Source organism: Onychostoma macrolepis, chromosome 18, assembly GCF_012432095.1.
Source record: "Onychostoma macrolepis isolate SWU-2019 chromosome 18, ASM1243209v1, whole genome shotgun sequence".
Classification (NCBI taxonomy): domain Eukaryota; kingdom Metazoa; phylum Chordata; class Actinopteri; order Cypriniformes; family Cyprinidae; genus Onychostoma; species Onychostoma macrolepis.
Genome location: NC_081172.1, coordinates 15529964 through 15754298, shown reverse-complemented (window position 1 = coordinate 15754298; position 224335 = coordinate 15529964). Strand labels below are relative to the sequence as shown.

General features: G+C 35.9%; 11 protein-coding genes across 24 annotated transcripts in view; 4 read left to right on the top strand and 7 right to left on the bottom strand.

Annotated features, from left to right (window-relative positions):
• Window positions 1-11304: 11304 nt before the first annotated feature.
• Window positions 11305-19239, bottom strand: si:dkey-29p10.4 (E3 ubiquitin/ISG15 ligase TRIM25). Its single transcript, XM_058750498.1, has 7 exons — window positions 18952-19239; window positions 16045-16898; window positions 15587-15682; window positions 14797-15045; window positions 14647-14669; window positions 14422-14570; window positions 11305-13061 (listed from the first exon to the last, which is right to left on the bottom strand). The coding sequence occupies exons 1-7, from the start codon at window positions 19175-19177 to the stop codon at window positions 12505-12507; spliced, it is 2154 nt and encodes a 717-aa protein (XP_058606481.1). The 5' UTR covers window positions 19178-19239; the 3' UTR covers window positions 11305-12504.
• Window positions 19240-20183: 944 nt separating this feature from the next.
• On the bottom strand, window positions 20184-35152 carry cd81b (CD81 molecule b). Its single transcript, XM_058752425.1, has 8 exons — window positions 34492-35152; window positions 32902-33016; window positions 23867-23964; window positions 22962-23036; window positions 22754-22867; window positions 22560-22661; window positions 20959-21042; window positions 20184-20865 (listed from the first exon to the last, which is right to left on the bottom strand). Exons 1-8 carry the CDS (start codon window positions 34762-34764, stop codon window positions 20803-20805), a joined length of 924 nt encoding a protein of 307 aa, XP_058608408.1. The 5' UTR covers window positions 34765-35152; the 3' UTR covers window positions 20184-20802.
• A 120-nt stretch (window positions 35153-35272) lies between these two features.
• c18h11orf58 (chromosome 18 C11orf58 homolog) lies at window positions 35273-39138 on the top strand. Its single transcript, XM_058752426.1, has 5 exons — window positions 35273-35458; window positions 37621-37704; window positions 37808-37868; window positions 38321-38430; window positions 38559-39138. The coding sequence occupies exons 1-5, from the start codon at window positions 35402-35404 to the stop codon at window positions 38760-38762; spliced, it is 516 nt and encodes a 171-aa protein (XP_058608409.1). The 5' UTR covers window positions 35273-35401; the 3' UTR covers window positions 38763-39138.
• On the bottom strand, window positions 39112-137047 carry plekha7a (pleckstrin homology domain containing, family A member 7a). 13 transcript variants are annotated; one of them, XM_058752411.1, is made up of 29 exons: window positions 136900-137047; window positions 136717-136793; window positions 136538-136595; window positions 95102-95185; window positions 85452-85569; window positions 82987-83091; window positions 81724-81796; window positions 79589-79689; window positions 71314-71489; window positions 62445-62912; window positions 60358-60889; window positions 58867-58950; window positions 58486-58593; window positions 55062-55115; window positions 54710-54793; window positions 52858-52926; window positions 52650-52730; window positions 52423-52572; window positions 52114-52215; window positions 48612-48720; window positions 48336-48499; window positions 48018-48203; window positions 47369-47459; window positions 47141-47226; window positions 46140-46358; window positions 42263-42442; window positions 39806-39939; window positions 39595-39725; window positions 39112-39504 (listed from the first exon to the last, which is right to left on the bottom strand). In XM_058752411.1, the coding sequence occupies exons 1-29, from the start codon at window positions 136980-136982 to the stop codon at window positions 39482-39484; spliced, it is 3930 nt and encodes a 1309-aa protein (XP_058608394.1). In that variant the 5' UTR covers window positions 136983-137047; the 3' UTR covers window positions 39112-39481. The 13 variants fall into 13 exon arrangements, with proteins under 13 accessions (XP_058608394.1, XP_058608395.1, XP_058608396.1 ...); XM_058752412.1 differs by having other exon boundaries at window positions 71314-71429; XM_058752413.1 differs by lacking the exon at window positions 54710-54793.
• A 6708-nt stretch (window positions 137048-143755) lies between these two features.
• Window positions 143756-149708, bottom strand: ppp1r15b (protein phosphatase 1, regulatory subunit 15B). Its single transcript, XM_058752333.1, has 3 exons — window positions 149276-149708; window positions 147472-148571; window positions 143756-146889 (listed from the first exon to the last, which is right to left on the bottom strand). Exons 1-3 carry the CDS (start codon window positions 149421-149423, stop codon window positions 146680-146682), a joined length of 1458 nt encoding a protein of 485 aa, XP_058608316.1. The 5' UTR covers window positions 149424-149708; the 3' UTR covers window positions 143756-146679.
• Window positions 149709-152220: 2512 nt separating this feature from the next.
• Window positions 152221-190478, bottom strand: pik3c2a (phosphatidylinositol-4-phosphate 3-kinase, catalytic subunit type 2 alpha). The gene is made up of 33 exons (XM_058751100.1): window positions 190366-190478; window positions 185569-186720; window positions 180420-180520; window positions 179788-179948; window positions 176323-176443; window positions 175135-175246; window positions 174935-175014; window positions 174746-174809; window positions 174488-174634; window positions 173432-173471; window positions 173038-173257; window positions 170862-170984; window positions 170571-170738; window positions 169984-170092; window positions 169085-169227; window positions 166341-166529; window positions 166011-166104; window positions 165647-165741; window positions 165170-165350; window positions 160196-160300; window positions 159709-159801; window positions 159207-159336; window positions 158081-158217; window positions 157818-157987; window positions 157577-157733; window positions 157243-157352; window positions 156944-157151; window positions 154599-154723; window positions 154401-154518; window positions 153856-153937; window positions 153644-153753; window positions 153429-153554; window positions 152221-153349 (listed from the first exon to the last, which is right to left on the bottom strand). Exons 2-33 carry the CDS (start codon window positions 186649-186651, stop codon window positions 153167-153169), a joined length of 5085 nt encoding a protein of 1694 aa, XP_058607083.1. The 5' UTR covers window positions 186652-186720; window positions 190366-190478; the 3' UTR covers window positions 152221-153166.
• Window positions 190479-192444: 1966 nt separating this feature from the next.
• On the top strand, window positions 192445-194852 carry rcn2 (reticulocalbin 2). The gene is given in 7 exon segments (XM_058752158.1): window positions 192445-192559; window positions 192955-193094; window positions 193170-193272; window positions 193478-193881; window positions 193956-194049; window positions 194454-194596; window positions 194708-194852. Coding segments are annotated over 7 exon segments (1074 nt in total). The 5' UTR covers window positions 192445-192513; the 3' UTR covers window position 194852.
• Window positions 194853-196099: 1247 nt separating this feature from the next.
• pstpip1a (proline-serine-threonine phosphatase interacting protein 1a) lies at window positions 196100-205915 on the top strand. Its single transcript, XM_058752157.1, has 15 exons — window positions 196100-196232; window positions 197188-197288; window positions 197404-197478; window positions 197612-197646; window positions 197797-197903; window positions 198367-198429; window positions 199890-199994; window positions 201116-201161; window positions 201372-201451; window positions 201898-201996; window positions 203428-203524; window positions 203697-203784; window positions 204077-204159; window positions 204858-204970; window positions 205252-205915. Exons 1-15 carry the CDS (start codon window positions 196110-196112, stop codon window positions 205381-205383), a joined length of 1347 nt encoding a protein of 448 aa, XP_058608140.1. The 5' UTR covers window positions 196100-196109; the 3' UTR covers window positions 205384-205915.
• Window positions 205916-211881: 5966 nt separating this feature from the next.
• Window positions 211882-219005, bottom strand: tspan3a (tetraspanin 3a). The gene is made up of 7 exons (XM_058752336.1): window positions 218822-219005; window positions 216786-216977; window positions 216436-216510; window positions 215452-215553; window positions 215209-215361; window positions 215036-215119; window positions 211882-212920 (listed from the first exon to the last, which is right to left on the bottom strand). Exons 1-7 carry the CDS (start codon window positions 218885-218887, stop codon window positions 212828-212830), a joined length of 765 nt encoding a protein of 254 aa, XP_058608319.1. The 5' UTR covers window positions 218888-219005; the 3' UTR covers window positions 211882-212827.
• Window positions 219006-220483: 1478 nt separating this feature from the next.
• ch25hl1.2 (cholesterol 25-hydroxylase like 1, tandem duplicate 2) lies at window positions 220484-222454 on the bottom strand. Of its 2 annotated transcripts, XM_058752056.1 has the most exons (2): window positions 221221-222454; window positions 220484-221097 (listed from the first exon to the last, which is right to left on the bottom strand). In XM_058752056.1, exons 1-2 carry the CDS (start codon window positions 221408-221410, stop codon window positions 220580-220582), a joined length of 708 nt encoding a protein of 235 aa, XP_058608039.1. In that variant the 5' UTR covers window positions 221411-222454; the 3' UTR covers window positions 220484-220579. The 2 variants fall into 2 exon arrangements, with proteins under 2 accessions (XP_058608039.1, XP_058608038.1); XM_058752055.1 differs by having other exon boundaries at window positions 220484-222454.
• A 196-nt stretch (window positions 222455-222650) lies between these two features.
• The window catches only part of si:dkey-24l11.2 (uncharacterized protein LOC100034462 homolog), an 11457-nt gene continuing 9772 nt past the window's right edge, over window positions 222651-224335 (top strand). The window contains exon 1 of the mRNA XM_058752053.1: window positions 222651-222826. Within this exon, the coding sequence (XP_058608036.1) occupies window positions 222797-222826 (30 nt within the window). The 5' untranslated portion in view covers window positions 222651-222796. The remainder of the gene's footprint in view (window positions 222827-224335) is intronic.

Sequence of the window (224335 nt, the reverse complement as noted above, 5' to 3'; positions counted from 1 at the left end):
ACAATAAAAAAATGCAGACTTTAAAAACATTTGTGCATTTTTTATTGATCATGGCAGCAGTAATTAATCAAATAATGAGCACATGATGGAGAAGAATGTTAAAACTGGGCAAATGTCCCATATTTGGGCATATTTTGGCAATTTTGAAACTAAAAGCAGTAAAAACTTAAAAGAATGTTTGTGTGATTTAGCAATGATTTTTAAAAGGTTTGAAGACATGTGACACTCTCTCCATGCTGTCAGTCTTGGGTGCAGATACGAAGTCTCACATTAGCCTGAGCATTAAAATGCCCTGGTGCTCCCACTCTGTCGAGACCGTCCTTACATCTTAATACCCAGGTCACGAATCCATTCAGTCCAAGAAATGTCAGGTTTTTACTGGAAGCCTTTAACACCTGACATTTTTATTGCAGGTAAAAAAAGATTCCTTTTAGGCCAGCATTAAAAATATCTCTGAAAGCAAACTCAAAAAAGGGTCAGCGTAGAGTGGGGGATACTGAATGTCATTGTCTGCCAGAAACATCTTGTCCATCAAGTTCTCACACATCTGATGGAACTCAAGCATCATATATTCATTGCTGGAGGAATCACTGTCACTTATTACATAGTCGTGATGGTGTTTGACTTTTACAACTTACTTTTGCTCAAAGTTCAATTTATCCATGGTTCTGCATTTAGATTGGTGACCGGCCTGTGAGTGTGTGTACACGTTTATGCTTGAAACTTCTCAGCGTTTTCCTATAAAGTACAGTAGGATGAAACCAATGAAATTTTAAGAGCTTTTTACACTGCACTTAAAGGGATAGTTCACCCAAAAATGAAAATTTTGTCATCATTTACTCACCCTCATGTTATTCCAAACCCGTATGAGTTTCTTTCTTATGCTAAACATAAAAGAAGATATTTTGAAGAATGCTGGTAATCAAACAGTTGATGGTCCCCATTGACTTCCATAGTACATCTTTCCTTACTATGGAAGTTAGTGAGGACCTACAAAAATCTTCAAAATAAGAAAGAAATTTATACAGGTTTGGAACTACATGAGGGTGAGTAAATAATGACAGAATTTTCATTTTTGGGTGAATTATTCCTTTAACCCTAGTTTATCATCATTCTGAACCATTCTGAAAAATTAAAAAGGTAATTGCGACTTTTTATCTTGCAATTTGAATTTTCCTTTAAATTCTAAATTTATATCTCACAATTCAGAATTTTTTTCCGAACTGTGAGATATAAAGTCAAAAATTTCAACGCTGTCTCACAAACAATTTATACGTATTTTACGAGGTGGCTAATTCGTACAAATTTATTCGAACTCACTCGTATGATTTTGTACTATTTGTGTGAGGGGTAGGTTTAGGGGTTGTCCTTCATACAAATTCCTACAAATCTGCCAGTTCGTAAAATACATACAGTTTTTCACAAATCGTACGAATTCATACAAATAAGCCATCTCATCAGAAATTGCCGTGAGATTGGGTTAAAACTTTTGAGTTATAAACAATTGCAAGGAAAAAATGAAGAGTCAGAAATGTGATTAAAAGTTGCAAAAAAGTGGCAAAAACAAAAAATCAATGAGTTGTGAGCTCAATGTTCTCTGAAAATAAGTCAGATGTGTGAAATATAAAGTCAAAACTGAGATATACTGTATATAAACCCAGAATGCAGGAAAGAAAGTCTGAGTTTGTGATTAAGATCCTTTTACTAAAGTGAAATATAAAGATTCAACCCCCGAAAAAGGGGTTGTCGGTCTTCATGACTGTACCCTCCTCTGGGTTAATTGTTCTCATAAATTACGACTGGGATAAAAGCTCCAATTAGAGGGCAATTAAATCAGTAGGTAGTGTGATCTGTGGTGACAAATTGCATTTAGCCCTTGTGCTTCATTCTAGCAGGTGGCTTCAGCGAGCAGAGTTGTCAGCTCTAATGAGAAATGCTGGATAGATTGGAGGTTTTAGAAATCATCGACCGTGGCGATGCTGCACACAACAGCAGGGGCGTAGGGCTTGCTTGCTGTAGCCGCAGGCTCCCTTTCAATACATAAAGCACTGAGACGTGTGGGAGGAAGAAGGAACAGGAGTGGGAGTATTAACTTTAGACAACAGGGAAAATGAGGACAGCTCTGAAGAGAAGAAGGACAGGAGGAGGGAAAGAGCGAGTGCGAAATTGAAGCTTTCAGGCTGAAACGTAGAGTTAATGTTTTGTTCTGCTAAATGAGGCTGAAATTAAAGCAGCTTCTGATGCCAGTTAGAGTGAATGAAAGTATGAATGAAAGAGATCTGTGCAGAGAAAAACAGTCTGGCATGCAACACAGCAGCTTAAGATGTACAAATGGAGATGTGGTGGCCAACATGTAATAGATGGAGAGGTAAACACCACTGACAGGTTGGTGGTTTTAGACACAGCACAGCTTTTAACTCCTGAACAACAGAGATATAACTCACCATTAGACAAACAGCCATCATGTGTCCATAACTGAAATAATGTCTTAATTTTTATGCCTCAATTCATTAACAAAACAAATAGCTCACCAAAATAAATTAACATTTTGTCATCATTTACCCCAAAGCTGTATAACTTTCTATAATCTGTCGATCCAGTGGGAGACATTGCATGGAACAGAATAAATAAATAAATAATGCAACAATATTTGGGGTTGGTAAGATTATTTAATGTTTTTGAAAGAAGTCTGCTCACCAAGGCTACAGAAAAATATTATTACAAAAAAATAATAATTTTAATATATTTTCAATTTCAATTTATTCCTGTGATGAATTCATGATGAATTTTCAGCATCATTACTCCAGTCTTCAGTGTCACATAATCCTTCAGAAATCATTCTAATATACTGATTTGGTTATTAATATTTTTGTGGAAACCATGATTTATTTGATTTTATTTTTCACAGAGTTCTGTGATGTATTTGCAGAATGTTCAAAAGAACTGCATTTATTTAAAACAGTAATCTTTTATAAAACAAAATGTAAATGTTTTTACTGTCACTTTTAATCAATTTAATGCATACTATCTGAACAAAAGTATTCAATTCTTTATAAAAATCAAACATTTGAATAATTAGAAAGGTAGACCAGTTCAGTCATACAGTATCGCAAAATGCTGACTGACTACTGAGGCATATTCAAGTTTGAAAGCTATTAATAAATTAACAGAGAGAGAGAAAAAAAGAAGAGATTTCTGATAACTTCAGAGCAGGAAATCAACTAACAAGCCAGCTGAATTAAAATGTGTGATACGATTAAAACTGCTTACATTACTCTCTTAAAAGCACAGCCTCAACAGACTGAAGGAAATCAAATCCATGCCTAGAATAAATCAGGTGCAAAGGCAGGTAAAATGAAGCGATGTTGCGTGACACAGGCAGTCAGAGCTACATTTGTGTGGGCATTGTGTCAGTTGGTTCTGTATGAGACAGGCGAGCTGTAGGCGAGATATATATATATATATATATATATATATATATATATAAATACATGTATAGGAGGTACAAAGAATTCAGTGACATCAATTACAAGATGTTTCATGGAATGGAATGGATTGACACATAAAGGAAGGTAACAACAGTTACAAAATCCCTTCGAGCAGCAGCAAGACATGAAAATGAATGTGCTGTTGTTGAGGCTGAATCTCAAACGAAAGTGCCTGTATTTGTTATTCAATCATAATTCTTCTATTGAATCACGTTTTTAGCCTTTTTTACATTACAGTCTAGTGAAACTGTGAAGAAAAGGAAATTCATGTTTAAGAAAGCATTTGTAAGCGCCTCAGAAAATCAAATAATCAATATTCTCAGTCTGTTTTATCATCTTTTATGATGACATGTTGATGGCTTACTGCTAAAAGACATGGATTAAAAGCCACAAGCGTCAAACTTCATGAGGCCTGTAAAAAGAAAACGCATTAGGACAGAAGATTTTTCTAAAACTAAAAACATTCATTGCTCTTGAAGGGATAGTTCACCTAAAAATGAATATTCTGTCATTATTTACTCACCTCATGTCATTTTAAACCTGTATGATTTTCATTCTTCTGCGAAACGCAAAGGAAAATAAAGTTCCCTTTAATAAGATCACTTCTGTGTCTTTTTTGCGTATATTGTTTACAACACAGTTAGAAAATATTCACCCACACATCATTATAGTGACCTATGTTTAATCATGAGGTGTTTAAACAATTCCACGCTCAAGGAAAAACCTCTAGAGCGTGCTTAAGATGTTATGAAGTCATAACCCAGACTCTCAACAACAATTGCTTTGAGACTCCTAGATGTGAAGCCTCTAATGTGACAGCAATAACGTGATGACGTCACCCAGTGCAAGATTAATGAAAGCAGCCAGAGAAAGCTAGCCAGCAGCAGGGAAAAAGTGCAATGCCACAAGTCTTTGAAACAGAGTCATATTCACTTATTGAGAGTTAAATGTCACTGATGAGCGACACATTTTCTCAATGCTCCTTTGTCTCTGGGGTAGATGATGACCTTGCACTGTCGAGCATTTCCCAACAGCCTCCAAAGAAATGACATGAATGAGATCAAACTGGATTCTCATGGCAAGTGACTTTTTGGGAGTCGCAGAGGATTTATGGGATGAATGTACGGATATAGATCTTTTTTTTTAGCTGCTTAGGCCTCAGGCACCTAATAATGACTATAAATGCGATAATGATTACTACATGGCTATTCACCCCAAAAAGAATTATGTGGTCATGAAATCTTAATCTTAATTGTCTTAACCCCCTGGTATACTTCATTTCCAATAGCGGTCATTTTTTGACCACGAACAGTACAAGTGTGACTATTTAGCCTTTTTAAATCATGTTCACAATTTTTTATTTTGTGTTCAAACAGGAAATGTAACAAAAGTCACCTAGTTTCATAACATTCCAATGATGTGAAACAATTTAAAAAAAAATGTTTTTTTAACAGTATCAGACTGTCAATGCTTCTGCTAAGAAAAAAAAAAAAGAACACTGCAACAATATTATATTAATAACAGTACTGAAGTTCTCTGAAGTAATTTTCACTAAAATCTATAACTGAAATGTTAGATAGCATCATTTGCGTTTGTATAAAACAAAAGCAGGCAAGTCTTGTAATATGAGAGATATTATGTAAGCGTTACAGTATCTCACAGAAGTAAGTACACCCCTCACATTTTTGTCAATATTTTATTATATCTTTTCATGTGACAACACTGAAGAAATGACACTTTGCTACAATGTAAAGTAGTGAGTGTACAGCTTGTATAACAGTGTAAATTTGCTGTCCCCTCAAAATAACTCAACACACAGCCATTAATGTCTAAACCACTGGCCACAAAAGTGAGTACACCCCTAAGTGAAAATGTCCGAATTGGGCCCAAAGTATCAATATTTTGTGTAGCCACTATTATTTTCCAGCATTGCCTTAACCCTCTTGGGCATGGAGTTCACCAGAGCTTCACAGGTTGCCACTGGAGTCCTCTTCCACTCCTCCATGACAACATCACAGAGCTGGTGGATGTTAGAGACCTTGAGCTCTACATGTTAACATTCATGGTTCCCTCAATGAACTATAGCTCCCCAGTGCTGGCAGCACTCATGCAGCACCAGACCATGACACTCCCACCACCATGCTTGACTATAGGCAAGACACACTTGTCTTTGTACTCCTCACCTGGTTGCCGCCACACAAGCTTGACACCATCTGAACCAAATAAGTTAATCTTGGTCTCATCAGATCACAGGACATGGTTCCAGTAATCCATGTCCTTAGTCTGCTTGTCTTCAGCAAACTGTTTGCAGGCTTTCTTGTGCATCATCTTTAGAAGAGGCTTCCTTCTGGGACGACAGCCATGCAGACCAATTTGATGCAGTGTGTGGCGTATGGTCTGAGCACTGACAGGCTGACCCCCCACCCCTTCAACCTCTGCAGCAATGCTGGCTGCACTCATACGTCTATTTCCCAAACACAACCTCTGGATATGACGCTGAGCACGTGCACTCAACTTCTTTGGTCGACCATGGCGAGGCCTGTTCTGAGTGGAACCTGTCCTGTTAAACCGCTGTATGGTCTTGGCCACCATGCTGCAGCTCAGTTTCAGGGTCTTGGCAATCTTCTTATAGCCTATGCCATCTTTATGTAGAGCAACAATTATTTTTTTCAGATCCTCAGAGAGTTCTTTGCCATGAGGTGCCATGTTGAACTTCCAGTGACCAGTATGAGAGAGTGAGAGCGATAACACCAAATTTAACACACCTGCTCCCCATTCACACCTGAGACCTTGTACCACTAACGAGTCACATGACACCGGGGAGAGAAAATGGCTAATTGGGCCCAATTTGGACATTTTCACTTAGGGGTGTACTCACTTTTGTGGCCAGCGGTTTAGACATTAATGGCTGTGTGTTGTTATTTTGAGGGGACAGCAAATTTACACTGTTATACAGGCTGTACACTCACTACTTTACATTGTAGCAAAGTGTCATTTCTTCAGTGTCACATGAAAAGATATAATAAAATATTTACAAAAATGTGAGGGGTGTACTCACTTCTGTGAGATACTGTAAATATCCAAATATTTCAGTTGGACAATGATGGAAAATAATATTCAGTTTTGTTTGTCAAGTGGGAGAAATTACATTATATCCAATATAGTACATGATGTATATAGTATATATAGCATATATAGTTTATATACACTCTCAGAAATAAAGGTACAAAAGCTGTCACTGGGACGGTACCTTTTCAAAAGGCACATGTTTGTACCTAAAGGGTCTTTTAGTACCTTAAAGGTACATATTAGCACTTAAAGTGTACATATTTGAACCTAATAGGTACAAAAGTGTACCTTTTGATAAGGTACCGCACCAGTGACCGCTTTTGTACCTTTATTTCTGAGAGTGTACAGTATATAGTATATATAGGTGTATATAGCAATTATATACATATTTTAAATTAATATTGTTTGTGTGTACTTAGCGTAACTCTTAACTAATAGTTGCAGACCTGATTTTCTCACAAGTAAGGCAAATTCTAATTGTAAGTGAACATCACTATGAACACAAATGGACTTGTGTTTGAATAGACTGCTAATGTAAGTTTACAAAGCTGTGTGAAAAGCTCAGAAATCATTTCCATCTTACTGCCATCTCAGTAAAAGTCCTGCAAGCATTAAACATGCTTAAGAGCTTGTGCTGTATGTAAATTTGTTTTGAGTAGCTGGTTATGTCTATTTCGATTACAATACCCAGAATGTCAGTCTCAACTGAGAGATCTGTTCCATCCATCATAATTGTGGTCTCACTGAGTGACAGCTTAATTAAAGGACTGACATACTCTGTCAAACCCATTTAATGAAAATTATGAGGATGAGAGAGGAAACAACATTGTTGTTAGTATGCTTTATATGTCGACTGTGAGTGAATTCCCTCAAGTGAATATTTCCGCTTAAATGAATTTGCTGCCAAAGGGAGCTGGTTATGTCACTTTTCATTTTAAGATGGAATTCTTCACGAATCTCAAGTTAAATATACAAGTGTCAGTCATATGAGGTTGATGTCAAAAGTCCTTTGAGTGGTCATACTGAATGTTTTATATTGTATGTAATGTTACTGAATTTACCACAAAAGCTCCTTCACAGATTTTTCATTTCATTTTTTTTTTTTTTCTTCAGAATTGCCATTTTAACCTTAGAAGTTAAAGAGCTAACACTGACGCAACAGGGTGTGGTTTTTAATTTATTTTATTTTTTTAGCCAATATTTCCATTTTTGACTGTCAATCTCATATTTTGTGTTTTAAAAAAATAAATAAATAAAAATTATAAATGGGCCAATAAATTTACTACAGCATTCTGTGAGTCAGAGAGGTCAAAAACGTTTTGCTGGCCCTGTCTGCAAGGGTCATTGCTAAATAATCCGCAAAAATTACCAGAATAAAATATTTCAGTTAAATATTTAAAATAATAAATATTTTAATTACACAGAAATAATTTAAAATAATAATTAAATAATTTTATTACACAGAAAATAAAGCTAAAAACAAGATGTCTTTTCTTTGAAGAAACCATTGAATCCAGTACACGTCATTTTTGAAACCTTGAATCCAGTTCACCCTTTCTTTTTTCTAAAGGCATGTTAGTGATCTTATTGTGAATGATTCATCCATGTTTTTATTTAAATAATTTTTAATTAAAATATCAAAATTCAATATTCCAGTGAATCAAAAAAACCTCCAATTATTTAGTCGACTTTAGTCGATTTAGTCGACTCTGGCTGTTTCCTTCAAGGTTGCATTCAGATTTGACGCCATATAATTAATAACCAATGGATAAACCAAGTCTCCAACCTACTTTTTTTTTTTTCCTTCAAAAATCAGTTTAATTTGGATGTTTTTTAGGTGATGCATTCTAGGGTCAAGTAGGTGGAAAGGCGTTTTATATACAGTATACACTGTGTTCCGAGTCTCAAGTCACATTGAGGACAGTGTCAAAAGCCTTGTCCTCTGAGAGAGTTCTTGGAATATGTACATTAGCCAGCTGGTCATGTCCTCTGTCCCTGGCCATCTGTGCTAAAGGCTGAAATGAACATCCTCACGGGAACAACGATAATAAGTGAAGAAAATGATGAGGCAATGTGCTCAGAGAATTCAAAGTCAAATCACCAGAAAATAAGATCTGCCTTAATGGCACAGAAAGTCCCAGACAAAAGCTCCTTGCACTCCGGATTGCCGTTAGGTATAATAGTATATTCCGAGATGTGGAACAGTCAAAGGCATTGTTGCCAGGGGAACCATCTATAGATAGTATACAAGGAGATGTTGTATACACACATGATCAACAAAGGGCTTCCTTATGGTTCAAAGGAACAGGTCACCAAATATGAATACATGCTGAAAATGATTCACCCTCAGGCCAACTGAGATTTAGTTGAGTTATGGGAGTTAACTAATTATCTACAACTAGTTCCACAGAAATTTTACAGAAGTTTCCAACCTCAACTAATGTTTATTATTTGGGCATCATAAGAAATTGCTGTGGAACTAGTTATTACATTTTATATATTTTTATATTTTAACAAAACTGTTAAAAATTATTAACTGGTGTCTTTCGATCATTGAAAACACAGATTACAAAACATAATATCCTTCAGATAACAATCTGCATTTATAACATTTTTCATACAGACTAAGCATTACGTCACTTTATTCACAAATGGTTCCTCTGCAGTGAATGGGTGCCGTCAGAATGAGAGTGCAAACAGCTGATAAAAACATCACAATAACCCACAAGTAATCTATGTGACCCCAGTCCATCAAAAAAAAAAAAAAAAGCTGCGTGTTTGTAAGAAACAAATCCATAATTAAGGTGTTTTAACACCGATTCTGGTCAAAATACGAGTTCATAAACCATAATAATGCTTCCTTCAGTGAAAAAGTCCATTTACTTCACAAGACGTTAACTGATGGTTTGGAGTCAAGTGGATTGCTTGTGTGTTTTTATCAGATGTTTGAACTCTCATTCCGACGGCACCCATTCACTTCAGAGGATCCATTGGTGAGCAAGTGTAATGTCAAATTTCTCCAGATCTGTTCCGATGAAGAAGCAAACTCATCGCTTGGATGGCCTGTGGGAGTAAATTTTCAGCCAATTTTTGTGATGGGGAAAACTATTGCTTTAATTAAAGTGCTCTTAAAGACATTACAAGTGAGTGAACTTGTAATGATGAGTTATCTACATTGCGCTTATTGCATATCCTTACTGAAACTGATATTTCAAAGGAAAAAAACATACATACTACAGACGCTTTAAACTAACGGGAAAAACATATGTTGCCAGGACTTATTGATCATATCATTTTTTACAGTGAACCAATTCAGAACATTAAAGTGATTTCCCCAGAGACAAAGATAAAAGTGCAAATAAGGTCATCAATACAGCTTTGCTTGCTTCTTACCACCACTTCATAACGATGTAAGAGACAAGGTCTATATATAAACAATTTTGATTAATTCTGAATATTGGAATATCAAAAATAACACACATCCAGCATCAAGTCTACTCAGCCCTTAGGAAAAAGCAATGACAAATGAATTTCTCCAGTAAATTAGTTTTATCTCAGTAGGACTGGGTGTCCTCTTCATGTCTCAGCTGTTTTAAATTCACACTGGGATAGAAACAACATGCAAGCAGTCAGAGTACGGTGAGCAGCTGTAAGGCAGCTCACATATTTCTGCCAGTTACAGCAGAGTGACGGAGCGGCTCTGCACCTGTTTTTCAGGCAGCTGGGAGCCAAATGACCCCTGACTAAATGTCTGTACCGCTGAGATAGAGCCTGGCTTAGGGCACAGGTTTGTTGCCATGGCAGTGCACCTAGTTTGCCTGTAGAGATGTTCTACCAAAAAAATGTGGAGGTGGAACTTCAGAGGAAATGTTTCAAAAGTGAAATGGCAACTCTTACAAAGCTGAAAGACTAGGTTATATTTCCCATCATGAGTATTGTGAGATTGTAAGATTTTAAATTTGAAAACTTTTTAAAAATACAATAGAATATTGGATGACTGAGTATTTAACATTTCAGATAAACGAATGAATTGGATTTACTTGTAAACTAAAGGTGCATTAAAAAATGTATACTATAAACAAATGAATGATTTATCAGCATGGCAGAAGTCATTTGAATCTGTCTATACAGGCATGTATTGACTTGCCAAAGGGGTCTTATCACATCTTCACTATATGTTTTCTTCACTTTTTATTTGTATTTATTAACCGGGTAATTTGTATTGATTTGAAATGAATTGAATTGTGTGAGGGTGCGGTACAGAGAGATGTTCTTGGAACAGATGACTCACTTTGTCTTGCACCTGATGGACTCCTCCCACAAGTGGCTCGAAGGAAAATAAAAGGGCACAATGTTATTTACAAAACACAAAAAAAGAGAAAAGCTTTTCTGACAATACAATGCAGTACAGTACAGGAAAAAAACAAAACAATCAGACCATTTTTAAGAATCATCTGCATTTAATTCATTAAGCACTGCAGCACAGTTCAAACTATCTGTTTGATTTCCTCAGTTTGAATTAAATGCCAACATTTCCTCTGTTTAGATATTGAACAATACTGCCACCTAGAGTTGAACTGGAATATTCATATTATAAACAGGCTGAAATATTAAGTAGTTCAACATTGGCAAAACCTATAAAACAGATGACATAGATATGGTAGTAAACATTTCAAAACCATCAGAAAATTGATTGAGATACTAGTAGAAAAATATATACATAAAAATAAACCTGGATAATGAATGGAAACATGTTCCATGTTGGAAAGTGTTTATTATTACATTTATGAAATAAGACTAAATCTCTGAGTTTCATTTGGAATGTTGAATAGTTGTTGTCTTCAGATATTTTTTTACATTTGATTTTGCCTTCATTTGATTTCTATGTGTGCATGTAAATATAGTGCAATTTTATATTTTACTCGATATAAAAATACAAATTATTTATCTCAAGTGATAAAATTACTCGTAGCAAAAACATAAAAAGAAGTTCAAGAAATGGCTGAAAAAAGTAAAAATGCTGTGCAAGATTGTTTTGATAAAACACCATTTCCAATTGACATATAAATGGATATATAAAACATATTTGGAATGGAAATAGAGTTTTAAAAGGTCAGATATGTAAATCCTACCCATTAAAAACCAGCAAATACCACCACCATCATCATCATCATCATCAATCATTCAGAAAAAAAATAGGCCATTGTTTTCAAAACCTCTTACACTCGGGTTCAGCAGTTGCGACTTGGAAATTATGTTTTGTGGACTGTAAAAATGATTTGTATTGCTTAAAGGAATAGTTCAATAGTAAATAAAAAATGCTGTTTATTTACTCACCCTCAGGCCATCCAAGATATAGGTGACTTTTTTCTTCAGTAGAACATTAAAGATGATTTCTAGCTAAACCCATGGTCTTTGGTGATTCATACAAGTCACTTTGAGAGGAAAGAAATCACTACAAAAACACAAAATGAATCCCAGTGGCTCCTGATGATATTTTGAGGTCTTATGAAGTGAAACGATTAGTCTGTGCAAGAAACTAAACATTATTACCTGTGATTCATAGCCTCAGATAAATGGTCCCGCATTCTCACTCTTTCTCTCATTTGATGTTTGCATGCTTGTATTGTTCGAAATGGTATTTTCTTTTGATCCTGTTGTAAACCACAATGGCGTAATTTCACATTCGCACATTTGTCTGAGGCTAAGGAAAAAATGTAAATAATGTTCAGTTTCTTGCACAGACCCTCAATATATCATCAGGAGCCGCATGGGTTAATTTTGTGTTTTTCATTTTATAAATCACAAAGGATGATGGGCACAGCTAAAAATCTGCTACTGTTATATTGGAGAAAGAAAGTCACATCCATCTTGGATAGCCTAAGTAAAAAAAAAAAGTATTCCTTTAACATGATAATAAAGCCTTTCATAAAAGCACAAACATAGTCTAGTCTGTAGCGGTCTTGGTAAATATATCACAGATGCTGAGCTGCGTTTTAGAAACCGCCAGTGCCGGATACAGTGGCTCAGTGAACGTATGCTCAAAACTGTAGAGCAAAGAAAGAGATCCCTCCCTGGCCACGCTATAAAAAGACAAACGACCCTCGTTAAAATTCAGCAGCACCCCGACCTTCCGGAGTTCTGCAGAACACACAGGTGAAGCTACCTTATCGTGTAGGGCTTCCACCTTTCCCTTCTCATAAATTAAACACCAAGAATTAGGGTAGAAACCAATACGGCAGATGTCCTTTTGTCCCTTTCTGCCTATCTGTCCATCACAGACGCCCACCTTCCAGCGGCCCTCATCCAGAGAGACCTCAACTTCCCAGTAGCAGCAGCCTCCGTCTATGGCATGAGAGCCCAACACCTGAGGAAAAATGTTGAAGCGTGACTCCTGCTCGGGGTAGTCCTGCTGGGTCTCACTGTACTGCACCGTCCTGTTCTCATCTGACAGCACCAGCTTCGGATGGACAGTATCAGGATCTAGAGTTGGGCTTATCCCATCTGCAGACAGAAACATCAGCTGTCAAACATTATATTCGTGCCTGCCAATCAACTCTTCCAGTGGCCCCAATTAATATTTTTTACTTCACCAGGCAGCACGTGTGAGCAACAATGACAACAAATGACAAAATACTATCATAATAGTGTAATGAAGATATACTGTATATACATACAGTAGGGTGACTGAGGGCAATTATAATATTTTATCAATTTTCTTTCATAACTGTATGGAATCTGTAGCATTATAATACTGAAATACTGTATGATTACAATTTAAAATATTTGTGACCCTGGCTGTGAAAACCCAGCTAAAGTCATTTTTTTTGTGATTTGCTGTTTTTTTTACATAAAATCATCCTTCATAATGTAAATAACATTCTGTGAAAATGTAACCTTGATATCTTTAATATTGACTGAGTAAGACCATGTCAAAGATTGAAATCATAGTGAAATTAATGGCTGAAATCAAACTTTGATCCTTGTTATCTCATTAGATTTTGAGACTTTAGCCTGGATTTCACAGAGAGGGTCATGTAATTTATTCCTGTCATTTTCAGGAGTCATTACTCGGAGCCACATGATCTTTCAGAAATCATTCTAATGTGCTGATTTTGTGCTCAAGAAACATCACTGTCGAAAAGGATTTGATGAATAGACAGTTCAAAAGAACAGCATTTATTTGAAATAGAAATATTTTGTAACATTATGTCTTTTGATAAATTAAATTCATCCTTGTTTAATAAGGGAGAGTTCACTCAAAAATAAAAATTCTGTCATCATTTACCCTCAGGTTGTTCCAAACCTGTACGAGTTTCTCTCTTCCGTTGAGCATAAAAGGAGATATTTTGAAGAATTCTGCTGGTCCCCATTGACAATACTATATGCAAGTCAATGAAGACCAGAAACTGTTTTATTACCCATATTCTTCAAAAATCTCTTCTTTTGTGTTCAGATAAGAAACTCGTACAGGCTTGGAACAACTTGTGGGTGAGTAAATGATGACAGAATTTTCATTTTTGGGTGAATTATCCCTTTAATATAATACTAATTCTTTTAAAAATGCAATTGAAGAAAAACTGTAAGTGGTACAAACATTACAAATATTTACAAAAAATTATTATAATGTACAGCACATATTTGTACAATTACTGACATACATTGATCAGTGGACTGATAAAAAATATTTAAATTTGTTTAAAATGTCAATAATATAAAAAAATGTCTTAAAGCATCTCAGAGAAAGAACTTTAATGAGCTTATTCTGAATTCATATCATCGCTATAGGTCATCTTATAATTTTTATATGTTATTCCAGTATTGTAGTATGATTTATACTGTGTGAAGTGTGTAAAAGACTCACACAGCAGTCTGAAAGGGTCTCGATGAGGCAGTGATAGGAGCACAGTCTCCAGTCTCCTCTCAGTCCAATCATTAAGACAGTCCAGCCGGTTATGGTTTATCTCTTCGGGTGTCTCAAGATTTTGTACAGGATCAGACAATTCAGCCAGTCTGGCGGAGGACATCAGTTTTACTTAATGCACATAATTATATAATAATCAACAAATATTTGAACCATTTTACTTACTGTCCTGCCATCTTGCTGTATTCCTGAAATAAACAGTAAAAATTGCATTACATATATGCATTTGTAATTTCATTAATAAAATAAAAGTTTAAAAATTATATTTTCTTTTGAATATTTAGATCAGTTTAAGATCACTGCTGCTTGTCATACCATGATGAAGGCCTGATCCTGGTACTTAGACGCCCCTTCAGCATTGGTCATTCCCTGCAGGGTGTTTAATATACTCTGGCTAGATATCAAGGCACCCTGTAATGTTTGCAGCTGCTTTTCAGTGCTTCCCAGCACTCTGTCCTCTTCCTGGGTCACACAGAGTAAAGCCTGCTCCTCCTCTTGCTCCAGAGCTACCCGCATGGCCTGATACTGCTGCAATACGGCCGCCCGCACGTCCTCCAGCCCTTCCTGCAAGAATCACAAAACGTGAGGGAAGCAAAAGCTCCAGTGCACAGAGCTATTGTATGTTAATTTATTACTTTTATTTATAAAGCTTTTAGTAATTTTAATTATTTTAACTTAAACTTGTTTTTTTCAATTAGTTGACAGGACAACATTTCTAATTTTCTTTGAAGCATTTTAAGTTTATGTTTTTATCTAATTCTGATATTTTATTTTATTTCAGCTTTATTTCAGTTAACAAAAATGACTTGAAATAGTTTTAGTTAATAACAACATTGGACAAAGAGAGCATAAACCCATGAACAACTTAAAGTGATAGTTCTTTAAGATGTTCAAAAGCTCTCGGATTTCATCAAAAATATCTTAATTTGTGTTATGAAGATGAACGAAGGTCTTACGGCTTTGGAATGGCATGAGGGTGAGTAATTAATGACAGAATTTTCATTTTTGGGTGAAAATAAATCAAATAAATAAAAAATAAATAACTGTAACAATAAAAACCTCGCTAAACCGCAACAATTAAATCAACAAACATTATCACACTTACCTGGACACCACGTTTTTTATCACTGAGCTCAGAGAGTTTTTCCTGAATGGACTTTTCAGTTTTTTTTATTTTTTTCATCTCATCCTTCAGTGAACCCTGAGAGATTAATGCAGATAAACCAATGAGCAACCCATTTCTTTGAAAGAAAGAAATTAATACTCCTATTCAGCAAGTACACATTACTCAAAAAAGTAAAAGTAAAGACATTTATATTGCTACAAAAGATTTCTATTTCTAGTTCTTCATGTGAATTGCATTTTAAAATATTTTAAAATAGAAAGAATTTATGATCAAAATTACTTCAAAAACATTAACTAAATGTTACCAACATTTGAACAATAGTATACTACTAAAAACTACAGGTTTAACCAGAATCTTGAGCCAAATATTAAATCACCAATTAAAAACTATTTAGAAAGGGAAATGGTGTTTTGTAAAATTGACCAATAGTCTCTCACCCTGAGCTCCTGCTCTGCCTCGCGAATGCTGATGCACTCGTGTCCCTTGTGTGAACCAACCAAGGAGCACACAGTACAAACACACACTGCACATGAGCGACAGTAGATCCGGTTCATCTCCTGGTGCTCCTGGCATCTCCAGAGAGACACATCCTCCACAGCGTTCACCAGCGGGTGGTTCTGGAAAACCGGCTTTTCCAGGTGTGCCCGCAGGTGCTCGGAGCACATGGAGGCCCCACAAACCAGGCAGGTCTTTACCGCCACCTTCTGTTCTGAACTGGGACAGTAATGGCAAGGCACAGAACTGCTCCTGAAAAGTCTGCCTGACGATGATGCTGCTGAGATAACGAGGGGCTCTCCACTGTTAAAATCTGTTTCCTGCCTTCCAGGTGTATGAGAGGTGGCACTGACTGCTGGTGAGGGGGTTTTCTCTCCCTGAGGTGTGTTGCTCGTCCTGGGTGAGCCGGTGTCACTGCAGGAAGCCACAGGATGCTGGTCTTGCTGAGGGGAACTTGTGTTCCTCTCAGGAGATGATTCTACATGAGCAGATGGCATCTCATCTGTGTCTGGAGGCGTGTGTTGTGAGGATGTCTCATTCGTAGAGGTGGTCCCCCAAACCATTGATGGAGACTGGCTTCCAGAAGAGCATTCGTCTGCTGTGGCCTTTCTTTTCCGTGGTATTGATGTGTCTTCATCAGAGTCAATGATTCTGATTACGTCATAGTCACTGACGGTGTTATTAGATGGAGCTGAGCCCAGTCTGTGTCCACTGCTGTGGAAAGCTGAACTGAACTTCCTCTTCCCGTGCCATTTCTTTGAGTGCCGGCTGTACAGCTTCTTTCCGAATGGCCAATCTACTTGAAAACATAGTATTCCATTAATGTATATAAGTGTTTCTTGGTTATTTATTTTATGGTGTCTTTGTTACAGTGTAATAGACCTTGGTCAGGTTAGATTTCATATTTAAAGTAAGATGAATTAAAACGAGGCTGTGAGAGAAAGGCATGCACTTTATAAAAGTTCTAGTCCAAGTGCTATAATCTTCACAATTTAACAACTTTCAAAACTGTTTCATGTAATTACTGAGTAATATAAATTAACAACACTTATTACTTACATACTATAGGGTTAAGGCTCGTTCGCACCAAGCACGATAACCATAAAGATAACGATAAAGATATAGTTCTAAAAATCGTTCTCAATATTAAAGAATAGCAGAGTCCACACCACAACTATAAAGATAAAGGCACAGAGAAACGATATAAGTTAGTTGGAATCACTTCCAGAACGATTTTTTTCCAGCTGATGAACGATACAAACATTGACAGCCAATCAGAATCACGAGCTCGTGAATTTAAAGCGGCAGACGCGCGTGCACTTAACAGACGATATCGTTCGCTGGTGTGGACGCTAATATTGTTATCTTTATAGTTATTGTTCTTGGTGTGAACGGGGCTTAATCCAATCTCTAAAGCCCCGTTTACACCAAGAACCATAACTATAAAGATAACGATATTAGCGTCCACACCAGCGAACTATATCTCTGTTTATTCTAAGCATAAGCTCATCTGCCGCTTTCAATTCTAGAGCTCGTTATAGCAGGACGGATTCTGATTGGCTGTCAATGTTTGTATCGTTCATCAGCTGGAAAAAAATCGTTCTGGAAGTGATTCCAACTAACTTATATCGTTTTTTTGTGTGCCTTTATCGTTGTAGTTGTGGTGTGGACTCCGCTATTCTTTAATATTGAGAACGATTTTTAGAACTATATCTTTATCGTTATCGTCCTTGGTGTGAACTAGGGTTAGTTACATGTAATAATGCATATTGTACTGTTATTACTAAAATAAGTACATGTAACATACAACAGGGTCACTGTAAAATAATGTTTTACAAGGTTTTCATCACCTTTGGGAAATTGTAGGGTTTTTTTAGGGGTTGACAGATTTCAACTTTTTATTTTTGATATATGAATAACAGATTAAAACAGTCTTGGAAACATTTTTACCTTGCTTTTATGATTTAATTTTAGGATGTACAATTGCAATAATTTCATAAGGTCATTTTTAAAATGGATTTTACTTACTTTATATATTTATTTATTTATTTATATTTAGGGTTGTTTTACCCCGTCCTAGACTCTTTCTTCTTAACACTATGAAAATTAAATGTACAATTTTTAAAAACTTTTTGACAATGATTGTGCTTAGTACATTTTTCAAAAATGCAATCTTTCAGTTGTGGCATCATTTCCATCACAACAAACTATTTTACCCCAAATAATTTTTTATTCAGAACTTGTTTATCAAAGTAGAGCTTGAGTTGAATTATCTACTGTATGGTCAAGGTAAATATCACTAAATATTATAGTGCAGCATTTCAAATAATTTTGCAATTGTACAATTTTGCACAAAGTGTAATATATATATATATAATTAGTAATGTGTTTTAAAATACATTCAATAATGTATTTTAAAAATCTAGTTATGAAATTAGGAGGAAGATATTGTATTGGTACTGTGGTGTAAATAGTCATTCCTGAAATAATAAGAAAGACACAAATACCATAATTCTCCCAACATACAGTATGTTGGATATTGTTAGCAGACAAATTAAATAAACTAGTAATGTGACTGAGAAACGTTTATTTGTTTATTTTTCTATGACTTTTAAGACCCATACATGCATCATCCCATTGACAATTTAAAGCTTAATGCTTGGAACCTGATAGGAGACAGACAACTTATCCACAACAACAGATCAATACACAGAGTAGTTGTGGCCTACTACGTCACGAGCATAGACTGTGGTCACGACACGAGTAACTTACACATGTGCAATATAATAATAACCTACACATGTTCAAGGTCAACAAAGTCAACATTTATTTTGTGTTAATGAACGTACGTGTGTCTGGTGTGGCTGCAGATGTTGACGCTCCGTCGGTATAGTCCGGCAGATGCTGGTACTCGTACCTACACTCAGGGCAGTAATACGGTCCGGTCTGAGATCCGCTCCACAACTCTCTGATACAAACCCGACAGAAGCTGTGAGTGCAGGTCAGCGTCACCTGCTCCCGACACTCCTCATAACACAGAGGACATTTCAGAGGTTTGTCATTAGATGCGCCCATATTTAAAGCGTTTTTTACAGCAGACGCCTCACGATCGAAGAAACGAAACTGACCTAACACAGAGTGGGCGGAGCCTCACCTTTTGAATCATGCAAACACAGTATTTACTCTGCTGCTCTTAAAGCGACAGTGCACAATATTTTCTGTGCATGATGGCATAATTTTATCTAGCTATCTACTCTTAAAGTGACAGTGCACAATATTATATCTTTGTAACACAATATTTACTCCGCTGCTCTTAAAGTGACAGTGGGCAATGTTTTCTGTGCATGACTGCATCATTCTATCTATCTATCTATCGATCTATCTGGCTATCCATTCTTAAAGCGACAGTGCACAATATTATATCTTTGTAACACAATATTTACTCCGCTGCTCTTAAAGTGACAGTGCGCAATATTTTCTGTGCATGACTGCATCATTCTATCTATCTATCTATCGATCTATCTGGCTATCCATTCTTAAAGCGACAGTGCACAATATTATATCTTTGTAACACAATATTTACTCCGCTGCTCTTAAAGTGACAGTGCACAATATTTTCTGTGCATGACTGCATCATTCTATCTATCTATCGATCTATCTAGCTATCTATTCTTAAAGTGACAGTGCACAATATTATATCTTTGTAACACAATATTTACTTCGCTGCTCTTAAAGTGACAGTGCACAATATTTTCTGTGCATGACTGCATCATTCTATCTATCTATCTATCTATCCATTCTTAAAGCGACAGTGCACAATATTATATCTTAGTAATACAATATTTACTCTGCTCTTAAAGCGACAATGCACAATATTTTCTATGCACGATGGCATCATTTTATCTCTCTCTATCTATCTACTCTTAAAGCTACAGTGCACAATATTATATCTTAGTAATATTCTCTTTCTACAGAATAAAAGTACAATAATTTGTGTACTAAACTTTATGCAAATATGCTTTAAATAAGGTAAGATTCAATACATTATTAACACAATATTCATAACACAATAATTTGGCAGCATTTTTTAATTAGAGGGTTTATTAGAAATAAACTGTATGTCCACAAAATAAAAATACCACAGGCTCATTGGGTAAAGTTTGATTTGTTTCATGTGGGTTATCATTCGATTATCATGACATCATCATTATGGGCTGGTAAATGTATGATATGCGTTCTCAGAAGACACAAATTGACTTGTTGCATAATGGATTCATAGGTTAATGTTTATCTCTCTATAAACATAACAATGATTTACTTCACAAATAAGCACGCACACACACTTGTAGAGTGTGTTGAAGCACTTTTACTACTAAAAGTTGAACAATAGACCATAAGAGCAAATTTAATAAAATGATTAAATAAAAGTAAAACAATACAACATAAAAGCAAAGTTATCCATATTACTGTCAATCACATTTTCCTCCTCCCTGATATCAGTTACTGGTTTATTTATAATAGCCCTTGGTGTTGTATTTTGATGTATTCACATAGGAAGTCCTCTCTACAAACACAGGGATCAATGTTCAGTGTGTGGACACTTGAACTTGAAAAGAGAGAAAAGGCAGAAGTGAAATGGCCTCCTGCCCATCACTACCAAAATCAAACATTGTTGATCAGGCTGGTCATCATCCAGCAACTCAATATGCAGGAGCATTGCGGATTGCACAGCAGAGGACCATGGTGAAGATCATCTCAAAAACCTAGACACACAGCAGAGAGAAATTACACACACATCTGTCTTTAGTTATTCCTAGCACAAGTCTGTAATTGTGCATGTGTGTGTTCATTCTCACCATAATGACAGCAATCACTAGGGCGGCCAATCCAATGACATGGAGTTTCTCAGTGAATAGGTCCCTTAGCTTTGTGTGGCAACTCTGAAGCGCACAACATCAATACATTAGTCTATTTACAATCTGTCAGCTATCAAAATATCCCTTTTTATAAGATTGTTTGTTTTGGTTATAATTTAGTGTAATTCCAACTAAACGCAAACAATATTTAGGCCTAATTTTACATTTATGTATATGAACTGCATTTAAAATTTCTATGCATTTGGATTACATAGTTTTAAAATAAACAAACTATAAACGTGATGCATACATAAATGAAACAGGTAAGATTTTTGCAAAATATCATGGCATAGCTTATTATTAACTATTTGCATCTATTTGATTTCATTTATAGTGCATATTTACAAAATGCATTAAAGGGTTAATTCACCCAAAAATGAAAATTCTGTCATTAATTCTAACATGCCGTTCCAAACCCGTAAGACCTTCGTTCATCTTCAGAACACAAATTAAGATGTTTTTGATGAAGTCCAACAGATTTCTGACCCTGCATAGACAGCAACAGAACTACCATGTTCAAGGCCTGTAACGGTAGTAAGGATATCGTTAAAATAGTCCATGTGACATCAGTGGTTCAGCCTTAACTTTATGAAGCTACCTTTTGTGTGCAACGAATGCATTGTGGGACTCTCATGAATTTGTGTCAAAGACTGAAATGGAAGAGAAGAAATTGTTGAATAAAACTGTTATTTTTTACTTTGTGCACAAAAAGTATTCTCGTAGATTTTTAAAGATATCTTTACTACCTTTCTGGGCCTTGAACATGGTAGTTCTGTTGCTGTCTATGCAGGGACAGAAAGCTCTTGGATTTCATCAAAAATATCTTAATTTGTGTTCTGAAGATGAACGAAGGTCTTACGGGTTTGGAGCAACATGAGGGTGAGTAATTAATGACAGAATTCTCATTTTTGGGTGAACTATCCCTTTAAGGTTTGAATTGCTTAGAATCACAGTAAATCGCCTCTGGCTTGCTCAGTTGGGGACACTTAATTTCTAGCGATTATCGCCGATTTGATTGCACAGATACTATTTAAACTAAACTGAGCTAGACAATGACATCTCTGAATTCAATAATGAAATGCCTTTAACTGAAAATTGAGTGTTTAATCTTATCATTATACATTACTGACACTCTATCCTCCAATTTGATACTGTTAAGTGCTTTGACACAATCTGTATTGTAAAAGCGCTATATAAATAAAGGTGACTTGACTTGACTTAAATCTGTTGATTGTGAAAACTATTAAGCAAGTGAAAAAAATAAATAAAAATTTGACAAAACAACAAAATAAAAATAACATTTACAAAAGATCATCTTAAGACTAAATTTGGCCTGACGTCATTAAGAATCTTTTCATAAGAATCAACCGAAAAGTGAAGAACACTAGAGGAGTAAAAACCATAACAGTCCATCAAAATATGCTTTCGAGAAACTGGACTCTTTCATAGAAATATATTGGTTATGTGTTTACATTCTTGCCTCCAGATCAGGCTGAATTGAAATGAGCTCTCTATCATGGTCTTAAACATACAGAAGATACCTGGGAGATGAGCGGGTCAAGTGGGAATGTCTTTTTGGGACACAGAGAAGCCTGCACAACTGTGAAAAGTTGATTTTCATCCCCTTTACCACAGCAATCCAGCTAGATATTGAGAAAGAGAAAAATCAGTGACAGGGATTATTAACTGTCCAAAATGAAGGATTTTGATGAAGGAATAGATTTTGGCTACTCACTGAGTCATGGAAGACCTCCAGAACTTTGGAAGCTGCCTGTCTGGATGTTGTATCCACAGGATCCACAGCTTTAATGTATGCAGCATCATAGAAGTTAATGAGCTCAGTGGAGATCTGGACAGACAGAAAGTGAGAGAGTGAAAGTCTTAAAATGAAGTCTTAAACTACAGATTTACTGAGTGTACGTGTACAGTATGTTTAGCCTTACCGTGTCCCTGTTAATAAAGCCCCATATTCCTGCTGCCACCTCACAGGCGAAGAGGATCACTAAACATGTGAAGAACTGAGGAAGAAAAAGAGATAGACTGTATGATGAAGAAAGAAACACTGGAATAGGAAGAACGTTTAAGCCAGGTAAGACTGTGTGTAGAAGAAAACATGAAACATCTCTTCAAATAATCTTTTCATGTTAAACACAGACCTCAGTTTTTCTCTTTTTTTTAAATGGATATTAACTTTAGCGAATTAGCCTTCTGGATTGGACAACAAATTGACATCATGACTACCCTTGTGAAAAATTGTGCTTATTTGTGTTGAATGTGCAGTTTTAGTGTACTTTAAATCTTTAAAGTAAGTTTTTTTTTTTTTAAGTACTTGCAGATAATATAATATTAATGAAATAAAAATCCATTTAGGTGTGCTTAAGGAGAGTGCACTTTGAAAGTTAATATACTTTATATGTATAAGTTCAGAAATGTAGAACTTTATCATTGCATGTGTAATTACAAAACAATATGTAATTACAAACACAATTTAATATTTGACATACAACTTTCAATAGAAATTGTAATAAAGTATATTAATGCTTTTTCACAAGGGTATTGTCATCTGCTAAAATAATCTAATGAAATTATTGAACAATTAATGCATAAAGCAATGGTTATTAATTTTTATGGATGAATTTGAACTTTTGAGGAAATAATACATGCCATTATAGTCAAAAACTGCATCATCATCATCATTATCAAATGCTACTGGCTAAAGTTAAACTACTCCTATATTTTTTAATCACAAGTAAAGTGTAGTTTAGTTATTGTAAAGCTCTTATGAAGTTGAATTGTAAATCTCTTAAAGGCATGCAGCATGAATAGTGTGAATTGAGTAAAAACCCACCGTTCCTAAGAGACACTGAGATTCTTGAATAGCTCCATAACAACCAAGGAACCCCACAAACATCATTACAGCCCCAATCGCTATGAGAACATACACACCTGAAAAAGCAACAGAAACAATGCATGTATGAGCTTAACATCATTATCAGAGATTCATATTAATTTCCCATGTTCATGCAGTTTCTATAGCACTCATTCCTCATTTTTATGAACAACTGTTGAGATTTGTAGAAATAACTTAAGTAACTGCAGTTAATGCAGTATGTTGCCACTAGATGGCATGTGTGCAGCAGTGTTAACCATTATCACACATTTTGAACCCTCTCAGTATAAATTTGAGTGTATCTGAAACTGCAGACATCAAACAGTCATATTGAAAGATAGATTAATACATTATTGATAAATAAAATATAGCTCTAAATAAATTAGAAGTAACTGCTATATATATTTTTTTTTTGTCTTACATTTTCTTGCTACTCAAAGCTGAGCTTGTTAAGTCTAATCTTCTCTTTGCTCATTTGTGACCCTGGACCACAAAACCAGTCATAAGGGTCAATTTTTCGATGTATGGTTTGTTAGGATAGGACAATATTTAGCCGAGATACAACAATTTGAAAATCTGGAATCTGAGGGTGCAAAAAAATCAAAATATTTAGAAAATTGCCTTTAAAGTTGTCCAAATTAAGTCCTTAGCAATGCATATTACTAATCAAAAATTAAGTTTTAATATATTTACGGTAGGAAATTTACCAAATATCTTCATGGAACATGATCTTTTTGGCATAAAAGAAAAATAGATAATTTTGACCCATACAATGTATTTTTGGCTATTGCTACAAATATACCCCAGCGACTTAAGACTGGTTTTGTGGTCCAGGGTCACATTTTGTTGTTGGCAGTGAAATTCTGACAAACAATACAAATGGGAAAAAGCTAATGTGGATTTTCCTGTTTGATTTACCATAGCAGTAACTTTAAATGCTGCAAGAGAGAGAGAGAGAGAGAGAGAGAGAGAGAGAGAGAGAGAGAGAGAGAGAGAGAGAGAGAGAGAGAGAGAGAGAGAGAGAGAGACCAGGGGTTAAAGCAAAAAAAAAATCTTTTGACTGAACATTTTTCCTCGGCCAAACCCCATTCCACAGCCATACCGGTCACACACCCAGTTTAAGAGCCGTGTTTTTCTTCTTGTAATTTGGAGCGCTTGTCCTCCTAATTTAAAAAAAAATTAGGAGCACCTTCTAATCAATAATAAAAAAATTTGCATCAAAAATTAGCCTTCGTAATACAAGGTGACATTTGACTCAAAGTGATTTACAGGGGCATTTTCTTTTTGCCTTTGTAAATGCATTTTTCTAATTTTATTAAATGTATGCAGTGTTTCCTCTAGGATGTTTTCCAGCTGTGGTGGCAGGACTATTTCCCATGGACCACGCCCCCTCCCCACCCAAGAATCACCTGCACTCAGAATCAAATTTATTTTAACTAAATAATACAAGTAAATAGTAAATAATAAAATAAGAACAAATAAATTAATGACAATCAATAGTACAAACAAAAACAATAACAAGATACAAATTAAATTATCAGTACTTAATATTTTTCAGTTAGGTCTAACTATAATCTATTCAACTGTAAAATAACACTGGATAGTCTTCACTGTATAATGAAAGACAGCAGCAGGTTTATTTAGGCTGCTGTCTCTTTAAGACCTCATGCACAGATCTAATATGTTACACATGGCTCTGTGCTTACTTTTTAGGAGTGCTTGTCCTCCTAATTTAAAAAATTTAGGAGCACCTTCTGATCGATAATCAAAAATTAGCCTTCCTAATACGAGGTGACATTTGACTCCTTAAAGTGACTTACAGGGGTATTTTCTTTTTACCTTTGCAATGGCATTATTTTCATCTGTCAAATTCAAAAATTTATGTTTATAAGCTTTTTAATATTTCTATTTAAAACAATATAAGTAGTAGAATTATACAAATAAGTTACCAATCATATGAAATTAGTATTAATAAAAAATTAATTTGACTACAGAGGTGGCACAGAAGAACACAAAAGTGGTTTGTACATTTTCAGACGTTTAATGAGGCTCAGAGGTGGCATGAGTACAATTAAATTAATAGATTAATGTGGAGATTAATGTTTTAAATATAAAATTTTGAATACAGAAATATTAAATGATTTAAATAACTGAAATTATACGCTAAAAGTGAAACTGAAACCTCCAGCAGGTGGCGGCAAGTCAATGATTTCTTCACTGAATCATTCATTCAATTGATTCGTTCGAACGGATGATTCATTCACTCCCTGCGTCCCAATATGCATACTACCCACCCTATTTGCCCTAAATAGTATTGAAAATTACTACTACCACACAGAATTTAGGATGGATAGTATGCACATTGGGACGCAGGCACTGTCTTTATGAATGGTTAATCATGAATCAAAAACGCACTTTCATTCATGAAAGAAACACCGCCGTGTTTTCTTTTATAGATGCGCAGCGGCTCAGCTGTTACTTCATTTAGAACTATTTTCGTTGATGATATAGAGCAAAATCATGCAGTATTTGTTTATTGATCTGTTGTATTAAATCAATATCACATTTGCAAACTCCCTTAATAATTACTAAAAGCTGTCACTCTCCTTATCGCGATCTGTGCACAGAAAATGAGAGCGCGCGAGTGAGTTATCAAGACTCAAAAGCAGGTGCAAATGTGATACATTCCGTCGGAACCTGCGGGAATCTGTAGAATGATTATTACCGGTAATAGCCGCAATCCCGCGCTGTTCTCTGATAATAACCCGACTGTGAATGATGCGAGCGGCGTTACTGTGTTGTCTGTGAGAAGCTGCAGCCATGGCGGGGATGATTTTTGGTGTGCCGGCAGAACAACAACAACAATGCGCTACGTTTCTTTTCCCCTCATTTTCCCCGTTATCCCTAATAACTAATGGAGTGAACGCGCAGCAGTTTTTCCGTGAGCGGGAACAGAAAACCCGGAGTGGATCCACAGCGGAGTGAATACAGAACGCTTCGAGCGGAGAGAGGAACGAGCTTTCACTCCACTCCAGGCTTTGATCACATCCCCCTCAGCAGGCTGAATACACCTCGTCTTTCCCTGATTTAAAACCTATTCAAGCTAACATTAAGACATTTAGTACACTTTGAGAAATTTAAGCCTATTTACGGCATTAAAATTATGAAAAGTGAATTTAAGAAATTAAAGACAGGCGGGAATCCTGCAATTGACGGAAATCCGTAGTAGACTCTTTGCAATGAACGGAAATCCGTCGTAGAGACGGAGAACTTTAATCCCTGGAGAGAGAGAGAGAGAGAGATACATTTTGCTTCTGTAAATCTATCTAATCCCTTATCTTATTTTTCTTTTTTCTTTTCTAGTTTATATACTTACATAGGCTACATTAGTAATTCATTTTGCACTACATGCTTAATACTTTTTATATATTATTATTACTATTATTCTTTTTCTTTCTTTGTTAATACATATATGCACTATTTATAAGCAGCCCAGCTGCAATTGCTTTGGTAATACAAATGTATAGTTTTTGTCATGCCAATAAAGCACACTTGAATTGAATTGAATTGAATTGAATTGAATTGAATTGAATTGAGAGAGAGAGAGAGAGAGAGAATCTCAGGCTTTAGGTAAAAGAGCACTTCACCATACAAACTATAAACAGGCAAAGGAAGATCTAGTCTAAACAGGAACCCTGTACATAACAGAGCCAGATTTGCTCTCTGTTCTCCATCAGACTCTCACAACTGCATCTGAAAACAAACCCATCTCTAAACACCATCTGCTTTTCAGATTCCCTGTAAATTTACTGAAAAAGTATTATTACTGTTCATACTAAAGGGTTTTTGTTGGTGGTGTTGTTTGATTTTCCTAAACCCATAAAGAATATTCGGTTTGAGCTGCATAAAATATGCACAAAAAAATACCATACACCTATATTAAGAGATTTGGCTGTTCACCCACAACACCCTAACAATTCAGCAACCACTCTGATCACCCTAACAACCATATAGCAATGCACTAAAATAACAATTTCTAAAAGAATATTCTAGTAGCTGCATAGCAACACGCATTGGTAACATCCATAACATCCACATATTTTATACTTATACAGAAATTATAAACTTTAAAAAAATATGCTGAAGTGGATACTGAATGTAATATTTTCAGACACTTAACTGCAATTTAATGGATATTTATTATAGTTTAAATGCATATTAGGTAGGACTTAAAAGGATAGTTCACCCAAAAATGAAAATTCTGTCATCACTTGTTCCAAACCTATTTTCTTCTGTTGAACACAAAAGATATTTTTTGAAGAATGTTGGCTGACGGTAGCCATTGACTTCTACGGTATTTTTTCCATACTATGGAAGTCAATGGTCACTGTCAACTGTTAACTTACTGATCCAACTATGGGGTTACATAAGACAAAAAAGTTAAGTATATGATATATATACGTGTATCATATATCCTCAAGTATATGATGTGTATCCTCTTTCATATACATGTCTCCTTGCGCAAAATACACAGCTACAAGCTCCACTCTCTGTTCAAAACTTATATTTAGGAATCTGTAAGTATTCTTCAGCCAGATTCCTCTATAAGCTATAATGATCTGCTGCAGCGGCCGCGCTTGAACATATTTTTAGGGCTGTCTAACCAGCACTTGAGTGAGTCCAAGCACTGCTCATTCTAATTTGTGGTGTAACGGGCACATGAGCAGGGCTTTTTCAATTACACGGATGTTCAGTAGCAGTGGGAGGGGAACGCTTCATCTCTCTCTTCTTTCTCTGGGTGGGCCAGACCAACAACCCTAACTTCTTTAATCAGAAAAGGTTGTTGCTGCTATAAAAAGAAACAGGCGGAGCTCTGGTTCCTCCATGTACTTATACTGAGTGGAGAGAGACAACCCAATGCTTTCAACAAAAATGAATGGGCGCAAACTCTACACTAGTGCCCACAACATGCTGACCTTCTGCCACTGAACTCTGCGTACATCTGCTGTGGTTAAGTGCGTAAACGTGAGTGTGTGTGCACACACACATGGGTGGAGTATGAACACGCCCTGTGGTAACTTTTAGTCTTTCTCTGGTTCTTTTAAAACACCCTGTGGGAGTGTCTGGAGAATCACTGACTTCATGTGAAAGCTGCAGAATGCAGTGTTATTAAAGAAAATACAAGAACGACAACATGACTCCATCTGACTACATGACAAACAGGATCAAAGCTCTTATGCAATGATATTGTGCTGCTGCCATCATAGTTGTTTAAATATACTTGTACACACACACACACACACACACACACACACACACACGTTAGGTTTCCATATCTTATGGAGACATTCCATAGACGTAATGGTTTTTATACTGTACAAACTGTATTTTCTATCCCCTTACCTAAACCTACCCCTCACACAAAACTCTCTGCATTCTTAGATTTAAAAAAAAAAAAAAATTCTGTATGATTTATAAGCTGTTTTCCTCATGGGGACCAAAAAATGTCCCCACAATGTAGGAATTCCAGGTACACACACACACACACACACACACACACAGGTTTACTGGTACTTAGCTATCTAAATGGGGACTCTCCATAGGTGTAATGGTTTTTATACTGTACAAACTGTATATTCTATCGCCCTACACCAACCCTACACCTAAACCCATACAGAAAATGTTCTGCATTTTTACAATTTAAAAAAAAACTTTTGTTTATTCCAGTTTTACAAATGAGGACATACCCAAAGGGAGGTTTTTGGAGATTTTGTCAGGTTTAGCTCACTTTTGGGTAGAAATTTGTCCCCAAAATATGGTTAAGTAGGTACACACACACACACACACACACACACAGTGATTTAGTGGCCCTCTCAGAGCCCAGCTTAAACCCAGTTTCCTATTTCCATTTTTTGATGAGACATGCTCTTCTATTTTAAGAGTAATTGTTTCTCAAAGCTCACAGTTGCAAAGGCTTCTTGAGCATGCATATTAACAAACTATAATAACAGCAACAGCATCTAGTACGATATTTTGCCCAGTCGTTTAGTTTGTTGTTATTTGTTTAAATTATTAGAAAGAATGAAAAAAGGAAGAAAGAAAGAAAGAAAGAAGAAAAAGAAAATTCTAAATAAAAATCACCACCACTACTACTACTAATTATTAATAATAATAAAAATAAGAAGAATATATAACTAAATGTCTGAATTAATTCCATTAAATGTAAGTATTATATAATATAATGTACAATAATAATAATAAGTCATTGTTATTATTATTTATGCATAAATGTCACTATTTATATATTACATTCAGCATAAAGGTATTTTGTAAATCACTGCATTCCTTGTTCAAGTTCTATTATGTTTACTTAATTTATGAATTATGTACACATGCTGTATGTCATTCAATTATTCTGTATGCCTCTTTTATCATTTTTTTGTAAGCAGAAGTAGAAATACATAATAATTTATAATAATAATAATTTTAAAAATGTGACCCTGGACCACAAAACCAGTCTTAGCATGGGTATATTTGTAGCAATAGCCAAAAATACATTATATGGGTCAAAATTGTACATTTATCTTTTATGCCAAAAATCATTAGGATATTAAGTAAAGATCATGTTCCATGAAGATATTTTGTAAATTTCCTACCGTAAATATATCAAAACTTAATTTTTGATTAGTAATATGCATTGCTAAGAACTTCATTTGGACAACTTTAAAGGCTATTTTCTAAATATTTAGAATTTTTTTCCATCCTCAGATTCCAGATATTCAAATAGTTGTATCTATTGTATCCAACTATTGTCCTATCACAAACCATACATCAATGGAAAGCTTATTTATTCAGCTTTCAGGTTTTTAAAAAAATAATAAAAAAAATTAATCCCTTATGACTGGTCTTGTGATCCATTACTTGAAACAACATCGTACAGAATTACATATAATAAAAAATACATGAGCAAAGTGTTAAATAAGCCCCAACATGATGATGAACAAGTTCCTAAATCTGAAATATTACAATGCACAGTCCAAATAAATGTTCAGTATCTAAATTATACTGTAAGAGAGTATATAATTAACAACATTGGGCATAAGTGAGCATTTAGGTCGGAAATGAATGGGCTCGATAATTTTCAGAGGGTTATGATAGTAGGGTTTGGGTGGCTAGTTTAAATAACAAGGTTGGATAATTGGAACTAAAGTAGTTAACATTTTAAATCTGAACCTATTTGAGGGATGAAGCAGCTGTTGGTTCCATTCTTAAAACTGATGATTGTTTTATTATTGAACTTAATATTAATCTTTATACTTAATACAGTCATGGCCAAAAATTTTGGCACCCTTGTTAAATATGATCAAAGAAGGCTGTGAAAATTAATCTGAATTGTTAATCACTTTGATCTTTTATTTAAAACATTCACAAAAATCTAACCTTTCATTGGATAATAAGAATTTAAATGGGGGGAAATATCATTATGAAATAAATGTTTTTCTTAAATACATGTTGAACACAATTATTGGCACCCCTAGAAATTCTTGAGTAAAATATCTCTGAAGTATATTCCATTCATATTCACAATTTTGAGCACTCCAGGGTGATTATGAACATGAAATTATCCAGCCACGGCTTCCTGTTTCACAGAAATATAAATAGGACGGAAAACAAAGCCCAAATTCCCTTAATCATCCATGACAATGAGAAAAACCAAAGAATATATTTCTGATGTGCAGCAAAAGATAATTGAGCTTCACAAATTAGTGAAGTGGCTTTAAGAAAAGAGCTAGAGCAGTGAAAATTCCCATTTCCACCATCAGGGCAATAATTAAGAATTCCCAATCAACATAAAATGTTACGAAACTGCCTGGAAGAGGACGTGCGTCTATATCATCCTAACGCATGGTGAGAAGGAGAGTTTGAGCGGCTAAAGACTCTCCAAGGACCACAACTGGAGAATAGCAGAAAATAGTTGAGTCTCTGGGTCAGAAAACCTTTAAAAAAAATTGTCAAACAGCACCTACATCACCACATGTTGTTCGGGAGGGTTTCAAGAAAAATTCTCCTCACTCATCCAAAAACAAACTCCAGCATATTCAGTTATCAGACAAGACTGGAACTTCAAATAGGACTGGCTTCTATGGTCAGATGAAACTAAAAAATGAGCTTTTTAGCAGCAAACACTCAAGATGGGTTTGGTGAACACAGGGATAAAAAGTACCCCATGTGTACAATGAAATATACTGCTGTATTTTTGATGTTGTGGGCCTATATTTCTGCTGGAGGTCCTGGACATCTTGTTTAGACACATGGCATCATGGATTCTATCAAATACCAACAGATAAAAAATCAATAAGTGACTGACTCTGTTAGAAATCTTATAATGGGCCATGTTTGGATCTTCCAACCGTACAATAATCCAAACACAAACCTCAAAAACAACACAAAAATGGGTCACTGAGCACAAAACCAAGCTTCTGCTGGCCATTCCAGTCCTCTGACCTGAACCCTATAGAAAATGAGTGGGTGAACTGAAGAGAAGAAGCACCAACATGGAGCTGGGAATCTAAAGGGTCTGGAGTGATTCTGGATGAAGGAATGGTCTCTGATCTCTTGTCAGGTGTTCTCTAACCTCATCAGGAATTATAGGAGAAACTTTAGAGCTGTTAAACTGGCAAATGGAGGTTTCAAAAAGTATTGAATAAAAGGGTGCTGTTAATTGTGGCCAATGTGTATTAGAGAAAAACATTTATTTCATAATGATATTTCCCCCCATTTTAAATTCTTATTATCCAATGAAAGGTTAGATTTTTGTGATTTAAAAAAAAAGGATCAAAAGGATTAACAATGCAGATTAATTTTCACAGCCTTCTTTGATCATATTTACCAAAGGTGCCGATATTTTTGGCCATAACTGTATATAGAAATCGACTTTGTGATCAATGGTTTAGTGTTTAGCCCCCTTTAGATTGTGAGTGGCAATCACTTACTGATATGAAAGGTTCCTGGTGCTTGATTCCCCTCAAACTGCAGCATTAGGAGGTTGCTGGTTTGATTGTCATGGCGAAGCCATAGAGCTACACCCAAAATCACACCACCAGCCAGCTAAAAATAAGAGAAGATGAAAAGAAAAAAACCCCAGAATGTTTACTAGCACTTTTCAGCATAGATACACCATTTAAATACTTTTACTGATTAAAGACTGGAATTTAAAATCCCTCAACAGATGTCATCACCCAGAAATGTTTGTTTCAATTCTTTTTCCTGAGGTCATTCCAGAGGTCATTTCTTCCTGCATTTGGGGAAGAAACTTTTGACAGGTTTAGTGTTATTCACGCACAAGAAAAGGGTGGGGGGTCCACTTCAGCTCTGAGAGTCAGTCCTCTGTGATACCTTTTTGTTTGTTTATTTTTTTGTAATTCGCAGAGCAGGAAGCGGCAGCTTAAGTCACAGAATTGTGGAAGCCAGGCCAATATATTTTTGTGTTGGCAGCATGTAAAGTACAATGACGGGAAACAATACGTATCTCGAGAGGGGTTGGAATTGGCGCTGTGGATATGATATCACACAACATCATTCTCATGCAAGTTAAAGGTCTTGATTGAAAACACAAATTTAAATGTGTAGGCTTTTATTAAAATGAGTCTGAAAAATGACATGACTTTTATTTTTAGCACTCTGAATTGGTGTAAACATTATTTATTTTCAGTAATGAATGTTATTCCATAATGTTTGTCTTGCTGCTAAATGCTAATTAGACATTCCTCAAAACTCATGATTAGTTTTACTCTGTGATGTCATTGTTTGAACATCATGTGATGTTTTAGTCAAAATAAGCTCTGCAGAGAGTAAAACATTTTATAAAGTGATTGCAGCAGAATTGCAGCTCGAGTTATAAAAAAGTCTTTAATATGAATAAGTGTCTCATTTTACTAAATTTACTCTATTTTTTAAACAACTTGTCCACATGTGATTTTCTCTCTCTGTTCTTTTATGGTGTATTTATGTTATGGTGTCCCTACAGCACATGGACATAATTATAGAGAGTGTAAAAATACAGCAAAGCCACAGCTAACCCTCACTCTACAGGAGGCTCTCTGGAGCCTGAGACACATTTTCTTCATGTCTAGGAATACATTCACAAGAAAAACACTGACTACCATTTAGCTGACTGTGAGACCCAAAAGAGACTTATTGTATGCTTCACAAAATATTTTGCACAGAAACCTATAATTATCTCTGACATTACAGTTCATGTATAGACTGTGTTCTAAATGTCCTTAAACTCTAGTTTAACAACATAAACAGTGTAAAAAAAAAAAAAAAAAACCCAAAGCACATCTAATCACTTCAAATGGGACGATTGTTTACAGAGTCAGTAGACTCACAAGAAGAACTTTCAGAATGACACTTAATGTTTTCTGCTCTGAGGACTTCTTTGAATTAAGTCAGGACATTGAGATTAATTTAACTAAAGCAATAAAGCATTGCCTCAGAAATGTTCAGTGGTAGTATAAGAAACAAGTAGTACAAGAAACAGTAATTAAATTAAAATAATACTGGTAAACAAACAAACTCACCCAGAAAATGAAGTTTAAGAAGAAGAGCATATATTTGATGCACTGAGAGCAGCCGGTAACAGCCATGGCTTGATATCGTCGAAGGTGTTTAACTGATGCTGTTCTGGAAGAAGATGAGTGAGTCTCCTTTTCCCAGACGGATATGAGTCGATTTGCAGGCAGTCCAGATCTCTGAGAGACTACCCACGACCTCATGTGTTTATATAAACGCACTGAGCCAGAAAAGGAGAGGGAGAGAGATGTCTGTGTTCCGTGCCAAGCTCTGCCCCACATTTACATTTGTAAAACTTTGTTTTAATTGATTAAACGGCAATACATGACGAATCTAAATTCACATCAGTCAATAAAAGACTGGCTCTTTTGTATATAATTTGTTATATTATCATTTAATTTGTTTTTATATAATTCTACTGTTTTCAGTTTATAATATCTAGGCTATTCTTCCTAAAAGGCTTAGATGTTGTTTTGAACGTTTACCACCTATTTCTAAAAACAGTAGAGTAAGTTAATTGACTCGTTGACTCAAAATACGTTGTAGCGCACATTTTGAATAGGCTACCAAAATCCAGATTTCAACCATTCAGATTTCAATTGTTTTTCTTAAAAAGTGATAGTTCCAAAGACTGCTGTAGTACATAAAAAAGTGGTTTCTGCCTTTATGTAGGCTATGTACAATTGCATATATGTATGCAATAGTTTGTTAGCAAAATAAGAAGATTAAATAAAAATATTTTCTGTTGTTAAAAAAAAGGTTAAAAGTAGAGGAAACTCGATTTCGCGTCGTTGTAACTACAACTCCCATGATGCACCGCATGGGTCAAGCTAGCTGCTAGCTGTTAAGCAGACGTTGGGAGCAGGCAGGCGCAAGCGATGTTTATTTGATCACTGTAGTTCAGAATCTGTGAAAATCATGAGTTCTTCAGACGAAACATGTAAAGGCACGAAACGACCCGCATCTCCAGATAAAGTATGTGGTTTCCATCATGCTTTTTTTAAATTTACTACAGCTGATCTGACATTTTGGTGAAGCAGCAGTGTTAGCAGATTGTTAGCAATATGTTGTAACTATTTTTTAAATGTTATTAGTGTGACGAAGATTTGATACATGCATGTTATTAGTGTATAACTGTCTGTTTGCTACTATATTGCGTTTTCTGCAATAATAATTTTGCATAATAACTAACGTTACTGTAACGTTAGGAGATAATTTAGTTCCAGGTTATGTCGGTTAAGCTTTTTCCTGCATTCTTATATATATATATATATATATATATATATATATATATATATATATATATATATATATATATATATATATATATATACACACACACACACGCACAGTATCTCACAAAAGTGAGTAACGTTACACCCCTCACATTTCAGCAACAATTGTAGTATATATCTTCTCAAGGGATAATACTACTCAAATTAAACTTGGATATATTTTAGAGTAGTCAATGTGCAGCTTGTATAGAAGTACAAATTTACTGTCCTCTAAATATAACTCAACATATAGCCATTTCTGTCCAAATAACTGGCAACAAAAATGAGTACACCCTAAGTGAACATGTCAAAACTGTGTCAAAAGTATCAATATTATGTAGGGGCACCATTGTTATCTAGCACTGCCTTAATCCTCCTGGGCTTGGAGTTCACCAGAGCTGTACAGGTTGTTGCTGGCATCTTCTTCCACTCCTCCATACTGACATCACTGAGCTGTTGGATGTTAGACACATGGTGCTTCTCCACTTTCTGCTTGAGGATGCCCCACAGATGCTCAGTAGGGTTTAGGTCTGGAGACGTACTTGGCCACTCCATCACTTTCACCTTCAGCTTCATCAGCAAGGCAGTTGTCATCTTGGCGGTGTGTTTGGGGTCATTATTATGTTGGAAAACTATTAAGTATTATGTTCTGCCCAGATTCTGAAGGGAGGGCATCATCTTCTGCTTCAGAATGTCACAGTACATGTTGGAATCCATGTTTCCCTCAATGAACCGCAGCTCCTCGGTACCAGCAGCACTCATGCAGGACCAGACCATAATGCTACCACCACCATGCTTGACACCATACAAGACACTATTTTCTTGGTACTCCTCACCAGGGCATCACCACACATGCTGGACACCATCTGAGCCAAACCAGTTTATCTTAGGCTCATCAGACCACAGGACATGGTTCCAGTAATCCATGCTCTTGGACAGGTTGTCTTCAGCAAACTGTTTGCAGGCTTTTTTGTGAGCCAGCTTCAGAAGAAGCTTCCTGCTGGGACGACGGCCATGCAAACCGACTTGTTGCAGTGTGCGGCGTATGGTCTGAGCACCGACAAGCTGACCTTCCATTTCTGCAACCTCTAAAGCAATGCTGGCAGCAGTCATACGTATGTTTTTTGAAGCCAGATTCTGCACCTGACGCACAGCACGAGGACTCAACTTCTTTGATTGACCCTTGCCAGGCCTGTTCCGAGTGAAAGTCGTCTTGGAAAACCTCTGTATGCCACTGGCCACTTTACTGTACTCTTACTGTACACTTTACTCAGTTTCAGGGTGTTCCCGAACTTCTTATAGCCTCGGCCATCTTTGTGGAGAGCAACAATTCTAATTCTCAAATCCTCAGAGAGTTCTTTGTCATGAGGTGCCATGTTGAACGTCCAGTGGTCAGCATGAGAGAATTGTACTCAAAGCACCAAATTTTAACTGCTCTAAAACAAGATACACAAATTTGTATGGTCCTGTCAAGCAGACAAAAACATGAACATGCTGAATAGGACATGTGGCTTTGCACGGTTAAACGATGTATTGCTGTTTTCACGTATGGTGTACTCACTTTTGTTGCCAGCTTTTTTGACAATAATGGCTGTATGTTGAGTTATTTTCAGAGGACAGCAGTAAATCTTTACTGCTAAACAAGTAGCACTTTGACTACTCTAAAATATGTCCAAGTTTAATTTCTATAGTATTGTCCCTTGAGAAGATATACTAAAATGGTTGCCAAAATGTGAGGGGTGTACTCACTTTTGTGAGATACTGTGTATATATATATATATATATATATAAGAAAACATTTAAGTGTATATGCTTTTCTGTAACACTCTGACTCAGCTGAATCTGTTTTGACCTGTTATGCAGACAGGAGCCACACAATGGGGGACAGCAGATTTGGGGACAGACGAAAGGAAGCAGAAGTTTTTGAGGCTGATGGGAGCAGGAAAGGTACATTTCTTTCTGTTAAGCCATTTCTGTTTCAGACAATTATGTAATTTGAACATAACAACTATCATCCGTTCTTGCTTCAATTGTTTTCATGCACTGACAGAAAGAGCACACTGGACGCCTTGTTATTGGGGATCACAAGTCAACGTCCCATTTCCGCAGCGGTGAGTCTCTAGGGCGGAAGTGAAGGGTTGCTGGATTTGAATGCTTGACAGTTCAAAAAGTGATTGCAACCTCCTATTGTGTTGGATGAGACACTTCCAAATCCCCGGTTGCGTGGAGACTGCGACCATCAGATGACATCCTGTACGCCACATATCCTTTTCCCTACAGTGATCACTGGTCAAAGAGTACTTGCTCTGACCTTACAACACTGGTAATGTCCTGTCGTTTATTGTGCACATAGGACCAGGTTAGGATGCATTCTACACTTGTAAAATATAAAACAACTACCTTAATCTAGTTTCATACTGATATACAACCATCAGGGAGACATTTTATTGTTAGGGGATATTTTGAATGCCTATCAACGCTATATCAGCAACATTGGGAATATGGGAAAATGCTGATGGCCTTTAACTGTCTGTAATGAAGAGGGTATATTGTGTGTCTGTAGGGTCAGAGGATCGGAAGATTAATGCTGCGCTTGAGCACCAGTATCAACAGGGTATGGATGGGAAGTTATCTGGAAGGAACAGGAGACACTGTGGCCTGGGCTTTAGTGAGGTCAGAGCTCTCTCTTATAAGCTATGGGTTGGCATAACATACTGTGAATTACTCCTGGTAAGCTTTGACTGAGATGCGATCAATTATCTTGTTGATTTGTGGTGAACTGCTGTGCTTCCTCTTCACAGCCCGACCCACCTGCTGAGAGTGTGAGCGCCGCTGTGCCCGAGAAGTCAGACAGTTCAGAAAAGGCCCCTGAACCACCATCAGAACCACACAAGGACGAGAAAACACATTCATCCGACACAGAGCTCAAGGAAGAGGATCCGCACACAGACTCAAAGGATGACAAGAAAAAGACTTTTAAAATGTCATTTGTAAAATCCACATAAATGGCATTGTTTTTGTTGTAATGTCTTGATCTCCTATAATGTTCCAGTGAGGTATTGAGAGTGAGAGCACGTTTTTATTTCCATTAAAATTGAAAAGTTGTGGGTTTCAATTTTAAATGTAATTATGTCTGTTGTCGGGTTATTCGGACTTGCCTGGTCTTGTTGAGAATGGTTTATTCTCTATAAATTAAAGGCATGGAGATCCGGTCTCAGTCTGCTCAACACTTATGGTTTCATGTAAACATGAGGATGAGTAGATGACAATTTTTATAGAATTATCAAGAGAGTGAGGTACAGAAATTTGCAGACATGTCAACTGTGTGTATTAAAAGGAGTGGGAAAATATCAATAAAGAGTAAAAATTGTGAATTTTTAATGATCAATCTAATAATATGAAGATGACAGTTTTCAATAAAATTTAATATTTTTATACATAATACACAACACTGCAAAAGAATAAGTACCTTAAGTCACGATTACATGGTGATAAAAATAATGTCATGCAAAATTCAAAAACTCTATGTCAGAATTGTAAAACTGAAAGTTTAACTTTCAAAGTGCTCACCAGTAAAATTAATAAAAACAATCTCACATATAAAAAGTTCTAAGCAAAAGAGAACCTGAATGATTGAATGAGAATTATAAATACATATTAGGTACAAAAAACACACACAAAACAACTTGATCTTTGGGTTCCCAAGAAAGCTTCTCAACACGTTTTAGCACTCAGACATGGCTTTTGCTGCAAAACAAAACATTAAAATTCATATATTCAAATATATGATAAAATACTATATTATAATGTTCCCAGAGATGCTGGATAATGTCTCACCTGTGACCTGCTTCCTCTTGATGGAGGCCTCTGTGGCAAGAGCTCGATGAATGCTCATGATTCTCTCCTGCTGCTGCACCTCTTCATCCAGCTCACTGAAATCTATCTGCTCTGCATCCATAGACTTCATACTGAAATACCACAACAGAAGACTCAACATCTAACTACATCTTTCATTTACATCTGCTCAAGTCTTATTTTCCCACCATACCTCGACTTCGACAGTAGGTTTTTTATCTTTGCTACGGTGCGAGAACGAGTCTCCTTCTCTTCTGGACTCAGGTCTTCGTCTGACTCCACATCCACAAGTCGCTCTGGGATGGACACCTTCTGTGGCGTACACAGCTGACAACAGAGGAATCCCACAATACACTGAGTTTATCTCAAATAACAGAGATCTGTAACTTATAGTTGTAATTGACTATACCTTAACCCTAAAAGCCAGCTGTGTCATTCGTGATTTTATTATTGAAATTTATAAGAACCGTCAGAAATTATCAACATAGGCCTAATCAGGACTTCCTTGAAAAATCTGTTGTACATAATCTACTACATACTTTTTGTCATCTGATTGATAGTTTATATTTCTTAGCAACTGATTCAGGTCATGGTACACGTTTTTGTGGTGAACTCTACTGATTTTTATGAAGTAAATGTAAGAAGTTTTATATTTATAGAATTTCAAGTTGAACACGTACTGGACTGAAACAGCTTGGCTTTATTTAATTATCCATAAATTGCATGACTGGTATTTACATGCATTTTTAGTCTGCTATGCTGTTATAGATTTACATTATAAGCTATCAGAATTTCAAAATTTGACATTTGTCCTTAGTTTGGGCCTCCGGAGTAAATTCTTTCCCCTCCTCGAGTATGAGCTCCATATTCTTCTATATAATATGATATGGGCTATGAAAGTCGTATCAAATATGATACTTGCATACTTTTTTTCATATTTTGTCTAAAGATTTTTTTACTTTTAACAGTTAATTTTTATATATATATAGGTGCTGGTCATATAATTAGAATATCATCAAAAAGTTGATTTATTTCACTAATTCCATTCAAAAAGTGAAACTTGTATATTATATTCATTCATTACACACAGACTGATATATTTCAAATGTTTATTTCTTTTAATTTTGATGATTAGAGCTTACAGCTCATGAAAGTCAAAAATCAGTATCTCAAAATATTAGAATATTTACATTTGAGTTTGAATAAATGACCATCCCTACAGTATAAATTCTGGGTATCTCTTGTTCTTTGAAACCACAATAATGGGGAAGACTGCTGACTTGGCAATGATCCAGAAGACGAAAATTGACACCCTCCACAAAGAGGCTAAGTCACAGAAGGTCATTACTGAAAGCTGTGGCTGTTTACAGAGTGCTGTATCAAAGCATATTAAATGCAAAGTTGACTGGAAGGAAGAATTTGGGTAGGAAAAGGTGCACAAGCAACAGGGATGACCACAAGCTTGAGAATACAGTCAAGCAAAGCCAATTCAAACACTTGGGAGAGCTTCACAAGGAGAGAACTGAAGCTGGAGTTAGTGCATCAAGAGTCACCACGCTCAGACGTCTTCAGGAAAAGGGCTACCAAGCCACTTCTGAACCAGAGACAACGTCAGAAGCATCTTAACTGGGCTGTGGAGAAAAAGAACTGGACTGTTGCTCAGTGGTCCAAAGTCCTCTTTTCAGATGAAAGTAAATGTTACATTTCATTTGGAAATCAAGGTCCCAGAGTCTGAAGGAAGAGTGGAGAGGCACAGAATCCATGTTGCTTGAAGTCCAGTGTGAAGTTTCCACAGTCAGTGATGATTTGGGCTGCCATGTCATCTGCTGGTGTTGGTCCACTGTGTTTTCTGAAGTCCACAGTCAACGCGGCCATCTACCAGAAGATTTTAGAGCACTTCATGCTTCCTTCTGTTGACAAGCTTTATGGAGATGCTGATTTCATTTTCCAGCAGGACTTGGCACCTGCCCACACTGCCAAAGGTACCAAAAGCTGGTTCAATGACCATAGTGTTACCGTGCTTGATTGGCCAGCAAACTCGCCTGACCTGAACCCCATAGAGAATCTATGAGGTATTGTCAAGAGGAAGATGAGAGACACCAGACCCAACAATGCAGATGAGCTGAAGGCCACTATCAGAGCAACCTGGGCTCTCATAACACCTGAGCAGTGCCACAGACTGATCGACTCCATGCCACGCCGCATTGCTGCAGTAATTCAGGCAAAAGTAGCCCCAACTAAGTATTGAGTGCTGTACATGCTCATACTTTTCATTTTCATACTTTTCAGTTGGCCAAGATTTCTAAAAATCCTTTCTTTGTATTGGTCTTAAGTAATATTCTAATATTTTGAGATACTGATTTTTGACTTTCATGAGCTGTAAGCTCTAATCATCAAAATTAAAAGAAATAAACATTTGAAATATATCAGTCTGTGTGTAATGAATGAATATAATATACAAGTTTCACTTTGTGAATGGAATTAGTGAAATAAATCAACTTTTTGATGATATTCTAATTATATGACCAGCACCTGTATATATATATATATATATTATATTATTTCATACTTCAGGGTTACAACCTAACTGGTTAGGATTGAATCAGGTGATTTTGGTTTGTAAGCAAATGTCGCTAAAATTTGATTATACCTCTCTGGTAAGATTAAACTCAAAGTTCACAGGCTCCAGCACAGGCTCCAGCTCCAGCTCCAGCTCCTGTGCTTTCATTGGCCGGGCCTCGACAGTCAGCCATTCATCTGATCCCAGCCGCTGCGATTCGTCATACAAGGCCTGATTTGGTCGCTGCAAATCAATGACTTTTTCCCATCCCTACTAGGGCGAAGACAACAATATACAGCATTTATGCAACACACACTCCAATTCCTCTGGAAATGAGCCTTGATCCTGGATTTAAAACCTCATGGGTCAGACACACAATATCTCTGTCATATCACAAAGATGACTAATCTTTAGTCAAGTAACTAAGTCAGCTGTTTTTATGCTTTTGTAGTTTCTCCTGCACTTAACTAAATAGTTCACCCAAAAAAAAGGAAAACAAAGAAAATTATCTCCAAATTTACTCACCCTCAGGCCATCCAAGACATAGTTCATTTGGAGAAATACATCATTACATCACTTGCTCACCAATGGATACTCTGCACTGAATGGGTGCTGTCAAAATGAGAGTCCAACCAGCTGATAAAAACATCACATGATCCACACGACTATAATCCATTATCTTCTACAATAAACAAATGATGCATTTGTTTATTACAAACATGCAGCTTTTCACTTCACAAGACATTAACTGATGAAGTCGTGTAAATCGTGTGGCTTACTTGTGGATTATGGTGATGTTTTTATCAGCTATTTGGACTCTCATTCTGACGGCACCCATTCACCTATTCAGGTTCAATTTATGAGTAAGTGATGCAATAGAGATAACAGAAACATACTCATCTACACCTTGGATGGCCTGAGGGTGAGGAAGTTGAGAGCAAATTTTCATTTTTGGGTGAACTACTCCATTAAATTTAAGCCTGGTTTTGTTGACAAATTGGTGAAGAGACAGAAAAAAGGAAATAAAAATACAGGCATTAGGCAATTGTGTCACTATTACAAATCACACCCATCACCAAATTACAACATGCTATAGAACTTTGGAGTTAAACACATCTAACCATGCAAAACCGCTTACAATCAGCTTTAACAATTAAAGAACCATGCAAACCCATCCATTCATTCACCCACTCATAGGCATGTATTACTCAGTTGTCAGAGATACATCTACAAGTACAGTCACACTGCAATGAAAAAAAAAAAATGATTTAGAGAATTCTATTTATTTGTGACTTTAGTGCAAACCTCAACATTAGAAAATGAAGAAAATACAAGGTGACTCGAGATCAGAGGTTGGTGTATTGATGTACACGACGATATTATATTTGTCTTACAGCTAGTCTGCTATCACAGTTTTGTTGTTAATTAATTATGGTTCTTTTTGTCACTGTATACAGTTCATATAACAATATACAATATCACTGCCTATACTGACAAACAGGTTAACAGTGATAAAGGTGCTGGTGTGGTTAAAGACCCCATGAAATGCCTTGACGAGTGCAGTTTTTTTTTTTTTGTCCTGCGTTGATCTACAGTGCTACTCTTCCAAAATTTCAGGTCAGGAATTTTTTAAAGAAATTTATACTTTTATTCAGCAAGGACACATTCAGTTAATCAAAAGTGACAGTAAAGACATTTATAATGTTACAAAAGAGTAATGGCTACTGAATTTTTCCATCACAGGAACAAATTACATTTTAAATTTTAACAGTTGTTTTAAATTGTACTAATATTTCATAATATTACAGTATTTTTGATCAAATAAATGGAGCCTTGGTGAGCATTAGAGACTTCCTTTAAAAAAAAAAAGAGAAAATCTTGCCTTAACTATTCCCTTTTATTTAATGTGAATTGATTTTCCTCTTGCTATTGCTAGTCAGGTGGTACAGTATTAGGTCTGAGGAACATTCTCCCTCTAAAGAGAATTTTTTGGATAAAAATCCGGTCATTAATATTTTTCCTCTGTTTTTCCAGAAGTGAAAGTTTATAAATTGTACATTTGGCCTGAAAGACAATTTTAAAAGCACACCAGCATACAGATGGCCTCAAAGCTAACAAACAATTGTAATTCATGGGGTCTTATGGACCGAAATAGCGGTTAAGAGGAACGTTTGTATCAACTGATAATGATGCCAAGTTTGTCAGTTTGAAAATATTACACCCCTCTGATTGGCAGCTGTTAGTGAAACAACAGTAAAACTTCACCATGATTTTTAGAGAAGTATAAGTGAACTTTTTCAATTTTCACCGAGTAAGCCAAACTGGAATTGGTGTTAGTAGATTGAATAGATATTTTCCTTGAGATAACTCAAACTAAATTACTGTCAGTAATGTAGGTTTTAACTGCTATAATGAGCCATTTATTTAGACAGCTGATAGCAGTTATAACTATCTGATAAAAAAATTGACATCTGAGTGGTGTTAATTATCCAATGGGCAGCGTGACTCAGAAAAACATGTGAACTTAGTATTGCATGGGTTTCCAATTGATTTAAGTGCTTGATTGGAATTGTATTTTCTCAACATTGATTTAACGAGTCATTAACTAAGAAGGCAGTGAAAGACGTTAGAGCAAGTGAGCAACAGAAATACCTTTGAGTGCAGCATAATTTAAAAAAAATACAAAGGTGATTTTAAGCAAAGAAAACCCAAATATCAGGCAGCTCCTGCTGATTACTCTGATTGCAATAAATTGAAAAGTGGTTAAGGGTTTGATTGGGCCAAACGTTCTTTTTGACCCACCGACTAAGCAATAATGCTTGCTAATCAAGACACAATGGTCCTGCTCAATTGGTTATTTCCTACCATTAGCAATTAGCTAACAAAGCGATTGTCTAAATGAGTGCAAGCTCTCATGGCCACATTTAATGGGCAATAGAGTGCAACAGCTGGGTTCCAAAGTAACAATCCCATTCATTTTCTCCATAAAACAATTGATTTTTAACTATAATTTACAACGACAGACCTACTGTGATCCAGGGGGTTGTTAATCAATGGAATATGCTTTTGTTGAAACCATTTATTTCAACATATTTTTAAATAATTCTCCTTAACAGCAGAATTCCTGGTGAAAAACGAAATTTTCAGGTTTCTGCAAAATAATCACCACCAACAAGAAATGAGAAGCAAATTTTGTCAAAAGAATATATATATATATATATATATATATTTGTATATACATACAATCAATATTGGAAAAATGAATGGTAAAACTACTTCCGGAACCAAAGTTGGTGCACTCCATAGTTTAATTTGAAATCATTCTCAGAATGTTTGAGCTGAAGCAGGATTTTCTGACGCTGATGTTCAGGTTAGAATGAAGAGGCACTTCACTGATTTATTCTTCTTCAGGAGATGATGATTAAGAATGATTGCACACAGAAACACCTTCATACCCAGTTAATTACCAACAATAATTAATTTGTTGTTAATACAAGGCAGCAGGGTCAATAATTCCCACCATATTATGTTCATACAAAATATAGCTTTACAAATTATTTCAGAAAATATATATATATAGATTATAATAAATAATTTAGTGAATTAACATTAACATTTGAGAAAACAGGCATAAAAATTTTTTTTCAAATCCATTGTGAGAGATCAGAAAGGCAGTCAGAGAAAGTGTTATCCGTTTCTCTTCACATTTGAATATATTCACAAGTCTGTGCAGGAGAAGCCAGGAGTCCAGTTCAGGACTGTAACTCTCCATGTGTCTGTCCACATTCTGGCCAATCCTTAAAAACACCCACAGCACGGCCCCGTCCCACCCATGGCCTGTTAATGTAAAACTGTGCTTTGTTCATGGGGTAAAAATTGTGTTAGCATGTTAGCTTTGTGTTTTGTGGACTTATGGTGGAGGGCCATAGCGAGGGTCCCTGTGTTTATTTGGAAGGGAGTAACGTACTGATCCTGGGTCAGAGTTGACGGGTCGAGTGGAGGTGCGGGAGCCCACGGGCTGTCGCTCACCCTGACCCAAGTTACGTTTGCGCTCGCGCACAAGAGCTCTCTGGTGCCTTTTCATTCTCTCCAGCTGCTCCTCCACACTCATCCTCCCTCTCTGCGGCAGGTGATCAGGCTGAGACTCTCCTGAGCACAGCCGCTCCAAGGCACTCTTTGGTCTTTCCTACATGGGACAGAAAAAAGATTCTACATTTTACATGTAGCTATTGATGGCTGAAGAATTTCAGCTTTTTAAAAAATATTTAAAAAAAATTTCCACAGTGCACAAGGATAACTGTTACACTGTTTACAGGATGACAAAAAAATTAATAAATAAAAATAAAACTACAAATATATAAACAGATACATAGTATAGCATCTATTTATACTTTATGATATAATTTTGAAAATAACAATATGATAATATAACATTATAAATGTATAACATTTTAAAATAAAATACATAAAATCATATATATATATATATATATATATATATATATAATATAAAATACATGCTTAAAAGCATGATAATATAAAATAATATAAATTAATCGCGATTAATCGCATCCAAAATAAATGTTTTTGTTTACATAATATATGTGTGTACTCTGTATATTTATTATGTATATATAAATACACACACATGCATGTGTATATATTTAAGAAAAATTTTAAGTTTATACATTTAAAATATTTTATATATAATATCAATTATATGAATATAAATATATACATGGAAATACTTTCAAAATATACTGTATGTGTGTACATAATTTGTGTGTGTGTGTATATATATATATATATATATATATATATATATATATATATATATATATATATATACTGTACATATATTCTATACTAATAAATTCAATTTTGTATTAAATAGTATAAATTATAAATATATTATAAATGAATAAATAGTTAAATTAAGTGTCAGTTCTACAGTAATCAGGTGCTCACTGTTGTCGATAACGCTGAATCTCCTCTCCTTAGTGAACAGGAAGTCACTCCGTACTGGTTTATTCTGGATGAGGAGCCTGACAGACCTACGTGATCATAAAAATGTTTTTTATTTTTTTATTTTTTAGGTATACTGGTATTACAACTTGTTAAATGGCATTTTACCACTAAAAGCATCATGTGTCTTAAAGATAACCTGTATGATCAAAAGCTGTAATAATATTTCACCTCTTCTTTGAAGAGTCAGGTAGCCTGGGTCTACTTGATCTGTTCCGGCTCCAGGAAGCTCTGGTTCACTCAGGTAGGACCGCAGTTCCACCTAAAGCCCAAACATTTTATTTCATCCCAACTGCAGAGTAATCAATCACAATGCAAAGACTAAAATATTATGGTTACACGGATGGTGTTAAAACATAAGGTCATTAAATTAAATTATTTTTTTTTTTACAGTTAAATTATTCAGTAACTGCATTTTATTTCATATATGTGAAGCTCAGTAAAACAAATGACATGAATTGTTTTATTTTAGTATTATTTATACATTATTAATATTCATTAATTCATATTTTGAATTACTTTTATAGTTTCAGTTTTCATTTTAATTTTAGTTTATGTTTTAATAATTCTGCTGTGATTTTGTAATGATTATATTTTATATAAATATGTACTGTATAATAATATAAATATTTTATATAAATAAATATAACTATTTATTATATTTATGAAATATATTTGTTTTATTTCAGCATTATTTAAAGTACTGAAAACAAATTTGAATGGTTTTAGTTCCATTTAACAATAACAACACTGATGTTAACAGTGAAGTTCATTGTTAACATTACAATAACAATGACCTTCACGAGAGAGTTAAAATTACCCTGCAATCTCCATTCACGTAGCTGCTTTCTCTGTCACGTTTCCTCTCATCAGATTGTCGTTTGAGGCCACGGACAGAAGTGTGTCTGATGACCGATGTTTCTTTAGGTAGGGGCGGGACAACAGGGGGTGTGTCCTCATCATAGAGGAGGGGCAAAGGTGGTCTGGGTGGAGCATCATCCTCTTCCTAAAACCCAATATTATGCACTTAAGTGAACCATTAAGTATTGTTAATCAGTTGTCTTTAGCGCGGGTCTTTTGTGCAAAGTACCTTACAGTACAATAATTTTAGGAACAGCACCAGTCAAGCAACACATACCCATTTTGGCACAGAGTGAGGATACTGAAGATCTTCATTGTACATGGGCAGTGATAACGGACTGGAGGTAAGACTGCGTTGGGGTGACCGTACCTCGACCGCGGATGGGGTCATGCACCGAGAAGGCACTGTCGACTCGATCACTGAAGGCACAAGTTTTCTCTCTGGACACAAACATTCAGAAGCACAAAAGCAAGAGTTATATAGCAATGTTATATTAAAAAGAACAAGCTCTGTAGTAGGGTCTATCTAGGACCCTAACTAGTCCATTCTTACCTGGGTTCTTCACTGAGTTTATGGTGATTCTGAAGGTTTCTTTGGATGAGCTGAGTCCAGTCATCACGTCCTCTATCCTCCAGAGCTCCCTCCTCAACTGAATTTTCTCCTGAGAAAAAAAAAAAACACACCTATTCAAAAGTCTACATATCGTATTTTTATTCTAGCCAGGATTATTATAACTAAAACCATATAAAACATTTTCATTACTTGAAATAAAATAAAGACCTGTTCACACTTAGGATGGTAACTACAACGATAAAGACATAGTTTAAAAATTCGATTTAAATTTAAAAGAATAGTGGAGTTCACAGCCCATTAGAATCCACTGACTTTTAATAGCTTGAGAATTTAAAGCAGCATTTGACGTAAATGCTGCGCATGCTTATGATAAAACAATGTTAGCGTACGTTGGTGTGGACACTGATATACAGTGGGGAAAATAATTATTTGATCCCCTGCTGATTTTGTAAGTTTGCCCACTTAAAAAAAACAAGGGTTTATCATTTTTATGGTAGGTTTATTTTAACTGATAGAGACAGAATCAAACAAAAAAATACAGAAAAAAGCAGCATACAAATGTTAAAAAAAGATTTACATTTTAGTAAGTCAAATAAGTATTTGATTCCCTACCAACCAGCAGGAATTTTGGCTCCCACAGATTGGTTATGTGCACATGTGGAACACAGATTAGTCCTGTCACTTTAAGAAGATACTCCTAATTTCAGCTCGTTGTGTGTATAAAATCTTCCATTCCAACCTCTCCACAACCATGGGCAAGACCAAAGAGCTGTCAAAGGACATCAGGGACAAGATTGTAGATCCGCACAAGGCTGGAATGGGCTACAAGACCATCAGCAAGAAGCTTGGTGAGAAGGAGACAACTGTTGGTGCGATTATTCGGAAATGGAAGAAATACAAAACAACCATCAATCGGCCTTGGTCTGGAGCTCCGTGCAAGATCTCGCCTCATGTGTTAAGGATGATCATGAGAAAGGTGAGGGATCAGCCCAGAACTACACGGAAGGAGTAGGATCTCAAGGCAGTTGGGAAGACAGTCACCAAGTAAAACATTGGTGTAACACTACGCCACAATGGACTGAAATCCAGCAGCGCCCGCAAGGTCCCTCTGCTCAAGAAGTCACATGTACAGGCCCTGAAGTCTGAAGTTTGCCAATGAACATCTAAATGATTCAGAGAAGTCTTGGGAGAATGTGCTGTGGTCAGATGAGACCAAAATTGAGCTCTTTGGCATCAACTCGACTCGTCGTGTTTGGAGGAAGAGAAATGCTGACTATCACCTCAAGAACACCATCCCTACAGTCAAGCACGGAGGTGGAAACATGCTTTGGGGCTGTTTCTCTGCTAAGGGTACAGGACGACTTCACCGCATTGAGGGGCCAATGGACGGGGGCCATGTGCCGTAAAATATTAGAGGAGAACCTCCTTCCCTCAGCCAGAACACTGAAGATGGGTCGTGGACGGGTCTTCCAGCATGACAATGACCCAAAACACAGCCAAGGCAAGAAAGGAGTGGCTCAAGAAGAAGCACATTAATGTCCTGGAGTGGCCGAGCCAGTCTCCAGACCTTAATCAGTGGAGGGAGCTGAAACTTTGAGTTTCCAAGAGACAGCCAAGAAACCTTAATGATTAGAGAGGATCTGTAAAGAGGAGTGGACCAAAATCCCTCCTGAGTTGTGTGCAAACCTGGTGACCAACTACAAGAAACGTCTTACCTCTGTGCTTGCCAACAAGGGTTTCTGCACCAAGTACTAAGTCATGTTTTGCTTGGGGATCAAATACTTGTTTCACTTACTAAAATGTAAAAATGTAAACATTAAATGAAACTTATTTTATTTTAGCTAGTTGCCTAGTCCAGAATTGGTTAGATTACTTACAAATTGTAGTCTGTAACTGATTCCAAATTACATGACAAAAATTGTAGTTAGTAAAGTAATACATTACACATATAATTAGACTACTTTTTAGTTATTTTTAGATTACTTTTGATCTAACTGAAATATAAATAGGATAATCTTGTTCTATAATGATGTACATTTACATTTACATTTAGTCATTTTGCAGACGCTTTTATCCAAAGCAATTTACAATTGGGGAATGTAAAAATACAAAGAATAAGAAAATATATTCCATTTGCTGTAATTAACAATGAAGTGCATTAAACATTATGCTATGTCAAGGTTGCCCAAACTGGGGTTTGTAAATGAACTGCAGGGGCTTCATGAGATTAATGAAAAGCTAATAATTAATTAGATCATAAAAAAATCTAATTAAAAGTCAAATTAAAATAAAACACTTACTAAAAATATATATATATATTTTATTTGTTTACATGCATGTCATGTGGCCATTAACCAATGTCAGAGAACCGTGAACATGCAAATGTAATAATTAATAAATATTTATTAAAAAATCTCAGGGGTACTTCAAGTAAATATATAGTATTAGGTTCAGATGACAAAAAAGTTTGGGAATGTCCGCATTACATGTAAATAAGAAATAACATGAATTTGTGCCTTTTAATGTGTTTGAAAGACAAAAGCCTTCCAAAGACATAGTAATACATGGTTAACCTACTGAGTGATTATTCAAATAAAAAATGTGTTCATCAGTAGCTTATGCAATGTTTAAACACTTCTTAAACCAGAAATGATTTTTGTAAATCCAGTGGTCAAATACTGCATAGCCACCTGACCAGTGACTTGTCTTTGTGTGAATGTCTAAAAACTGAAAGACTCTACATGACGGTATATAAGGGGTAGGCTTTTTTAGAAAGGAACATTTAAAAGATGAAAAATAGGAGTTAGGGAGAATCAATAAATTGAATCAATAATGTATTGCTGTTGTGTGAATATGTAATCATGTAATCAATAAAAAAGTTATTTAAAATGTAATTGAATCTAATTACAAATACTTAATTTTTGGAATCTGATTAGGTAATCCAGATTACATGTAATCAGTTATTTACTACCCAGCTCTGGCCAAGTCAACATGTCTTATTTTCATTTAGTTTAAGCTTAAGTACTAAAATAAATTGAGCAAAATAAACTAAAACTAATTACCAAAACTAATAAAAACTACAGAAGAAAATATAAAATTAAAAGCTAATTCAAAGCAGATTTATACAGGTGGAGCTGGGGAAGGTGGAGGGTTTCTGAAGTGCTACCACAAGCATTAGCCAAATATTTGAATGTTGAGCAGCGAGCTCATTGGAGAGAATCAATCAGCTGTGACATGTGATAATGATGTCATTATGTCACATTGAGTTAGATCTATCGGACTGTGGCATCTAGAGTTTCATGCCAGAACTTTGTATTTCAATGACACTAAAATAACTGATTCTAGGTAAAGGTGACTGCACATTTTTATGTAAAAATGTATGAAAATGAATAAGGCAGCTAATCAAATAGATGAGAGAAAATCATGACAGCAAAAAAGACAGGACTATAAAAAAGGATTAAGAAATGGAGAGAAAAAAGACCTGAGGTGATGTGCAGAGATTCATCTGAGTCTGCAGGACGTCCCTCAGCTGTTCCACTGACTGCTCCAGCCTGCTGTAGTCCTCCCACGCTCTCTCCATCTCCTGAACAATACAAATATACAGTATGAACAATTAAAGCTTTTTCTACACCAACAAACCAGTTTATTTATTACACATTACATTAAATATTATATTACCTGCGACCCTACATATGACAAGCGATTTAGAGAATGGATGTATATTATATTATATTATATGGATGAATAGAAATAGGAAACACTGTAGGTCTACATCACATAACATACTCACCGTCGACACTCGAGAAATGTCAGCTCGAATATGCACCAGATCCTCTTGAAGAAGTCGCTGCTGGTAGGCGATCTTCTCAGCGTGAGCCGGCTGATCCTTGTACTGCTCCATCTGCTGGTGGGACACATCCAGAACAGACTCAAGCTTGTCCTAGAAAGAAAGAGCAAAGATATTAACACTGACATACCCATACAACAAGATCAAAATAAAAGTAAAATTTCCCTCACTTTATCATCCTTAAGTCCACTGAGCCTGAACTCAAGCTCTTGCAGTATTTTGTCTTGTTCACACAATCGACTCAGTGTCACCTGCAGTAGGAAACAGAGCATTTCAGTTCAGACCAGGAAGCTGAGCTAAATAATGTGAAATAATGTTGTTTTGTGCATAGCAATACGTAATTAAACAGTAAGACACTGATTTGTCCTCTATACTCACATCTACATCACTTTCCGCCACCTTCACTGGCTTTAACGGCCGTCCTTTCAGAGTCTCTGTGCCACTCACCTATTAGACAGTTCACAGAAAAAGCCTCCTTGTCTTAGTGTTCCAGAGATCGAAACACATCTATTCAACACAAGCGAAGCAAGACCAACACTATACAATGGCCACTTTACTGAAAGTCACATTGAGAAGCTTTGAGACAGTATTCTTCATTTCTATAATGCACACATGTAGGAGCTGAAGCTTTCTGGAAGCACAGTGGCAGGATGGTGTCTCACTTGATCTTCATGCCAACAGAATACAGCTGTGGGACATAAATGCAATGTCTAAAATAAAGCCTCCACAGAAAACGCTGCATGGTAAACTCATAAAAGAAACCCAAGCTCTGGACAACGATGAATTGGACAGTGTGGGGAGGAACTAACTAAAAATAGCAAAGCTACAACTTAGCTTAGCTGGTTTCAAAACGGTGTGCTTTTTAATTTTTTACATTATTTCACACACAGCCTTGCAACCAAGCGAGAAGAGTCAAACTTAAATGTTTCTTTCTATCAAATAGTAATTGGTAGGCCAATTTAAATCATCTGGATGATTCATTTAAATGAAATGACAAAAACGTCATATTAATATTACAGATGCATATTTAAATAACTTAAATCAGCATTTTATGTCTTCTTTTTGTAGTGATATGCAGTTATTAGTATAATATTTTTTAGCAACAAAAGGCAAAGAAAATTTTTTTGCACTGTTTTTGATTTAATTACGCTGCTTTTCAAAAGTTTGGAGTCAGTACGATTTTTTTTATTTTTTATTTTTTATTTCTATGCTCACCAAGGCTGCATTTATTTGATTAAAATGTAGCCTAGTAAAACAGTAATACTGCGAAATATTATTACAATTGATAATTTCATTTAAAAAATTCTATTTACAATTTAAAACAGAATTTTTTATTTAAAGCTGAATTTTCAGCAGCCATTACTCCAGTATCGCACGATCCTTCAGAAATCATTCTAATATGCTGAATATGATATTATTAACAATGCTGCAAACAGTTCTGCTACTTAATATCTTTGATAGATTTTATTTTTAAAATTCTCGGGATTATTTGATGAATAGAAAATTAAAAAGAACAGCACTAATTTGAAATAGAAATAATTTGCAACATTGTAGATGTTTTTACTTTTTAAATCTTACTGACCCAAAACGTTGAATGATAGTGTATAGAAATTACAGCGTTGTTTTAAATTAAGTTGGATGCTGTTAGCCTAATTTATATTATTTATTATACTATTACACTACTTATTGATTTTGTGCCAGATTATTCGTGCTGTTTTTAATTTTTAATTTTAATCATATTATCCGATAATTACATAATTGAAAACTGCCCCCATCAGTGTAGGTAGCTACTTTTTGTTAGCAGTTTGTAGTGAAGCTAGTAAGTTTTCTGAATTGTTTCAAGAGGAATTAAGAATTTAAGAAGTATTTTCCCCAACACTGATACTGGAGGCTGTAATATTCTACTGCAGATCATCTAGAAAGCAACACATAATTACTAGATATCATATTGATGAGATAAATAGTTTGATAAAGAAAGAAACAGAATGCATTGGAGAATCAGCTGGCTAAATGTGGATCATTCCCTGCACATGCACTGAGCTTGCCCGTCCCATCCAGACCTGCCATCTCATTGACCCAATCACACATACCCACAGCACAACATATCACTCACAAAAGGCAGGGAGGATAGGCGTGCAGGTGCCAGCTGCCAGGCTTGTGCCAACACAAAGCTATGTGCACCATGTAAAGCAATGGGAATGCAGACACTCTGGATGCCGACAGTGCTTACGTTCCAGAGTGGTCTCAAACCCCCCACAGTGCAGGTTTGTAACACACTGTGAACCATGAGGATCAATGGCTCTAAACTTTTCATCTGTGGCAAACGGAGATAGACAGTTACAGTCAAAGGAGGCCCAGCCTTATATACGCTTCGACTGGATCATTACTATTACCATTACCATTCTATAATTCCTGATTATGCCACAAAGTTAGCATACTAAATTTGATCAATTTCTGAAATAAAGCAAATTCTTGATTCCTCGCCCCAAGTGAGCTTTCTGTGCTGTGTTAGTGTGTTAATACAGAAGGTTTAAGAAGGAGGTAAGACAGGAATAAGAAAGACAGAAACGGAGAGGTCCCACCTTCAGATCTAAATAATCCAGGTCCTTCTTCAGGTCCATGTATGTGTCATCAGCCTGTAATGGGAAACATTAGCAGGAAACATTTCAATCGACACTCCTCTACTCTTTGAGTTAATGAGTTGTTTTATCTATCCAAAACACACTTCAGTGTAACACTGCACTAGCTTTGAAGCAATAGCTGGGTATGCACCTGGTGTGCCAGCTTTGGCACAAACTACACATCACATTTCTGGCTTGATACCACAGACTCCTTTGTTGAACATTGTTCGCATTTACATGCAAGTGACAGCTATACACACTACCGCTCAAATGATTGGGGTTGGTAAGATTTTTTCAATGTCAAAATACAGCAAAAACAGTAATAATGTGAAATATCTTTTTCAAATTAAAATAAGTGAATTTCAAATTAAAAGCAGAATTTTCAACAGTCACTACTCCAAACTTCAGTGTCTCATGATCCTTCAGAAATCATTTTTAATAGGCTGATTCTGTGATGAATTAATTAGTTAATTAATTAATTATTTTTTAGAAAGGTCAAAACAAAAGTCTTTATCTCTTTTGTAACATTATAAATGTCTTTACTCTCACTTTTGATCAATGTAATTAATTTCTTCATCAGCCCCATACTTTTGAACAGTAGTGTAAATTTACTTGAGAAGCAATGCTTTGTAAGATAGTAAGAGAATACACTGTATATTTCATAGAACATACTTTTAAATAAGCTTTCTCCCTTTTGCAGCAAATAGTGTTTGTTTTAAGCATAAACCTAAATCTAGGTTTTAACCTTTAACCTAAGCATGAAGCAAAAATAAGTCTTAATGTATTATGTAATTTCATTTCTCAAGTAAATTTATGTTTGTTTTAAGGATGTTTATAATTTTTTACATGATTTATAGATTAAAGGGGTGGTTGACTTTTTTCTTGGCTTGATTGTGTTTATGGGGTGCAGTCTAACATGTGTTAATGCTTCGTTTGTTAAAAAAAACACATTATTTTTCACAAATTTTACCTTTATTCCACACCGTTCTGTCACTTTTCCCCTAAACACGCTGATCATTTCCTGCTTTTATGAAGCCCCTCCCTGAGAAATACACGATGGGCTCTGATTGGTTAGCTGGCCCAGTGTGTTGTGATTGGCTAAAGCGCCTCTAGAGCACGTTTTTGGTTTGTTGTTGTCTCATACTTTTAGATACGATGTTATTTGTAAATGCTACTGCTTCTGTTAGCTTGTAACATACGGTTTTATTCTGATTAAAGCTTTAATACAGTACGGCAACGACACGTGTGTCCATGTATAACGCTTCTCATAGCTACAGTATGTGAAAATAAGTGTATTCACTGAGCTGATGAATGAGAGAGAGAGAGAGAGAGAGAGAGAGAAAGAGATGCAGAGCAGGGCTACGCGAGCAACAGTATTAAGAACCGATGCAAGAACATTGGTTTTGAAACTTGTGAATCCATTAGAATCATTAGAAGACAGAATCGCAATTTATATATGAATAGATTTTTACGTGCACCCGTAGTTTTCTCTTCCTCTTCTCTAAAGCAGCGCAGCATGGCCTCGCCCCCTTTGCTGCGTGTTCCTGGGGGCGGGGTTTATGTAAAATTCTGGGTTCTTGACGTAACGGACCTGGGAAGTAGCTCGTTGTAGTCCCTTACCAGTCGTTTTTGTAGGCATTAAACTGCCAGAATTTTAAAAGACGATATCTCTGTTTGATTTGAACTTTCAGCTTCGTAACTTTGCAGATATTGATTATGCTCAAACAGCAACATTACACACTAACTAACGTTAAAAAAGTGAAATCGCAATCAACCACCCCTTTAAGAAAAGTATTTTTCTGAGTGTGTTACATTGACATTAGGTTGGAAACAAAAGAATATTTGGTAATATTTTACAACAAGGTTTCATTTGTTAACATTAGTTAACCACATTAGATAACATGAACTAACAATTAAAGGGATAGTTCACCCAAAAATGTCATTAATTTGTCATTAATTACTCACCCTCATGTCGTTCCAAATCTGTAAGACCTTTGTTCATCTTCGGAACACAAATTAAGATATTTTTGATGATATCCGAGAGCTTTCTGACCCTGCATAGACAGCAATGCAACTGAAATGTTTAAGGCCCAAAAAGGCAGTAAGGACATTGTAAAAATAATCAATTGCTGGAGGTGGGTTTTATTAACATTAACTCAGTAATATTATGAAGCTACGAGAACACTTTTTGTGCGCAAAGAAAACAAAAATAATTACTTTATTTAACAATTTCTTCTTAAATAAAGTCTTTAAAAAAATTCTTCTTCTTCAATAAATGATTAAATAAAGTTGTTATTTTTGTTTTCTTTGCGCACAAAAAGTATTCTTGTAGCATCATAATATTACTGGCCCAACCAGCAGTTGATTATTTTAACGATGTCCTTACTACCTTTTTGGGCCTTAAACATTTCAGTTGCGTTGCTGTCTATGCAGGGTCAGAAAGCTCATGGATTTCTTAAGAAAAATCTTATTTTGTCTTCCGAAGATAAACAAAGGTCTTACAAGAGACAAAAGTCCAGGGTGCTCAGAGAGTTCAATAAAAAATGTCTGAAGGTGCTCTTTGGGGTCGGGAATTCAAATAAATATAAGAAAGGAAAATCCAAGGCACTTATCCAAAATCCAAAGGTCTTACAAGTTTGGAACAACATGAGGGTGAGTATAAATGTTCTATAGCATTTATTCATATTTATTGATGTTAATCCCAACATTTACTAATGATCAAATGTTATATCTGTTAACATCAGTTTATGCGCTGTGAACCAACATGAACATTAATATTTTTATGAACTAACATTTCCAATGCTGTAAAAAAATATATTGCTCATTGTTAGTTCATGTTACTTAATGCAGTAACAAATATGACCTTATTGTAAAGTGTTACTGAATATTCATTTAACTTTACCTCAGTCCTTGATGGCAAAGCATTCAGTACAAACCAAAGTAATTACACTTAGACTTCTGCACACATATTATTACTACCAATAACAAAGCAGGTTTATTATGACGTTACTGTTGAAATAAGCTACTCATATCCTACAACCAGATCAAACCAGAACTTCAGATAAGGTTTCATAGGGACCACAGATTCCAGCGTACACCTACTTCATGCATGCAAACATTTTTGATCTTTGCATTTTCAAACTTTGGAGCAACAGCAAAGCATACTCATGTATGCATAAAGCCTCAGACCAGTTGCATATACAATTCATGCCGATGGTGGGACAGCCAGATACAGCCCCTAAGCATGACATGCCATGCTACGCTACAATACAAAGAAGCATCATGTAACAAAGCTAAGGGAGCTAAAGAGAGCCAGGCGGGTAAATAACAGCAGCAGAGGCACGCTAGTAATGAGAGGTGCTAGCTAGGCAGGCCGAGCCCTGACCTTCACCCGAGACAACTGCTGGAGGTGGGCCAGCGCATTGTTGCGCACACCTGCCATCATGGCCTGGTGTCTCCGTAACTGGATGAGGAGAAGAGTGAGCTCCTCCGGCTGGACCACAGGTTGAGGGTACGATCAAGGCAGAGAGAGAGTTGTGTGATCAGATTATTTACACAAATGCCCATTAGAGCCAGGAAAAGAAGAGGACTGGCTCCACCAGCAGAGGTTTTTTGGGTGTCATTCATTTTATGCCACTTTGATTGCCGATATATTACAGACTCATTAATAGCAGCACAAAAACTGAACTAAACTGAAAAATGTAATGTAAAAGTATCTGTAATTGCTTAATATTTTTCCAAAAATGTCTGGAAAAAAATGTCTTACTGTTTTTCCATGCAGGCTGGGCGCACTGACTGTATGTGTGATGTAGTTGGATGGAGGCATTGAGCGTCTTTCTATTGTGGCCGACTGCAGAATGATAAAAAGAAAAAGAAAAGACAACACATTTAAATATATTTCATCAAAAACACGTGCTCGTCAACATATAACACTATAATAATACTATCTACACTACAAAAGTTTGGGGTTGTCTGCATTTATTTATTCAGTAAAAACAGTAATATATTATTAGAATTTAAAATAACTGTTTTCTATTTTAATATATTATAAAATGTAATTTTGTCCTATGATGGCAAAGCTGAATTTTCAGTAGCCATTACTTCAGTCTTCAGTGTCACGTGATCTTTCAGAAATCGTTCCCCTATGCTGATTAGGTGCTCAAAAAACATTTGTATTATTATCATTGTTCTGTGGAAACCATGATAAATTTTTTCATGATTCTTTGATGAATAGAAAGTTCAAGATAACAGCAGTTTTTTTTTTAAATAGATGTCTTTTGTAACATTATACATTTCTTTACTGTCACGTTTGATCAACTTGATCCATCATTGCTGAATGAAAGCATTAATTTGTTTAAATAAAAAACTCTCCCTGAACCCTGACTTGTAAACGTTAGTGCACATAAAAGTAAAAATAACAGTACACACCAAATTATACTTTTAATAATGTAAAACCTTTGAAATACAACACATTTGGATTTAACAATTGTCAAGTTTTAAGTCATCATTTGGATTAGACATGTCTGCTTGCTGGGTGAAAACTAACTTGAGATGGTTAAAAGGTTTTTAAAGGACACACACAGGAACTTTAAGTGAAGAAAATGAAGTATATAAAAATCATCCCACTCAAGCACTTTCCGAGTCTAGCATTCGTTCCATTACAGACACCACTGTAAAGTCTTTCTGAATTACAACTCTGTTGTAGACAGATGGACTAATACTGCCAGTTTGAAAACACTGAAGGCTGGTGTTATTTAATCAAGCAGTATTAACATCTCATGACATCTCTAAATGTATAGAATGCATTACATTTATCTTTTATCCATGCAAAATTAATCAGCACAAATATTTTAAACATTGATAAAAATAAGAGATGTTTCTCGAGCACCAAATCAGCATATTAGAATGATTTCTGAAGGATCATGTGACTCTGAAGACAAGAGTAATGGCTGCTGAAAATTCAGCTTTGCATCACAGAAATAAATTATATTTTAGTATGTATTCAAATAAAACAATATATATTTAAATTGTAATAATTTTTAGCAATATATTGCTCTTACTGTATGTTTGAAAATCAAATGCAATCTTTGTAAGACACTTTTTTTTTTTTAAATACTAAAAATCTTACTGACCCCAAACTTTTCAATAGTACAGTGACCTCAAAGTCCTCCATAATCCCTGACTTTCTTGTAACTTCTACTACTGTGGATTGTGATGTTATGGATAAACAGGGTGGTTGTTCTTGTCACCTACTGACCTTATAGGAGCGTAGACGGTGAGGAGAGTTTGATGGTGGCACCTCCACGGTGAGCCTGTCCTCCAGAGGTTTGACTGTAACCCGTTCTGCAGGAGTGTGGGGTCTGCGTGGAGACAGCAGTCTGGGTCCAGGAGGCCCGGGTGGAGGGATGTCTGCCAGGGTCGGAGGTACGGAAATGGAGCGAGCAACGTCTGAGTTGACTCTGGTGGAGGATACGGCGGTGGAGTAGTCTGGAGCGGGAGTGTAAACGGGGGCGGTGGGGCTGCCGTGGCGATATTGCTGTCTCTGTTGCCATTCGTAGAGCTGCCACACGGTGTTGTCGTGCGTCGCAGGTCGCTGGCTGTGGCCGTGGGTCATCTGGAAGTGATTAAGCCGGTCATGGGAATATTTGTACTCACTGGACAACTGACGGTGAGCGGTTGGTGGGCTTTGCCGCATGGTCTTTGGTAACGACTGGTATTTGTCTATTGTGCCGTACTTCGGATGAATGAGAGGGGTTCGACGTGGGATTGTGCCATCCGTAGATACAAACCTGTGATAACCAAATTATTTATTATTTTTTAACATTTTTTTATGCATTATTTGGACAAATAAATAGACATGCAGGGTCACTAAAGTCAATTGCAAAATTAAAATTAAATTAATACATTTAATTAAAACATAAATTAAATTTATGCTATGTTTATTTTATATATATATATATATATATATATATATATATACTATCATTCAAAAATAAGATTTTTACATTTTTATTCAATGAAGTCTCGTATGCTCACCAAGGCTACAGTTAGTGATTAAAAATACAGTAAAAACAGTAAAACTGGAATATTAATACAATTTAAAATAAGTGTCATTTAATTTTAACATATTAAAATAGAAATGTAAATAAAATGTCATTTATTCCTGCGGTGGCAAAGCTACATTTTTAAACGGTCATTACTCCAGCCTTCAGTGTCACATGATCCTTTAGAAATCATTTTAATATGCTAATTTGGTGCGCCAGAAACATTTCTTATTATTATAAATGTTAAAAACAGTTACTTAATATTACTGCTTAATATTTTTCAGCATTCCTTGATAAAGAGAAAGTTGAAAACTTTCACAATTTATTTGAAATAGAAATCTTTTAACATTATAAATGTCTTTACTGTCAATTTTAATCAATTTAATGCATTCTATATGATATTAATATCAATTATAATATTAATTATAATATACTAATATTATTAATAATATTCAGCATATTATGAAAAACAATTTTTTTAAAAAGCTCATTTTATTGTGAAAAAGAGATCTTTAAACAGCAGTAGGATATTGTGAAATATTTAAACAATAAAGGTTGCGTTTTCATGTAATTTTACTAAATAAATGGATACATTTAATTATTGATTGATTTATTTGAATGAATATTTAATATTTGTATAATTATTTCAGAACTAAATGATACATTTAATTGTTGTTTTATTGAATTCATTATTATTTGGTAATTTAATTTAGAGCCCTTCATATGAAAAAAACAATTCTTTTTTTTCTTTATAAATAAATCTATCTATATTACTGACCCATAACTTTTAAATTGCAATGTATTTATTTTAATAAACAACCCTAGTCTTACTGAGGGATTGGTTTATTTTATTCTAAACATAAAATGTCAATTTTTTTTTTTCTTTTAACTTTCCCAATTTCCACAACTCAAACACATCCTGATGCCTAAAATAAAAAAAAGTGCAAGACTTGTCTTGTTAAAATTCATTCATAAGTATTTCACATTACAAAAGTAAAATGAATTGTGAATGGCATTTCATGTCTACTTGACAACCTGAATATTTGGGTGCTGTTTTCTGTGATGATGATTTATTAAGATTTCAACCACTTGGGGGCGATGCATCCCATGACTCTTCACAGTAACATCCGACTCTTCTAACTGCTCTCTGTACAGTGTGTCTGTGACTGAATTCGGAGAAGCATACCACCATACTACTCTAACTACTTCTGCTATATCATTACATGGCACAAACAGTAAGAAAAGTATAATAATTTGAATTTCGCCTGTGTAAAAATACGCGACAGATGTATATACTCACCCCTGGCGTTCTTCCTTCTGTACTTTGACCCAGTTCTCCACCTTCTCCAGTGCACTCTTCCTCTGTACCTGAATAGGAGTTTGAGAAGACGGAGTAGGCCCCCTTTGATACCCAGGCATGCCGTTCTGCTCTATGGGCGTACCATTCCTCAGCACTGGCGGGGTCGAGACTGCCCTGGAAGGAGCTCGAGAGGGAACTTGGGATGCTGGTGTTGACCCTGGAGCTAAAACCTCCACCTCAACTATCCTGCTCGCTGGCGATTTACCCCTCGCCGGCTCCATCTCTCTTGGAGCAACCTGAATCTCCACTTCTCCAACAAATCCTTCCTGCTTCTCCTCCAGCAGCCTGTTACTTTGGATGACCTCGGGTTCTGGAATGACGTAGCTGTTGATGTGGTTGGTTTGAGGAACAGCCTGCTGCTTGAGTTTCTCAAAAATGTTCACTTGGTCTGGATGATCCGACTCGTCTCTGTGCGGCAAAAACATGACATGTGCAAAGGTCAGTGAGGTTTTATGAGTCGATTATATGATGCTGTTATCATGCTGCCGGATCACATGTCAGGTCTGTTAGACTAACAGCATTCCACAGCATGGAGTCTGGATCATAGAGTAACCCAGCCTTACATATGAGGGAGTCTGCTCATAAAACTAAATATATCATATATTCTGTAGCAGAAAAAGGCACAGCTTGACCAACCCCACAGTAGAGTTAATTTCGTTAACTAAAACTATGACAAAAATGTTCGTTGACGAGTCTTTGTCCCATGACTAAAATGAGATGATGACAATAAGGTCAATAAACGATAACTGTGACTACATCAACATGCAATATTGTTGACGATAAAAGACAAGACTAAAATGTATTTTTAATAATAAAAACTATGCAAAAAATCTCGATTTTCATCTAAAAAAAAAAAAAAAAAAGGAGACAAAATATTATTGCGGACTGCTGTATGTGCTTACTATGTGAGCTTTCGTGTGTGCAGTTGCCAGATATCAAGATACAGTGCCCTGCACTAATATTGGCACCCTTGGTAAATATGAGCAAAGGCGGCTGTGAAGAGGACAGGGACAGCCATGGTAAAATATTCATTTTGTGCTCAGTGACCCATTTTTGTGTTTATTTTGATGTTTGTTTTGGATTATTGTCCTAGTGGAAGATCCAGACACGGTCCATTATAAGATTTCTAACAGAGTCAGTCAGCTGTTGATTTTTTATCTGTTGGTATTTGATTGAATCCATGATGCCTCTGGCAGAAAAACAGGCCCACAACATCAAAGATCCAGCAGTATATTTAACCGTGGACATGGGGTACTTTTTTATCCCTGTTTGTACTAAACTCATCTGGTGGGTTTGCTGCCAAAAAGCTCTTTTTTTAGTTTCATCTGTCCATAGAAGCCAGTGCCATTTGAAGTTCCAGTCGTGTCTGATAACTGAATTTGCTGGAGTTTTTTTTTGGATGAGTGAGGAGAATTTTCCTTGAAACCCTCCCGAACAACATGTGGTGATGTAGGGGATGTTTGATATATATATATATTTTTTAGGTTTCTGACCCCAAGACTCAACTAATCTCTGCAATTCTCCAGCTGTGGTCCTTGGAGAGTCTTTGGCCACTCAAACTCTCCTTCTCACCGTGCATTAGGATGATATAGACGCACGTCCTCTTACAGGCAGATTTTTAACATCTTTAGTTGATTGGAAATTCTTAATTATTACCCTGATGGTGGAAATGGGGATTTTCAATGCTTTAACTCTTTTCTTACAGTTACTTTCTATTTTGTGATGCTCAACAATCTTGTTCTGCACATCAGAACTATATTCTTAGGTTTTACTCTTTGTGATGGATGATTAAGGGAATTTGGCCTTTGTGTTCCTCATATTTATAATCCTGTGGAACAGGAAGTCATGGCTGGACAATTTCATGCTCCTAGTCACCCTGGTGTGCTAAAAAAAAAAATGTAAATATGAATGGGAATATACTTCAGAGATATTTTACTCATAAAAATTTCTAGGGGTGCCAATAATTGTGGCCAACATTTATTGGAGAAAAAACATTTATTTCATCATGAGATATTCTCCCCACTTTCAATTATTTTACTTCAATGATAGGTTAGAATTTTGTGATTTTTTTGAGTGAAAGATCAAAAGGATAAACAATTCAGATTTATTTTCACAGCCGCCTTTGCTCATATTTATCAAGGGTACCAATATTAGTGGAGGGCACTTTACATTTTCTGCCCGGTGTTTTGCAATCTGGCAACCATGCACACTCACTCACTCTTCATTGCAGAAGTGCTGACTATGATCTGAAAACACCAAAAAAAAAAAAAAATAATAATAATAACTTACTCAACTGTTGTTTTAACAGAGAAACATTGTTGCAATTAGGAATTACTATTAGGAATATAATATTTTTTGTTTCTTTTTACCAATTTTCATAATGTAGACAGAGAGCGTGTATATCTAAGCCTTTGATATTAATTTCTATATTAATTAGCCTATAATATCTAAGACTCTAATAGCCTATAATAAATTAGTACACTAGATGAGGTAAAATAAACCTTACTGGTGAAAGTGCAATCCCTGAAATGTAAAAATAAATTTTTCAAATGACAACAATCATTGCAATCATTTTGAGAAAAAATAATTTTGTATCAGTTTAACCGTTGTACAGCATGATGAACATGTGACTAAACAAAAACAGGACAAGGTTGACTAAATATGATAATAGCTAAAAAGTAACACCCTGGCAAGAGCCTACAAGAATCTAGCATTGCGTTTGGTTTGCACAAGCACCACTTACATTTAATGGTTAAATATCAGTTATAAGCAAAGTCTTACCACCACAATAAGCACTAATACTCATTGCTTGGTTTCTTATAACAAGAACTGTGGAATGAAAAATGATTCAGTATCACCATGTAAAATTAATTCCCGCTTCAGATTGTCCATATATAGCAGTCTAAACGTGACATGATTAAATCAGGCCCTCAGTGAATCTACATTTGGAGAAGACATGGCCGCTGGGAGCTTAGCTATCTCTACTGGAGTTCACTCTACAGCCAGACTAATAATATCCAAGCTGCACATACTAAAAGGAAATAGCCTCTAGTGGCTCTTTGCATTCAGACACACTCAAAATCTACAACAGACAAATCTCCATCTGCATTTTAACGTGAACAGCTGTTCCTTTAGGCCTGATAATATCTACGGTACTTAAGAGATGTAATTGTTTGTGTACTGATTGAGAAGAGATGCATTTATTCTAATATTTAGTTAACATTCAGTCCCTTGAGAGAAAGAAGTATACTTTCCGTATAGTGAAAAATAAATATACTAAAATGTATTTGAAATACACTTATTTCATGCTAAATATATACAAATACATTTACATACATTATGTACTTAATAAAAATACCCTGCAATTGTACTTTTACTATACTAAACTGGCATACTTGAAGTCTGCTAAAATGGAACATTTGTGGGAAAGTAGTGCTGAAGTCCAACTAAAGATACTGAAAATGTGGAACTATTGCAAGTATACTTCAGTTACAATTTAAATATTTTTGCATTTAAAGACTGATATTATTCAAAGATCATACAATCCTGATCAATAATGACATTAAAACACATTTCAGGCTAAATATTAAGAGATGTGCATTGTGCACAAGTAGTACTAAAATACATTATAATTTTTATATCAGCAAGTCTCGAGCAATATTTCAGTAAATATTTTAAAAGATTTGAACTATACAACCCGAATTCCGGAAATGTTGGGACATTTTTCTAAATTTGAATAAAATGAAAACTAAAAGACTTTCAAAATCACATGAGTCAATATTTTATTCAGAATAGAACATAGAGAACATAACAAATGTTTAAACGGAGAAATTTTACACTTTTATCCACTAAATGAGCTCATTTCAAATTTGATGCCTGCTACAGGTCTCAAAAAAGTTGGCACAGGGGCAACAAAGGGCTGAAAAAGCAAGACATTTTGAAAAGATTCAGCTGGGAGAACATATAGAAACTAATTAAGTTAATTGACAAAAAGAATTGGCTCTCCAATCTGTGAAAGAGTGTGTAAAAAGATTGTGGAATACTTTAAAACAACGTTCCTCAACGTCAAATTGCAAAGGCTTTGCAAATCTCATCATCTACAGTGCATAACATCATCAAAAGATTCAGCTGGAGAAATCTCTGTGAGTAAGGGACAAGGCCTAAGACCTCTGTTGGATGCCCATGGTCTTTGGGCCCTGAGGCGACACTGCATCACTCATCGGCATGATTCTGTCATTGACATTACTAAATGGGCCCAGGAATACTTCCAGAAACCACTATCGGTAAACACAATCCGCCGTGCCATCTGCAGATGCCAACTAAAGCTCTATCATGCACAAAGGAAGCCATATGTGAACATGGTCCAGAAGCGCCGTCGTGTCCTGTGGGCCAAGGCTCATTTAAAATGGACTGGTTCAAAGTGGAAAAGTGTTCTACTGTCAGACGAGTCCAAATTTGACATTCTTGTTGGAAATCACGGACGCTGTGTCCTCCGGGCTAAAGAGGAGGGAGACCTTCCAGCTTGTTATCAGCGTTCAGTTCAAAAGCCAGCATCTCTGATGGTATGGGGGTGCATAAGTGCATACGGTATGGGCAGCTTGCATTTTTTGGAAGGTGCTATGAATGCTGAAAGGTATATAAAGGTTTAGAGCAACATATGCTCCCCTCCAGATGACGTGTATTTCAGCAGGACAATGCAAAACCACATACTGCAACTATTACAACAGCATGGGTTCGTAGTAGAAGAGTCCGGGTGCTGAATTGGCATTTTAAATATATTACTTTTTTGCGTAAAGAAAAAGTACTTAAAATACTTAATGGAAATAATAAAAGAATGTACTTAAGACACTTAATTGCAATTAAATGAAAATGTATTATAGTTTAAATTTACATTAAATGCAGTAAGCTGAACTTTAGAGTGCTTTTTAGACCACTAAAGTAGTACTTAATTACATCTTTATATATAATTGGACAATTAATTCTATTGTCTTCGAAATATGGTGAAAGTGTACTGGCAAATATGTCAACAAGCATTATATTTTATATTTTTTTATATTATATATTTTACTAAAATATAATGCAATATCTATTAACGTATGTCATGGATTTAAATATATTTGTATTTACACATTTGTAACAATGAAGTTGCAATTTAGTACATTTAAAATGTAGTAAATTAATAAAATTGAAATGTAACTAGTTAAAATTATAATAAAGTACTTTATGTGCTTGAATATGTTAGTTAACATCAAAATAAGTGTACTTTCATAATGCATAACAAAGAATGATTAAAACAATAATTTAAAATGTACTTAAAAGGAAAACGTTTTGACATTTGACAAAGTACAATACTTTTATAGGTTACACTTTATTTTAAGGTGTCCTTGTTACAGTGTAATTATACATTTAGGTACTGAGTAATATTAATTAACTACATGTACTTAATATATGGTTAGGGTTTGGATTAGGGTTTGGCTTAGGGTTACTTGCATGTAATTATGCATACTTTATTGTTATTATAATAGCAATGTAACATGTGTAACAAGGACACCTTAAAATAAAGTGTAACCCTTTTATAAAGTGCGTGAAAGTGTATTCTGTAAGTACAGTTAAGTGGCATTTAATTTAATATTACATTATCTAGCAGTACAGTATTTTTAAATATACTTCTAAGATTTAAAGTACTGTACAAATACCCATTTATTTCTACAATTTTAAACTGTTCAACTATGATTTACCCAAATAAAGGGTACTAAGAGGTTTGTACAGTTGAACAAACTGCATGTGCACTTCGTGGGCGTATTGCAGATAATTTACTCAGAGTATTCGCACAAATAGCCACATGTGCAAATAAGCTGGACCAAAACAAAGCCTACAGAGATTCTCAGAAAACATGAAACCCACATTCCTACAGTCGGACATGAAACAGCAAGGCAGAAGCATGACTGATTCCATTCAAAGCACTAAACAAATGGTATACACAAAACATCTCTGGCAAAATAGAAAGGGAAAACACAAAAATAAAGGCATCTATGAGAATGAAAAGCCACTCTATGAGTCTCTACATGAAGTTATGAAAAGAAATTATTCAAAATGGCGTTTTTATCCTGGACTATCACAGTCTAATTTTCTGCATCGCTGACTGCCAGCTCAAGCTGACACTAGTCTCATTAGTGTTGGGCTGCTATGACAACTCAAAGATCCTGCCGTGATCCCAATTTGGTGCCTTGGTTAACAACAATCACCAGCAGTGACAGCTAACTATTCAATCTTTTATGGCTGAAATTGGGAACACGCATTACGCATGTCAAAGGAGAGCATTGATCGTCTAAACCAGGGGTGCACAATATGTCGATTGCGATCGAAAGCAATGCTGGTAGATCACGCTTCAATTCACGAGATAACTTAAAACTAAAATATATTCACTAATGTTATGACTAATGTTAAATAATGTAAAAATATATACAAATAAATAACAGCACCACCTCTCTACGTATTCTGTGATATTCTGTGTTTCGGAGCAGCTCAAGCAGTTTCTCATTGCGTTGTGTGAAATTCAGACTGAACGGTGGCTCAAAACCGCTGTATGAGCATATGGTACGCAAACTACAGCTCTCAGCTGGATAAGAAAAGCCAGTGTCACACTAATAGCCTAAAGTTTTGATGGACGACGATTATAATCAAGGTAAAGATGATTAAAGTGACATATAGGAGTCATGCATTAGGTCCGTTATTATTGATGCGCAAACGAACCGTGTATGTGCGCTCTCGGCGCACTGACCACTATAACACTATAACTCAGTATATTCACATAGTTGAATACAGCGAGTGTTTTATAACGGATGCTGGAGAATTTTGTGAGGATCAGTGGTGTTTATGTATAAATGGGCATCAGACACTCCAAACAGCGTTCTGACAGAGGAACTGTTCACTGTGGCGTCGAGCCGCCTTCAGATCGCTGAGTTCAGAATGGTTTCATTTTTTATTTGTATTTTGGTGTGTTTAGTGATTCTGAATTGACTCATATAGTAGTTTATATGCAGTCCTTTGGCATCTCCCTGTGGTAGTGTTTGGTATGGCAGGTTGACTTATATGTTAAAATTACTGTGAAATTGAGCTATACTTTTAAGTTGTATAGAATATCTGCAGTGACATTTTTGCAAAGTATGTTTGCAAAAAAAAACATGGAATGCTTAAACCTGTCTTAAATTTATTTTGTTTTAAAAAATTACATCTAATTGAAAAGTAATAACAAATACAAAGGTTTTTGTGAATAGAAAAGTTTGGGCTTGCAGTATTGATTTGGAGAGGAGGGGGTCTTGGATTAAAAAAGGTTGATAACCACTGCTTTAGGGAAATGCTGGCACAGTTCTACGTGGGTACTAAGAATTGAACATTATTTTATTATTATTATTTTTTAGTTAATGCAATATAAAGATACCTTCCAACAAGCTTTTTTATTCATTTATTTTATATGTATTTTATTTTATTTTTATTTTTTTATTTGGTAGATCTCGGTGAGTTTCTCTTTTGAAAAGTAGATCCCCACACAAAAAAGTGTGGGCACCCCTGGTCTAAACCATTTGCATGTTTATACAGCCTGTGTTCACACTGTATTTAAAAACAGAGTGACTCCAGATTTTTCCTATTTATGTGTATAGTATCTGAACTAGGGATGAGTATTTTGTCAGTTTGACGGTTTGAGTACTCAGCCCACATCTGAGCTGAGTTTGGGCCCTGTGACGGTCTCAAGGAAGTGAGGCCGGCCCAGACAACAGAAAGACAGAAAGCTGAGTCACTGCTCAGTACCCGTCTAGTTTTCTGTACTGGCAGAGCAAGGCACACTGCAGCATCGCTGTCAATCAACAAGACTGACGCCCGACAAACACTTACAGACTCACAACGTCCCTTGACACAGACTTGTGAAAACTGCATTTGACAGTACACTTTAAACACAAACACACACTTCAGAAAACAGCTGCAAACTAACATTAAATCACACAAAATTCATATTTTTAGAGTAAAAATTAAGAAACTATTATACCTAAATTAGAACTTTTTGATTTCACTTTTTTTGACTAGAAGCTAATTTTTCTTACATTCAATATATGTATATTTAAAAAATAAAAAATAAGCCCTAAATTTAAGATTTTTTTTTTTTGTATTTGAATTGAATATAAAATTTCCTCTATTTGTATTATACAGATTGAATCTAATTTAAACTGATCCATGTTTGTCGGTCATACATAAATTAAACAAGTATGAGTTCTGCACTCAGAAACATCATGGCATAGTTTATTACTATTTGCAACTATGATTTTATTTATATAATAATTTTTTGGCTTAGAATCAGCATAAATCTGTTTATTGTGAAAACAACATTTATTCAGTTAAAAAGTATGAACATGGTTAAAATATGGAACAAGCAATCTTCAGTTAGGATTTATTGATTGTAAATATATAAACCTGATTAATGTGTAATGTAAGTTTATTAGTACTATTGCAGAAATTGTACCAATTTCAGTTATGTATGCCTAACACATATGCATCACTTCTGGTTTATTAGATTATCTCAAAACAGTGTAATCCACATGGATGGAGATTTTATATGCAATTCTCATACATAAATCTTAAATTTAGCTCTAAATGTTATGACGTTATGAGTTATGTTTAAAATATATGTTGATACAAGACAAATGTTAAAGATACATTCTGTGAAACAATCTGAAGTAAATTCTTGTTTTAATGATGTTTAGATATTTTTCTGGCCTTAAGAAAATGTTTTTGTAAAGTTTTGTGACTCACTGACCTCTTCACTGTATGGGTTTGCATCAGTGCAGCCTGGTTCATGGCCCTGACCCAGCCATTCATGTCCTCCTGTGTGTCCGCACTGAAATAGTACGTCCTCATCCCAGTGTGCTCCGCCTGCGAGCCAATCACAGAGCTCTGTTTGTAAATGTAGGAGCGCATCCCTGTGTGTGTAGCCTGCAAGAGAGAGAAAGCACTAAAATCAGTCCAGCCCTGGGAAAAGAAGAAACACTGCATCAGCAGATAAGTATTGGCCAGAGGAGCATCTGAGATTTCAGCATGATAATTAGAGGCATGGACGAATACAACACAGCAGACATACTGATGAGATACAGGAGGAAGTCAGAATGAATAGAGTAAATGTCGATCAAGCCAAGGCCACACTCTGATAAGAAACACATATACACTGATTAAACATTTAAACTTTTCAGTTATGTAATCAAAGATACAGGAACAACGATATGAATCAGCACAGACGAAAAGGCTAAAGATCAGATCTGTTACAATAAGCACCACACCACCCAATAAAAGTAAACCAAAGACAGTATACATTTAAAAATACTAAATTAAGTCATACAGTATTAGCAGAGATAAGTTTATTTATATAAAGATTCCTGCTGTTATGTTTATATTATCACAGTGTCGGTGTTGCACAAATTATGTTACTAAAATAAATGATTGTTATATAATATAATACATGGTAAAAATAAAACATAATAAAGATAATACATTTTACCCCATATTTTTTTTGTAGTAGATAAAATAATTACATAAAAAGACAACTACTATGAATAAGTTATAATTGATTTCGTTAACACATCATATCAGTGTTGCACAAATTGCATGTTATTAAAATGCATTACTAAAAACATAAATAGACAAATTTAAATTATAATAAACAAACAAATATATATTATAAAAATACACCGAGAAACAATAAATGCTTAAAACTTCAAATAATGAATAAAACACAAATAACAAATAGATTAAATTATAAATTAAAATGCTCCATCGGGACAAGACCACGGGAATCAGATAAGCCCTTTACGCAATCTGACATGGCTACGGTTGGAATTGAAGTGCGGGTTTCGTCTGGTCAGAGGAGAACTGGCCCCCCGACTGAGCCTGGTTTCTCCCAAGGGTTTTTTCTCCATTCTGTCACAGAGGGAGTTTTGGTTCCTTGCCGCTGTCGCCTCTGGCTTGCTCAGTTGGGGACACTTAATTTCTAGCGATTATCGTCGATTTGATTGCACAGATACTATTTAAACTAAACTGAGCTAGACAATGACATCTCTGAATTCAATAATGAAATGCCTTTAACTGAAAATTGAGAGTTTAATCTTATCATACATTACTGACACTCTATCCTCCAATTTGATACTGTTAAGTGCTTTGACACAATCTGTATTGTTAAAAGCGCTATATAAATAAAGATGACTACTTGACTTAAAAAAAGTCAAGAGGCTCTGGAGGCCTCAAGGGACAGGGACACGGGGAAGGCCTCTAGGGCGGATTAGGCAGTCATATGGAGCCATGGCGGAGCAGGGAGCCCGGGAGGCCATGGCAGGTCTGGAGACTCGGGAGGGCTGGACGGGACCAGCGGAGACGAAGGAGACTCAGGAGGGTTGGACGGGATCGCCTCTGAGGCTGCAGCCCCAGCCCTGGCCTCTACAGCTGGAGCCATACAACACCCCCAAAAAAAATCCTTGGGGGAAGTAGAGGCAGGTTCTGGCTGGCGCTCTGGAGGAGCAGGCACTTGAGAGTGCTCAGGAGGAGCGGATACTGGAGGGCACTCTGGGGCTGGAGCCTGCACTGGACTCTGGTCAGGGGCTGGAGCTGGAGCCTGCACTGCAGGGCTTGACTTCCCCGCGGACGGCGGGCTTGAGACAGTGGCGGCCGGCGGGCTTGGCTTCCCCGCGGATGGCGGGCTTGAGGGAGCCACGGATGGTGGAGGGCTGATTCTGGCTCGGGCCCAGGCACTCCCTGGGAGTGTCTGGGAGGTCTACGGGGTGATGGTAGTTGGCCCCGAGCTAGAACATAGAATTTAAAGTGGCATCATCCCACGGCGTTGCAGAATTCCCCGGCGTAAAAGTTTTCCATGCCGCGGGAGAAAACAGGAAAACAAAAAGACTTTGGAAAAATGAAACTAAAATCGGGGGGAAAAGGCACCGCTCACTTTCAGTTTGGGTCCGGTATTCTGTCACGTTGCGCAAGGAGCAAGGAGAATGCAGGAGACGAGGAGAATAATCAATATTCCTTTTAATGAATTTTTCACCAGGAAACATGGAGCACGGGGGTAAGACAAACAATACCGGATGTGGGAGACAGGGAGACACAGGGCTTAAGAACACTAGGAAATCAAACGAGGAAGAACTGAAACAGGTGAGGAGTAATTAAACACAGACGGAGACTAATGAACTAATAACGAAGACAGGAACAGGAGGACCAAATATGGGCATGGGGAACAAAACACAAGACAAACACAAGTCTGACAATAATATAATATAATATAATATAATATAATATAATATAATATAATATAATATAATATAATATAATATAATATAATATAATATAATATCCCTATACGCTTATATCCCTGTGACCCTACATAGGTTTGGAAAAAGGACGGATATTATGATATAATTTAGTAAAATAAAAATATAATAGTTAAAATTATATAATAGAATTAATAATAAATATAATACTTATTATATATATATTTATTATATTATATATTTTTATTTTTATATTTTTACTTATGTATAAATAAAATAAAACACTCAGGCAAACTGCTGTACAACAAAACAGCACAGACACTGTTTAACATGTAATTAACATGAACTCAGCCTGCAATTTCTTCATTAAACATAGATTCAGAGAGAGTAACTTGTGATGCATTCAACTACTGTACATAAAATGAAACAAAGAGACAATTGTGGTTCATTAAAGACATCCAATCTCATTTCTTCACTAATTTATTTCTTTTCTCTCTAAGTGTGAGCAGAAAGCACAACACAAAATACACAGCGGTGTGAAGACACGCGTGTTTACATGACTAGCTCATTAAAGGCAAGCAGTGAGGTGCTAAGCTGCTGCCTGTGTTTTAATGGTCCACTGAGGGAAAGCTCTGCAATGAGGCTTTAAAACACAGACAGATGGCTGATCGGTTTGAATCATGCAGGGGGCCTGGACCACTGCAGATAACTAGATGATAAATACCCAGCCAAAACATCCACTCAAGTAACCCCTATCTAATTTCTTCAGACAAATGAGACTCATGTTCTTAAATAAAAAATAGTCTCTTCATAGCATCTTTATTTATTCATCTTCATGGCATTTCAAACCAGTGACTGTCGTTCTTCCACAGAACACACAAAGCGATATTCTGATGCATGTGCATGCTGCTCTTTTCCTTACAATGGAAGTATACAGTGACCAGGGGCTGTAAAATACCACAAAGAACATAAATGCACAATAAAACTAGTCCATTCCAAGCCTTCTAAAGTCAAAATAAAAACAGGAAAAATCCTGTCATAGCACTCATATTTCATTTATACTTCCGTATATTCAAACTTGCTTACAAGACATGCAATTATCAATGGCATCTTATATGCCATTCACATTTCAGTGGATAATTACTTCTTTTCTTTTCCCCAATAACTTCAGAAGACTTGGAATACAGTGCACATGCCAAACTTTTATAATGACATTTAGCTTTACAGACTCTAAACATTGTGATTTCACTGTATGAAAAAGAGCTGTGTGAATAATTATTGAAAACACTTCCATTTGTCTTTCATGAAAGACAAAAAGTCATACATGTTTGGAAAGACATGAAAAATTTACATTTTGGCTGAACTATTACTTCAGCTTCAATAGGATGTGTATGAACAGAAAAGCCCATTATATAATGTTAAGTTAACAATGATAAAATAAAAATTGGCCATCATTATTTTTTAATGTACTGTACGCACATAAAAAATGTTATGTCTGCACTTCAAATGTTTAGGGTCAGAAAGATTTTCTAAATTATTATTACTATTATTCAGCAAAAACACATTAATTTGTTTAAAAATGTCAGTAAAGATTTTTTTGATGAAAAATCTTAGCTAACAAAAAGTTTAATTCTATCTGATATTAAATCATAATTAAGATCAGATTAAGTCATAACTTATTAGTATGATCCAAAAGGCAAAACTACTGTATGTGCACACAAAAACACAGCTGTGTTCATACAGGAGACCAAACAAAGGGCTAACAATAGCATGCTGCTTTCTTTCTTTTTGGCACCCTGCAGCGTGCAGGACTATTTGAAGATGCTTTTAGATTAACCAGGCCTTTCATTAATAGTGTTCTCTATTATGTCATCCACAATCCATTATAAGAATGCATTGCCCTTTTACAGAGAGCTTTTATTTAACAGCTCTGTTGGCTTACAACCACTACAGGAGAGCTGCAAATATCAGTGAAATTATTCCACTGTGCAATATAAATATCTTGATGATACAATAGCCAAAATGTAGTATTCTCTAGAAAGGCATATGATAAATAGGGGTGTGTGTGTGTGAATCGATTTGATTCAGGATTCATTTAATTTAGATATGATTCAGTAATGATTTTGGCACATTCAGAACTGTTCAATTCAATTTGGTTCGCTATGAGATTCGATATATTTCAATTAATGGTTTAATTCTGTATTTGCATTCTTAGGATTATGTAAATGCTTCTCCTAATGTGTTTTAGGTATAAAAAAGAAAAAGATAAAAGCTGCTTTTCTACTTTCTAAGGTTCTAATAACAGTAAGGAACATTTACAGTCATATTTCCATTTGAGCTTGGTTTGGCTGGCATGATTAGAAACCGTTCTCGCCCCTTAATTGAACTGTGTACTAGTTTCTCTCTGTAGCTGGCCAACCCTGTTGAAAAAAACAGCATATGCTGGTTAGGTATGTTTTGAAGCATGACAGCTGGTTTGAGTTGGTCATGAGCTGGTTATAAGCTGGTTATGAGCTGGTCCTGAGCAGGAGCTAGTTGCTTAGGACCAACATGTCCTCCAGCCAATACCCCAATAGGCTGTATAGGTCTTTTGTCACTTCCCTGAAATACGACCCATAGGAGCATTTACTAAATTTGCGCCTCTATCAACAACAGGACACTTTCATATTAATGCATTGTACCCTTTTTTCTGCAACATAATTTAGGTTTTGCATATCTCAGTTGGTAGAGCATTGTGTTATATGACGATATACAATCATGCGATCATGGGTTCAATCCCAGCAAACGCACATGCTCATAAAATCTATGTGCGCTATAAATCACGATTTCTGTGAGGGTAGTTTAAGGGGCAGAGTTAGGTGTGGTCATTCATACGAATTCTTACGAATTAGCCATCTAGTAAAATATAAACAAATTTTCAGATAAGGTTGTACAGTGTAAAAAGTCCACACATTGCATTTAAATGAACACACATTTCGATTGGTAATGACAGTCATACGTCATTTCATGACGACAGATGCAACACGACACTGTCATTATTTGTGCGCCCGCTAGAGGAGTAACTTTAACTTTAAAATGTAAATATAGGTCGTAATAAGGTGCTTGCACAAACAACCTATAGGGTATTTTTTTGGAGGAGGACAGCCTGCTTAGGACCAGGATGGGACCAGCACATGATCAGCAAAAACCAGCTCATAACCAGCTTATAACCAGCTCAAACCAGCTGCCATGCTTTAAAACATACCTAACCAGCATATGCTGGGTTTTTTCAACAGGGAAGTGCACTGTTTGTGCAAAGCAAACAAATATATCTCATCATCCTCCATAAAGTGGTCACTATTACATCTCGTTCCATATGTAAACGCTTCCGTAAGTGTTACAAGCTCTTGTTATCAGCCCCACAGTGGAAATTGAAACCATATCTGTACAAGCTTGGCCAGATAGGCACAGAATCGAATGGGTAAGCAATGAGTATGGTTTGGCCTGATGCTGGAAAAGCGTCTAAACTATTTAAGACTGTTTATTGCAAGCAACTTGAAGGTAAACAGAGTTTGCACATGCCAGAGGTTAAGTTAGAGAAACTGTAAAGTTAAAAGTGTACCTATTTACAGGTGATGCTGAATGTGTCTCAGAGCCTTTCTGGACTGTCAGTCACTCATCACAGGCAGGAAGCCCACCAATGGGAACAGAAGAAGGACATAGTTCAGCAAATAAAGGACAATGACTGGTCACCTGAACCAACACCTACAAGCTTTTCCTGTTTAGGATATATACTGGGAAACTGTCAGTATAATTTAAGGACTGTCAGCACCGTCAAGATAAGAAGGTGACAGAAACAAACAGCAGGAGCGGAAGTGCACAAAACAACACGCCAGACCACAAAACAGCTCGCAACACAAAGCACAAATGCCCACAGTTAGAAGCCATAGCCAAAGTTTGCTGAGCTCAGTAGCCTGGGTCTTTCCCACCTTCGTACCGATATCTAGAAGCTCATCGCAGAATCAGTGAAAAGCGCTCTGACACTCGGCCGTGTCTTTCTACCAGCATGCGGGGTGAGTTTGCTGGATGAACAGAATTTACCGCGGTAAGCCTTCTTTTTCATAGAGGATTAGTACAGATTACAGACACTCGGCCGCCCATCTGAGTCACTCAATACCAAAAATCTACATCCAGATCCCAAAGTAAACATTCTCTCTTGTGTGAAGCTTACGGCAAATGATCCGTAACCCTCAAAAGAGTGTGATACAACTACTAGTTTAGTAAGGCACTCCAGGAGAACGATGTGACACCGTAGGCTGTGTAAAACTATCCGTTAAGGAAGGAAAGTGAAAGAGGAGTGCTGCAAAGTGCAAACTGAGATCAACGTGTACTTTAAACCATTAAGCGTTAAGATCTTCTTCTTGAAAACTGGAATGCTGTCTCCTTCTGCTCCCACGTTGAAAATCTCTCTCCAGCTTTGAGAACAGGGGCAGGAAGGAGTTGAGCAGAGAGAGGTAGACTGGTTATGTAACCTTGCTGCCCTCAGGATGAGCACAGACCCATACATTCACTCTGTGTCATGAACCCCATGAGGACAACAATGAACCACACAAGCTGCAGGGGATGAAAGCGCATGAACTAGTCTTCGCCTACAAAAACACTCGCACATAGATAAGCACCAAAAAAGAAGCGCTGTATATGTATAAAAACAGCTTGTGTAATTGGTTATGTACAATACAAATTGATGGCCTTCATGGGGAAAATGTATTCCAAATGGTATGAAATTATGTTGATGGTGCACTAATTTCTGTATGCATTCTATACACAGGGCTGAAGCCATGCAAGATAATGAAGCATGCATATTCATAACTGCAGGGATTGACTCAAAGTGACTTTAAAATCAGCAACTGCACATGACAGAACAGAAAGACAAAGCTGGCTGGGGAAGAGGAAGCAGCTAGTGCAAGGAAAATTAGATGAATAAGCATTTCAATATTTACAGTCAACGGGTCATTAGCACAATATAAATTGTGACAGGAAGTCTAGGACCCGTGTTACCCTTAAGGGGTTTATATCTTGATAATTACATACTGTGGTTAATCGGTTGCTTGGAACAATTATAGAGTCGCCTATGAAAATGAAAATCCTGTCATCATTTACACTTATGTTGTTCTCAACTTGTACTGATTTTTTTCCCATAGAACACAGAAGAAAAAATGATTTTGGAAAGAACAGTCATTCTGTGATTACAATAAATCTAGATGGGACTTTTTCAAATTGTAAAAAATGTCATAAGTGCTTTATTCCAAATCCTCATGGGATAATCAATTTTACTCATTTTATTTATAATTAGTTGCCAAAGCAACATTTTCTAAGTTGTTTTTCATCTAACATTTATATTTTATTTATTTTAAAGATAACAGTTTTAAGTGGATAACAAAGTTGAACAGTTTGTTTTACAGTACATCCAAAGCTATCACATGACTACAGAAAAGTCTGGCTACGGTGTGTAAAGAGTCATTTGACCACTTTCATGATTCTTGTATCTTTTAAGAAGCTCTAGTCCTCATTTACTGTAGTTGTACTTAAACAAATGACCACTACAGTAGATTGCTTAAAAATTCTCCTTTTGTGTAAATGATTAAATAATGAAAGAATGTTCATTTTTGGGTGAACTGTCCCTTCAAGTTCTACCTTTTACGTAAACATTGTTGCATAGCACACAGTGTTGCAAATTTAAGGTGGTGAATATTCTTCTTTTAAAAGTGTGTTGCTATCTGTGTCAAAGTGAGATCTTACCTTGAAGGCATATTTTCTGCTAATGTGATCTTCAGGTCCCACAGGAGCGATAGTGTAGCTGGGCAGAGGAATGCTACCCAGCACCGACTCTTCACGACTGTCTGTGGGGTAAAAACAAGCCAATTGAGTAACCAGTCTGGTTTTGACTGAGTCTTTCTCTCTCTCTCTCTTCCTTCCTGGCATGTGATACTCTCTGACCTGTGTTTCTCACACCACTATGATAACATCATCACATTTCACACATTTAAGTTTAGCCTTGCTCTGCCTCATTGTTCTGCCCTGACCGTTTCTTTCTAGTGGAACGCTGGTGACACCGGTGTGTGTGGGAGTGAGAGTATGTTTATGTGTGGGTGTGTCTGAAACAGAGATTGAGTGGTGGGTTGACAAGCGATAAGGAGGGCTGGATTAGGAAGTAATGGGTTAAAAATACTTCTAGGTTGTTTGAAGGAGAGATTCCAAACCGAGGAAGGTCACTCTTTCATTTGTGTGAGCAGAGAGCTGGGGTTCTGAGGCAGAGGTAGTTTAAGGTAGTTGACGGCAGCCATGAACTTTTTTTGTACTTTTTCCATAATGTGCAAGTCACTGGCAACCATCAACTGTTTGGTTACTAACATTCTTCAGAATATCTTCTTAATTTGTGCTCATTAGAAGAAAGAAACTCATTCAGGTTTGGAACAACTTAAGAGTGTGTAAATGATGACAGAATTTTCATTTTTGGGTGAGCTATCCCTTTAACAAATCTATACTTAAGTGGCTTATATTGACAAATACAGAAAACTTGAAGTGTATTTGGTCTATACCTTTGACTGAGATAGAAAAGTATAATATATTATTCTAAGTATGGTTTTTCTCTGTTATTCCATCCTTTCGACGACACCAAAAATGTTCTTATTTTAGGAAGTTCTCCAGCATATGTTCTAGATGCTGATCTGATAAACTTACATTTTCAAGTTTAGAGTAACAAGTCAACCTTGGGGTGGAATAGTTTAAAGTAAATAGTACATGGGTGGAACTGAACTCGATCTTTTTTGTACACAGTGCTATTAACGCACACAGAAAACAGTTCATAGTGTACTAATATACTAAAAAGTGAACTAAAAGTACAGTACTCAGCGTAAATGAGTACACCCCTCTGAAACTTATTTAGAAACTTACTTAGTAGAAACTTACTTAGAAGTTTCTAGATTACTTTTATTAAGTAAGTAGTTCTTACTTAGAACTTACTTAGAAACTTAGAAGGTTTATTAGGGTTTTTAGGAAATATAATGTTCCAGAAATGTAGGTTATGAAATAAAAATGTTCTGGTGCAAGTTAAAGGCATTTTTTAAGTAAGAGGAGTAATTTCTTGACACTTAAAAGTGTTACATAAAGCTGACAACAATGGAAAAACTTTGAAGAGAGCTGTCAGGAGACTTATTCCTTTGCACAGTGGACAGTGATACAAGAAGAATACCAAATCTTGGTTTTAAAAGAAATTCAAAAACAACGCACTTGTGACAAGGTCCCTGAAATAATCAGGTATTTACTTTAAGCTTTCTTTACATGATGAGTGTTTTATCAAGCATACCAAGCAAATGCCTCAGAGCCAGAAAAAACTGTAATGACAACACAGTCAGATGCAACATGTAGAAGTGAAATGCATTGTTGTTTATCCACACCAGAACTACCTACTGTAGCCAAAGCAAAATATCTAACTCATTTAGCCTTTTTAAAGGCCTGTGGGAAACAATACTCTGGTCTCATGACACCAAGTCAATATAATAACAATTACTTAAACTGATTTAAAATCTTCATAATAACACAAACAAGGTTTAAGGTTTAAGTCTGAAATAGCAAGTTAGTGTGATCCAAGAAACTGCATAAATATGAGACAGAGCAACCCAAAAACATCTTATTAATTCCCCCGAGTAAACTACTTTTATAGTTTGGTAAATGTGTCATGTTAAACTCTAGGGACAGTACATAGCTAAAAGACTGAAAGTACAATTAGTAAAAGTAGGACTTAGTGACCAACATGCTATTACAAACCTAATATTGCAAATAATCATTAGTTATCTGGGAGAAAAGTTAACAGGTACTATAAGTGTCCATGTGATTCTATGTGATTCTGTCAGATGTTTGTTAGAGCAACCCACCTTTGTAGTAGAAGAGGCAATAATCAGCTAGAACAAACCATTTTCTCTTCCACAGCCGCATCCCTGAGCTGTCCTGAAAGTACAAAGCAACACAAACACTGATGGGAAAACACACACCCTCCGGCAGCTGAAGACATCTGATGGGGAAAGACAGCACTTCAAACAGACTTCAAACAGGCAATTCACAGCACTTTCCCTTGATAGCACCATTTCACTTCCAGTTATAGAGTTTTTTCAAAGTCTATTATCAAAAACTATCCATGTAAATACACTCCTGATGTAAATACACGCCATAAAAGACCCATGTGTGTGTGTGTGTTTGTATCTGGACAACTGACTGGCTGGCTCTCAAAAAGAAAAGCCAAATGAGCTGCCTACCTAGACAGCTTTTAAGCGTTTGAATGCTCAAAATATGCATTTCAACTGTTCAAAAGTGCCTGTGATTTCCAAAAACGCTGTGTTGCAAGGCTCTTGATGTTTAGGGAGACACACTTCCCTCAATATTCAGATCTGTGGTCAAACAAAATGGTTTCAAACTTTTCGGTCCTGCCAAATTGAATGATTTGGTCTAGAATAAGGCTAAAATTCTCAACTAGTATGTCCATAAATGTCACAGGGTATCCGAGGACAAGACATAAAACAGCTTTTTTTTCTAATTTCTAACTGATGCATTATGTAATATTCTAATATTAAAGTACACTAACGTTCAAGAGTTGTAAAAGTCTCTTTTGTGCATCAAGGCTGCATTTATTTGATCAAAAATACAGTAAAAATAGTATTGTGAAATATTATTACAATTTAAATGTATCTTGTTGTTTATAAATTGCACAAATAGTTTTTATTTCTATTTCAAGAAATGTTAATATTTAAAATGTAATTTATTGCTGTGATAGCAAAAATTACTCCAGTCTTCAGTGTCACATGACCCTTAAGCAATCTTTCTAATATGCTGATTTGGTTCTAAAGAAACATTTATTATTACCAACGTTGAAATGGTTGTGCTGCTTATTATTTTTCTGGAAACCGTGACTTATTAGTAATAGAAAAAAATGTTTACTTTTGACGAGTTTAATGCAGTCTTGCTGAATAAAGTTTATTTTTTGAAAAATCCAACTGATTCCAAACTATATCAAATCAAAGATATTATCAAGTGTTACTGAGACAATCCGGCTTTCTATACTAAAAGTCCCTGGGTCTTTAAAGGCTGAAAACCTGTCAAATGTTTGGTTAATCAATAAACAAGCACTGGTCAAATTCTCTTACCTGTTTGTAGAGCCATCCACGTACCACTACAGGAACACTGGGATTCCGCTTTATGGCATGATCCCGTTTGCCAAAGCTATGAACCCTTCCACTGGACTTGGATCCCTATGTCACACACCAACACACACACACACACATAAACTGAAGATGACCAGGGGATGAAAGCTCATTCATCAACTATTAGTCTGGACCATCTGCCAGGGGTGCACAGCTGATCTTACACACCATCCGCTGGCATTCTGTGGGCAAAGCAACATAAGCCTACATGCTGCCCACCACTCACACATGCCAGAGCGCTCATACAGCTAATACATCACCATCGCTGCCAACGACAAGAGCTATAAGCACTCATTCATCTAGAATAGCCCAAACGCAGGCTGGAGATGACACAGACAGCGTTCCTGCTGTTGCATTCCTCCGCGTCTCTTTAATCAAACTATGGCAGTTGGCCGTCACAACATTTCAGTTACTTTTGCACATGCATTCTGAAAAGTAACGTAATGATATGATTATAGTGTGTTATCAAGGCCCCTGTTATAAAACAATAAGTCAGCATCATACAGCGGCTGTTTTTGTATAGCAAAGGTCTAGTTATCAATCCATGTCAAATATCTGTAAGGGATGCAAGATTGACAAATGGTTATTTGGTAATTATTCAGTGCCTTTCAGGCTCTTTCTATTTAACTCCAGTTCACAGTGACCACGTCTGTAATGCTCCAAAAAGAAAAACAAAATCATATCCTAAAAAGTATCATAAAGATGGTCCATATTTTGATTGAGGAACAAGCTAAAATTGAAGTCATTATTCACTTTTAATTCTACATTTCAATTTTTACTTGTGTATGTGTTGCATTTGCAGACAGAATTGTACAAAAATACACTTTTTTTCAAAGCTTGACAGATGTCACTATGATCTGTATGAAAAGTTGTGTAAATATTCTTCAAAAATGTCTACTTTCCATTAAAAAATACACCTTGTGTGTTTACTTGCACTGAATGTGCACTTGTAGTGTAGTTTAAATTTTGAAAGTATATTTTTAAAAAACTGTATTTGCAGATAATATACCCTAGTAAAAAAGAAATATATTTAAAATACATTTATTTCATACCAAGTATAGTTCAAATCTATTACCATATTTACTGACAGATAACTAATATTAACTTTTCTTAATATTAAGACTAAAATGTCACTTTTGATGAGGATTGTATGATCTTTGAATAATATAGGACTTTAAATGCAAAGTGTCCCTGAAGTATACTTGCAATAGTTCCACTTTAGCACGATAAAATATATTAAGTACATCTTTAAGTGTACATCAGCACTACTTCTGCACAACTAAAGTGCATTAAGTACAAAATTAGTTGTTCCAATTTAGCAAAATTTAAGTATACCAGTTTAGTATACTAAAAGTACAATTCCAGGACATTTTATATATGAAAATGTATTTGTAGTATACTTAGCATGAAATAAATGTATTTTAAATACATTTAAGTGTATTTATTTTCCACTAGGCTAATATTAATGAAGTAAAAGGCCACTTAAATGTACCTTAAAAAAGTACACGTTCAAAGCTGTTTCCCTAACACACTTCAGTACATTTTTAAAAAGTGTACTTTATAATAATGTCAAATTGAGTTTAATTTTAAAACTTGCTTTGTCAAGTTAATATATTTTAAAAGCACTAAAATGCTTTAACTTCATCATTACAAATGTGTACTTATGATATATTTAAATACATGACATACAAGTGCCAATAAAAAATGCATTAAAGTACATTTAAGTTACAAAAAAAATGTCAGTACATACTTCAATGACAACAGAAGTAATTATGAAATTACATAAAGATGTACTGAAGTCCTATTTAAGTGGCCCAAAAAAGTTCAGCTAATTGCATTTAATAGAAATATAAACTATAATACATTTTCATTTAATTGTATATAAAATATTATATTCAGTTTGCACTTGAGTATTTTATTTTAAAGTAAATTATTTCCATAATAAGCACTCTTTTTAAAAAGTATGCTAAAGTGTACTTCTTTTCCTAAAAATTATGAAATTGTACTTATTCGGTGGATTATTCTTTTAAATATCTGGGGAAAAGCATGTTATTCAGCCCATGTACAACCCAAACAGTGTATCCACAGATATGCGCCAAATCACTCACAATACGAATCACAATCCGTTTCATTGGTCTTCTGTGTCTGCTCAGAGATGGCAGTCAAGGGCTCTGTGTTTGTCACCAGCACTTGGGAATCGACGCCTCAGCACAGAAGAATAAACACTCTAATTACCAGGACAGATGCTAACCAAGCACAGAGAATGTTTTGCATCAGGAGTCTTGTCAAGCTAACATGCTCGTCTCCTTCTATATAGTGTCTTCTACTTCTATCTCTATAAAATACCAAGTCTGTTTTCTTACCATTTGGCTAGTTTTGTTGTCCAACAGGATCGGGTTGTTACTGACCTTTGAGCCTGAAGTGGTGTCCAGAGTTGAAGAAGTGACGGCAGTCGAGGCCTCGCTAATGGTGCTGGAGGGCCGTGTGGTCGACTGTGGCTGCTGCTTCAGCATGTGTCGGCCAGTCCTGCAGAGGAGAACATGGTGATGGCTTTGTTAAACATGGCTCTACGTTCAACAAATTCCATTAAAGCTGCGCAATTTAAATCAGAATGAAACTGAAATCCTGATATTGCTTAGTGCGAGCAAAGGCTGCAATTGAATTAAATATTTTTTTGCTGCATGTTTCAGAATGAAGCGCCGCACTGGGTCCTTTTATACGCGAGCAGCTTATGATTCATTGTTTTCAGTGTCTCAGAACTGTTGCTCCACACGGACAAATATCTCCATCTGCTCTGAGTTTGGAACGCTCCAACCATCTTCACAAACTGGCAAGAAAAAGAGGTTGTTGTCAGCAATGAATAAGCTTTTTTTCATTAAAATAAAAGCTTGGTTTTAGTTTACTATGTAGAGTATAATTTTATTTATTTAAAAAAATAAATATTTCAGCATTCATTTCTTTCTAAAGCTACTTTTCATCAGTTTTTTTGTCTATTCAATCATGTTCTCATTTAGCAACATAATGATTTTGAATGATCTTTTAGGGGTAAACTAATTTCATAGCCAAAATTGAGATTAACTAATTGCCACATCTTGTAATTAATTAGGCTAAACATTTGAATCACTTGACAGACCTAACTGATATATAATCACAATTTTTAGACCAAGTTGTGCAGCAGTACAAACAGCACAGCAAACATGAAAAAAACAACACACACACACACACACGCAAAAAAAAAAACATCCCAATATTTAGGTTACACAAATAATTACAGTATGTAAGGATAAAACATGGTTGCTACTAGGGTTGGGTACCGTTCACATTTGAACCGGTACAGTGCCGGTATCGGTACCTGAAATTCGGTACCGGTACCCAACGGTACCTTTTTTCGGTACTTTACTCTCTGTGTAATAACAAAAACATTTATTTCAGTGAAAAAATAAGTCCAAAACTCTCAATTTCAACATTTTGAACAATAAGGCCCTACAATTTCTTCCAGAAATTCTTGTTTTATTTTTTCTGATAATCAAATGAAGGCATGAAACATTTATTTTTAATCAAATGAAAATTAAACCCTTTTATTTTTTGGCAAACAAACAGAGGTTTACTGTTAATATTAATACATGGTAGAAAAATTGTGTGAATATTCCTTTAAAAAAGTTAATAATAATTGTATTTTTTCTACAATTAAGTGGTTAATGTGGTTGTAATAATTATTTGGTAACACTTTATTTTAGGGACTCTTAGCTAGTTGCTTATTAGCATGCATATTACTACAATATTAGCCATTTATTAGTACTAATTAAGCACATATTAATGTCTTATTCTACATGACCTTATTCTACATCCCTAATCCTACCCAATAACTAAACTTAACAACTACCTTACTGACTATTAATAAGCAGCCAATTAGGAATTTATTGAGGGAAAAGTCATAGTTAATAGTGAATAAGTGTTCCCTATTCTAAAGTGTTACCAATTATTTTTATCATTTAATTGTTTTATTTAAATTTGTCAGTAAATGGAATGTATAAAGACGTACATTATACTGTACAAAAGTAATACAAGAGTAATATATTTCTGTTACACCGCACTTTTATTTTGACAGGTTGCCGTGAAGTTTCTGTGTATACAGTATGATATGATGCTGGTTTTCTCAAATGAAACGGTAAAATTCTCATGAAGTGACTCACAGCCTATAAGTTCATGTGTTCATGTTGTGAGATGCAGAGTCCGAAAATCACCGCGAGTTCACGTGTGCTTCAGTATTTGTGTAGTAAACAAAACCGCGTCTCCGCCGTTCATACATACCGAGGCTAACGCAACATGCAGGATTCATATTTAAACCGTTTTTTTGCGTTTTAATATTCACATACACTAGTTCATATCGCGATTCGAATTAAGTGACAGACATTCTTTTATTCATCCAAAAATTATGAATTCCGTGGCATTCCGCGCTATAGAGTAAATTCCGTTTATATGAATGGACTCCGCGTCATATGACCCTAGAAATGTAAGCACACTTCAGAACATTTCGGTTTGCCCTGTGTGTTGTGTTTTAAAGAGTTGCAGGTGTGACAAGTCACAGGGTCTCTCTCTCTCTCTCGTATGCGCCCAAATGCGTTCTCAGGTACCGAAATTTGGTACCGAATGATTTAATGAGAATCGATACTCGGTAGTACCGACGCAATTCGGTCCGTACCCTTAAAAGTACCGAGTTCGGTACCCAACACTAGTTGCTACTAACAAGGCAAAAAGACCCAGACAAAACCACTTCTCACCACAATCAAGGCCATATAACACAGTTTTGCCATGTCTGTCTTAGTATAATATCCCATACTTCCCCATAATTACTCATACCATACTATTACTGCACGATAAAAGGAATGGCTAGAATTTCAGGTTGTTTTCCAGAATCTCACTTCAGTGTAAAAGTGAAATCCTCTTTTTATGTGATCAGAAGTCTTAGTCATAGTGCTAGTATAGTTGGGTGCTAGCATATGATACGTTGAGTCTGTGGCAAAACATGACATTTAAAGACTGACTGGAACTCTGCATGCTGACATTCATGAAAAACAGTATGTTTCACTCCTCTCAGGAATTTGACATGAAAGTTACACTTCCTATACAGACCATATTTTGCACCAAACCATCACAGATACAGTTATTGTTAAAACTGGGGTAACGCAGTCACCACTGTCATTAGACAATTAAGCAATTAAGACAATAAATAAACTGATACTTTTTAAATGTTTTCATTCAATACTGAAAAATTGTGACTGAAAAAGGTTCAGTATTTTATCAGTTTTGTGTGCTCATTTGAAATCAGTTGTGATAGATCATCCAAAAATGAAATTCTGTCATTTTCTTCTTACCCTCATGTTGTTCCATCTGTATGACTTTTGAGATATTTTGAGAAATGTTTTCGTGGTCAACGGTAACCAAAATGTTTGCTTAGAAACATACTACAAAAAAATAACTGCATGCTGGTGAAGTAAGATCCCTTTAAGTCAAAGTGCTATTAGTGTGCAGCTGCCGATGCAGAACATTTCAAATTAGTCACTTATGAGGTTCCATGACTGTCAGAAATCAGCAGACTATGTAGGCAGTAGGAGTTATAATTTATGTAAAGCTAATGGCTATAGACGGTATATGAAAACAAGCTCCTACCAAAAGTGACAACCAGGCACATAGTATTCTAATACACTACTGCTCTGCATCTGCTCTGTTCATTACTAATTCACACTAGAGATACACAGTACCTGTTTTTAATACCACAGGCTCACTTCAAAAAGCTTTTAGTAAATTGCAGTTGCTGTGATGTGTCAAGTATAATTCCCAATGATTAGACAGAGAATGAACTTTCCCTTAAGCGCTCACTGACTTGGATGACAAATGAATTCCCTCAGGCAGTCAACAGGTAGGTTGTATAATTTATCAAAGCTGACAAACACCTTTTAAAACATATTCGTGATCAATGTTGCTTTAATATTCTCCTTTTTGTCCAATTAGTTCATCAAATCATCATCTTAAACCAACCTCAAAAAGAAAGGACACATTTGGCATTGCTTGGCAGAGTCCATCTTCAATACCTTTCACAGTTTTTCTGCATTTTAACAGTAAGGAATACACTACCATTAAAAGAAATGAAAAGAAGACCAGCTTACCAAGGCTGCATTTATTTAATCAAAATCCAGTAATATCTGCAATATTGTGAAATAGTATTATAATTTAAAATGACTGTTTTCTATTTGAATATATATTCAAATGTAATTTTCAGTAGTCGTTACTACATAACATTTCTTATTATAATCAATGTTGAAAACAGATGTGCTGCTTAATATTTTGTGGAAACTGTGATAACCTTTTTCAGGACTCTTTGATAAACAGAAAGTTCAAAAGATCAGCATTTCTTTAAATAAATAAATATTTGCCTTTTCTGACACTTTTTAATGTCTCCTTGCTGAATAAAAGTATACATTTCTTTCCAAAAAAACTAAGAAAGAAACTAAGTAAGAAACTAGGACAGAACCACTGGTTTTGGCTCATCTTCAGTCAGAGAGGAACCAACAGTGTCCTCTATGAGTGTCAATATTAAAATAATCAGAGCTGACTGAATTTCCTGCTGTTCGCTTATCTGAAGGCTGGAATATTCTACACAAGATTTGTTTAGAATCAGGTTTTTGCCTGATTTTCAGTCTGGACAAGTTGACACTAGTTGCTGAAAATCAGAGCCAGTTTGCAGAACTGAGCAGACAGTTTTAACAGAAATTTGCATAGTGCATGATGGTCACAGACTCAGAATATTTGATATTTTGAGCCGATTTCAGAACACATATTGTTTCATTCGTCATGCAAACCACATGTTTCTGTGTGAGTTTCTTGGGTTTGGACCGAGTCAGTTAGTGTGCGATGCCCATTTTTTTCCATTGTAACTGTTTACAAAGTCAAAAAGTGCATGCTGCCTAGTGTTTTAAAATCTGTTCAGATTTTAAAAGTGGTCTAGTGTATTCCAACTTTTAGTCAGCATGTTAAATCTGTTCTCTCTCTTTCTATCTTTTATCACAAAAGCACTGCCTGACTAAAAACTATACACACATTGCAGCTTTTTCTGAGTGTTTATTGATAAAATGTCTCATCTACTGATTCCAGCTGGCATAATTACAAAGGAAATTGTCTACAAGGACCACAACATTTAGTAATTACAATCTACTGCCTACACAACAATAAAGGTTGTGCTTTCATTACACTCCGACCTTGAGCGCTGTGTCAAATCATAAGAACAATGTGACAAAATATACTATTTCTGTCCTCTTCAAACTATTCTTATACTATACTCCGTAAACCTCGCTACCATAAAATGCCATTATATTCTAGTTATAGCCAACCGTAACTCAAACCATTAACATAAACCTGTATAGCATACGTTTGTTTTTAATTTTAATCAGATTCTCCTTATATAAGAGGTAGAGTCAGCAGGGAGATGGTTGAGGAAACCTCACAGCACGACTCTCACACTTAGATTCTTAGAACAGATGGCCAGATATACAAAGAGCCAACATACAAAAGAAACAGAAAAAACAGACTGTCCTTCTAGATATGCACATTTGACTAATCTGTGGGCTTTGGGCACTCAATCCTCTCTAGCACCTTTTACTCAGTGGCTCTTAGTAAAGGTGTGGAAAGAATCAGCGTGGTATAGTAGCATGGCGCAGCACTGACATGAAAGGATCAATATTTCTAAAAGCATTGCTTTTGAAGATTAGAAATTTTTAGACATGAAAATTGATGGTTAAAGCTAGCCTAAAGTGAGACTAATCTCATGACGAAAACGTACCTGTAGGATCGTTTTTGCAAGACGTGAAATACGTAGCGTCATGTACCTTTGTCCACTGAGTGGCGCTAAAAGAGTGTTTGGATTTTTTCCCAGAACAGACGAACGTACATATGGTACGTTTTATTTGACGTTGGTTTTGTACGTGTCACCGCAGTTCTGAATTTGAAATGTCGGTTGAGTGGCGCTATAACTAAACGTACCATCTGCACTACTTCTAAACCTACGAACAAAAGCGAATGTGGCGTAACGCAATCGCAAGCCTGCTGTTTTAGCTTGTTTTTCATGGGATTCGTACCCAAGGAGCTACCGAGCAAGCTTGTTATGTTCGGAAAGCAAAATATATGGAGCTGTAATCATAACGGTGTATGAAAACGATTAAAAGCGCTCACTGTTTGACCGCCTCTAGTGTTCATTTCTGTTGGAAACCGCAGTGATATGTACTAATTGGTACGTATTTCGCGTTTTGCAAAAAACAGGTACGTTTTTGTAATGAGATCAGGTTGCCTAAATATAACAGATACAATCTGACTGACTAAACTAAAACTATTCATTGTTTTCTGTAATTGAAATAAAGCTGATGTAAAATAAATATAAATATTAGATAAAAAAAAATTGAAATGTTCAATTGCCTGAAAATAAATAAGAATTAACACAACTGCCTCAGCAGCTAACTGAAATAAGTCAATTTAAGCACTAAAATAATCCAAACTGAAATAAAAATATATTAAAGCTAACTGGAAAAAAAAAAAAATGACAAAAGCATATAATAAAATTACTAAAACAAGGCAAAACATACAAATAAATGCTAATTCAAAATATTAACTAATACAATAACAGTACATAACACCGAAATAAAACTGGGATATTCTGATGCTTAGATATGTCAAGGGGCCTCTGGGGCCCCATACAGGGCCTGTGTCCCAAGCCAAATGAGCCCTCTCCATGTCGCTATGATATATTAGATATCGGCTGGGGTCACCAGGGTCTGAACAGTCTGTCAATATAAGAAGTTATTGCATGTTTTCTACCAGAAAACTGTATGATTTCTTAGAAAAGTAATAGCATTCTATATGTTTGTAGTTAAAATACTGCAAAATGAGTTCTGTCTCCAAAGTCTGTTCACCAAAAAGTTATACCAAAGGTTTAAAATGGATTCAGAATTATACTTCAATAAAAGTTCTTCCAGAACAATCTGTCGTCATACTCTGCATATCGTACAGTAGTTTGGTTATTATATGATCCCTACCGCACATATTAGATCTTTCCAGCATGTGCCTGGTCTGCTTACATACATTAAGAGCCAATGACACATTACTTGCGGTTCTCAGAAAGCCTCATGCACCCACACAGCTGTTAATGAGATGCATCCATTAGGACGTGGCAGTCTCCCTCTCGCAGACAGACGCTAAGAGCGGCCCAGTCTTTGTAATATACACACTAATATGAGCTGCTTTTAGAGAGATCCAGGTTAGATAAGAGCAGTGGGCAGCTTTTGAAACAATGTTCTAATGGCAGATCCTTCTCTGACTAGAGCTGTTGGATTGTGTAACGTTATTATGAGGTTCCCTAACATAACCTGAAAGCCAAAATTAAAGTTTGTCTTTGATAAGGAATACGACTGAATGAATCTCTTGATGAAGGGCATAACAACCCAAGTGCCCTGTGTGCATGTTTGAGAAAACAGACAGCTGTAACATAAGTTACAACTTGACAGCACCAAGAGGGGATTTGAGTGAGTGAGACTATTGAAAAATGCCAGTGGAGACATGTGATACTTAAGTCAGCTGTATCCTTCCTGCCAACATACAGATCATGAACATGATATATCATAACCGTATGATGGTACTGATTTTTTTAAATACCCGAAAAGTATTTTAAGCTCACCAAGCCTGCATTTATTTGATTAAAATATAGTAAAAAAATTATATTGTAAAATGTATTTATTTACTATTTAAGTGGATCAAAAAAGTTCATCAAAGTTGTCCTAAGACAAGAACGCATTTTGGTTTTAGGACAACTTTGATGAAAGGTTTTGATCCACTTCAAATCATTCTATGCTGATTTAATGTCTCAGAAATGCTGATAACAGTTATGCTGATTAATGAAAAACGTGATATGTTTTATCCAGAAATCTTTGAATATAAATTTAAAAAGAACATTTGAATGTCATTTTTTGTAACAATGTAAAAATCCTTACTGTCATGTTTGATCAGTTAAATGCATCCTTGACCCTGACCCCAAATATTTGAATGGTAGTGTATAATATAGTGCTGTCAATCGATTAAAAAATGTAATGGCATTAATCACAGTCGTGGGCTGTGATTAATAATGATTAATCGCAAATTTAAAATACTAGGATTTACCTGTAAATGTGCTGAAAAAGAAATGCATGAAACTAGTTTAAGGAAACAGAACCTTTCACACTTCCGCCAGATATGAGACATAATCCTTATTACTCTTTTATCATTATTCTTTTGTTTTTATTCAGCCATTATCAGCCTTTATACTGGCAATAAAATGTTTACCAAGCCACATCACTTCAATCCCAGTATACATTTTCCCAACTATTATCAAAAGTATTTCTAAATAAATACAACAAAACATTTCTTGCGACCTTACGTGAAGTATTATGACAAAATGCATTATGAAGAAGAATTGGACCTGTTCTGCAGCTGCATTAGAGCTAACATTAGCATCATGATACATAAGACAATTTATGAGATTAATAATACACTTTTACTCTATATATAGACTTAGAAGTAATAACTTCCTTTTACGATCATATGTGGAATTTGGTCGTTTACTGTTGTTAAAATATGCTATTTATAGCCTTTTATATCGCTGCACAAATTAGCATTTCAGATGTACACATTCACCTTATATAATCTATAGTGGCTGTTGTCATGTTTACGTCTGCTGTGTAAAAGCCATGTATGCTCTGCTGAAACTCACGTTGTTTGTGATGTTACAACTGCCTCTCCGTTCTTAAGTTGCCAGCGATACATTCCATGTATAATACACATTAGTAAAAGGATATTTTTAATTTTTATTTGTCTATATACACTTTGGGTGGCCGTGGTACATTACAAAAGTAGCCCAAAAAACCACAACCCACAGCTCTGTAATTTTTCCCGCGACTGTATTTTCAAAATAGCCCACTTGTGCCGCTACCCTGGCAACACTGTACCCTCATCACAAAATGATAGATAACCTTCCGTGCTGTGATGACAGGAAGAAGTTGGGGTCAAACCTTATCTAATGATTAATTTGCGTTAAAAAAATATTAACGCGTTAAAATTTAACGCGTTAACGTTGACACCCCTAGTATAATATCAAAATAGGAAATACTCCTAGTTAATTACCAGTGTTGGGGAAAGTAACTTTTAAAAGTAATGCATTACAATATTACATTACTCCCTAAAAAAGTAACTAATTGCATTACTTACTATAATTGCACTTATGTGTTACGTTACTTTTGCATTACTTTTTCTCATCTGTGCTGGGCTTGCTTTTTTGTTTTTAACATAAAAAGTTCTATTTTTGGCAAATGCCCTTTCCAAAAGTGAAATTAATAAAGCCTCCGTCTGTACAGTAGAGGATGCAGCGCAAACAAACCATTCAGCTGTGCTGCCAGTCAATAAATGGGAAAACAAAGTAACTGGCGTTACTTATTTATTTGGCGTAACTCCGAAATTTTCTTGTAAATTAATAAGTAATGCATGACTTTATTAGTTACTTAAAAAAGTAATCTGATTACGTAACGTGTTACTTGTAATGCATTACCCCCAACACTGTTAATTACTGATAAAAGTCCATTAACTAAATAAGCTAATTATGCAGCATATACTATTAGCTTTTAAATGAATTAATAGTTGGTAATGCTACTATTTAAACCCTCATCAGGTCAAATTTGACAAATGTACCCTGTGATTTATTATTTATACCCATTACAGGGTTACATTTAATCTTTAAACACAGTTTTGAGAGAAAATGCTGCTGGAATTATTTTGGTCCCATATGCAATTCACTAATGCTTAATAAAAGCCCTTACTGACACGGAGCATGAAACATATAGCCTAATGAAGGCATATAGCGTATGAAGTCTCATTATTTCATCTATGTTATTAGAAACCAAACTCAAGAACTAGGCTGCTAGTTGAGACAGAACATAAATATAACCAAACAAGAAATGACCTAGACATGTCAAAAAACAATACTTACTGGTCCTGAAGTCTGAAATCAGAATTCTCAGCAGAGATCTGGCCTGTCACTGGATGTATGAATGTAGTCGTCCTCTGGTTATGGCTACAGATCAGACAAAAACAAAGCACATTAGCATGGTAATTATTATGCTTCCCTGCAGCAAAAACGCATATCACCCTCTGAACATCAGCACAATCAACGCCTTAGATTTTCTCAGACATGTCCATCACAAAACAAATCACACACACACCAGTGATAATCACTGGTGTTTGCATCTTTAATCATGTTGTTTACACAGTAACCAGTGATTAATGAGAACACATATACAGTATATAACCTATTGTCAACTATAATAATACAAACAGTAAGAAAGTAACGTATAACTAGAAAAGATTTATACTCTAAGTGTAACATAGTCTGAGGTTTGACAACATGTCAGCATGACATGTATTTCCAATGTGCCTATTTTAGGAAATTGCATCAACATCAAGAGTGGTCTGTTACATTTGAGGGGGACATGACTGCACAGCAGAAATACGCCATGCACCATATAAACCGAGGCAATGTCTCTACTATGTATTAAAGTGTAATGCATTGTAATGTAAATGTATTAAACCATACATTGTGTCCACACCAGAGGCAAGTTGTGTGAAGCGACACATCAAAAACAAATAGAGCCCATAATAACCAGAGACTCTGTTTATACTGGATGACTTGTTTAGTCACCGACAGAAAAATGATGCCCTGTTTTATTTCTGACATACTTGATGCAGTTTGCGCTACTTCCGACAACAGGACAAATGGATTCAGAACATTAAGTGTAGATAGGCTCAATCTGCTGCCACGTGGCGTGGCACAACATGACAATGGTCGTACCCGGTGAAGACACTGTGGTACACACACACACACAAAAGTAGCATGCTGCGAACTCAAACTATATCGTAACTTCTCAACACACGTCTCAGAACAGTAACTGCTTCTATGGCAACTGCAATGACTTTAGAAGGTCATATGGGTGCACTAGTGCCCGTCCACTTTTTCTACAACTTTGGTTCCTTGGATATTAGCCTTTATCCTGATATTTTTCCTATTAATTTTCAAAAAAAGTCTCTCTTAAAGAGTTATAAGCAGTGAACCACACCAACCAGCTACGAGGTGAAGCAGAACACTAACTTTGCATCTTTACAAAAAATATATATATTTATAAACCAGATAAAAAGACAATGGTGCCAGACTACAGGTGTGTACTTAACGGCTTAAATGAGGTTGAGAACTACATTTCCATGAAACACTGTGAATGACAATCAAATTAAAAATGATGAAGAAATATAAAACTATTTTTGAAGATGTTGATTATATTAAATGTAACTCTTTATTGTAAGGACCAGTTCTCACTATTAACTAGCAGGCGTATTACTAACATATTGGATGTTTGTTTATTAGTACTTATAAAACACATATGTGACCCTGGACAACAAAACCAGTCTTAAGTCGCTGGGGTATAATTTGTAGCAATAGCCAAAAATACATTGTATGGGTCAAAATGATCTATTTTTCTTTTATGCCAAAAATCATTAGGATGTTAAGTAAAGATCATGTTCCGTAAAGATATTTTGTAAATTTCCTACTGTAAATATATCAAAATTTAATTTTTGATTAGTAATATGCATTGCTAAGATCTTCATTTGGACAACTTTAAAGGCAATTTTCTCAGTATTTTGTTTTTTTTTTGCACCCTCAGATTCCAGATATTCAAATAGTTGTATCTCGACCAAATATTGTCCGATCCTAACAAACCATACATCAATGGAAAGCTTATTTATTCAGCTTTCAGATTATGTATAAAACTCAAAAATTGACCCTTATGACTGGTTTTGTGGTCCAGGGTCACATATTAAAGGGATAGTTCACCCAAGAATGAAAATTTGATTTTTATCTGCTTACCTCCAGGGCATCCAAGATGTAGGTGACTTTGTTTCTTCAGAAGAACACAAACGAAGATTTTTAACTCAAACCGTTGCAGTCTGTCAGTCATATGTCAGTCAATGGTACTCATGGCTTTGAGACAAAAAAAAAACATACACAGACAAAACCAAATGAAACCATTGACACTCCTAATTGAGATTGTAGATAGAGTGTCAATGGTCCATTTGAGAGATAGTTGGCGGTAATGCACTTATAAGTCTGCGATCCGCCGTAAAGCAAGAAGAAGAAGACGCGTCATGCGCTGGCTGTTGTGTGAACGAGCTCAGTAGAGTTGGACTGTGCGGCGGATCAGAGGTAAAAAACGATATAAATTCTGTTCAGTTTCTTGCACAGAAAGATCGTTTCGTATCTTTAGATCTCAATGTATCGTCACGAGCCGCAGGGTTTAATTTGGTTTTGTCTGTGTATGTTTTTTTTCTCTCAAAGCCGTGAGTACCATTGACTGACATATGACTGACAGACTGCAACGGTTTGAGTTAAAAATCTTCGTTCGTGTTCTACTGAAGAAACAAAGTCACCTACATCTTGGATGCCCTTGGGGTAAACAGATAAACATCAAATTTTCATTTTTGGGTGAACTATCCCTTTAATATCCCTGGACCAACAAACCAGTCATAAGGGTGGTGCGTGACCATATTTTAGATCCCTTAATCCTACCCCATACCTAAATTTAATCTTACTAACTATTAATAAGTAGCAAATTAAGTGTTTATTAAGGCAAAAGTCATGGTTAATAAGAATCGAACCTTAAAATAAAATGTGACCATATTTAAATATAGAAAAATATAGTTTTTTAAAAAGACAAGAAAAAAGAACAGATGAAATATTGCATCTGGTGGCTTCAACAAAAGCATATACCATTTATTAATAACCTTGTTACACTAACCTTGTAGCTCTTTAAAGGTTTCAAAATCAATATGGAGAAAATTAATGGGATTTTTACTTCCAGAACCCAAATGTTTCTTGGTATATATACAGTCTTTGAGCGAACTAAAAATGATATACAGTAAGAGTAAGAAGGAGCACTGTTCTGTTGTAAAGAGCCAAGAAAAATTCAGTCTTGGATATTGTAATAGTATGTAACCATAGCACAGGAAGCTCACTGGTCTCTGAGAGATAAAGCATGTGGTGTCAGACATGACTCCACCACCATCAACTCCCACGCTACGTCCTGAAATTTTGGCAGACAAGCCATGCAGAAGAGCCATAGTAGGAGCTCTGAAATTATATATAATTAATAGCTCACAAAATTAATGAATAAATGAAATCAAATTTAAACCAAGACATGAAATGTAGTTTCCTGGCATTATAAAAATGGGTGTCGATTTATTCTTTCCCTCAAAATACAAGCAATTTTTTTTAAATGGATACAAACTGACCTCAAAGCCTTGAATGTAAAACACTCCCTATATGAACAGGAATGCTTTAAAGTCATGAGGCATGATTTCAACAGCAGAACACACTGGTGTGCATCTAGAGTGTAAACTTGTGAACTCGACACACTTTTACACTTCCACTGAGGCAGAGAGAGGTAAAGGTGAGGTCAGAGCACATTGTTTCCTTTCCAGTCGCTCCTATATATTTAAAGACCATAATTCACTGCATGGAGATGCCACACAGGTTGCAGCGTCTATATAAGCTTTACGGTTGTTTGTAATGGAGCTCTTTACAATTCTGGCTGACAGCCTGCGGTAAGTAAAGGATTTGTGTGCACAAGCATGGTGTGCATCCTTGACAGGTGCCCCCCGGATCGCTATAATCGCCACACCTGTTTAGACTCATGTGATCATGTGGAAATACTCACTATGTCTTGCTGCAAAGCCACATTAGAAGTTCCACCTTATCTTATACATTTAGGTAGGACTACGCCATTATGCAAAATGGTGTTTGCTGTGCATTTTCTTCCATGCTGATATTTGAATAAATAAATGTTTCCTAGGCTGGTTCATTATTGTGGTAGAATCTATTTCAGACAAAACATGCATCATAAATGGAAGCAGACAAAACTTCTTGTTTTAGCACGCGAGTCCTTGAGAATAAGCTGCAATGTGAATCAGACTTTTTGCAGCAAGTCAGTATTTCTCAGTCAGTCTGTTGATTTCCTTTGGTAACTTGTCTTGTCTTTTTTTTTTAAGACGTCACTGCCACACTTGATGTTACTTTTCAATTTGCGACAAGACTCTGTATCATGATGACTGGAAGTTGGATCAAGTGGTCATAACAGTCTTCCGCTGACGAGACCCTCAAGCAAACTTGGCACAACACAAGCTAAACTGCAAGTGAAAGATAAGAAGGTCTATAAATACAAATGCATTCATTTATCTGAGGATGCAAGGCTATATCCAGCTAAGTAGTGCACGTCAGATGACTGCGTAAATGTGAAACAAATTGTTAAAAGGCACCAATCTCTCAATTGAACAGACAACTCGCCCCAAAGTGAAGGATTTGTCTCTATATTGCTTGGCACAAGCCAGCTGGTATGTTTTACAGCTGCGAAATGAATTGCCTTGAACCATTATTTGTTAATTGGGCGTGTAAAGGTGGTGTCTATTTAAAAATGTTCAGATGGGCTGTGTTTAAACACTGGAAGCAGGTTGAAAAGCATTTTAAATGGCTCTCTCATTGGGACAAGGTCATTCCCATTCACATCACACAGAATGAGGGAGAGAGATGAAATTTACAGAAAGCTCAGATACAAATTTCATCTACTGACATTTAATGCAGGTCCCCTGATTACAATGAATCACCACATAATCAGTTAGAAATCCCACACACTGACCCAGGGTCAGCATGCAATTTATGCTATATAGTGCAGCCAAAAATGTTTCATATGACATCTATTTAATATAATGTTGTAGGCTGTGCAATGATTTATTGAGTAGTTACATTATTGCATTCGAAGAACATTATTAAGTTTCTGTCACATTAAAAGCTTTGTTAAACTTAAACTCACATTTCTCAGAAGCACATTAACAGTAAATCAGTTGAAATTAAAATTTAACTAAAGCAAGCCTGAACTTCACACCCTGCAAACCACCTTCAGAAAACATGTTAGTGCAGCTTGTTTACCAGTAAGCTAAAACCGTACTTAAGAGACCCCATTACTTCACTGAGAGCATTTTCACAACGGTGAACATGACCTGGTCTCCACTTACAATCAATAAGCGTCCCTCTGATGCTATATACAGTGTTGCAGAACAGCAGCAGGCTTTTGTTTACCTGTCTCTTCGCGGCTTAGGCTTCAGCGCTCTGTCTCTGTTGCCGGGGCTTTAGAGTGTCTAGCTGTCTCGTATGGTTGGGAGAGTAAAATGCCAGCGGTGTAGTGGTGTCTTGTGTCAGTGTCAAGGCACTGAGAGACGACCCCTGAAAAGAGCCGCTAGAGCTTGCAAAGACTGGGAGGTAATGACACTTCTGCATGTGTTATTGGTCAAACCTTCATGCTTGGAACATACACTTATAGCATTCAAAAGGTTGGGGTCTGTAAGATTTAGAAATGTTTTTGAAAAACTCACCAAGGTTGCATTTATTTGATTAAAAAAATACAGTAAAAACTGTAATACTGTGAAATATTATTGCAATTTAAAATAACACTTTTCTGTTTTAATATACATTAAAATGTAATTTATTTCTACGTAATTTATTTAATGGCAAAGCTGAATTTTCAGCAGCCAGTCTGCAGTGTCACATGATCCTTCTTATTACTATTATCAATGTAAACAGTTAATATTTTTGTGGAAACCATGATATATATATTTTTTTTTCAGAATTCTTTGATGAATAAATGTTCAAAAGAACAGCATTCATTTAAAACAGAAATTTTGGGGAAAATTATAAATGTCTTTACTCTCATTTCGGTCAATTTAATGCATCCTTGTTAAAATAAAAAGTATTAATTTAGTTAAAAAACATTAACACTTTAAAATAGGGACTAATTATCACTATTTACTAGTTGCTTATTAGCATGCATATGACTAGAATATTGACTATTTATTAGTAGTTACAAAGCACATATTAACGACTTTATACAACAATTTCTTCTCTTCCGTGTCAGTCTTCTCCGCACGTTCACGAGTGAAAGGTCTTATGGTTTGGAACGACATGAGGGTGAGTAATTAATGACAACATTTTATTTTTGGGAAAACTATCCCTTTAACAACTACCTTACTATTAATCAGCAATAATTAGGAGTTTATTGGGGCAAAAGTTGTAGTTAATAGTAAGGGCTGGGCCTTAAATTAAACTGTGACCAAAAAGACTTACTGACCTCAAACTTCTGAACAATAGTCTATGTGTTTATTAGAGTTTTCTACAGAATACAAAAATGCAAGAATTTCATACTAACTGAGCTTTAATGATAAGAATTTCTGTCAAGCAGAGAGTGCATAGTAGTTTAAAAAAATGATAAGATGAAACAGTTATAAACGTCAAATTTGTCAAATGTGTTTCTTGTTATTGTCTTTATTTCTGGGAATTTTGTTGAAATGTTGGTACTAGAAGAACACCCTTATATTTCAGTCCATTTATTCTAGACAGTCTAGTTCATCTGACAACTTAAATGCCTCTAACAACATAATGGCAAGCATTGCCACATAAAAAACACATGCATTTGCATGTTGAATGCTCAATGGCAATGTTTGCCAATGGTTTGCAGTGTTGTGATGGCTTGCTCTCAATGTTTTCCAAAAATGGGTTTCCTAAAGCACCCGACCACTGTATTCAAAACATGCCAAAACAGTGGTCAATGCAGCAGCAATTCATTCACATACACATAAATATACATATTGCAACATTTATATGCATGATTTTATGTATGAGGTCACTGGCTGTACTGCAACTATTGAATTTAATGCAGTTAGTACCAAAATGAATTCTCTCAATTTTACTTCAAAACCAGTCGAATTTCTATCAACCTGACAAAAAGTATAAAAAACACAAAGTCAACAAAAAAGTTTGCATACAGATGGACAGTAAATATTAACAAAAGCAGCTAAAAGTACCTGCAAATTGACTAGGGAGGTGTCAGATTTGTTTCATTGGTACATGAAAGACATTACTTTACATTGATTTGTAATAGAATGATGGTATGCAGCCAAACTTTGCCTCTTGAGACTTGCCTGCAGTGTAATAAGAATAGAGCATGGATTCTAATGAAAATGTAACTAAAAATATCTAGCTGCTGGAGCAGAATTAAAGTATGCCAAGTTATGCCATCTCTATCGTAATAGGAGCCGAGAGCTCCATCACTCCTATATAGTATGGGCTTTCACAGTATTTACCAGAAAAATGATTTGTACACATTTGTTTTTTATGGGAAATGTCTGTTAAGAAAAGTAACGTCAAGCTGTACCGTATCTTGTCTTTTTGTCTAAATTGTTCATCATAACCATAAACCATTCAGTGCCAGCTGTTGCATACCAACTGTTTTATCCCTCAAGAACAAATTCCCACCAATAGATTACTCATTAAACCTGTCATTGGAAAAGTAATTAAAATTTTGCTGTCAGCACTGTGTATGCAGTACCTGGCGAGTGGAAAGAGGCTCTATGAAATGGGATGCCACATTTAGTATTATAATTCTACAACTGTCTCAGACACAGACAGACTACAGACAGCAAGTCATGTATTTACTGAAATTGAGTTTCTACTCAGGGAAACGACACAGAAGAGCTACTTAAGAAGCATTGGTAAGGCAGGAGATTTGGTCTATGACCTTACGTCTGGTTGGACGATGTAGCTAAAAATGTCTTAATATTCAATATACACTATATGGACAAAAGAGTTAGCCGGCGTTCTGATCCAAAGAGAGGAATGTTGAATAAAGTCGTTATTCTTGTTTTCTTTGTGCACAAATTTGAGTGGTATTATTGGAAAGTGGAAGCGTTTAGGAACAGCAACAACACGGAAGACCAGGTAAAGTTACAGAGCGGAGTCACTGAGTGCTAAGGTGCATGGTGTGTAAAAGTCACCAACGCTCCAGCTGATTCCATAGCTTCCACTGGCATTAATACCAGCACAAAAACTGTGCTGCGGGAGCTTCATTGAATGGGTTTCCCTTGCCGAGCAGCTACAATGCCATGCGTCAGATGGAGTGGTGTAAAGCACTCCACCACTGGACTCTGGAGCAGTGGAAACACATTCTGTTAAGTGATGAATCACACTTCTCTGATTGGCAGTCTGATGGGCAAGTCTGGGCTTGGCGGATGGAATAATTTAAAAAGTAAAAATTATTGTTGCCCCCATGAAAAAGGCATGATCTAATTAGAACAGCTACTTGTTTACTACAAAATCAACTAGGGCTGTCACTAATGATTATTTTGGTAATCTAGTAATCGGCCGATTATTCTGACGATTAATCAAGTAATCTGATTTATTTTATTTTTTTTGTAGTAATAAAAATAGACCTAAGCGAACTGTCATTTCTGGACATCAAAACATGAAAACTCAGAGCGAGGGTTTAAACATTTATTGTGAAGTCGCAATGAACAATTAGCATATTTAGAAAGATAATAATGTATCCTGTGCTGGAGTAGTTTTATAAATTTACCTTATAAATCTGATATAATGGTGCACAATGTTCCTAGATCAACGTTATAAGCCCTGTTATATGTAGTTTGAGATGGTTTGTGCATGGAAATGATAACTGAATGTGTTGAGTAGCATTTACTGTGAACGGAGCCACTCTGAGCTGCACATAACCTACACACTAGTGCTGGGCGGTATACTGGTTCATACAGAATACCGGTGTTTATTTTTCTTATGATATGAATTTTTAAAATACCGCAATACCGGTGTTATTTAAATAACGTTCGGAACGCGACACACTGTTTGAGAGGGGTCTCTTTTCACTGTTGCATTGTGGCGAGGACACAGCTGTATGTGTTACTAAGCGTGTTCTGAAGCTGTAGAACTAGTAGAACGTGATGATGACACAGAAGAACTCATCCACAATATCCACCGCGCGCTGCCATCAGCTCCCGCATCTCACACACAGGAGCGTGACTTTAGCACTATATTTAGCAACTTTCAGACCCTTTTAGTGGCTTTTTTTCCATAGAATATACAAACTAACAAACCTAGCGAATTTTTTGGATAAACCTTAGCTATGGTTCAGTTGGAAGAAGTGGCCAGTGCTGCCTCGCGAGCGCGAGATCTGACACTTCCGGCGCAGTGTCGCGTCTCTCTGCGTCTGTTCTGTGCAGCGAGTGGCTGAGAAGCACCGCATTCATTTGGCCGTACCGCGACTGTTTGGAATTATAAATATGAGCATAGTTCGTCAGTTAATATTATGAACTTTTTTGTTTGTTTACTCAGAAGCAGGCAGTGCGCTGCATGAGACAAAAAAGTAATATAGCCAAAACCACCGCATAGCCGCTCTTTAGTGTAACGCTAGATGCATATGGATTTTATCAGATGATGTCGCGATTATAAATGATAGTGACTCCTGGTTAACCTGTATTAATGAGTCGTGTTTAGTCACTATTTAGTGTGGAATTTTTCTACAACATTTTCTCATCATGACAGTAAAATAGGGCATTCTAAGTCAATCTACTGCAGTTTTTCCTCTCTCAATCAGTAGAAAATGTGGTTAACACCCGGTCATGCATGAAAAAAATAAATACCGTCATATACCGTGAAACCGGTATAATTTTGAAAAATACCGTGATATACATTTTTGGTCATACCGCCCAGCACTACTACACACATATAAATGGAGTGCATATTAAACCTGCAGAGCATACATTTATTTAATTTAATGACAGTCTTTGTGAATTCACAATAGCACTATGCTTTATTATGATTTTAAATGGTTTTAATATTTTGTGCAGCCTTAGAAAACAGTCTAAAAATGCTTTTCATGGATTCTTGTCTGTGGAACGCGCCACTTCCGGCATTTTGCCGGTTAATCGACACAGGTAAAATGCAATCGAGGATTTTTTATAATAGAGTACTCAAATTTAATTGAGGAATTGTAACAGCCCTAAAATCACTCATCTAGTGACCACTTACTGTTTTTACTAAAACAACAAAAGTAACATTTAAAATCATTTAGTTAAATGTACCAATATAAACATGATTCAAAATTATACAAAAAGTGCAATCTTCCTACAAAAAGTTGAGGTTGTTTCAACAACAAAGCGTGTTCTTTAAAGAATAAAGAAACGCATATAGAAGAAATGGCAGGTCTATTGGTTTTCATTTTATCTCCAAGTCTTAATGCATAGATCCATTTTGACATGCAGTATATTTTTTTGTCCCATCCATTGATATGGTTATCACTGTCAATCATCGCATTTTTGGATTCAACCCCGCATATAATTATGTTTGCCAATCCAAAAACTTTGCAATGTAGTTAGTAGCATGAAAATTTGAACTTTTATTGAAATTGTTAATGGGCTATATAGAAAGAGAACCAAGAGCATTCCCTTTATAACCACTGAAGCTGTAAGTTCTGCGCTTTCTCAAAAACTTTACTTATAATTAAAGTTGCTGTCTACACTGCAAAATAAATCTCTTATTTACATTGTGTCAACACTTTGATTATAATGAAAGGGTTTGTGATTATGTAGAACTCAGAATCCATTCAATACTACTAGAAATGCAGGAGTTTCACTGACTGACTAACTTACACACCACTGATTGGTCATTGTGTTCAACAATCATATCTGTGATTGACTACAATGTTTAAAGGGGTCATATGACGTTGCTAAAAAGAACATTATTTTGTGTATTTGGTGTACTGCAATGTGTTTATGCGGTTTCAGGTTAAAAACACATTATTTTCCACATACTGTACATTACTGTTGCTCCTCTATGCTCCGCCTTTCTGAAACGTGCCGATTTTTACAAAGCTCATCGTTCTGAGAAGTGAAGCGTGCTCTGATTGGCCAGCTATCAAGTGCGTTGTGATTAGCCGAATACCTCAAGCGTGAGACGGAAATGTTACGCCCCTTACCGTATTGTGATGCCGTTTTGACACAAAAACAATAAAACCCATTACAAACGAGGCATTTGTTGCATCCAGTGGGGACATAATTAATGATTATAATGACTTATACTGTCTTTTTACGCGTCGCGTCGCATCGCGCCACGTAAACATTACCATGTCTGCATTTGTGATCGGAGAAACGACAAACAACAAGCACTACTCTACACAGCTCAAAACTCGTGTTTGAATAGTCAGTGGCAAATTCTGTAAATATGAAAACATACTTACAGGCTGAAAGTCAGAAGCGCCAGACTGTCCTTACAAAGTTGGAATTGCCCCACTTTATAGAAACAGTCTTTGTGCACAGCTGGCAGGCTACTCCCAGGTTCAGGAAATAGTACTCTGTAAAATGCGCTGCACACACTCTAATATTTGGGTTGCACTGTTCTGGAACAGTGTTGTAAATACAACTTAACCACTGATTTCTAGTTGTGTCCTCTTTTGGAAGCCCAAACAAAGTAGTTTCGCTTTCACAACGAAACACAGCGTCTCCAGGACTTGGCACTGGCGGCAGGAATAATACTACAGCGAGAGTAAAAGTCCCGCCCTCTTTCATTGCATAGACATTTGGGCGGCGTTTTGCAAATCTCCCCACACCGTGACGTAGGCATGCGGGGGCGTGTTTGAATGAGCCGTTTTAGGGGGGCGTGGTCGAGTCTTAACTTTTATAAAGAATATCTCTTTGGTTTTGAGACTTTAGTCTTTGCAACTTCAAGGATCTTATCTATGCACAAACAGCTTGTAACACTCCAAAGAGAAAGGAAAACTTGAAATCCCATCATATGACCCTTTTAACACTGCAAAGCACATTATCACAATATTCACGGTACTCTCTAATTTAATATCATGAGCATAATTAACATGCTAATATTCAATGTATCACCCAGCTCTAATTGCGTCCAGGCCTAGATTTACAGTCCCGCTTAAATGTGGCTACATTCAAAATTATGGCAGTCATTAGCGTGTGTTGGTGGCTATTCTAACACTTACTCAAATCACAAAATGTTTATCAGACAGTCAATTGCCCTAAAGACGACTTCAACCATCAGGCCGATGACCTCTCTGAGAGGTATGAAATGGAAAAGGTCTCCACCTGTCTTTGAAGACAGATAAAGAGCAATCTGTTCTAAAAAGATAAGATAAGATAAAAAAGATAAGTTCTGAAAAAGATAAGTCTTTGAAAACACATCATGAATATGATGACAATCTGAGTGGCTATATGGTACAAATTTATATCTTGACTGGTCAACCCAAGACACTTATCTCAGTTAATGTCTACTTTACATGCTCCCATTTGATACAGAGGCATCAACAAGCCACTGTCACGAAATGAGCTCATTCATGGATAAATATAGATGGCAATTTGACGTAGTCCATCATGCAGCTTGGAGATTTTTGGCAGCATGCAATGAGACTTTGAAGGCTGCTTATCTTCGAAATCGATTGCGACAGTCAGAGAGGCAGTACGCAGGAGAGAGAAAAATGCAAGAGGGATCAAAAAGAAGATCAATCAGGCAGGATAAACACCACTGGAATAAGAAGTCACTTTCACATGCTGTTACTTATGACCTTCTGCTTTAATACTGTGGTCTCATTTAACAACTAGGTATAAGATTAGCTTCTTATAAGCCAAAATGAAAGCCAATAAATATATATTAGTGTTACAATACTAGAATTTATATTAATACAATACCATGAAAAATACTAATATGCAATACTATACAAACAAATATTTTGTAATAGGTATATTAATTATTTTATTTCACAGTAACAATTTCGTGCAAGAGTTAATCCCTCAAGGTTTCATTTCGGCAGGGAGGGGGCCAAAATAAAACACACACACACACACACACACAACAGGTACTAGTGTATCAATTATTTTCACACAAAAAAACTTTCGATATACATAGAAAAATCTATATTCATGACGGTACTAATTGATATGTATCATCTTAAACTTGAAGCCAACATAGTTTGAATCAGGTTAGTGAAATCCTGGTCTCCTTTGATCAAAAGCAAATGAAACAAGCAGATCTTTAAAAGTCCTCCCACTTATATCCACAAAGGTAGAAAAAGGATTCTTTCAATTAGTTTTTCTTTGTAGGATTCCAGCACATGATATTGAATAGACAGTAAAATAAGGCTCCCGTGGATGAAACAAGGTTCAAAAGGTCTTTTCAATTAACTTTCTAACCCCTCTGTTAAGCAAACCGCTGTCTCTCCCTGTCTATGATGTCAGAAGTAATTCATAAGCCTCCTTCACCTCAGAACATCAGCAGAAGAGAAACATCAAGAAATTCAATAGCTCAGACGTCTGGAGAAATGAGATTAACCAACGAGTCCTCTCACGTATCAACAGTGAGCAAAGTGAGCCTCGAAAGTTATTAGAAGAAAAAGTATAAAGATAATCCTTTGTCAATATTTCCCAGAGCAGAATGTCTCGAGAACGATCAGAGACATATAGACTGTATAAATAAATGAATCACTTCAGAATCAGCCAAACAATGCAGCCAAATTCTCAGTTTTTATCATTAATATACAGTATGCCCTGACGTCACTTTACAGACATGTGGGTGGAACATTGTTAAAATCTTAACTAACAACAAATGACAAGAAAACGACACCGTTTATATTGTTACTATAGAGTACATTGCCTATAGGTGCAAAGATTATTGACTTTGGGTGTAAAAAGACAATACAGAAGCCCATGTTATATTTCTAGTGTGGGAATATCCCTTTCTTTCATGTCTTTCACTCTAATCAAATTTCAGTGAACCTGACAAGTCATGGGAACCTTAAACTATGACCGAAGAGCAGTTGAGTGTAAACAGAACTGCTCTGATGACACGGTATTCAAATGACACGTAAAGCAACTTTACTCTAACTCCCAACTTAATGTCACCCAACAGGACAAACTGGAATGGCATGTTACGCTGGTTAACAGATTAAAAAGGATGTTAGTTCTCTTCTGGAACAACGTTTCACCTGTTGTCAATATTTGTTAATACATCTAAACAAACTCTTATATTTAGTATAGTAATATGTGAATAACTCTATGGGGGAAAACTGTTATCAGAAGTAAAAACTCTAAACAAAGATCCTATACCTGTCTGCAATTTCTGGGCCAATTTCTAAATTAATTTCTAAGCCAAACTCTATGCCAGAATCTCATTCTCAGTAATCCATCATCATTTTAAAAATACTGAAATATCTGTCTTGATAGGATATTGCCAGTATCAATCATAATAATGTATGTGACATCTTCAGAATGAGAAAATAAACTAGATTTTTCTATTTTCTGAAGAAAATTAGAAAATGTGCCACTTGCAGAGACATAACTACTGGATTTTTTTGCCCATAAGACATTAGCAAAATTTAGTTTGCCAAAAAATGTCCATTATTCATTGTTAGTAGCATAGCAATGTATGAAACACAGGTCAGTCACAGCTTTGCATTTGTCAGTGCAGCTAATTCACATGATCACTTGAACCCTATGCAAAATCTGTGTTGGGAAATCTTTTGCCCTCGAGTGAAATTCACGGTTGCACAGACACCCATCGATTTTGACCATAAAAATTCACAAAACAAAGTAAATGTGACCGAAAAAAAAAAAAAAACAGGCAGACAGAGTAACAAATTTGTCAAGGACAAAAGATGATTCTTCCCATGTGTAGCCTCAGAGCAAGCATATGCAAAACAGTGTTTGAAACCTATTAGCATTTATCTCAGAAAAAAAAACACAAAAAAACACTTGGCACTTGTGGCTGCAGATTTGTTAAACCCTGATAAGGAGCCCAGAAGGTGTTAACGGAATAAAATTTAAAAAAACATACCACATCTAATTGTGCAGCTTTGAGTCTGTTCATATTCCTCAGTGCTTTACTGATGCTGTTGAGCTGCATAAAACTGATACTTGATGTCTGAAGTAAAAGCAGAGGCGGAGGTCCACTGAGGCCAGCGGAAACATGGATCTCAGTTTAAAATAGTCTCCAGCTGCCCGAGGCCCAGCGGTGTGGCCCTTCCTCTCTGTGAGAGATGTTGTTTTGTCATTGTGGAGGATGTATGAAGAATCAAGAGTGCTGCTGTCGTGGCCTACAGAAGGTAAAATGAGGCAGGAAATAGGTAATATGGCTCTTTGATCCATGCCTTTTCCATCTGACCATTTGTTCTGCTAAAATCTATTGTTCCCTCTTGATTCAATCTGCTGCCTGTATGAGTCACTGCACTCATGCCCACACACACACACACACACACACACACACAAAACACATGCACCGAAAGAGAGACATTCACACACAGAGAGGAAGGGCAGATTATGTTCAACCAATGATGTGTGGTATTATAATATCCCTGGTCATTGAATGTTTGTGTTTACATGATGAGTCATGCAGACCTGACTTGCCTAAATTTAGCTTCCCAAAATAGCTTAAAATTCAGGCTGGTTTGATAATGAAGGTCACAGGTTATTTTTAAGTATTTGTTGGGGAAATAATGAGGTCAAAGGTCAAAACTAAAGGATAAACCCAGTAAATCAAGTAAGGTTGGGTGATTTAAATATTTATATTCTTTAATAAATTTCAATCTGTAAAAAAACAACTTGATATTTTTCAGGTTTTTGATGCTGCAGTATATTATAAATAGACCACACACTGTAAAAAGTGATAAGTTGACTTAACTTAAAACAATTGAGGAAACCCGTTGCCTTAAAATGATTAAGTAAATAATAAAATTTAAGGCAACGGGTTTCCTCAATTTTTTTAAGTTAAGTCAACATCACTTTTTACAGCGCATGCTCTGAGGAAGCATCATAAGTAAAATACAGTTAAAGCCTAGCTGAATATAATTATTTTTAATAACAGAACACAACAAAAACTATATTTAATAAGTTTTGCATTTATATGCATGAAGATATTTAAACTACTGTTAAAAGGTTTAGGGTCAGTAAGATCTTTTGAAACATGCCTATATTTGATCAAAAATATAGTTAAAATGTGAAATATTGTGAAAAATTTGCCATTCAGTGTCTTTAATGTCACATGATCCTTCGGAAATCATTGTAATATGTTGATTTGGTGCTCAAGAAATATTTCTTATTATTATCAATGTTGAAAACAGGTGTGATGCTTAATATTGCTTAATAATGCTTATATAATATACGGTGATAAAAATTTTTTCATGATTGTTTAACGAACAGAAAGTTCAAGCATTTCTCAAAATTGAAACAAAATTGAACAAAATTCTAAATTTATTTACTGTCACTTTTGATCAGTTTCATGAATCCTTGCTGAACAAACGTATTTATTTCTTTCCAAAAACAAAAATTGTACCAAATCTAAACTTTTAAATGGTACCATATATATATATATATATATATATATATATATATATATATATTACATTTAATACAATAGGCCTACAGTTTCTGATTAATATCAAATTTAAATTATGAAGTCAAAATTGAAAAGAACAGCTCGAAATATTAAACATTTATATCACCAGTAATGCCCAGCCTCCTGCGGACTAAGACATAAATGCACTGATTTTAGTTATCTAATTGTTTCTGCAATAGCTAGTTCAATGATGTGAATGATGAAATTATACAAACACTTTACTGGACAGAGAATGAATTGCTAGGATTATTCTATTTTTATTAAACTACAGGCTTTGAAATATCGTATTATTCTCATTAATACAAGCAAGCAATGTTTTGGTCCACGTGGGACAGATTTTCCCAATCCAGTACCCACCTGCTCCCTCAAGTTTCATTCCTGTTCCACCTGCTGCTGACTTGCACACCTAATGGTTTTAATAATGTTAGGCCTCGTTCCAACAATCCAGAATTTGTGAATCTGTTTAAAATCTATTTTTTTAAAACTGATTTGCAGAAATGTATCAGACTTGCCAATGCTACAGGGAACCGAGAAATGTGCTTCACAGATTAATTATTTTGAAAAAATAACAAAATAACAGACAGCCTGCTCCAGCCAACAACTTAGTTATACTGCCTGCCCACAACTACAACATTTTCCTCACACCACAACAAATGTAATCAGGTGTGACCAGAGTGTGACCTCTAGTGCCATTTCCACAGCAAACCTCAATAACAAGTTCAAGAAAATTCCATGGTGGTTCACAGAAAGTCTCCAACAACATAAAGCGACATTATTCTCAAATACTTGCACTCTGGAATTTTCACCACCCACCATGACATCTGAAATTATTCAAGACATTTACGACAAGCTCTCCCCCTCCATTTCTCCTGGTCTTCATGAGAGCCCTGTGCCCTTCTCACAGCAAGAATCAATGGTTTGCTATATGAGTAAACAAAGTCTTTGTCTGTTTATATTTTCTCTTGAGCATTATATTTGTATTTAGGCAATTCAAATAGGAGTCTCATCCATGTTCTTGTATATGGCAGAAAGACAAATATATTATATCAGCCCCTGAACCCAAACACCTGGTGCTAATCCACACAAACACACACACTCTCACACCAATGTTATTTTTAGACCTCTCTCATCCTACAAAGACAGATGATGCTCATTTCATTATTCACATCAGTGTCAATCTTTGCAGGCCTTCAGATTCATTTAAATGGGAATTGAACTGCTGCTGGCCTTGACTTTTACAATGCCAGATTTACATTCTGTGATTTCACACAAAGCTAAGAGAGATTATAATGGATCTCTCAATTAAAGATAGAAACATTCCTCAGCTGCAGTGAGAGACCTGCATAAATGGCTAGCATGAATTAATAAAGGTCTTGCACACATACAGTACACACATTGACAGACGGGGCATGTTAGCAAGACCTATGCTGCTGCCCGAGTCCCTTGTTGAAAAGCGACATTTAAATGTCACTTGAGCGGTTTAGACTAAGGCGTGAGAAATTTAGAAAATGAGGAGGCATTCATTTCAGTAAAAATATTTAAACATCCCTAAAGCAAGATCAGTTTACAAAATGGCATTTACTACCCTTCAAAGGTTTGCGGCCAATAGGATTTTTCAAATGTTTTTGAAAGAAGATTCTTGTGCTCACTAAGGCTGCATTTCTAATTTAGCTTTGTAATAGGAGATGTTATAGTTCTGGTGTATAGTACTGACTACGTTTTTAATTTAAAAAATATTTTTAATTAACATTAAGCTAAAATAATAATAACATTATTAGTAATAATAATATTCAATAAAAATCAAGGACAAATGCTTGCCAATTGGTTAAGAAAAATGCATTTAAAATAGGGTTGTCAAATCGATTAATTGCGATTAATCGCATCTAACACGAAAGTTTGCATTTACGCAATATACATGTGTGCTGTACACATACATATATACAGTCATGGCCAAAAATATTGGCACCCTTGCAGTTCTGTCAGAAAATGCAACTTTGCAAATGCAACTTCTGCAAGAAAATGCAAATGTTTTGGTACTCACATGTTTATTTATTTATTGCATTGGAACAACACAAAAAAAAGTCAAATCTGATACAATCCCACACAGAACCCAAAAAAATGCACTGGACAAAATTATTGGCACCCTTAACTTAATATTTGGTAGCAGCCCCTTTGGAAAATATAACAAATCAATCGCTTCCTGTAACCAGGAATGAGTTTCTTACACCTCTCTACTGGAATTTTGGACCACTCTTCATTTGCAAACTGCTCCAGATCATTCAGATTTGAAGGATGCCTTCTCCCAACTGCTGTTTTGAGATCTCTCCACAGGTGTTCTATGGGATTCAGATCTGGACTCATTGCTGGCCATTTCAGAACTCTCCAGCGCTTTGTTTGTAACCATTTCTGAGTGCTTTTTGAAGTGTGTTTCGGGTCATTGTCCTGCTGGAAGACCCATGACCTCTGGTGGAGATGCAGCTTTCTGACACTGGCCACAACGTTGGGCCCCAAAATTATTTGGTAATCATCAGATTTCATGATACCGTTCGCACAGTCAAGGCATCCAGTGCCAGAAGCAGCAAAGCAACCCCAAAACATATTTGAACCTCCACCGTGTTTGACTGTAGGGACTGTGTTCTTTTCTTTGAAGGCCTCATTTCTTTTTCTGTAAACAGTGCCATGATGTCCTTTACCAAAAAGCTCTACTTTTGTCTCAGCTGTCCACAGTACGTTCTCCCAAAAGGATTGTGGTTTTGTCACATAAGTTTTGGCAAACTCCAGTCTTGCTTTTTTATGCCTTTGTGTCAGCAGTGGTGTCTTCCTGGGTCTCCCACCATAGCGTCCCTTTTCATTCAGATGGCGACGGATAATGCGAGCTGACACTGACGTACCCTGTGTCTGCAGATCAGATTGAATTTGTTTGGAAGTTCTGGGTTCTTTATCCACCATTCGAACCATCCTTCGTTGTAATTTTTCATTAATTTTGCTCTTTCGTCCACGTCCAGGGAGGTTAGCTACAGTGCCGTGGGCTGTAAACCTCTTGATATTGCGCAGTGGACACAGGAACATTAAGATCTCTGGAGATGGACTTGTAGCCTTGAGATTGTCCATGTTTTTCCACAATTTTTTCTCTCCAATCCACAGACAACTCATTACACTTCTTTCTTTTCTCTAGTGTGACAAACAACACAAAGGGTGAGTCAACTTTTCTCCATTTTAACTGGTTGCAAGTGTGATTACTATATTGCCTACACCTGTTACTTGCCACAGGTGTGTCTAAATACAAATTACAGGAGCATCACATGCTTGAAAAGCAATTATTTCTTACAATTTTGACAAGGTGCCAATCATTTTGTCCAGTCCATTTTTGAGTTCTGTGTAAAATTTTATCAAGTTTGACTTTTCTTCTCTGTTTTTTTGTGTTGTTGCAGTGCAAACAAAAACAATAAGCATGTGAATACCAAAACATGTGCAATTGGAACAATTTTCTGAGAGAAGTGTTGCATTTTCTGACAGAATTGCAAGGGTGCCGATATTTTTGGCCATGACAGTACATTAGTGCTGTCAATCAATTAAAAATTTTTTATCGCGTTAATCACAGTCATGGACTGATTTAAAATACAAATTTTAATTTAAAATACTAGGATTTACCTGTAAATGTGTTGAAAAAGAAATGCATGACAAACTAGTTTAAGGAAACAGAACCTTTCACACCTCCGCCAGGTATGAGACATAATACTTATTATTATTTTATCATTATTCTTTTGTTTTTATTCAGCCATTATCAGCCTTTATACTGGCAATAAAACGTTTACCGAGCCACATCGCTTCAATCCCAGTATACATTTACCCAACTATTATCAAAAGTATTTCTAAATAAATTAAGTGAAATATTATGACAAAATGCATTATGAACAAGAATTGGACCTGTTCTGCAGGTGCATTAGAGCTAACATTAGCATCAAGCTACATAAGACAATTTATGAGATTAATAGTACACTTTTACTCAAAACTTACTTTAAACCACCATCGAGTGTTTGTTGTTCCTTTTGCGATCACATGTGGAATTTGGTTGTTTACTGTTGTACTGTTGTACCTTTTTATTGTTGTACAAATTAGAATTTCAGATGTACACATTCATTATTGTTATGAAAATATCCAAATCTCAAGAAAATCACATACAAACCAAATCCTATCGTAATCGTGTGTTTATAATCTTATATAATCTATAGTGGCTGTTGTCATGTTTATTTCTGTTGTGATGTTACAACCGCCTCTCCATTCTTAAGTTGTCAGGTATACATTCCAAGTATAATACACATTAGTAAAAAGATCCATTTTCATTTTTATTTGTCTATATACACTTTGGGCGGCACATTATAAAAGTAGCCAAAAAAAACGCAACCCAAGGCTCTGTAATTTTTCCCACGACTGCATTTTAAAAATAGCCAAATTGTGGGGGAAAACTGCGACCCTGGCAACACTGGTTCGCTGATAACCTTCAGCGCTGCGATGACGGCAAGAAGTTGGGGTCAAACCTTATCAAACTATTAATTTGCATTAAAAAAATAAAATGTTTAGATTAATCGCATGCGTTAAGGTGTTAACGTTGACAGCCCTAATATATATATATATATATATATATATATATATATATATAGACAGCCCTAATTATAAAATAAACTAACTCAAGAATTATACTTAGAAATAAAGTATTAAAGTATTTTATGTAATTTTGCTTTTTGAGTAGATTTATATAATTTTAATGCTTTGATATTATTGGACAGAACACAAGACAAATATGCAGTATAGCATCCATCTTCTGGTCATGTGGTCAAAGTTCCCAATAGGCACATTTCAAACATCAAAACACTCATTTAGTCCTACCTTACATGGTGGTTCAGTCTCAAGCAGCACTGGAAACAGTTGCTTAGCATTTTTTACCCCTTAGTGGATCCAAGACAGGTAAAATCCCTTGCTGTAGCATCTACTGTCCTCACATAAAAATAAACATGTTCCAGTTCACTGGCTGGATGTCCACTCATCACAGAGAAAGAGACACGAATGAGTCTAAGGCTCTCACAAATCACATATCCACACATCTGGATCATCCCTCTGATCTTTGATCCTCTCAATCTTCTGACAGCACTGGATAAATCACGGAGCCGCGTCAGAACGTAAATTACAAGGCAGGATCCAGCTCAGATGAGCGTGGGACTTTTTTTAGCCCTCTTTTGGGGTCTCAGCGTGGCCTCTCTGGGACCCATGCTGAAATGTGATTGGTTCGTGCCGAGCCTAGAGAAGCAGATGCACTCCAAGTGCAAATTCTGCTTTTTTGTAAATGGCACAGATAATCACACAAAAGACAGTGCTGTAAGTTTTGTCTCCGATTCAAGATCTTTTTGTGAAGAGCTGCATTTATAATCAGCTCTGATATTACACTGCATATAAAAGAGGCCTCTGTGTACGGCACGATGAAAATCAAAGAGCAATCTAGTACACTTAACAGACTGACTGATTGATTATAAGTGAACGTGTTGGTGTGATGTGAGATGAGGAACTAATGAAACTGCCAATCATTTAATACATACAGGTAAGTTATATGCCATCATATAAATGAGGTCAGGCTGGAGGTTGGTAAGATGAATCAGGACTTGAATCCAGACAATCTGCTCTTTCACGCTCACCTGCTGTGTGAGCCAATCCAGTCACTGAAATACAGAATAATCACAACTGCTGCATACATCCATACATGCAAGGATACATGTGCACATTCACATTCAAAATATTACAAGAGCACCATATGATAATCAGGATTTGATTGACATCACAGACTCCCTCACGTATCCACCTTTTTCTTGCCATAAAAATGGGTGAGGGTGGGGTGGGGGGGTGGCAGACCATGGAGATTTAAAGACATGAAGTAGAAGAAATTGCTTGCCTGGGAAAATGGCCAGTTAAATACTTTAGCCACAATTACGCTAAATTAGCTATTCACAGATTTCTGCAATTAACCAATCAGAATCAAGTATTTCAGTGTAATAATTAATAGAAACAACTCATAATTATTGTTTTTCACATTACAAAGTTTTATCTGCTGAGCCCAACTAACCTTACCAAAAATCAGCTAAACTAAAAATCAAACAACCAAAAATAAATTAAACACACAGTGGCTGAATAAGTGGTCATGGTCAATTCTGGCCTTGTACAGACAGTGGAACCATATGTGGAGCAGATTAAAACACTGCTTTATGTATAATCCAGATGATTCAATAACTCCAAAAAAACATCAAGGTTGACTGAGTGTCCACCTTCCATTGTTGAAGTCAGGCTCAATTCAGAAATGGACAGTATTCAAAAATGGAATTTTAAATTGCATGTTGAAGGGAAAACCATGCAATAAAAACTTTATTCCAAGGCCATGCACATCCATTCATTCTCCAAACTGCTTTCCCAGGGATGCTGGAGCCTAAAAGCCTAGAAATACCACTTTACAGAGCAGATCATTATGATATTGATTTTATGAGATTATAAACATAATACAAACCAAACACCATAATGGATAGTGTATAATGTGCAGCATATTGTTATTCTATTGTTAACTGAGATACGTTGCCATTGAGATAAGTCTCAGTTTACAATATCTCTGCAATTTCAAGCTAGCTAAAATTCACCTACTTTTAAACAGCAAGAACGCATTACAATGTTTTACATGCAAGCCTATTGAGTACAATCACTCAACCAAACGTCACTTTCACCAAGCAGAAAATATCAAATAGACAGTAAAATTTTACAGATTATTGTATAATAACAGATGACACAATCCTTAATGAAACAAGAACATAAACTCAAACCTGATGAGGACGAACTGTTACTCAACATCAACATATTTATCAGGTGAATCAAAAGCAGGCCACTCTCATATGTTGGTTTAACAAACGCTAGAGAAGTAGGTCTGCTTACTAGGATTCAGTTTTATAACAATAAATGTAGTTATACTGAGTTTTCCAGTAAATAGAGAGGGAAAGTAAAAGGAAAACACATGGGCAGTTATAAGAGAAGCAACTCATAATAATGGGTTTGGTATAATTACCTCAATGCAGGAATAAACATAAAACAGTCTATAATAAAGCAACCCCTGCTGTGCCTTTGAAAGTACACTAAAATACAAACAAACTCCAGTAGTATTTCCACTGAATCATGAGAAATGCATCCGAGCCAAGGGCCTGCAATGAGTAAATAATGAAAGAACAATCTCTGTCCTTTCTGAGCTATTAGGAAACACTAAGTTATGAGGAAAGTAAACACACTTGTAAAAGTATTTGGCTTCAAAATGATAGGAATGCTGTAGCTGGTATTCAAGTAATACAAAACCTTCAGTCGGGAGGACAATGAAATATGACTTTGAAGCACACTATACAACTTCACACAGAGACAGAAGGAAACTAAAGCAACAGCGAGTGAAGTATTTATGACATGTTTTCATGCATCGCGTCTTCACTTCCACAGAACTCGCTCAACTTGCCAGTTCAACAGGACTTGTTGAATTCCTCAATGTCTTGACATAAATAAAGCAGTTAATTCATTCTCATCTCAACGTAATCCCTGCCACAGACGCACGTGGTTTAGATTTAATCTAGTATTATCCAACGAAAACCTGCCAAACGGTTTCAGCATCAACTGTCAGGGCAGATCCATCCTGAAATGACCCCTCGGCAGCATTCTGTGGACCTTTCCCATTACAGGATGCAAAATCTGTAAACATCGTTTCCAAAATCCTAGCTTCGCATACTTTATCGTTAACCTCTATTGTGATCTAAAATAAAACAGGAAGGCCAACCCACCTGTAGGGCACATGGTAAAAGGGGTGAGCGGGATGAGGTTGGTAATGGTTGGAATATCCTGACTGGCTCCACATGTTTGATCCAAACAGCTCCAAGTGTCAAACTTCCAACTGAATGACTGACACTTACTGAAAGTCCAGTTCTGCTTTCATTTTCATCATAGATTCAGAGAGGAAAACACTGCAGGAAAGGGAACGAATCGGTCGGAGTAAAAGGAAAGAGTCCCGAGAAGAGCCCTAATGGAATAGTTCCAGAATCTAAATCTCATCCGTTTCTCAAGAGAGAGCAGCAGAGATGTTTCAGAGCTCCATGGCCGTCAGAACGCAGAACAGGTAAAACCAGCACGTTTCACCGTTGAAGCAGGCAAAGTCGTAAGCATCGTGATTTTGCTGTCTCTGTGGAGTCTCCTATCTCCGACGCTCCTGTTTCCTCACCGGCTCACACAGTCACCAGCCTGCGCACATACACACACACACACACACACACATACACACCAGTCTTCTGCTCTGACGTACCGCTGCACACACTCACAGGGAGGAGGGAGAGAGGAAGGGAGGGGTGAAGAGAGCGAACCTACTCTTTTTGAATCTCTGCCTGCCTCTGTCATAGACAGGATGTGCAGTGTTTTTGGGAGGAGAGATAGACTGAGCACAAATAAACTATATCTTATGAATGAGACAAAAATCAAGAGAATGATCTGGAAATTTCTTTAATCAGCCAATAAATAAATTATAAAGTCTACTTTAGAGATAAGTCCCAGCATTCCAGTCTGAAATTGAAATTGCTTACTTCACAGACGTCATAAATCGATCTTTTGGTGAAGCGACAGACGGTATGCAGGACTTCTCTAATCATTTAGTCAGCTTAAACCTCAAACTTTCACACAACTGATTGTGAGCTTGCGTTCAGATCTGCCTCAATCCAATCATAAAATTGATAGATAGAACCAAGTACCCTACATTTTTTTGGATAATCTATTTGATCAAATACATTTTAAAAATCCTCCTTTACATTGACACTTAAAAGGTTTTAATTATAGGAAAAGAAAAGTATCAATTAATGAAGAGTGAGGGGCATTGTAATCACAGTTTCAATCTTTATGAGCTCCATGCTAGCACTAGAAAATGATCTCATTTAGGCCTTCACTGGAGTTAAAGGGGAATTTAAGTGAATTATGTGAAAGCTAAAACTTTGGCTCCTCAAAGCAGCGATTAAAATAGGAGAAGATAAGTCATAGTCCGTCTTCTCCAAAGATATGCTTTGTTTTTAGTTGGAGTCAGCACAAAGAAAGCATTAAAATAACTCCTCCACATATTCATTCCTGCTTAGTTAGTTGTCTTAAAGTCACCCTACACTCTCAGAAATAAAGGTACAAAAGCTGTCACTGGGGCAGTACCTTTTCAAAAGGTACACTTTTGTACCTATTAGGTTCAAATATGTACACTTTAAGTACTAATATGTACCTCTAAGGGACCAAAATGGACCCTTTAGATACAAACATGTACCTTTTGAAAAGGTACCGCCCTTTTGTACCTTTATTTCTGAGAGTGTATCCATTCTATAAATGCGTATTAAAGATCGTACTGTGAAAGATTCATCCACGTATGTTTCATATTTTACACTTCTTTGACTTTGCAATGTTGAATTAAAATGTCATAACTTTCAGTAAATTCACAAAAAATATGAAAACCCTGTCACTCAACCTTATGTTGTCTTCCTAGAATACAAATGCAGATGTTTTGCAGAATATCTAAAATGCTCTTTTTCATAACAATGCAAAATTGTTAAAAACAGCAGGTCAAGATGCATTACACTAGGTTTGACATAATCAATGATGGGACACAAAAGAAAAAAACAACGATTTGAGATATATGGATATTAGGAAAAGATCACTTTACTAGACGACTAGACGTTCTTTCCAAAAAGTCATATTAGTGATGGCAGAATTTTCATTATAAGGTAACCCGTTATGGCAACGAGGGTTATTGTTGAAAAATTTAAATTAGAAATGAAGCAAAACAAAGGTGTATTTGAAATAACCTTCTTTAAAGAGAAGAGATCACCCTCTTCTCCATGTGCAATTACATGGAAATCCCAGCTTGGGGCATTGAAGGGCTGACGGAGCTTTATTTAAATCAGTGAGTAAGAGTTAGAGTAATGAGCTACATTAAATAAGCCACAGAGGTTAAGCTGGCTAGCCAGTGACTGGCACAATCCTCGATCGACTACTGACCAGAGCTGAATATCAGCAAACACCTACACTGTGGTACAGTGAATAAGCAATGCCTCATGATTCAATATATTACGATGCATCATAATATAATTGTAAATGAACCTGCACTACTGTATGTCACGGCTTCTCCTTAAAGCTTTGCACTAAAAGTTGTGAGATTTTCACGGTCATGAGATTTGAATGTGTGGTCTGGTCAATGTTATCTGCTAAAGGGAGGTGTGTGATTAGTGACGTACATACAGCTTATCGGCAGCACACAGCAGTTTGCAGCACATACAGTCATCAAAGTCATGGGGACATCTTCCCTGATGTGTAAGGATTTGCCCTATAAATCTTACCACCATCCTCTTTCTCTGAGTCAACACAGAAACCCAAGCTCACAGAGTTATGACCTTGTGTAGACTATTCTGGTACACGGAACGAGTTCAGACTTGCCGGAGATTATTAAAGGAAAGCAATACGCTTCAATAATTCACAAAAATCCCAATTTAAGAGACTAATATAAAAAACCAATGCTAGAGAAAAAAGCATTTGACTATTTGGACCTTTGACTCAAAACCTTACTCACAATAAAAACAATACCACAGGAAGCAGCAAACAAATGTTTTGAGTTGGTAATACCTTTTTAGACCAAGACATGAGAAATTCAGAAAATAAGAAAATGAAGACATTTGTAAAAATAAATAAATAAATAAATTTTAGATAGATAGATAGATAGGTAAACATCCCTAAAATAAGATCAATTTACATAATGACATAAATGTTCAAAAGTTTGGGGTCGGTAAGATTTTTGTTAATGTTTTTGAAAGAAATTATGGTGCACAGCTCTTTTAATCTATGCTTTACTGTATGTATCTTCGCTACTGCCATCTCAAGAGCATCTATGAACCAGATATTTTATTCCAGATCTCAGCAGACTCACAGAACTTACTATTAATACATCCAACTACAACATAGCCTGCAGGTCTTAACAACACTATTCCAAAGCCAGTAATGTTCGTCAGTGATACAAGACAGATATTACTGGACAGGAATATCAATACCAATAGCAATTTGGAATAAGCTTACAGCTGAGATGAAATGCAATTAAATGAAACAGTTCTTGGTTAATGTATTACAGCAAGTAACAGACACTAAATTTCAAAATCATAGTAAGTGAATGAATAATGACTAAGTTTGTCATGTAAATTAAATGTAAATCTATAATTCTTTAAGGAATATCATGCAACAGATCAAGACTCCCGTTTCAGAATCAAATGAAAGGCAAGTATTCAATATTTAAAAAACATTCCTTTTGAAAAAAAACCTTATGATGCTCATGTTTACCCAGTATGATGCTCAAGACTTGCACCCACAGGACTGCGTATTTGTGTGTGTAACAGAATGACCCAAGACTAGCTGTTGGAATGAATATTTTCTTCTGCAGTGCATTCAGAATGCAATATCAGTCAGTGTGTGTGTGTATGTGTGTGTGTGCGCAACTGAGTCAAAGTTTTTCACAATGGCCATGAAAATGGGCCATGAACCAGTCAATCATCTTCTTTCATTAAAGCTCTATTAACTTCCATTACCTCCTTTAACAAACACTCACTGACCTAGTTAAATAAAAGACTTGACATTTCAATGTAATGGAGGGTCCAGTCAAAACATCAAAGGTTCAATTTTAAGCTAAATATGGATGCACTAAATCAAAGTTTTCACAGAGCAGACAAATCCTCATTTCACAGGCGCATGGACTTCACTGAAAAGCTGAAATTGGGATAATCTCTCCCTTTTGAAAGGTGTCTGTGGGGAAGATTTTCTTTTAGTGTGTGATGTAAACAAGCCAAATTTCTGCAGGTCACACTTTAAAAAGAAAACAGACATCTGATTCATATTTGATTCACAAGCAAAAGAGAGTAAACAACCTTTCAAACCAATTTATTGGAGGCAGGGCACAACAAAAAGGACTGCTCGATAGCCCAGGTCTAGCAATGAAAGACATTCTGGACAAATTATTGAATTTCTGTACCTGAACGCCACTGTTAGACCTACTGTACCTAAAAACTATTGCATCTTATTTGTATCTTTATTCGGATACTTAGAATTGGTTTATTTGTTCTTATTTTATGACTGTTCACTTGTCTTCAAACTTTAAATTAGTTAGTCTAGTAGTTTTTTCTGTGGCATCAAGAATTGAGGTAACGAGAATTGTCAAACTTTACTGGTATCTAAAAATTTTGGTGTCATAGTTTATTTTTAGAATACAATGTTAGATGGGTCAAAAGCGATGAAATAACTATTTTAACAATAAAAAATAACTATTTGATTGATTGATTGACTGGTTGACTGGTTGATTGATTGATTGATTGATTGATTGATTGATTGATTGATTGATTGATTGATTGATTGATTGATTGATTGATTGATTGATTGTAGGGTCAGTTGAAATTTTGCAGGGCAAGAAAAACATTTTAACCACTGGCTAATGGGTGAGTAGAAAAAAATCCCAGCATTGAGCCCTGGGAAGTGACTTTAATTTGTGGCCATGGTCTATGCGAACAAACTAAGTGGTGTTTATAGAGCTTCAATTACATAAACATTGAAAGCCCTTTAATTTACCTTTTCATGGTTTCAAAGAGCCTTGAATTTAATTTAACAGCCTTGCACGCTAGAACAATTCACAACATCTCTTACAACTGCCATAAATGGACCTTGACAGAGGCCCTTAAACAAAACCTATCATAGTCTACAAATATGTAACAATAACATTTATTAGACAGACCCGAATGTTAATTTTGAAGGAAAATTATTTAATTGTCAAGTGACCCTGATTTTGACATTGCAACTAATAGAAAATATGGATACCCCAAACTTCTGACACCACCTGCTGCTGATCATGTGAGTTTTTAAATCCAGTATTTTGCTGTAGTTTCAATACTTTGCCCTATTATCTGGATCAATACAACAGTACTACCCACCAAGGCAGGATTTAATGATTCAGAAACAATGAAACAACCTGGGCGCTATCAAAGAGACTTCAAACAGAAATCATTATGAATAATTCAAAATGCAGAAAGAACAGACCCCATTTTAGGTTGGATATTCTTCCAGTGGTTTGGTCTTCATACAAAACCTCCCTGTACATGCACAGATTATACATCCCATGGCAATATCAACGTGCAGTATTTCTACACTTTACACAACCCTGCTTTCTTAAAGCACATGTGAACATAACAACAAGAATCAGCAGGCCTCATTCTGTTCTTATTAATGACTTAAATTAGTATCTCGGATGGAAAAAGGGCTTGAAGATGATTAGTAAACAAGAAAGCTACAGCATTAATGCTGCATTGCATTTTATCTTAAAGGTGCCATAGATTGGAAAACTGTATTTACTTTGGCATAGTTGAATAATAAGAGTTCTGTGCATGGAAATGACATACTGTGAGCCTCAAACACCATTGTTTCTTCCTTCTTATGTAATTCTTGTGAATAAAAAAGACCACTGAAAAATAGGTGAATCAGAACATAACACCGACTGTGACATAACAGTCGAGATCAATACGCCCCCAATATTTGCATATACCCGCCCATGTTCTAGGTCAGCCGCGAGCCAAACCATCAGAAGTTCTGCAGGTATTGTGAAGAAAAAAGCGAGGACAACAGCGAAAATGGCAGATCATGGAAATAAATGTTATGTTCCAGGCTGTGCAGGGGATGTGAAGTGCAGGGATGGGTTGGTGTCTGTATTCAGAAAGGCACAGAAAGCGAATAACGCGTTCTAATAAAATAACGCGAGCCACTAAAGGGACATGGTTAGCTCCTTGCTAGCAGTAGCCTGTTACATTACAGTACATAAGATTTCACTTACCACATACACAGAGTAAGGAGAGATGCCTGAGGATGATGGCGAATGATTTACAGATCCTGAGCACTACTGACAAGCATCTGATCTTGTAAAATGTGTGGTAAGTACTGCCACTCCATTGTATAAACAGAGTTTGTGTGATCACGAATCTCAAAAGCGAAAGTAAAAAGCAATCGTGAATTTGAAAGCAGTTTCAGTGCCTTGCATATTAATAGCGGCTCCCTGATGCCCGCATTTTATATACAGTTTAATTACCCGATGATACAACTGTGCGAGAAAGTATTGAAATATATATTTTCCTCCCTGTGTTTCCGTCCTGCTGTGTGAGCTACTGAAATGAGTTCAGCAGAGCTCAACAATGAGCCACACTGTGAAACAGCCAATCAGAGCAGAGCTCAACATTATTTTCATGACCCTTCCAAATAAGCCAATAACAGACCATTTCATTCTAGTGAGAAATGCACATGTAAAACCGTTTCTGGAGAATTTTTGCCCTTACCTAAGCCACATACCTTCTATGTAGATATCGGAGAACAATTTAAAATATTGTATCAATGCATTCCATGGCACCTTTAAAACAGATGTCAGATAAGGCTATTTGAGATTTGCAAACATGACAACAAAATTAGCAAGATCTTTGGCCTCATATTGCTTGTTGTTGATGTTGATGCTGATGTTCTAGAAATTATGTACAGATTAATTATAAAAGATGAATTGCAAATTAGTCTTCATTCCTACAACTTTTGCATTATAATATAATTATATTAGGAATAATATCATTCCTACGCCTTTGAATTACTAAACCTCATTACTACACTGTTTTCACGATCTAAATATGTCAAAAGAACTGATACTTTGTCAGCAAGTCGATAACAAAATAAAAAAGTAACAATACCATGTCTTAGTTTCTACAAATATACACAGTACTAAGTGACTAATGGTCTTTTCACACCAAGAATGGCAACTATAAAGATAACTAAAGCGCTAACTATATTAGCATCCACATCAACAGATGTTAACATTTTAACTGTTTATTATGAGCGCACACAGCAGTTATGCTTGAAACGCTCAAGGTCTTTAAAGTCAGGTGGATTCTGATTGGTTATTATTCTATGTTGTTAACATTGTAGCTGTGGTGTGGACTTCCCTATTGTCACTAAATTAGAATGACAATTAAATCTTTTATGGTTATACCATCCTTAGTGTGAACGGACTTTAAATTTGGTACCTGTCACCAGTGTTGGGCAGGTTACTTCCAAAATGTAATACATTATATATTACTAGTTACTGTCATTTGAAAGTAATTAGTTACATTACAATATTACTGTCTCTGAATTGTAATGCATTACATTACTTTTGCATTAATTTTGAGTTACCTTCACCAAAATAAAAATATCTAGCAAAAGAAAATAGACAGATATAAAACTTACGCTATATTTAAATGGGCTAAATTATATTTAGAGACCAGTATATAGGTCTACATTAACGTTACATTGCAGATTTGCTGTTTGTAATAACACGCTAGATAGCATAGCCATGGCCTGGTAATCTATACTGTATATGATATGGCAATGTTAGTTTACCTAGTCATTGCTGGTGTTGACAGGGATTTTACTGACAAGCTTGCTAAATGCCGGCGATTCTACTGTTGACAGAGGCTGCATATCTTCCACAACGTTCTCAGCCAAGAGTCTCTTCACATCTGAGGGTTCAAGTAACATGGCAGACCAAGAGAAACTTAATTTCTGTAGCTTTGTCTTGCCTGCACTCTCGTCCGCCGCATTCTTTCTGCAGCTCTCTCTTAGTGTTAGCATGACACCGACCGGTCCAGGGGTTTCTTCAAGTTACTCATGCTATTTCTCAATGTAGAGAGTTCTCTCGGTGTCACACATAGATCGTACTTATTACTCTCCTTTTCTCTGACGAATTAAAAATACTGGAAGTATGTCCATCTTGCAAAAGTAGAATCTGTCTCTGCAGTCATCTTAACCATCGAATTCCAGCAACAGGAAATAGACATACTATTTTATCTGCAATTTTTTTCTCTGGTGCTGGAATGTCTTGCAGTGTTGGTAAATTGGTAAAAATTGGCGTTATTGAGATTGTAACAGGTAAATTATTAGCAAAAAGTTATTAGTAATGCATTATAATACTACATTACAGCAAAAAGTAATGTATTACTGTAACTGTTCTACTTTTGTATTGTGCTACTACCAACACTGCCTGTCACATATGGATATGTTTGCAGTGATGTGTCTGCGCAGGTTCAAAATGCTGTTTTGATGAGTTATCATATTGTAAGCACAGGCAGTTTGTCTTAAGTAAATACAAACACGCCGGATTATAATTTTTTTTATTTGTTTACTTGAATTCTCGTTAAAAGCTACTTAAAGGGTTACTCCACCCCAAAATGAACATTTTGTCATTAATCACTTACCCCCATGTTGTTCCAAACCCGTAAAAGCTTCGTTCGTCTTCGGAACACAGTTTAAGATATTTTAGATGAAAACTTGTGACTGTTCCATTGACTGCCAAGTAAATTACACTGTCAAGGTCCAGAAAAGTATGAAAAACATTGTCAGAATACTCCATCTGCCATCAGTGGTTCAACCGTAACGTTATGAAGCTACGAGAATACTTTTTGTACGGAAATAAAACAAAAATATCGACTTTATTCAACAATTCGGCACCATCCGCTGGATGCAAAATGCATACACTCTTCTGTGTCAGCGGCGACACAAGGATACATCTGTGTGTCGCAGCTGACAGAGAACAGCGTACGCATTTTGCGTGCAGCGATACTCTCCAAAATGGTGCTACGGTGACGTTACAGTGCCGAATTGTTGAATAAAGTCATTATTTTTGTTTTATTTCCGTACAAAACGTATTCTCGTAGCTTCATAACGTTACGGTTGAACCACTGATGACAGATGGAGTATTCTGACGATGCTTTTCATACTTTTCTGGACCTTGACAGTGTGATTTACTTGGCAGTCAATGGAACAGTCACAAGCCTCCCGGTTTTCATCTAAAATATCTTAAATTGTGTTCCGAAGACGAACGAAGCTTTTACAGGTATGGAACAACATGAGGGTAAGTGATTAATGAAAAAAATTCATTTTGGGGTGGAGTATTCCTTTAAGTTTTTGTGCGCTTAATTTGTATCGGTGTATTTTTTTTAATTATTTTTAATATTATTTATATATTTATTATATTGATTGCATTTTTTTTACTGGAATGATTATACTATACATCACATTTTTTCTTTTTTTAATTCTTAATGATTCTTTGGTTATTCAAATTTTTACATTATTTTATATTGTATATTTTACTACTATTACTACAACTACTGAAATTTGGGAACGGTAAGAAGCATTTTATAATCAAATTTCTGCATGCTGATTTTTTTCTCAAATAACATTGCATTCAACAATGGTTTTCAGTTGCAATATCCAAACAAAACAAGACATCTATCAATATTCACTTATCTGTGTGCACCTGTGACCAGTCAACTCTCTTAATAACATTTATTGGACGTTGTCCTATCCCGTTTGTTTGCCTCCCTAAAAAGTAACTGTAAACAGAATCAGCAGGCTGCAGTCCAGCAACCGGTTCACCTGACTAGCACATAGTGCCAGACACTGCAAGAACAGTGTTGGTTGTGCTTCAATTTTTTGTACACGCAGAATGCAATACTATAGCTTTAAATGATAAACACGAGTGCCAAGCTGCACCTCATCTCCTAAACAGATCAGAACAGTGTTGCAAACAAGTACCTGTCTATTTCCAAGATGACCCTGTCCGTCTTCGGACATGCAAACTTCTGTCTGACCAGCACCGTCTCATGACCAGAGTCCCCTTCACAACCACAGCAGTTCCCCATTCCCGACCCCGTCTCTGTCCGCGCTATCTCCTGTCTCTGCCTGTCTTAGTCTGCCAGGACAGGACACGCAATCTGATGCTGCACTAAGATGCCAATGCTAATGTTTGCAGTGAGGGCACCAGGGGTTCAGGAAGCCAACGCCTCCTGTTTTCACAAAGCATGCCTTTAGCTATAGCCTCATCTGCCTCTCAATTTCTCCTTTGTCCCACCACCTCCGGCTAGTGCTCTGTCCTGCAGATCCCACCACACAGCCCACAGCCTCTGAATCCATCACAAGCAGACATGACAGAGAACACTGTTCCATATGAATGCATGCATGCTGTGAGACAAAGACAAACATCAAACTCAAGTGCCTAACAAGTGATATATCACATTTACGAGATCAAAAGGAATTGTTTGATTTAGATTTTTTTCCTCACTGTCTGTCATAATGCACTGCCAAAAGAGAGCCTTTTGTGAAGGTTTTCAATTCAGAAGTCACCATCTGTGTTCTGGAAGATAGAGATTCAGGTAAAAGAGAACAGCATCCTGTGGTTCAGTTTGTGAGCCTGAAAATCCAGAGAAGGTGACCTGCTAGATGGAGGTGGAGTGCCCTCTACCAGCATCAGATATGGGACAAGGATGGAAAGATGAAAAAACTTCTAATCAGACCCGGTCTCTTTCTTTTTATGGATCATTTTAATTGACTTGTCTTGCACAGCTATGATAGCAGAAAAGAAATTACAATGCAATCAGACAGTCTGGGGGCAATTCTGACAGTATCTTCAATCACAAACAAGCTCATGATACATATTTAGCTGAGTAGAGTACTTTCTCTGACCAAGAAAAAAGATGTCTCTGCGATGCTATCTTTTTGTGGTGTGGAAGTGATTTTTTTTTTTTTTTTCAAAGTTTTTATATCTAATAATGGTAACACTTTAGCATAGGAACCAATTCTTACTATTAACTAGTTGCTTATAGCATATATATTACTAGCACATTGATTGTTTATTAGTACTTAAAGCACTTATTCTGCATGACCATATTCTACATCCCTAATCCTACCCAATAGCCTACCTAAACTTAACAACTACATTACATTCTATTAATAAGCAGCAAAAGGTTTATTGAGGCAAAAGTAATAGTTAATGGTTTGTTAATAGTAAGAATTGGACGTTAAATTAAAGTGTGACCCTAATAAATTTAAACTAATATCTACTTTTCAAATATGTAATGAATATAAATAATTATAGTTATAATTATAAACGAATGCATGAACATTATCAATATGTAATTAAGTACGTTTGAGGACTGTATTTTTTTTTTTTACTGAGATTCCCACTTTTCCATTAATGCCTAAAGTTCTGATGCCTGATGAATATAATATAATTTTTTTAAAATATGCACATCAGAGCTTATCAGATTTAAAGATTTTACATCAAAACATGGCAGACAGCAGGCAGACTTTTGGTAGTTTGTTAGTTGAAAGAAAAAGTCTCTTGCTCACAGAGGCTGCATTTATTTGATCAAAAATACTGTGAATACAGTAAAAATATTTTGTAATATATTTTAATATGTTATTTATTTCTGTGATGGCAAAGCTAAATTTTCAGCAGCTATACAGGATCCTTCAGAAGTGTTTCCAATAAGAAACATGTCTTCTAATTATCAATGTTGAGAATAGTGTGCTGCTTAATATTTTAGTGAAAACCGTGAAATGTCTAAAAAAAAAAAAAAAATGTTTTTCAAAAGAACAGATTTTATTTGAAAATGAAATCTTGGTCCCACTTTATATTAGGTGGTCTTAACTATGTACTTACATTTAAATAAATCATTTGACTACAATGCACTTATTGTGTACATACATGTTTTTACATTTTACTGCAATATAATATGACCATAATAAGTACATTGTAGATAATTTTTGATGTAAGTGCATAGTAGTTAAGGCCACCTAATGTAAAGTGGGACTGAAATCTTTAGTAAAAATGACTTTACTGTCACATTTGATAAATGTAATGTGTTCTTGCTGAATAAAAGTATTAATTTCTTTTAAAAATTTGAATGGTAGTGTATACAGTCTGGGGATCAGAAAGCCTATATTTTGCTTGCACACTGAGAAAACATATATTTACCAAAGAACATGTATTTACTATATTCATCCTCAGCATTTCTGTCTGTATGGGACCTACAAGTTGCCATAGCCTCAGTGATCTAACACAACAAAAGCTGCAATTTGACAATTATTTGCTTTCTGAAAGACTTTGTGGAAATAAACACAACTGAATTGTCTGCAATGTCTAATTGTCTTCAAAACCGCCGAATACAGTAAGTTGAATAATGAGCATGTTCCTCATACTTATTATCTCTCAATATCCATCATTTCACTGCTTGCAGTCTAACAATTCTCTTCATTAAGGTCACATAACTTGTCAAACAAGTTTTTAAAAAACACAAGGTCCACACAGACTTAAACACAAATTCAGAATAATAAAAACCAAACGTAACTCTCACACTCCCTGTAGGTTCTGGAGATGCAAGTCAAATGAAACAGTAAAGACAGGATCTGAGAATCAAGTTACAAAGACAATGTGCTCAGTGGATTTCTCCCACTCTCACAGCCTGGAGGCACATTAATATGTAATAGCTCAGGAAAGCTCGCTCATCTTTATCATAAAGAGATTCATTAATATGAACCACACTGGGCTGCTTGGCTCACGCCCCCTTTAGGCCAGAGAAACATCCTTGTTTCATATCCTAAGGGTCTAGGTTGTGCATGATTAATCATTTAGTTGCTATGGAGCTTGAATTCAACCACAAACAGTTCAGAATTTTTTAAAATAAACCATGTATTTGTGGTAAGCATGTAGGGCCATCTACACTCACAGGATACTCTTATTCATATGTACAACTGAAAATGGTCTGTAATATCCATAACATTAACATTACCGAGACCTGTTGGAAACCAAAAACGTGACTCATTGAGAATAGATTGTGTCAGATTCCCATACACCCCCCCCTGCTGACTGTTAGGGTAACTACAGTCCAAATGAGGTGTATTGCACACTAGGCTTGTGTTTACCAAAAGACTACACCAAGTGCTTCTGTGGAAGTTTGCAAGGATCATAACATTGAAGATTTTTAAGAGCTTTGTTTGAGAAACATAGAAGCAAATACTTCCTTTAGCACATCTGCACTTCTTCGTAAAACTGCGCTCCATTTCCCACCCCTAAAATGAACTGTTGTTGGTCATGAAATGTGTAGTTTTTGGACAAAATTACAGTGACCTTATCAGTAATTGATCTGTCCAAACTAAAAGTGAAAATGTTGTTTGATGCAAGACAGTTGGCTTTAATCAATCATTGCTTTATTGAATCTCACTCAACTAATAAAACAATGAGGTCCAATCCTAATCATTTTTGCATGGAGAAAGGAAAACAGTGCAGATAATGATCATCAGAAATAAAAAATCTTGTTTTACATTACATACTACCTGATAAAACAGATCAGCGTAAACCAACACCAAGTTGAAAAAAAAAATCAATATAATGCAACGCAAGCAGTTTCACTGCAAAGGTTCATGTAGTAGCAAGAAGGTGTTTTCACTGAATACAATCCCATAATTCACTGTATCAGACTCTGAAATAAATGCAGCTTTGGTGAGCATAAGAAACTTCTTTCTAAAACATTAAAAAAAAAACTTAACAACATATTTTTAAATGATTTCACTTATAGTACTGTATATTTACATACAGTACATACATATAATATATATATATATATATAAATACATATGTAATATCACATTGTAACTAGATCTTTACACATATTTAGGACTCCTTTTCCCCCAAAGGAAGCTACAACGCTGGATTTATGGCAGCGGTGACAAGGCACAATAAGCGTCAAATGTGCTTCATCAAGTGCTGCCAGCATTTTTCATCCCTCAGCCACACACTCCTGCTATAAACTAATTGGTAATACGTCAGAACCTCCATCATATCCACCTCCAACAATTATTGGTCATCATTTTTCAGCCTCTACTTCCCTAGAGGAGGGAAGGCCAGAACAGTATAATCAGTAGATAGGCGGCTCGTCAGTATTAAATACGTCAAACCCTGAGTAAAGACAACATTCCCTCTCAAATATTACAGCTCACTTTCAGGAACTTGTTGAAGTCAATTATTTACTTGATCCACAGGATAACAAGTTTATTTCCTCTTTATTGCATGATTGGGCACTCCTATTTCTGGATGCCCGAATGTCATTGGTGGCCTGCATAACTAGTCATAGATTTTGAAAATATGTTCACAACGTCTCAATTCTCTGCCATGAACCTGATTCAACCACTGGAATATTTGTTAGATTAATTTCCCGTTGGGGCCATGAGAGGTTAAAAATGTATAAATGGATGAAGAAATACTGCCACAACAGATTCTGGTCCTTGCTTGAGAAGCTCGGGCTGCTGCTCTAGCGATATTATTCTGTGTGAATTACTGCCCTGAAACTCATAATAATTTAATCATAACAAATGCTTTCACCATTTGCCTTTAATACAGCTTCCAACCTTCTCAGAATAGATTCATATAACTTCTGATTAGCCTCCATCTGAATGTTGTCTATCAGAAGTTCTCCCAGTTTCTTCAGAGATATTAGAGGAGAGAACTGGCTTTTCACTCTTCTCTATAAAACTACCCACAGTGGTTTGATAATATTCAAGTCAGGTATTGGTCAGGGAAGATATTGAAGTTCATCTTGGTGTGCAGGTTCCAACTGTGCAGGTTTTATGATCACGACACCATATTTTTCAATTGCAGCTCCTTCATGGATGCTGGATTTGTGGAGTTCTCAGCTGTTGTTTTTTTGTGCAAGCAGGGCCTTCAAGGTGAATACTGAGCTTTTCTGTAGTAATTATGTGTTGTTTGGACACAATCCTTCTTAGTTATCGAATGGGCCCTATCAGTGAATTTTCAGTTTTTACCCACTATTATGCTTCGATCATAAAGTCTGGCCACGCTTTATGTGCGCAGTCATAATCAAAGACCTTTGTTCTTAAAACATGAAACAAGGCTGTTAAAATTAGAGAAGCTCCTGCTAAACTGGTTCCCATGATTTGCCCTTTTTGGAAGTCTACTGAAAGCTGAATAAATAAGTTTTCCATTGATGCATTGTTTGTTATGATAGGACAATATTTGGCTGAGATACAACTATTTGAATATCTGGAATCTGAGGGTCCAAAAAATCTAAATATTGAGAAAATCGCCTTTAAAGTTGACCAAATGAAGTCCTTAGCAATGCATATTACTAATCAAAAATTAAGTTTTAATATATTTACGGTAGGCAATTTACAAAATATCTTGATGGAACATAATCTTTACTTAATATCCTAATCATGTTTGGCATTAAAGAAACATGGATAATTTTGACCCATACAATGTATTTTTGGCTATTGCTACAAATATACCCCAGTGACTTAAGACTGGTTTTGTGGTCCAGGGTCACATATACTGAATGACAACCTAAACAATCTAGATAGCAAAAGGATCAATAAAAAATAATCACAACATTTTTTTATTTAAGCCAAAAGAAATTATATTAACCCCTATAATAATGGATGCTTGCATTATTTTCTCCAACCCCTGTAACCCTTAGTTTCATTCAGCTTTTTGTTCCCTAATCACACTTCATGTCACACTATACAGATTCAGTCAGGTGAGCTACAGTAGGAAGTCACAACTGCATCCTGTTTGTCTTTAAACAAACAGGCTCCACCCATGCAAGATCCTCAAACAGACTGGCGTGTGAATATCATGTGATGCATTTTGGATATGTCAGCAAATAGGCCTATACAGTCATGCAGGTGATATCTGAGTGTCTTCTGCCCTTTCATACTCAAGATCACAGCTCTGACTGCAAGTGCAGTATATGATCAACCATCTGTAGATAGTCTAATGCCAATTTCATCCCCAAATCAGCACTTCATGACTTCAAAATCTAGACAGCCTGACAGTGACTCCAACTATGTTTATTCAGAGATTTCTTCTACTCATCCTTAGACCCTGAGCCAACTCTGAGGATATGAGAAATCACTGGGAGAGACTTGAGACTCAAATGTGGAGCACTACAAGCCAGATATGAGATTAAACACACACGCCCCGCACAGATCCGACTAGGAGATGATACCAACGCAAACATCTTGGAGCAGAACAACAAGGCAACCCAAAAAAAAAAAAAAAAAAAGACTATGATTTTAGGGAGATGCACTGCTATGGCCAAGTCAGTCTGGTAACACTTAAGAATAGGAAACACTTATTCACTATTAACTACGACTTTTCCCTCAATAAATTCCTAATTTGCTGCTTATTAATAGTTAATAAGATAGTTGTTAAGTTTAGGTATTGGGTATGCTTAAGGATGTAGAATAAATTCATGTAGAATAAGGCATTAATATGTGCTTAATTACTACTAATAAATGGCTAATATTCTAGTAATATTAATGCTAATAAGCAACTAGTTTTATAACTTTACTAAAATAAAGTGTTACCGTCAGTCTATAACAGAGATTCTAAAAACAAGCAGCTTTTCCAAAATTATAGCAGAAATACTGAAGAAACTATCTTACCTTCTATGAGGCGCATTTGAAAATTGTGTTGAACAATGAGGGGAATTTTCACTGACAAAATAGGAATCCACACTAGCAAGAATTCTGCATTTCTTTTTTGAGATCTTGCATCAGATTCAGTTGGTCTCGGAGTTTGGAAAGCTGCTTGGTTTGAAAGTGACTGTCTGTGAATTTTTTTTTTTTAAAGAACCACTGATCAAAATTGTGTAACTTACATATTCATAATATATGTACAGTAAGTACAGTATAACAAAAATCTTAAACTTAAGATATTTTTAGGTATACAGTGCACAGACAATGAGTATTTCAAACTTAGTGAGTGTGCATAAAGCATACTCTAAAAGCATTCAGCTTTACCTAAACAGCATTTCGGGGAATTACGGTACAGTAGCACGGTTTAGAGACCCAGCCAACATGAGACATCAACTGTAAACTGAAAGGGGCGTGTACACCGGTTCTGTTCTGTAGACTTTATACTTGAATGCCAGTCTTTAAAGACAATAACTGTGCATGTACTGTAGCTTACCTTTGATACCCCTCGTGCACAATTCTCAATATTCATTTTTTGCTGATCAGGAGCAAGACTACTAGCACAGCCATATTAAGCCCGCTTATGACCTGTAATTCACCTGACGCACTACAGGACCGCAGTAAGGTGTAATTACTATAAACACATCCACTTACTCAATAAAGAAACTCGCTCCTTCCTTCGTAAACCCTTCCTCCCAACCTGTGGGTAGATCTAGGAGGCAAGAAAAATAGCACGTTTGCGAAACTTTTAGCATTCAGTTATTCTTTATGCGTATGCAACACGAAATAACACTTAAATATTGATATGGAAATGAAAGCCTAAATGCACTTACCGGATCGGATCATGTGTCCAGAATTGACAGGTTCACCAGTGCAGGGATGAAGCCAAGAAGTGCTTCTCGTCTCATCGCTGGCAGGGAAACAAACCACCTGTTAGCGATGCAATTGGCTGGGAAACACTCGAACGGTATGAGAAAGAAATTCTTTCTAATGCAATAGTAAACATATATCCTCACTCTGTGAAAAAGACCCTGCCGTCCCTGCACACCCCATAAGAGTAGTTCTCAGGTAAGGTGTCCCGCCGGAGCGGCGCCGCCATTATTCCCGTGTAAAGTCCTATCTACCTCATATTCCCTCCTCGCTGTCCTTCCTTTGTAGCGATCAGCGCTCGGGCAAAAGGCGATTAAAGGGGAGGGCTAACTTTGCACTTGTCTTTCAGTGAGCAAGGTTGGCCGACAAAAAAGATCAATTCCTTACAATACAGACTATCTTCCTGCAACGTAGGGAAAATAATTGCTCACGTTCTTGAGATATCATATAATAATAATGTGTTTTTTGTTTGTTTGTTTTTTTCAAAACAGATGTAGTCAATTTTGTCTGGAGGTATATTGCATTGTAGTGCTTGGTGGTCCAATAAATTGAATGTTCCCTATGCATGTTTTTCAAAGCATTGATTGATTGATTGATTTGATTGTCTGTTATTTGTGTGGCTCTTGGACTGTGGGTTGCCAGGTCTGCCTGTGTAGCTACTATAAACTCATACAGCTTCATTTCATCGGTTAGGGAAGTTTTATTTACACAAATGTAGGTTTGTTAAAGTTTCTATAAGTTTTGTGGCATTTAAAAAATGATTTGATCATTTATTTTAATCAGTAAAGCACTGAAGAGTGCCTTAAAACTCTTTACATAAGGCTAAAAATACAAAATATACTGATCATCTCCCTTAAAATTAATACATTTTGTGATTATTTATTATTTGTGATGTATTTATTTATCTTATGTCTGTGGACATAGCCTGCTACTTCAGTTGTAAATTCCCTTATTGTTTCCATAGAAAATAGTACCCAGATGACCTGCTTCCACTTATCATCTGCAGCAGTTCTACAGACTTGGCAACCTGCCTGTTATATTACCCAGTTACTTATTACATATTTACAGTAAAATATATTGTGCAGTTGTTAGCTTAAGTTATTTCTTTTTGATCCACTTAAAATGACTTTCATTATTCTAGTTTAGCAGGCTGATTCTGACATATTAAACATAATGCTGATATATTGACCAGTTCATTTAAATTTTACCACAAAAAACACGCACATAAGGGCTTTAAATTCTACTGATATAAAAAGATGCAAAACTGTTGGCTAGGTTCTGCTCTTTTTTTAAATTATAAAAATTATAAGATACATTTCTTAATTTATTTATTCATTGTCATATAGATAAGAAGACAGTTGTGTGTGTCCTAAAATGGCTGAATTAAGCTGAAAAAGTCAAATCAAAATAAACAGCTTTATACACAAAATAGGCCTAATAAGCAGAAAAACATTTTGTCAGTGTAACACTGTATGTCCACCATATACTGACATGGGCATACTGTAGATCGATTGAAAAATAAGAAAATAACCATTTGAATACAGATCACGGCACCACTGCTGCTTCAAACATTTCCTTTGTGATCTTCACAGTAGACATCTTCACAGTGGCATGAAAAAATACAAATACGATTTATTAGGGCTGCCAGGACATAAAAGGTTCACTCAATATTCTGATGTGATCGTATTGTGACACCTAGTGGCAAGTCAGTAAAAAGCAAAAGTTACTTATGCTATTACATTTCTGATCGCTGGGAGTACCACCATCAGTCCCCGATGGTGAAGAAAAAGACGATGAGGAAGGAGTGTTTTGAGAAGACGAGTCTGTGTCAGCAAGTGGAGGACCAAGCTACTTTCAGGGGTCTTGAAATCCTTCCCCCTGCAACCCCTCCCGGACCAGTCAGTCCAGCTTCAGTTGATAATAACAAAGTGACATTACAGTTGAGGGTAAGTTTACTGCCATAACACTGCTGTCAGTGCTTGAAATTTCATGTTAACTACAATTATTTGTCTTTTAGAAGACATTTTGAGCCGGTATGACATCAGCCTATGCTTGGTGAGAGAAGATAATAAATGTTAATTGTTTAATACTACTACTACTAATAATATTTTTTATTTCAATATGGCAAATTATTTTAATCGCTGTCCGTTTAAAATGTGATTGAGCAGCTTATCTCACTAATAAATAATTGTTAATGGCTAAATAGTAACAATAATAATACTTAACTGTTTTAACTCACTATAGAAATTGTTTTATCTCAATCTCCTGCAGCAGAATCCAAGCTGGCAGACTGGATTGGATATAATCCTTCTCTATTCGTGGTTTAAGCCACAGAGTTTCCCTAATTGTTCTTCACTCAGCTGAAGTGAGTGGCCATCCCTCCACACCTGGTCACAATATGCCCAGTCACGGTCATCGTGGTCCCAGAAGTTTCTGTGAAAGCTGTTCCCGTCACAGCTGTCCCAGACGTTCCTGTCTTGGCCTCTCCATCCATCAGTCTGGTGAGAGTGGCCCCTCCATGCCTTAGCATCTTGCAAGGATCCCAATCCCTGGTATATCTGGCACCTTGGCTTGAGGCACTAATATCTGCGTCTGGCATGCGTTCCTTAAATAATAAATACATTAAAAATCAGTTGTGCCATGTTTTTGATTGCTCATATTGCAATGGTTCATAAAGTTTCTTCAGAGGATGAAGTAGCTATGTTGCATATTATTGCATATTGCATTTTAATAAGATTGGAGGCATATTTACATAACAAAATACAGAATGTAGACCAAGGCCTCCATCCATTTGACCTCATACTTCAAGCTTCTCCATCTTAAATATTTATTTGTGTTACAATGTGCAACTTGAATCATTGTCTCTGCTTAATTATTTTTAAAAATCAGTTGCACCAGAACAACATTAGTAATGTTAATTCATAGCACAAACCAAACACTAATGGATCATTTGTTACGTTACCGTGCGAATTTTTAACCTCACCATTTCCAAATCAGCAGCCAACATCTTAAACATCTTTGTTACAGTAACATAAAGAGTTTAGTTCGACTTTAAATCCGCCTTACATGTATGAAACCTACATCTATGACAGGACTCTATAATGTTTTAATAACTTTTCATAAGTTGAAATAATTGAAATAATTTCTTAAGGTAAAAGTGCTATTTCCTCAAAAATCTCGTCGGACTCTCTCAGTGCGCGTGCTATGTTTTTTTAAATATTTTTTTCCAAGAGCGAGAACTCGCGCTTATTCAATGCTAAATATATATATATATATATATATATATATATATATATATATATATATATATATATATATATATAAATGTATTTTTAAAAAACTTTTTAGTTTTATATTTTACTTACGATCTGGCTAGGCCATATATCTACAAATAAATATATTTATTTTACATGTGTTTGTTTATTTAAAAAAAAAATTTCATATTTTAATTCAGATTTTGAATATATATATATATATATATATATATATATATATATATATATATATTAGGGGTGTCAACGCATGCTATTAATCAAAAAATTAACGCGTTAATATTTTTAACGCAGATTAATCGTTTGCTAAGGTTTGACTCCAACTTCTTCCCGTCATCGCAGCGCGGAAGGTTATCTATCATTGTGTGATGAGGGTACAGTGTTTCCAGCAGTGTTGCCAACTTAGCAATTTTGTTGCTAAATTTAGCAACTTTTCAGACTACCCTAGCAACTTTTTCTTCCAAAAGCACCTAGCAACAAATTTAGCTATTTTTTTATATTTATTTGGCAACTTTTAGCAACTTTTGATAAGTGACTCAAACAATACAAAGGCATGCATTTTCCATCTAAATTACATAAAAAGAGGAAATTAAAGATGCTTAGCAGTACACACATCTTTTAACATTAAGTTAGCTGCTGTTTGCAATTGTTAAATTTAATAATAGTTGAATAATTGAATCATTGTTCATTTATGATACACCTTGTTAGTAGCTTGTACCTACGATTGTTGATCAGTTAGTACACTGTAAGAAAAATGGAAAAGGTATTATATAGTAATTTTCCAGGATATTATCCGTTGTAACCCTGCACTCGAAAACACAAAATACAATACGTAATTTAAAATGCAGGTAAAAAAAACCTGTGAAAAATCAATAAGGAAAATTCCTATATATTAACATAGATTGTGGCCTATTTTACAGACTTTACTTAGAGTGGAGCACACTAAATAACTACTAATACACTGTTAAAAACTATAATTGTTCAGAATGTGTAGTTTTAGTTTACTAACTAATAAGAATATAAAAATTTTGTACATTTAATCATCATAATTGAAAGTTTATTAATTAATTGAATTATTGAACAATAATTCAATTTTGTATTTAAAAATAATTATATTTTAATATTATATTAGCATTTATATTATTTTACGAACAAATCTAAATTAACATATATAAAATATATTTTTTGACTGAGATTTGATGTAGTGACAATTTTGCGCCGTGATTACGTAATGACATTACAAAGTCATTTAGCAACTTTTAGCAACATTCCCTGAAAATTAGTTGGCAACATTGGTTGCCAGGGTAGCGGCACAAGTGGGCTATTTTGAAAATACAGTCGCGGGAAAAATGACAGAGCGGGTTGCGGTCTTTTGGGCTACTTTTTTAATGTACCGCGGCCGCTCAAAGTGTATATAGACAAATAAGAATTAAAATAGATCCTTTTACTAATACCTGGCAACTTAAGAAAGGAGAGGCGGTAACATCACAAACAACATTTCAGCAGAGCATAACGTTACATGTTAAGGCTTTTACACAGCAGAAATAAACATGACAACAGCCACTATATAAGATAATAAACACACGATTACGATAGATATGGTCTGTATGTGATTTTCTTGAGATTGAATGTGTACATCTGAAATGCTAATTTGTGCAGCAATATAAAAGGCTATAAATAGCATATTTTAACAACAGTAAACGGCCAAATTCCACATATGATCGTAAAAGGAAGTTATTTCAAACACTCGATGGTGGTTTGAAGTGAGTTCTGAGTAAAAGTGTACTATTAATCTCATAAATTGTCTTATGTATCATGACGCTAATGTTAGCTCTAATGCAGCTGCAGAACAGGTCCAATTCTTCTTCATAATGCATTTTGTCATAATACTTCATGTAAGGTCGCAAGAAATGTTTTGTTTAGGGCTGCAACAACGAATCGATTAAATCGATAAAAATCGATTACCAAAAGCGTTGGCAACGAATTTCATAATCGATTCGTTGTGTCGCGCGACGCGGAGACGTTTGATTATTTAAAAAAAAAAAAAAAAAAACTTTAGTTGAGCGCGGAGCGGAGTGAACACACTCGGTCTCTCTCGCGCACGGATGCTAGCAGAGTTTGGCGCCTCATAAATAAAAAAAAAAATAAAAAAAAAAAAAAAAAAAAAACGAGCGGAGGTAGAGGAAAGATACATGGCGGAGGCAGAGAAATCCGTGCGACCCAAGTCATCCAAGGTGTGGGAGCAGGGGCGGCGTTTGCGTATGGCAGAGTATGGCAGTTGCCATACCCTAGCCCAGTCAGGTGCTGTGAAAAATTATCCAAACTTGAGTCGCTTATAATTCGTTTTATTATTTTAAATCAGAGAGTTTTAAAATAGTAAACCAATGATAAGCATTAAAATAACTTGTCAGTAAAACTTCGTAACGCCATTGGATCATCGAGCTCTCAGCGAGACCTCGTAACTTCACCCCGCCTCCGTTCAGATTGACGCGCCGCGCACAGCCTGGAGAAGATGAGATCTCTGCTTTTTCGCAATGCAAGGGTGAATAAATAATTGGTGTTTGAATAGTACAGCGTTTTCTTTACTCAAACACTATGTCAGTAAAGGATAATGTTTTTGTGTGTTTGAAGAGTGGAGAAGAATTAGTTATTTGCTGTCTATATACGTTTTAAATATCCTGTGCATTATGTGCATAAGCGCTTAATTTGAGATTTTGGCCAAGTGTATTAAACGACAAGAAAAAACTAAGCGCTCATATAGCTACAATCAAAGTTATATAACCTGTAAAAGTTGATGAAAGCTTAATGCACTTAATGCACTTATGCACTGCATAACAGTTACAGCCGTTCTAACGACAGACAAAACACTCCATCTCCGTCATTCTCTGGTCAAAAACATTATTAACTCCATTTGAGCTTGATTTTCATATAATGTTAAATGCAAGTGTCTGATACAATACCAACGCTAACGACGCAGTGTTGTTAAATTATTTAATTTTTTGCACTCCCCCCCCCAAAAAAAAAACTCTATATATTTGGCAGATGTAAAGCATACATGTGTATGTTTTTTGTGTTAGTCCATTTTTATTTTATTTTATTATTATTATAACAGCTCAGGGATGTTCAAGGAGCAACATGTTTGTGCACTTTCTAAAGATTTTAGTTCTGTTTTTGAATAAAGGGTTGGAAATGAATGCTTTTCTTTTTTTATCCGATTCATCGATTAATCGAAAAAAATAATCGACAGATTAATCGATTATTAAAATAATCGTTAGTTGCAGCCCTAGTTTTGTTGTAACATTATTTATTTAGAAATACTTTTTATAATAGTTGGGAAAATGTATACTGGGATTGAAGTGATGTGGCTCGGTAAACGTTTTATTGCCAGTATAAAGGCTGATAATGGCTGAATAAAAACAAAAGAATAATGATAAAAGAATAATAAGGGTTATGTCTCATACCTGGCGGAGGTGTGAAAGGTTCTGTTTCCTTAAACTAGTTTCATGCATTTCTTTTTCAACACATTTACAGGTAAATCCTAGTATTTTAAATTTGCGATTAATCATGATTAATCACAGCCCACGACTGTGATTAACGCGATTTTTTTTTTTTAATCGATTGACAGCACTAATATATATATATATAATTGTGTTGCGGCCTGGAAGCAGAGGTCTTAACTGAATATAATGAGGAAGGATAGGCTACAATACATGCTCAATGGACATGCAGCACATAAAGCTAGCCATTGAAGAGAGGTGAACTGTGTCAGTCTTTATGGTTAAGCTGTGAGTTCATGCTGTTGCCTGTGTGAACATAAAGAGAGCTGCTGTTGCAAAAACTAATTTCAAGAAATCAATGTATGCGGGCTACATTGAATTTGCCTATATCATTAATTCTCTGGTATAAAACAGCTTTTAGCAATCTGGTTTGATTTTAATGGCAGTCTGATTTTATTGACGAGCAGCTAAGGAATGATTCAAACCCTTTTAACCTGTTAACCTGTGGCAAATTCAATTGAATGGGTGTGATTTGGAAAGGCACACGCCTCTCAATAAAAGGCCTAACCAAGCTCTGAAGTCAAAAGAACTGCCTGTAGAGATCAGAGACAGGATTGTGTCAAGCCACAATGAAGAACCAAACAGTCGTTGGTCCCCATTGACTTCCATAGTAGGGGAAGAATTAGGATGAGGACCATCAACTGTTTGATTACCAGCATTCTTCAAAATGTCTTCTTTTATGTTCAACATAAGAAAGAAACTCATACAGGTTTGGAACGACATGAAAAAAATTCTGCTCCACTGAAGGCAGCAAAATAAATTGCCTCCAAACAATGATCAATTTGCTATCTCCAAAAAAGGATTCATGTTGCCTCTCACTCACATTCACAAAACGACTCTGTGAAGCTGCTGCATCTGATTTGAATATTCAAATATCTTTACAGGAAAGCATCACCATTTGTAATGACTCATGTTCATGTTTTTAACCACTTAATGTACACTGACCGTTCACATTATTAACATTCAGTACTATTTAAAAATGACTATGTAATAATAACCAATCCAGCGCGAATTTCTCTCTGTAACATGAGATGTGTCTGACTACCTGTGGTTTTTTTTGTCTCGCACACTGTGGCTGCTGACTACTCTATTGCATCAGGCAGTCAGTGCTTTGTAATTGTGACTCCAGAGATCCCCCTTCACAAGCTTTGGACTCTCCAGGATGAGTAATAGAGGCTGGGGCCATGCTGGCTGCCCTCCCACAACACACCAGCCCCTGCTGCAATCATATGCAATCCTCTCATTGCCAAATAGTGCTGTGCTTGGTTGCCTAGAGACCAAGGTCACCTGGGTGAAGGCACCTTAGGAGAGGAAGACACCATAGCAGCGCCACATGCAACTAGCATCATGCGTCCAGCTACCAACCCTTCCTCAAACTACTCTCCGATCTGTTGCTTTCAAACCGGCACTGTTTCAACAAGCAAAAAGTAAAGTACAACCAGTCAGCTATTGCTAATAGTGTTAAACACTTTCATAATAGCATGTGTGTCGACCTTTACGTTATCAATAAATGTCTGAAATGCAATCTAATTAACTCCAGGACAAAGCACCATTAAATTAGACCTGCAGTCTGTTGTCACAGCATGAAAGATTGCGTAAACGATTGCTTGTCTTTGCACCATGCAAGCTTGTGTTGCAGCTGATGTGTCGAGGGGAGATGCTAATTGATTTCTTCTCAAGGGAGAGAGTTTCATCACGCTTTGTTTTTAACCCTCTCTTACAGGGGCTGCACATGATGGTCTCGCAGGAGTTCTGTACCTCTACAGTCAGAGTCTGAGACACAATGAACTAGTAAGATGAACCAAAACAAATGAGTCAGGACACAGTGTGCAAGGAAACAACTGTACATTCAACACATGCAGAATGTGATAATAGAACATTTGAAGAGTAATAAAACAGAAATAAAAGCAAAAAAAAAAAAAACTTGCTGTCATTTAATTTATTCTCACGTACAAACTGTGAAGTCAAATGTAGCAAACATAACAGCATCTGTTTTTGTAGGACATATGGTTTAGGATGTAATTTACATATTCACTACTGCTCAAAAGTTTGGAGTTTGTAAGATTTTTAAACGTTTTTAAAAGAAGTTTCTTATGCTCAACAAGGCTGCATTTATTTGGTCAAAATTCAGTTAAACAGTAATATTGTGAAATATTATATACACTCAAGAAACATTTAATATTATCATTGTTGAAAATTGTGCTTCTTAATAATTACGAAGAAACTGTGATGCATTTGAATGTGTTCTTGCTGAATAAAAGTATTAAAAAAAAACTTACTGACTGAAAACTTTTTAACAGTAGTGTATTTGAACAAATATATATATATATATATATATCTATATATAGAAAAATGTAAACATCGAGGTGCATTGTAACTTGGTCTTGTTATATCTTTTTTTTTTGCATTTTCATCAACATAATGAATAATAATAAAAAGCAGCCTATTTTCACACCATTTAAAACCATTGGAATAAACAAGGTATAATGTACCCAAAAATTAAAATTGTTATCTTTTACTCTTCCTCACATCATTCCAAACCTGTGAGACTTTCTTTCTTTTGTGAAATACAAGAGGAGATATTTTGAAGAATTATAACTGAACTATTTTTTGTTTTGAAGAATCTTTACTTAACTATTTTGTCCATACAATGAAAGTCAGTGGGTTCCAAAACAACACTGGACCCTCTGACTTTCATGCCATTTTTCAAAAAGTCTTATTTTGCGTTTCACATGAAAGTTTCGGAATTGGCAGTGGCATGAGGGTAAATGTTGGCAGAATATTCATGTTTAGGTGAACTATCTCTTTAAATAAAATAACACTAGTCTAGTACTCCAACATATCAACAATTTGAGTTAAAAAATAAATGTGTGATCAGTCGCACTGAAGAGTCTGTAAGGCATAGCAAAAAACAACAACAACAACAAAAAACAAATCAGTAGCAACATTCAGTAGCAGTCAAGGTACAATGTGTGTTGGGACACAGCAATGAGGTATAAATGTCAATTTAAGTCAATATAACAGTCTAGAGGCTGGCATGGGAACTATAAGATCAATAATTACAATCAGAAACCAATTTTTGCAGATCAAGGGCTGGTTACTTCTGTACTCTGTCCTTATAGGCCCACAGCTTTTCCCTGTGCGACAAACTAAAACAGTAGCCAATGGCCTTCTCAGTTTCATTGATTCTCTTACGGAAACGGTCTCTGTCCCGTGCAAACTCCTCCCACGGTCCCTTACGAGATGCTTGAAAAGCAAAGGACCAAGCTTGCATCTTGTGGACTTGTACGATAGGAGAAAATTTCACCTGGAAAACATTAGCAACATGCTGTTAGCAAGCAATGATTGACAGTTGACATAAGTGTCATAAAGGTGCGGTCAGATTAGCAAATTTTTGGCAAAATTTTGCAGGCAAAATGGTCAATAGTGTCAATACTGGTGTGATTTATGAAGCACAGTTTCATAAAATCACTTTCAAACCAAGCAGCTTTCTGTTGGTCAGCTTGGCAAGTTTGAGTGAGCAACTTGAACCTGTTGCCAAATCGTGAAAATTCGCTAAACAACAGTGACAAGAGTTAAAGAGATGGTTCTCTAAAAAAAATTTACATTTTTGTCATCTTTTACTCACCCTCATGTCATTACAAACCTGTATGAGTTTCTTTCTTATGTTGAACATAAAAGGCGGCATTTTGAAGAAGGCTGGTAATCAAACAGTTGATGGTCCCCATTGACTTCCATAGTAATTCTTCCTCTACTATGGAAGTCAATGGGGACTAACAACTGTTTGGTTCTTCAAAATACTTCAACAAGAACGAATAACATGAGGGCAATTAAATGATGACAAAATTTTCATTTTTTGGTTAACTATTCTTTTAAGACTGATAATTACCTTCTTAAAATTGGGACATTTCCTTTGGTTGCCCTGAAGGGCAGTCAGACCAACATGTCTTCTCCATGGCACCGCTGATAATGTCTCAACTGGTAATTTGTGGCAGCAATGGCGAGCAACTTTACTTGATGGTAATGGCGGCTTTGAGCGTCTTGAAGATTTTAATAGTCTATCCGTTTTATTTTGTGTGTTGTCACTGGGCGAATCATGTTTTGAAGGTAGTGATGTAGCTGGTGAGCTTTGAAGAGGGGCTCTGAAATTCAATGGGTGATATGGGTCATCATTCTGAGAGAGGGATCTCCATAAGGCCTCTTCTTCTTCATCTTCAGAACCTGGTTTGGAAGAGTCGGAGCCTGTAGATGCAGTGGACTGTGATACAGTGGGACTTTCAGCCTTCAAAACCACCTGCGTTTTGCTTTTTTCAGGAACCGCACTGGACAAACATGCCGTGAAGTGTAGAGGGTGATATGGATCTGTCGAGCTGGTCAGAAGGTCCCAGAGCTTGTCATTCTCCTCTCGTTCTCCTTCAAAGCAAGAGCTGTCTGTGCTTCCCCAGCTGAACTCGCTGTCTGAGAATTGACCGACTGACTGCACTTTACATGGAGCTTGAACATCCTCTGTAGATGAACTACATGAATCAGGATCACCGATGGGCTTCTGATGCTTTACGAACTCTTTTGCAGAAAACCCAGACACATGTGCAGTAAACGTGCAGGTGTTCTCTCCGCATTTCCTCTCTGATCCTCCTAATATGGTCCAGTCGTATCCATGTTTCCACATAGAGTGATCTCCAATATAGAGGTCTTCAGTGTCATTGAGACACTCTGTTGCGTGGGACACAAGGTCATCCACCAAGGAGCAACAGAGTTCATCGCTGACCAGACTGGACAGGACAGCTCTGGAGCTCACGTCGAATGGGTCCCTGCCGAATTTTGAAAGTGGATTGGAACCCCCGACCACTATGTTTTTGTTGTTTTCAAACAAAGATGAGAGCAGGAAACTGTCAGAAGGGTCTCCTGACCCACTTGTCATGTGCTGAATGTGTTGCCCTGTCTCATCTGTAATTCTAAGGTGGACTTCAAACCTGAACATCTGGAAAACTGGGGACCAAACAAAGAGTTACTAAAATTACCTTAGGTCATAAATAGAGGTCTTTCTCATAATTAATAATAGAAATGTATATTAGGATGGATGGATGGATAGGTAGACTGATAGATAGATGAATGAATATGTTTTTAATCAATAATAAAATGTTAAAATACTGATAGAAAAATACAATCCATATTTAATGTTACGTTTTTGTCCCTTCTCATTATAAAATAAATAATAATATGTATGTGTGTACAATAATAATAAATAATCAAATTAAATATTAATAATAAAAAATAGTATAAATATATTAGCCAGGTAAAATTATACTCATAATGACTATAAATATTCATAATTATATTATAATAAACAAAAACCCTGCATCCCTGAGTTATTTGGTTTAAAATGCAATATTGCATCACTATTAACTTTTATGTCCCTCTCCTCTAAAGAAAATACGTTTCGTTTCGGACGAATGTAAATGAACAAATATGCAAATCTTGTATCAAAAGTGTACAAATGCAAATGAATTGACCAACAGCACTTTTTTTTTTTTTAGTTTGCACTTGTAATCTATAAGAATAATATATCTATACAGTGATCTACATCATAATGATAACGTTAGATAAGTGCATCTATGTAAATCTGCAATGCATAGGCTACGGATAGCAAAACATTTCAATGCAAATATATGAACGAGTAAAACCAGAATTACCCGAAATCAAAGTGCAGCAGATGACCTGCACCAGCAGTCGCAGGTGCTCCCACAGCACCGTCAGGATCTGTTTAGTCCAGGGCAGAAGCATCATGCCGCTGTCCCCAAACCGCCGCAGCGCGGTCCGCTCAGATGCGCTCCTTTCCATCTTCAAACAATACCCTGTCACGTATTCTGATATTCGTCCCTTGGTTTGTTTTCTCTGTCGTAATTTATCGGCTGATTTTTGAAGTTTGCGAACCACATCTTCGCAGATATGTGAGCGTTAACTCCGAGCGAAAGCTGCTGAGGTCCACATGATCACCAAGTCCCGTGTACAGCAGCTCCGAACGAACGTGTGACTGTGACAGACGGCTTCAACTTAAGAAAGCGCTCCACTATAAACAAATATCTCCAGCCCTGCAACCGTGCGACCTTTGATTTGATCGCTTATGTGTCACTCACACTGGCACCGCCCTCTTTCGCAACAAACCACGCCCACATGGTAGCGTAGTCCAGTGACGCACGGTTTGTTGTCCCATGTGAAACGGCATGAAGCAACAGGTTTACATATTGCTACTATTACATCACGCAGTTACAGTAAGCTTACTATATAATCGTGGAAATATATTTTATACCCATTATTATTCACTTATTTATATCTACTGTGATAAAATAATGATTGAATTGTGGAAAAATTACGTTTTTGCACTCGCTACGTCCAGACTGGATCAAAGTCCCTTTAAGGCATTTTGAATTGTGCATAAAACATAACACAAGATTATTTCAGATAAAGCCTCACTAAACTCGCTTATTATTGCTGAGGCAAATTTCAAACCTTGTTACTCTGTTTCTTCCGTCATGCTATTTTGAACATCGCTCTACTACTAGAAAAAAACATATGTCAGGTCATATTATATTAATTTAATCTGTAACAGACTTATCAGTAAGTAACTGGACTCAAGAAGAAAGTGCAACCTAATACACTTAAATAAAAACTGCTGCCCAGATTACAAATATGCTTAATTTAATATACCGTATTGTCCCGAATATAAGACGACCTTGATTATAAGACGACCCCCCTTTTTCCAGATGTACCTGTTGGAAAAAGGCTTTTTAAAAACCAAATCTTGTTTTGTTTTGTTTTTTGTTTTGTTTTGTTTTCTCTCGCTGTAAAACACATTTATTCTTAAATTATTTTCATATTGCATATTTTCCCAATTCTATTTTTTGTTTTGAAAGTATGGTAAATACTGGTAAAATGTACCAACAATGACATTGGAAAATTTTGATATACCATTGAAATAACAGGTAGCCCATCTGAATTATATAACAATTAGGCTATCCAACTCATAGTAGCCTACCAAAATGTTATTATCAGTAGACGTGAAATCTTATTGTAGTCTTCAAATCTGGGTACTGTCTTATGTTTTAAAATCACTTACAGAGGAAGTTTGGTCCCATCAGGCTAACATGACAGTCACGACCATGCTGCTGTAAGCTTTTCTTTTTCATTTGTTTTCATTCGCGATCTTTACAACACACATTACATTACATATTTCATGGCACACTCGTTTTATGCGTTTTTGGCGCCACCTATTGTTGTGGGTGTATTACTGACATGTCAAAGTCTAGACCCTGAATATAAGACGACCGCGTTTTTTCAGATGTATTTCCAAGGAAAAAACATCGTCTTATATTCGGGTCAATACGGTAATAAACTTAAATTAGTGTTTTCATTCATTTTCCTGTGCATTACTGTGGTACAAATATTTGTGACAGACAACGCATCTAACTGTAGCCTACTTGACAATTACTTTACAGGTCGCAAGTCAAATACATGGAGTAAACCTCAAATGCCTTTAACGTATTATTTGAATGGAGACAGTTGGAGATCATTATCATTTCTTTTGCATTGTCTTTCCATCCTCAAAGCACAAAGCAAATGTGTGCACTGGCCTGACTGCTTTTCTCTTTCTCTCCAGATGGTGTCTCACAGCAGCAGTCTGTTTAATTAGGTGGTACAGAAACGCTGGCAGATCTGAGGTCAGGCATTTTAGACCTTTAGAATTTTACTGCCAAATGACAAACGCACCTGGGCCACACCACAAGAGTCCCTAAGGATCACACCAACACCGTAGCAGAAATCATTAGTGTGTGAGGGTCAAAGATTTAAAGGTGTAGACCACCATATCATTTTAAACATTTTGACTTTATTTTCTTCTGTGGAACCCAAAAGAAGATATTTAAATGAATTTTGGGAACTAAACAGATTTGGTTACCATTTACTTCATAGAGGTTTGGAACAACACGGCATGAGTAATTCAACACGAGTAGGATACAATTCACCATAGTTGCTCAACATGCCTAAATGAAGACAATTATTTATTTATTTTTGGGTGAACTATCCCTTTAAGATGTTCTTGCACATCTTCAATGGCAGCTTTAGCCACAAATCACCAGTGTTGTTATTGTTATCTAGAACTATAATCATTTTGATCTTTAATTGAAATAAGCAGAAATAAAATAAACGTGTTATAAGAAAAACTTAAAGTTTAAGAACGCAAATTACTAAAACAATTAAAAAAAAGGTTGATTATAATTAATAATAAAAGCAAAATAAAAATCAAAAGAACATAAAATTACTTTAAAAAAAAAAATTAAAAATTCAAAGCTAATTCAAAATATCAATTACTACTATAATAGTATATAGACGATACTAAAATAACAATGGAGATCACAAGGCATGAAATTAACTTGTCTTCATCAATAACAAGAATATTAAACCTAATTATAATATTATAATATAAGTAACTCACTGTATAACAAAATGAAAACCGTTTCAACCAAATCTGAACATATGAAAGAAAAAAAAAACTCTGTATGTTTCTTGCCTGCCCCCTACTGGTTCAAGTATATTTTTATCCTCGGGAACAAAAAACCTCAGAACAAAAATTATACAGAGAGGTGTTCAAAAACATTTAATTTTCCTTAAGAGAGAGACAGAATTACAGCAAACATTGATTCGGTCAGGTTAAGAAAACCAATAAATAACTGGCCATGTTAATATCCATTCAAAATGTATTTTTATCAGTCATAAAACAGCGAATCAGATCACTATTTGCAGAGTGAGTGATGACAATCTTGTACATCTTTTTAAAAATGCCTCCTGGTAAACTCATAGATTATGATTCAACTGAGCTCTGGCAGTAGCTTTTAGCCACAGGTGCTGTTCCCTTTTTAAAGAGGGTTCGTTATACAAATTCATTGGTGGATTAAAAAAAAAAAAAAAAAAAACAGCTTGAGCAACTCTGATCACACCATGGGAAGTACATACTACATTATCTTACAAAACAGGGCCTTTTTTAAACCACAAATGTACTGAGAAAAGCGAAAATGAAAGGAGAGCGTGTAAAGGCACCCTGTTATTGTTCCCTAAAGGGACGTGGTCATGAGTTTGTTCAGTTCATTTGGCACATTATCAAAAGCACAGTGAACTCTGCTGTGCTTGTTTTGATAGCTGAAAACCATACAGACTTTTAATGTTTCTTATTTGCATATGTAGAAAAGGAAAGTGTAAAAATGAGCAGTTTTAAAAATACAAGTGTCAATCTCTCTATATATATTCTTATATATATATATATATATGTATATATATAATAATATAAACTCTTCTTTAAGTAAGCCGTTTGGTCCTTTTAAGTTCCAAATGTACAGAACACAAATGTTGAATTCACACATCAAGTTAGGTGGATTGATTCTTTCAACAAAGGCTCAACCTTGATTAGTGTCATAGAGAGAGAGAGTGAGAGAGAGAGGGATGCTGGGGGGGAATGTGAAGTGGTCCTGTAAGGGCACTTGATGCAGTCTCATCACCTTTTGTGGAAGACTGGTGGGGAGTAATCGTTGGATCTAAAAGTAGGGCACCATTGTGAGCTTGTACCACTTGACAGTCTCTCTGCTCAGGTCAAAGTCTTTAAGGCTGAGGGTGATGCCACCCAAATAGCAGTTCTCTCGCAGAGACTCTGCACTGAGCACGCTCAGTTGAAGTTCCCTTTGTTTCAGGGTTTCCTTACTGTAGCCACTGTACACCAGCTACGAACAAAGAGAGAAGGAAGTTGTGTATTAGCTTTAGAATAAAGCATGCATGGTTAAATAGGTAGGTTTTAGTTACCATTTCATTAAATGTCGGATTCCTGGTTTTCCTGGCGATCTTTGTTTTGCGTTTGGAGGTTTTGTGGGGGTCTGGGAGAAGGTATGTTTTCACATAAGGGTTTGGGTCTGCACCGTCATTTGATATCTGTGATTGCGAGAAAAAAAACGGATGAGATTTTGGATTGAACAGAAACTGGGATCACTTTGAGGACGGTTGCTTTTGATATTTCTTACCAGGTCTTTAATGTGCATGACCATGATGAAGAGCGTGCTGTTTCGGTAGGACACTGACAGCTTCACCTCACCCTCCACGCGGCCAGTGGTGGGACTCAACGGAGGCATATCTGCCAAACAGACAACAAATATATGAAAAAAAACATGATAATGTGGTGCGTTACACTCTAATCTTTAAAAAAAAGATTACATTCAAAATATGACACACATACCTGGAGTTTTAGAGAGTCCTTCAACCCCCTCGGTTTTGTCATCTCTCGCAATAGGGTGGAAGAAAGTGTAGATAAGATCACACTAAGAAAAAAAAAAATCAGTCACATTTACAGTATTATACCACAAATTATTACTTTTATTAAGCAAGGATGCATAAAATTGATCAAAAGTGACAGTAAAGAAGTGTTATGAAAGATTTTTATTTCAAATTAATGCTGTTCTTTTGAACTTTCTATTAATCAAAGAATATTAAATTTAACTTTAATCTTGATATTTCTTTCAGGATTGATGATAATGTTTCTTGAGCTCCACATTGGCATATGAAAATGATTTCTCACTGAAGACTGGAGTAATGGCTGCTGAAAAATTCATTAAATCAAATAAATAGAATATTAAGACTTGTAGAACATAAAAGTGTTACTAAACACCAATGCATATTGATTTGAGTGACTCGTCACTCCCAGAGATTAACCAAAAACACTACAATTATATTTTGTAACATATTAAAGCAACAATTGTGTAAGTAAAATTTCAATTCACCCACCTGAGTGACTTCTGTTGAGCTCCTCATCAGATTGTGCACATAGCTGCTCAATTCCACCTTCCTTTTGGATGCCACATCCTTGATATGTGTGCGTCCCAGCACCATTTTACTGGGAAATCTATAAACAGGAAAAAGACTCTTAGGAACATAAAAGTTCAGAATTTGACAAACCATGGTACAAGAGGTGAACTCATATACCCCGGCAACTTCCACAGAGGGAAAAGGATGGTCAACTTGTTGTGCAGTTCCTGGAACTCATCAAAGGTGCGGAAGACAAACTGCGGCTCATTCTGACCTTCCCTAAGGATCCGTATAGCATACGTCTGAAAGAGATATGAAAAAAACAGGTAAAATTAGAAAAATATACTTCCTACACTAAGCATATTTACAAAATACATTCTTTCAGAATCATTGATTTTGTAATCATTTTTATGAAAATTTAACTATTTTTGTTAATACATTAATGTTAATACATAAAGAGGTAATAAAAGCATATATATATATATTTTATAAATCATATACATATATATACATATATACACACACACACACACACACACACACACACACACACACACAGGGTACGGAAAGTATTCAGACCCCCTTCAGTTTTTTTTTTTTTTTAATTTTGTTGTTGCAGCCTACTACTACAATTGTTTAAATTATAATTTTTTTTCTTCTCAGTAATCTACACTCCGTACCTCATAATGACAAAGTGAAAACAGAATTTTAGAAATGTCTGTAAATTTATTAAAAAGAAAAAACTAAAATATCACATTTACATAAGTATTCAGATCCTTTGCAACAACGCTTGAAATTTAGCTCAGGTACCTCCCATTTCTCTTGATCACTGCTGAGATGTTTCTACACCTTGATTGGAGTCCACCTGTGGTAAAGTAAATTGATTGGACATGATTTGGAAAGGCACACACCTCTCTATAAAAGAACTCACAGCTGACAATGCAGCTTAGTTGAAGTACCTTTGGCATCAATTACAGCCTCGAGTCTTTTTGGGTATGACACAACAAGCATAGCACACCTGTATTGGAGGATTTTCTGCCATTATTCTTTGCAAATCCTCTCAAGCTCGGTCAGGTTGGATGGGGACCATCAGTGGACAGCCATTATCAGGTCTCTCCAGAGATGTTCAATAGGGTTCAAGTCAGGGCTCTGGCTGGGCGACTCTAGGACATTCACAGATTTGTCCCTAAGCCATTCCTGTGTTGCCTTGGCTGTGTTGTGTTTAGGGTCGTTGTCATGTTGGAAGTTGAACCTTCGACCCAGGTTTCCCGAATACTCTGGACTGGGTTTTCATTAAGGCTATCTCTATATTTTGGTGCACTGAGCTTTTCTTCTACTCTGACGAGTCCCTCAGTCCCTTCCTCTGAAAAACTCCCCCACAACATCGAGGCTGCTACCAGCACACTTTACTTTTTGGATGCTGCTCTGCAGTTGATAAGCAGAGCTGGTTTCCTTCAAACATGATGCTTGGAATTGAGGTTGATCAGACCAGAGAATCTTGTTTCTCAGAGCCTGAGGGTCCTTTAGGTGCTGTTTTGCAAATTTCAAGTGTGTTTTCAAGTGTCTTCACTGAGGAGAGGATTGAGTCTGGCCACACCGCTATAAAGCCCAGATCGGTGGAGTGTTGCAGTGATGTTTTTCCTTCTGTAGGTTTCTCCCATCTGCATATATGATCATGGAGCTCAATTAGAGTGACCATCAGCTTCTTGGTCACCAGTCTAGACAAGGCCCTTCTCCATCAATTGATCAGTTTGGCTGGGCGATCAGCTCTTGGAAGTGTCCTGGTTTTGCTAAACTTCTTCCATTTGAGAACTATGGAAGCCACTGTGCTCTTGGGAACCTTCAATGCAGCAGAATTTTTTTCCAGATCTGTGCCTCAATACAATTCTGTCTCTGAGCTCTGCAGGCAGTTCCTTTGACCTCATGGCTTGGTTTTCGCTCTGATATGCATTGTCAGCTGTGAGTTCTTTTATAGAGAGGTGTGTGCCTTTCCAAATCATGTCCAATCAATTTACTTTACCACAGGTGGACTCCAATCAAGGTGTAGAAACATCTCAGCAGTGATCAAGAGAAATGGGAGGTACCTGAGCTAAATTTCAAGCGTTGTTGCAAAGGATCTGAATACTTATGTAAATGTGATATTTCAGTTTTTTCTTTTTAATAAATTTACAGACATATATAAAATAATTTTTTCACTTTGTCATTATGAGGTACGGAGTGTAGATTAATGAGGGGGGAAAAAATTAATTCAAACAATTGTAGTATCAGGCTGCAACATAAAAAAATTGAAAAAGGTGAAGGGGTCTGAATACTTTCTGTACCCACTGTATATGTATATATGTATACATAAAGAGGTAATAAAAGCATATATATTTTATAAATCATTATATATATATATATATATATATATATGATTTATAAAATATATATGCTTTATTACCTCTTTATGTATTAATGTATTAACATTAATGTATTAACAAAAATAGTTAAATTATATATATGATTTATAAAATTAGTCTCACATAGTGCTTGTCTGGATTGTATCTCTTCTGAAATGAAAATACAGAGGCATCTCGAATCCTGCCGTCCTGCTTCATAGTGTACGTCCGGGGAGCGAAGGAGAGGATTGGCTCGTCATTGGAGGGAAGCCCAGAGAATCGCAACTGGGCCAGATTATGGATAAAGAAATTAAACTTTGTGGCCACACTGCCCAGACTGGATTCAATCAACCTATAAGAAAAAAAGGTGGAGGAAAAGAGAGGGGTATTAAAAATATTATTTAGAGAGCAAAATAAATAATCAAACAAACAATATATCTTACCTTGTGAAGAAAATGGTAGCTTCTGCATCTGTAGTCTGAGGTTGAAGAGCATCATACACATATTTAAGATCTTGGACTCCAGTCAGCTCAGGTAAACCTGACTGTGTCATCTGTGTTGAACACACAAACACAAAACTGATCAATAAACAAGTAAACAGTAAAGTCCTAAATGAAGAAAATTATGCAAACAGCTTCCTGTCATTAGGGTTGTGCAATAAATGTCACGTATCTAATATTGGCAAAAACATTTACACAGAGCCCTTCTTGTTGAGACAAGATTCTATGAATGACACACAAATGACTGTTTTGTTTGCAGTGCAGTGCTGTATAATACCAGAGACAGCAGGTTGAGGAAGAGGTTGGAGTGTTTGCGTATCAGGTTGTAGGCTTGAGAGCAAAGGTCAACGAAAAGCTGGAAGCGGCTAGTGGGTCTCTCGCCTCCATTAATGACGTAAGCCATATCAGAAGTTAAGACAAAAGGTGCTCGGTCCCTGCAGAGAGAAAAGAAAATGAGTAATAAAAGCAAACAAAAGCACAAACTGGGCAGTCTCACATGGCGTTAACTCATCGTTTACCTTTTAAAACTCCCAATCATTTGTGCGTGACCCAGGAACTTCCCAAAGTCTATGTGGAACATGTGGCCGGTGGAGCGCAACATGATGTTATCGTTGTGACGGTCACAAATGCCTAGGATGTAAGTGGCCACGCAGCATCCTGCGCAGGTGTAGATGAAATTCTCTGAGGCCTGACAAAAGACGGTTTCGATTAAGTTCAACAACCCAGGGAACCACATGAACTTGGTCTTGACTAAAGCTGCTATTTATAATCTTCCAGATACCTTCTCATATTCATCCTCAGCAGGGTTATACTTGCGGAGCCACTCGGCGAGAGGTTTGTCCTTGAAGGAGCCCGTCACTCCGTACTCCACCTGAATCTTCCTCAGTGTTTCAGAAGATGGGACCAACTCTACCATACCTGTGTAACCAAACACAAATGTTATAATAGACGCAGACGCTACTGTACATTCACAAAGTCATTTTTAAGAAAGTCATATCAAGTTTTTACTGCACAAAGTCAGAATTTAGTTTGTGTGTCAATTTTCAACATTCTCTCTTATCCGTAGAATTAAATAGGCCATTTTTGTTGTACCTACATAGGCTATTCATTCACTACTGTTCAAAAGTTTGGGGTCAGTAGGTTTTATTATTGTTATTTTTTTTTTAAATAATAAAACAACAAGGACACATCTAAAGTGGCAGTTAAAACATTTATAAGTTTACAAAAGATTTCAAACAAATGCTGCTCCTATTTTATCAAACAGTCCACAAAAAATATTAAGGAACACAACTGTTTCAACACTGATAATAAGAAATAATAAGAAATGTTTCTTGAGCAACAAATCAGCATATTAGAATGATTTCTGAAGGATCATGTGATACTTAAGACTGGAGTAATGATGCTGAAAATTCAGCTTTTCTATCTATATAAAATATGTTACATAATATATTGTACATATACACACATATATATACACACACATATATACATATTCATATATATATATTCATATATGTATATATATATATATATACATATATATACATACATACATACATACATATACACATATATACATATATATACAAATATATACATACATACATATATATATATATATACACATATACATATATACACACACACACACACATAATATATTATAAAATTAAAACAGGAAAAAATAATTGTTCACAATATTACTGTTTTACTGTATTTCTTATCAAATAAATGCAGCTCTGGTGAATACAAAAGACCCCTATCAAAAAAATAAAATATCTTACAGACCCCAAACTTTTGAACGGTAATATAAATCATAAGAGTATTTTTTTAAAATGTACATATTTAACCATTTTATTCTAGTTGGAAAATAGTTGAATAGGTTTTAAATGTAGAGCAGAATGTACCTTTATCTTTTCCAGTAGAGATGCATTTGAAGTTGACAATGCGCAGGTCCAGTCCCTCCTGCAGCCAGATCCGATCCATAATCCGAATCATCTGCAGTGCCAACATGTCCTGCCTCAGATCCTCTCCAACCTGAATTACAGTTAAGACAGATAAGCTATTCAGTAATACCTCAAAAACAAGAGTACCTAGAACTCTGTTAAATATGTAGGTACAAGATATTTGTTATACTACTGATTCCACCACTAGAGGGCATGTTCATGACTGAGATAAGACTTTAAATTTAGTTCTTTGTCTGTGGTACATTTTTTAAGTGAAGTCTAGTCCATCAATCATGCATGTTGATAGTTTGAATTCAATGGAAGATCTCACTATTGCAATTAATATAAAAAGAAACCGACTGCTCTGTCTCTACTGTCAAACTAAGGTAATGTAAAACAATAACAAACCTCAGCAGGAATACATTCTAACTATGGAGGCCCCTTCACTATACTGTACACACACCTTAAACATGACGTTAATCTCGTCTCCCAGCGGGTCTGCGTTAACCAGTGCAATCTTCAGAGGTACAGCGTTGGAATTGAAGAAAGAGCAGGCCTAGTTTCAACAAAAGCAGCACCATGTTACAAAAACAGCCTCAGGGTTTTAGTTAGATTCTCTTCTTCAACATGGAAACAAAGAGGGTCTTTGAAATGGGGGCAGATCTGACTGGAGGAGAAGAGATGGAGTTCAGTGACAAATTTGCTGAGTGTGCAAAACTCTACATCTGAAACAGGAAGAGGGGGGAGTGAGCAAGGATGATAAGGAAGTAAATCACATGTGAATGCTTCCTAGCAAAACGGAACAAAACCTGGCATGACATGAGAACTGAAGAGATCAGTTCCTTCTCATTGTGGTTTTTGAAACCTCTATAGAATTGCTGATAAAATTAATTCATCAGATTGAGAATGTAGGTTCAATAGGGTCAATTTTGTTGACTTTAAGTACTCACCTTGATATTGAGTTCTTTTGCCACCAGACTGGGAGTAATAGGGAGTCGACAGCTGTTCTTCTGGAAGAAAGACTGTACCCTCTCGAGACCCTCCAGAAGCAGCATCTACAAAGAACAAACATTCAACAGAATTTGACTGATATGAACTACAACCACAGTCTCATGACTTCAACCCAAAACTCCTGGTAATACTTTAATATAGGGACCAATTGTCACTATTAACTAGTTGCTTATTAGCATGCCTATTATTAACATATTGGCTGTTTATTAGTACTTATAAAGCACATATTCTGCATGACCATATTCTACATCCCTAATCCTAACCTATACCTAAATTTAACAACTACCTTACCAACTATTAATAAGCAGGAAATTAGGAGTTTACTGAGGCAAAAGTCGTAGTTAATGGTTTGCTAAAAGCAAGAATTGAACCTTAAAATAAAGTGTAACCAAACTCCTAAGCTTCCAAAAACTATTGGAAAATAAATCAATGTTTATTTAAAATCTACAAGTTGGGAAGTTTGAGTTAGAATAGTTTGCAAGAGCGCTAGAGTGTCGGTGTTATTATTGTTAACTGAAACTAAACCATAAAAACTTTCATTACTTGAAATAAAATAAACATTAACTGAAATAAAATATATATATATATATAACTTATTTTATTTCAGTTAGCTGCAAAGGCAACGTTTTCATAAACATGACAAAAAAATACAACAAAATTGCTAAAATTCAATTGAAAACAAAATATAAAAATAAATTAGATTTCAAAATATTAACAAAAACTAAAACAGATACGTTCAATGTCCCTGACAACCTCTGTAGTCCCATTTAGCCACTTGTTACTAATTTATTTTATGTCGTAGAATAGAATTACTTGTGTTAACCACAGACCATATTTCAGATCTTTAAACAATGACCCATTCAAAAAACCCAATGACTTCAGAACGATGGAATCAGAAGTACAAAAACGTTAATATGTTCCTGGGTTTTAGGACTCATTCCTGCAGCCGTCTTTTTAGCCAAGACAGACAAAGCCATAACACGATAAAATGTGTTTACAAGTAATAAAGAGCATTATGAAGAGGTTTCCATCTGTATGTAAACCACTTGTTCACATGGGAGATAAAAGATGAGGCACTATATGACCAAAAGTATGTGAACACCCCCTTCTGACAGCATGTTTGGCTAGGCCCTTTAATTCTAGTGAAGACAGATCTTAATGCTACAGAATACAATGACACTTAAGAACTGTGCGTATCCCACTTTGTGGCAACGCTTTGGGGAGGACCCTTTTCTATTCCAGTATAACAATACCCTTGAGCAAAGTAGGATCCATATAAAATGATTTAGCCATTGATTAGCCCTTGACTGGCCTGTACAAAACCTAAATCTGACCCCACTGAACACATTTGTAATGAATTTGAACACTGAATGTGAGCCAGACATATCAATATCTGACCTCAACGATGCTCTTGTGCCTAAATGGAAGTGCCAATTTTTTAAATAAATCCTCAACAGGCACTTATGGGTGTGGTGTTTGGTTTTCCATATATTTTTGTCATATTGTGTATCAGTACACGTTAATATATCAGTACTAATTGGATGAGCTGGAGGGATCAAGGGTTCATCCAAATACAATCATCCATTGATCCAATAATCTGTCAAAGGTCATTGTACTTATGAGAAAAATACTTTTAAGTGTTTTGCTAGGATTGAAAGTCAAACAGGCCTTTGTTCAAACCCAAAAGAAAACAGAAAAAACAATAGATTCCTGTTATACTTATGTAGCCTTTCCTTTATTTGATGTTTATTCAGATCATATTTTGAACAGTATTATTAAATTAGATTTTGGAACTAGCTGTTGAACAGTTTAGAAAATCCTGCACTTGTTTCCCAGAAGCCTTTGGTTTGAACTCAAAGAATTATATCCTTACTGGATATAAGAAAATAAACCAACAACTAAAAAAAAAAAAAAGGCGCACAAGATTCTGCTGCTGGCAAAGATGTATACTATTCATTACAAGATTTTGGGTCAGTAAGATTTTATTTTAAAAGAAATTAATACTTTTATTCAGCAAGTATGCATTAAAGTGCCCCTACTATGGATTTTTGAAAATTACCTTTCATGAAGTGTGTAACACAGTGAATGAAAGTTTCATTCTAAGTGAATGAAAACATCCTGCAAAGTTTTAAATCTGAAAATGCACCGTGTATGAAGTTATGACTGGTAGGTTTGCAGGAGGGGTCAGAGGGCTCCGATGCAGCTGGCTTCCTCAGAGATAATCTTTCCAAGTGGATCCCTTCCCTGAAAGGCCGTGACATCGAGATTGACCGGACCCATCGCATGTATGACAGAAGGAAGAACTCCAATCGGCCGCGTACTCTCATCTTCCGTGTACTAAGATGGCATGACAGATCAGCGATCCTGAAGGGTGCTCGGCAGGCATAACCGGTGAAATATACGCAGGACAATGTCGCGCTACTATTTTTTCCCGACTTTAGTCCAGCCACAACTACCAAGAGAAAGAGCTTTAATCCAGTCATGAAGAAGATGACAGCACTTGGTCTCCAGCCCTTCCTCACCTATCCGGCGCTAATTAAACTACGGCACAAAGGGGAGCAGATGATGTTCGACTCTCCTCAAAAGGCAGAGGATTTTGTTACTTCACCGTCACTGAAGACGTATTCTGCAGCGCTACAAAGCCGCGGGAGGGCATCGGCTACAGTCTCCATCCTCTCAGCTCAACAAGGGAAAACTAACGATGAGGTCTGTGGTGATCCTAACTGCCCTGAAGAGGACAATAACAAGGTGGCCATGGACACTTGTTAATTTCTTTTTGGAATCTTGCCCCTGCCCTGCACGTTCCTCCGCTGATTGGTAAATAATAATGATTTATTTTCTTTATTTTTATTTATTATTATTATTATTATTATTCTTTGGGCTAATGGAGAGCAGGTTCAATCACTATGCTTTTGACTCAGTGGGCCTTTTGGGGACATGTCTTGCATTGAAGTGGACTGGTCACGCATCAACATTTGTTTCTGTTGTTTATGCAGACCTACACTCTGTTGTTTGTCGTTCCTTGTTCTTGTTTTTTTTTTTTTTTCTATGCCCTTCAACAGACATCAATACTTTTATTTATTCTGCTTTTCTTTTAAAAGGACTATGCATCTAGGTGGATTGGTATCCAGGATACATACTAATGTTTACATGTCACTGGCAGTATGGCATTGCTTTTGTTTCTCTTCACTTAGACAGAATCTTGGCATTGCGAGCACACAATGCATGTTCTGAATATCTTATCATTGAATGTGAATGGCCTAAATTCTCCTATTAAGCGTACCCGGATATTAGAATATTTGCACCGTAAATCGATTTCCTGTGCCCTGATACAAGTGTCTCATTTAAAACAATGCGATGTGGCACGATTTCAAAACAAGTATTATAAACTGCCAGCTTCTCTTGTGCTCGTAATAAAATTAAAGGGGGTGCTTAGCTTAGTCGATAGCAAGTTACATTTAACTATTGAAAATACCGGGAATGATGATGAAGGTAGATTTGTTTTTATACGCTGTAAAATACATAATGACAGGTTAGCACTGGTCTCCATTTACTGCCTGAATGAGGCAGACAGTGCATTTCTCACAAATATTTCCAATATATTACTTGAGCAGATGGATTGTCCTTTAGTGATGGGTGGTGATTTTAATGCTGTTTTAAATCCTGCACTGGATAAATATCACCCTGATACTACAGCTAACCCATGTGACTTAATGTATTCGATCTTTGGAGAATCCAGAATACTACATCTAAGGACTTCACTTTTTTTTTTCTAAAAAGGGTGGAACGTCTGATGGGAGGACCTTTCAAATTTTGTAACAACACACCCTTATGGCACAACTTTAATTTTTTATGTGGAAATCGGCCATTAGTCCAGCCCTCTTGGTCTACATTGGGCAGAAACACGTGCGGTGACTTATATGATAACCAGGGGACCAGGGCATCCCCTATTTCCTCTCATCCTATGTGGGATTGGATCGCACCACCCTCTGGTCGGCCATCTGTTTCTTTAATATATAGTAAACTTAAAGGGATAGTTCACCCAAAAATGAAAATTCTGTCATCATTTACTCACCCTCAAGTAGTTCCAAACCTGTATGAATGTCTTTGTTCTGCTGAACACAAAGGAAGATATTCTGAAGAATGTGGGAAACATAGCAGTTCTGGGGCACCATTGACTTCCATAGTATTTATTTTCCTACTATGGAAGTCAATGGTGCCCCAAAACAGCCTGGTTATAAACTTTCTTCAAAATATCTTCCTTTGTGTTTGGCAGAACAAAGAAATTCATACAGGTTTGGAACTACTTGAGGGTGAGTAAATGATGACAGAATTTTCATTTTTGGGTGAAATTTAATGATCACACTGCAAAGTCTCTTTCTATTAAAATCTGGAACCGTGAATTAACAGACTTTGATTTATCGGTCGACTGGGAGAGTGTGTGGTCTAATCTAATCTTAACTTCTAAAAACTTGGCTCATCGTTTTATCCATTTCAAAGTCATCCATAGGGCATACATAACTCCTTACAATAGGTTTAAAATGAAACCGCAATCGACCTATAACTGTCATATCTGTAACACTGTATCAGCAGGTACTTTTCTCCACGTTTTGGGAATGTCCAATTGTTGTCAATCTATGGACTATGTGAATTCTGTTTTCTCATTTTTACTACAAATTGAAATTGTTGATGGTGTGTCTGTTGCTCCCCCCTCCCTGTTGTTTGTTTGAGTGGATGTTGTTTTGTTGATTTGGAGAAAATAAAAAAAGTTGATAAAAAAAAAACCCAATGCATGTGTAAAACTTCTAAATGAAATTATATAAGTATAAAAGGAATGTTACGCAATTTTTGGGATGCATTTTACACAGGTTAAACATCATAAAACGTATTCTTTAATGCCAGCCATGGCTTACCTGTCGGGTTGAGCTGCTTGCCTGCCGTACTTTTTCGGCCAGAGCACCCAGCAGCTGCACAAGCCTGGTCTGCTTCTCAAGCTCAGCCCTCAGTCCAGTCCCACACAGACACAGCAGCGCACCAAGGATGCGGTCATAACGCTGACCAAACGCTGGGTCCTGCACGGCATCCCTCAGCAGCCTACATTCAAACCCAGCAGACTGCATCTAAATCTTAAAGTCACTTATGTATTCTACAATATTCTTAAACGGGTAAATAAATAATGACAGAAATTTCATTTTGGGTTGAGTTATCACTTTAAGAAAGTGTGTTTCGGACCTTTCTCCACCAAAGTAACACTGATAGATTGTATTTCCTTTAAAACTAATTATTACTTAAATTATTTGCAAAAATTATGAGATTAATAGTGATTAAATATTTAATTAACTGACCGCCCTTAAAATTTATGATATGATCCTTTTAATAAACAACTTTACCAGTAAAGATAATGTGCAATGTTGACATTTCCCAGAGCTCGAGACAGCAGAAATATCACCAAGGCATTGTTGAGGTGACACTCGAACTTCACTGCCTGCAATTTACCACACATACTTGTCAGTGCATCAGAGAGTACACTTGAAGCATATTTTAAAGACAACAGTTATGTAAAATACATATAAAGATGTACTTCAGTGGGTCAGAAAAGTTAATAAAAATAAATGCATTTAATATAAATTTAAACTATAATACATTTGAGTTTAATTGTTAGTTTAATAGTTTAAGCAACAGAAAGCACTATGACAAGCTGTTTATAGAGGAAAAGATGCATGCATAAACGTGTACGTGTGTGTGCGCGCGCACCTGCACCAGCTGAGGGAGATAGTCAGCCAGCTCATCATCACTGCTGCTCTCGATCCAGCTCACGGCCACTTTCCTCACCTCTGTGTCAGCGAACCTGAATATAACACACACAACATTAACCACATGCTCAGCTCCCTCTCCATAACAGGACAGTAATAAAGCAAGTCATGAGACCAATAAAGTGGTCAAAAATGATCTGAAGTTTGAAAGCAAGACATAAGAAAAATCACACGACCGAAGTGACACATTAAAAAGGTCATATGGTAAAAATGTGAGAAGGAAAGGAGAAAGTGGGCCATAAAACAGAGAGGGAGCGGAAGAGAAACATACTTTGAATCAAGGAGCTCCAGGGCTGAAACAGGCGACAGAGGGGGCCAATGGTGCAGAAGTGAGTGGATCTCACCCATACTGCCCCAGTCCCAGCTGGGTGCACTGGCTAAGATTTTGGGCAGGCTGTACTGATAGCCCCGACAATAGTAGCGCTGGTCCCAGAGCAGCTGCTTGTCTGCTCGTGACAGCCTGGTGGAAAAGAATGCTGGGTAATGTCAAAGAAGACGAAGTATCATACTTTCCTGTACCCAACTATAAGTCTGACTGCACCAAATTGCATTGTTGAGGAGAAAAAAAACACAGATACGTCCCATCGGTGTACAACTCAGAAACAATGTAAAATACAAGTCAATAAAACAAAACGTTGTAAAAAATCTAAATTTTACTCCCCTCATTCCACAAAAAATCCTTCAAATTTAACAGTATTCAGAACACAACAGGAAAAGAGTACAGAAAAATCTAAGTATAAAACAAATTATAGCGCCATTCATTCTAGATATTCATTACAAACGCAAAGCCTAAACTAATTGTGCATGTGGGAAATGCGCTGCACAAATAAACTTGGACTCAAGTAACTCTCTCAATGGACACTATTCCAAATGTGTCTGCTTTGTGCAAGTTTTGCATGCTTGACATACAAGTTGCTTTGGAATAAAAGTTGCAGCATGTTTCAGATGACAAAAAAATGCAACTTGCATATTAGAAGTTATGGTACTTCCTGTGAGCTTCAAACTAACCCAAGAAGCAGACACTCTAACCCGTTAATCCATGAACCATAAAGTAAGATTTAGTTCCGATCCAGAGATAAGAGGCACAGGAAACAAGTCACACCTCTTAAATGGGTCTGCGAATGGGCAGTCAAGCTGGGAGCCCGGCAGCTGTTGGCACTTGGTGGGCATTCAGAGAGACATCCTCACAAAATGAGCATGGAAAGTTGCCCACCGTCTGAGGCTGAGTGTTGTGTGGCTGTTTTAAAGCTGACTGAGCTTTCTGTTTCACATCTGAGAGATGCATTTTCAGCAGAGCATACTAAACAAGGCCTGACAACTGTCTGCTTTTCAGCTGCAATGTCTCCTTATCAATGAGAGATTTATTCTGAAGTCACAGACAGTTCAAGTCTGCTTTTATTGCAGAGAATCGCTTTTGCTATCTTTACAAGAAAACCTCTAAAAAGTAATTCATATGAAAAACTAAATGGTTCTCTTAAACAGCGTGACTCACAAACTGCCCTGTACATACAGAAGACGACAGAAGTTAATCAAATAATGTCCGTTTGGAGAAACAGAAGTTAAACCCCTTCTCTAGGCTCAGACTTTAAACACATTGTTTAAGAACTTTCTATTTTAAATGAATTATGCTCTTTTGAACTTGGATTGAAAGTGCATCATCAGTGTTTTCTACTTGAGCACCAGATTGGCATATCAGAATGATTCCTGAAAGACCATGTGACACTAAAGACTGGTTTTACTGTATCAAATAAACACAAACTTGGTGAGCATGAGAGACTTCTTTAAAAAAAAAAAAAAGAAGGTAAAAACAAACTGCAAACTTTTGAATAGTACTGTATTTGTCATCCAAACAGGACTGACTACTGTTTTCTGCTTCTGTGTGAACACAATCTTAGTATCCAGTGTTGTGAATTGGCCTAATGATGTCCATGACTTTTTAATAGAGGTTTTTATACTCTGAGAAGCTCAAAATCACTTCATTCTCAATTCAATTAAAACCCTTAAATAAGATAAGCAAGCTGAAGGGGATCCATATAATTGGAGTAACTAGGCAGAACTGATTCAATTACATAATGCTATCAAAGGTTCTTTTATCCTCCATATCTGAAATCATGTTCAGTTCATATGCTACTCAGGCTTATTATGAAGCGTCTGACGCTCAAACAAGACCAAAAGCACGTGGCACTGTAAGTGTATCAAACATTCTGATTAGGGATTTAACAAAAGCCAGAATCAAAGCCTACAAACTAATCCTACCTACATTGCCATGAAAAGGTTTTTGCCATCTTCCTGTTTTTTAAATTTTTGGCATATTTGTCACACTTAAATGATTCAGATCATCAAACAAATTCTAATATTACAAAGATAACCCAAGTAAATACAAAATGCAGTTTTGAAATTGTGATTTAATTTATTAAGGGAAAATTGGTTGGACATTGCAGTGTATCAGAGGTAAAAAATTATATAAATACTGTTCAGTTTCTTGCACAAACCGATCGTTTCGTGTCTTAGGACATCAATGTATCGTCACGAGCTGCAAGGTTTAATTTGGATTTGTGTGTGCATGTTTTTTTTTCTCTCAAAAATTGTGTGCCCATTGATGGGCATTATATGACTGATAGACAGCAACGGTTTGAGTTAAAAATCTTCGTTTGTGTTCTACTTAAGAAACAAAGTCACCTACATCTTGGATGCACTGGGGGTAAGCAGATAAACATCAAATTTTCATTTTTGGGTGAACTATCCCTTTAATAAATGAAATCATCATTTAAAAACTGCATTTTGTATTTACGTGCATTATCTTTGTGTAATATTAAAATTTGTTTGATGATCTGAATCTTTTAAGTGCGACAAATGTGCAAAAAAAACAAAACAAAAAAAAAAAAAACAGGAAGGGGGGCAAAAACCTTTTCACGGCAATGTAAAACCTTACCACTACTCTTTAGCAAGCACTGGTGTTTCCATCATGAAATGCAAATCTACATTATGCCATGAGGTCCTGTGATGCAAACTTACCCAAAAGTAGATGCTTCTGCACACAGCTTTTCTATATCACTTCGATCTCCTGGATCAAGTGGATCTAGAGATTGAGGGTCTGGGCAGCCGTTCTCCTGAGGACCAACATAGAGTACGTCCACCGCTGGACTGGGGAAGTCAACCTGTTCATGGTCAGACAATGATATTTAAAGGGGTCATGAACTGAGAAATCAAAATTCCCATAATCTTTTGACATATAAGAGGTCATTTTGCTATAAAAACACCCTGTGAGTTTCAGAACTCAAATTTATCATTAGTATAAAAACAGCTAATATTGAAGCCAATCTGCCAAAACGACAGCTTGTGGAATGTGCCACTTTATGACATAATAGTGTGGATAAGCACCGCCTCCGCAGAAGATCAACGCCTGCTTCTACATCACTGCCTGTTTAGCCCCACGATCCGATTTGTGCACATAGTAGGTAAATGACAAGCTCAGCAAACGTAGGTCTACGCAGAAACCAAAACGACAAACTTTATTTTTAATGAAGTGATCACTATTGCTTTGTCTGTCATTACAGATCATTTGATATGTACCGAGTATTTATACGTTTTTAACCTAAAACACAGCAGCGTCCATCTGTGAAGGATGTAGGCTGTCAAACATCCACAACTGTTAGCCAATCATAGCAGTGGGCATTTACTTCTGAGTCTACAATCTGCCATGGCTATTCAAGCAGAGCGCTCGGATGAGGGGGGTTAAAAACATTACTACATTATGATGTTTTTTGATGTAAAAATCTTGATGACATTATAAGCGGACCTCAGAGAACAGTACAAAATAAAAAAACAAAGGTAGTTCATGACCCCTTTAAGTGTCAATCAATGTCAGTGAAGAGAAACTAACTCTAGATGGAAAAAAGCACAAACAAAAGGACCTGCAGTATGATCCGTTCTGAAGGATTCTTCCCCTTGCCTGCAGCGCCAGGCTGAAGGACTTGAGGAGATGTCCACAAACTTAGCAGCTTGCTACCTCTTGACAGCACCCTGAAACAAAAAAAAAAATCTGTATTATGTATATTGGTTATTATACAGTGGTCATGTTGTGCTGCCATATAACAATTGCTATAATTACAAGATTCTGACAGTTACATTTTTTGTCAAACTTGAAATTATTACTCTCACTTTGAGAGTGAAACAATAAAAATGGCAGTAAATCTGTAATTTTATTATAACCAGTGTTACCTAATGTGTTTTCTTTGTTCTTCAAGATTTTACATAAAGACACAATGAAGCGATTACATACTTTTCAGTCATCAACAATGAAGCTGTTTATGGATCTATTTTGGCATTATGAGCACTGAATAACTGAATTATTACCTAATTATTACTTTTTGGAAAAAAATACAAAAGAAAAATTGCATACGCACCAAAACAAATATGAAGCAGTCCTGAAAATTCTACAACTTACAATATACTCTCCAAGGTAAATCTATTTTATTTGAGGTATTATTTTATGACTTGCCTTCTGAAATCAAACAGAGGCATGGACACTTTTCCCAAAAGCTCTGGACCCTTCCGTTGCTTGTTGGAATCTGGCGAGTTGTTCGCATTCTGGTTGAGAACCCCGTAGAGAGAAAGACTCAGCACGGCCTCCAGTGGTAACAGCGCCACTGAAATGGGGAAATTTATCCTAAAGAAACAGAGGCAGTCGTCACCAAAAGCAGAAACTGGTGGCAATCCTGCTGATTTCCATCTAATTCTAGAAATTGTAGGAAGTAGCGTGCCAGTGTGTTTAAGGGCCATTAACACTTACAATTCATCCCATTTGATGTGGTAGAAAAAACTCTTGTATGTTCCCACTTTTTTGGACTGGACAGGCTTGAAGAGATTCCTGTTGTTGTGGGTCAGGGCACACATCAGGTAGTATTTTTCAAAGCTGAAAAAAAGGAAGGATAAATTACTCTATGGCACGGAAAGGGGAGAAAACATTGGCCTGTACTTATCTATTGCCAAAAGCATAATTTGACAAAATCATTTTTTTTCCCATTTAGTTTTATGCACAATTTACACAAAAATTGTTTGTATATATTCATTCAAATATTTGTTTGAAATGTGTTTCAAATGATGGCAAAGTATGTGCTTTCATTTTTCAACACAGCCAATCAAAGTTCAAATACTTTTAGGATTATAGATGGCACAAGGATGCATATTTTGAATCTCTTTTGGTGTGGTCTATGGAAATTTTTCATACTGCTATAAATAGGCTCCATGATGAGCACTCTGGCAGAAAGTATCCTCAAGGGAAAAATTTGTAACAAATAAAACCTTCTCCCTCTTGAGAACTGGATCAAAATACAGAACCAAGTGGTGCAGAACTTTGACCCTCCTTTGCCTCCAAACACACACCACACCCATCTCGCTCTGTCCAGCTCTGCCTGCTCTCACTGTTCTTTATGGAAATCACTAGTCAAGTCTATTCTGGCCACAGCAGATAAGTGCTTCTGCTGAGGCTAGATAAATAAGAGAGCTAGAGATAAAACAAGCTACGCAGTAAGGCCTAAAAGCAAGATTAATCCACCTCCAATGACTTCAACAAACTAGCATTCAACAGAATTCCTTAAGAGTAAGAGAATGCCTTTGTGATATAAAGTATCAACTATTTTAATATACATATACACACACAAAAGTTTGGCTTTGGTAAGATTTATCATGTTTTTGAAAGAAATCTTTTATGGCTAGGACTGCATTTATTCATTCAAAAGTACAGTAAGAAGCAGAAATATTGTGCAATTTTATAATAATTTAAAATAGGCCTAATTGTTTTCTATTTTAATATATTTTCAGTTGTAATTTATTCCTGTGGTGGCAAAGCTGAAAGCTTTCAGCAGCCATTACACCAGTCTTCAGTGTCACATGATCCTTCAGAAATCATTCTAAAAGGCTGATTTTGTGCTCTAGAAACATTTCTTATTTTTATCAATATTGAAAACAGATATGCTGCTTAATATTTTTGTGGAAACTGTGATACACGATACATATCAGGATTCTTTGATGAATATAAAGTTCAAAAGAGCAGCATTTATTTGAAATAGAAATATTTTGTAACATTATAACGGTCTTCACCATCACTTTGTCAATTTAATGCATCCTTGCTAATAAAAGTACTTCTAACTTCTGAAAAAAAGAAAAACTTCTGAACAGAATATACACACTATATATTAAGTTTCATAAATACTGTCAAATGACTTGAATCCTTGTCTAATGATTAATGAGTATGAAAACAATGCTATTGGAGTTGGGCATTTTGATTCATTTTTGTGAAAAAAAAAAAAATCAATTAAAAATATAAAAAATTAATAAAACAAATCACTATTTTAGGCCATTCAAGTACAAATATATGCATTTCAAAATATACACAATGTCAAAAGGATTAAACATATTTAGCTGTAATGCACAGTCCTTGTAATAAGAGATCATCAGCAACATCCTGACCCTCCAAATATTCATTATAAGAGGACACAGCCCTCATTTCTTGCAACATTTTTCATAGGTGGCCTTAAAAGTTTCAAAAGCATGTTGAATACAGTTATTTTTGATTGCAGTGAATGAAAATAATGTGATTCTAAGCTCTCCAAGTTGGGTTAAATGTTAAATGGTCCAGATATAATTTATTGAGCCTGTGTGAGAACACAGACCTTAAATTACTCAAATTATCTAGGAGGAAATAATAGTGTAATGAATATGGACTAAGGCAGTGCTTTGAAAGTAGTAGAGAAGTTTACCTTGGCTGTGAGTTTGTTAAACAGAGTCATTATCAGTCTGAAGTGAATTAAAAAGTGTTTAGACTGCGGGGCTCAATACGCCAAAACAGGAAGAGTAAATGGATTTCTTTTCAAATCCATTTATTTATTATGAATGTATTAAGCTAAAGCTTAGACCAGCTTCAGAAACACTCATGTCACAAGCACTAAAAGGGATACAGTGCTCACCTGCTGACCCAGGTAGCAGGAATACCATGAACGGCAAACAGAGTGAACTGCAGGTGCTCCGTGGTGCCCGAGGCTTCTTTGCTGTCCCTCCTGTCCTCCATGAGCTCTTCCATCGTGCAGCCAGGAGTAGTTGGACAGAAAGACCTCAGGTAGAGCTTGGTGAGCTCATACACCACATCTGTGAGACCAGCTAAACTCTCCTCCACTGGGCTAGCATACCCTGGGGATCACAAGCAGCAGAGTACAGCATAGGTGAACAAGAAACAGCCATTGAAGTGATTTGAGCCATTGAGAAACAGCCATTGAAGTGATTTGAGCCATTGAGAAACAGCCATTGAAGTGATTTGAGCCATTGAGAAACAGCCATTGAGATGATTTTAGGAGCTGAGCTTACCATTAGCTGAACCTGTAGAAGCTGAACCCGTGGCACCAGCCTGCAAATCAAAACAGTGCTCTTTGAATGTAAATTATGCAAACAGAAAAAACTAAATAAGGGCTCAAATTAGCTGTGGTTTAGACAGGGGATGCACAATATTGTTACCCTGTTGGCTTTTTTTAGATTTTTTTTTTAAATTAACAATATTGGATAAATAATAAAATACTAATAAATTAATTAAACAAGGTTAGATGTAATATTTAGTGGATATCAAAATGGACATCTATTTTTTTATGCCCATCAACGTTGTGATGGTAAAAACTCACGTTCTCCATTTAAAGTAACTGATTTTAGTTTAGTTTAGTTTAGAACTATAATATCGGCCATTTATCAACAATCGGTTATTTGTCATAACATTAAAATTCTTACTGGCTTATCAGTATCAGCTCACTCTCAGAAATAAAGGTATAATAGCTGTCATTGGTGCGGTACCTTTTCAAAAGGTACATGTCTGCACCTAAAGAGTCCATTTTGGTACCTTAAAGGTACATATTAGTACTTAAGTGTACATATGTGACCCTGGACCACAAAGCCAGTCTTAAGTCGCTGGATATATTTGTAGCAATAGCCAAAAATACATTGTATGGGTCAAAATTATCGATTTTTCTTTTATGCCAAAAACCATTAGAATATTAAGTAAAGATCATGTTCCATGAAGATATTTTGTAAATTTCTTACTGTAAATATATCAAAACTTCATTTTTGATTAGTAATATGCATTGCTAAGAACTTTTGGACAACTTTAAAGGCGATTTTCTCAATATTTTGATTTTTTTGCAACCTCAGATTCCAGATTTTCAAATAGTTGTATCTCAGCCAAATACTGTCCAATCCTAACAAACCATACATCAATGGAAAGCTTATTAATTCATTTGTGGTCCAGAGTCACATAATAGGTACAAAAGGTAACCTTTTGAAAAGGTACCTCCCCAGTGACAGCTTTTGTACCTTTATTTCTGAGAGTGTACAACTTTATTACAGTGCATAAATACTTCACACTGAATGTTCTCGCACCTCTGGAGAACGTGTTCTAGGAAGGTTGACAGAGCGTTTGAGCTTCTTGATGGCGTCACTGATGGCTGGTGTCTCAACTTCATCCAGAGCACAGCACAGATTTTTAACAGACTGAACCACATTGTCCACTGTTTTATACTGGGTGCTCTAATAAGAGAGAGATTGAAAGTGAGAAACACTGAAATCATTTCAAACACTTCTTTATTTCTTTTCATTTAGTATAGTATAGCTTGCTGTGTTTGAGAAATAACAAGTTACCTCATTCTGAAGGCAGAGATTGACCTGCTTATGATATCCTTCAAGGTATTCAGTAAGACCCTCTCTAGAGAAGAAAAAACATGCAAAGGAATGAGAGAAATCAACATGCACAATCAGGGACTTCAAAAGCCACCCATGTTTTTCGTAGCCTTTAGTAGGGGCAGGAGATAAGATGGAGCACATTCTTACCTTGTGACTGACTCTTTAAACGGCCTCTCCACTAGGCCAAGGTATTTCTCCAAGACAATAGGGTAAATGTCATCTTCTGCCTGTTAGCATACAAAACATGTATTTATCCATTAACTATATCCATTAACAACCTCTGAAGATAGTAATGCAGTGAACAACTAGTTTCTATTTATTTATTCCAGCCTTTGTAAGTGTCTTACCGTTCGGGCCAGATCTCTTCTCATTGTGCTAAGAAAAAGGAGCTGTAGTTTGATCTCCGTTTCCCACTTCCTGCAGTTCTGCACGTACTCATGACTGCCCAGACTATGTTTACTGGAAGATAATGTTAAAGATGCTTCAGACATGGGCCAGAGCCAAAAGCAACAATGAAGGAATGAATCAATGAATAACTAAATAATGCTTACATATAACTTTATATAATAAGAATTATAATAATAACTAACATTTTAAAGTTTGGGGTTATTAAGATTTTTTTTTAAGAAATTGTTACTTTTACTTAGCAAGGATGCATTAAATTAATCAAAAGTTGCAGTAAAGATTTACAATGCTACAAAAAATAATATTTCAAATAAATGAGGCTCTTTTCAACTTCCTATTAATCAAAGAATTAAAAAAAATATAGCCTATATATCACAGTTTAAGGAGGTATATATGTATTTAAATGTACTATATTTGGGTTTATTTATTTATTTATTTTTTCCTTCGATTTGCTGGTATGGGGGTTGGGGGATTGTTTTCTAAAATGTGAAAAGCTTTAAATAAAATATATTAAAAAAAATAAATGAAGCCTTGGTGAGAGATATAAGAGACCTCTTTCAAAAACATTAAACATTTCTTAGCAACCCCAAATCTGCTTTATGAAAAGCAAAAATAAATAACAAAAATGTGTCATTTTTTTGAGAATGCACTCTAAGAACATTCCAGGGTAGGAGATGTGTCCTGGATGACTGTGCTTTGGAAGGCCAGAACAGGAACGTTTTTGATTATTACTCGTATCAACTTGCCAAGGTCAACTGAGGACCAGTCAGCCAGCACTGAAGCAGACAGTGAGTAACCATACCTTAACATAAGGGGAAACTAACTAAAGGCTTTCAAAACTCTGCATTGAACACATGAATAACATGGTAACTAAGGGAGGCTGCCTTGCATTACAGAGCATGAAATGGTTTGTTTTTGCCCATTCCCCCTGTTCCTTATTAGGGCAGTCAAACCCTCCCCTAGAACTGTTGGTTCTGCTCTTCCAATGGTGTGGGTAAAAAGGAAACATTTCCCTAGTACAATTAAAGCAAAATAACCCCGTTTTCAAGGAATGTTGGCAGGGAAATTGTTTATGCAATACGACAGAATGCCAGCAAAAGGGAAAGGGAGATGGTAAACAAAGGACTCACTTCTGTAGAACCTCCTCTTGTCCACAGACCTTGAGAACGTAGCTGCTGATGTCCACCTGGTTCAGGTCATCGTGGACCCAACACAAAGCCTGCATTATGAGCAGGTCCACTGGAGAACTCACTGGGCAAAGAAACACAGAAAACATGAAGCAAAAAGGCATCCATGGACTGAGAAAAGAATGAAGCTAATGAAAAAGTAAACAAGATAATAAAATAAATGCATTTTTGTCCATACAATGCAAGTCAGTGGTGTCCAATATTGCCTTGGATTCCACTGACTCTTATTGTCTTATTGATAGAAAAGTCAAGGTTTGGAACGACATGAGGGTGAGTCAATGCTGAAAGAATTTTCATTTTTGGGTAAACTGTCTATTTAAATGAATTGAGCACCATCCTGAAGGTGTTGCACAAAAATATTAAATGATGCAGCCAGTATGACACACCATTTTGCCAAGCTTGGACTGATGCTGGCTTTAAAACGGACTATTACCAAACAGTTCATGCAGTACAGTGTTGACTTATTACAGCAAGGGATGAGAGTGCCATTTGGAATAGGACCTATGAACTATTGTGAACCTCTTTTGGTTCACTGAGATGGAAAACCTTAACAAGAAATGGATTTGGCATGAGAAGTTTCACTAGATCCGAGCAAAAATGACACCCAACATATTGTTCATGGTCAGCCCAGGCTGCAGCAATAACAGGCCCCACACCCCTCCTTGGAATGATTGTCTCTACAAGCTCCAGGCCTAGGGCTGGATTACAGTTAGTCAGCTGTGCCTGGCCTGGACTCATCATGTCTGCCGTGTTTTTCAAGCCCAAAGGTCTGATGGTCGTGCCTAATTTGTGGTGGATTTGGGGTTGCTTTGAAGGGTTGTGGGATGCCAGTAAAATTCCTCTTCTGCCATCCTCTTTTCGAGGCACTACAGCAACACACATGGTGCTGGAATGTCAGGAGATTGTGGTTGGTCTAAAATGGCTTGGAAAAAAGCTAAGAGGCAGAAAGGCTAGAGTAAAACATCAGACCATATATGCACAATCCTGATGCTACTGCTAAATTTGTAAATAAAACTAAACTTTTTGTCAAATGATGTACCTACATTTGAAAAGGAGAATGGACAAGGTCTGATCCAGGGATCAGAAACTGAGACACTTAATCGGAGTTTATCCTGGAAAAGCCTTCATATTCCACACATTCAAACCCCAGTCGCCACTTCAGCTTCATTTGCATTGTGTTTCATGCCAAGTATGTCTGGAATTGCTAACATTACTAACCTTACACAAAGCTAAGCATTTTCCTCCACTTAAACAAACTAAGGAAAACCTCAAAAACCTCTTTTTCCTCTTTGAAGATTCAGACAGTCAGCACTGACATGCAAAGAGTTGGTATGTCCATTTAACTGTATGGTGATTTTCTGCACGGATTAGGAAAGTTAAGTAACAGTAAAAGCATTACTTTGTTGACCACGGTTCATGGAATGTAGGAATGTTGTCACAAACCTGACTTTTAGTAGGATCTAAAATCTCTTGATCTAAACACAACAAACAGGGTCAGTTTAAGAGGAAAAACAAGCAAGAACTGTATGAACGTGAGGAAAAGATAGCTAGAACATTACAACCATCCAGCCAGTTATAGCCGAGCCCCTCCTCAAATATATTAGCTGTCTGTGAAGCAACTTCGGGGCCCGATAGACACTGTGCCCCCTTTTTCCTTCCTAAGACCACAGTCTATGCTGGATTTATCCAGGACAAAAAGAGCTATGGGGCTTAGGCAGTAACAACACAGAAAAATTCTTCAGCACAAAAGGCCAGTCTTGATTTCCTGCCAGGAGTGAGGTAGCCAGAGACTCAGCACAAAAAAACGAGGCCCGGCAGTCTTCAGAACACAGCCGCTTCACAAGGAACTGAGCCAAGGCCACTACAGCTCAATGAAAAGGACTTTCCGTGCCTGGACCACAGACAGGTTACCCAGTAAAAAACCTTGGCAAGTGCAATGCAAGCTGAAAAATGAAAAACACAGGAACCCTGGTCGAAGAATCTGTTGAGCAGACGCACCATGACAGTTATGTAAAAAGAGAATGTGTCGCAGTGGCCAAGAAATGCTCTCTGGCATTGTGTCATGACTTCTTCATTTGTCAGCTTCCTTCATAGCAGACATTTGGAGAAGCTTACTATTGACAAATAGTGAGTACATGATTCATCAGATGTGACGACATTAGATACTTATAAGGGATAGTTCTCCCAAAAATAAAAATTGTCATAATTTACTTACCTATTTTCATTTTTGGGTGAACTGTTCCTTTAAAGGGGTGGTTGATTGCAATTTCACTTTTTTAATGTTAGTTAGTGTGTAATGTTGCTGTTTGAGGATAAACAATATCTGCAAAGTTACGAAGCTGAAAGTTCAATGCAAACAGAGATATCGTCTTATAAAATTCTGGCAGTTTAATGCCTACAAAAACGACTGGTAAGGGACTACAACGAGCTACTTCCCGGGTCAGTTACGTCAACAACCCAGATAAACATGTAACGAAGGGGGCGAGGCCATGCTGTGCTACTTTAGAGAAGAGGAAGAGAAAACTAGGGGTGCACGTAAAAATCTATTCATATATGAATCGCAATTAACGATTCTAATGGATTCACAAGTTTCAAAATCATGTTTTAAAGCAGCGGTTCTTAATACTGTTACTCACGTCGCCCTGCTCTGCATCTCTCTCTCTCTCATTCAGATCAGCTCCAACAAACTGTTCCAATTATGCACTTATTTTTACATAGCTATGAGAAGCATTATACATGAACGAGTGTGCGGTTGCCGTGCTGTATTACAGCTTAAATCAGGATAAAACCGTATATTAAAAGCTAACAGAAGCAGTAGCATTTACAAATAACAGCGTACCTAAAAGTATGAATCTACAACAACAACAACAACAAAAAACACATACCATTAAAAGCCATGCTTGCACAGGTTCTGCGCGATCCTCTTCACTAATATCCTCTGCGTCTCATTCGGGCTCAAATTGATAAGCAATATAGACGACGCCATTGTTTACAATACAAGCGGAGCACATGCAGCTGAGCTGAGAGGCGGGAACGCGCAGTAGAGGTGGTTTAACGAATCACAACACACTTTACCAGCTAACCAATCAGAGCCCATCATGTATTTCTGAGGGAGGGGCTTCATAAAACCAGGAAATAATCAGGACGTTTATCAGAGAAGGGACAGAGAGGTGTGGAATAAAGGTAAATTAAGTGAAAAATAATGCGTTTTTCGAAAAACTAAGCATGAATACATGTTTGACTGCACCCCATAAACACAATGAAGCCTAGAAAAAAAAAAAAAAAAAAAAACACTCAACCACCCCTTTAACTGCCTTAAGTGTTAGCACAACAATTTTCATATAAAACATTTTCACTGTCAAAAGGTTTTTATAATGACTAAATTCAGTGTCACAAAGAACTGCTTACCATCACAAGTGAAAGTTACAGGCTGTTGAGAATCAGAAATCTCAATGGATACTTTCACACTGCCCCCATTGTCCCCTCCTGTATCCCTCTGAGTGATCACAGGGCTGAGAACATAGCCAGGATTGGTAGACAGGTCTTCATGTGGGAAATCTGACCTCAGTCTGCAAAAATAAAATGACAACACTTTGTTTAAAATGAAGACCTAAAGAAGGTAAATATGGTGTACCGCAAGGTTCAGTCTTAAGTCCTTTGTTAATATTCATATAAATTCTCTCGGTGTGTGTGTGTGTGTGTGTGTGTGTGTGAGATATTAGTAGAAAACAAGGTATTAGCTCCCATTGTTACATGGGCTACACACAGCTGTAGCCTTCCTGCATTTCACTTGTCATCAGTCCTTGTCTGAGGTATACATATGAGGTTTTAAGGCATTTCCCAAATTAGTCCTTCAGGTCCAAATGAGCTTTGCTTCCCCTATAGAATCCAACATTACAGCGCTGATTCAGGTATCTTGGGACCTTCTGATATCAGATTAACAACACGGCTATAGTAGTGGGACCTGCTTTTTTATGAGGCATCCCTTTCAACAGTCAATTAAATAAAAAAACAAAACAAAACAACAACTCATAACTCACTTTGAAATGTCTTCACAGAATGCTACGACTTCTAGATTTTGGGCTTCCTTTTCCTCTAAGACGGAGTACTCTGAAAGTACATTTGTACTTCCTTTATTGACCTGTAAAAAGACAGACACAAAGCCATGGTTAAATTGATGAGCAGACATTTGGCCTATTATCCTATACATTCACTTTCACTAATGGTGTCCATGTTTAAAACAGGAAATCACATCTTAGATATATGTTGTAAACAATATATTATGTACAGTCTGTATTTCACACAGGGGTACCAAATAGACATGATTGATGACATTAACATCCCAGTTCAAATGTGGAATGAGACAGTCTCTCTATTTGGTGAGAGGATACTGAGAATGTGAAGAATGTCTGGAATGTCAAAAAAAGAGAGACTTCCTTCAGGAAGGAAACAGGTCAAAAAAGAACATCAACATGGAATTACAACTAGGAATTAAAGGTACTTTCAGTTCAATAATGGCTCACATGCTAAGAAATTAAATAAAAAGATAAATGTTCTGTTTAATTACATTCACCACGCAGACTATATGCATGTAATCTCAATAGTAAAATGAGTAGATTAGGCATATTTTTGTGCAAGTTTCTCTCAACATGGTCTCTGATGAGAACATCTGCCTCTGACACAATTACCATAAATGAAATCAAAGTAATAAAACAATCAAGAGTATCAATTCAGACAAAAAGAGCAGGTCACGTTTTATTGCAGGTAATACATATACCCCCGGTTTCACAGACGAGGTTTAAGTTAGTCCCAGACTAAAATGCATGTTTGAGCTGTCTCAACTGAAAATATCTTGGTCTGCCATATCTTAAAATATGTCAGTGTCATTGTTCTGTGTCAAGATGCACACCTTAGTGTTTTCTTCTAAGGCATTTTTGTAAAAGTTGCTAAATTTTCTTAATTTAACTAAGGCCTAGTCCTGGCTTAAGCTAAGCCCCGTTTGTGAAACCGGGCCATACAGTATGCAACGGATATGATGGTGGTTTCTTTAGCTGTTTACTAGGCCAAAGCTCTAGGCCTAACCTTAGAGAAAAATGAGACGCCATGTGACACACATTCACAAATTATTCATCCGCTTTCGCTTAGAGCTACGGTTTTACAGTTCTGGCTGCCCTACATGAAATCTCTCCCAGTACAAACAGACCTTTTCCTCAGGTTAAAAGTTTATAAGGGACCTGCCAAGAAACAATTCAAAAAACACTCAGGAATGAGAGGATGGAGGAAGCTGTCTTACATGAGCTTAATATTCAATTGAATACAAGTAAAATTCCACCATCATCTATGTTTGTGTGTAATAGAATTCACAGCAAATGCCACTTCCTCTCTACTATTGTTGCTAAGAATACTGATATGCATTAACGGGAACTCTGTTCCCTACTGACCTGATAATACTTCCACTAAAATATATGACTGAACTTCCATCGGATGATTTAACATCCCACTGACAACAGAGTGCTTGATGGTAAACTGTGACTAAGAGGTCTGTTTATGAATCCAATTACTCACATTGACATTAAACAAACTTCATTTCTGCATGTAGGATAAGCTGACAGTCAGACGGTCAGTTAATGGTTCACATGGAGGAGATGTTCACAGCATATTTATAAATACGCACGGTGTACGCTCAACAGAAACCACATGGTCGATGCATCAACCACAAACACCTTGTTGTCTGCATACGAGAGCTACTGTGTGGGCTAAGTGACTGTTGTGATACACAATGACAAATTATACCAGTCTTTCTACAACATCGGCAGTAACATACTAACTCAATTCAGTGTCCGATTGATGTCTGACCAATATGTGACTGCTTCTGAAAGCTCCCAGGCATATTTGACATGTATTGTGTCAGACAAGTCAAAAATATTGGATCTGCGCATTAGGCCTTACAATGCACTCTAACAGACATGCCACATGTCTAATATCAGAATTATTTAATTACACAACTGTTCAAAAGTTTAGGGCGAGTAAGATTTTCTTTTTGAAAGAATTTAAGCAGCACAGCCATTTTTTAACAGTGATAGTAAGAAATGTTTCTTGAAGACCAAATTAGCATATGAGAATGATTTCTAAAGGATCATGTGACGCTTAAGACTGGAGTAATGGCTGCTGAAAATTCAGCTTTGCCATCACAGAAATAAACTACATTTTGAAATATTTTAAAATAGATTATTTTACAATATTACTGTTTTTATTGAACGTTGATCAAACAAATGCAACCCTACTAACCCTACCTATTTTAAAAACATTAAAAAAATGTACTGACCTCAACCTATTAAACAGTAGTTTATATACTATACTTGCATATTATATTAATAATCTAAATATTATTATTTTATTTTTTTTAACCTAAAGTTTTTTTATTTATTTTTTTATTTAATTGTGTAAATAATAACAAAACTCCACCTTTGACACCAATACTTTATATGTTTCCATCAGGAGATAATGCATAATCTGGGCTTGCCTTATGAACACTGTATAATAAAAATATATGTTATATAAAAAAAGCATTTTCTCTATTAATCCTAAACTAATCCTAAATACTTTCAACCATGCTCAAAAAAGAAACCATTTTTGATAATGTGTTGTAACCCAAACCACAAGCATGAAGTAGTGGCTACAGTGAACTTACACTTACACCAAGACCGACAACAAACAGGTCTTTTGGGATGCGAGTGCTGATAAGGGCTGAAATATCCAGGGCTTGTGATAAGAGTATCTAGTGTTGCATGTGGTGAAGCAGAGTAACTGTACACCAAAACCAAAGCTCAGATTAGTTTCGCTGCTCTTTCGCACACTCCGAAAGAGAGCTGCCATGGCAACGGGGAGCTGCACGGCCCCGCTGCAGGCATGTCAGGGAAGAACCCATGGGGCAGAAACAGCTAGCTGGGGCTTGTCTGTGCTAATGAGACCAGCAGCAGTCCTCGCTATAGACACACACACACAAAAGACAGAATACTAGCTAGAACAGTGTTACCTTGAGTAGGATCTAGACCTGATGTGTGACTCAGAAATATAAAGATAGTCCCAAAACTTGAAATAAGGAAGTGCAAAGACTGAACCCTCTGACCCCTCTATTTTATCCTTAGATGAAAGCTGTCCCTGTTGTAGAAGTTACGGTCACAAATTCTTCACGTACTGTGGGAAATGTGTGACAACAGCCAATTGTCCTAGTCAGAAACAAACATAATGAAACAGGAAGTAGGATTTCTGGGAAAAAAACAAACACATTTACACACCCTCCTCATAAGGAATCACAGTTTCACATTCCTCTCAGGAAGTCATTCTTTATTTTGGCAGTTACAACGTTTCTAACGAAAGACCAACGATAAAGCAAGAGGCTTATATAAAACGGTGGTAAAATGAAAGTTACTAAGCACCAGCAGAACTTGGCTAGAATATGATAAGAAACCAACCATGAGGAACAAAACCAAAAATGAAAGATGCAAACCACCCCTAGCAGAAAATTTTGCAAAAACATTTACCACATTGGCATGGTATAATAATTAGAAAAACATATGCAGACATTTTTAACTACCACTTCCTGTCATATCACAGAGCACTGCCGCTTTCTTGTTAGAGTGCTAGAATGTATGTGCAAGCGAAACACTTATAAAATACTATGTTGTCGATTAGGGGCATAGGGACTCAATTAGTGGGGTTAGTTTTTTTAAGTTTTGATAATTTTAGCATTTTTATTAACACGCTGTGCTTTAGTTGTTTGACTGGTAAAGCCTCAGAAAAGTTGTCTTTAAATTTTTCGCCTTTAAAGCATGACAGCTACAGCCATGATGCAGTTCACTCAGAACTTTCCATTACCTTCCCATTGTTCATCTATATAAACATGCATTACACGGACATCTTTGACTGCTCGCATCTTGTGTAGAGTCTTGCGCATGATACAGCATACAACACCATGATTAAATTAAAATAAAGCCAACTTTTAACAAAACTTGCATGTTTTTGCCATTCCACTGCTTTGATTTGAGCTTCATCTGGCTGAACGGAACGTATGTTTAAAACTTACTGTTTTCTTAAAACACTGTAATGTTTCAGGCCCTGTGATTTCCACATTATGAAAAACACGGATGGAATTTACTGTGCCAAATTTGCCAAATTTTGGATGGATAAATCAAAGGTAGATTAGTACAGTTAAATCAAAACACAATATGGACTAGTGTCTGAGAATATTAAGCCGCAAAAATACTATTTAAATATGAATCCTGCATGTTCTGTTCTGTGCAAATGGCGCAGACGAGTGGTATTGTTTACTACACACATACTGAAGTACGGGTGACGCTCGCGGTATTTCATCCTCTGCTGCCTCAATATATGAGTACATGAACATAATCTCTAGAACTGCTCTGAGAGTCACTTCATGAACATTTTACCATTTCTTTTGAGTAAAACTAGAGTCATATATATACAAAAAGAAACGTAAACTCTTCACTGCAACTCATTCGGTTCAGTTTAACTTGAAGAAACTGTGACAGAAATATATTACTTAATGTAATGAAAGTACTAATAATAAAATTATTATTAAAACATTATTTTTAATGGAATATTTACCAGAAAAATTATTTATTACCAGAACTTACAGTATTTAGCAGAAAAATATAAATACACAACTCAGTATTTCTGAAAAATAAATTAAAATAATAAATTATTATAATTATTAATATTATTATTATAATATCAATGAATTAACTGATTAATTTGATTAATAATATTAATGCTTTTTGATGAATAAAATTTAATTTAACCATTGAAACAGAGTCTAGAAAAATTCTAATGGAAAAAATCCAGAAAAATTAAGAATAATTAAAACAGAAAAAGAATTTAATTGGGGGGGGGGCAGAATTTGGGGAAAAAATTAATGGAATACATAGTCGATTTCGAAAATATGTATTGTTGACTACATTGGGAAACAGGATATACATTAAGTTCATCACTACGTGGGCATTAGACACAATGGGTTTGAATTTGATGATACCTGGCTGGGATAATTTCTACTTCCTCCTACAAACCCATTGCAGGTTTTTCTAACTTTACAAGAGGATGGGGTAATCACTTCTAAACAAACAGTGCTGCCAACATGTTCTGGGTCAGCAGAAAGGACGTTCCTCTTACCTGTTTGCCTGAGCTGTGATCCGTTGAGGGAACAGGTATGTTGAGGGACTGGCTTCTTGTTACAGCCGCCCCTGTTGATGCTCTTCTGGGTTGGGTGGCTAAAGTCACCTTGCTCTTCACCTGTGCTGAGGGACTGCCATTATCCACAACTTCAGGTTCATCCAGAAGAACTGCATCCCATGGGTCTTTAGCAGTCCCAGACTCCTCTACGAAAGGTCCACTTGATACAGTGGGCGTCTCCTCTACCTCGACCTCCTTGCGCTTGTTGAGCGGGTCCAGGTCCAGCCACTCAAAACGGCTGATGTTGGGAGGTTCTGAGGGTTGAGGCATGGGCTCCAGGGACTTGACACTTCCCGATTCAGTTTCCATGCTGGAGGACCTGCCGTTCTTCAAGTATTCCGAAGTGCTGGCAATCTTGTCAAACAGCTTGGCCATCTCTGGGGTGACGGCAGGCTGTGGGTAGACCAGAGCAGCAGGTGGTTGGATTGATGTAAAGGAGAGGAAGGGGGTTGGTTGGGCCGGCAGACTAATAAAGGGAGACAAAGCTGGACTAAAACCATTCTGGAAAGAGCATGGAGGCTTCGGGAAGGGAGCAGAGGGGAAGATTGGAGTCTGTGCGTGTGTTGGGGTGGGCGTCCAGTGGAAAGAAGAAGGGTTGAATACATGTCCTCCAGGATAAGACGCGCTGAGATTGCAACCTAGCAAAGAGGAAGGTCTTGTCATTTTGTTGACGCCAAAACTGTCATCCAGAAGCAGCTTTTCCAGCTCCTCCTTGGTCAGCTTCTCTAAATCGATATCCTCAAATTTGTCTTTTTGTTCTTTCTTCTGTGTTTCTGATTCAGAGAACACAATGAGGTCTTTCTCTTGCCGGCTAGTGGATGTTTGCGCTGATGGATTGGGAAGGGGATTAACAGAAGGCGCTGTGGCTGGTAGTGTGTGCCTTTTCTCACGCTTGATTTTATCCAAGGCCTCTAACTCCATACGTAAAGCCTCCTCCTTTCCCACAATCCCTTTGGGCCGGACCACCCCCGGAGAGGCTGGCCTGTCAAACTTAAACCCATTGCCACTGGATATGTGGGCCATGGTGTCAGCTTTGCCTTGCTATGTACATGGGGAGACCACTGGGTTCGACAGGAACTTTACAACAGGTGCCTAGAGGAGGAAATTGAGAGAATATTTAGTATCAGGAACACATGATTTCATAAGATGTATTGCATGTTCACTGCCAACTATGATGATGCGCTGGTAGTGCTATTTATAAAGGCAGTCGTCAATATAAGTCGCTCTGGGGGATTTTTAACCATCAAATTTCCTGTTCACAATGGTGTGTTTACAAATATGAGCTCTTTCACTCACAGTAATGGATCCAGTCCATTATGCACCAACACTAGCAGTACATTTTGACATGAATCAAATGAATGAATCCTTTTTGTTCTTATGTTCAGTATGAAAGCCCTTGCAAAACATGAAAAGATGGGTGAATGCAACCCTACACCTTGCAATGGAAAATTGACTCAGCAGCAACTGAAGCCTGACAAAAGATGCACAAGGCCGTCATATATGATAGGATCATGGAAAATCTTTCATATTATGATCCAACAATCAAATCTTTTGGATCTGACAAAACCATCATGAATATTTCGGATATGAGAAGTCTTTAGATTACGAAATGCTCAAAACGTCAGCAGGAAAATACAGTTCATGTGAGTGGCCAGTTAGGGCATGTCAAAATCTAGATTTAATAGGTGAATGGCAGGCGGTTACAAGCACATACCAGACATTTCCCTGTGCCTTACAGGCCCAAGACATGCCAGCTTGCAATTGAAACGGAACCAATTAGTTTCAAACTCAGAGTTTCAGCTCCTCATTCACAGCTCCACTGATTAGGTGCTAAACCCCACAAAAAAGGGCAGGACTTATTTTAACTGACTTAAGTGAGGACAAAACAAGGAGTAATGAAAAAACACAGAGATGGGTCTTTAACAAGTCAAGACAGGGAGGAATGTGTAATTTAGGGGTGTTATGCACAATGCAATGCAGAGTTTTGTTGATTACACTTAACAAGCAACTTGATGCATTAGTAAAAAGATTTAGGCCTAACTGACGTTCAGGCGCAACAACAAAAATGTAATAATTAAAAAAATTATTCGGCCAAACAATGTAGTTCTTCAGCAACATTTAGCAGAATGGTTGTTCTGCTAAATACTGATGTAATTGCTGTTGTAATGAGGTCAGAAGTGTGTGTTTACGGATTATTTTACAATGGCTTTGAGCACGGCTCATAATCAAGAATTGGAGTTCATAATAAAGAATTTAACTGATGTACATTTGCAGGTATAAATTCATAGACTATTTTACAACTTCAAATGCTGCTTATGCAATAAGAACTTATAGTTTGAACTATCCATTTAATAATATTAATTTCATAATCAGATTCATTTGCATGACTCAGACGCTACATAATAACAGCTGTTTTTGCACTGTTGCCAATCTTGCATGAGTGATCTACAAAAAATCTATTAAAAACAACTATCACACTGTTATTTAATAGCTATATAAATATGTTTTATTGAATTTCCAGCAATAATAATTAAAGCATTATTCATATAATTACCATAATATAAATTACTCATACAGTGATAAAAGATTTTGGTGATACTGCCAACCTCTACCACTAATAATCCAAGAACAACACACCACACACCAAGATATGTTGGGAAATGGTCATACAATTTGATTTAGTTTTACAAAGGCATCAATGCTGCCAAGTCTGGCTATCAATACTCCACCAAGGCCATTGTGTACAGAGAGGAATCTAGCATGCAACCCAGAGGGGTCAGTCTCTTCTGACTAATGTTCACAGAAGAGAACAAGCATGTCTTATCAGTAAGGCATCAACTGTGCAAAAAGATGATGCTTAAATATTTAATATGCTATATTATGAAATCATGAAGATTACATTTTATAGAGTTAAACCTTCTATAAAAACAGTATTTTGTTGACTTACAACCCAAATTTTCTGGTTCAAAATATACTATGTAAAATGATTATAACAGGGCAAATGGTTAAAACATGTGGAGCGCAACATAGTTACTGTTTCTCCTTATCTTTTTTATGTCAGAAGTATAAAAGCAGGTGGCATATTCTGTGCTCTCGAAGTTATCAAATCTTTGCAGCTCAAACCTCCTGGGAACGGTTCTCACCCCTCAGGGTGAATGCCTGACTGCACTGTTTTAACAACGACAAACATCACTTATTTATGCATTCGAAAGCCCACGAATGGAAAGCCTTTCAAAGGTGATGTCAAATCATAAAGGAAGTCAGCAAAAATGTTTTTGTACTTTACAATGAAATGCTTTATCAAGCTTCAGTGGAGCTGTTCAAAGTACAGAAGTCACGCTCAAGACAGAAATCAATAACTAGATAATGCATATGGCATATAAATGACAGCGTGTCAGTTTGAGAACATCAGTTCACTTTTAAGCCTCAGAAATAGACTGAACACAAAGCATGAGTCTGAAATACAGAGTTTACTTCGAGATGCTTTTCCAAGCACTTGCAAAACATGTCAAGGGAAGACAAATAGTTCCCAAGATGGTGAGAATGTCCAGAAGGGTAAATGGATGACAGACAAAACAATACAGCATTTGTAATGTATGAAAGCTGTCATTACACGTTTACAGTAAACACAATATAGTGAGATCACATGACAGAAAACAACTGCAGAACCGACAAAAAATAAGTTACATATACATATCCAGCTAGCATACCCAAGGCACATGATTCATGCATATAAATACAATGACGCAACACTGCAGGAACAGCACGATTACATGCCACCATTTCAGTTGAACTTTTAAAGAAGCTATATGTGCTGAATCCACAAAATTACACAAGCCTGTTTCAGTTATCCTTGGCAAAAGGCAAAAAAACAAGACAAAACCTGCTTCTCCAGTCAGTTACCACAATAACATTAACTCCAAGTGGCATACAAAAGAGCTTTTCTTCCTATTAGAAACATTCAGACACTATAATTATTACACATTATTTGGAAATGAGAAAAAAACTGTGGAACTGCAGTCCAATAAATAATGCATATTTCCTAGCATAAAAACTTATCAGCAATAAGATTGTAACTTTAAAAACAGATGAGAGGATAACAGAATTAATTTAAAATCCTATTGGATAAAGATGTGTTCTAGGCTTTATCCTTTTAGTGAAGGTGCAGCAGAGACTTGAGCTTCATTACTGACCTTCATTAACATGTTCTGAACTCAACAGGAATTTATTGTGTATTATGTATAATATTGTCCAATTTAAGTCATCAAAATAGAAATGCAACCCCGGCTTACCTGTTTGAAAGACATTTCAAAAATCAAACCAAAAGTTTATAAAGGATGCAAAGTATGCAACAAAATAGATAATCAAAGAAGCCACGTTACCACAACACCAGACTGCCAATAAATACAAATTAATATTTCTAATCAAATATTGCTGTCATCACAATAAATATTCTGCCACAACGCTGTAAAACATCTCATAAACCTACGCATTAACACTACAACACAAGATCCCTCGTAGAAAGTTGTTTCCAAAACTTTTACGCAACGTTTGTGCAAATGTTTCGGCATTTCGGCGCACTTCACGCGCCAACAAAAGTGAAAACACAAGCAGAAGAAAAACAAACAGCGCAAATACTCAGACAACAAACTATACTTCCGGTAGACAGACGAATAGAGCTGGCGGGTAAACTTAAATGAATTGTAAGAGTTCGTGTGAATAAAAGACGATTCCCACCTTCAGACTCTCCGATCTTTGACGCTGGACATTTTCCTCCAGCTGGAAAATTTGCTCATGTAGTCGTAGACACAAACGTCAGTTCCTGCTGGAGAGCAGAGTGTAAAGATTACAGAGAAACAGCGACATCTGGAGGCCAGAAAACACAGCACGCTACTTCTGGTTGTCGGAGTCTAACCATCAAAACTAAAAAAGCGCATCAATGCCACCTACTGTTAAATTATCAGAGCTGGGCAGATTATTTACAAATAGTCCGTTAATTGATTCCAAATTGTAGTTAGGCCTAGGAACGTAATCCATTACGTTTCACATTTTAGGTACGCCTAATATAATCAGACTACTTTTGGATTACTTTTAGATTACTTTTGGCCAAACTCGTTCATCACATTGATTTAAATAGGATACTCATGCACCATTCTGATATAAAAATACAAAGAGTAAGAAAATACATTCCATATGTTATTTTAAAATAAAACCAATTAAAATAAACAGTTTGAACATGCAAATGTGATACTTAATTATTCAAATATTTATTTTAAAAACTCTGGAGCACTGCTAAATATATTAGGTTAAAGAGGTTAAAGAGTTGGGAATGCATTACATGATGTAAATAAGAAATAATGTAAATTTGTGCATTTAATGTGTTTGGAAGAAAAACATTAATGTGTTCATAGTTGATACAATGCTGAAACGCTTCTTGTAAATCCAGTGGTCAAATACTGCGTCTTACGACTGGTCTTTGTGTGAATGTCCACAAAACCGGAAGACTTTCTGAGTGTAGTATTTCAGAAAGGAACATTTAAAAGAGGAATTATGGAGAAACAGTTATTATTAATATAATTTATTGCTATTGTGTGAATAATATGTAAACATGTAATCAATAAAAAAATTAATGTAGTCTGTTTACAAGTATTTTAGAATGTAATTTAATCTAATTACAAGTAGCCTACTTGCTTTTTGTAATCTGATTACGTAATCCAGACTACTTGTAATCAGTTACCCAGCTCTAGTTATTATAGTATGATATATATAGTATAATATTTATTATTCCTGACAACCTGGGATGTCTATCCTGCTTCTGTATCACAACAGTCAGTGTTGCCATTTTATGCATTTCCACCTTTATTGATAATGGATCTAATATTTTATATGCTATGTGATTTATTATATCAACTTCAATCCTTTCTTTGCCAAAATGTTTTCCTTTGAAAAACCTGACAATTTCTTGACAGTTTGACACAATGATACACTTAAATGACAACGGTAAAGCATTGTTGTAATGTGGGAAACACAACTGTTGTTGTTTTAATGGGAAACACACTTTCTAAAGTATTTTATTAGTTTTGCATTAGCCTACACAGTAAACACAAAACAAAACAACAAAATACATAATAATAACAAAAATAATAATAACTGGGAAACACAATTTTAATGGGAAAGTTTCACATGGTCTGACTCCAAATCAAATTTTAAAATGATTTCAAACTTGTTTCACACATAATTTACTCAATTGTTTTAGGTACGGTAAGTGGTTGCAATCAATTTATTTTAGCTACATTTAAATAAACAAATTTAGTTGACTAACTTTCAACATATTTTTTTAATTAAATGTAACGTTAGCTAAAATAAATAGTTTGTGACCACTTAACTTAATTTTTTTTTTCAGTGCAATTGTAAAGGCAAAAAGACTATTAGAGCCAGTAACATTGGGAGCAAGAATGATTTTGTTGCATAAAGTTGTACCCTATTTGCTCTTGTATATTACAGACATAGCCTACTGTGTCTGTATTACATTGTTTTCTATTTCTGTTGTTCTCATGGCATTTTTAAAACAATATTTTTAAAAAATGCTTCTTTTTTTAATTTATTTTTTTAAATATTGCTTCATCTGTCCTTCCTAATACTGCTTCCTTATTTTTCTCCACTCCCACATGAATCAGAATCGCTCAAATTGTACCTCTTCATTTTTTTTTTTTGATCTAATATAAAAATGTAAATTTTGCATTTGATATTTAAACTTTGATTTCATTTTTTTTCTCGAGAAAGACACGAGACTCTGCACGTCCTCCAGCCCTGCAGGTGGCAGTAAGACATTAGTTGTACACACAGGAAACCGATGAGTGAGAGCACAGATGACTGGAGCGCACCATGGCAACAAGTTCAGCTGAAAACTTTAGCTATCAGCCTTTTAAATGTAAGTGTTTTGCTTCTTAAACACGTACGGTGAATTCTTCTTATGGTTTCCTTAAATAAAACGACGAAAGAGTGTTAGTTTTTACATTAATTTGCATGTCTCGGCGTTTTGTAGTTGGTTTTTAAAGTAAAAATACTTCGCGGTTAGCGACTGGAAAACTAAAATGCGTCCCACAATATCAGATAATCATCTTACCACAAAGTGAGATACTGTGTGTAATGCGTAGTTTTATTTAAATTCATTTTCTGGCTATAATTTGAACCAATTTTGTTTTTACTCTTTCTTTCCTTACTATCAAGATGCTTTGACATGGAAATGTGTAGCCCATCCCATCACAAGAGGGCACTCAAGATCAACGATGGGGTCTAATTTGTTTGTATTTGTGTGTTTGTCAGGTTTAAATATTAGATACACAACTCTCCTGTTGCTGGTGGCTTGTTGTGCATCAGGAGCAATTGGAAAAGAAATTGTCCAAGAGGATCATTTAGGCAAACATAACCATGAACATAATGCAAATATGTTTCTTGGCTCAGAGGTATCAACACTATGGTTCCTAATAACCGTTATTAATCCAGTTTCATTCTACCAACTAACTATCACTGTTTTTCAGGACAAAGATGAAATACAGAAACTCAGCCCATCTGAGCAGCGAAAGCGACTGGTGGAGATAGTGAAGAGGATTGACACCAACTCTGATAAATACCTGACTCCAGGTCAGTTCTGGTTTGAGTGACTCTAATGTCTTGTCTCTAATGCCCACCTAGAATTTAAAGATTTTAAACTGTGTGATGTATGCCTGCAATGCAAAGCTGAATTTTCATCAGCCATTACTCCAGCATTCATTGTCAGATGATCCTTCAGAAATCATTCTAATATTTTGATTTGTTGCTCAAGAAATATTTTCTGTTGCTTCTTTAGAGGAAATCACATTATGGATACAGAGGGTGTACAGGACATATGCGTTGGATGATGCTGAGGAACGCTTCCCTGAGTTTGACTCCAACAGTGATGGTGTGGTATCTTGGGATGAATACAATATGGTCTTGCATGGTCATACTGTGGAAGTTGATGTAGATGCTGTTCTTGAAGACCCCGAGGAGGAGTCTCTCAGATTTGTATGTTGCATGATTTATTAACATTTCATATTGTGGAACAGCAAAGAAAGGTCTTGTGTGATTGAAAAAAAAAAAAAATGTATTCACTCACAGCTCCATGCAAAGGAAAAAAGACGTTTTGACTTTGCCGATATGGATGGCTCAGCTGGCCTGAACTTAACTGAGTTCCTTGCATTTACTCATCCGTCTGAAGTGGACCACATGGCTGTAAGTATAAAATGAAGCTGCAATAAATTAGGGGTGAAACATTCGTGTTAACTGTGTGGTTGCATTTACCTCAGGATTTTGCCATTGAAGATGTGCTTTCTGAATATGACTTGGATAAAGATGGATTCATCAGCTTGAGTGAATTCATTGGAGATCTCAGAGCAAATGGTATGACTACGTTGGGATAAATAACAATATACATTGTCATTACACTAGTGATTATAAAAAAGTCCAGTAACCAATAAATGGCTGAAATTAAATTTCAGCACTATATTGTCTGAATAGTGAAGAAAACAGTTGAATTTAGGCGTAACATTTTAATGTACAGTAAGAAAAGTGAATCTTCATTTTTAGATTTGCTAAACATTACATTTGGCAATTTTATTAAATTATTAGCATTATTTTACCTTTTTTTTTTTTACAGATGTATTGTGCATTCTTACATCAATCCCATGCTTTACCATTAGGTTATTTTGCTATACAGATTTACGTGAGATGTTAACATCTAGATATTTTCAGGAGTGTGGTAAATTATTATCAGAAACATGTAAGTTTGTTTGTCTGTGTTTAAGAGCAGGAAGAGCCCTCGCAGTGGGAGGTTGAGGAAACGGTGCGCTTTAAAGATCTCTATGACCAGGATAAGGATGGAAAACTCAACAAGGATGAACAGCTCCGCTGGGTCGCTCCCAACAGCTATGGCTCAGCACGAGAAGAAGTCAGTCAATGCGCCATTCTTCCACTGATGTATTGTTTACATCTTTAACAAGATGTTCTAAATTTCTTTTTTAATTTATATATATATATTTTTTTTTTGAACATTGAACAGGCCATTCATCTGATCAAGGAAATGGACCAAGATGGTGATGGAAGACTCTCGGAAGTGGAGATTTTAAAAAACCAAGACACTTTCATGAACAGTGAAGTGACTGATTACGGAAGACAGCTTCATGTGCCACATGATGAACTGTAACAGTTGAAACCTTTTATAAATAGTTCTTATGGTGCCACAAAGAAAGACTACTTGAGTTTTTACAAATTCATTTCTATTAGACAACGTAACTGGTACACTACTATTACACAGCCCTGTGTCTTGATTTGCAAAAATGATAATGATGCTGAGTTCAAAAATATCATCATAACTTTCCACCATGTACAGTTTTTTTTTTTTCCCCCACAAAATAACATTAGTGTTAATGCACATATCAACAAAAGATTTGCTTTTAATGATAAAAGAGTATTCAAAATTAATGATTTAACTTACAGTCTGCAAAAAAAAGTAAAAATATGTTTGCAAGTTTATAAATAAGCTTTTTTTTTTTTCATAAAAATCTGTAATTTTATGTCACTTCTTTTGCTTTAGTAAAGCACCCAGAAATGTAGCAGAAAACATCAGGGTCATGTTTGCATTTTCTTCTTTCACAAGCCACAATTTTAACCTTGAAATCAGGATTAGGCATAAAACAACGTTTGCAGAATCATTCATACAAGTGAAAATCGGCTGAGAATTGAACAAAAAGTCATAATCTAGCTCAGAGGATGATAGGAATCATGTATTCATGTCAGTTTATCTTGTGATTAAAGGATAATACAAGACTTCTTCACCTTACAAATGGTTGTCAAAAGCAGAAATGCAATGAAAAGCACATTTTATTAGAAAGTGTGACATGCTAGAGCAAAACAAGCACTATTTTTGAAATCAGCATCCCAAAATTAGTAAGAAACACGTAGGATTGGATTTCATTCAGCTAATATGATGCAGGGTGGTGTTGTCTAGTGAAATAGATTTGAACTGTTGTAATATTTCCTTTTGTTTGAACTTTTGTTTTCTTCTGGCCCTCTCTATATAAAATCCGTAGCTATCACACACAGTTGCTGTGCTGTCGCTCGGAGTCAAAAGATATTCAAATCAACAAGTCTGTGTCTTGATTTAACTGCTACCACTTCGCTATTTCTGCAGGTATAAAGAAACAACTCAACTGAACTCTGCTTAGATTTCGATGGCTTTGCTTGCTCAGAATCTCTTCGACACCTAAAGACTGACTCTTTATATTTTCCGAAAGCCCACTGTTTGAGGTGTTCCATCCTATCTAGTATTCAAATGGCTGCTGAATGCATGCGTATTATCTGTCGGCCACGCTCTCTGTGGTCAATGACATATAGGAGAGAGCTTCCTTATCTGAGTCAAACCTGAGCACCACGGGCATACTGTGAACAGTGGTTTCCTGCGTATGGTATTGTCTGTTCTTTCTTTCATTTTTCTTAATTCCGATTTTGTTTCCTTCTGTGTGCTTGCCACATTCCTAAAAACAGCCGTTGAAATGACACCGTTACAATTCAAAGATTCTTTTTGGGTAAGTACATGAGTTGCGCTATTTTGACAGATTCAATTGAACGTTGTTGTCTGTTAGGGCTGACATGCCTCTGGTTAACAATACTGCATATGGTGTGTGACAGCATAGATTATTAATGTGTCTTTAACTTCCAATAATTCACCAGCACCACAATACCCTTGGACCACTTATCAAACCTCAGTATTTTTTGCACTGCCATTCTCGTTCATTTGTATCAGAAATGACTTTTTCTTGAGGGCATTTCAAACTAAGATTTTGATGTAAGATTTTTAGGAACAGGATTTTTGCCATAGCCTTTTTAACAAAAAAATACTGCTCTACATTTAAAGGTTGAGTGTTTATATTTAGACATCCTTATATTGTGTCATGGAGATGATCTATGGGCTTCCTGTTGAGCGTTTGACTGTGTGCCTGCTCTACCTTCTTTTTAGCTTTGATCTTGTATTGTCAGAGCATCTATCTACAAAGCAGCTTCTGGGTTGATTTGCCTGTCAAACCATGCTAGTGCTGTTCAGGTTGAGGGTGCATGTAAAATATATTCTATAGTTATGTAAAAATAGTACTATTGTTTTCTTTCTGTTGCAAATGTAAGATTGTTAAGATAAACGACAGAGCATTCCATGTTGATATTATTAATATTCCATTAATATGTGTTAGTATTCCATGTCAATAAGCAGAGTAAATGATTAAACTGTTTAACCACCTCAGACAGTCTGGTACCACATATTAATTTTGCATAGATACCAACTTTTTCAAATAAGGCTTAATTTTGACGAATACAGTGCTGCAGAAAGAAACTTCCCATGGATTCAGGATTAAAACTGAGATGCACAGTAGAAATACTACAGAGAGATATATCGAAATGGAATCTCTTTTTTTTTCTTTTTCAACCTAATCATGTGATGATAAACAATCATGTTACTGGAGAAATATAATCTAATCCTCATGGTTCCAGGGCCCAGAATTCACCAGTAACACCGGATATGAGACTCTTATCCAGAGGCTATGTGATGGGCGACGAGCTTGCAAAGATATGGAGGAGCTCTTAAGAATGAGGTAACAACTGAAAATTGCATATTTATATGTATTTCTACAAGACGCACTGTTTAGCATTGGTTAAATAGTATTGAGCTATATTGGATAAGATAACAATGCAGTTTTCTACTCATAGAGCGATGGCAGAGGAACGGTACGGCAAGGAATTGATTACTATTGCACGCAAGACAGGAGGGCAAAGTGAAATTGGGTAAGAAAATATTATTTAATATATTTAGTAAATTGCAAATTGGCTTCTGGATTTAAAATTTTGCATACAAATAAAGGTTTATGTGCATGAATCTATCAATTTTATCTTTGTTTTTATTGCTTTGGTATTGTAGCACTTTGAAGACATCATTTGACCAGCTAAAAGCCCGTAAGTAACACTTCAAATATATATTAGCCAAGTGATACATGGAATAAGAAATATGTTTTAAAAAAGTAAGGAATAAACCGTATCAGCTACATCCGCTAACTAAACCCATACCTTCAAGATCACTGATGAATATACTGTTTTCTCACCTAGAAATGGAGAGCATTGGAAATTTGCACATTCAGCTCTCTGGGATGTTACGAGAAGAGGTGAAACGAATGGAGCAGTTCAGAGAACGACAAAAGGAGCAGCGAAAAAAGGTCAAATGCCATGTGATGCTTTAATTAATCTGCATTTGCAGAACCGCAAACCACTTGCTCGCAGTTTATTCTATGTTTGAGATCGGGCAAACAAAAACGGAGTACTGTATTTGTGTTCAAACCAAGATGCTTCTTTATACACTCTTAGAAAAAAGCTGGGGCAGCACAAAAGCTAAAACGCATATCTTTGTAGCTTTTTTACCCCTAAATGGTATATTAGTGTATATATTAGTACTTTAAACATACATTTAAAGTACCTTTTAGCTTTTGTACCGCCCCATTGACACCAGTGTACCATTGCTTTATTAAAAATGCTTTTGTTGGTTTTGATTGCTTCTATTGTCCTCATTTGTAAGTCGCTTTGGATAAAAACGTCTGCTAAATGTAAATGTAAAAAAGGTGCAACCTACCAAGCACAAGACTTGAAAAATTACTTACTTTTATTTATATTTACTTTTTACAGTTTGAAGGGGTCATGGAAAAGGTTCAGAAGACCAAAGTGTCACTATATAAGAAAACCATGGAGGTAAGTCTAATTTACGTTAACATATTAGTCAATTCAGTTTTGTAGGCTACTCAGTTCATCCTGAATTTGCCTAATAGAGGCTGAAAGCAGAATATCAGGAAGAGGAAGGGTGAAAAGAGAGTGATTTAAATCGTCATTGCTTATGCTAACCTCTGTGCAGCTAAGTGTGCAGGGCAGAGAGGGGGATGGGTCTTTAAAATGTTGTAACTGTCATCTCAGGAAGTCTCACTTCTCTTCTAGAAGTATATTTCCTTCTCGCCCGCACACTTTTGTTGGCTCCCACTGACACAAGCCTCTGTTTTCTCAATGTTAGGTTTTCTTTCTTCCTCATATATTCACAATTTCCTGACAACAGATGTCTGATGTTTTGTCAAGAAAACACGTGTTTCTGTTTTTCTTGGTACATCGAAAAACAAATTCAGAAAGCAAAGGCACACATTAGGACTCCTGAGGCGAGCTGACAATAAAGGATGAAGTTAGTATTATCTTATAGCATTCTGTTTCGATAAACAAAAGAGTGAAATGGAATCTGATCCATTCAGATCAGGAACTGTAAAGGTATTTGTGTGATTTGAGGTAAGATGAGGCTTATGATTACTGAATGACAGGAAGTTAGACCAAACCTCAGAGGGTATGCTTCATGATCTACCATCATTGTTTATTTGGATTGTCCCTATAGTGAAATTTATTTTAGAAAAAATAATGTAAATGAAATAAAAACTATAGTGAAGTTCATTTTTTATATTGAGTTTTAAACATAGACTTAGGGTAGAGAGCGAATTAAATTTTTCACAAACAAAAATGAGACGTCATTTGGACACATCTATGTTTTTTAGAGTTTGTTTTTCAATAGCAATGTTGAGAAAACATTTTTTTAAATTAAACCCCAGCAAAATGTATGTATAAATAAATTTGTATGTTTAATTCTGTCGTCTTCTTCTGTCTTTTCTCTCCTGTCTGCTGTAATCTTCTAGTTAGCAGAACTGGAAAATTGATGTCATATCTGATCACATAAAAATAATTAAAAAAATGAAGAACTGTAGAAGGAGACCAGCTAGATGAATAACATATACTGTAGTAAAGTTTTGTTTTCCATCAGCATGCTGTATGTCTTGTTCTTCTGTTGCTTTGTAATGGATGGATGTATATTTACATTTAAATTAATGTATTAATTCATTTATTAATGCATTGATTGTGTGTGTTTGAGTGAGCGAAACCAGTTGGGTCAAAAAGTAACAATTTCCAGGTAGATTATAAAAGTGTGATCTTACTTTTTCTGTGACTTTTCATGAGATAAGAGAGTGTGCAGACTGAGGTTAGAATCAAGTTCAAAGATAAGGGGGCGTTTCCTGCATATTCATTTAAATTAGATTAAATACATTTAGTTATTTATGGTTAATTTGGCCTTCATTCAAGTCTAGGTGAGCAGTAATAACCCTGTATCTTCCTGCTTTTCCCAGTCTAAAAGGACGTATGAACAGAGGTGTAAAGAGGCTGATGAAGCTGAACTGGCTGCTGAGAAGCTCAACAGTACATCCACTGTCACCCCCAAACAATCTGAAAAGGTAAATTATGGGTTATTATGGGCAGAATTTGCGTGGTTGTCAAATATTGCAACATATACTAGCATTCAAAGTCAGTTTGGGGTCAGTAAGTTGATTGATTGATTGATTGATTGATTGGCTGGCAGAAATAAATACTTTTATTCAGCAAGGATGCATTAAATTGATCAAATGTGACCATAAAGACATAATGTAACAAAAAAATGCTGTTTTGCTCTTCTGAACTTTCTATAATCAAAGAATACTGAAAAACAGTATCACAGTTTCCACAAAAATAATAAGCAGCACAACTGTTTTTAAACTTTATAATAACAAGAAATGTCGATCAGCGAATCAGCATATAAGAATCATTTCTGCTGAAAATTTAGCTTTGCCATCACAGGAATAAACTGTAAATATAAAAAAGGAAAACAGTTACTTAAAATTGAAATACAATTTTACAATATTACTGTTTTTACTATATTTTTGATCAAATAAATGCAGCCTTGGTGAGCGTAAGAGACATCTTTCAAAAATATTTTAAAAATCATACTGACCCGAAACTTTTGAACAGTAGTATGATTCTACTTAATTTATGAATTGTTTTACATTTGAAATAAATTTTTCATTTTTTTTATTTTTTATTATTAAACTGGGGTCATTCTGTGTCAACTCAACCAGACGTGCCTGGCTAAAACTTTTGATTGTAATTTTGAAGAAATACATAAATAAAGAACAAAAGCCAAAATATTAAATGTCATGGATGAATATTTACTGAGTAATCCACTGATTTGTAGAGGGTGGTCAAAATTAAAATTTTCACCTGAGATTCAGAGCCAAATTATGGGGAGTAGAAATAACGTTAAGTTAACCATATAGGGCCTTAAAAATTAAGATATCAAAAGAAAAGTTTGATAACAACCAGAATCTAAAAGGATATTAGGATATCTCTAATATTTCTTTTGCAGGCATGCAGACTTTGGAAATTTTTTTTTTTTTTAAGTCACCTTTGGCATATAAAGCAACAAAGATAGCTAAAGATAACTGATTTTACTAATAAGAGACCTACCAATATCTGTGTAAAAATAAAATGATGATACCATCTAAATGAAATTAAATCTATTTTGTGTTCTCTGCCATAACAGACACAAAACAAAGCAAAGCAGTGCAGGGACGCTGCAACAGATGCAGGTGAGAATAAAATTATGCTTTGTTTTCACACATAGCAGCATCTGGTTGCAATGCAAAAATTAGCAATCAGTACATCCGAACCAAAAAAAAAACAAAAAAAAAAAAAAACAGTTATGCAAGTAATGTTTAACATGCACAATTCAAATAGTTCCAAAAATGATTTTAAATGCTGCAGATGCTACAAGGCTGATGCTTGTTCCCGATTCACAGAGAAACAGTACATGTCAAACATAGAGCAGCTGGATAAGACTCGTCAGGAATGGGAGACCACGCACGAGTGCACGTGTGAGGTATAAAAAACACACTCTATCTGTTTGCTGGCCTTCGGAAATAGCTCTCTCTGCTGAAGCTGTGAACCACATAGAAACACACTAAAAATAAACTTCCCTTTTTCTCTATGTTTTACCCATATGTACCACAAACCACTAACACTGAACTCAACTGCGAAAGATACTTTTTTTTGGCTTATTTAACAAGTACATCCATAACATCAATTCTGATCTTCCTATTTGTTACTAAGAGTTTGACAAAGGCTTGGCTAAATCACCATTTAATGTATTCAATACCTTGTATGGTGAGTTAGTTTAGCCTGTGTCATCCTACTGATTTCCTTCTGCATCTGCCCACTGCATAAGCATTAATAATAATAAGTTGACTAATTCATGGGCCTTCACATTATGAGCGTGTAGATGTATTTATAGCAATATGTTGAGCTGAACTCTGTGAATTTCTCCAGGTTTTCCAGCAGCAGGAAGATGATCGCATTAACATTTTGAGAAATGCTATTTGGGTCCATTGTAACCACTTCTCCATGCAATGTGTCAAAGATGATGAGGTTAGTAATATTTAATGAAGCTTTTCATAGAGCACATTGATGATAGTTACAGCAGATTACATAAAGATTACATACAGTGGAAAATGTGTGACCCTGGAACACAAAACCACTCTTTAAGCAGCTGAGGTATATTTGTAGCAATAGCCCAAAATACATTGTATGCATCAAAATTATACATTTTTCTTCATCATTCAAAATCATTAGGATATTAAGTAAAGATCATGTTCCATGAAGATATTTAGTAAATTTCTTACCGTAAATATATTAAAACTTCATTTTTGATTAGTAATATGCATTGGTAAGAACTTAATTTGGACAACTTTAAAGGCAATTTTCTCAGTATTTAGATTTTTTTGCATCCTCAGATTCCAGATTTTTAAATATTGTCCGATCCTAACAAACCATACATCAATGGAAAGCTTATTTATTCAGCTTTCATATGATGTATAAATCTCAATTTAGAAAAATTGACACTTATGACTGGTTTTGTGGTCCAGGGTCACATATGTAGAACCATTGTTTTTCATGCAGTGGTCAATTTTTAGATTTTTTTCTTCTTTCAGAATAGTGGGAAAAAAACATCCAAAATTCATATTTAAGTGTCTATTTTGTTACCTGTAATCTATCAGCATCTTTAGATTTCAATCTATAAAAATATATTTATAAACTTTCCATATATATATATTAGTATACGATAACTCAGATTTTTATATACTAAAATCAGGGTTATCTTAACTAAAACTAAAAGCATTAATACCATTAGAAAACATTTCGATTATTCAAAATAAAATAAACGTCAACTTAAAATAAAATCTAAAATCCTTTTACGTCAACTAGCTGCTGAGGCAACATTTCTTATTTTAATTTAGTTGGGACGTAATGGACTAAAAGTAAACCTAAAATAAAAATTTCTAAAAACTATATAGGCCTAGAGATGTATGTGTATGTGTATATATAACAATCAACAAAGTGACTAAAAATGAAAACAGAATATATCAAATAAAAACTCAAAATACAAATAAACTATAATATTTAACTATGATAATATCAGGTAATATCTTTATGCAAATTAGTGTACATTATAATAATGCATCATTTGTGTATTTAAACAGCATTTTTAGAAAAGTTGTAATACAAATTAATTGTTTTAATGTACTGCGATTACATTAAGTAATCGCAAGTAAGATGATATCTGATATTTTTCTCCTAATGACATAAAATAATTGGGATGTATTATTCTTTATATTAATTATATGAATGTAAGCATGAAACTTTGATGTTCTGTGGAAAACTATTGTGTTTTACACAAATGCAATTACATTTTGGTATTAAATGATCAAAATGCAAAATAGAAGCATTTTCACTTCTGGTCTCTTAACTATGAAATAAAGCACTGGCCATATTGTCAAATGACTGATCATTTTTATGCAGTGTTATGAGGAGGTGAGGAAAGTGCTAGAAATGTGTGACATCACGGAAGACATCAACAGTTTCATCAAGACGAAAAGCACTGGCACCACTTGTGCTGGTCAGTGGATTTCTATATTGTTTCCATTGTGTTTTTATATTCAACTTTATTTGTCAATAATCACAAATCAGCATCATGACTAGTTCAATAACCATATCATGTGATGATGATATTGTTTGAGAAAAGTGCTGTTGTGTCTTTGCTCAATTCAGTTGTACGTCTGTGTCTGTAGCGCCTATTGTGTTTGAAAACTATTATGAAAGAGAACCAACAACGGACAGCAATGGCATCGCACGCTTTGGAGGAGGCGTGATGAAGAGGTGTGTTTTCCACTGCTGGGTCTGTATGTTCATGTATATTTGCCATGCTGATAAGACAGAAAACAATGGAAAATGTAAGCGATACTGCTGTTTAGCAGTAGCTGTTTTAACATGCTTTCTATCAGAAATACTGCTTCATTAGTCTTAAAGGTGTTAGCAGATATATCACACGAATAGATATGCAGGCCGAGCTGTGATCTTGAACTTGTGAATTTGTGACTTCATATTAAATGTCTAAAATGTATTTTAATGTGCTGGTTTTCTGCAATGTTTTTTGTTTTCTTTTTGAAAGGTTTTCAAATCTCTTGCAAGGCAACTGTGCTGTTGGCTCTAGGACTAATAATGAATGTGTTCAACCATCAGCACCTCCATCAGGTACCTATTACAATAACATAATGACAAAATAACATAATTTTCATAATGATCTCTTTCTTTCTTTCTTTATATTTATTTTTTACTTCTTCTGTTTTTGCCAACACTAGAGGGCACTTCAGACCACTGTTTAGCTTCATTAAATGGTATTTGGGTAGTTTTTTTTTTTTTTTACTTTTTATTTTCCAAATATTTTCCCTAGTGTAACCACTTAAAAAAAAAAAAAACGTATTTGAGTGCTAGTGTTATTTTAGCATTATTTATATACTATTATAGTATTTATTAATATTATGAATTAGCAATTATGAATTTTTGCTTTAGTAATATTTACAATAAGCTCCCTTTAGATAAATTAACAAAGAGCAATTCATTTGATACCGTATTTATTAATCTTAATAAAAATACTGTTTATTGTTAGTTTATGTCAGTTCAGGTCCAGTATTAACAGATACAACTTTTGTTTTTAAATAATGAATTAGTAAACATCAAAAATATTAAGATTAATAAATGCTTGAGAATTATTTTTTGTAAAGTGTTACCAAATATTTCTATCTAGCTTTATTTTTATTTCAGTTTTAGTCATTTTTGTACATAAACCTATTTTATTTCAATTAATTGCCTGGGCAGCTTTTCTCATTTTTATTTACACTTTTTAAAGTTTAGTTTATATATAATATCATTGATCCATTTTTTTTTTCCAGCTGACATCTCAGATGGAGTGTATGCCTCCATTCCTGGATTTCCACAAGCAACTTCAGACACTGTTGGCTCTCAAAGCAGCACATACCAGGCTCAGTATGATTATGTGGCTCAGGTACAATAGTCTGATTAAATGAAAAAGATGGAAATGATTATAATGACTTTACAGGAGAATACTAAGAATATGCATTCACTATAGATAACCTTAAAGATGCACATACAGAATATTTTCAAGGCCAAATTTAGTCATCCCTTTAGAAAATTTGCCACTGAAGTGTGAGTCAGCATTAACATTTCAGTGTTTATTCAAAAATGTCAATTTGTTTTTTACCTAAGTGCAGAAAACTGTTGCGGAAATGTTTAATGCAGTCTGATGAGAGACTGTTGTGTGTGCAGGGCGCTGATGAGCTCTCCATCTCTGTGGGGGAAGTGCTGCTCGTGGTGGAACAGGGAGGAGACGGCTGGTGGACGGTGGAGAGGGACGGCCAGACTGGGCTGGTGCCAGGCTCATACTTGGCCAAGATATGAATCAAGAGTCTTGCGCACACTGGAAAGGCTCTCCATGTCCTTAAACGCCCTCTAATAGCAGAGTTATTAAGGCACTCCCAATAAATGTGTCTCAGAGGAGGATTTCTGTTTGCTAAATGCATTTAAGCAGTAGCACATCCATACTGAAAATCTGTATGGAACATAGCAACAGGTTAATATGTACATTAAAAACTGATAATTATACGTGACTATCATTATAGATATTTATATTTATTATAAAAAGTATTTATTGTGAATGAAAAACAATGTATAACACAATGAGTAGCCACTACGGACTTGCCATGATTTAGTTCATGCGAAGACGATGACAATGCACAGATTTTGGTGTACATATAGATATTTAAACAGAATTCAAAATTTCAGCTCTGTTTACTTTTTGGAAAGTTAATCAATGAGACAAAAGTGAGGTCATCTACAATTTTAAATACTGTATCCATATTAGAGCTCTAGGTTCAGCATTTTGCATTTATCACTTGGACTGCATAAAATAAAAGCTGTGTAATGATCATTGCATCATGTTGCCGTTGACTGATTGTAAGGGTGTATTCACACCTGTCTTGTTTGGGTCGACTGAATCGAACTCAAGTTGGTTTTCCCCCTTGGTGCGGATCTTTTGGGCAGGTGTGAATACAGCAATCGCACCCGAGTGGTGGTCTCGGTCCGGTTCCAAACGAACTCTGGTGCGGTTGAATGGATGAACCAATGAATGGATGACCTTAGCACATGTGTGGTTTTGTTTGCTTTTTTCACTTGCAAAAAGGGCAGTGTGAAAGCGAACCGCACCAGTTATTGTATTTGGTCTGGACCAAAGCAAGTGAACTAGCGGACTTCATTGGTGTGAATACACCCTAAGTTGGGTAATGTTTGAACACTGTGGCTGTAATACTTTTTGACTCAGGCAGTTGGATGAGAGAAACTAACCTTGGACAAACATTTTAAAGTTTAAACAGAACGACCGGCTTTGTCTTGTCCTCATGTATCAAGTCTTCAAAAGGTCAAGGGAACAATCCACAACTTTTTCAAACATTTCTTAGTCACGTTGTTCAACTTATCATATTTGATGTATCATAAATGTTTAGAAATCACTTTTGATTACGGTCTGCATCATATTAAGAAATTAGGAAGCTTAAAATACACCAATAGTTTGGAGTCTATACAATTTTTATATTTTTTGATGGAAGTATTTTTTTGCTCACCAAGGTTGCATTTATTTGATCAAAGTTACAGTAAAAAAAAAAATACAGTAATATTGTGAAATATTATTACAATTTAAAATAAGTATTCTAGTCATCATGAAATAAAACTACTAGAGTAATTTTCTATTCTAAAACATTTTAAAATGTATTTTATGTATTTCAGAGTTTACATCTTGCAATTGTTTTTTTGTTTTTTTCAAAACATCAAATAAATGTAATTGTGAATTTTATTTTTATTTTACATTTTTATTTTTTGCAATTAAGATTCACAGTTTATAGTGAGATATAAACTCAGAATTGTTTTTGTCATCATTTACATTGACCCTCATGTCGTTCTAAACCTGTACAAGTTTATTTTTTATGTTGAACAAAAAAAAAAAAAAAGTTATTTTGAAGAATTCTGAAGGGAAAGATATACTATAGAAGTCAATGGGGACCATCAACGGTTTGATTACCAGCATTCTTCAAAATATCTTCTTTTGTGTTCAACATAAGAAAAAAGGTTTGGAACGAAAAGAGAGTGAATAAATGATGACAATTTTCATTTTTGGATGAGCTATCCTTTAATATGCAATTGCGAGTTGGTAATACAGTAATCATAGTACTTTCTTTACAAGGATTTTTTTCAGTACGTAAATCGGTCAGTAAACCAACACCCTGCTAATTCTTTATCAGGTATCTTGTTAAAAAGTTTCACATTGCTCTTTTGCACAGATCGTGTTTCAGCACTGTCAGGTCCTGCTCAGTTATAGTAAGTATAACGATAGAGGGGAAACCCACATGACAGGTTTATTAATTGTATTTCAACTTTCTACTATTAATAACCTATGGAAGCCCGTTTCCGCCACTGAATAAAAAAATAAAAAAGGTTATTGCGACTTTTTATCTCAGAATTCTGACTTCTTTTCTCAGAATTGTGAGATATAAACTCGCAATTCTGACTTTTTTTCTCAGAATTCTGAGATATAAACTCGCAATTCTGAGATATAAACTCGCAATTCTGAGATATAAACTCGCAATTCTGAGATATAAACTCGCAATTCTGACTTCTTTTCTCAGAATTCTGACTTCTTTTCTCAGAATTGTGATATATAAACTCGCAATTCTGAGATATAAACTCGCAATTCTGAGATATAAACTCGCAATTCTGACTTTTTTTCTCAGAATTCTGAGATATAAACTCGCAATTCTGACTTTTTTTCTCAGAATTCTGACTTCTTTTCTCAGAATTGTGATATATAAACTCGCAATTCTGAGATATAAACTCGCAATTCTGAGATATAAAGTCGCAATTCTGAGATATAAAGTCGCAATTCTGAGATATAAACTCGCAATTCTGAGATATAAACTCGCAATTCTGACTTTTTTTCTCAGAATTCTGAGATATAAACTCGCAATTCTGAGATATAAACTCGCAATTCTGACTTTTTTTCTCAGAATTCTGAGATATAAACTCGCAATTCTGAGATATAAACTCGCAATTCTGACTTTTTTCTCAGAATTCTGAGATATAAACTCGCATAATTCTGAGATATAAACTTCGCAATTCTGACTTTTTTCTCAGAATTCTGAGATATAAACTCGCAATTCTGAGATATAAACTCATAATTCTGACTTTTTTCTCAGAATTCTGAGATATAAACTCGCAATTCTGAGATATAAACTCGCAATTCTGACTTCTTTTCTCAGAATTCTGAGATATAAACTAATTCTGAGATATAAACTCGCAATTCTGACTTTTTCTCAGAATTCTGAGATATAAACTCGCAATTCTGAGATATAAACTCGCAATTCTGACTTTTTTTCTCAGAATTCTGAGATATAAACTCGCAATTCTGAGATATAAACTCGCAATTCTGAGATATAAACTCGCAATTCTGACTTTTTTTCTCAGAATTCTGAGATATAAAGTCGCAATTCTGAGATATAAACTCGCAATTCTGACTTCTTTTCTCAGAATTGTGAGATATAAACTCGCAATTCTGAGATATAAACTCGCAATTCTGACTTTTTTCTCAGAATTCTGAGATATAAACTCATAATTCTGAGATATAAACTCGCAATTCTGAGATATAAACTCGCATTCTGACTTTTTTCTCAGAATTCTGAGATATAAACTTCATAATTCTGAGATATAAACTCGCAATTCTGACTTTTTTTCTCAGAATTCTGAGATATAAAGTCGCAATTCTGAGATATAAACTCGCAATTCTGAGATATAAACTCGCAATTCTGACTTCTTTTCTCAGAATTCTGAGATATAAACTCGCAATTCTGAGATATAAACCGCATTCTGAGATATAAACTTCAATTCTGAGATATAAACTACGCAATTCTGAGATATAAACTCGCAATTCTGAGATATAAACTCGCAATTCTGACTTTTTTTCTCAGAATTCTGAGATATAAACTCGCAATTCTGAGATATAAACTCGCAATTCTGAGATATAAACTCGCACTTGACTTTTTTCTCAGAATTCTGAGATATAAACTTCATAATTCTGAGATATAAACTACGCAATTCTGAGATATAAACTACGCAATTCTGAGATATAAACTCGCAATTGCGACTTTTATCTCGCAATTCTGACTTTTTTCTCGCAATTGCGAGTTTATATCTCACAACTCTGACTTTCTCTCACAATAGGAAACTCCGTGTAAGGCTTTGCAGTGCTTTGTTCAATTTGCACTATCAAAATGAACTAGATAAATGCTGCGTCCGAATATGATTGTTGAACAAACATACAAATGACTAATTATTCTCCATTTCCGTGTTCTGCGCTCGCGGTTGGACAGTACCATTACCGCCGGGCAGGGTGCGGGAGGGGACGGCGCACAGCTTTCAGACACAATATTCTTCATTTCTTTATATTTCTGAGTTTGAGGCAGCTTCTATCGCGTTATTTTAACAACAGCTGTCAAGTAAAGAGCGTATTATTGTAACATGAGGTGAATGAATGCGGAGGTGGATTTCCTTCACTCTCGCATAAACGCGCTTTCATCTCTATGATCTTGCTCTAGCATTATCTTATCTCCTGTATTTAATGTTGTAAGATATCGACCAAGCAAGACATCCCGATGAAAATTGTAAATAAATTAAGGATTCTTTATTAGTTATTATTTTAAGTATTTTTTAATTATTTAGTCAATTATATGAAGATGCAAAAGCATCTAAGTGCTATCTGAATTTTCTTCTAAAATGAGCATTTTCTCAGGCTCCTATGTTTATGTTCAGTTATTTCACTTTAATGAAAATGAAAAGAAGCTGTACCTGAGAAAAATGCTCTCATTTTAGAAGAAAATTTCAGATAGCACTTAGAGGCTTTTGCATCTGAACCCTTCATATATAATTGACTAAATAAAAATAATAAAAAAAAAAAAATTAAAAAAAAAAAATTAAAATAATAACTAATAGGCTACTAACTAATAAATAATGAATCCTTAATTTATTTACAATTTTCATCGGAGATGCCTTGCTTGGTCGATATCTTACAACATTAAATACAGGAGATAAGATAATTCTAGAGCAAGAACATAGAGATGAAAGCGCGTTTTATGCGAGAGTGAAGGAAATCCACCTGCGTGCATTCATATACTCACACTCATGTTACAATAATACGCTCTTTACTTTACAGCTGTTGTTAAAATAACGCGATAGAAGCTGCCTCAAACTCAGAAATATAAAGAAATGAAGAATATTGTGTCTGAAAGCTGTGCGCTGCCCTCCCGCACCCTGCCCGGCGGTAATGGTACTGTCCAACCGCGAGCGCAGAACACGGAAATGGAGAATAATTAGTCATTTGTATGTTTGTTCAACAATCATATTCGGACGCAGCATTTATCTAGTTCATTTTGATAGTGCAAATTGAACAAAGCACTGCAAAGCCTTACACGGAGTTTCCTATTGTGAGAGAAAGTCAGAGTTGTGAGATATAAACCGCAATTGCGAGAAAAAGTCAGAATTGCGAGATAAAAAGTCGCAATTGCGTGTTTATATCTCAGAATTGCGTAGTTTATATCTCAGAATTGCGAAGTTTATATCTCAGAATTGCGTAGTTTATATCTCAGAATTGCGAAGTTTATATCTCAGAATTCTGAGAAAAAGTCGCAATTGCGTGTTTATATCTCAGAATTGCGACTTTATATCTCAGAATTCTGAGAAAAAAAGTCAGAATTGCGAGTTTATATCTCAGAATTGCGACTTTATATCTCAGAATTCTGAGAAAAAAAGTCAGAATTCTGAGATAAAAAGTCGCAATAACCTTTTTTATTTTTTTATTCAGTGGCGGAAACGGGCTTCCATAATAACCTGCCATTAGAGCTTGCGGGTGTTGTGCTGTTATTAATGGATCCAAGAACACAGCGGTCTAACTTCCCCCTCTAGATAATGTGTGATGGTATGTTACTTAGCATGACCAACACAGCAAGCAGATGGGACGCATCCCCCTCCCTGGGAAAGGACTGAACTTTGACCCTGTTCTATGCTATCAAGTGTTTAGGCCGCCTGACTAAAGAAAGACCCCAGACAAGGCATCTTTGAGTGCCTAGTGCACTATGGAATTGCTCATTCAGTCATGAATGATATAGTTGTGCTCCAAGATGTTACATTACAGAGTTCCAGACAAAAAAAAAAAAAAAACTGGTTTCTTAAATGCAAAAACAGATGACTTTTGTTCAGATGCACTTCTTTCTTTAGTTTTTAACAACAGTTCCGTGTTTCCAGTAGGTGGCCATTTTAGTGTATAAAGTCTAAGGTGATTTTTTTCAAAAGGTTTTTTTTTAAAGAAATTATTACTTTTATTTTGCACGGATGCATTTAACTAATTGAAAGTGCCAGTAAAGACTTTTTTTTTTTTTTTTTAAATAAATGCTGTTTTATTAACTTTTTGTTCATCTTTCTATTCAAAAAATTCAATCTTGGTTTCCACAAAACAGTTTTCAACATTGATAAATAATGTCTTGGACTGGACTAATGACTGCTAAATGGTTTATCTTTATCAACACAGTAATAAATTATAAATAAAACATTAAAATAGGAAAGTTACTTTAAATTGCATTTAAAAATATTAGTTTTTTTATTTTATTTTTTATACATATTACAGTTTTTTAAATACATGCAGCTTTATTTTAAAACCTTTTTCTTTATAAAAAAAAAAACAACAACAAAAAAAAACTTTATCTTACCAAATCATAAAATACCTGCATAATATAATTTTTAATTCTGCAGCTATGGCATACAAACCGAAAACTTATTTACATCAAAGAAATGAAACAACAGGTGTCAACTTATGAAACATTTATTTTAAGATCGAAATTACAAGCTTATTTCACCATTTTTTCTCCCTATGTACATTCCTTTAAAATAATACACTGATAATACACTGTTGACCCTGTTTGACATACCTACATGTTATCCAAACTAACTTTAAACTCTATATGTTACTAGACTAGTAATGGTCACACTGTAAGCAATGGAAAAAGGAGGAAAAGATGATAAGAGTTCAGTAAATGGTTTGTAGTGCGTCTATTCTAGAGTATCCCCCACACCTCTTTACACTTTACATGTGAACCCCATTTTGAACATGTAGCTGTACGATTGGACCCACAATGCCAAGCAATCTTGTGTGGTCAATCTAGATCCGTCTCTCGCACTGCCACTGTCCCTGAGCAGCGGACTGGTGATGGGTGACATCTGAGACAGCGGCACTACGAGACGATCCTCTCCAATCAAAGCATTTCCAAATCCCAACCATTTCCCATCTTGGTATTTGTAATATATAACTAAACCGTACACATAGTGCAAACTAACAAATGAGGAAAGCATACATTCCACATATTATTCCATACAATATCTGCATCTTCCACTCCATATAATAGAGACAAGGAAGAGAAAATGTTAACTTTTATTGTGTTAAAGTCTTCTCAACGGGATTAAAAACTGGCTATCTGCCATTTTGCAGTCTGGCCCGACGCCTTTGAGAGAAAAAACAAAGGTTTAAATTAAAACGCAGTCATTTTCAGTGATGTGTACTGTATAAATAAATAGTATGCGCTTTGTTTCACCCATCACCAGTGCAATGTGTGAGCAAACCCTGTGTAAGGTGTGTAGAAAGAGAGATAAATTAGGGCATATCCAGTGTGCCACCTCACACCGACAGAACCCTGAGCCCAGTGTGTGTGTGTGTTTGTGTGTGCATGAAAAGAGAGAGTCTGTCTGCTAGGTTTTTTCATGCATACGTCCCTCCGGTGATGAGAAGCTCGTAGGCCGGGTCTCGGCTTCTGCGACACAGCACCACACAAGCGCACAGCATTCCCAGCATCTGGAGGAAAAATAAAAGCTTGGCTTCATTTAAAACTCACAGATGTGAGATGAGACATGTCTATACTGGTACATGGCAAGAGAAAACATACTACAATTCTGGTTGATAATGATAAATTGCTGATATTACAATTCTACATTATTTCTGTTTAAATAAAGTAGAAAAAAAAAAACACTTAAAAGTAAAAGTGATTTTAGGCGTCGCAGCATTACAATAAATAGTATGAAGAATTGAGATTTGCTAAAGATTATATTGAATAGTGTAGTTAAATTATTAGAGTCAGATGGTTGGAAGAGTTACATAAACACTACCTTTCAAATTTTCTTAAAAATGCTTTTAATTAGCAAGTTTTTTTTTAAACTTTCTATTAAATCAAAGAATCCTTAAAAAACTATAATGGTTTCCACAAAAATATTAAGCATCACAACTGTTTTCAACATTGATAATAATAAGGAATGTTGTTTGAGCATGAAATCAGCAGATTGGAATGATTTCTGAAGGATCATGTGATACAGAAGACTGGAGTAATGTTTCCTTAAAATTCAGATTTGCTATCACAGGAATAAATTACATTTTAAAATAAATTTTAAAATTGATAATTATGTTTAACAATATCACTATTTTATTGTATATTTAATCAAATAAATTCAGCCTTGGTGAGCATAAGAGTAAAAAGTAAAAAAAAAAAAAAAAAAAAAAAAAAAAAGGAAAATATCTTGTAAAAAAGGAAAATATGCACGTTACCGGCATATACAATAGCCGTTATTTCAAAACAGTCTACAAAAGAGTGAGGTGAACTTCTTCACACTGACCCCGACAAATTTAATCAGTAAATTCAGACAATGAAAAAAGAAAAAGAAAAGGAATGACATCTGGTGTAATTTAAGCAAGTTTGCCAAGAACAACCTAACCTACTGCCCCGGTTCTTGCTTGTTAAATCAGGCAGACTGAGTCAGTTACCATGTGTAAGTCACGGGCATGTGCTGGGCTTGCCAAGACGTGGTCTTATTTGCCTTTACGCCCCAGAGGGTATTTGGAACAGTATGAATGTCAAAGTCTGTGATTCAGCAGCTACAGAGCAACAAAAGCACATACTGACGCTGCTCGAGTGCTGCAGTCCCAGAGCTCTGTCTGAAGGGGACAAAGGAGACACGCTGAAGCTGCTGTACAAGCTCTGCACTGTCTACTCTAAGCCAAGGGTTCCCAGACTTTCTTGTCAGCCGAACCCCAGCCAAAGTAAAATATTTACTTGAAGTACTCCCTGAGAAGTTAAGTTAATATTTAAATAATTTAACACATTCACATATTCATGGTTCTCTGATGTTGGTTAAAGCTTCCATGACATGCAAGTAAACAAATAAAATATTTCATCTTTTTTTTTTTTTTTTTTAATTAAACGTTTTAGAAACACAATCAAATTAAATACTCATAAATATTATTATTTTAACTGCAATTACAAAAATGAATACATACAATATATTACTGTTTTAAATTACTATTATAATGTAAAAAAAAAAAAGAATTTGATCATTTGAATAATTTTATTTATTTAACAGTACATTAACACTAATATTTAATGTCTTAAACTCTTCACCTTTAAACATTCAAACACTCAAGCTTTTATTCAAGTGGAATATTGATTAAATGCTGTAAACCTCTGTCCACAAAAATATTGTAAATTATGCAAATGTGTAAATGAATTAAATCTGGCACACATTATATTCCCAAATGCATGTTAAATAGTGCACAGCATGCCAAGATGAAGTCGGCTGAATTTACTGTAAACCGAGAAGCACTGAGACACTGAATACACTGGATCACGAGGTGCTCACGTGAACACAGTGCCACGCTTCGCTCTGAAACACAGTGCAGCAGAGTTATTTCACTAAATCGCAGCCTTTTTTCATAATAGCACTAAGCTATAATCACAATTATCACACAGCACCAGCAATAATTTTTTCATCTTTCCATCAACTCACAAACCCCAGTTTAGGAAACCTTGATTTATGCATTTTCATGACTAATAACACTGAAACTGCACTACATGAATAAAAAAAAAAAAAAGAAATTCAGGGGCACTCTGACACTAGAAATGAAAAAATCTAAACAGCATACCTGAATCGCAGCAAACGTCAGAGCAGCCCAGATGACGTACATCATAATCTCTTTCAGTTTCTTCACAACCAGGGCTTCACATCCCTAAGATGATTCAACAGATACATTAACATCACATGCAGGCTTCCTTTGCTTCATGGGCTACAAGCGCACATTTCTCAAACGTCTCTCACCTCAGGGTAGAGGTCCCCGGGACGGGAGAGGGAGCCAGTGCAGTTGTTCACGTTGGGTTTGCAGCAGCTCAGTGGCACACTGTTGTTCCTAGACTCCTTAAACCAGCGCGTGTTCTTCCAGTCTGAGTAGTTGGTGATGCCACAGCAATGGAGCTTCAAAGACATTATGGTGATTTTATTATTAGGGTTGGGATATAACAATATAACAATAAAATATCATTCTGTACATCTCATTAGTCTTACCTGTCTCTGCACATAGTCAATAGCGCGGCTGGGAGCATCCGTGTTGGTGCCGTTGTATTCATCATACACTTTCTGGATGGAATGATTGACCTCGTCTTCCACCTACAAACACATCCACCAGTGACACAAATTAGCATTCCATTAAGGGTCAATATTTGCCGCCGTAAATTGATATCAAAGGGAATTTGTTTTCCTTTATAAGGCCAATTTCTTTAAAACCTTATTAAATGTATGCATTATCTTTTAAGTCAGATTCTTATATTTAAACAAGAAATTCAATTGCAATAATAAAATACTACAAAATGCTTTAATAATACTGTTTTTCTAAATTAAATTTAAATGATACTTTAAAAATGAAACTAAAACTAACAGTAGGTGTTGGCAAGTGTTAATTCATTCAAACAGCCGATTCATTCAAAAAACAAGATTTTTGCACTTTATGAATGGGTCATTGAATTGTTCCCTTGACTGATTTCTTTAAAATGTGCATTTATTCATTTGTTGCTCTGAAATATGCAACGGTTCTGCTGTGGCTTTCTTTGGAACGATTTTCGTTCACGAAATATAGCAAAAACAGATGTCTAAAATGTTATTCACTTAATATTAACTTTGTGTGTGTTGAAATATAAAATCAATATCATATTTGCAATTGTGCTGATATTGTTTAACTACATAATAATAGAACTCATAAAAGGACACTTTTGGTTGATACTTTGAATTTTTCAGGGGCATTTTTATTCATTTTGTCCTCCATTCATTTCTGACCCTGACATCCATTCTTTACGTAGGAGGAGACACATTTTTATAGTCTATACAGCACTGTTATACAACAGCACAGTACAATACAAAGCAGGTATTACATTGTTCACCTTTGCACACAACTGAAAGGACTCACAAAGTGAAGAGAGCTTTCATATAAAAACAAAAGAGATGCAGGCACTCCTATTTCTATAAATATTGACTTCCGTTCAATGCAAGACTCACCTTTGCTCTGTAAATATAGCCAAGAACCACCACAACCACCTCAGTCACAAACACCAGCATAAGAATGACAACAAACTGCAAAAGACAGATGCAAGGAAATGTTGTTTTAGCAGGGCAAGATATATGAACAATGATAAACTATCCACTTCCATTTCAACTTGTTTATTATCAATGTTGAAAACAATCTTGTGGAAACCATCATACATTTTTTTTGCCATTTCACATCTTTTGTAACATTTTAAATGTCTTTACTGTCACTTTTGATTAATTTAATGCATCCTTGCTGAATAAAAGTATTAATTTAAGGAAAACACTATAAGGCAGTGTTGGAAACTTAACAGTTCACTAACCGTGGAAAGACCGCAGCGGCTCTCTCGAATAGTGGCACAGCATCCAATGAGTCCAATAATGAACAACAGCGCTCCGACTGCGATAATGACAACGGCTGGGATCAGGGTGTACACATCCTCAAAGAAATGGTCATAGTCATCATACGTGATGAACACGTAGGCTCCAACATAGCAGAGAATGCCAGCAGCGGCCTATAAGGAGATAACAGAGAGGGTTAGTTATATGAAAGCAGATATGATGTGATTTCATGTCAAGAGTTATGGTAGTCTCATTATAGTTAGATTTGATGCTAAATCGGTTACTGGATTGATTTAATGTAGTCATTTTAGGATAAAGGCAACGGAGGATAAGTATTTGGATCCAAACACAACTTCATGTCACTTTGACTTTCAAATGTAAGAATGACTGAGGATATGGAATGCTGACCAACGAGAAAACCATCAGCCAAAATTAAAGGTCAACACACAGAAATGTAGATAATAAAGGAAACAAGACAGGAATAAAAAGTGCTCTGGGTCCACCATTTTGGGAAAAAATGATTTTTAAAAAGGTTTTAGTCTTCCCCACTCACAACTGCACCATAAAAGCCCCTATATGAATCAGTTTAGCACAGCTCTCAGGCTCTGACGTGATGAACACAGATTTAATAAAGCAGCCTGATCCCTAAAAAAAGAACAGGATAGTGTCACACTTCCTTTATCTGTCAGGTGGAGACTTTAAACTTCATTCAGTCCCAGATTAAAGAGATTAATCAAACAAACGCAGACAAGAAAATCCAGCTGATAGGTGGAGTAGTGTTTCTACAGACCCAACAGCTCAGTTTAGGTCTTAAATGTGAAACTTTGCCACCAATGCCCCAGTTCAGTCGAACCCAATGTGCGAACCTCATTTTGTTTTTAACACTGGCTGTGGAAATGTTGCATATTTAAATGTTTGAAATTTAAAAAAAATAAATAAATAAAAAAATATATATATATTTTTTTTAAATAACAGTACATTGCTACTAAAATCCTACTCAAACTGACTTTTTTTCCTTTTGCAGATCCTCAAAGTGAACTTTTAATTATTTTATTTTATATTGTACAATTATATCATGCGATGTCTAAATTGATTCACCTGAATCCCTTAAGAATTGGCTATATTGACTTTTATAAATACTTATTTTTAACATTAAAGGGTTTTGATCTTTATAACACCTATAACATCAAATTTATTTTTAATTGATTTTAGCTAGGATTTTATGTAATCAAATTATAGTTACATAAGATCCACTAAATAAAATGAAAATACTTTATTATTCTTATTTGCCTGGATATTATACAGTCTTTACCCAACCTTTATTATGATTATTATTATATTATATTACTACAACTACTATTATAAACTTGATTGTACTGTATTAAAACAATATTACAGGGCTATTAAAAGGAAATCATTTGTAGAAAATCTAAAACGTGTACTAATGTTTCACATTTGATCCTACTGCAAAGTCACTGCGAACTGTTTTTTAAAAAGGCGTTATTTGTTGTTTTGTGTGATGATGGAATCGTTTAAGGAAACTGTTATTAGCCTTTATTAGCTTTATCCTTCAGGACTGCTTCCAAATGATTACTGAGTTTCCAAAAGGAATTGCCTGAGGAGGAATAGGTTTAACAATCCAACAGGAAAAAATGAGGGTGACTTGCCAATTCACGCGCGCATATTCAAGGCTAAAAGACATATAAATAACACTAATCTTATACTGTCAATGTCTATTAGGCATTACAGTGATCAATGTTGAATTATTAAGACTGCAGGAAATATGTAAACAAACACTGCAATACACAGCAACGAGCAGTTTTTTAAATAATGCAATATAAACACAATAGGCATATCAAATAAAGCAAAATATGCATGTATTTAGCAGGTTTTATAAACGTATTAACGTAGTGATTTAAAGGAGTGTGTGCAATAATGCAGCTGCTCGACACCTGACTGTGTCCATCTGACAACACTGACGCACTCCCAAATTCTGCCCCAAACACCTCTAACTTACCCAAAATATCAGGTTCAGGAACACCAGAACGGTTTTAGACGACGTAATTCCACACTGGCCCATCATTAAAAGATGGAAAAAGGCCGTTTAAGCTGCAAATATCACAAACTGGCTGCGGATTATAAGATGGCTGTCTGTTTCCTGGCTGCCATACCACTGCTGTGTTTGAGTCTGATCCGGGAGCAGCGCCACACAGCGGCCAGCAGACGAACTCTCATTGGCTCGGTCTCAAACAGCGAAAAGCCTATGATGTTTATGTAGGAAATAACGGAGACATGGAAATTTGATGACTTTATATTTGTAATAGATTTTATTAGTAGCGCTGGCTTTAACAAAGCATTAAGCATTACAAGTTTTGCACCGGCACGCACCACTCACATTTTCTTCTTAAAATACTAACTATTTGTATCTTTCGTAACTGCAAAGAACGACATCTTTTCTTGCTATTCAAAACATCGACTTATCAAATATAGAAAGTAAACGGTTGCATGCAAGATAGTTACGCAATGGGATTTAACTAAGTAATCTCTTTACTGACACCTGCTGTTACATCATTGAATTGCATAATCACAATCAATCAGATCAATGGTAAACCTATGCATACACCCAACACATGGCTGAAGCTCATTAAAGACTGCAGGCAGGTTTTCGAGGTTAACTATTCCATGAAATTAACAACAAATGTTTAAATATTAAAATTTAGTCTTGAAAAACAACACAGAGAATATTAACAACACAGAGATTCAATAAGGTTTGAAATGAGAGGTAACTGCATTGCGATCTATTTTGAGTTAACACGCATATGCAAATCTGCTTTCCTTAAAAAAACAAACAAAAAAAAAAACACTTCCTCTTGTGAAAATTTGCTTTTGAGTTTACCATGCTTGGTTGGTGTTTTACTATGCAGGAGGAACAAAAATAATTAGAAATATCTTAATTTACATATTTTCCTTTCAACACCTGTTTCATAGCTTAAGAAAAAAAATATATATGTAAAATATCTATCTATCTATCTATCTATCTATCTATCTATCTATATTTCAATTTACTATGTATGTTCATTAAGAAAGTGCTAGTAAATTTCACAAATAATTACAAAGAAACAGCAAGTACCACATTGAATTAAACACAACATTTTTAAGAAGAAATACTGAAAAGATATTTTCTTGTAAAACATGCTTCAATAAACTTTGAAAAATCAATTCTACAGTGAAAAATCATAAAAGGTCAGAATATAATCAAGCTTTAAAAATGATGGACAATAGACTAAGCTGATGTAAAAAAAAAAAAAAAATGTTTTCTTGTGCATTTTAAAACTGTATAAATGTATCATATGTAAAACTAGATTTTAAATGCTAATATAATAAAGCTAAGGTTGTTTTCTAAATGAATAAATAGACATAACGTTACCAGACGAGTTTTCTCTGTAAAAGGTTCTCAACTTGAAAATAGATACAAGATTTGAGTTCTTTCATAATGGTAAAAGGCTAGATTAAAAAAAAAAATAATAATAATAAAAAAAATAATAATAATAATTTTTAGCAGTTTACTAATTATACCTATGCTTATGATATGCAAATTATCTCAGTGCATTGTTTTATTTTATTTTATTTATTTTTGCACCAAAATCATGCTTTTAATATTGTTCCTATACAAATAAAGTCGAAGTGAAAACTTAAGTTATAAGTTCTGCATTGTTTAAGCTCTGCCTGAAGCAACCAAACATGCAAATGTAATATTTACACATATGCATGCTCATCACTGAGTTTTAGCAAAACTAAAATCAGCATGAGTGCCAAACAGTTTATCCCAGTGACTAAAATGGGGTGCAAAGTTAGTATTAGGTTTCTGGTGGTGCACATCATGCTTGCTCGGACCTCCATAAACACCAAATGGGATCAGACGAGACGTGGACCAAGGGAAATCATATCCGCAGTGGTCTTCCACCGATACATAGACGTGGACCACCATGAACATCCAGGTGGTGAGCAGATGACACCTCAGCAGAATGGGGTTGAGCGTGGTCCAGAAGCCCACTGTCACCAACTCCCATCCACTAAGGCACTGTGTGGCCAGAGCAAATGGGGCGGAGTAATTATGGTGGATAGCATGGAAAGTCACATACAACCAGCGGATCTTATGATGCAAAAAGTGCCAGATAAAATACTGTAAGTCAAAAAGAAGAAGGCTTCCAGTCACACCACCTGCAAGTTCAAGCAATGTAGGTGCTTGTTCAGGAAGGGGAACAGGAGGTCTCCAGATCCACTGCGCTACTGCTGCAGGAAACACCAGAAGTACGTGATTATAAAGAGTAACTCCACTGCAGTGAAAGAGCATTGCAGTTGTGGGCATCTTGCCGGGTTGGATCTTGTAGCGGTTAATAGCTGGCCACTTCTTACCCATGATGTCGCAGACTAGGTAGGGTAGGCAAAGAACAAAATATGACGCTACGGTCAGAATCACAGGAAAAAGAGGAGACCGAAGAGTTTCAGAATGGTTGAGTCGCACGTAGTCCCACATAGGCTGCAAAACTGAGTCTTTTGACTGGAAGCTCTCCCAAATTGTCTCAAACACCTGAACTAGTGTCATTTTCAGTAATTGATCCGCTATATTTCAACAAATACAACTTAAAATAGTTTAGCTTTCTAAATCATCCTCTGTCCTGGCTGTTTCATGTGGCTCAGGTAGCCTACCTGGTATCTAATGACTTTGTACTGAAATATTTATACCTTTATTCTGTTTCTAAATTATTTAGGTGTCTGAGGGGTGTATGTAGACATTACTTATACAATGTAATACATATATTTATTTACATTCTAGGAATAAAAGGTGTGTTTAAGACAGTTTGGATGTGAATTTATGGCTTGTCCGGACATGCTCTGTTGTCTTTCCACTCCGTAACGCAAGAGGGCGTCGAAGACGTCTAAGTCAAACGATGGAGAAAGAATCAGCAAATAGAAGGGTGATTAGCTTAGCTGGTATTGAATGGGCGTGGCTTTGGCCCATACGCTGTCTCTAATTGGTCAGGAATGATTGGTCCAAATATGCAATTCTTTACTGTGTATTTTGAAATGAATGAGTATTAAAATGTCTCACTGATATTATTCCGAAGTAAATTATTTAATTATGAGGCCAGGCAGGTGAAGCAATCATGCGGTCTCTACACTCAGAGGAGGCGATGATGCTATTACAGGAAAAAGTGCCGCTTTTTTCATCAGAGAGCTGCAGGCGCAACGAAAGAGAGAGAATAGTACAGTTCACAAAGAAAAGAAAGAAATGCGGACGGTCACGCATCAGACCCACACAGCAGCATTCGAGTGACAGCAGCCAGTCTGGTACAGAGGAGCATCCGGCCCCATTCAGCCACAAAACTGCTCCTGTAAAGCAAAAGAGAGCCAGGCGTTCCTGTCGCTACTTCCTGTATCGATTTTGTGCAGTGTAGGACCGCTTTTGGCATCCGCAGGACCAGCCTCATAGCCCGAGAGAGAAGCTCACCTTTTCCAGAACGACACCGAAGTGTAGCGCTAATGGTGTCACGTGGTGCATGTTACTTTCCTCCGCGCTGGTCAGGTTGGACCAATTACTGCGCATCATGATTACATCGTAAAGCTTTTTTAAAAAATCATTTAGTAAAGGTAGCTTGAACAGATTTTCATTTCTCCTTTTGGCATGTCAGGTACCAGTTAATAGATTAAAACGATTACACTTTTTGGTGTAGAAATGTCTCCAGTAATGCAAGAATCGTCTTGAGATTTGAACGCGGATGAATTAAGAATTAGACTTTGTGAGCCAGCAAAGCGCCTCCTGGAGGAAGTAAGCGTTTTGTCTCATAACATATCTCACGTATGCCTCCCAATCTTAGAATATCGCATGTTTATGCTAACATAAACGCAAACGCACTGAGACAGAGCTACTGCTATAAGTACTGAAGTACTGGACAATTTACAGTGACTACAGGGTGTGCTATCCGAACTAATGGAGTCAGAAAGTGCGGATGTGGTGCAGGTTAGTGGCGAACGTCTGTTTGGTGACATCCACCACAAATATCCACCAGCAATTTTGATCCATTTTAATTCAGAACAACATTGTCAGGTCCAGTCCACCTAAACGCCAACATAAGTAAACCAAACCAACACGGTAACGTGTTTTATACAGTCAAACTTTAGGTTTAACAGGACTTCCTGATCCCACAGTTCGTGCTAGAAATGTTCGATTCGTCAATAAATTGGGAGTCGAATCTTTTCAGTGAATCAGTTGGATATGGTTAATTTAAGATGCTTTTATTAATAAAGCATAATTTAAAAACCAAGTTAAAAAGAGTTAGTACGTATCAGAATGTACATGAGCAATGAGAGAAATTAACTTTGGCTTCTTGAAATTCTGAACCAGTTGCTTCGCAAAATGATTCACTGTTTCGAAATCATTTGAGCTCGAAACACAACAGGCTGGCGGCACCTGCTGTTCAAAACGGGGTAAATTCATAAAAGTGATATCTACTCAATTTAATCTACAAATTATCTATCTATCTATCTATCTATCTATCTATCTATCTATCTATCTATCTATCTATCTATCTATCTGTCTGTCTATCTATCTGTTTGTCTATCTATCTATATAATAATAATAATAATAATATATTATAATATATATAAGTGCTGGGCAATGATTAATCGCATCCAAAATAAAGGTTTTTGTTTATATAATATGTGTGTGCACTGTGTAAATTTATTATGTATAGAAAGACACTCACATACAGTAATATATTTTGAAAATATGTTCATGTGTTTACATGTATATATTTATATTCATATAATTTATATTATGTATAAATATATTTAATCTAAACATATTTTTCTTAAATATATACATGCATGTGTGTGTGTTTATATAAACATAATAAATATACACCGTACAGACATATATTATGTACACAAAAACCTTTATTTTGGATGAGAGTAATCGTTGCCCAGCAAAAAAAAAAAAAAAAAAAAAAATATATATATATATATATATATATATATACACAGGTGCATCTCAAAAAATTAGAATGTCATGGAAAAGTTCATTTATTTCAGTAATTCAACTCAAATTGTGAAACTTGTGTATTAAATAAATTCAATGCACACAGACTGAAGTAGTTTAAGTCTTTGGTTCTTTTAATTGTGATGATTTTGGCTCACATTTAACAAAAACCCACCAATTCACTATCTCAACAAATTAGAATATGGTGACATGCCAATCAGCTAATCAACTCAAAACACCTGCAAAGGTTTCCTGAGCCTTCAAAATGGTCTCTCAGTTTGGTTCACTAGGCTACACAATCATGGGGAAGACAGATCTGACAGTTGTCCAGAAGACAATCATTGACACCCTTCACAAGGAGGGTAAGCCACAAACATTCATTGCCAAAGAAGCTGGCTGTTCACAGAGTGCTGTATCCAAGCATGTTAACAGAAAGTTGAGTGGAAGGAAAAAGTGTGGAAGAAAAAGATGCACAACCAACCGAGAGAACCG

Coding starts and splice junctions, on each gene's coding strand:
- si:dkey-29p10.4 (XM_058750498.1), bottom strand. CDS start 19,177: ATGGGCGCATCTAATGACAAACCTCTGAAATGTCCTCTGTGTTATGAG. Junction 15,683..16,044: donor AGGCAGAGCAGGAGCTCAGG/GTGAGAGACTAT, acceptor TTAATCTCTCAG/GGTTCACTGAAGGATGAGAT. Junction 13,062..14,421: donor AGACCCTTTCAGACTGCTGT/GTGAGTCTTTTA, acceptor TTCTGTCTGCAG/ATGGGATAAGCCCAACTCTA.
- cd81b (XM_058752425.1), bottom strand. CDS start 34,764: ATGTGGGGCAGAGCTTGGCACGGAACACAGACATCTCTCTCCCTCTCC. Junction 22,868..22,961: donor GCTTTATTAACAGGGACACG/GTAAGGCTAAAC, acceptor CTGTCTGTCCAG/ATCTCCACTGAGCTCATTAA. Junction 21,043..22,559: donor TTGACCCGCTCATCTCCCAG/GTATCTTCTGTA, acceptor TGTGCGCTTCAG/AGTTGCCACACAAAGCTAAG.
- c18h11orf58 (XM_058752426.1), top strand. CDS start 35,402: ATGAGTTCTTCAGACGAAACATGTAAAGGCACGAAACGACCCGCATCT. Junction 37,705..37,807: donor GGCTGATGGGAGCAGGAAAG/GTACATTTCTTT, acceptor ATGCACTGACAG/AAAGAGCACACTGGACGCCT. Junction 38,431..38,558: donor GTGGCCTGGGCTTTAGTGAG/GTCAGAGCTCTC, acceptor TCCTCTTCACAG/CCCGACCCACCTGCTGAGAG.
- plekha7a (XM_058752411.1), bottom strand. CDS start 136,982: ATGGCGGCGCCGCTCCGGCGGGACACCTTACCTGAGAACTACTCTTAT. Junction 79,690..81,723: donor TTGCCTCTTCTACTACAAAG/GTGGGTTGCTCT, acceptor TTTACCCCACAG/ACAGTCGTGAAGAGTCGGTG. Junction 47,227..47,368: donor CCTGACTCTTCAAAGAAGAG/GTGAAATATTAT, acceptor ATGATCACGTAG/GTCTGTCAGGCTCCTCATCC.
- ppp1r15b (XM_058752333.1), bottom strand. CDS start 149,423: ATGGAAAGGAGCGCATCTGAGCGGACCGCGCTGCGGCGGTTTGGGGAC. Junction 148,572..149,275: donor CTGCTGCACTTTGATTTCGG/GTAATTCTGGTT, acceptor TTTGGTCCCCAG/TTTTCCAGATGTTCAGGTTT. Junction 146,890..147,471: donor AATGTCCCAATTTTAAGAAG/GTAATTATCAGT, acceptor AATGTTTTCCAG/GTGAAATTTTCTCCTATCGT.
- pik3c2a (XM_058751100.1), bottom strand. CDS start 186,651: ATGGCCCACATATCCAGTGGCAATGGGTTTAAGTTTGACAGGCCAGCC. Junction 165,742..166,010: donor ATCTCCCTCAGCTGGTGCAG/GTGCGCGCGCAC, acceptor GGTAAATTGCAG/GCAGTGAAGTTCGAGTGTCA. Junction 159,337..159,708: donor AGATTAACGTCATGTTTAAG/GTGTGTGTACAG, acceptor ACTGTAATTCAG/GTTGGAGAGGATCTGAGGCA.
- pstpip1a (XM_058752157.1), top strand. CDS start 196,110: ATGGTATTGTCTGTTCTTTCTTTCATTTTTCTTAATTCCGATTTTGTT. Junction 198,430..199,889: donor TATATAAGAAAACCATGGAG/GTAAGTCTAATT, acceptor TGCTTTTCCCAG/TCTAAAAGGACGTATGAACA. Junction 203,525..203,696: donor CACTGGCACCACTTGTGCTG/GTCAGTGGATTT, acceptor CTGTGTCTGTAG/CGCCTATTGTGTTTGAAAAC.
- tspan3a (XM_058752336.1), bottom strand. CDS start 218,887: ATGATGGGCCAGTGTGGAATTACGTCGTCTAAAACCGTTCTGGTGTTC. Junction 216,511..216,785: donor GCCGCTGCGGTCTTTCCACG/GTTAGTGAACTG, acceptor TGTCTTTTGCAG/TTTGTTGTCATTCTTATGCT. Junction 212,921..215,035: donor TGACGTTTGCTGCGATTCAG/GTATGCTGTTTA, acceptor TTTTTCCTCCAG/ATGCTGGGAATGCTGTGCGC.
- ch25hl1.2 (XM_058752055.1), bottom strand. CDS start 221,410: ATGACACTAGTTCAGGTGTTTGAGACAATTTGGGAGAGCTTCCAGTCA.